The 230,190-nt window shown below is 44.7% G+C and overlaps 17 protein-coding genes across 19 annotated transcripts; 15 read left to right on the forward strand and 2 right to left on the reverse strand.

Annotated features, from left to right (window-relative positions):
• The first annotated feature begins 309 nt into the window (after positions 1 to 309).
• Positions 310 to 6,857, forward strand: prpf3 (PRP3 pre-mRNA processing factor 3 homolog (yeast)). Its single transcript, XM_068758580.1, has 16 exons — positions 310 to 454; positions 972 to 1,102; positions 1,345 to 1,512; positions 1,598 to 1,684; positions 1,798 to 2,078; positions 2,164 to 2,282; positions 2,353 to 2,540; positions 3,219 to 3,385; positions 3,555 to 3,637; positions 4,373 to 4,516; positions 4,606 to 4,705; positions 4,815 to 4,928; positions 5,032 to 5,150; positions 5,704 to 5,781; positions 5,884 to 5,939; positions 6,051 to 6,857. The coding sequence occupies exons 1-16, from the start codon at positions 310 to 312 to the stop codon at positions 6,198 to 6,200; spliced, it is 2,130 nt and encodes a 709-aa protein (XP_068614681.1). The 3' UTR covers positions 6,201 to 6,857.
• Positions 6,858 to 7,004: 147 nt separating this feature from the next.
• On the forward strand, positions 7,005 to 16,285 carry rprd2b (regulation of nuclear pre-mRNA domain containing 2b). The gene is made up of 10 exons (XM_068759085.1): positions 7,005 to 7,191; positions 10,760 to 10,889; positions 11,018 to 11,199; positions 11,308 to 11,360; positions 11,461 to 11,587; positions 12,528 to 12,703; positions 13,126 to 13,411; positions 13,544 to 13,783; positions 14,037 to 14,201; positions 14,286 to 16,285. The coding sequence occupies exons 1-10, from the start codon at positions 7,005 to 7,007 to the stop codon at positions 16,283 to 16,285; spliced, it is 3,546 nt and encodes a 1,181-aa protein (XP_068615186.1).
• Positions 16,286 to 16,349: 64 nt separating this feature from the next.
• On the forward strand, positions 16,350 to 27,551 carry tars2 (threonyl-tRNA synthetase 2, mitochondrial). Of its 2 annotated transcripts, none has more exons than XM_068755402.1 (18): positions 16,350 to 16,362; positions 21,140 to 21,315; positions 21,406 to 21,520; positions 21,695 to 21,816; positions 22,044 to 22,152; positions 22,399 to 22,463; positions 22,551 to 22,629; positions 23,186 to 23,335; positions 23,427 to 23,525; positions 24,069 to 24,238; positions 24,321 to 24,483; positions 24,837 to 24,974; positions 25,171 to 25,248; positions 25,727 to 25,827; positions 26,684 to 26,785; positions 26,881 to 26,953; positions 27,083 to 27,197; positions 27,314 to 27,551. In XM_068755402.1, exons 1-18 carry the CDS (start codon positions 16,357 to 16,359, stop codon positions 27,454 to 27,456), a joined length of 2,004 nt encoding a protein of 667 aa, XP_068611503.1. In that variant the 5' UTR covers positions 16,350 to 16,356; the 3' UTR covers positions 27,457 to 27,551. The 2 variants fall into 2 exon arrangements, with proteins under 2 accessions (XP_068611503.1, XP_068611496.1); XM_068755395.1 differs by lacking the exon at positions 16,350 to 16,362 and adding an exon at positions 20,455 to 20,548.
• Positions 27,552 to 37,521: 9,970 nt separating this feature from the next.
• On the forward strand, positions 37,522 to 65,487 carry adamtsl4 (ADAMTS-like 4). The gene is made up of 17 exons (XM_068759191.1): positions 37,522 to 37,544; positions 38,729 to 38,792; positions 40,916 to 41,493; positions 42,475 to 43,222; positions 53,910 to 54,012; positions 59,600 to 59,739; positions 60,051 to 60,255; positions 60,740 to 60,933; positions 61,734 to 61,887; positions 62,374 to 62,631; positions 63,112 to 63,241; positions 63,730 to 63,934; positions 64,087 to 64,260; positions 64,347 to 64,526; positions 64,855 to 65,034; positions 65,126 to 65,273; positions 65,357 to 65,487. Exons 1-17 carry the CDS (start codon positions 37,522 to 37,524, stop codon positions 65,485 to 65,487), a joined length of 3,615 nt encoding a protein of 1,204 aa, XP_068615292.1.
• A 4,849-nt stretch (positions 65,488 to 70,336) lies between these two features.
• On the forward strand, positions 70,337 to 89,240 carry LOC137912098 (CUGBP Elav-like family member 3). The gene is made up of 12 exons (XM_068756458.1): positions 70,337 to 70,481; positions 72,815 to 72,897; positions 85,470 to 85,518; positions 85,865 to 85,993; positions 86,134 to 86,213; positions 86,486 to 86,641; positions 87,068 to 87,212; positions 87,384 to 87,533; positions 87,649 to 87,711; positions 88,491 to 88,595; positions 88,767 to 88,910; positions 89,113 to 89,240. The coding sequence occupies exons 1-12, from the start codon at positions 70,337 to 70,339 to the stop codon at positions 89,238 to 89,240; spliced, it is 1,377 nt and encodes a 458-aa protein (XP_068612559.1).
• A 4,958-nt stretch (positions 89,241 to 94,198) lies between these two features.
• Positions 94,199 to 104,136, forward strand: cers2b (ceramide synthase 2b). The gene is made up of 11 exons (XM_068755849.1): positions 94,199 to 94,641; positions 99,044 to 99,217; positions 99,836 to 99,953; positions 100,026 to 100,144; positions 101,489 to 101,546; positions 101,752 to 101,802; positions 102,110 to 102,202; positions 102,643 to 102,771; positions 103,110 to 103,216; positions 103,301 to 103,454; positions 103,639 to 104,136. Exons 2-11 carry the CDS (start codon positions 99,045 to 99,047, stop codon positions 103,789 to 103,791), a joined length of 1,155 nt encoding a protein of 384 aa, XP_068611950.1. The 5' UTR covers positions 94,199 to 94,641; position 99,044; the 3' UTR covers positions 103,792 to 104,136.
• A 3,283-nt stretch (positions 104,137 to 107,419) lies between these two features.
• arnt (aryl hydrocarbon receptor nuclear translocator) lies at positions 107,420 to 116,959 on the forward strand. Its single transcript, XM_068754562.1, has 19 exons — positions 107,420 to 107,438; positions 108,032 to 108,125; positions 108,257 to 108,313; positions 108,415 to 108,465; positions 109,758 to 109,971; positions 110,667 to 110,880; positions 111,306 to 111,408; positions 111,524 to 111,589; positions 111,704 to 111,789; positions 111,889 to 111,965; positions 112,414 to 112,548; positions 112,654 to 112,728; positions 113,121 to 113,272; positions 114,098 to 114,188; positions 115,272 to 115,459; positions 116,044 to 116,242; positions 116,348 to 116,522; positions 116,592 to 116,734; positions 116,823 to 116,959. The coding sequence occupies exons 1-19, from the start codon at positions 107,420 to 107,422 to the stop codon at positions 116,904 to 116,906; spliced, it is 2,223 nt and encodes a 740-aa protein (XP_068610663.1). The 3' UTR covers positions 116,907 to 116,959.
• A 3,594-nt stretch (positions 116,960 to 120,553) lies between these two features.
• setdb1b (SET domain bifurcated histone lysine methyltransferase 1b) lies at positions 120,554 to 130,367 on the forward strand. The gene is made up of 25 exons (XM_068758323.1): positions 120,554 to 120,570; positions 121,571 to 121,774; positions 122,536 to 122,702; positions 122,799 to 122,842; positions 123,434 to 123,560; positions 123,653 to 123,823; positions 123,944 to 124,145; positions 124,409 to 124,482; positions 124,664 to 124,854; positions 124,964 to 125,093; positions 125,204 to 125,378; positions 125,857 to 125,970; positions 126,052 to 126,349; positions 126,452 to 126,713; positions 127,005 to 127,095; positions 127,203 to 127,319; positions 127,439 to 127,608; positions 127,719 to 127,943; positions 128,089 to 128,259; positions 128,420 to 128,550; positions 128,645 to 128,664; positions 128,766 to 128,884; positions 128,983 to 129,260; positions 129,366 to 129,454; positions 130,152 to 130,367. Exons 1-25 carry the CDS (start codon positions 120,554 to 120,556, stop codon positions 130,267 to 130,269), a joined length of 3,705 nt encoding a protein of 1,234 aa, XP_068614424.1. The 3' UTR covers positions 130,270 to 130,367.
• Positions 130,368 to 130,846: 479 nt separating this feature from the next.
• LOC137914516 (meiotic recombination protein REC8 homolog) lies at positions 130,847 to 135,946 on the forward strand. Its single transcript, XM_068758059.1, has 17 exons — positions 130,847 to 130,902; positions 131,963 to 132,031; positions 132,113 to 132,255; positions 132,331 to 132,406; positions 132,497 to 132,617; positions 132,698 to 132,770; positions 132,950 to 133,017; positions 133,124 to 133,202; positions 133,300 to 133,426; positions 133,507 to 133,672; positions 133,765 to 133,957; positions 134,272 to 134,441; positions 134,539 to 134,581; positions 134,780 to 134,864; positions 134,934 to 135,011; positions 135,469 to 135,578; positions 135,846 to 135,946. The coding sequence occupies exons 1-17, from the start codon at positions 130,847 to 130,849 to the stop codon at positions 135,944 to 135,946; spliced, it is 1,758 nt and encodes a 585-aa protein (XP_068614160.1).
• A 580-nt stretch (positions 135,947 to 136,526) lies between these two features.
• Positions 136,527 to 141,821, forward strand: LOC137910925 (dual specificity protein kinase CLK2-like). Of its 2 annotated transcripts, XM_068755349.1 has the most exons (12): positions 136,527 to 136,573; positions 136,813 to 136,895; positions 137,356 to 137,446; positions 137,530 to 137,596; positions 137,679 to 137,795; positions 137,873 to 138,039; positions 139,160 to 139,254; positions 140,124 to 140,253; positions 140,336 to 140,418; positions 140,509 to 140,588; positions 140,665 to 140,755; positions 140,848 to 141,821. In XM_068755349.1, the coding sequence occupies exons 2-12, from the start codon at positions 136,830 to 136,832 to the stop codon at positions 141,028 to 141,030; spliced, it is 1,170 nt and encodes a 389-aa protein (XP_068611450.1). In that variant the 5' UTR covers positions 136,527 to 136,573; positions 136,813 to 136,829; the 3' UTR covers positions 141,031 to 141,821. The 2 variants fall into 2 exon arrangements, with proteins under 2 accessions (XP_068611450.1, XP_068611458.1); XM_068755357.1 differs by lacking the exon at positions 136,527 to 136,573 and having other exon boundaries at positions 136,830 to 136,901.
• Positions 141,822 to 143,701: 1,880 nt separating this feature from the next.
• cyp11c1 (cytochrome P450, family 11, subfamily C, polypeptide 1) lies at positions 143,702 to 151,604 on the forward strand. Its single transcript, XM_068758069.1, has 12 exons — positions 143,702 to 143,937; positions 144,935 to 145,022; positions 145,512 to 145,706; positions 146,812 to 147,188; positions 147,343 to 147,498; positions 147,979 to 148,193; positions 149,050 to 149,253; positions 149,371 to 149,552; positions 149,633 to 149,799; positions 150,569 to 150,647; positions 150,733 to 150,945; positions 151,377 to 151,604. Exons 1-12 carry the CDS (start codon positions 143,702 to 143,704, stop codon positions 151,485 to 151,487), a joined length of 2,223 nt encoding a protein of 740 aa, XP_068614170.1. The 3' UTR covers positions 151,488 to 151,604.
• A 2,474-nt stretch (positions 151,605 to 154,078) lies between these two features.
• pklr (pyruvate kinase L/R) lies at positions 154,079 to 161,805 on the forward strand. Its single transcript, XM_068757148.1, has 11 exons — positions 154,079 to 154,247; positions 155,047 to 155,138; positions 155,258 to 155,389; positions 156,515 to 156,701; positions 157,241 to 157,514; positions 158,058 to 158,208; positions 159,300 to 159,452; positions 159,556 to 159,722; positions 160,578 to 160,644; positions 161,467 to 161,581; positions 161,699 to 161,805. The coding sequence occupies exons 1-11, from the start codon at positions 154,109 to 154,111 to the stop codon at positions 161,803 to 161,805; spliced, it is 1,584 nt and encodes a 527-aa protein (XP_068613249.1). The 5' UTR covers positions 154,079 to 154,108.
• A 2,267-nt stretch (positions 161,806 to 164,072) lies between these two features.
• Positions 164,073 to 175,207, forward strand: LOC137912108 (potassium/sodium hyperpolarization-activated cyclic nucleotide-gated channel 2). Its single transcript, XM_068756467.1, has 10 exons — positions 164,073 to 164,737; positions 169,540 to 169,746; positions 169,979 to 170,192; positions 170,420 to 170,581; positions 171,426 to 171,644; positions 171,835 to 171,981; positions 172,075 to 172,315; positions 172,484 to 172,648; positions 172,791 to 174,957; positions 175,054 to 175,207. The coding sequence occupies exons 1-10, from the start codon at positions 164,073 to 164,075 to the stop codon at positions 175,205 to 175,207; spliced, it is 4,341 nt and encodes a 1,446-aa protein (XP_068612568.1).
• A 17,422-nt stretch (positions 175,208 to 192,629) lies between these two features.
• zbtb7b (zinc finger and BTB domain containing 7B) lies at positions 192,630 to 194,514 on the forward strand. The gene is made up of 2 exons (XM_068760492.1): positions 192,630 to 193,705; positions 193,790 to 194,514. The coding sequence occupies exons 1-2, from the start codon at positions 192,636 to 192,638 to the stop codon at positions 194,385 to 194,387; spliced, it is 1,668 nt and encodes a 555-aa protein (XP_068616593.1). The 5' UTR covers positions 192,630 to 192,635; the 3' UTR covers positions 194,388 to 194,514.
• A 3,358-nt stretch (positions 194,515 to 197,872) lies between these two features.
• khdc4 (KH domain containing 4, pre-mRNA splicing factor) lies at positions 197,873 to 203,506 on the reverse strand. Its single transcript, XM_068759880.1, has 14 exons — positions 203,394 to 203,506; positions 202,797 to 202,974; positions 202,342 to 202,470; positions 202,176 to 202,255; positions 202,027 to 202,079; positions 201,764 to 201,942; positions 201,097 to 201,308; positions 200,915 to 200,975; positions 200,671 to 200,731; positions 200,327 to 200,568; positions 200,096 to 200,242; positions 199,655 to 199,764; positions 199,466 to 199,551; positions 197,873 to 198,654 (listed from the first exon to the last, which is right to left on the reverse strand). Exons 1-14 carry the CDS (start codon positions 203,420 to 203,422, stop codon positions 198,428 to 198,430), a joined length of 1,794 nt encoding a protein of 597 aa, XP_068615981.1. The 5' UTR covers positions 203,423 to 203,506; the 3' UTR covers positions 197,873 to 198,427.
• Positions 203,507 to 208,791: 5,285 nt separating this feature from the next.
• Positions 208,792 to 209,916, reverse strand: uts2r3 (urotensin-2 receptor 3). Its single transcript, XM_068760328.1, has one exon. It carries the CDS (start codon positions 209,914 to 209,916, stop codon positions 208,792 to 208,794), a length of 1,125 nt encoding a protein of 374 aa, XP_068616429.1.
• A 13,352-nt stretch (positions 209,917 to 223,268) lies between these two features.
• On the forward strand, positions 223,269 to 226,027 carry kcnj14 (potassium inwardly rectifying channel subfamily J member 14). Its single transcript, XM_068760401.1, has 3 exons — positions 223,269 to 224,321; positions 225,361 to 225,678; positions 225,797 to 226,027. The coding sequence occupies exons 1-3, from the start codon at positions 223,269 to 223,271 to the stop codon at positions 226,025 to 226,027; spliced, it is 1,602 nt and encodes a 533-aa protein (XP_068616502.1).
• Positions 226,028 to 230,190: the final 4,163 nt, after the last annotated feature.

The following is a 230,190-nucleotide window of genomic DNA, read 5'->3' on the forward strand; positions in this document are numbered from 1 at the left end:
GGTGTGCTAACGAGCTGTAGCAGCCGGGGAATTTCGCTAGATGTCAATTGATTTAAACCGACACGCGACCCTTTGTGTGCTTTGTTGTTATTTAAGAGTCTCACGTTGCAGATTCGAAAATAAGTTTCATCGTTTCGGATCTGTAATTCAGAAAGTACGATCCGACGTGTTATGGTGGCTTCGTATCACATTAGACCTGTTTGCTATTGTATGTATGTCTGTGTTGGAATATGCAGGCGACAGGTTCTCACTGGTGAGATTATGCTAACGGCTACGCTTTGTTAATTGCTTGACCTGCAGGATTGGATAATGTCTCTCCCTAAGCGGGAGGTGGAGGAGTTGAGGCCGTGGGTGGAGCGAACCGTGAAGAAAGAACTGGGCTTCTCGGAGCCCACGGTGGTCACTGCAGCTTTGCACTGCGTTGGAAAAGGGCTGGACAAAAGGAGGACCATTGGTAACTGAATTAACATACTTGGCATCTAAATAGATGACACTTTAAAAAAAAAAAGTTTGTATTTATGATATAACCATTTCTATTTAGCAATGCATCTGATCCTTAACTTATTACATTGATGATATAGGCTTGGAAAAAGAGACATTTTTTGTACAACCATTGGATGTTTGTTTGGAGAACAGAGGTGTGGCCTTCATATTATTTGGTTAAATCATCAATACAAAATTAACTATTTCAGTTGGATCATTACACATCGCTGCAAAGGTCCATGGCAGCCATAGCAGCTAGCTAGAAATGTTGTGTCAATTGTGTTTGGCATACAATTGATACAAGTTTTCTGAACTAGACCAGTAAAAAGTAAACCAACCAACATTATGTATTATATGCATCCTTGTAGTGATAAATGTTTTCAGTGTGAACAGAGATTTTCTTTATGTCCACTGGGGTGCACTTCATTTTGACGATAATCAAAGGAGCACTGGATATATGCAAATAATCTGACACTGTTCCACTTTAGACCAGCTGCGTCCCTTCCTCGACGACTCTGCCGGAGGTTTTGTGGAGCGTCTTTTTGAAGCACTGGAGGAAAGTCGCAGTTCCCGTGGCAACAAAGGAGCAGGAGAAAAGAATCGTAAGAGAGAACTTAAAGTAAGTAAACACTTGTACAGTCTTTACATTGCCATTTCAAACATAAATATTTAAACCTGTTTGTAGGCCGTTTGTTGACTATTACAATGTCCACATTTGCGTATAGTGTAAAACTAAGGAAATCAGATGCTGCCTGTAATACTTGTGTTGTGTGATTCTTGTTAAACCTGTTTATTCCTGCTTGTGAAAATCATGACCGGATATGTGTGATGTTGGCATTTCCATTCTTCTGTTGATGTTAGGATGTGTTTGGCGACGAATCTGAAAGTGGTGTCATAAGGGAAGCTCCAGACCCAACAGATGTGGTAACTACCAAGCGTAAGCGGGTCCACCGCTTTGAGGAAGTGGAGGAGCCGGAAGTCATCCCTGGACCGCCATCTGAGACTCCTGCGATGCTCACCAAAATGCAGGTATGAGACTATATTCTGCGTGTAATTGTTCGGGTGTGTTGTGGCAAACGTTCTGCATTGACTATCCCATATTCTTAATTATTAGATCAAACAGATGATGGAGGCAGCCACAAAACAGATAGAGGAGAGGAAGAAACAGCTGACCTTTACCTCTTCAGTGCCAGCAGGACCAGTAATAAAAATATGTTTCTTCCAAAAAATGTCTCAGTATCATAGAGAAAACATTTATTATTAGTTCCGGGCAATTAAAGTCAATATAACACCGTTCCTTTTCTCCCTGACTAGAGGTTGCCCCCTCCCACGCCACAGTCACATATGGAAATGCCCCAACTATCACGGCTTCTTGGCGCTTCTGCTGCTGCAGGTGGTGCGTCATCTATTGGTCCCTCCCAGGCTGCCAGCTTCATGAATGATGCTATCGAAAAGGCCCGCAAGGCTGCCGAACTACAGGCTCGCATCCAGTCCCAGCTCGCCCTGAAGCCTGGCATCCTCGGAGTGTTGGGGAACACTGGGCCGAACAACTTAGTGGCCCTTGCAAACCTACATGCTATGGGAATTGCCCCACCGTAAGTAGACTGCATTTAAAATTCCGAAACGCATTTGTTTGGTGAGGCAGAAGGTAAACGCACAGCTTGTGCGTCCCTTCCGTAGGAAAGTGGAGATCAAGGAGGTGAACAAGCCAACGCCTCTCATCCTGGATGACAAGGGGAGAACTGTGGATGCCAGTGGCAAAGAAGTTGAACTCACACACCGCATGCCCACGCTGAAAGGTATATGTGCAGCGCATGCACAAACGATCATTTAATTTCTTCATCTAACTATTTTCCTTTGTCTCTGTAGCAAACATTCGTGCGGTGAAGCGGGAGCAGTTCCGTCAGCAGCTGAAAGAGAAGCCTGGGGAGGAACTGGAGTCGACGTCATACTTTGATCAGCGTGTTTTTATCACTCCAGCTCAACGCACCCGCAGGGGCTTTAGGTTCCATGATCAGGGACGCTTTGAGAAGATTGCTCAGAGAATTAGAACTAAGGTTGGCATTCAGTTTTAAACTGTCACTCACCAGCAATTTCTTCCATTTGACAAACGGAGGCAATAGGGTGGCACGGTGGTGTAGCTGTTAGCGCTGTTGCCTCACAGCAAGAAGGTTCTGGCTTCAAATTCTATCTGTACGCAGTTTGTATCTTCTCCCCGTGTCCGCGTGGGTTTTTTCCGTTTTTTTTGCACTTTCTCTAATTAACATGGAAAATATTATCCTATAGTTTCAAATACAGCCCAGAAAACTGTCACTACCATTCCTAATCACTAGTCACTTGATGCAAACGTTGCCAAAACACTCCAGCAGAGTCCAGTTAAGTGAAGTAACTTTCACTATATTCACTCTGAACCAACAAAGTGATGCATCAACCAGCTACTCTATATATCCAGATGTTTCTACATGCTTTAAAGCTGTAAAAAAAAAAAAAAAAAAAAATGCACACATTCTCTATCCATAGTGTTTATTTTATGTCGGATATTTGATTGTACAACTAAAGGATAATGCAGGATAAGAGCTGTTTTACAGTTTCCTGATTTCTCTTGTTAAAGTGTCACTGGTACATTTTACTACCATTTTAGCTTCCAAGCCTACCAGTCATTGGAACAGAAATAACAGAACTTAACTTGCATACGTGTATTTTGTCTGTCCTGGGTTGGTCTTTTCTCCATAAAGGCCCAGTTGGAAAGGTTGCAGAATGAAATTGCCCAGGCGGCAAAGAAGACTGGAATCCAGACATCCACCAAGCTTGCACTAATTGCTCCAAGGAAAGACATCGGAGATGGAGATGTGCCCAACATTGAGTGGTGGGACTCTTTCATCCTGCCCTCCAACGTAGACCTGTAAGAAACGAAGGCTGATCCAGCAGTTTAAATGTAGCTCAAATGTTGAAACCAACCACGTCTCTAACATACCATAGTGTTTATGAACTCTTCTTGCTTTATTCATCCCATAATGGGGGTATTTTATAATGCTGTTTAACCAACATGTTTTCCTTTTTCACTTACGAAGATCAACTGACATGAATATTGACAAGGTGGATCTCTTTGGTGTGACCAGCTTGGTAGAACATCCGGCCCAGATTAGCCCTCCAGGTAACGTCTACGTAATGTTAAAGTAGCTCAAGGTTAGCATGGGGAACACTAAAAGAAACACAAACAATAGATTATCGTGACCATTCTATGTAGCGAGTTGTTCAAAGTTTGCACTGCAGGCAACTATATTCTTATTTTACTTGAACTTTGTTACTCTTTCATTCACATTATATATTTATCTGAGTATTGTTCCAGCTTAGAATAAAATGAAATGTTGCATTCAGATTTTTCATTTAGCGATCGTTCTTTCAAATAGTACAACATTTTAAATGGATACTTGCTTTATGAATACAGATGACCCTTGTTTACCGACGTGCTAATTTAGGGAAGACTGGGTTAAGGCAGGTGTTCCGAAATTTAAAAGTATGTCTTGAGTGGCAAGACATGCCTGCTACGACGAGCGGAATGCACTGACTGGCTGCGTTCATCTGAACAGTATAAATGGCCTTCGTGTATGCAAATATAAATATTTTTTCGTGAGATTCATTTTCATGTTCACTTTACCCACCGTCCTGGTCACGGGCGGTGGATAAATCCTAGCTTTTCTGTGGGTGAGAGGCGGGACATAAACAGGAAGCATTGCCAGCGCATTGTGGGGGTAAACATTTTTGGGAGGGATGATATTGGAGTCAGGCACTCGGAGAACGTCTCTACCCTGTCAACATTACACACCCTATCAGCGTTCTGAATGGGTTTCGTTTTATTTTTACTACCCCCCCCCCCCCCCCTTCTTAGTGGACACAGATAAGCCGGTGACGCTGGGTGTGTACCTGACAAAGAAGGAACAGAAGAAGCTGAGAAGGCAGACAAGAAGGGAAGGACAAAAGGAAGTTCAGGAGAAGGTTCGTCTGGGACTGATGCCTCCACCAGAACCCAAAGGTACACATACGCACATTTGTTTTTTTGTTTTTATAAAAACTACCACAAATAAGATCAAACGGAACATAAGTGAGTTTTGTTTTTGTCAGTACGCATCTCTAACCTGATGAGGGTACTGGGGACGGAGGCGGTTCAGGACCCCACGAAAGTGGAGGCTCATGTTAGAGCACAGATGGCCAAGAGACAGAAGTTAGTCATGCAATTATGTTTTGCATTTATATTTTCTTAATTTGGGTATTTTAATCAACAATCTTTCGTTTAAATGTTTTATTTTTATTTTTTTGTCCCCTCTTTCAAGGGCTCACGAGGAGGCAAATGCTGCTCGAAAGCTCACAGCGGGGCAGAGGAAAGAGAAAAAGGTCAAGAAGTTGAGAGAAGACCTCACTCACGGTGTTCACCTTGCTGTGTACAGGTGTGATTATATGACGAGAACGTGTGCCATCGTTCCAGTATTATAGCGGTGTGTGTTCCAACACAGAAGTGTCTTCCTTAAGAACCTTGCTTTCCCTGTTCAGGATCCGTAACCTGCAAAATCCTGCAAAGAAGTTTAAAGTGGAGGCCAATGCCAGCCAGCTGTACCTGACGGGGACGGTCGTTCTGCACAGAGATGTCAACCTTGTGGTTGTGGAGGGTGGTAAGAGACTACGCGGATTATTGATAAACCTGTTTGCCATGATTCGGTACCGGTACTCCTCATGACAGCTGGAATGAACACACTTTGAGTTGGGGGGGGGTAAGGGTGAGCTTTGTTGGCAGTAGCCATTAACCGATCTTCATTCCATGAAATATTAGATTTTGATAATTAACTACATTCATATGTTTATGTTGTTGAATTAATAGATGGATTGTTTTTACCAGTCATTTTCAACCATGACTTTTTGTTGCATTAAAAAGTCACAAATCTGCACCTTGTAGTCTGTATGTTTTGTAAAATAAAAGCTAAGGTACTTATCTGAGCGTCAAAGTGCAAAAAGACAGAAGTGTCAGTACTATAATACTAGAAAGGAACATTCTGTAAGTGTCTGGTCTCAAAAGAGAAAGGGATACTGATGCGACACGCATTAGAGGGTTCTATTGTTTGTGTGTTCTATAAGGTTTTTTAAGGGCAGCACCAGTTCATTGAGGAATTAATGTACTTGGCTAATAAAAGTCACAGTTAAAATCTTGATTTTTATTCCCTGTTTTAGGCCCTAAATCCCAGAAAAAGTTCAAGAGGCTGATGTTACACAGAATCAAATGGGTGGAACACAACAGTAAAAGAGATGGTAAGAGTTGCTTCACTTTGGAGGCTGATATCCTTGTTGTCATAATTGTGTACGGTACTTATTTTAGGCATGCTGATCTCTTCCATTAACTGTATTATTTAGATCCAGATGGTGATGATGACACAAAGAGGAACAACAAGTGTTGGCTGATTTGGGAGGTGGGTCTTCCTGCCTTCATTCTATTTCAAGCCCCTGTTTATTGAACATGCAGTTTTTCTTGTTTTGTTTGTGATATCATCCGAGTCACATGCTTTCTCTTGGTTCTCCAGGGCACAGCTAAAGAGCGTAATTATGGGGAAATCAAGTTCAAGCAGTGCCCCACAGAAAACATGGCCCGAGAACACTTCAAGAAACACGGAACAGAACATTACTGGGATCTTGCTCTTAGCATGAGTGTCCTGGAAACCTCAGATGACTGAAACCTGCTCGAGAGCGTGTCATTCCAGCCCACAGCACTCGCAGCCATTTGAAACTCACACTGGGCCGCCTTCACTTACGGATAGACTTGAACACAGAAGAGGACGAACAATAAACGTGTCTTTAAATGTCAGAGAGAGAGTGTGTTGTGCGTTAACATCAGGTGTTTAGGTCATCTCCTTGGTGGTAGGATATTCTGTCAGAGATTATGTTGTCTGTTATTGAATACAATGGCAGATTGCACTCTGATGTAAATCGCTTGTCCGTGGCTTTATGTGAGGCAGAGAAATGGGGATGAGTTTTTTTTTTAATCGCCGTGTACACACTGAGTAATCTCTTAATAATAAATTGCCCCATCAGTAAATGGCTGCACTTCTTTTCTGCACGTAAACTCCAATAAACTTTAAATGCCTCCTGGGTTGTTATCGCAGTGATAATACGTTTTAAATGTGTCGTCGACCCTGAATTTTTTAGCAGAATCCGATATTCCAAAAATCCTTTTCTTGGATTTCTATGCAGAAAGTCGTATTTACCTGCACTAACATTGCTGTCCTCGACCTCAAACAACTTATAATTACTTTTTTTTTTTTATTACTTGCTGATAGTATTAAATGCCCTCGACGATAAAAAAAACAAATAAAAGACGTGTTTTTTAATTATTTGACGTGTGCTGTGACTTGTATGTGTAAATAGTCAGTTAATGGAGGACAACACGGGGGCGTGTTTCTAGTCGCCCTCTTCAGGCTAGCAGCGTCTCCTCTGCCCGCATTAGACGCGAATGATCCACGGAGAGAGCAGCAGGAAAAATGGCGGCTGGTCCCGAGGCTGCAAGCGGCCACGGAACCCGCGGCGCACTCGAGGCGTCTCTGGACCGCCGGTTTCAGGGAGTATCCAATACTATGGAGTCGATACAAGGACTTTCTACGTGGTGCATTGAAAATAAGAAGCACCACAGCCTGATCGTTCGCTACTGGATGAAGTGGCTCAAGAAATGTGAGTAGCTGGCGACGGAGCGCGACATGCTAGCTAGCTAGCCTCACTTAAAGATGACTGTAGGTCGCGATCATCGATTTTAAGCTTTAGTAATAGATTTACTGAAGTACGGCGCATCACGAAACGGTTTTATTTTCTTATTCTTTTTTTTTTTTTTACGTATCTTAAAGGACGTTTTTTTTTTCTTTATTTGCTGTTTCCGCTACTTTTTACTCGCAGCCAGTACTACCAAAGCTAATGCTAATGGTTCGCAGCTCGTCACGGTCTTATGCTAGTGCTGTTTACGTTTGGGCCTGTTGGGGTCGTGGGCTCGGAAGATTAATCGATTATGCTTTAATTGCTGTTCATTTGAAATTCTATTTATCCGGATTAAGTCATTTGCACACAATCTCAAGTATTTATTTCGTAGTGATGATATTAAACCAATAGTTTAACGCTTGACCAGTCCGTGCAAACCAGTGTTGGTAGTTCTGTCACACATCTATTCAGTCATCAATATTATTCTGCTTTGTCGGTGTGTTTTGTATTGACGAGTGAACCAGTTGATAACCAAGTTGGCACTATTCTTGTATTATTTGTGCTTGTTGCTTTTATATATAAAGTGTACAGCACCTATTGTATGTAACATCTAATTACGTGATCATGACAAGCCGCTACAGTTAACAATTTGCCTGTAGGTTAGTAATATGGAGGTAACATTGCTAAAAAATGATTGTATATTTTTAGACATAAAGCTATTATTTAATTGATTCTTTGGCGGCTTTTAATTCAGAAGTAATTTTTATTGCTTTGGTCTTCATCCCTTTTAAGTCTTTCTTCCTATTCAAAAATCACATTTCTAACGCTGATATTCTGAATGCACTAAAGAGAGATTTGTTTTAACAGGTTCGTAGAAATGTTTATTTTCTCTGATATACATTAACATCTGGTATTGAACAAAAACATTAGTTGACGAGTCATTTTTTTATATTGGTTTATTAGTTTCCACATCTTGGAGTGACGGCTGGGTCTCTACATTTGAATCTCATTAGCTTGTCGTTGGCGTGTGAGCAAAATAAGAAGGCAGTAGACAATTCCACACGGTTTCTGCTGAATGAGGTTGGTGAAGGCTGGAATAAATGTGGATGTTGTTTTGGTAGGACACCAAATCGATTAGATTATTGAATGGAAAACTGTAAAAAAAATAAAAACATAAATAGTGCTTGTTGACATTGTTACGCCGGTCACAATACTGCTGGCTTTGGACTACTGTATATTAAAACAAAGATAATTGTGATGCAAAATATGATTGCCATTTTAAAACCATTTCATGCCACTGTCTAATGATAGCAGTAATGATATTCACTCAGTTCACGCCTTCAAAAAGCTATTTAATTTGAATATTAAGTTTATTCTGACAAAGAAATGTTATTTGCTCGTCACTGTGGCAGGTTTTTGAATCTTTACAGATTGTTGTGATAAGAGGTTCTCCGGTTTCCTCCCCCAGTCTAGAAACATGTAATATAGGTGAATTGGTGCCTCTAACTTGCCCATTGGTATGAATGAGGGTGAGGATAGTAGTTCTTTGTTGCCCTGTGATGGACTGGCCGCCTGTCGAGGTCTTGCCTCATGCCTACTGTCACCTTTAGAATTTAGAGAAGATTGTTTGCTCCTTTTTATGATGCTGAAGGAAACATTTCTCATAATCACACAATTTTGTCTTATTTATGTTACTAAGAATAGTTTTAGTTTTCTGACCACAAAGCAATGAGACAAGTATCTGTGGCTGCAAAATGAAAGAAGCATAAACCACATTGTGGTCTTGAAAAACGTCTTAAAAAAAATAGCTGCAGATGGAGGCGACAAGATCCCTCAGTCGGCCTGCAGAGCCTGCAGAGCCTGGAGGCCTCACCCCTGCCACTGCAGAGCGATGCTCACATGATCTAAATTTATTCATCTTGAGCTTGATGCATATCTAAATGTAACAACATTTAGGGTTAGGGTTAGCATCCCGGTGTCAATTTTTGAAGTTGACCTGATAAGTGAGCTACATACAAGCAGACAGGGCTTTCCTTGCATAATCGCTAGATAAATGTCTACTACAATCAGAAACGCATTGCATTTGTTTAAAAAGTACACAAGATTTAAAGTGCTGTGTGGCGTTTATGTCATCTGGGAAAAACCCTGCTGGGTTTTCACGTTCACGTGCTGACACTGAGCGGCTGTACTGCAGTGATAAGACGTGTCCAGCTTGCACAGCATTATTGTTTTTCTTGGCCCGTTTTACTGGTTGGAGCGTCCTAACTTTATTAATATAGACAATGTTGTGTATCCAAATCGAATTTAATTTGAAAACGCTTTTCCTTTTAATCCACATCAACTCACACAATTTACGAAGTAGACCAGAATTTCCCTGGTCATTTGTATGAATCACGTTTTACTACGTAGTAGTTTTCTTCTATCTTGTGTTGCTGATTGGGTCAGAATTTACCGGGCCTTTACAGTTGTTTTGTAAAGATCAAAGGCATGATTTGCTTGTAGAAATGAAGTAACACCCTAAATTTCCAACATTTTATTAGCTGTTTGGAACATGTTGTCCTTCAGAAAGCTGGAGAACATTAGTTAAAAAATAGCCAAAATGTGGCTATTATTGCATCAGGGAACTGTTTTTTTTTTTTTTAGCAAGCACTCGGAATGTCTGACGGTGTCCTTGGTGCTTCCATGATGATGACATTTCTCACATTTCCAAAAGAACTACGTGTGAAACATCGTCATGCCATAAAATGTATAAGCTGTGCAGGTGTTGCAGTTTTCCATATGCTATGTAATCAAATGGGGGGGGGGGGGGGGGGGGGGGGGTACAGTGGGTGTGATCTAAACAAAGCGAGTTGGAGGAGCAAGAGAATCGATTAGTGACTGTTCTTACTCAAACACGGATTAATTAAATCATTAAATTAATTAATTTACTGTTGATTTATATTTTTACTGAGCTGGAAATGTTAGTTGTTGTGATGGCATGATTTTTTCTACGTTACCTGAAGGAAACCATATCTTTCTATCACAATTCAACACAAGATAATTATACTTCATTTTCTAAAATATGTCTGTCTAAAATTATTTGCTAACATAACTTATAGATGTCTTTTTATTACTATTATTATAAATGATCATTATGAGTTAAAGTTGATAGTGGCTGGATTCTTTCCATCTGATTCACAATTGATTCCCCCAGAATTTAGCGAGCAGCTTGGACTATAGTTAGTTGTTTTTGTTTAAATTGTTTCATGTTGCAGTTTTTCATGGCATTATTTGTTATTGCTACAAAAGTTCAGGCCGTTTCCAACTTGCTCTGAGTATCCATTACGCTGCTGTTTGTCTCAACCAGCATTGGGCTGCCAACAATCTGCTCTGGCAGGAGAGGACAATTATTCTGTAAACATTTGAAAGAGGGTGAAATCCTCTCTCTAACAGTTGTTACGCCTAATGAAGACGCATTGCTGCACAACCCTGTACCAAATACTGCAAGCCTTTACTTTGTCTGAATGCAGCCTAAGCGTTTTTCTTTTCCTCTTGGTCTGCTTTTCCTCAGCTGACAACAATCACCGCTTGAATCTCTTCTACCTCGCCAATGATGTGATACAAAACTGTAAAAGAAAGAACGCAATTGTGTTTCGTTCGGCCTTCGCAGACGTCCTTCCTACTGCTGGTCAGCTCATCAAGTGAGTGCAGTTATTATTGACCTGTTGCCTGTTTGTTGCTGATAAATGCACAAGTAGGAAATGCTGCACCTCTCCTCCCCTTCTCTGATAGTAATGAAATGCGTCGCGTCGCTTTGTGTTTTTGTCAGAGATGGGAAGGTCCGCAGGTCAGTGGAAAGGATCTTTACCATCTGGGAGGAGAGGAGTGTGTATCCTGAGGAGGTCATTTCCCAGTTTAAGGCCGGCTTGAACAAAAAAGAAAAGGAGCGAGAGAAGCAAAAAGAAAAGGAGAAAGAAAAGGTGAAAGAAAAGGAGGTTCCACTCACAAAAGGTCAGTTTTTAGTATTTCATTAACTTCTGTGTTTATTTATTTGACCACATAATAATGCTTCACATTATTTCTGATTGCATGGTCTAAAGTTGTTCTTTTATTCTCCAGCCCCGACCAACACCAAAGCTGCTCTGAAGTCCAAGATCGTAGCCGAGTTCACCGTAAGTCATCGTTATCGTGATGTGTTGTGTTGCGTCCGTCTAAAACGAGCTTTAACTTGGGCACTTCTCTTAATTTGCGCTCTGCCGCTGTGTTTTCTAGCCCAACTCCCTCGTCGAACAGTTGTCAAAATATAAGAGGACAGTGGCACAAGAGGAGTTGAAGGAGAAGCAGCTGGCGGCGCCCGGGGTGGACGTCTGTAGCGCGGAGGCTCTGAAGAGACTCAAAGGTCAGACGTCACAACTTATTTCTTGTCCTGCGTGCTCGCATGTCTGCGGCCACAAACAACAAACACGCTTGACACTTGTATTGATATATTTTGCATGCTTTTCATGCTATGCCAAAGCAAGAGTTTAGACCCGATTAGAAGTTAATCGTGACTGATTCTGCTAATATTTCTCCTCCAAAAGTTGTTGACATCTCAGCTAATTGCAGTAAAACCTGCGGATTATCCCGAGTAAGCAGATGATACTTGCTGGTGCAAAGCCCAGACTTGTGATATGCAATATTTTTATATACGCTACTTTCAATGATTCAGGGATATTTGCCTTTTTCTGCTGCGTCCTCACAGCAGGAACATCTTACGAGAGAAAGTCAAGAGACTTTTATGTCATCGACCTCCTCTATGGTTTGCTTTACAAGTTAGCCTGATGCTAATAGGTCACCGAGCTAGGCTTTGTCATCGTTGGTGTCAGCGCTTTGCCTGTTTTTAAATAGCAACAATAAGGTGGCAAAGATTACACCGTGCTTGAAGGTTTCCCTTCTCAGTCTCCAAAAAGGATCCTAAAACAAGATTTGGTTATCTAATGGCTACAGCGGCACAGGTTAACATGTGTGCGTGTTCATCGGTTCCGGATCACATTCTGTTCACACTCACATTGTGGTGGCATTCATGGGCCAACGGCTTTCAAGTTGTACAGGTAATTTGAGTCGGGCGTCACCGGCTCTGTGCTGCAAGCAGCACTCAGAAGTGTGGCTTTCTTGAATAATGGCGTTGGCACAGTGCAACAGCTGTGCCAAACGTATCTCTTACAAAAAAGGATGCATAACTAACATCATTAAACACCTTCACGGTGCGCAAATTAGTGCGAGCACTGTGGTCTGACATGCTGAATCCGGAAACCTTGCATTAAACATCTTGCCTCTTTGTCTATTTTGTCCTATTCCAGACAAGACGGAAGGGAACAAGTTTGCGAAGGACTTTGAAGACAGCAGCCTGAAGCTGCAGGAGTTTATTAGCCTTTTGGACAAAGAGTTGAAAACGGGGCCTTCTCTACTCGAAGCTTTGGGAAATGCAGACATTTTCTACGAGATGCAGTACAAGGAGGTCAAGATTGTGGCCAATGTGAGTCCTGCACCAAATGACATCACCTTCCCTGCTTGCGCGGCGCTATTGTGAAATCTAAAGGTGGGGATTTCGCTCAGGCCGCTGTCACCTTTTAGGGAACTTCTTGGAGTTTGACATTCTCATGGACTCGAGGGTGATTGATAAGCAGTCAAAAGTCAACAAAGCGCACTTTAGCCATCACTCAAGTGCTCATAATTTACACAATTCCACACCAGCTGTGGAATTGATTTTCTGTCCAGAGGTCAAATGTCGGTCACTGTGACATCACAATGCTCTGCAGAAACTCTTCATCAATATACCTGACAAACAGAAAAGGGGCTTGTGAACATATTTCACATTCATTCTATTGTAGATACATAAAAGGAAGCATCCTATGTAGCTTCATAATATCAATCACTGAATTGTGTTGATTCTTTCAGGCATACAATGCCTTTGCCAATCGTGTGACCAGCCTGAAAAGGAAACTGGATTCTCTCAAGTCGACTCTACCTGGAGCTGAGGACTCTCCCGTTCCCTCACCTTCTGAAGATGCCCCGTCCCCCACTGGCTCCGACTCGCCCTTTCTGGCGTTGGGAGCTAGCAGAGCCCAGGTGGACCCGGAGCTGGATGGCAAGGCTATGGATGAGGGAGAAATGCCCAGCGACAACAGAGACACGGAGGACATGGATATGTCTGAAGAAGAGGTGGATGCTGCCCCGGCAGGAGGTTAGTGGTTGCTAGGTGACGGACTACGGTAATAAGGCACATTGATATTAGGCTGCCTGTTTTTATTATTGGGGATGTTGTGATTCAGGTTTCAAACGTGTATCGGTTCTTCCACTTATTTTTTACTAGCAGATGAGAAGAAAGACAAGGTGTCCACTGCCGCTGCCAAGACGCCAAAATCAGACGCAGCGCCAAAGCCTCCCACCACACCGACAAAAGCTTTCAAGACCGCCGCCGCGTCCGTGACGCCGACCGGCGCCGCCGCTGCTCAAAATGCTCCAACAACCCCTCTGGGCGTCAACCTAGAGAAGGTGGACTTGGGAAAGATCAGCTCAATTCTCAGTTCACTCACATCTGCGATGAAGAGCACAGGTGGGTTTGGAGATTGGAGGGATGAGTGACGTCACAGGCTCGGGGACAAGGCTTCAGATGATATCGGACTGAAATTAAAAGATATTTTAAGAACATGAATAGAACTGTTTCATAAAAAAGCAGCATCAATAAATAAATAAATGAGTGTTCTAATTCATGAATTCAAAGTAGAGGTATTGCCGTACTTGTTTGTGACGTTACGCTGCTAGATTCATTCTAATCCACCTGTTTTTGTCTCCTAAATGTTTCTTAGCAGCTAGCCCTGCGCGGCCATCTCCGGGAACACCCACGACGCCCTCGGCCCAGTCTGCGACCTCAAAGGTGGCTTCTTCGAGCCCTGCCCTAGCCAGCATCCTGTCACGTGTAGACATCACACCCGAGGGCATTCTGAATGCTCTGTCTAAAGCGAACACGCCAGGTAGAGATGTTTATACTTCACACTTTGCATACATTTAAAAATGGAAAACGCAACTAAATGAAGGCCTTTCCTGTCCTGGCGTAGGTTTGTCCTCTCTCCTGCAAAGTGTGACCAACACCTCTTCTGTTCCTCCATCCCGGTCCTCTCCAGAATCACCAGCAGTTAAAACTCTGCTCAGTCCCATCGCCCCAAAAACAAAACCCACTGTGGGTAACAGCCTCAAACGAGACACGCATGGAAGAACCAGAGACTGGGAGAGAGAGAGACAGCTGTCTCCTCCTCCGCCGCCTCCTCCTCGTCCCTCGGCTCCTTCTGTCTCTCCCCCCAGCCTAGAGTCAAAAATCAACAGTTTTTTGCAGGGCAATCCAGGTTTTAGTCTTGCCCTGGGTGATGTCAGTCCCGACGGGGTAGACGGGACCCCAGTGAGAGACGAAGCTGCTGGGACGCCCACCCAGGATGAGATCATGGACACGCCCGGGACTGTGTCCGATTGTCTAGGTAAATCTGTAAGTCGTAACCTCTCACCCACAGCCTACCGCAGTGAACCCTGGGATGCCGTGATCACTCCGTCAGGAAGCAGTAGCAATGGAGGCTTTCTGGGCTCTTCCCAATATAGAGCTGGGAAAAGGAGCGGCACAAAATTGAAAGACGACGTAATGAGCGTGAGGAAGCGTGCCTCTTCTTCCCCCATAAATGACTTTAAAGGTAAGAAAGCTGGACAGCACGGTCAATTAAGCATGATGGGATCCAGCAGAGGGGTCGGCGAGAGGAGACTCTCCGCAGGCGCTCGTAAGGCAAGCATCGGATCAGATGATGGAGGCCTGGGTGAGAAAGCAGAGGACAAGGTCAAAGGTCAAGCGTCCTCAGCGGCAGGTGAGAAGGATGGCCAGTACCACCGAATTCAGACACTAGTCTCGCCCTGCCCCGAGGGTGCGCCTATCCAAACTCTGGGCTACTCGAATCGCCCTCTTGCTGGGGAGCGCATCAAGACGGTAGAGGGCATCCGCGTGATTGGCCGAGGCTCTCGGCGAGAGGGAGGGGCTGGAGGCCGGCCCGGAGGAGTGATGTGGTATGAAGAAGAGGAATACATGGAAGCAGAGCCTCCCTCGCCCCGTCTTGCCCCCCCTCTGCCCCTTAACATTGGCCGGGGAGGCACCAAGGACATGCCCCCCATGCCTCCTCCCATCCCACATCTCATCCTCCAACATCTCCACCCACCCCTTCCCCTTCCCCATCCTCACTCCCACCCCCCTCCCCAGTCTCCGTTTCAAATGGCCTACCGCACGGACAACATGCAGGCTCCTCCTCCATCCCTCCTTCATCAGCATCCTCCTCCCCCTTCCCCCTTCTTTGGCATTCCGCCTATCCCTCGACCCCCTCCACCTCCCGTGTTGCAGCACCCTCCACCTTCCCGCTCCACTGTGCCCTCCGCTGTCATGGTGGGGGGGGTGTTGGTCCCTGTTGACCGCCCGCTGTCTCTCCCTCCCCCAGTCAGAACTGACGGTGCAGATCGAGGTGGGATGGGACCCAGAGGAAGTAAGGCGGGGCCCCCGCCCCTCATGTCATCGCTGCTAGGCGAGCCTCCGAAGCTACCCCGCCCAGGCACAGTCAAAGAGCCGTTTGTGCCGCGCCACGCAGCGTCTCTGCACCGCCCCGGTACCTCGGGTGTACCTCTACCCTTACTGGGGAGAGTGAAGGAGCCCCTGAGCCTACCTCTTCCATCCTCCTCTCTTTCTCCCACATCCTCCACCGCCTCTACTCCCCCTACGCCTTCAGCTGACACTGCCCCCCCCCGCCTCACGACGCAATCCGCGGCCCCTCCTCTCCTTAAACCCCCAACTAGTCCTCCCGCTCAGCCCCGCAACCAAACCTCAAAGCCCGTTCCGCTCCTCAACTTGCCTAGCCCCCGACCTCCAATCCTCCCACTCCCCATCCCACAGAGACCTCTGCTTCATGGGAGGAACCCGCCTCAGCACCTTAGCCGAGATCTGGGGGGGTTTCGCGGGGGCAAGCGTCCCGGCCCTCCATTCGCAGGCAGTCCTTTCCATTCACAGAAGAGGCCCTTCCAACCCCCGCGCTACTGAAGTTTTCATCCATGGCATGCTGAACAAGAGGTGCAAGGGCCCTGCGCTGAAGTGCAAAGTGTCTGTTAGCCATGCTGGTATGAGCCCAGATATCTTTACGCTGTCAATTAGCCTGAATGGAAGCGCTACCTTAGCTTGTGTGTAAATACATGATTAAAGAAGCGTGCTTTCAGCTAGGTAGCCAGCCCAATCGCCATACATTTTATCATACCGCTAAGAGGTTAGCAGTTAATGTTGTCTTAACAGCCTCAATGAATCACTGTTTTCTGACTCTCCCTGTTCAGGCGATCGTAGTTTAGTTAGGCCTGGTGCAAGGGGGACGTAACCATAGAAGAAGAACGATACACTGAAGTTAATACAGAGAACGTAGGAGGAACTAAAGACACGCAGGGCCTCGAGGGATTTACAGGAAACCTGAAGGAACAGTTTGACATTTTGGGAAAGTGGTATTTGCGCAATGGATAAGAAGAGTACCCTTATATATATATATATATATATATATGTCTGTTAACTATGAAGTATTCAGTTAGTTGGGTTCGTGCAGTATATAAACTCTAACCATTGGACAGAAAAGTAAGCCATCGTCTGCTGTAACTCACCAATCAATAGCTAATTACTTCAATCAATCCATACAAAACCGAAGTGTAGAAATGAGGCGCTGTAATGATTATGTGCCCTGCTTTTAATGCTGGGTTCAGTGACTTCGAGTCTCTGGTGGTTGCCTGGCAACCTCGAGCAGCACGACTCCTGGAACTCAGACAGGTTGATAGTTGGTCTCGGGTTAGCCGTCGACCTGTTTCCAGTCCTTGTGTTAAACTGAGGTGCTTTTTGTCTCGTGTGTCGTTTAACTTGCAGATATTTCATTAAAATGTTTTGCAAGTAGCCAATAATATCAGTTCCCAAAATGTCAAATAATTCAAATTAAAACTGTTAGATCGCAGTGACGGCGGGCGCGGTCTCCAAGGTGATCTCGTTATCCAGGAGTGTGTGAGTGTGTGCTGTGGGTTCTAATATGGCATCTCCTTTGATGTGATGAGATTAGTGCTTCTGAGGTTAACGCATCTACTTCCGGAGTACTTGCTGTAAATAATGTTCTCTCTCTCTCTCTCTCTCTCTCGCTCAACCTTTTTCTCACTTCCAGTCTCTCTCATTGTATATCTTTAAGCTTGTAAATATAAAAACTAAGGTGACCCAGCTTTTTTTTCTTTTTCTGTTGAGGGCAATGACCATAACTCTCTCACCCCACATTTACTGTGATTGGGGGGGGGGGGGCTTGGATACGCTTTAGCTCCAAAATAATTTCTGTAGTGTCTGTTGCAACTTTCTGTCTCCTTTATGAAGCCACAATGGAGAAGAGGAGGGTGAAGATTATTCTGTATTTTTTTCTTTCCCCCCCCAGTATGTCTACTTGTGCATGCTTCAAGTTAGACTGAATCATGGAGACGGCGGCAGTGGCGGGGTGGGGGGGGGTGGGGTAGCTTTTTCAGCTTTAGCCACTCTTACTAGGTGTCAACATGTAACTGTCTTAAATAAAATCCAGAATTTCAATTCAACTGGGGGGGAGGGGGGTATTTTATTTGGTCATTCTTTATCATGTGGATTGCGCTTTTGTAATTTATTTGCGCCATTCTGACTTCTTTTTCATAGATTGCTTTCAAATATTTACAGCTGCTATCATTTTCATTTTGCCGTTAACACGTACCACTTTTATTTTTGCACTGTGTTTAGATGCAAGATAGAATTGACACATTTCCATTTCCCTTGGCATCCTTCAAAGAGAATCAGGGGGCATATACATTTGAGGTTACTGGGATTCTTTTGAAATTTGTTTTATTTAGCTATTCTCATTATTTAGGTCAGTTTCCTCCCTTTTTGTTTATTTGCTAATTTCATGCTTTTGCCCTCGTGCTTATCTTGTTGCATGGCTTTGTCCCAGAATCAGTAAAGGAGTCCTCACAAGGCTAGCGATCTTTTCGTGCAGAAACGATTGCTGTAATTCCTCCCTCGGTACCACGCAATGTTTTTCACGTTGGAGGCTGCCGCTCAAAGCCTCCCGTGTTTGTCCGGTTACAGAGAGTGTTGTCTTCTGTGCTCATTTAATAGTTGCGTCGACCGCGCCAGTTTGTCCGTACACACTGCACATTCGAAACTGCTCCCACCTAAAGATGCTAAACCGCGTGTGTCGTCATACTGTTGGTGCGTCATCAGAGTTCTCGTGTTCTACAGAATGTTACCAAATCTCTCTGCCATCCTCTGTAAACTGTATGTCTTCTCATGTATCTGCTATATAGCAACCCGGTTTTTGACTAGAAACGGTTCAGTCTGTTGTTAAACGCCTCCCCCGCTCGCTAAGCACCTACTTCTGTTTGGTCTCTGTAAGTAACCTCTGTTTTCTTTTCACCTCTATTTTAACTGTTTGAGTTTGAAGTTGTTGATGGCCTGTATACATACATCTGATAAGTTAAACTGCTCTTACTGATGTTCTCATGAATTATGGTATATCACTGGTTTTAAGTGTCCAGTCCTTTCTGGTGTGATGAACATGCACACATTCTATTCCTGTCACAGTCAGTGGGGGGGGGGGGGGGGGGGTGTTAACGGGGGTGAATACAGCCTATTTTTCCCTTCCAGAATGATAACGACTACTACACGTTTTTAGTCGTGGCTGGACCGTTGATTCTAAAACAAGCCGGCGTTCTGTCTTGATGCAGCAAATTGGGGGTTTGCTGTTTCCTCATTCTTTGTCATTTTACAAAAGCCTCAACTCTTAAATTGCACTCATTCTTGATGAGACTGATTGCTCTCTCCTTCTCACTCTTGATTTCTGTGATAAATTCTCACACTGCACTACAATGCAATGTTATTGAAAAGCTATATATAAAAAAAAAAATCAATTTGAACACTAAAACTAGTCATCTTTAGCTGGACAGCGTTCACTCAATATATTGATTCTGCAACTGTTGACTGGGTTTCTGTGGACTAGCCATAACCTCATTGAAAAGACGACAATTGAGTTTTATTAGGAAGTATAATGTGAGGGAGATTTAATCAGCATTTACAATTTACAATTATAGCCGCTGTGCCATCGTAAAACACGCACATGATGAAAGAGCTGCCTCCTGGTCGGGAATGTGTCTGATCAAAAGCTCAATCGTGTAGTTTCCTGATGCACCGTTTCAACGTATGTGAGACGTTTGATTTGGGACAAAGTGAAGAACTATTTAGGGTGGTCCCATCATTTCACGCATAGTTTATTAGAAATTGGTTCAAACCGCAGTAAAGTGGTCTATATTTGTCCACTTGGTCGTTTTCCTTGACGAAAACTAATCCATGGTTGTGAAAATTAATGGGAGCATTCACAGTAAATCCAAAACTGTTAAATGTGCGTATGAAAATTAGCCCTATTCTTTCAGAGAATGCTGCAGCGCCCCCAAGCGGCGGTTTAATGGTACTGGTATCCAAAACGTCCAGTCCTTCATTGCATTGTAATTGGTGGCCAAATCTTGCGTAAAATGCTTAAAAACCAAAATTCATTCCATTCCCTGGTCAAAAACGATTTGTCTATTTACCGTCATTGTTGCATCAGTTCGCTTTGAAGTCATTGCTTGTCAAAATATTCAAAGATAGCTGAAGTTTAGTTTGTCAAGTTAAACTTTAGACTCTGCTTCAATTGTAATTGTGGGTTTTAAAATGTGTAAATTATTGTTTTTCATTGGGTTAAAACCTTGTTCAGACTCGCACATTCTTAAATATACCATCTCGAATTACACAACTTCCTGATTCACCCCCCGTGGTAAACACAGGGCTGCGCGCGCAGCTTCGTAATGAGTCCTGACGTCATGGTGATTCGGTGTCTGTGGAAGTCTCTGATGTCGCTGAACAGTTTAACAGCGTGTCCCCTGATTATATTACGGACCGGCCAAGTGTTTTTTTTGTTTGTTTGTTTTTCGGTTTGTCGCCAAACTCCTGTCGTGGAAAATTCACCGTATTTTGAAACATGTCTAAACGTCGTGCGACTCACGCTGACGTGCGGAGCGTCGGGTGCGCGCGCGCATGTCGCAGCGTCGTGACGTTCCCTCAGCTGTCCAAATGTGTGCTTCCGGTGTTAATGGCCGCTCGCTGGAGAAGGTTGACCATGCGTTTGAGATGAATGCGCGTGTTTAGCTCGTTATGCTCGCCGCGGCAGCTTCGCGGCTCTTTCGGCCGGCGTCCTGTCGATTTCTAGCCGCCGGGAAGCTACGCGCCCACCGGAGATGCAGCCAGGTGCGCTAGCCTGTTACTACGGTGTCGTGACCACAGCTAAGAGTTAGCCGCTAGCAGGGCTGATTGTGCGGCCCGTCAGTGAGTGAGCGTTAGTTGTAGCTAAAACTACATATTTACATACATTTCCGTGCTTCTAGTTTTAATGTGGCCGTTTTATGTTTTGGTGATCTGCAGGGTTTGACTTGTGATGAGTAACATTTGACAATCTTCTCTTTCTCTTGTAATTGCTTAAAAGTGATTTTGAGTGACTCAGGTTATGGCTGTCAGTTTTTAAAGTCCATTTTTACTGTGATCCGTGAAGCTTTGTATTAAGGTATTTCATATATTTATTTGCTCAATTCAGTAATTTAGATATGACTGTGTAGTGAGGTCTTATTTTACTGCAATACAGCCAAAAAAAAGTATGTAAAAAAAACAACAACAACAAATCTTTTAAGCATCACAGCACGACAATTATATCAGCAAAAACTCCACCAGTTGATTAGAAGCATCCCGTTCACTGAGGCATTGTAAAGCATTTTCTTTACAGTGCACATAAAGTTCAGTTGTGTGAGGTGCTGGTAAACTGACACCTTTCTTGATCATCTGCAGGTGGACTCATCTTTACACGAAAGACTCCAGATCTTCGAGTCCCTCAGGGAGAAGCAGTTCAATGATAAGAGCGCTGATGCTGCGGGGGCGAGCCTCACTATCCGACTGGCTAACGGCTCGACAGTAAAAGGAACCGCTGGCATCACTACGCCGCTCCGTGTTGCTCAGAGTTGCAGGTAAATGTGTAATGTGGACGGGAACGTGTCGTCGTTATTTTAGTTTTTTTTGCTTAAGTGCCGTCATGTGGTCGTTGCTCCTCCTTGTAGAGTGAAAGGCGCTCTGATCGGCGCAGTGAACGGAGACTTGTGGGACCTTGGAAGGCCGCTGGAGTCGGACTGTGAGCTGCGTCTTCTGGGTTTTGACACTGTTGAGGGAAGACAGGTATTGCTTTTTCCTTTCAAAGTCAACGCTAGCCTGACTGTCCATGCTTTTGTCTCAGCTGTCCTTTCGGATCACATGTCCGTAGTTGAAAAGCTGTTGAGATCCTCCCATCTCTGGTGGTTCTATCAGAAATGGGGCCCTACTGAGTCCAGCTCTGGCTTTCTCCTTTGTTAGGCAGCCTGGAGGACCGGCGCCTGTGTCCTGGGTGGAGTATTACAGACAGAATTTGGTGCTGAGGTTTGCAGAGAAGGAGTGTTAGAACATGGATTCTTCTGTGACCACCTGCTGGACAGTAGGTGAGATTCATTCATTCATTCAAAGATGTTCCATCACGGTCCAGGTGCTTTTATTTGTCGCAAAGCTTCCCTTTCTTGAGGGAGGTCAACCTCGACCCCATTTTGTTTTTCCTCAGATGCATTCTTTACATTTCTACCGGCCGTAAAAAAAAAAAGAAACACTCACACACACACAGTCGCAGAGTTCTGAAATCTGCCTTTAATGTCTCGCCTGAATCCCAACGCAGTGACCTGTCTCTGACTGACGTGGAGGAGAGGTGTAAGAAGGCTGCAGCCCTCAAGCGTCCTCTGTCCCGGCTGCAGCTGAACGGTGACGAGGTCCGGGAGCTCTTTAAGGTCAGCAGCGCCGTAGTGCCGGTGATCCACCGCAATTCACCTTCGCAACAGGTGAAATCTGTAAATCTGCAATAGCCTAGCCTCACAGGAGCCGTGCGAATGCTTCAATTCACCCGTGTCACTTTTTAATTATCCCACATTGAACGCAAAGCTCTTCTCTTAAAGACCCCTGCAAACACGAGGGTCTCTACCTGTCGTCCACGTTGAACTGCGATATTCGTGTTCTGTGTGCTTCACTTTTTCTAGAACAATAAGCTGAGACTGCAGTTTGTTGAGGAGCAGATGAACGGCCCCACCCTCACAGTATACAGGCATGTATTTGTACACAGACGCACGCTTGGCGTCGAGGTATAAACTCACCAGCGCAAACGGAGTGGGATCTTTTCTGTGTGAATCAGGTGTGGGGACAGCATAGCGGTCAGCAGTGGGCCCCTCCTGCCCCACACTGGCCTCCTCAAAGACTTCAAGATGCTCCAGGTGTGTGTGTGTGTGTTCTTTATCACTCAAGAATGTTTAAGACGATTTCATCTATTGGATTATGCCTCATGAAATCAAACATTCGCGCTACGTCATTCTGTTTTAAATATAATTTGATTTAAAAAATAAAAATAAAAATAAAAAGATGCTTCACGGTTTGCATAATATAATGAAAGATTAATGTCACTGAATCCCTAATTATGAATGTTTCATTTGGACCCTTTTGACGTCCGTCCTGCGGGTAGCATGCTGGGTAAACAGAATCCCCCTGGTCTTTATTGATCCAGGGAGAGGGAGGAGCGTTCATACTGGGCAGGATGGGATTCAGTGGCAGAGGGGTTGGGTGTGTCAGCAGCAGGATGTTGTGTTTGTCAGAGGGCGGTTTCCTGTTGTCGGCGCTTTACAAACGCACGGCCATCCATTGGACAGCCTGCCGCCCTTCCTCCTCTGGCTGGCCCTCATTATCCTTTTAGTCTTCGCCGTCTCTTTGTTCACTCCTTACTGTTTGCCGCTCTTCCATCCGACCTCTCCTCACTCCACGTCTCTAACATTCCAGCTGTCGCCTGTGGCCCTGGCCGATCAGAAAGAGGCCTCGGGTTTGACGCGTCTCATAGGTGTGGCCTTTCCACGAGAGAAGAAGGAGGAGTTGGAGAAGGAGAAGGAGCAGCAAGAGGCGAGGGCGAGGGATCACAGATGCATCGGAATCGTAAGAGATCCGATGAGCTGCAAACACGAAGGTCACTTGGCGGTATTAAGCGCGGTGGCCGTTGCTGCCATGCGTTCGTTGCTTTGCCCAGGACCAGGAGCTGTTCTTCTTTAATGACGCGAGTCCGGGCAGCTGCTTCTTCATGCCGAAAGGAGCCCACATCTACAACACCCTCACTGACTTCATGAAGGTAAACTACATGCGCAAACAGCCCGGAGTAGAGAGCTTTATTAGAGCACTTCATAGGAGGGTGTAATATTTAAGTAACAGACACGGGCGCATTTGCATTTTCAAGCTTTTTAGTTCCACTTTTAAACGGTCACCAGTACCAAGCAGAGGCATCCAGAAAAGAAGGGGGTTCACCGGCTGGGTCGCTATGACCCGCACTAGTGGGGTTTGATGGGCGTCACTGATGGGAAGGTTTGCCGGTACCGTCATTGTGCATAAATCAATGATAGAAAAACAAGTTGCGTTGAATGTCCAGTTCTGCTCTGCAGCAACTTGAACTGAAACTGAATGTTCAGCGTTGCTCACGCACCTCAGCTGCATGCGTAGAGGTCATGCGCGTGCACGGAGGTCATGCATGTGCAGTCCTGGCTCGGTACGCGTTTCTTATCGGCTGTCAGGATGTTGCTCTTGTTAGCTTACAGTTATTGCACCATTGGGACGATCCGGCCCCGTCCTGCTCTCATTGTGTCTCACACACAATTTCTTCCTTCCTGCCTTCTTGAAGAGTGAATACCGACGACGAGGCTTCACAGAGGTCGTGACCCCAACTCTGTACAGCACTGCATTATGGGAGCGCTCCGGCCACTGGGAGCACTACGGCGAGAACATGTTCACTGTGACATCAGAGGGCTCCCAGACCTATGCGCTCAAACCCATGAACTGTCCCGCACACTGGTGAACGCACACACACACACACACTTGTTAAACTAGAACACACATGAACACTTCTTAAATCTCTTTTTCCTCTCGTGTTCAGCCTCATGTTCGAGCAGCGCGTTCGTTCGTGGAAGGAGCTTCCCCTGCGATGGGCCGACTTCGGGGCGCTGCATCGCAACGAGCTCTCCGGAGCGCTGGGCGGTCTCACCCGCGTCCGTCGGTTCTGCCAGGATGACGCTCACATCTTCTGCATGCCCGAGCAGGTACACGCAGCACACATGCACAGGAATCCATTGGTTTTTAACACGCTTTAAGTGGTTTAGCATCTCCTGAAAGTCAAATTTAACGAGGCTTCCAGGCGTTCTAGTAAATACAGTCAAGGAAGAAGGCGTGGACGTTCGCGGGGTTAATTATTCTTGATTACAGCAGTTTAATCGACACACATTTCAGCTTGTGCGTTCGGGATCGTCACAATCTCTGCCTTTACATGTTAATATATAAACGCCTTTCATAATAGAGGAAAGGTCTCACCCCCCCCCCCCCCCCCTGTGTAATTAGACAGCATTCTGTCCCCCTTTTGACCTTGTTCTCGGCTCTTTCCGTTCTTCCTCTCCAGCTGGAAGACGAGATCGTGGCCTGTTTGGACTTTGTGAGAAGTGTGTACCAAGTGTTTGGGTTTTCGTTCCACGGCCTCCTGTCCACGCGTCCGACGCCGTTCCTGGGGGAGCCTGAGCAGTGGGATGGCGCCGAGCAGGTTAGCGACACACTCCGCTCACCGCAGTCAGAGGCAATGACGTGATGGCGTGAACCATTAATACCAGTGTCAGGATGTATGTTCTAGTGACGCACGCACGCACGCACACACACACAGAGGTAAAGTAAAGACGTTGGCTGAAGTATCCCTGACTTTACTTTCTCCATCTGCTTCCTGGACTCGGCTGTGCGAGCAGCAGCTGGAGAAGAGTCTGCAGCAGTTTGGTGAATCCTGGGAGTTGAACCCGGGAGACGGCGCCTTCTACGGCCCAAAGGTCAGGTGGGAGGGGGCAGTGAAGGAAGCTGCAACTTATTGATCATCATTTGTCCCAGCATCCACTAACAGAGACGTGATTGGTCCTCTGCTCACTTCCTACATTTTCAGTGATATCATTTCTGCTAAAAGCCCATTTAAAAAGAACAAAGCGAGAGTCACTCACTGTCCCGGATCCGATCGATACCACTCTGTTAAACGGCAAGAGGGAGTCGGCTTCAGGCAGATGCTTCATGATGCAGCACATGGGGGGGGGGGGGGGGGGGGGGGGGTCGTAGGCAAACAAACAAACGTTTACAGCCTTCTGGCTTGGGTGTGTTTCCACAGTTATCTGTATCAGCCTGACTGAGAGAGTCTTTGCTAGCGTTACCCAGAGACCCAGTTTGTCCCCAGCGGTCATGGGGGAGGGGGGGCAGATTTTGGTTTGATCAGCACCATGGAAGCGTGAGGCTAACACCCTCCCACGTGTTTCAACACAGATTGACATCCGGATTAAAGATTCCGTTGGCAGACAGCACCAGTGTGCCACAATCCAGTTGGATTTCCAGCTGCCAATCAGATTCGACCTTCAGTATGTGGGGTGAGTCAGGAATTTCAGCATCCACACGTGTTGTAATCGTAATTCTTCACGTTGCCACTTTGGTAGCATGTCCTTGATTAACCCGAGTTTCTGTGTCTTAGCTTCACTGGAACCAAATTTGTCCATGAAAGATTAGGCCTCTATTGAATTAGTGTGTCCGGGGAAAGGCTCCGTTTCTTTTCCTGCCTTTAACCTAATTTTGTCTCATGAGGCCACCCTGCTTTCCTCCAGGGATGCCCCTAATCAATCATTTTCCTGACATTTAAACAGAAGTTTAAACCTGGAATAATTCAGAGAAAACAAAACACAACAAAGTATGTCATAAATGAAGGCTACTTCAAACTTCTGCAACGAGAATCCGCCAAAGTCCCTTTAAAGTTGGATTTCTGCAATTTCCACCGATCCGAGATCCCTGCGTTATTTTAACAGACTAGTTATTCTGGTGCCGACCAGTCAGACCATCCTTTCACTGATTGATCGGCACTTCATCCATCAGGTCAACGGTTTTCACTCCAGTGTTAGATTATTTAAGCCTTACAGAATACTTCTATCTACAACAATACACGATTTTAGTTGTGTATTGTTAGTTGTCGAAATAGTTCTGTAAAAATAGTTCATAATGGACTTTTTCCACTTTCTGTAAAAGCTATTAACGAAGCAATTATGGCTAAAAAAAATAAGAATGGCTGTTTCAATGTTCAATGTTCTTTAGCACCGCGATGCAGAAATCCATATTTCCATAATACATTCGTGCTCATCGATTTGCACCGTGCTCCATTCATCTCGGAGACATTAAAGGCTCGCTGCTGACAAACTGCCACTCCGCTGCTTGATGCTCGTCTCCACCGTCTCTCAGTGGAGACGGACGTTTCCACAGGCCGGTGATGATCCACAGGGCGGTGCTGGGGTCCCTGGAGAGAATGATTGCTATACTGGCTGAAAGCTTCGGAGGGAAATGGTGAGCGTCCTCACCCTGATCCCGCAGAGTCCAGTGCGTTTTAATCGGCGCACCCTGACCCCCCCCCTCACCTCCATCTTTCTGCCTCACCCCAGGCCGCTGTGGCTGTCCCCGGCGCAAATCATGGTTCTACCTATAGGTGGCGACAACGAGACGTACGGCAGGAAGGTCAGTCCGTCTCGATTGCCTTGCAGTTCACCCAGTGTGCTTCGTCATTCTGTCATTATTAATCTGCTCAGTGATGCGAGAAGCTCAGCGCAGATACCATCTTGAAACGAGCGCCTCCCGTCTTTTAAGGTGGTCCGGCAGTTCCGTGAAGCGGGCTTCATGGCTGATTTCAATGACGATCGGCGAGCAACCTTAAATAAGAAGATTCGTTCTGCTCAGCTGGGCCGGTACAACTACACGTTTGGTAAAAAGATGACAACGTGATAGTTGCTGCTCGTTTTAATCAAAAGCTGTCTGCCTGAAACCGCTGTGGACGTTCCCTCATTGTGACACTTGATTGTTGTGTTTGTGTTTGTCCAGTGGTGGGGGATGCGGAGAGTGAGAGTGGAACCGTGAGCGTAAGGAGCAGAGGAGGTAAACAGCTGGGCAGGAGGCCGACGGAGGAGGTGCTGATGTCCCTCACACTGCTCCGGGACTCCAGGAGCAATCTGGACGAGTTTTGATGAATCGCTTCTGAAAATTATGTAAATGTTTTCTTACACGTTCAGCCTGTTACTGTATGAACTAAAATCTTTATTAAAAGTAAAAAATAAATAAAAAAAACCATTCTTTGTTCTTATTTTTGTCTGTCCTTAAAGGCATTGAATAATATTTAGTGCAGAGAAAGATTTAAGGCCTTTTTGACGTCAATGTCTGCTTTACTCAGCAACAGCGTAGTTTGTGACCTTTAGGCCATTAAATATATATTACCCCCCCCCCCCCCCCAGCTTATGTAAGTCTGTGTAATGATATCGGAATATGAAAACAATGCTAACCTTTAAAGAAAGGGATGCCTTGGAAGGCATTTTGACTAAATTAGGAGAGGGAGCAGCGATGTCGGGCCCGGCTGTTTCCGTGCGTGTTTAGTGGAAACGGTAAAGGCCACAGGGGTCGGAGACTTTTCCCTTTTAAATGAGAGAGAAACGACAATGGTCACAACACTGACCGCTCCTGTTTCCTGACAGGCTGGAACGGAGTAATCCTAAATGGAGGAGTTTACAGAAGACCTGAATTAAAGTGCCAATACACCCAAAATAAAATACATCTTATAGCTTATTAAGATATGCAGGTACTACTGTGTTGGAGATGTATTGACTGGTGGCGCAGTGGTTATCGCTGTCGCCTCACAGCAAGAAGGTTCCAGATTGAATTCCTATCTGCGTGGAGTTCGTATAGATCCAGTTCCTCTTGAGATGTGTGAGTGTGTGTGTGTGTGTGTGTGTGTGTGTGTGTGTGTGTGTGCCCCGTTAGTCTGAGATATTTAGTTTTAGACCAAATTAGGCAACATGTTGGTCTCAAGTTAATGAGCCAAATAGCAAAAGAGGAAATGGCGACAAGTACAACAAGCTTTTTGGAATCGTGCATTTCAGACTACGCCCTTCTTGTCTCGCTGATTTATTCCTCACATCACACCACATTAGTATTTGTATCAGTCCTGCGTTAAACTCTCTGGGCAAAACGAGGAGATAACAGTCAGACGGCACCGCTGACCGGCCCACATTACACAGGAGTTGCGTAGTGATGACACGCACCATTAGCTCCAGTAAACACTTTAATCTTTAACTTGATAGATAATATCAGGCTCCCTTCGAACGTCTCACTTTCCCACTGCTCTTCTCTATCGCACCACTGCCACACACGCACACACACGCACACACACACACAAACAGCAGCCCTTCATTCAGTCGCACAGAGTTTGTAGGAAATGGTTGTTTAGCCAAAGGGGTTTACAGGAAAAGAAAGCCGCTATGAGCCAGTAAACATTATATAGTGGGACAATAAATAGGATTAATACGGGGGGGGGGGGGGGCACAGATGGATATCTGCAGCACTGTGATCTCAGAAAAGCCATGGGAAAAGCATCAAGAACTGTCCCTCTGTTAAATCCGACAGGCCCTGGAATACAACTATTGATGATGATTAATCGGATGTCCCTCTGGAGCTTTGGTTCGTTCACACTGCCAGTGGTTGTCTCTGTTTGTCTGTTTGTCTAGAAGCCCCAAATACGGACAGTTTGTGAAACTATAAGAGCAAGCCTCAACATTTTAGCTTAGATTTGTCAAAGAGGTAAAATTTTCTGTCAAACGGCTAATCAATGAATCGATTATTCATTGATTACACCCCAGCCACACGGGCCTGAACCGAAGAGGCAGGTTTGTTAACGTTTTGAGTGCTTTTAAACGATACCTCTGCCAGCGCGGGGTTATGTATTCGCCGCCGTTGGTCTGTGTGTTTGTCTGTCTGTCTGTCAGCAAAACAACTCAAAACGTTGCAGACGGATCTTCAGGAAATGTTGGGAATCTTTCCAGAAACAGGTTATTAAATCTTGATGATGATTCAGAAGAGATCCTGGATTCTGGATCACTTTGAAATTTTCAGTAACATTGCAGTTGTGTTCCTCAATATCTCGGTTGATTATTGACCGATGTTTACTGAATTTGACGCAGTCGTGTAGGGAGGGGGGCCTCTATCTCACCGCCGAATTCCATCTGGATCGGATCCAGAATGACATTATGAAAAAATATAACATTTAAAATTGAAAACCCCATTTACGGATGAAAGAATCAGTTAAAAATACAAATCAACTCTGATACACTTTTACTTTTTATGGTTGGTGTATAAAGACACCAAGAACAATTTCTAACCTTTTGATGATGATCCAGATCACCATGTGGACGGTGTAAATCCAATTAGGGGGGGGAAATGAGCTGCTTGGCGGAGGTCTGTGCTCTCTGAGAGAGCAGTCGCGTTTCCACCTGATCATTAAGCGAATTTGAAGTGAACCGTTAAAAAGCTGTACAGAGCGATGACGTTTCCACGAACCTCTTCTGACCCGAAGCCGCAAAACACGCATTGAAATACGTCAATGGAAACACGTTTCCCATCAGTGAAGCATTCTTGGCAGCGCAGCATCAGTTGTTATAAGTGACAGGTTTTTACACGACTGTCATCCTGGAAGTCCAGTTTTCCTGTCGGGAGGCAGGGTGGCGGTGACCCGGGCGGGGGGGGGCAGCAGCCGAACGGACTGGCCAGAGGAAGATAAACGGGCTGTTCTGTATTGTTCCGCTGGTATCGCTGAGAAACTGTCAGCCTGAGTGATTGAAGGCTCAGCCTCCAGAAATAGGCCCTGTGAGGGCGGGTTGCCTCTCCCTTCCACTCTGTTATAAATAACCATACTCTGTGTGTGTTTTAGGGTGGGGGGGGGGGGCTAAAAGTTAGCTGAGCAGAGACGGGGAACGCCGACGACGACCTGGACGGCCTCAGAGAACAATAAGAGCAGATCTAAAGGGCTGAGAGCCAAACAGTGACAGTGACCCAGCCAGACCCTCGGGTGGTCTCTTTACAACACACACACACACGCGCACGCACACACACACACACACAGACACGCGCACGCACACACACACGCACACACACACACACGGCCTTCCTTCCACTGGTGTTTAGATGGGGGCTGATAAATGACAGACCACCTGAGGGGATATCACCGGGGCTGTTTGCATTGATCGACAGGTGGGCTGAGATAAATGCTGTTCACGCGAACACATGACCGATCCGATCGGCACGGGCACGATCAGAGGAGCAAAGTTCCAATCCGGCTGGTTTGAGTCCGAGTGGCTTCTTTTCAGTGCTGAACTGAACCGAATCGCAGACTTTAACTGTAAAACAGCAGAATCAGTGCTTTCTGCTCTTACCCCAAAACATCAGCCCACCCGCGCTGCCTGGCCCGACGGGCTCGGCTCTTACGCCGTCGTGCCCCCCCCCCCCTTTGTCTCTCTTTTCCTCTCCCCTTGCTGTTCTGTTTAGTGACTCTGCTCTCTCTACAGTTCAGAGGGCACGTTGCTCTCAGCTCATCTCCGTTTCTAATCCTCTTATGTTCAGCTCACACTTTTTGACTCGGACATGCGCCTGCCTGCAGTGGCCTTAGATGGCCGTAAAGGTCACGGATGTGCCTGCGTGCACAGATGCACAGTGTCTGCTACGCTCAGCTCTCTGCCGCTGACCTGCTTTTCTCCCATCAGAGCGAGATGCCTCCAGAGAAGCCCGGGAGGACAGAGGAAGGAGAAGGAACCGTATTCTGATCAAGAGCCTCGGGGTAAGGAGGCGTTTGGTTTATTGTTCGAGCCAGCCTGTTGAATTGCTCTCAGGAGGGAGGAGTTTTACGAGTTCAAGGGAAGGTCAGAGGTCATGTTTACACGCAAGCCAGTTTACTAATCCAGGAGATTAATCCAAACGTCGCTCTAAATTCACAAATATTTACAGTGACCATTCCCCTCACTGTAAAAAAAAAAAAGAAGAAGAATGTTTTACAAGGAGAAGTGAAGACAGGAAGGCCCCGGAGGCCAGCAGCAGTTTTGAATTTGCTCGCAGGACTTTTTTTTTTTTGCCAGCCCGTATGGAAGACGCCCGGGCTCTGAGATCCCCGACTGCTGCTTGCGTTTCTCAATTCCTGCTGGACACATTCAGAGCCGAGCCAGACCCAAGGATTCATGCAAGCAGTAATCTGACAGAGACCCCGAAAAGACGTCCAATCTGCAAGTTAACTGTCTGAAGGCGAGGAGCGCCAGCTGCAGGATTTCTTATGCAACATTTTGGATTTGAGAGAAGTGAGAATTATGGGATAGTTACTGGGGAGTTTCAGGCTTGGCCGTCTATCACTGCACAATAATTATTCAACAGATTATTTGCAAACCATGATTTATCAAAGTTTATATTTATTGTAAAAAGCTCATTCAAGTGTGTTTTTATGCCAAAGTACACCAATAAAAGGTCTTTTTAAACTGCTGTGTGTTTTATGTGTAATTAATTAATGCCACAGCACAACTCTTTTTTTTTTTTTTTTTTTTTTTACCAGATGGTGTTCATTCAGAAACTCAGCCTTGCATGATCGACCTGAATGAACGCCTTCTCCCTCTCCTAATCTCTCGTGCAACCTTGGCGGGGGTGGGGGGGAATGAAAGGAGAGGCTGACCTTGGACTCTGACCTCAGGTTGTTTTTCAGGAGTCCTGCTTTGGAGGACAGTGTAACTTAAACCTGGCTGAGCAAAGGAGAGACAGAGCGGTCAGTTCATATAAGGCTGAAGAAGTGGAGCGCAGCGCACGGCCGGATCCCTGATGGAGATCAGGGCTCGTTTGAAATGTTGCAGATATCTTTAAGCTTAAATATGGAAGGCAGAGAGCTTGTTTGTCGACGGTTAACGCTTGAAAACCAGCTCGATCAAATGTGTTTACGTCGACGTGTTTGCGTTTGGCTCTTAAGTGCGTCTGGCATCGCCTCTAAACACTAAAACTAAAGTATTCCTTTGCTGAAGATGTGCCACACTTGGATCGCAGAGACGGTGGGTATGGATAACCTATGAAGAAGATTGATCCCCTCGTGAAGCGGAAGCCGATCGGCCGCCGGATGCTTTGCCTGGTTGAGCGTGACGATGGGAAACTGGCCTGAAACATCTCGTTGGATGAATCCATCCAAACACAACAAACTGCGCCTTCCTGATTGGCCACGGTCAAAAACATCATCTAACTTTCAGCAACAAAGCAAATCAGTGTATTTCCCCAAAATATTGAACTATTATTCAATAGTTTAATATTTAGGGGGGGGGGGGGGGGCAAGAACCCAAACGGAGGCTCTGTACTCCCAGATTCACCTTATTGATTTGTTATTTGTTCATTTGATTACACGCAAATTTGTGTGGGAAAATGGACTCTTCGTGCTCGGGATTAACTGAACCGACGGGGGGGGGGGGGGCTCGGCCGGAGCGCTGCGTTATTATCCAGTCTTCCGTCCCTGCTGTGGGGACACTCGGGCCCCTTCACACATCAGCTTGATGGGGCTCATGATGGACGTCTCCTCGGGGTCGGCTGCCTTGGATCACCGTGGCCAGGAAGGAGCTGCTAATGTGCTTAATTGCTTGAAACTAATGAATTCCAAAGGTAGAATAGATTATTTTAGACGCGCAATAAATTATTGACCGGCCCTCGGTCATAATCCAGACAGAAACATCTGCAGAAACTCTTCGCCCCCTGACAATGAATCCGATGGGATTTTGTAGGGATCGGCTTTTTCTTTAGGGGTGAAGCGTCTCAGCAGCTATCAGATGGATTACCGTGAAACGGGTTCATGGATCACCACCGACAGCTTGACATTTCAAATCTCGGGTAACGTTGTGAGAACTGCCGGACGGAGTCGGTCGCCACGGGACTCCGTGTGGCGGTCGCGCACTTTGACCTTTTGGTGGTGCCCATGCCGTGCCCTCATCAAGGTTAAGCTATGTCAGATCCGTTATTTGATGCGTTTCATAGCGCCGTTTCCTGATTTGTCAGCCTCAGATTCTAGCGTACGAGCCTCACATGTAACTCAGTAGCCTAAAAATAATGGCACTGGTGGTTTGTCATCAACGTCATCATCATCATCGTCATCATCATCATCAGCATTGAAGCAAGGGCGGGGATATAACAGACAGTAGTCTCTAACAACCGACCACAAACCGACCCAAACACTGATTATAAACAGGCTTATAATCTCCATCCCATGTGCCTCCTGTGCCAAAGCATGGCTGAGCCGTGCCCAAGTCATGCCATACGTGCCTGATCACACGGACTTAAATCCTCTTGTTGTCGTGGTTACGGGTGCACCTAGTGGCCCGGCGGCATCCCCTGAATGGCCAACAATTGGTCTTTGTGTGAATAATTGGAACGAGATTATTGCAGCAGATTTGTCGGCCAATTAGGGGCACGACTGAGTCGACCTGTCTCTCTCTCTCTCTCTCTCGCTCCTTCTCATGTCGTTGTCTCGCCAGCGACGACTGTAAATCCTCATTACAGCGTTCCACTAATTGATCCCTTTATCCTCGTCTTTTACCCTCCATTTCTCTTCGGTTTTTAACGCTACCTCCCACACAGCCTTCCCGAGGATTTGAGGAAATGTGCAAAAATTACATTTGAGCATAAAAAGGGATTGCAGCAAAACAAAGCAGCTCTCTTGGTTCTCCGAGCCGCATCCAAACCAGAGTGAAACATTTTCCTTCCTGGCTCTCTAGTCTGCACTCTTCTCAGAATCCTCCACTTTGATCGGACCCTGGCGCAGCGTCGGTGGAATGGAGCAAATATTGACTCCATCTGAGCCAGCCAAATCATTCCTCCTTCCTGCGCTCGTTCTCTTTCACTCTCCTCCACACTTGCTCAGTTCCCGTCTAATCTGCCGTTAGCTTTTCCTCTCGCATTCCCTTTCATCCCCTTTCTGCCGGCGCCTTCCTTTCATTCTCTTTGAGTCGCTTGTCTGTCACTCTCCCTCTCGTCTCTGCTCAAGGCTTCCCAGGACGTCTGCGCTGTTGGGTTTGGGCTCGCCTCCTCTTCTCGTGTGAGTGAGATGCTTTCACAAAAGACCAGTCTGAGAGACTCTGTCTCATTTTGAACCTTCAATATGTGCTGAATATGAACATGATTCAAACACACGGTTTAAACACGCCGGTCTGATCTCATTCATAGATGCAACAAAACGTATTCAACCTTGTTAGATCCAAATTTAAACTGCAGTTTCCATGTTTGAACTCCAGTTCTGCTGGATACCCATCCAGGCGGTGCAGACTCCATTTCCTGGATCACAGTTTCTGAGTTGCTACTTTGACATTTTACCGGTGGAGATAAGAGTGTGAGATTCTGCAAAGATTCCTGCAAAAGTTTCTGCGATCTTCTGCAGAGAAGGACGTCATGTTATGGGTCACTGTACAGCTATAGGTTGAAAACGCTCTTCTCAGAGCTCACATTGTGCAGACGTGAGCACCGCGCAGACTGAGAGAAGGCTGGTTGGAAGGAACCGCAGAGAAAAAGACGACCTTTATCTAGCATAGAAACAAAACAGGAGACACACGTTCCATCCATACGAGGGAAAGTCAAGATATTACTGAAGCCATTATGATCCATCTTCAAGACATTTAACTATAAAACAAAATCTCAGCCTGCTGTTGGCGGAGGATCATAAGTTCGCCTCACGAATGTCTGTATTCTACTTTCATTCCTGAGTTGGCGAGATATTTACATGAAGATCATCAACATCAACACGCTTCAGCTGGACTTCTCTCTCTGTTATCAGAACTGGGCCAGTGGGACATGAGCAGGGATTACTGGGGCCTTTGGAGTGGGAATAGTTCCCGATAGCAATCAGACGGGTGGCAGCTCGCAGAGGTCGGACCGCTGAGCCCGGCTCTCTGCTGGCCTGAGGAATTCTGGAGGCCTCATTAACATTAACACTTAATGGGATGCAAGGCCCAGGGCTGGGGTGTGTATGTGTGGTTTTTTTTGTCTGGAAGCAGGGTGTGTGTACATGAAAGAGGGTTTTTTTTGTGTGATATATCTCTCCCACTGGGTTCTGTTCCTCTGATCTGCTCTGCCATTTCTCAGACACGCTAGCTGAGAGAAATAACCGACCGTCCGCTACACTCAGACCTCCCAGGACATGCACACAAACACGCCACATCTGTGTGCTGCGGCGACTGGATGATTTAGACGTGATTTGCTTTGCAGGCTTGTGTGGTTGGTGGTGCAAGGCGCCACGCCAGCATCGGAGTTGTTGCTTCTGGTGTTCCCACAGAATGGGAGATAGAGAAAGATGGATAGAGAGGAGGAGGAGGAGGAGGGGAGCAGAGGGCTACACGTGGTCACGGACCACTGGTGGCCATGGCAATGACCTCTGGCTAATTGCATTACTACCCCCCCCCCCCCCCCCCCTGAGATACTGCATATCTGTGCATGGGCATTAACTTCTGGAATCCACCCTCGGTATTGCCGCTACGCCTTACGTACATTTTTTTTATTTTCCAAAGGTCCAATGCTACGCTGGCTCTGTGATGCGGTTCAAGCGGGCTTTAAAGTGGCTAATCTCCATCACCATCACCGTGTCCATGTTTTAGGATGCCTGTCCAAGAAAAGCAACCGCGGTTAGGGACATCTCGGGGTCCCGGGCGTGTTGCTATGCGATGCATCATAACTCCCTGCGTCGCCGCCCACCCTTCCACTCATAGGCCTCGCTCAGACGTCCACCATCCTGGCTCCAGAGTGGGAGAGGTTAGCAAGGAGGTTCAAGAAGGATCAGAAACGCTCTTTAACAAGAGACGGACAAACCGGATTGTGTCGTTATGTTGATGAACGAGACTCCCAGAGGATCTTCAGTAAATAAATGCATCACTTGACCTCATCTGTCCATATTCATCATGTGCTCATCCCCCACTAAGGAGCTTGTGTTTTGTGGGATAGCTTTGCTTCTAATTTTGTGGATAAAAGTCTGCCGTGTCTGGACGCAGCGGCATCCTGATGAGATCAGACTGATCTGCATCGATGTGATGTTCCAGATCTGGTGATCCAGAATGTTCTATATATTCTATATTCTGAATTCTGAAGAAAACCGCCATTAGTGAAAACAACCACCAAACTTACAATCTGAATGATGCCAAGAAGATTCCATAGACTGTTATGAGGGTCAAACCATCACAGGGGGGGGGCTGTGTTTGGATGGCATTCTTCTGCTTTATAAAGTGGTCCTATCTGATCGGAGAGGTTGGTGGATTTCAACCGGATAAATATTGTGTAAACAAGTTGGAATGCGAAGGCTGCAACCGTGGAGGGTTAACAGGCACACACACACGCATACGCACACGCACACACGCACACACACACACACACACACACACACAGTCATCATGCTCAGAGTGTCTCTCGGGTGTATTTATCTGCCCTCTGATTTGATGAAGCACGTCTGGTTTCATGTGTGTACGTTGCACATGTTTGCGGCTGGACTAGCCAAAGCCAGATTTCATTCACACAAAATACAGAATAGTCGTTTTCCACTTTGTTATCGAACAATTCATGTTTGCATTGGCACAATGGCAGCGCCATCGGGCTTTGTACCTCCCCAACAAAGTGTTCCTGCTGCAGATGCTCAGGGCTGTTTCCACCACGAGCAGATCATTCCTATCCTGATCAGCGTGACCGGACACAATGGAGTGCTCTTATGTTGGATTGTGCAACTAGGAAAGCGGCTCTGAGAGTTATTATAGCTTAGTCAGGGGCCCATAGTGGTGTGTGCGTGTGTGTGTGTGTGTGAGAGAGAGAGAGAGAGAGAGAGAGAGAGGCAGTGGGAGTGCATGGATTAAGCGTGTGAAAAGGGAGTGAGAAAGTCGTACAGTCTGTTCACCCCCCCCCCCCCCACGGGCCCCTGACTGCCAGACGTCACACAGTTTATAATAAGGACCCCAAAAAAAGTTCTAAACGGAGAGAACGAGGGGGAAAACTGAGCCCTTCCCACTCTGCGAAAATCACGGGGAGTGACCGTGACAGGACCGGAGGAAGGGGGGGGTGGAGCGGGGGGGGGGGGGGGGGGGGGGGCGTGCAGAGATCTGAAGAAGCCTTCCAGGACTTCACGTTTCTTTCGGGACTGCACGGACACAGATCGGAGCTTTCTACCTGATCGCTGCTAGCCTGTAACGGATAATCGATTAAGTTATCAGAAGCGGAGAGAGAACCTTTGGAGGAGCATGCGGCTCAGTTTACTTCTCAGGTAAAACTTTACAACCTGCTGCTGGATCGCATCCCACTCTGAGCGGGCGCATCATGTGTGTGATCATGATGACTGTGGTCGAAACTTTTTTTTTTTTTTTTTTTTTTTTAATGTTTGGTGGCGACGTTGTGGCTTTTACGCACGACGCTTCTTCTTATTGCGCGCGGCGCGCTGCGCGCTGCGAAGGATCTGTGACAGGAATGTACCCGAAGGCAGTTATTTATGTTCAGTTCGAGTTCCTCCACAGGACGGATGTCTCTCTCTCTCTCTCTCTCTCTTTTCTCTCCAATGCGCCACAGTGGCGTCCAGGGAAACGTGGACCCCGGTAGGGGGGGTCGTTACTTCGGCCTCAGCAGCTCTGTTGTGCGGGACCTTTGTCTGCGCTTTGGAGTCTGCTGTGGGGAAGCTTCCACAGACCACGGCGGTGAACCACACTGCGGGGAAGAGGCACCAATTACTCCCACTCCATGTGGCCCGCCGCCCGCGGACGGACTGGTGGCTGCGGTGGTGTTTCTGCTTCTCCATGGCCAGTCCTGGAATGTCCAACCCGAGAAAAGTCGTTTAGTCTCATGTTCAGACCATTTTGTTGGCAGATCGCGTGGAGGATATTCCACTTGATTCCAAAGCACTTGTTCTGACAGCTTCATGCAGCTCGCTGTGTCCTGCTGTCGGCGTGGAGAGAGACGCACACACGTCTCTCTCCTGCTCAAATAAAGTGTGTTTATCTCACACAACCTCTCCTGAAGTGCTGTCAAATCAAATTTAAGGACTGGAACCCGAAATAAAATATACCTCACTGGGGGTGGGAAAGTCGATTTGGATGTGGCGACTGAATGAGCCTGAGTGTGTGTGTGTGAAAACCACATCCCTACGATATGTGTGGTCCTATATAGAGAAGCTTCCCCACGTTGGTGGAGATGTTTCAAGGTGAACTCTCCACCTGTAGTGGAAAGAACGTGCCATTATTTTAAGGTTAGGTCACTGGAACATCTGATAGGGCGTTCACTCAAAGTGTTAAAAGCTCCGAGAAGGTCTGTGAGTAATGGACAAGGAATAATGGCAGCCTGTGTGACTTTGCTCACCTTAAAGCGATGCAGCATTTAGGTCACGGAGCTGGTTCCTTCACAAAAGGCGCATTCATCCGACTGATATTTAAAGTCCCGTTCATCTGTTCTTTCTTTCAGGCTCTATGTGCTGTGGGCGCTTGTCGTGGTCGCGACCTCCGTGACCAAGGCCGCCAAGAGGAAGGTGAGTCGTCGGCTCATTGGCGTCACTGACAGCAGCATCGCTGTCGAGAAATGAAACTGGAGGACAAACGATTTATATTTTTCCTATAAAACTAACCTGACGTGACGCTATTTACTGTGAAAGACTCACGGGATGCTGCAACTGTTCCTCCCGTCCCAACGGGGGCACAGTCCAAACCACAACACCCTTTTTTTGGGGGGGGGGGGGGGGGGAGACAGCCACTTAATTTCACTATTTCAAACAGATAAAGGCTCATATCAGATTCAGGATCAGAATGCAGTTTTATATAGATGGTGATAAAACCCAAAAGGATGTGATAATGGAGGCTCCTCTGGAGAATCTGAATCGTCTGCTCCGTTCGGCGACAGCTCTCTGTTCATTTGTCCTGTCCTCAACTTTAACGTCTTGTTTCACCGATGCCAAAATAAGGTTTTCAGCTGCAGCAGGCAGCTGTTTGAAGATAAAAAGAAATGTCCTGAAAGCCAACGTCCTGCTCACTATTAGCTCAAACGTAATCGTCTGTTCCTGGTAGCATTCCCAACATTTCCTGAAAATCTCATCAAGATCCATCCAGAGCTTTTCGAGTTATCTTGCTATCGGACGGACGGACAAACGGCAGCAATCACACAACCCACGTAAGCTTTGGCGGAGGTAACGAGGGGGGGGGGTGGGGGGGCAGTTCTGGTTCGGACCTGGTGATACGGTGTCGCAGGAGTTTAACCAGTAGCTGCTGGGTCACTGCACCGAGCTCCTTAATGGTCCCAGTTATGTGGCAGCTGTGTGTTTGATGTCACTCATTACTACAGACCATACCTCCCCTCCACACACACACACACACACACACACACACACACACACAGTCATTAGGTTTGTCTGATTACCCCCCCCCCCCCCCCCATCTCTCTGTCTCTCTCATCCTTTTCTACTTCTTTATTTTCCCACCCTCCTGTCATTTTATCTTAGACAGATGCGGGAACTCTTTTAGTCTGCAGGTACAGCGCACGTGCATAGACACATGCTTTCTCTCTAAGAATCACTAGTTGGATATTGCCTGCCTGTGCAAATACATGTTTACACACTCAGCAAGAGTGAGCGGTGAAGCGGAGCACAGATGTGTGTTTTGGTTCCTTTTTAAATGGAAACTCTTATTCAGCTCTCATGTTTGCCGTTCTGACAGACAGCGAATGCTTCAGATACGGATTGAGTGGAAGAACATTTATCTACAATCCACAAAGGAAGGCATCGAAGCCTGACCTGGCACCCACATACGTGCACTCTCACATGCACAGCCAGGTCAGGGCCCCAACCTGTAATTTCTCCGGCACATTCAGAACAGACTCGCATGAATTTGTCCATCTGCTTCTAAGCTGCTGGCGGGGGGACTGTGCGAGTGAAAAGTTCAGGACTTATATTTTGGCCCCAGAGGAAGGAAATTCACGAGACTGCAGCTCGTCGATTGTGTGGAATATGTCCTTTTCTTGATTTTGCAATGTTTTTTTGCAAAGTGATGTTCTTCAAGATGTTGCAAAGCCATGCAGTTGTGTTTTGTTGTTTTTTGTTACAGCAGTATCAGGGTTAATGTCCGCTGTAGTTCAGTTGAATGCTATATTTGAGCAGCTTAAAAAAAAATCCTTGTATAAAATGTAAAAGAATAAATATTTTCCCAATAAATGACTTTTGAATTAAAGTTTTTTGCAAAAACAAAATGCAACAAAAATCCAGACATTCGACTCTTAGACATGAAGTGAAAAAGCTGTCTTGTTTATGAAGAGACTAACATTTAATTTTTCAATAAAAGTCCATAAAGTTGCAGGTATGGCCTCAGCGATTTCTGGATTTCATGAATACAGATCGATGACCTCATGATCCGATGAATGATGCCACGAAAAGCTCAGGCAGACTCCAAGTAATGACAACAAACTAGCCGAGAACTGGATTCATCAGTCGACAAATTGTTTTGTAGATTGACAGCATTCCGTGGTTAAACTAGGAACTTACTGAATGTTCGGAGTTTTCAAATCTAGCAAAGCTTTTAGATTTTGGGCCGTCGGTTGGACGACAAAGCTGCATCAGAAATCAGAAGCTGAATTTGTAATCGGAGCGATGCTCTGTGTGTTTGACAGGTGGCGGGCCGACGCTCCCGACAGGTGTTTGAGGTGGAGCCTGCGGAGGGGTCGTGGTCTGTCTGGGGGGAGTGGTCTGAATGCTCTCAGACCTGTGGCGTGGGCGTCTCACAAAGGACCCGGGCGTGTTTGCCGCCTCCACCTCCACACGCTCCTGCCCTCTCCCACTCTCCACCTAACTGGGGAGGATATTTCCCCAGTGGCATCGGGGGTCCTCTCATCTCACCTGTACGCTCCTACTACCCTCCCCGTTTCTCTGGGCAACACTCTTCTTACCACGCCCCTTCCATCCCCACCAATCCCAACCCAGGGTTGCCGCTATATCGCAACACCGGAGGAGGAGGAGGAGCTCCTGTACCGAGACAATCCAATCCCTCCTCATCTTTTTACCAGCCAGAATTCTCCCCGTCCAATCAAGACCATGCGCCTGTTTACCGGCCTCCCTACCACGTTCCTTCCCGCAGCTACAACCAACCAACGAGGATCATAAGGAGGCCAACCAATCCAGCAGTACTAAGGGCTGGTGGAGGCGGGAGCAGAAGGTCGGTCACCAATCGGGAGGGTTTGCCTGCTCGGAGGTGAGTGCTATTGGACAATTGGAACGCAAACTCTCTCCATTCACGCTAAAGGTCGCAGCAGCTCGTTATGTAGTTTAGAAAACAACTCTCATCAGTAGCTTTTCTGGAGTGTTCCATAATATCTCATGATGTCCCAAGGAAGAAGAGATTATGTCCAGACGTCCTTTTTTTCAGAGTCAGATGGATTAGAAGTGCTTGAGAAATGGGAATATCTGGAACAATCTGGATATCCGCTGTTCCTCAGGAGAAACGTTTGTGATGGTGAGATTTGATCTAGAGCTGCACAGCGGCTACAGACTGGATCTCGGGGTTCGGCTCGGTTCCGTCATCTGCTGTTGAATTATTTTGATCATCTATTGTGTGGGTCGTCTACCAGAGAGCACGCTCAGAAACCTCATCAGTCAGTTTATCATCATCAGATCTCAGAACTATTGATGATGCAAGTGAAGGCTGTGATCAGGGCTTTCAATGAATCATTTGATTTAGTTATAATAATAATCAAACGTTTCACATCAACAGAAACACGGATTCAAACCATTTCCAAGATGGTCTTCCAGGAAAATGACTTCAGCATGCAGGAATTGTTTGTAGCAACAGAGGATTGTTTAGAATGAATAAAAAAAAAAAAAAGACAAAGATTTGTAGCTTCATCACAGAAGAAATGCCGATTCTTCAGAGTGCCATTTGAGTCCGTGCTTACGCTTCGTCCACTTTGTCATTAGTTAAAGGGCTGACGGTGTTTATGCAGCAGCGAGAGTCAGTTATGATGTTTGGAGTATTGGAGTCAGGCCCATCGATGCCTCTGGTATCTGCGGCTTTACATTGGCATTGCATTCCTGTCTGCTGGCTGCATGATGGTTGTACTTAAATATGTTGACATGAGCTGCATTTGATTATTTTGTACATCTGTAAATCTTTCAGCCTGAAATATCTCATCGTTCTTTCGTTCATCTTCTTCTTCTCTTCTTGAAGGCCTTCCAGCATCCGTCCGGGTCAGTTTGGGTATGGCAGGGTTCCGTTCTCTCTGCCTCTGCATCGTCCAAACCGGCAGGCCCGCCACACCGCCAACGGAACCGAGGCCGCAACGCCGGCCGCCGGGCTAGCCCTCGCTGAAGACGAAGACGAAGACGAAGACGAAGACGAAGACACAGTGGCAGACAGGACAGAGGAAGAGGAGGTAGGCAGTCATGAAGAAGACGGGGAGGCTGGGAGGAGTGAAGAGGTGGAGGTTGAGAGAACTGATGCGCCTCCCGCTGAAGAGTTGACCCCCACCACCACCACCACCACCACCACCACCACCACCACCACCAGTGGACACCCCCACCCCCACGTTGACCGACACTCACAAACCAGTGCAGAGCACGGCAGAGCAAGGCTCCCGCCCCATCATCCCTTCTCACGCTCCTCATCGTCGTCCCTCCTACCGAACCGCCATCGGTTTGCCTGGCGCTCCGTCACCGCGCCGCCGCCTCCTGTCCCTCCTCTGTCCCGCCCAAACGCCCCTGCTGCGGCCTCACCTTTTTCCACTCCCGTCCACCACTACAGCATCAACAGAGAGCTGCACCCTCGTGTCAGCCCCCAGGTCCCGCCGGTCGGCAACGTTTACCCGCTACAGCACCCCCACGTCCCACAGTTGGGAGTGGAATCAGGCCGGGATGGAGGGAGAGCAGCTCCTGAGCTCCACAGATGCTCTGGGCAGGAGAAGGAGAACCGCAGGTGCTTCTCACAGGTAAGATTCTCATTCACTCAGGAATGTTTCCACTTACTTTACAGGTCTTTTAATAATTGCCAGTAATTCACTTTCACGCCAGCTGCTTCGTTCAGCCCACGTGTTCGCAGCCTGCGGCCATGCTTGATTTCTATGCGCGCCGTATGCTGAAGGGCATCAGGTGGCGGCAAACTGAGGCGCTGAAGGTCAGCGGAGTTCGTTTGATCGGTAGATCATTCCCCAGAGCCAAACACAAGCCAATTGTCCATGATCAGTCGGATGGAACGTTTCCGCTAGCGCCTCTGTCACGCCGAGCCGTTCTTGTATTCTGGGTCACAACCAGAAAACACTCCCCAGTTGTAAAACCATGCAAGTGGCGGCATTAAGTATATTAAGTATATGCATTAAGTCAGAAATGTGTGTGTGTGTGTGTGTGTGTGTGTGTGGCCGCCTCACCTCTCAGTGCAGCGCAGCGTGAGAGTTCTGGTTTGTCGGCGGGGACGGACTCGACCCAACACACACAACAGAAACCGTCAGTCCATTTCACTGAGATGGAAATGTCACACTTCATATCGAGAATAACTGTGATACAAAAATAATTACAACTACAGCTCGTTTTTAGTAGTCAGATTGTATTCATAATGTCCTTGTGGGTGTATTGTTAATAAGCTGTATAGTAATCAATCAATCAGAGAGAGGTCACAGATTTAAGTTTAACTTTCAGACACTCTAACCGACATAAACATTTAATTGCGATAATCTTTACGTCCGTGAACGTGATCAATGGCTTCCTGCATTAAAACCCTTTTACAAAAGATTCTCTTTGGTTGCTATCCATAATCAAAGTCGGGCTGTGCATTGATCCTCGATCGTCTTCTGGTTGGTGAGTAGATCCAGACGGTTGCTACCAGATTATGGTCCTTTTGACCCCGTCCTCTGGCTTCATGCTCTTTACTTGTCGCTTCGACACACACTAACATCAACATTATGCGATTTATAAAAAATTGGCCACTCTTGCTCGGGTTTCTTGAAGATCGATCATCCGTGCGTGTGCGAGCTGTGGCGTGTGATCGATGTAGGGACAGACAAATGAAATAAACGGGAGGAAACTGATCCATAGTCCATTTTGAGATTTGATCATGGGGACAAAAATACTCGGAGTGACGTGCGATTGGGTTATTGATGCCGGCCGGGAACTTTTAGCAGGTCTGAGTGGGGGTCTAAGAGGTTAGAGGATAAGACTCAAGTTAACACTCACACACACACACACACACACACACCACTTATGGATTGAACAGCAGTGGAAGTAGCCACTTTAATTTGGGGCCAGGTTGCCACTCGTGGCCCCTTGACTGTTCTCTCTTTAGATCATTTGGCAGCCCCTCTTGCCCTCTTTCATCCCCCTTTCTTTTTCTCTCTCTGTCTCCGCCCGGCTGGTGTGGTAGTCCCCAGTAAAAACAGATTTAGTCGCTGGCAGACGACTTTCTCTGTGTGTGCCAGCAGTGCTAATAGCGGTCCTGTGATGGCTGAGCCTGACTCATGGGGTTACATTTCTACCCAACATTAGCCTCGGCTTTAGTTCACTCCTCCACTTCGTTCACTCCTGCAGGCGTTCATCTGTTCATGTTTTCATGAAGCACGGGTGAATTTTTCCTGGCTTGCATAACACAGAATTATTCGTTTACTGTCTGCTGCCATCCAAACCATTCGACCTCTTAATGAAAAGCATTATTTGTATTTCATCGAGACCCATTTGCTGCTACGACCTTCTGCAGATGTGATCAATAAACAAACGGCAGCTTATCTCAGGGTTCCTGAGGAATCTTAGCCCATTCCTTGTGGACAAAAGCCTCCAGTTCTGTAGTCGTCCAGAACTTATGTGCTGCAGCTGCCTTCCTGAAATCCCACCAGAGATTTCTTTTGGGATTCCAGTCAGGCGACTGTAACGTCGACTTTAGAATGATCCAGGATCTAAAACTAATCCCTGGTGGACTTTGAGATCTGCTAAAGATTGTTGTCCTTATGGAATGTCCAGTTATGACCGAGCGTCCTCACAGACGGCGGGACAGACTTCTAGGATTTCCTGATTCTTGATGGGATCCATCTTCCCGTCTACACGCTCGAGAGGTTTCTAGTGCCTGAGGGATTAAAGCAGCCCCATCCCCATCTCTAACTCACCCTCATGCATCAACGTATGCAGGCTGCTGTTTCAGTTTATGATTCATTCTTCCTCCTCGAGACATTCTGCTGATCCATTGGCCTCAACAAGTTCCAGTTTTTGTATCGCCTTCCCCTACAGCAGCATCCTGACACGTCTGCGTCTCCTCCAGGTGGTTTTGAGTGTAATAAAGTCTCTTCTGTTGTTGACCTCGACTCGAGACGTCGTAGATCGGTGGAGGGACTACTTTGAAGACCTCCTCAATCCCACCGACATGCCTTCCAGTGAGGAAGCAGGGGGGTGGATGAGATCCGCCCGGAGTCCCTTAAGGCTCTGGATGTTGTAGGGCTGTCATGGTTGACACGACTCTGCAACATTGCATGGATATCGGGGGCAGTGCCTCTGGATTGGCAGACCGGGGTGGTGGTCCCTCTTTATAAGAAGGGGGACCGGAGGGTGTGTTCCAACTACAGAGGGATCACACTCCTCAGCCTCCCTGGTAAGGTCTATTCAGGGGTACTGGAGAGGAGGGTCCGCCGGATAGTCGAACCTCAGATTCAGGAGGAGCAATGTGGTTTTCGTCCTGGCCGTGGAACTGTGGACCAGCTCTACACCCTCGGCAGGGTCCTTGAGGGTGCATGGGAGTTTGCCCAACCAGTCCACATGTGTTTTGTGGATTTGGAGAAGGCATTCGACCGTGTCCCTCGGGGAGTCCTGTGGGGGGTGCTCCGGGAGTATGGGGTGTCGGACCCCCTCATACGGGGTGTCCGCTCCCTATATGACCGGTGCCAGAGCTTGGTCCGCATTGCTGGCAATAAGTCGGACCTATTTCCAGTGCGGGTTGGACTCCGCCAGGGCTGCCCTTTGTCACCGATTCTGTTCCTAACTTTTATGGACAGAATTTCTAGGTGCAGCCAGGGCGTTGAGGGGGTTCGGTTTGGTGACCTCAGGATTGGATCGCTGCTGTTTGCAGACGATGTGATCCTGTTGGCTTCATCAGGCCGTGCCCTCCAGCTCTCACTGGATCGGTTCGCAGCTGCATGTGAAGCGGCCGGGATGAGAATCAGCACCTCCAAATCCGAGGCCATGGTTCTCAGTCGGAAAAGGGTGGAGTGCACCCTCCAGGTCGGGGAGGCGATCCTGCCCCAAGTGGAGGAGTTCAAGTACCTCGGGGTCATGTTCACGAGTGAGGGAAGAATGGAGCGAGAGATCGACAGACGGATCGGTGCAGCGTCTGCAGTGATGCGGACTCTGCACAGATCCGTCATGGTGAAGAGAGAGCTGAGCCGAAAGGCGAAGCTCTCGATTTACCGGTCGATCTTCGTTCCTACCCTCACCTATGGTCACGAGCTTTGGGTAGTGACCGAAAGAACGAGATCCCGGGTACAAGCGGCTGAAATGAGCTTCCTCCGTAGGGTGGCTGGGCTCTCCCTTAGAGATAGGGTGAGAAGCTCGGTCATCCGGGAGGAGCTCGGAGTAGAGCCGCTGCTCCTCCGCGTTGAGAGGGGCCAGATGAGGTGGCTCGGACATCTATTCAGGATGCCTCCTGAACGCCTCCCTGGTGAGGTGTTCAGGGCACGTCCCACCGGGAGGAGACCACGGGGAAGACCCAGGACACGCTGGAGAGACTATGTCTCTCGGCTGGCCTGGGAACGCCTCGGGATCCCCCCGGAAGAGCTAGAAGAAGTGGCCGGGGAGAGGGAAGTCTGGGTTTCCCTGCTTAGGCTGCTGCCCCCGCGACCCGGCCCCGGATAAGCGGAAGAAAATGGATGGATGGATGTTGTTGTTTTATTTTATTTTATCTCTATTTAACCGGGTAAGTTAATTGAGACCTATTTCTAATTTTCAATCATGACCTGGACCTAAGTTGCATGCTTTTTTGTTGCTTTTTGCTGGTCATGGTAGTTCCAGAAGGTTGAATGGACTTTTATTTAGGGGGTTGGCGTTTCCTGTGGCTGCGGATCAGGCGTGGCGCAGGCGCTGGTGTTTGGCAGGGAGCTTTTATGTGAATTTAGGCCATAAAATATAAAACTTTGGGGCTCCACTGATAAAGTGTGTGCTTTCACGAGGAATGCTGTTCAGGGAGTTGAACTATTTTTGACCACATCGGTCATTGAAAGTAATATTTTGTGTTGAATGCAGAAAACAAACTTAAATCTGTAGTATTGAGTTATTGAAACGGTTCTTGTGTCATTAGGTCATTGGAAACGGCTGATCTACTATCTAATATGCAAGTAAGAATGATAAATGTTGCTTCCTTCTGCGTGTGTGTGTGTGTGTGTGTGTGTGTGTGTGGGTGGGTGCTTGTGATTGAGGGACTGAGCCAGACTGAGTGTGACACATCCTATTATGTATTATACATCCTATTAGGTATGTTTGTCATAACACGCCTCTCCTGATGCCAATCACAAGTTGTGTGTGTGTGTGTGTGTGTGTGTGTTTCTGTTGTGCTGAAGCAGGAACCAAAAAAGGGACAGAGGAAATGAAAGGGGCTAAAGGAGAAGTGTGTGTGAGAGAGAGAGAGCATAAAGGAAGTTACACAGTGAAGTGGTAGTGGAAAACAGTACTCTTTTTAGCACATCTGAACACAGTGGGGGGGGGGGGGGGGGGGGGGGCAAAGGGAGAGGATGAAGGGATGGAGGGATGTGGAGAGTCCTGGTTGCGGAGGAGAAGATTAAAGGGAGGGATGGCAGCAGCAACAAAAAGAGTGGGAAATATTCTGCAGTGAAAAGAGGAAGTTTGTGTCAGTGGAAGAGAAAGATTCCTGGAAAAAGCGTTAGTGTCAGAGAGAGTGTGAGCGAGAGAGGGAGAGAGAGAGTGAAACAAAAGGAGGCTTTTCTGTCGGAGGGAGAGGGGAGGAAAGGTGGAATGTGAGAAGAGGCTGCATGAAGAAAAAGCAAGAGACAAAACGGCTTAAAGCGGACGCTTCTCCCCCACCAGGCCTCCAGAGCGTCCACCAAAACGTCCACGGTTCTCTCGCCATAGCTCCTTTTTTATCCTTCTGCAGGTAAACGTTGAACAAAAATCACGACCAGTCGTCACACTACTTTTCAGGATAAGACTCCTGACTGGTGTCTTATCGCAGCAGCATGTGTGCCACGAAGTACAGGAAATGATCATCATTTGTAATGTTTTGCTGTTTGACTTTATTTATGTTGACTTTGACTTTATATATATTATAAACAGACAGATAATAAGACTCTGAAGCGGCTCCAACGTCTCTCTTCATCTGTCGTGTTAATCAGTGGGAGCTGATCGACTCCTGCTGGAGCCTCTGATGTGCTTGTGATCGCATCTCAAACATCTCGCTGCCATTGAACAGAAACATCCCCGATGAGGTGAAAATGAACATTACGCTCATCTGAATTGCTTTCAGTTGACGTGCAGAGAGCAATAGACTGTGTTGTCAGGGTGTACCCCATCGCTGGGATTCCAACACCCCTCTCCCCCCTGACCATGCACATGGGATAAGCAGTAACAGATAATGGGTGGATGGTTGGTTTCCTCGTAAATACGACAACACATTGTGCTGCATTTAGGAAACGCACTGCAAATGAACATGCTGGAAAAGCATGCGACAATGCGAGGCAGAACATTCCTGCAAAGGCTGACAAAGACTCCAGAAAGGTTTCCAGAGGACATGATTGCTGAACACGGCCTGAAGACGCTGGCTGCTGCGCTTCATGACTCACCAAGTCATTGAAGTAGCTCCGTGCATCATCCATTTTTTTGTCTAAAAGGCTGCTTTCGCTCTGCGGCATCTGACTTCAATTGTGTTTCCTCAGGCTGCAGCGAGTTCAGCTTGTTTTCACCATGCAAAAATCTTCTGTTTGTGTTCTCCTTTTGTGGCAGAGAAGGAGTAAATGCTCAGAGAATGCAACCACGGAATGGTTTTAATGCATGTATTTAAATCAACATTATTTTTTTGTCTATCCACTAATTGATTTAGGGTTTTAGCACTAATGCAATCCACCCAATGCATTGATGGGAGGCTGCTGCAGCGACAGTCACTGTAACATCATTATGATAATCAGCATGCAGCCACAATCCTCAGCTCTAATAACTGCATGCCGACTCTGGTATTTTTTGGGTGCTGTTTTCACGAGACAGCAAACATGCCTAGATGTGTTGATTTATTGGACTCACGCGCACGAGCAAACTGCATCAACTCATTCCGACAAGCTGTTTAACTCTGCTTTAACAAGGAGTTTACCGGCGTCTCTGCAAAACCCAGGTGTGTCGGCTTTTTAAAGTCTGTTTCTATCAGCTCCCGAGCGCTATATGAGTCCCCCTCAAATCCTTCTTTCCTTTCCATTTTCACTCCTTGCTGCCTTTTCTTACTCATTTTGTAAATTGTGATGTCGTCTGCCTGATCGGGATCTGCCAATCTGTAAAAGCACTTTATTTAAACTCGCATTTCTAGGCTAAGCTAAGGTAACTGGCTGCAAAGTTGGAATGGTTTTGAGCCTTCATTTGTTTCTGCATAATTCCAGTTTGAACACTCAGATTTGATTTTGCCATGGCTTGCTTATATTTAGCAAAGCTACAGATTTTAGAGCAAAATAAAAAGAGGGGCATGACTAAGCAGAAGCTCCTCTAAAAGTTGGCAGTCCGAGCACCAAACACGTGATTTCTGCAATTATTAAAATTAGCAGACAGTCACAATTCTGTAGGCAAGAATTTCACAATTGGAGAACACATTTCAGAATCTTCCAGCCATAATAATAAGCATTATGGTAAACAGGAACGATTCCTTTACAAAGTTCAGTGCAGACTTTGGCCGTTGGTCCTGCCCTTCTCTCTTGTTACAAAAATGCGTGATAAATCAGAAGTTAACACGCCGCAGTGTTCCCGGCGGTTGAAGGAATTGTGATGTGAATCTGTAGAGCTTCTATGGGAAGCAGAACGTGGAAAGAGTGTCGTCTTCATTGCCAAGCGTTCGTTTGATTTATCGATCCTGTGGCTACCGTGCTTTTTTCTTCTTCTTCTTTTCTTTCTTCTCTTTTCCGAGCATCTCTTCTTAGTTCTTTGAATTTAACCGCTCAGCTATTTTCAGACTGAAACTCAGATTTCGCCTGACACAGACTTGCAGAAATGAAACCTTTCGCAGCGATGCTCACGCACCTTCAGATGCTGCCTGTTATTGATGAATGTGTTTCCTCTAGAGTCAGGATAAATGGCTTGCCCCGAGGGGTCAAGGCCTGGAAGTGGGTGGTGTCCCGGGGGAAACGAGGACACATGTCCTCCTTCATGAGATTAGCTAATCGTTGAGGAAAAGATACACACATTTATGTGAACCCGTGATGGATTTGTGTGTGCGTGTATACACCACGGGGCCAGCGGTCAGCGGCTCTGTCTGTGTAATGCTGCAGTAGCGCCTGTGGAATGAGCGGCCAGCCTTAACCTGTTTGTGTTATTGTGGAGCGGCGTCCAGCTTTGCAGGCGCAGACTTGCGTGGAACTTGGAGGATGACGTGTCCATCGGGCTTTCCCTAAGGAAACACACACGCGATGAAAGGGTCCCCTTTCTCCATAATCCGGTCCCCCTTAAAGCTCATTAGGCTCGTCTGGGTCTGTGCGGTAGTTTGTCTTGCGTGAATGTTGTGTTTGATCAGGCTCTTGACGAGTGTGTGTTTATATGCGTGTGGAATTTCTGTGTGTTTGTGCACAGAACAAGGCATTCAGCCCTGCGGCAGTGTTTTCCCTTCGCCGTGACGTCTTCCTTTATTGAGCAGAAACCTCCTCTTTCCTCACCACTTGTAAAACAAACAAACACACACACAACTTTCACAGCTTCTGTTCAGAAACATTTTATTGTCCTTCTTTCTGCAGCTGCATCTCTGCTGCCAGCCACATTTCACTCATTCACCTTGTTGCTATGCGAATCAGTAGAGAAATCCTGTTTTTATCCTTCTTGGGTTTATTAATTTTGGCCATGATTCTTACTGGCAGATATGAGATCCAATTTGATTGTAAATCTGGAAAACACCCTATAAATTTAAACATTCTGGATCACCAGGTCTAGAATAGAACTCCAAAATCATTATTCACGTTGACTTTTGGTGTATAAAGATACCAAGAACAATTTAGACCCTTTTGATGGTGATCCAGATCACCATGTGGACGGTGTGAATCCAGTTACGGGGGGAATGAGCTGCTTGGCGGAGGTTTGCGCTCTCAGTGCTTTTCTAGTTTGACGTGCTTTTAAACTTTGTAACATTTTATTGTGTGGTAGGCGTCATCCACAGCATCAGAAACAAAGATTCCCACAACGGTACAGAATCCTTTAAAAAATGATGATGAGCTGGATCACTGCCAAAATATTATTTCCGTCCATTGTTCCGTTAGCAAACAAACAAACAAACAAACAGCAAAATCAGGTCACAGCTTTTTTCAAACAAGCAAACCAAAAACAAACTCTTAATATAATTGTATAACTGTGTTATGATTTTATATCCAGCCTTATCTATGAAACGTCTGAAATACAATCTTGTGTTTAAATTGCAAATTTTATTATTGCAATGTTTCTGCTGTGATTTCAGCCCGTTGTCATCATCGCACATCGGAGGCCTCTTCAGCCCTCATTTCCTGCATGTGTCTGAAAGAATAACAAATGGAAAAGGCCAGAAAGTTGGAACGGCTGCTTATCATCATGAACCAGATCCAGAAAATACTTTAGGTTTATAGAAGTATTCCATCGTTATGGAGGCCTAATGACAGCCCATTTAGAGTGATTTGAAAGTTGCTAAGTGATTCAAAGGCTTTTCTTTCCTTCACACTAACCCCCCCATCCCCCACTAACTTTGCATCTGTAAGAGCCATCATTCTCTTTTCTCTCCACACCTTGGTTCAATCAATAACTGCCACTCTACCGCCGCCCCCCCCAACCCTCCCTTCACTCCACCCCTCCGGTCTTTTCGGGGTTACGGGGACAACCCCTGACCTTACACTCGTAACAAATGGGGGGGACGCCATAGTATACCAGTTCTTACAACAACACAAATTCTCCTGCTGAACCATGAAACCCCAGTGAGCACGTCTTCCCTCCTTTGCGTTTACCTCCCCTCCCTCCTTCCTCCATTCAGTCCATTAGCCTCCCTCTGTTTTTACACACCCTAAACTGTTTTATGGATGAGAATCTATTCGCCCTGTAGCGGTTAAACAATTACCAATGCCTGAATGCACATACTCAACTTTTCTTTCCACTCTCTCTTCATTGTTTTGTGCTTTATTGGAAGCTTTTTTTTTTTTCCCGTGGGGTGTGTGCGAGCATCTCATATCTACACTCACACACCCAATTCCTGGTTTGAGTGTTTGTTTGAGCGATGCTTTCCTCTCAATGTTTATGGTCTCGCAGCCACACGTGAACAAATGCATGAAATCTTTCCAGTTTAAACTGGGGACCAAAATGTTTATGTCCAGCAAAAATATTTACAACCATTTACAACCACATTTCACACACGCGTCCAGGCAGATTTACACGGTTTCTTGACAACATCAGATGGCATATATGCGAACTGACCTTCAAGCCCGCACGTACGCTCACGTATCAGGCGGACGGATGTAGGTCGCACACTCTTTGGGCTTTAAAATGTCGCCCAAGAATAACAGAAATAACTCTGTGAAACTGTGGCGAAGCTTACCGCATAAAGTTTCATGAGCTGGTTTCACACTTCGCCCGATCAGAAACGACGTCTGATCCTTATGAGCGTCTTGTGACTTGAAGACCACACACACTTTGACTCAAGCGGTCTCGTCACCACGGCTTGTTTCGCGTTGGGAAGTGCTGATCTATTTGCGTGTGACTTCACCCTTGTTCTTGTCCGGCCCAGATGAGCGACACGGATCATTCCAGCTGTTTGTGACAGCTGTGAAAGTGAAGAGGGATTTGGAAGGGGAAGGGGGGGGGGGGGAACAAAGAGGAACAAATCAGACAAAGAATTGGCTGAAAGGCATGAAGACAGCGAAGCCGATGGAGATCTGAGTTGTGTGTGTGGGTGTGTGTGTGTGTGTGATTAGGGGACGACTGAGCCGAAGCCCAGTGGGTCGTAGTCGATTCTGTATAAATCAGCAGCGTCTGCCCAATGCTTCAGCTGTTTAAATTCATCCATGATAAGACTCTTTCCATTGTAATCTTGCATAAGAGCTCTGCTAACACAAGCACAAGCTGGCCATGTGTTCACACACACACACACACACACACACGAGAGTCGTTCGCATTCTGCGGTTATGGCACAGAAAGCGCCAGTGAGCAGCAGCTTCCATATTATTTCCATATGGTTTTAATACACCCGCTGACTGCCAGAAGCACCATGACGACTATATGTGTGTGTGTGTTTGTGTGTGTATGTTCAGGCAGGGTTTGCCCTTTCCTCCATGATCTCAATGACCCCCCCCCCCCCCCCCCCCCCGCCTGTGTTGCTGTTTTTCCTTGCCGTTTACTCACATCGAGTTGCTCCACCCTCTCTTCTTGAGGGACTGGGCGAGTGACAACTGTAACTGCTGCATTCTAAGCATTTGCTCCCTCTCTTTCTGTGTTTCGGCCCTGCAGGTGTGTGAAGGAGGTGCTTTGGAGTCCAGAGCAGAGCAATGTGCAGCCTTCAACGCCCAGGAGTTCATGGGTCGTCTCTACGACTGGGAGCCTTTCACTGAGGGTGAGGACCGAGCGAACAGTAGTCCAGGGTTCAGCCACACACTGCTCCAATGTGATAAAAAGAAGAGTTAAATGTTTAAAGGTGGGGTGAAGAAGAACCAATAAAATGTGTGCTTGTGGGGGTTAAATGCTCCATGTGCCCGCCCAACCACAATCCTTCTTTTCATCGGAGCAGGCCAGCAGTTCGTGTTTCGTTCGAGTTCGGCAAGAGTCGAGGGGAAAGGAGAATGACTGGAACTCAAACTGCGTTTATTCTCTGCACAAAATGCTCTCCCGCCTCTCTTTTTCCTCCCATTTGTCCAACGTCTCCCTACCTCTCCTGCCAAGTTTCTCCTCCCAGCTCTGACGAAGGAGACGGATTCCTACTGAGTGAGATAAAGAAACAGAGACGGGTTTGAGAGGTGATGGGATGCGAGTGTTTGGTCTCATACCCGCTGGAAACAAAGGAAGACGACATGGCTGGTGTGCGTGCGTGTGTGTGTGTGTCTGGTTACTCTTGTGTACGTGTACAATAGTTCAGCGCTGTGGGGGTATGTTTGTCTTTGTTTTCCTGGTGCTGGTGGGAAGAAGAGGACGAGAGAAAAATCACTCAACAGATATGTCAGGAATTCCATGTCGAAAATATCACAAACATGGGGATTTGGGGAGCAAGTGGAAAGAGGACAGAGCGGAGGAAACGCAGCTGTGAGATGACATCAACAGCATTTGTTATTTGAGGTACTGATATGCATCCCAGCAGCTGTGTGTTTGGAGTCTTGGGAGCTTATTGGCAGGTGTGGATATGTTGTGTGGATGATGTCTCCGTGGATGATGCGTGTGCCTTTTATATGCGCCACAGTATCAACTGACTAGTTTCTTAACACACCCTCTCTGACGGTTGTAGATCCAGCAAACCAGCCCGTAAAACAAAGCACAGACACCAAATCATCAGTGTCATAAGTCAAAAAAGACATTAAGAAAACAATGCAGGACAAAAATCACTTCCTGCAGGGCGGTTGTGTTTCCTTCAGTGCCTGTCTGTCTGTTTGTAAGATAGTAAAATGGTTTAATTGTAAACAGGATGATGTAAAACTGATGGAAGAGACTTTAAATGAGGCCTGATGGGAGGCGGGGGCTTTAGCTGCATGGGACAGATTCCATTGAATGTTGGTGCAGCCTCAGATAAAAGGACAGAACATTGTGACCATCAATATATTTAAGTTGTCTTTAATTTCTCGGAGAATTGCACAAGGGTCCTGATTTATTAATTTTTTTTAATCTGTCTGTTCAATTTGATGTTGATCCACGTAAAACTCAATCAAATATTCATTTCAATAGGGAGAACTCTGCCTCATAATTTAAGGCCAAATTTGAATTTGGATAAGGCTCGATTGAATTAAAGGGAAGTTGTTGCGTCATTCTCGATTTATATCAGGAACTATCTCACCTTACTTAAAGGTTTGATCATAGTGACAACCCCACAGAGAAAAGACCCAATTCTGCCCTACGGGGGCATTTTAGCATCAATCAGCTGATTGCTTTAACTTTACGGCCCTTTTTGTCTGTACCAGAAAGTCACATTTGTGACCGAGGAAATATTTAAACCTACGATCAAGTATTCTTACTAAAGTCACCCTTTTCAACATTTAGCGAAAAAGCACCCTCATTACTTTATACTGAGTTTAAGAGGCAGCTGCAAAGTAGCGTAGCCTTTGATAGTAGATTAATTTGCCTTGCAGTATTTATTCTAGCAGACAGTATTAATTGCCTGTATATATAAATGAGTGTAAATGGTGAATGCCTGCCTGCCTATGTTATCCCTTTCATAAACCAATGAAGTCTCCTGGGTGAACTCAGGTTACCTCTCAGCCCGGATGAGCTAACCTTCTCTCTGTGATCCTGCAGAGGATGAGTGTTTAGAAAGTAAATGAATCATCTAACTTATTTAGAAGCTTGGGGGTGCTTTGCTGTTAGATTCCCTGCCCTGCTCGATGGCTTCCATAAGGGAGGGCGCGCACCTTCAAACCTGTTCTGGTATGTTTTGCAGCTGTCAGAGCAGCCATGTTTTAAGGGCATATCTAGATCTTGCGTGCTTTGCATCTGCACCAGGATTCCTTGCCGGGGTGTCAGCAGGAGTCTAACTGTCTGCATAAACTCAGAGGGGCTTTCCTTTCATGCACCATCCCCGTCTCTGTATTTATCCTGAGCCGAGCTGCTCTTAAATCTGCTGCGCTTCCCAGGGAAACGGGGTTTTTCTAGTATTAGAGAGCCTGTACTTTGTCACGAGAAGCGCTGCGGGTTTTTGTTGGTGGCTGTGGTGCGACGGATGGGGCTACAGTACTTCAGTATTAAAGTCAGCTGGGTCAGACCCACTCGATCTGTGCTGGGGAGGATCCTTTTGCACTTTGCTACGTAAACCAGTGTCGGTCTGTTTACTCCAGTGCAGTCCCATTGGCTATAGCCCAAACCTTCATATCTCGCTTCCCATCGACAGACCGGTTGCAACGAGGAGTGTTTGACTTTGAATGGTGTATTAGTCACACGTGTCCAGCTGCACCCATTTGTTTGGGACCTCTGGTGTTCCCCTTATTATTTATGTTAAACCGTGCAGTCAGCAGTTGCCGCTAAACACGTGCTTTCTTTTCATTAGTGACATTCCTGTTACATATGCACTGCAAAGTGTCGCGGCCTACGGTTTGGAACTGGATGCTCAGGCAGTAAAGCTGCCATTATGGCTGTAAACCACAGAAATCACAGACCTGAGTCATTTCAATAGGAGTTTCCCTGCACACGCTCAGCTCCTGATAGCAGCGCCTCTCTATTTGTGTAAGCGCTGCACGTGCACGTGTTGTTTTACGTTAATGTCCCCTTCTTTCAGGCGTCATCCCCTGCCTGTGTGCACCCATCCTCCTCTCTTCCTGTCCCCCTTTCTCTCCCCCTGTTCATTTGTTTAGACGGATAGATAGTGGGGGAAGTATGTTTAGACAACATATATTCCACCGTCTGAACACTGAGCTCAGAGAGGGGGAGAGAGAGAGACAGTGGAGGAGAAAAAGAGAGGCCAGAGACTGACGTGATGAGGTGGAGAGAGAGAGAGATATGAAAGATAGCGGCTGAAAATAGAAATATTTAAGATGATTAGGAGTTGGAGAGGGCTTGAATGTGACTCAAGGACAGGTAGAGGAGGAGAAGCAACAGAACTCCCACTTTTAGCTCGCAGTTTCTTTTCTGTCTCTGTCTTCCATTCTAATCTCGAAACGATAAGACTTGGTGGAAATACAGATAACGATAACATTGTCCTCTCCTTTTGATTCTCCCTAAATATGTACTGAACAGCTGTCTGCTTGCGATTATCAAGCAGTTGCAAAAGAATGGAACTAAATAAGTGGAGCAGTGGCCAAGTGCGACTCGTGCTTACGGCAGTCCTGGTCATCGGCCCGCGCTTTCAAATGCATCGTTGTGCTGAAGCTATGTGGAACTAACAGGATTCCCTTCATGTGCTAGTCTCGTTTGTTAAATCAATAAAAGCAATTGATGAAAGCAATGCTGTTATAGCAGAGTTATAAATGTTTGGTGGCATCTCAACAGAAGCTTCTTCAGAAAGGAAGGTTTGGCCTTATTATATATATCTTATATATGATTTCAATGAGAGACAGTGAGACACCGTCCCTTCATTCAGCTCATCTTTCTGTTTAATAGATTGTCTCACTTATGTTGAGGACATACTGTAAAAAGCATGGATATTTGTTAGTACTGAAGGACATATTACCGTATACCTGGCCTGGATCAGTCATCTCAAGTGTATGAATTCCTGACCAGTTCTAGCCGCTTGAGTGGGATAAAATACACTCCTTAGTGCCCTTAACATATTTGGTCGGGCAAGATCAGACCAAAGACTCCCAACAGGATGAAATAATATTATTTACTGCTGCGGTCCGATTGCAAGTATTTATAAGGTGCAGCTCGTCTGGCTGTGAATCAAAAACATGCATGTTGTCTCCGTCCAAGACAGTGTTTCACTTCGGACTCGCAATGTGAATCTCCTCACTTGTGTTGATTTATTTTTGAAATCCACTGAAGGAAGGCCACAGTGCTCTAGTTGTCATGAAAACAATGCTTGGTTCACACTGACTGGGGAACATCTTCAGACCTCCTTGGAGCTTTCGTCTCCTCATTAGTCTTTTGAAACACTGAAAACTATCCTGAGGTTTGCTGTACTTGTGTGAAGCGCCGTAGTTCTTGTCCTTCAATGAAGTAGTATTTAAAATATGTGTGTGTTTGTGCACGTCCTTTGACTTTCCTGCATACCTTTAGGATTCTCTCTGAGACACCTGAGCTGAAACCACAGGTCTGGTATTTGACCTTTAGTCTTTGTGCTCGGGTATCTCCTGCGACCCTCTTGACTCTGACGATGGCAGGGGCTTTGGGTTACGTACTGGTGCTGAGTTATTGGAGTGGGGGGGGTGTCCCTCTCCAGTGTTGAAGATTAAGCTGGATTAATTTAAAATCAGAACCAAATTTTATTACAACGTAAAAGATATTGAACAAACTTTTGGCAAATTAAAATACTGTACATTTTATTCTAGTGCATGACTGCCATTACTTGGTAAGAAAAATGTAAACTGCAGCAGTCATAATTTTAGAAGCACATAATTTGGCCTTTTTAACCCCTGACCTCCCAGTGGGAGAAACCTGCAGCAACCTCAATCTCTCCCATCAAAGAGAGAGGCAAACGACCTTCTCACATGTCTTAATCATAAATCCTTTGTTGTCCCCTGCTGTGATCGATGTAAGGAGAGGGATATGGCATGGGCTCCGTCCCACCCGTCCCTTTGTCATGTTTAGATTTTGGAGCAGTTGCAATTAACTGGGTCAACTTAAATAGCATCTTTCTTACAGTCTTTATCCAAGAAGTAGCCTCATTGCATTTGATGCTGGCCTCTGCTCTTCTGCTCCTCTTCTAGCGCTAATCAACACCTGTATTGTCTTTCATTTTTAAACTGGAGGTTATCCTAACATAATTTCCATTACAGACGCTTAGAAAGAGGAATCCAGGTAACCTGGTTCTGTCCAAAATTAAAAAACTACTCCTACCAACACATCATCATCATCTAAAAGCCACTACCTATCCCATTGTGCACATTTGCTGCTTGAGCCCCACCCCGATCACCTTATGAAATCATCTGTATTCTCTTCTCATCTTTGCGCCCTAATTTAGTCTCCTCTTTTACCTTGAAACTCTGTTCTCTTTTTCTGATTCCTCCCTTATGTTTTCTTGCTTACAAAGTGCACGTCTCTCACTGCTCGTGTGCGCCTGATAGATTCTTCTAATAAATCAAGCTGTCCTCAAGCATTTGTTGATGCCTCTCTTTGGGATATGCATCTCTTGGGAAGGTGCAGCAGTGCGTGAACTCAGCCTGAGAGTCAGAGGTCATATGGCCTGGCTTTGGTTTCCTGGCCACATGGAAAGATGTTCATCGCCCAGCTGGGTCTTCTCTTCGCCAGGCGGACGAGCAACGCAGCAGTGAAACAGGAGATCTCACAACCGCGCACACTTCAGACAAACTTATACATTGTGCAATAATCCCTGTATCCTCTGCTTGTTGCAGTCGGTGCGGACAAGCAATGCGAGCTGACCTGCAGACCTGCCGGCTATCGGTTCTACGTTCGCCAGGCCGAACGCGTCCGAGACGGGACCCCCTGCTTTAACGTCAGCACAAATGACGTGTGTGTAGAAGGACAATGTCTGGTGAGTGCATCTGAAAGCGCATGTGTGTGAGTATTTAGCTTCAAGTAAGTGAGCCCCAGTCCCTCTGGCCTAGTCGGGGCTTGACAAAGTCCAGAACCTGGAAGAGTCAGAGTCTCCATGTATTTTTAGTACCATACTCTGGGATTCTTGGTAGGACAGGAATCTGGGCAGCAGATACGTTTCATAAATAATGATGACATAACCCTGTCACCTCTTTTACTCACGCATCTTTCTCTTTCCCCCCAGCCCACGTTTGTCTCGTCATTGTCTGACCCGTCGCTCATGTCTTTTTTGCCCCGTTCCTCTTCCAGACGGAGGGTTGTGACGGGATTCTGGGCTCTGGCTCGGTGGTTGACAAATGTCACGTGTGCGGCGGGCGGGACACCTCCTGCAGGAAGGTGACGGGAAGCTTCCAAAATGCCACCGTTCCCCTTGGTTACCACAAGATCCTGGACATTCCTCCCGGAGCCACTTTCATTAACATCTCAGAGAGAAGCGCCAGCCCCAATTACCTGGGTAATGACCAACTCACACAAACGAAACCATGTACAGGCACGAATACACCTTAAATAATACCGTTTGTAGCTCCAATAAATTGAGATGCTGACAAGGGAGTTGCAAATTGGAAATGAGATTTGGCCCAGATAGATCTGTGTGTTCTGGCTCAGACTGAGGCTGTAAATTTTGTGGCCTCTCAGACTCCAGATAAAGGCTGTATTGTTTAAGTCCAGAGGAAACCAATGAATGGTGTGTATGTGCACGTGTGTGTGTGTTTGCGTGTTTGTGTGCGTGTTTGCTCTGCCAGCACAGTTTGGTAACAAAACGGCATTCTAAAAGTCTGTCTGCTTGAGTGTGTTTGAGCTCATGGGGGATTCCTAAGAATTCACTCAGCAGACTAAGCAGGGTCAAACTGTGAAGAACCCCCCCCCCCCAAACTTGACTCGAGTCTTGCTTCGTCTCCTCCCGTCTGCCATTCTGACAACTCCACCAACTGCTGCAGCCATGAGGAGTGGCAGCGGGGCTTCGGTGGTGAACGGGCGATGGGCGGTCGACCCTCCGGGGGATTACCAAGCAGGAGGGACGACCTTCACCTACGCACGGCCGAGACCTCTGCAGGAGGGGGAGGAGGAGGAGGAGGAGAGAGGCGAGTCCCTCGGGGCCCCGGGGCCCACCACCACACAGCTACAGCTATATGTAAGCGCTGGATTAAAGGGAAACATTGATTGAAATGATTCCTGTAAGCAATGGTGAACACTGGTGTGGAAGCATTTCACACGCACACAAAGACACATCTGTATAAACAGAATACAGTAACACCTCGACATACGAGTGCTTTGAGTTACGAGCTCAGCCCAGGATATAATTATACTCGTATATCAAGGTACTACTGCATTATATCAGGTACACTGAGGGGACACTCCCCTGCTCTTCATGCAGATCCTACCGATAAGCAGTGTTATTCAGCATTATGGTGGGATAAGGACAGCTGAACAGAAGATAAGCGTGAGCCCCATTAGACTATCCATCGCTCTATAATAACAACCCTTATCTCAGGCTCAGATAAGCTTTGCGTCCAGTAGCTATAGTACAGGAGGGGGTTAAAATAGTCACCGTCGACCAGAGAGCTTGAGCTCTTAGGCTTATGTGTTAAATGTGATCTTTAAATAAGACCAAAAGGCACAAAAGGGTTGGTCCCAAGTCGGACAAAAATAAACTTCAGACCTTCGTTCTCAAAGCACCAGCAAAGTGTGACATGAACCCTGAGCCGCAGAGCAAATAGCATGGCTGTGCCGTGGTTTTAATTTACCTGCAGGCTGCTTTGAATTTGCTCCGATCTATCCGCTTGTTCTACTTTCGATGTGAACGTTGTGCAAACGTTCTGCTGAGAAATTCCTATATGTGGGAATCGTGGGAGTCATGAAACCAGGTGATGTCTGTTATTTTCCACTGTTCACCTCTAGTCCTGTCTGTTTTCACCCTGTTCTGCTCTCCAGATTATTTTCCACAAGGAGAACCCAGGCATTGACTACGAGTTTTACGTCCCCGCCGAGAAGAAAGAGGTGGAGAGGGAGAAACTTGTTGAGAGAGAGAGGGAGACACCCAGAGAGAGGCTGAGGGAGCGGGACCCAGGGAGGACTCCTCTCCACAGTACGACCACTTCAACGTTATGATTTTCCTTCTTCTACTTGTCATCCTTGTGCTCTTCGTCTTCCACACAACAGAGGCACTCGGTCCTCGGCGCTCATGCGCAGCTCAAAGTCTGAATCTTGTCAGCAGCAGAACAGAATCTTTAACCGAGATCCCAAGATTCATTCTTTCCAAATTACGTAGTGAAACACGTCTGCAACATGTCCTTGGCAAATGATGGGAGTGCTAATGGATGAGGATGGGTTTGGTTATTGCTAGTTATAGTACAAGTGTGTGTTTGTGTGTTTGTGTCGATGGGAGGCTATCATGTGGGCTGACATGAGACCCTGACCTCATTATGACATCAGTCTGACTCACCACCTTCCTCATGTTCTCAATATTTGTGCATCACCTTTTTTTTTCTTCCACTTTATAATGTCTCCTGCCCCCCTGTCGCTTAAAAAAAAAAGAAATTCACATCGGTCCATTCTGTCCATCTTCTTCTAGGTCCTTTCACCATGTCAGCAGAAGATCCTCTTCCTGCTCCTCCTCCTGTGTCGAGCCCTTCTTTCCCCTCTTCCTCTTCCCCTGTGTTTGCATCTCCCTCCTCAGACCGGTGGGCGTCTGGGAGGTCGCGTCTCCGAGGCGCTGCACCAAACCGGCACGTTCGGATCCCCCCCCGCACTGACCTGCCGCTGGACACTCTGCCACCGTTTGTGTGGAGCAGAGGGGACCTCACTGAATGCTCGGTTTCCTGTGGCAAAGGTTAGATTGTGATGAACCCTGGTGATTTTTGGACATGTGCAACTTAAAAATAATAAAAATCAAACGCGGGCAGCATTGTGGCGCAGTGGCAAGCACACCGAGAAGGTCACAGGTTCAAATCCAGCTTCCTTCCACCACCAAAAACATGCAATTTAGGCGAATCGGTTATGCTAAATTGTCCATAGGCGTGAGTGTGTGTGCATTAATGATTGTCTGTCTACGTGTGGCCCTGCAATGAACTGGCGGCTTGTCCAGGGTGTACCCCCCGCCTCTCGCTCGTAGATTGCTGAAATAGGCTCCAGTAGATCCTGCGACCCTGATTTCGGATTAAGCAGTTGAGAATGAATGAGAGATCAAATCAACTGCATAAAAAGAAAACGTGCTAACTGTCTTTGGTTAACGTGATGCTCCCCCCATCTGGCTGGTAGGTGCAAGTGCAACAGCATGAAGCTGATGATCGTTCTCATTCGCTCTCTGCAGGTTCTCAGTACAGAACTGTCGTGTGCATAGACCGCCATACATCTGAGGAAGTCCCGGAGAGGAAATGTGACTCCGCAGCCAAGCCTGTACCCGAGGAAGAGCCTTGTAACACACACTCCTGCCCACCATTGTGAGACAACATGTAGTCAGCTTAAAGATACACACAGTATATAAACATTATATGAGTTTATATTCAGTTCTGGGCAACATGCATGAATATTCTGTTCTAATAAGCTCTCTAGTAGATGAAAAAGAAATCCTGCAGAAGCCAAATGATTTGTTGTAATTAAAAGCACGCTGCAAAAAACGAATTTAATTTTTGTCTGTTCTCCAAGCTTGTAAATGTTATTTAGAATAAAAATTACCGGTACTAATCTGGCAGTGTATAATTAATCAAATTTGTTTTCAGTAATTTGTCAAAATCAAGTTTTACAACACCAAACCCCATTCATTCTTGTCTCCAGACCCAGAATCCTAAATAAAATATTTTTACTGTCAGCAAGTCGATATTATTTCACTGCTCTGTTAACTTTCTGGCAATAATTTTCAGATACAGACTTGATTAAATCGCTGCTGTGTGTCTGATCTGTTCTCTTGTTGCCCCGCTGGTCCTCTCAGCTGGGAGGCCAGCTCGTGGTCAGAGTGCAGCGTGTCTTGTGGCTCCGGGGTGCAACAGAGGCAACTTCAGTGCAGACAGAGCTTTGGGAACCGTTCCACCATGGTCCACCCACAGCGCTGCGCCAGCCTCACCCCACCAGAGTCCACACAGGCGTGTCAACTCCGCCTCTGCTCCCGCTGGGAGGTCAGCTCTGACTGGGGCTCGGTAGGTCACTGGGGAACGTGTAGGTTAATAGGTCTGCATTTATGCCAACATTTTTTAAGTTTTACTTTTGCACAACTAAATAAATAAGAGGTGGTCATAAACATTCATTTATCTATGTATTATTCTTGTTTTTCTCCCATCCTCTCTCATAGTGCTCAGTGGACTGTGGACTTGGGCGGAGGACAAGGAGTGTGCGCTGTGTCACCAATCAGGGCAGCATTATCAACGACCAGGAGTGCAACTCCAGGGCTCGCCCACAAGGAAGCGAGGAGTGCAACATGGGGCCATGTGTAACCAACTGGTATTTCACCAACTGGTCCGTCACTGTGAGTTTCACACAAACACAGAGGCAGAGAGATCTCATGGCGCCCAGCTGTAATTCTCGGACATTCTCTTCCGCTTTGTCCCTTAGTGTTCGTCGCAGTGTGGCCCCGGAGTGCAGAGAAGAGAGGTGGTGTGTCTGACTCGAGGAGGGGTCAGGGAGGGCGGAGGAGGAGGGGACTGTGTTGGAGAAAAACCAGCAGAGATGAAGGCCTGCAACGGCGGTCCGTGTGTGCCAACGGCCACGTGGTACAGCAGCCCATGGACACAGGTAGGATGCAGGGGATGAAAACGGATCGAGAAGTTCAGAAAAATTAATTAGAAGGATGGAAGTTGTCCATGTTTTACAGTAAATTGTGTAAAGGTTTCTCTTTTTCCCCTGGTTTCACATTTGACTTTAGTGCAATGTTCACTAACAACAAGTTCAATAAGATATTCCTGACTCTGCAGGAATCCAGACTTTATTTTTAATGAGCCTATCTTATATACTTGATGTAGGCACCTTGCATCTTATTTTATTCATGTGTATTTAAATCAAAGTGATATATTGAATAGTTCAATGGCATAAGGACTTTTGCCTTTTTTTTTTCTCCTTCCAGTGCAATGTCCAATGTGGGAATGGGACTCAGCGACGGGACATCATTTGTGTGCAGCGAACGGGAAATGATTTGACTGTCGTTCCAGTCGGTGAGTGTGGACATCTGGACAAACCAGCCGCAGTCCAAGAGTGTGAGATGGGAGACTGTCAGCCGCGGTGGTTCACAACAGAGTGGAGCGCGGTGAGTGGGAGGAGAGATGAGCAAGAATGACTTTGTCATGGCAAGTTATTCATGTTGTTTACCCTCTCTCTCTCTCTGTCTTTGTTCTCAGTGCTCACGCTCGTGTGGAAAAGGCTTACAAATGAGAGAGGTACGGTGTCTCACACCAGACAAAAAGCACAGCCATGGTTGTGACGCGGGCATCAAACCTGAACAGGAGCAAATCTGCAACACAATACCCTGCAGTCCACAAGTCTCAGGTTGGTGTGTGTGTGTGTGTGTGTGACCAGTTCGTTCGTGTGTATTCCCGCCTTTCCCCCACCAACCTTCAATCTGTTCACAGATGAAAACTGCCGGGACAAACGTCACAACTGTGTGATGGTGGTTCAGGCCAGGCTGTGTGTCTACTCCTACTACAAGACTGCCTGCTGTGCTTCGTGCACTCAGAACGCTCAGCGTGCTAAGAGGCACTGACCGGCACACAATCACGATCACAGGCAGCACAGGTGTGTGCAGGAAGTCAAGGATTAGGGCAAAGGAGGCGAACACAGAGTCGAAAACGATCCCCGGGGCGGCCTTCAGAAAACCTTTAGCTAGCTTCTCCTGATTCTTCAGGTAAATCTGTGTGAAAGAAGCCGGTCCCTTTTTCCATATCTCTATACGCTATTATAGTCTTTTAGACCATAGTATTCCACTGAGCTTGCATCGGTTTAGCTTTAACTGGTACACAATGTCTCACACAGGGCTTATGAATTCAACTCTTTTTTTTTTTTTTTTATAGCCGAGATTGTAATGGAACTTGCTCACTGAGGACACGGCTGTGTTTCAACAGTAAATTTAACCTCGTATACAGGCTCTTCAATCCGATATATTCAGACATGCGTATCACCCGTCACAAAAAGAAATATGCGCAACAAATGATTGGCGTACGTGCAAAATGACCTGCGTTTGCTTTAGTATTATGTGTGCTGAAGATCTACTGGAATAGATCCCCTGTGATTTCTGTATGCTGCAGATGCAGAGACCCCCACCCCACCCCCCCACCCCCAATTAAGCTAGAAGGATTTCATGAACATGATGTATTTTATTTCTATTTGCCAAAAAATGGTGACCTCTTGTTGTGTGGTTTAGCATTTGAGCAGACGAACCAAAGGTGTGAGGCGAGCATGGAAGTAAGTAAGCGACCAAATATATCAGAGAAGGAGGAGGTGAGATTCGTATGTGTTTAAAAAGCTGAACAATGCCTGCAGGTGATTTTAAAGAACGCTTACAGAATTCAACTCCGCAGCTGTGTGGGAAGATTTGCAGTTTTGCTTTTAGGGAACTCGAGATGCTGCTGCTCACTAAATGATAGAGAAGACTTATATATAAAAATTATATTGCTCTGTACTTTTCTTGTTGTCAACGGATCGTATGAAAAGCTCAAACGAAAATGTATCTGGCACTGTATTTGTTTTGTACCCAGTCATAATGCTATTGTTTAAATTTAGTCATGACTATGTTAGAGTGTTTTAAATATGTGTTTTCTAAACAACTGGTCACTCTAATTTCTAACAAAAACTACCCAAATCTTCTGCTAAAAAATATTTTCATATACAAATTAACACTCATGAGAGAATATTTATGACATCAGGATTTTGTTAGTGAAAATCTGGCTGCTTTTGTTTTTTGTGCAACTTCTTGACAATAAGACAAATATAGAAAACTACCATGAAAACAGCAGCAATGCAGCAATAAAATGACACACTTCTGCCTGACCAAACATTATTGATGTAATGATCTCACCTCATCTCATTGAATATTTTTATTTGCATCCATTGTCACCTTCAGATGGTGTATCTGTCCTATCAGAGTCGGTGAAGCCAGAATAAGAAAGCTAACTAGCCGCTTCCTTGTCGTCTTTAAAAAAAAAAAAACATTTTCTGATCAACTGCATTCATTGTGCTTTGAGCTGAAAGTGAATATTTTGCATTCTAAGCTAATAACGCCTGCATATGTGTGAAAGTACTCTTTATTCCTTTGTGTTTATGTTTCTCTTTGACACTTTCTTAACCGCGAAGAAGAAGCACACACACAACACCCTGCCTGCTCTGAGGTGAGGGGGTCTGTATATTTGTCAGATATGTTTTAATGTCTATATTTTTCCTTGAATATACTTTAGTGGGCGCTTATATTTTATAACAAATTAGAGTCATCAGAAGTGTTGTTATAGAATCCATTTATTTGTGTAACTATTCTATTTCACATCTTACCTGAGAATCAGTGACTTCATTGTGCTTTGCATGCATGGGCGTTTGTTTGTTTTGTGTGAATGGCTGAGTATTTTGTGACCACGGCTTTGAATGTGTCAATCTCGACTCTACTCCCTAATAGGAAAAATTACTTTTTATATAAAACAAAAAATGGATAGTAATTTATCAGATATATAAAGATCATGTAATTTATTTTCTGTTTTAAGAAGCTGTAGCAAATTTTCTTTGTTACCACCAGAGTTTATGAGATTGTTATTACTGATACACGGATGATTGTTTGTTTGTTTTTTGGTTCATACAAAAAGAAGGTGTGGAAAGTTATTATTGCTAAGATTCATTTGAAATAAAAGTGAAAAGGAGAAATGCCGTGTCGCATTTACTGTTCTGTAACAATAACAAAGACTGTTTTCCTCCAGACGGTGGCGCTGTTTAATCTCATACGTTGATTATCAGGTCTCATCTTCAGAAATCAGGCCTTAGTTAATAGTAACCTGAACAAATGGCACAATAGAGTAACGTCACAAGTCGAATTCACTGTTTCCTTCATGAGGCATTTGATATGGAATGTGGTGTTTCAAAGGAAGGTAATATTTCAAAGCCGGATTAGTCCAACTTCAAATGCAGACTCATGGGTAGTACAGAAGAAGAAGAAAAGGTAGAGAGAATCCATTATAATGTGAAATGGTGCTAAAAAAAAAAAAAATCCAAATAAGGGTTTCACATATACTGAGTCTCAAAATACTGGACTCCATCTGGTTTTTAATGGTGAAATGTTAATTTACTCCAGTATCCAAACCCTAACTAGAAGCTCTGTTAAGGTTCCAAATTAATTTTAAAGTCGTTTTTGGACCTGTTTGGCATCGACTTGTAGAGGCTGTCATTAGGCAATAATAAAATAACTTTAATGATGATGATGAATATATTTATCCTCAGCATCTCTTGCGCTTATAGTGAGTTTTAGCCGTTTCTCCTTCATCGTGCAGAGAGGCTTAACAGCTCCGGTGGGGGAATGCCCGATGCCTGCATGCACACCGTCCACGCCCACGCTGCGTGTGGGGATAAACACGAAAGGGGAAATATAGGCCTATACGGTGGATGAACATGGGAAAAGGGGCAGATGGTGACCTTTTGCAGTAAATTATCATGAATCCCACACACACTTCAAGAATGTCAAACAAAGATATAAATTGTCTTTGGATGTGTTCATGTCGGCCTGTTTTCTAAAGTAGGCCATCTCCAACCTCGAGCAGTCTCTTCTCTGTCACAGATTCTCCTCTGAGTGGGCGTGAGAGTGATTTCGGGCTCGAGCGTGAACAGCTGTAGTAGTCGTGACTGCGTGCGCGTCATCAGCGGCGCGCATCGGCTCCACGTCAAATGGCATTCGTTTCAGCACCAAGGCCAGCGGCTCGCGGCAAGAACAATAGGCGGCTGCGCGCGCGCGCGGCGTCGCTAAGGCAACGTCTGCCTTGTTTGCTCTGCGAGCTACAGACGAAGAGTATGAAAGTACTTCAGGTAGCCCCCCCCCAAAAAATAAAAAAATATATATACGCCATAACTAGTAAATATTACACCACATTTAAAGGGTGCAGCTTAAAACAAGGATTGCGTGTTTTTTATTTTATTTCGTTTATAGGGGTTTGTTACAGACGGTCCCTGGGTGTTACGTCACAGCGCTTTGTCGAATGAGGGGGGAGGGGGCGAGAGAGAGAGAGAGAGAGAGAGAGAGATGAGAGGCGCTACCGGCAGGACTTGAAAAGCCATCCAGCCGTTGGACCGGTGAGAGACGGTACGAGGTTAGTTCTGTCGGTGGGGACAATAACAGACCGAGCGAGTTATAACATCTGGATACGATCCAACTTCATTATTAAAAAAAAAAAAGGAATTAAATAGTGTTCTTTCGTGAAAGTGAAAACTACCGCAGCTCGCTGGCTCCACACCGGATCCGTTTAGAGTTCAGCTGGACCGGTGGCGCGCTGACCTGCTGAGGACTCTCCTCCGCCGCCTCCAGACTGGGAACACGTTTTGTTTTAGTTTTTTAGTAAAACCACAACCGAGTCGGTAGCATCACAGAGGAGGAGGAGGAGGAGGAGGAGGAGGAGGAGGAGGAGAGGGAGCGTACAGCAGGCACAAAGAGCAGAGAGCATCCAGAGAGGGAGGAAGGAGGAGAACAGAGCTGCTCCATCCCTCTTTGATTTCTCTCTCCCTACAAGCATTCTCTGGAAACGGTAAGAGACGTGTGTGTCGCTCACACACACACACGCATATATATACATATTTCCCTGTGTTGTTTTGTTTGATGTGCGCGCGTGCGTGCGCGCGTGTGTGAATGTGTACATTTAGGGGGGGGGGGGGGGGGCTTGGACAAAGAGCACGGAGCCCCGTGACATGCGTGTGCGTGCCCTAACCTAAACAAAGAAGCCGCTCTAGTGCAATGATTCACGTTTCTTTTCTTGTTTTTTTACGTCTAGGGATCCTGAACGCTGTTTATCCGCAAAAAGGTAACGCACGCTCATTGATCTGTTCGATCTGTACGCGTTTAATTGGAGGCATAGTCCATTTATTGCTTTTTGATTGGCTCATTAACATTTGTGTAATTGTCTTACCAGAAGCTCCTGGAGCTCCTTTGTCACCATGGGGTGGACGATAGCGACCTGAAACAGCACGTCTAGACTTATTTCAATATTTGGGTCACACAGTCTTCTCGCCTTGGATTATTATTCAAGTCATACAATTTGTGGAAAAATAAAATTGCTGCTAATATTTCTCATTCTTCCGTTCTATAATTTACGGCACGTTACTACAATAAATGTAATAAATGTCACCGCGTAAACACGAGACCTTGAGGAATTTCTACAGATATTGTTGTGATAATGTTTACAGTGCTTGTATAAGCAATTCGTAACTTATTATTATACAGTATACCACAGCTCCATTATGAATATCGTATTCATTCTCTCACGGTGACTTGAATACTCATCCAGGCTCCGTTGCTTCTCACCAGGGATATCTGCCCCAGATCTGTTTGCCCGTCTGCCCCTGCAGCACCCGGTCGTCCTCTCCACTCTGTCCTCATGAAGGAGGCTGATGCCATCAAGCTGTTCGTGGGGCAGATCCCCCGGAACCTGGAAGAGAAGGACCTCAAGCCAATCTTTGAGCAGTTTGGCAAAATCTACGAGCTCACTGTGATTAAGGACAAATACACCGGCATGCACAAAGGTAGGTCTCCCCACTGTAAAAACATTAAAGCACAAATAGAAAGGTTGCTATACCGCAGGCTCGTGACAATGATTCAGATAGATGCGTGGATTCTCCTGTGCTGAGTATCACATGTCACCATGGAAACTGTCACACCTACTCTTGTCTCCATCTCCTGTTAACACGGCAGTGTGAATTGTGAAGACGAGGAAATGAACTCAGTTACTGCACGGAGCCATGAATTAAAAATACATGGACCAAAATTTACACAGGAAAATACTCAATAAAGATGTGAAATTGTGTGTGTGTGTGTGTGTGTGAGAGAGAGAGATTTTTGGGGGGTGGGGAAAAGCATTCAAGTAGATTCCCGTTGTGAATTGTGCTCACCTAAATCATTTTTTGGGACGTTTAATATCTATTTTAAAGCTTGGCTCTTAAAAAAGGCTTTATTTTATCATTATTTATTTATTATTAAACCAGGGAGACCTAATAAAAAACGACAGGCTGCAAATCGTGGCACAATAATATTTAACACTTTAAACTTATTGATTCTAGCAAATCGGATAAAGGTTCACCTTGTAGGTGTAACATGAATGTTGTAAGGGAGTTTCAAATACATTTACTCTATTTGTAAAATAATACATTGTGTATTCGTCTGAGGTGATTTAAGTCTCTTTGCTCGCTGTCAGCAGTGTGTGTTCCAGTTATCTTTCGTGTGATATTCTTCAATGAGTTTATGCAGAGTCACGAAAAGGAATGTTGATTCCAAACACATCATTAGTAGAATTATGTACAACCTGGCAACCCTAGAAAATATGGAAGTACTCGGCTTCCAGCGTCCACCACCACTTCACTCGTGTTGTTTTTTGAAATGGCATATAAAAAAAAGCTATGAAACTTGAAACACCTGAATTCTTTTGTGCTTTTTCCATGTTGTGGATATAGATTTAAATCTGACGAGAATATTTTATTGCCCCCTGTCTCTCCTGTTTCTGAAGTTATATCCACATTCTGGTGAAAATAATTCTGAACCAGAATTAATTTGCAGAAAGATTTTTTGTTCCAGTGCCGTTTCTTTCTGTAAGGACTCATTTTCAACTAATTTATAATAATCAGTGAGGCCTTTTAAGATCTACTATTCAAATCGGTCATCGAACACATTTGGGTTGGACACACACATCGGTTCATCTGAAGAACACAACCCTCATCATTTTACCGTTCTGCAGCGTGTGAATAATCAGGATGCTTTAATAATAACGAGAGGCTGATAAAATAAACTGCAGCTCTCACTTTCTTATTCGCTCACATGCACAAACATACACATACACATACACAGACACACACACACACCCTCACTGACTGGGGGTCCTGTGTGTTATGAACCAGATTACACTGTATGCTCCAATCAGTGTAATGGGCCTGTAAGCCTGGGCGACACGGGGGAAGAATCCAACAATCCCCACAGCCACAGTAAGCCTCTCTTAAAAGCAATGAGATGGCCCATAAGATGTGTGTGTGTCCTCTTTGTGTGTGAGAGTGTGTTGTGTGCTCGTGCGTGTCCCGTCTTCCTGTGGTCTGTGTTTTGTTTCATCCTGAGACGTAACGTCGAGTCATTCGTCAGTGTGAACGTTTCTTCCCCCCCCCCCCCCCCCCCCCGACTGTCAGATCTCATCTTCTTCACTCTGATTCTACTACGTGAGTCTGTCTGAGATGTCACCGGGATGCTAACCTGCTGCTAATCTTGTTGTCTTAGTGCTGGTGACAGGTGTAGTAAACAGCTCTGGCCAGCAAGTTCTGCTACCTACCCCTCCCTCACACACACAGACACAGGTACAGCGCATAGGGAAGCAGAGGGAGTGCATTGGAGTGATCGTGAGGCATGCATAGTGGTCGGTATAGGGCAGGAACTCTGCTGTGCCCAGTCTGCAAGGCCCCGCGCACACATCTGTGGTGCTGTCATGTGTGCTGACTCGTGCCGTGCCGTTCTGAAATGTGCCGTGCCGTGGCGTGCCCTCCTCTGCTCTAGAATGTATTATCATGGTGTTTCCAAGCTGAGTTACAATGCATGGATTTTATGCTATATATATATATTAGATAAACTGCATATTTTAATTAGCTCTCAAATGAGCCGAGTAATAACCTAAAACAGGCGACCAGTTTCCTGAGAAGGCATCAGAAAAGGAGACGTTTAATTGATTTAAATGGCGTGTGACTGTGTGTGCTTTCATAGGGGCTGATAGAGAGACAAAAAAAAAAAAAAAAGATGGATCCTTGAGGTAATCACTGACCTGTCCTGCCTTCACCCTCTTCTATTCTCCTCTTCTTCCCTCTCTTTATCTCTCCCTCTCTGACAGGATGTGCATTTCTGACGTATTGTGCGAGAGAGTCGGCTCTGAAAGCCCAGAGCGCTCTCCATGAGCAGAAAACATTACCGGGGGTAAGTACGCATCACGCACAGCCACACGTCCCCAGACGCTACGCACGCTACACCTGTGCCACCAAATAGCTACATATGCTTCCATCTCTACACACATCCCGTCCTGCAATTAGTGTGCATCTGTGCTGTTGGAGGTCGGGCTCCCATCAGCGGCGCTGTGACATAACTCAGCAGCCAGCCGGCGTCTCGCCGCCGAGGACAAACACTCCGTCTCACCGGAGACACACACAGGCTGCCCCGAGAGCTTTATCATCTCCATTTCTCTGTTTTACTGTCTCTCCACCTCTCCGTCAATCCCTCCGTTGCCCTCTGGTGATAGCTCCCGTCTAGAGAGTGCATATAATTAATGTGGCGGTTTCTCTTTGTCTCGTCCCAGCGTCCCCTCAGCCTCTCCAGGGGGACTGTGTGCTTCGGCTGGGTGTGGGTAGAACACTGCTCGTCATAGAAGGGGTTCAGACCTGTGTCTGTCTAATAAAATAAAAACACAACAATTCCCACCAGGGGAGCTGATATGATTATTCTTTTGCATAGCAGGGAATAGTCTATCCACATCTCTTCAAAACCCGCTGGATAGAATTCATTGATATTCCACACATTCTTCATCGGGGCCCTAAAGACGTGCGTCTCATATATTTGGTTTCTTCGATTAGCATACACATTTCTTTGTGTCCAAATTTGTATCTTTGGATACAAATGTTCTCATTTCTAGTATAGAATATTTTGTATTTCACCCTAATTTTTCATGGTTAACTGTCGACACAGCAGTGATGTGAAAGTAGAAGAATGCTCTTTGCCTAAATTGAAGTTTGACTTGTAGAAATTACAGATATATAAGTGGATGTATCAACATGGGAAGAGGATGAGATCTCTTTCAGAAAGTAGTCAAAGTAGAGCCTGAAAAATGGGGTTTTATTGCACCTATGCTTTGCCGTGCCTCTGGGAAGGTCTCTGCATTTGAACATGTACAACTATGAATACAAACATGCAGCATGATCACAGCATTAATCTAATTAGAGTCAACTGAGAAGTCTGACCTTTCTGCAAAAATCATTTCTCTCCTCTCTGCTGTTTCGTCCTGTGGTTTTTCCTTTGGATCTTGTCTCCATCCATCTCGGTGATGACATCCATATCAGGCCCGACGCAGGAACAAATAGTTGCAGCAAATTTCCAGATAAATTGTGATGAATATTCTCAACACACGGAGGAAACATTTGCAGGGAGGATACTCATTAATGGCACAGACTTACTAAAGAGCCAGCACACAACAATCAGAAGCCCCCCCCCCCGAGGACCAGTGCTAAAATGAGGGCAGAGCAGTTGTGTGCCGGTTTTCCAATAAGAGAAATTCTCGTTTGGTGACTTGTGGATTTCCTGGCTTTGGAGAGTCTTGCTTTTCCCTTTGAGGTTTTTATTAGAGATTCTGTAGATTCAGTTTGAAAAAAGAGAAATTTAAATCTGATTCCTCCAAATAATGAAGGGCATCGTTTCGGTGGCTATGATTGGACTTGAGGCCACTCCTCTTTGTACTCGCTGTGCAGGATGAGCTATACATTTATTGTCCTCTACCTTTCTTTATCCTGTGTCTTCTTTGTCCCTCCCTCTCCTCCCTTTTGATTCCCTTCTTTGACAGAATGTAGAAATGACTTCTGTATCTCTTTCACTCATCCCCCCTCTTTTCAGTTTTTCTCTTTCTTTTAGAATTATGTTTTGATCTTTTTTTATTTCTCCAACCCTTCATGCTTTCCCTCAGTCCATTGTATCTATCCCCCCCCCCCCTCAAATCCTTTCTGTCCTCTGATTAACTCCTCCCTTCACGACTCTGAGTTTCTGTGCACTAGTAGAATATTACAGAATGTTCTTTCATTGCTCGCTCCTTTTCCTCTCTAAAATCTCTTCATGGTATCCCTCTCTCATCCCCCCCCCACCCCCCTTTCCCCTTCCTGCTGTCTTAAACTCATTTTTGTCCCTCACTGCACACTCCGGCTTCCTCCTCAGATTCTCATTTCACAGTCATTTATGGTAACCCTTCCTCTATGTCTTCCTCTCAGCATCAGTCTCTCTCTTTCGCTCAGCATCACCCTCCCCTCGCAGTTCATCTACCCCTTTGTCTCATTTCCCCCCCCTCTTGATTAGTTGACCCTTCTGACCGTTTCACACCCCCATCGCCTTCCTTTCCTCCCCCCTTTCCCCTTCTTCCCCGGCTTCACTTGTTAAGCTGCATGATTAGTTTCTTAAAAACTAATTTTCGTAGTCAGATCCCGGACACACTGTGGGGGGGGGTCGGCGCTGAGGTGCGGGCATCTGTATGTGTGCAGGGTAATCCTGAATGTCGGTATCGCCCCTTAATTGTGGGAGCTGGTGGAATGTCGGGCGCCTCATACGACTTTAATGGAAGCTTAGCGTCACACACTAATACAGATGTGTATCTACCACACCATAGCTAAGCAATTAAAAGGTTTGGTGACAATTTCAATGCTGCAGAGAGCTCTTGCTGCTTTTATCTGTCGCCCACTGATGGGATTTAACGGTGATTTAACACTTCCAAGCAGCCGGTGGAGGAATGAAAGGAAGGAGACAAACACAAAGAGCGATATAGAGAAACGACACCTCAAAATGCCCCCCCCATCAGGTTCAGCAGGGACAGTAGGCTGTCAGAAAATGAGAAAAAGGAAAGAGGGATTGAGAGAGCGAGGGAGAGAGATGAACAGATGGCCTTATCAGAGTGTCCTATGCCTTGTGTTTAATTTGGACGCAGAGAGGGAAAGAGAAGCACGGAGGGAGTGTGAGATGAAAAGAGGAAGGGGAGTCACATTATCGTCACGGTGACAGAGTTTCAGCAGTGGAGCCATTGGCAAGTCTTAATGTAACACACAGATGTTTTGGCGTTTTAGATGTGCTGCCAATATTCCCTCTGGGGTGCAGCCACACAAAGACGATTGTGTGTTTTAGCTGATCACTGTAATACACACTTAAAAATTAAAATACATTTCTCATTCTCTCATTTAAAATGAGAAAAATAAAGAAGGAGCGTCAGGAAATGAATTTTCATTCATTCAAAATTGTCCTTGTGCCCCCCCCCCCCCAAATTCATCCTTCTGCTTCCCAGGCCAGTCAGACTTTAACCTCATACGCCCCCTCCCTCTCGTATCTCTCCCTCGGCTACTGTTGCTCTCTCATCTTTTCCTTTTGTTCTATGCTGTTGATATCTCTCTCTCTCTCTCTATTTAATCTGCACTCGCTTCTCTCTGTATTTATCACTCCCTTCATCTTTGTTTGACTTCAAACACAACTGTTCGTACACACACACACACACACACATAAGCTTGCGCACGACCGCACACGCAAATACACTCGAGCACATCTGTTTGGTCACGCTGTCATCCGCAGATCTGTGTAGGTGAAATTAAAATGTGATAAGCAGCTTACCAGGTGTGTATTGTCATGCTTCTCTGCACTCCAGGCAGCATTCTGCTCCCTGTTCTTTGATTGGAGCCAAACAGAAGCCGAAACACACACACGCACACACACACGCACACACACACACACGCACACACTTAGCCATGTATGCAGTTTTTCCCCATAATGCCCTTGATTTCTAATTCATTGTTTTAAAGCCGTAAGGATACGTAGTTAACGCCAAGTGACAGCAGAAGATTGACATTGATAAATAGAATCCACATTTATAGTAGCGTATTGATTTAACGCATGTGGTACAACAACATTCTTCTTTATCGTACACTTTGGAATAGTGCCAGCTTATTGCTGGACCAAGCAAACATGATGGGAGCTGTTATGTATTTTATTGAGCGTGGCCCGGGGAGAGAAAGACTTGTAATTTATGCCCCTGGCTGCCAATGCTATATTTATTTGCATATACAGTGTAGCCGTAGACTCAGATGGACTCCATGACAAGGCGTAGCAGCCCAGCAGTGGTGCCAAGGCTACATCTGTACAATCTTAAATCAATCAATTGTTATGTTGTAGAAATAGACGTCTCGTAAAGTATGTTTGTATTGTGAATAGAAAGACTGTGAAGCATCCATGTTTTAGTGCTTGCAGTGATGTTGATCAGACTCACTCAGGAACTGGAATATGTGCCGATTGTGGCATTTTTGTGTGTGTGTGTGTTTCCATTTGGAATCTAAGATGCCTAGCAGGCAGCCTCCCTATGGGGCAAGGCTATGATGAGCAATTATCCACTAGGGCGACTTTGTAGGCTAATTTAGCATATTTATGTGGTCAGCAGCACTGTTTACTATTCCCCTTCACTGCTTACTGATGCACTTTCAATTGAGAACAGACCCCGACTCCCTTTCCCATTCTCTCTCTTTCATTTTCCCCTGGTCTCTTCCTTCTTTGCTATCCCGCTGCCTCTATCTCTCCCTGGCTGATGGGGTTTGTGATGTGTATCACCCCCACCCCCTCCCTCATGCCTATTCTCTATTTTTATCCTCACTATGTGTGGGATGGGAAGGGAGTGAGGGACAGGTGTAGAATCAAGTGTGTGTGTGTGTGTTTGAAGTGGAAAGACAGAGGAGGAGCCACAGTGAGTGATGTATAGGGTTAAAGGGGTGTTGCTTTTGTGTCTAGTTGTGTACAGCTAAAACCAAGTGGGATTTAGTCTGTGTGTGCATGTGCGTGTGTGTGTGTGTGCGTGTGCGTTTGTGCATGGAACATGGATAGTGTAAGAGTGGCTGCCTCATATTTCACCACAAAATTGAAGTAGAATCTAATCACGGTCTCGTAAAAGCCAGACCCTGAAGAGAGCCTGCCCCTTTAAGGTCTCTCTCTCTCTCTCTCTCTCACACACACACACACACACACACACACACACACGCACACACACACGCACACACACACGCACACAGAAATATTTGTATCCAATCCATGCCAGTTTTAAAATGATGTCTGTTTTTGACATGTGATTACTTGGTTATATGATTGCTCACCCTGAAATCTGTTTATTTTAAATACTGAGTTTGAAAATAGCCCAACGTGAACTGAAGTCTACATCACACCATCTGTTTTGCCATCCCAGCTGGCTGCATTAATCTGTAGGAGCTGGTTTCCATATCCATAGTGGTTTCAGTCATTATTGTTGCCTCTGATGTCGCATGCCTTGTTCCAACCCAGCCTGGCTTCAGCTGGCTTCCTGCAGTGGTAAAATCCTGAAACCTAAATAAACAAGGATTATTTATACAGTATTACACAGTTACTTCATTAAAGTTATTTTAAGTATGCAAGTAGGACGTCTGTCATCTATGTATCTGGGCAAGAACGTGCCAGAGAGCAAAGCATGCCAAAAATCACTTCAATTCAGGAGCCTTAGCGGAAGGCCAGATCTCAGCATTGGCGCTTGGGTAGGCCTTTGATCATGAAGCGGTTTCACTGATCTCCAGCACCAGAAGATACAACAAACATCTTCACTTTTTGCATTGATTACTACAACAATCACCTTTAGCGTTCCATTCCCAAAATACCATTACTGTTTTAAAGCTGCCAAAAATATTTGTCCATCAGAGTTGGGCCCTTAGTGAATATTAAATGCAATATCTGTAACTGTATCTGGATTTTCCTCATTGTATTTGCGATAACATTGGAACAGATGAGAAATACGTTAGGAGTTAGTCAAGAGTGACATTGTTTTGTTTCATGCTATGTATGTGAAACTGTGAATAAAACTTACATCCTCCAGACGCCTTATCTGAGCATGCAAATGCATGTGTCTGTGCTGAGATGGACATATAGACCAGGGCCCATAAGAGGGGGGCTGAATGAGTGTGTGACTTCGACTGAATGAAAAAATGGGGAGGAGGGTCATGAAAAGGTCTGGCATGAATAGGAGTGTATAGACGGGGAGGGGGTCGGGTGAGACCCGGGAGGAGCAGAGGAGGTTTGGTTCGAGGGGAGACGGAAACAAGACAAAAGTTTGCCATAATGAGCGTGGAGGAAGGGATGGGCGGGTGGTGCTGGAAGAAAGGCCATTTTCTGGGTGGTTGGGTGGGAGGGATTCAGGACGCACTTCTGTCAGTTTAAACACAGACATCTGTCAGAGGGGGCCACGGGTGTGTGTCTGCATGAATGTATATACGAACGATATGTGTGTGTGTGTGTGATTAGAAGGGAAGGGGATGACAGGACTTCAGTTGCACCTGTGACCTCTGCGCCGAGGTCTGCTCTTTAACCATACTTCAAGCTGCTGTCGGGATAATAACCTTTTCACTCTGATCACAGGGCGAAGCTTTTACCACCAAATGACACTATTGTAGAGCACCACACTTCACAATGCTTCCTCCAGCAGGAGATAGAATACTGTGTGTGTGCACGGAGAGTACGGGAAATAAATAGAAAGGACGCACAATGTTTGGGAGGGAACGGAAGACACGTTAATCTGTTTAGCTTATCTTGTAAATGTTATGAAAGCCTCCTGCCGTCATCTTCATCGACCGGTAATTTGTGATTATTTTAATATTCATGCATCCTGTTCTTTATATTTTCAAACAAGTTCAAAGGGGGAAAAATACATGTTGCGTTTCCAGATTAGATCATACATTTTAATATTTAATATTTACCGGTAATATCATAATATATATATTTTTTATTCTAACAAACAGCTTGTAAAGGGGTCGTTTTGCTTGCAGTTGTCCTTTTCGGTGCTAATCAGCACAGGAAGAAGAAGTGCGTGTCTAAAATAAAACCCAAAGAGAGTGACTCTGATCTTAAAAAAGCAAAAAATATATGGAAAGGAGGACAAATAATTGACTTGACACTAGATGGGAATCAAACCCAGGCACCTACAACAGCTGAAGCACTCCCAGTGACTCTTGAATGTGTCTGTCAAGTATGCGTATATGAATAGAAAAATCAATAACCCAATATAATCTACAAACTATTTTAAATGAATCCTGACAGACTATCAGGTGCATTTTATGACTAAAGGTTCATCGTTTAATAATTATGTCCCATTATCTAATTAATTTGTGCATGCGTGCGTTATCTACTGATTCTACTCAACGTATTTGTTTTAAATTACATTTTAAAACGCCTCTATTAATTCATTTTGCTCCTATGACATGCTTAGAAACAGTCCGTATTAGGCCAGAATTGGCTCTCAGGCCATTTACATGCTTGATTTGCCTGTACTCTATTGGATCCTGTGTTTATGCCTACAAGAGTCATCTCAGTGAACATGAGATTTTGTCAATCATTAATTTGTAAGGCTTTAAGAAGCCATTTTTTAATTCACCAGTTCATTTCCCAAAGGACTTACTCACCCAAAAATAGAAAGAAGGTCCAAGTGCATAGGTCTAACAGTTATCCGCTATAGTGCTGCAGGATTATGCTGGACTAAATCCAAAGGATCAAATTTCAGTGAGTGCTCCAGTGGTGAAAGTAGAATGCTCTCACTGGGTTTGACAAAAAACAGCATGATGTTACAGGGATCAACAGGGTGGTTGGTTCTGCTATATGCATGGTTTGATGCCATTACTATGGAGGATGATGAAGACAGAAAGCGGAAGTGAGTAGAAAGGACATGTTAGTAATCCACGCTCCAGTAGAGAGGCTGACGAAGGGTTAATGGCCAGATAACAGTATAAAGAGTGGAGAAAGAGGGCGAGCTTCTCAGGTGTGAAGAATGGAATGAGCAATAGATAGGAAGGATGGATGAGAGCAGGGGGATGGGCCGCTCACAAGCCTGTATTACGGTTGCAGGTCCCCGTATCCAGGCAACGAAGCTGAGTGAGATACCAGGTTGCTTGGTAACCTGGGGGATGCAAAGCCTAGCGTGATGAGAGACGTGAGCAATGTGGGGTGGAGCTGCTACACCCCCCCCCCCCCCCCCCCACTCACAACTCATCATCTTCATCCAGCTGTGAATGAGAAACAGCTTCTTCTGAGGAGCAGCCGTCCTGCAATATTTAGCCTGTTTGACTGAAATGTCAACACAAACAGACAGAAACACAGTAGATAAAACCACAACATGTTATTTAATGTGTTTAAATCACAATATTGCCTATTATTTTTCATGAATTATTTTGTAGCATATGTTTATATTTTGCAGGATTTTTAAATAACTGTATGCCTAACAATTATTTTCATTATTCAACAATTATTTTACCAGGTTGCATCTTTATACATTTATGAACTCATATATTTTAATTTGTTTAGAATGTTAGCAAAAGTCAAAAAATGCCACAATGTGAAAAATGTCTTTGTTTTTACCATCTGCCATCTGAAGATATTAATTTAACACTCGTATTAGAATAGGATGCCATGTCAAGGCTGGAGGTTGTCATAGGAGACGAGCCGACTTTGGAACATTCTCACAGTGAAAATGAAAACAAATGTCCCCACCGGTATAAAAATCATGTTACATTTTATTTCATATTTTATTTTCTATGTATCTCCAGCGATGTCAGAGAATGTAGTTGTAGTTGGAATGAAACACATTCTGATTACGGTATATCTTTACATTCATCTAATTTTATATGTTGTTTTTAAAATATGGGATGAACGATGCCGCTATTTACTTCAATTCTGGTTTATCTGAATCAACATCACAGTTCACCACATTCATGTTAATGTGTTTGCTGGCCTTCAAGGCATGTTACAGCAAAGAGAGAGAGAGAGAGAGAGAGAGAGAGAGAGAGAGGCTTGTGTCATCAGGCAGGGGGCGGGAGGATTATAGAGCTGAGAACCGAGAAAGGGGAAATGAGGATGCTGGATCATAGTGAAAGGATAAAAAAATATTTTTGTGGACATCTGAAACTGAATGAATGATGAAGAATCCAGTTCAGAAGGTGTGTGTGTGTGTGTGTGTGTGTGTGTGTGAGAGAGAGAGAGCGAGGTATGATAAGAGATTGTGTGTCTGTACACACACAGACACTCTAGTCTTTCATCACTTTTATTCCTGTTACTGTAAACATATCTTCCTCTCCGCATTTTGGTCACTAAAAAAGACTCAAAAGCCCAAATTGATAATATTGACTCACTATTGTGCTCTAAATAGTGCATGGGCACACTCATTTACATATACGGTACACATTTCCCCTACTTTCATGATGTCGCGCAATGGTTTTACTTTGTTCCGCTGATTTTGAATAGGCGGAGGGGGGGGGGGGGGGGGGTTAGAATACGATTTGATTGGATAATCCAAGGATTTAATATCCCCTAATCCCGGTACAATCCTTTCTGCATTACTGCAGGGAGTGAGATTAACTGTATGTGTGTCGGATGTGTATGTTTCCGTGGGCAGAAAAGGGTGAGTGCTCTGATAGTGGGGGGGGGAAAGCTCCACACAGCATGCAAATGGAGTTGTGTTTGCATGCGGGGTTTGCTCATGCATGTGTGGACGTGCCTCCAGTCAGTGCACAATGGTCACGCGAGCTCACGCTCGATCATACATCACAGATACCCCCCCCCTCGTGCGTTGCCCCGCTGCTGCTCACGTATACATGAATTCACATTTCTCAGAGATCCACAAACTCTTTCATTCAGAGCGGGCTTCTTAGTACGCAGAAGCGTGCTACGAGCAGTAAAGCCCGCTGCTCGCCCGTGCACACGTTTGCAGATGGTTTGTGTTGATTAAGTCGTAATTGGAACGTGAGTAATTAGAGAATAATTCCATGCGTTTTTCAATAAAGAGACAGAATGGCGTGCGCTATGAGCATGAGCGACGGGCAGGGACTCGTCCCCGTCTCCCTCTCTTCCATGGAACATGTGCTTCCTCTGCTGCCCACGTTTCTGTTTGTTTCGGGCTCATATATTTTTACTGGATGAGTCGTCCTAAAGATGCTCAGCCCTTAAATGAACCCTTAGAAAGATGCTGAGAGGGTAGAATGAAGCCAGCAAAGCGCTCTCCAGCTTGAAGTCTTTGTTTACCAAAAGAGCACGGCAGTTGCCCGTGGCAACCTACATCCTTGTTTACCTACCCAGTGTGCCGTCATATGATTTCCATGACAACGAGCTGGTTGCCATGGCGGTTTTCCGATACCATTGTGTTGTCTTTGTAGCAGCAGCGTGTGCCTCTCACCTGCTGCCTCCTGTTGGGCTTTTCACATTATTCTCATCTGTATTAAGATGTTTTATGAAATTTATATCATATGAATTTAAGTTTAAAATACTAAAATGGGTAAACATTGATTGATAAGATGTAGTTTGTAATCATCGGGTGCTTCTGTTCAGTCTGTTTTATAGGCAGATGAGCCTGAATAGGCCGAATGAGAGAAGAAATTGTGAGAGGAGATGGATGGATGGAAGGATGGAGAAAGGTTTAGTGGAAACAAATCTGCCTGCTGTCAGCCATAGTCCATAATCAATGAGCGAGATGGAACTGATTGATGTTGAGTTGGATGGAAGATGGATGGAAGCATGGAGCGACAGTATCAGCAACGTGGCCGGGATATGACGGATGGATTTATGTTTGTAACCACAGCAACAGTCAATAAAGGTGTTGCATTAAAAATGCACGTCACACGTTTCTCTTTAGACTTTGTGTGTCTGTGTGCAGTTCTTTTATTTGGACGTGTGTATTCGTCCGTGGGAGTTTGCGTCATGACTTTGCCTTAGATCAATAACTCTGTGGTGACAGCTGAGAGCTGATTAATCAAATGTATGGACCAGTCTCTCTCTGCGCTGCCCTCTCCTCAATTACCAGCTTCATTACGTTGCCTTAACGCCCCACTGGGACCTTTTTCCTTTCCTCCTTCCCTTCCCTCTCCACCCTCCTCCTCTTCCTCCGTGCCCTTACCATTTCTTATATTCCTTCCTTCTGAGTTTTTCTTCTTCGTCTGTGAATAATAATAATAATAAAAATGCAAAATACATCAAATTCTATCTCTTTTTGTTTTTTTTTTAAATTAGTAAATTGTAATTTTTTTGGGCAGCGAATTGTTGAACTTTACAACTGAACCTGACTGATAAGAGTGCTCATTAAAAACTCTTCATGTTCTATCCATCCTCTTTGGATCTGTCCATTTTTGATCTGTCTCTTCTTTGCACGTCTTTCCATCTTTTCATTTCCTTCCTTCTGCACCATTTCTCCTCCCCCACATCTTCCCTCTTGCATTAACACTCTGTCTCAGTGCTCAGTGCTATGACTAAGCACTGTGTGTAGTATGTATGCATGTCTCTCTCTCTGTGTGTGTGTGTGTGTGTGTGTAGTATCTATGCATGTGCCTTGCGCTCTCTCTCTCTCTCTGTGTGTGTGTGTAGTATATATGCATGTGCCTTGCGCTCTCTCGCTCTCTCTCTCTCTCTCTCTCTGTGTGTGTGTAGTATATATGCATGTGCCTTGCGCTCTCTCGCTCTCTCTCTCTCTGTGTGTGTGTGTAGTATCTATGCATGTGCCTTGCGCTCTCTCTCTCTCTCTCTCTGTGTGTGTGTAGTATATATGCATGTGCCTTGCTCTCTCTCTCTCTCTCTCTCTCTCTGTGCCTGATACAAACCTGTGTGTCTGTGGATAGTGCATGCATGGAAGGAAGAGTTGTTCCGAGCATGTGTGTGCATGCATTAGCTCACTGGGCAATGGATCTCCGAAGTCCTGAAATGTTTTAGAACGAGTCAGAGTCACGGCTGACTCACAGCCCTCGCCTCTCCCTTTTTTCATTCTTTATTCTTTCTAGAATCTAGATCATGGTCTCAGAGGCAGCAGGACCTTCATCCTCCCACTCTCTGTCTTTGTCCTCATGCAATGCTTCTTGTTCCGGGATTTCCATTCAATCCCCAGGTTCCTCTTGGCCTTCCACCTGCCCTTTCAGTCAGTTGAAATCAGTCGGAGTCCCCCAGGCCTCTCTCTCTCTATCTCTCTCTCCGTCTCTTATTCTCTGTCCCTTTATTTTTAGCTGACTGTGCCTGCTCCCTTCACAAGCCTTTCATCTCATCCGACTACAATATCCACACCCCCAGTTTCTCAATCTCAATCTACTCTTGTCGCTCATCTAATCTGTAGTTCTTCTGTAATCCAGATCAACTGGCCTGCATTCTTAATCTCGTCACTTCTCAATCCCCCTTCCATTCGGTGTGTGTGTGTGTGTGTGTGTGTGTGTTTGTTTTTGAGAGAGAGATAAATCAGAGAAAGAGTAGTAAGGCTGCATGTGTGTTTCTAAAGAGAGCAGCCTCATGTGGAATACGTCTTGACACACCTGTCGCCTGCTAACCTCGATCTCTCAGCGACCAGATAAACAAACACACGTAATTAAGGTTTCAATATTTTATTCAAATTCTTTGTTCATAAGTAACTTTTAATGTTTAGTAATATATAAATGGACTCATGTTGGTCCAAATAACTTCCAATTTGATTTATTTTTTATTGGTTATACCATACTCTTAGAAGTGTATTAATATCTTCCTCTTCTTTCTCATTTCAAAATTAGTCTGCTGGCTCATTTACAAAAATGTTGACGTCTTGGCATAATATATGCATACATATAACTAAAATATATCTATAACCAGGAAATAAATGTGGCTATTTCCTGTAAGAAGAGTCATACCCTCGTAAAGGGTAAGACAAAAGCGAGAGGCTTGTTTATGTGGACCATCTGTGTTGATATCCCGTCTTGTTTGTTCCCCAGATGAATCGGCCGATCCAGGTGAAACCTGCTGACAGCGAGGGCAGAGGAGGTGAGATACACGCACACACACATATCTATTCACATGTACACACAGCACACATACACACGACTCAGATGCAGATGTAAGCAGTCATTGTGTGTTTGCCGACTTGTTCACCTGCTTTTAGTAACTATGCTTCACATGGACGCCACACAGAGACGTTCAAATCTCATTTTCTACTCGCCTCCCTTACTCCTCCTCTCGATAGTCAATGCTGCTCCCTGTTGGACAACATCGGCACCTTCAATTGCTAGAAAGATTTATAGTAATGTGTTTATGGTCTTACTCTTAACAATTGAGATGTGACTCGTGTCGGTTTTGCTTCCCTTTCCTCTACCTGTCCTTGATCTCGCAGAGGACAGGAAGTTGTTTGTGGGAATGCTGGGAAAACAGCAGAGCGACGAGGATGTCAAGCGGCTGTTTGAGCCCTTTGGCAGCATAGATGAGTGTACTGTGTTGAGAGGACCCGATGGCACCAGCAAAGGTAAATAGATACAGTATATATATATATGTACCGGTATATACATATATATCCATAACAAAAATATGATCTTATTTCATTTAACAGTATTTCTTAATTTAATCAGATGGCCCAATCTGTTTTTGTTGTTGTTTTTTTTGTAGGGTGTGCTTTTGTAAAATTCCAAGGGCACGCTGAAGCTCAGGCTGCCATCAACAGTTTGCACGGGAGCCGCACAATGCCTGTAAGTGTCTCTAATTATTGATTCTATAAATGCCAAACAGACATTCAAGACAGCTATGCTCTTTATAATATTTGCATGGTCTGCTTACCTGCATGTCATTTGTCTGAGAGAGTTTTAACTATTTGTTGATGATAAATGTGACATGAGCTGCATTACATCATTGGATAGTCCTGAGCCCCAATTGACTTGGAAATAGATGAAGTCATGAATATAATAGCATGTTAAATCATTTGTCATTGCACTTGTGAGTCAACCCGTGTTTTTCCTGACAGGGAGCATCGTCCAGTCTGGTGGTGAAGTTTGCAGACACAGAGAAGGAGCGGGGGCTGCGGAGGATGCAGCAGGTGGCCTCTCAGCTCGGCATCTTCAGCCCGATGACCATTAACTTCCCCGCATACAATGCCTACACGCAGGCAGTCAACGCGCAGGCAAGTCGTGCACGGACGCAAAGACGTTCGCCGCACCGCGCACGCATGCACGCGATGGGTCTGTAAGGGGAGCGCTGTGCTTATGAACGGATGTAATAAGTTTGAAGAGGCTATCAGGGGTCTAATTGGAGGTAATGTTATTACACAGACAACATAACAGACGTCATCTGGCATTAGCTTTCCCGCAACACACAAGCATTAACCCACTGACTCAGGACATAATGGCCTTGTAATTAGATCTCTATTCATCTGTTCCTCCATCACTCCCTCTTTCTGTCCCTTCCTCTCCATTTTTTCTCCCTCTTTGTCCCTGTCTCTCTTTTCCTCTATCCATGACTGTCTGTCTTCTGTCTCCCAACTCCCTTCTTCCCATCTTTGCTTCTTTTTATTCACTACCTCTCTCTCTCTTTCCTTCACTGTCTACAGCTTGTTCAACAGCAGGCCCTGGTTGCCCAGTCAGCATACTTGTCTCCTGTGGCAACAGTTGCAGCCGTACAGATGCAGCAGATGGCAGCGCTCAATGCCAACGGAATCATTGCCACACCCATAACACCCATCACGCCTTCTTCAGGTAACACACAGGGCACATTTAGCACTTACCTGTTCTCTTAGTATTAGTATTAGTATTATAGTATTATTCATTCTATGAATTATGAACAAATTAAAAAAAACATTTTAAGAGGATGTAGTCAAGCAGCTGTACTGACTGAAACTCATTAAATAGGCTGCAATCTGTCTGTAGGAACAAACACTCCACCAACTATTGCCGCGACGCCTGTACCAACTCTCCCTCCCCCACTAGGAGTGAATGGTTACAGCAGTTTGCCAGCCCCCACCAATGGGCATCAAGCAACAGAAGCACTATACACCAACGGTGTTCACCCATATCAAAGTATTTGAATACAAATCTATACAAACATGTTAACTCTTGCAAAAGAGACATTCATCACATTTTTTATTTTTTATTTTTTTATTTCTCAATGCTTTTATATTTTCTGACTCTCCAGCTCAGAGTCCAGCAGCCCTGGACCCCCTACAACAGGCATATGCAGGCATGCAACACTACACAGGTTGGTATATAGACAGGCGGATTCATATTCTGACATGATTGTCCAAAAGCTCTCAATGAACTGTCGTTACAAATGCACATTTGTTTGTGCTACAATGTGTGTGTGTGTGTGTGTGTGTACAAGTGTGTGAATGAAACACATCAACACAAGAATCAGACGATGCTCGGTGAATGTCACCTTCTCCCTGCGAGCTTGGATGTTAAATAGATAGATATTTAAAATAACATTCATTGCAATTGCACATATGCTGCTTTTAAAGTCACTTCCAGCTCATTAAAAAAAAGTAAATGTACCATGTTAATTAGAAATGTCAATGTCCTCATTGTGCTATGAGAAGGGAATATTAATGTGGCATTTTGCAGGCAACTCATGCAGCAGGTTAAATCAGCATACTTAAAAAGGGGGGGGACAAGGCTATCTGCTTTTCATTTGACCGCCGTGGTTTCAAGGTTGCAAATGTTTCAAGGGCATTTGAGTAATTCTTTTAATGATCGATCTGTGCCACAAAACGCATATCACCGGCCAGTATTAATGCAATAACCCTAATAATTCCTGTTAAAGTTTATCATTCAGTATACGTTCATACCAAGTGAAGGTGGACGGTAATGTCAGACTGGTTGATTTTTAGTATACTTACTCCATTCAACTGTTACACTTTATTGTTTTCACCTTCAGTAGGAGACGTCCCTGTTAAAACAAAATGATTCTATTGGACCCTTTCATGTTGCCACCTGTTGTTCTTACCCAATCCGATTTTGTTGCTGTCCTTCTCCCAATAGCGGCGTATCCTGCTGCCTACGGATTGGTCGGGCAGCCGTTCCCCCAGCAGCCAACACTGGTTGCCCAGCAACACCAGCAGCCCCAGCAACAGCAGCAGAGAGAAGGTGATGTGACTTCCTGTCTGTCTGGTGCCACACCCCTCTCTCTAATGAGCTTATCTTAAGTTGTTTATCACAAGGTTTCCACAGTCTGAGATCATTTATCACGCTCTGTTTCGTGTGTGTGCGTGTGTGTGTGTGTGTGTGCGTGTGTGTGTGCGCGCACGTGTGTCTCAGGTCCAGAGGGCTGTAACATCTTCATCTACCACCTGCCTCAGGAGTTCAGTGACTCTGAGATGCTGCAGATGTTCCTGCCCTTTGGCAATGTCATTTCGGCTAAGGTGTTTGTTGACCGCGCCACCAACCAGAGCAAATGCTTCGGTGAGACACGCAGACAGCGCAGAAGGAGGGAGGGAAGTGGGAGACAAGATGTAATAGAGAAAGGGAAGGACAAGTGGAAAAAAAGAAGGGGTGACCTTGCAGGGCCTACGATGCGTCAGTTTGAATTTTGTATCTTAAGTTGAAACAAAGGAAGGTTGTGGTGCAGTTAAAATTTATATTTAAAAAAAATGATTTCTTGCAGGATTTGTAAGTTTTGACAACCCAGCCAGCGCTCAGGCTGCAATCCAAGCCATGAATGGCTTCCAGATCGGCATGAAAAGACTCAAAGTGCAGCTCAAAAGGCCCAAAGATGCCAACCGCCCGTACTGAGTGACAACTGAGAAGAAGAAAAAGAAATAAAGAGAGGTGAGGCGATGAGCAACACCGAAATGGCAATGAATAGTACAAAGCTAAAATGACAAAGAACATATTATTAAACATATATTGAAAATAACTAGATCAACTCAGGGAAAGTGAAAATATTAAATATTGTTTTATTCTTTAACTTCTTCCACAATCTTATTTCTTCCTGCTGTTTTGATCTTTTCATGAAACAACAACTTAACTCACCCAAGATCCTTCCGTCCAATCATAATTCACCAGGACCCCCATCGCTATGGCAATGGTTGCCTAGTGAATGATAAAGCCCTGATCCCCCCCCATCCTTTTCCTCTCACATTGTTGTAAGTTGATTGGTTGGCCTGTGTTTGGGTTGCTGTGGCGATTGATTGCCTGTATCAGTTGCCCTTGCTTTCACCTTGAGCAACCAGCCATGCGGTGACCTGCATGTCCTGTTGCCGTAGTGACCAGAGTGTGTTTGGTTTGGTGCATTGTGATTTCATTTCAACTGACCTGTGCACATACTGATCAATAACTATCAATAGTCAGGATTTCTCTCAAAATAAATTAATTTAATTGAATAATTGATACACTTTCACATCGATACACAATCATTGTAGTCATTTGATCAATTCGCTAGCAATGCTTGAACTTTTTGTAGCTTTGTTTTTGTAGTGTTGGATAGAGTGTTTGGGTAAGCAGTGGGCGCCTTCCTGTACATGCGTCATATGTTAACGCAGGAATGAATAATCCTGTTTGCAGGTTTATCCAGAGGTTTCCATTGTGAACTGGTGGAATTTAGTACAAATTTACAATTTACCACCAAATACGAAATTAACTTTGGTGGGGGAAAATACTAGCTATTATATTTGTATGCAACACATTATCACATAGGACATGCTGGACCAGAGACCAGTAAATGATTATGCTGTGTACACTGGTTTGACAAGTGGGCCATAACAGTTGCGAAAGAGAGTTTAATGACAAAATCTCTATTTTTGGGTGAGCATGAATTTCCTGCTGTACTCTGATTGGCTGGGTTTTGGATTCCTGTACTCTGATTTGTTACACCATTTGAAAGGACACGAAAGATTTTAGTTTCTATATTTCTCTTGACTCTCCATCTTCTGTCAGTGCTTCGTGTGATGTCGCGTCCACTGGTCCCCTAACCTCCTCCTTTCTGCCAATGTATTTATTTACTTCTCTTCATTCCAAACTCATCTCTCTATTTCTTTAGCTCGTGTTTTGAGGTAAAGGGTACGTGGTTGTTATGGTGGAAGAGCAAGTGCCTCGTGATTATTAGAGATCAACCTTCAACTATAGGAATTCTGGGGGAAATGTAACACAGACAGAATGTAGAATATAGAATTGAGCTTGGAGTAAATTCCATCCTCCACACACACTAAGCTCAAGGCTGCTGTCAGGCTAGTGTGTGACTCCACCGTCACATGGCAGCATTCTGCTTCTATTTCTAGAAAACCTTTACATAACAAATCCTGGTGGATAATCAGAACGTCGTTAATGTCCAATGGACCTATCTATTAACTCCCACTGTCTGAACCCTTAAAACCGCTGCCTCTACATCAGTCAGGCTAAAACAATCACCCAGAATTTCTATCCTGCAAATGCCAGAGAGTGATGCATGTCGGTTGTAGTGTTTGCTTGCCGTGATAGAAGGCACATAAACCCATAAAGTCACGCACATAGACACATATGCCCGGAAACAAAAGCATTTCAAGCTCATGCGTACGCATAAGTCAAGACGCACCTCCATTCACACAAGAAACATGAATATTGGATTTCCCCTGTGTTGAACTGCATGATCCAGACACTGTATGCGTATGTGTAAAAGCACCATGATATATCGCTGTTGAAAGACAGCCGGAATGATGCCGTCTTGTTTTAACTCTCCAATATTAAACTGAGACAAAGAAAAGCTTGAAGCATCGTGAGGCGCAGTTTGCTGCCAGATGTGTGATAACAGCTCAAGTCATGCCGACAACAGTTTGGTTTGATGGGAGGAGCATGTTCAATGAGATGTACAGAGCAAACAGAAAAATGTATCTGCGCCATAACTATGCCGTCTAATGTGTAATCCCTCTTTCTTTTTCCCATCCCCACTTGTTTATGTATCACTCCCTCTCTCCCTCCCCCAACTCTTACTCCCTTCGCAGGTGACCTCAAAGAGTCCAGCTGATGTGGAATCCCAGGGTTCATAGTGCTTTCAAACTGTCTGCTCCCTTTCAGAGTCCGGGAAGTGCAGCCACACACAGACACACAGGAACACACACACACTCTCAACACAAGTGGTACGAGGCTGATATACTATTGTACATAAAGTGCAGACACACACACACACACACACACCCACAGTTGTTGCATTCACACAAACACACACACATGGTACACATGAGTCAGTATCCTTATCCATACAGCCAAGAGCTTGGTCAGTCAGTACAGTGAAGATAACTCGGACCAAGTTTGTATGGATGGGAGCGATGAATATACTGCTGATATACTGTATCACCTAAATAGACTTCAACACATACATGACAAATATAGAGGGGCTGATGTTTCATAATAAAAAAAAAGAAAGAAAACACAAAAAAGACGACTACATGAGTAGGTTAGAGAGACTTTGGAGAAAATCCTAATGATGTGTAAATAATTTAGTTTACAAAGAGCAGCATTTAAAACACAAGAAAAAAAAGAAAAAATAATACTACTTTAGATAAACACAGGACACTGACATTATTATTGTTATTATTATTATTATTATTATTATTATTATTACCATTAGTAACATCATCACCCTCATAAAGGGATATTACATTCCAAATTGTAAAATGGGAAATCACTAACTTATTTTAAATTTCTACTTAGATTTTAGGTGAAGCGTAGGGGGGGGGTTGCACTTTTATTCGGGAGGTTTTAATATTTGAGCTATTTTTTATTTATTTACTAATTTATCAATTATTTTCTTTATTGGGAGATGGGTGGGTGGGGGGGGGGGGGGGGGATTTGAATGGGTTGCAATATTTTGAGTTTAGAATTTTCTAGAGAAAACCTTTTGAGGGTCTGTTTCTGTCAGACTCTTGCAATCGAATAATTAAAATGATGTATTAATTATTACAGCAATTATATTTATTTCTAATTTATTGAATCCTGTTTTTGATCCACTGTCTTTTTAATTTAAAATAAAAAAAGTATCATACTGAATGGCCTAACGTGTTTTTTTTTTTGTTACGTGTTTGTTTGTGAGTGACAAGAAGAGTGATTTAACTTAACGGTTACTTCTTCCACAAAAATTCGAGAAATGAGAGCGCACATCCGTGTTTTGACCAGAGGGGGGCGCAAGCACAGCGTATGTAGCTAAAGCGTCTTCACCTGCATGAAGCTGATGTTCCAAGGTTATCACCTCCTGTGTTCGTCGATGGGAGGAGGCCTCTTCTGGTTATTATCAGCAGAATTAAATGCTGGATTTGCTTTATCATTGATTTCCAGGAAACACTCTTCCTTTGGAATAATTCCGGTGTTAGAATGTTTCTTCCTTCGTGTCGTATATCTCGGTTCAATTTGTCAAATCAAATCAAAGGAAATTAATTTGGGTATCCAGCAGCGAAGTTGTGCAATTGTACAATGCAATCACGAGAAGTACACACCATTGCAAGGAAGTACAAATGTGCAATTCTTATTTTTATTATTGACTGTAAAATATATTTTCCAACCTTGTGCAGTAGTTCCAAACGTCATCACCACTATTAGTGTAATCAGTCTAAAGTCCAGGAATTGACACAATCATGTGATACACCAAGTGCTTGTGTGTGTGTGTGTGTGTATCTGTGTGCGTGTGTGTGTGTGTGTGGGGGGGGGGGGATTAGCCATAGTCATCATAGAGTCCAACTTTGAGAACTGACATTATGTACGATCTGTAACATGAGAACATAAAAAAAAAAAAAAAAAAAAAGATGCTTGTTATGTGATCTTCAAAATTGTTAAATTGCTTTACTTACCGGTACTCATATTTGGTATACTGTAATTCGTAATGAGGGTATAACACTACATACTTAAGTAACATACCAATACTTAGTATCCGCCAATGTGCAGCATCTTTTTTAAGCATAGGAACAAATCAAACCACAAAATGAAATAAGACCATATTTGATATTTTATTCCAAAGCTTGTTTCTTGGTGATTTGTTGGGAGTCAGTATATCTGGTAGCCACGGCTCATTAGCGACATCCTAGCCTCACCAAACTTTACACATATACACACATATATATGCTGTTGCCACTCACGTGGAGACTGGGGGCAACCAGACTGACGGTACCCACTGAACCTGTTATGCTTCTGCAAACTGGATCAAGTTCTTTGACAAGCTCGAGGTTGGCTGTGCTTCCTGTCAGCGTGTAACTGTAACCAGTCACTTCTGGTTCACACGGATATGAAGATAACACTTCTCTCCCTCTGAAGCTGAATGCAGGGCAACTACAGGACAAATGATCAGCTGCCTGCGAAAGAAAGCACATGGAAAAGCTTTTTTGTCTGTTGGGGTCAAAGGTTACCAAAATCATTTTGGTGGGCAAATGATCTTGTCAGTATGCGTTATAATTATATGAAGGGCAGTTATTTTTAAAGAACTGGAAAGAAATGTGTGAAAAATGTGACAGGGGAAAAAAAAAAAAAACATTTTGTGGAAAGTTTTTTTACTTTTATTTTTCACATTTTCACCAACAAAAACACAAAAACAACAAAAATATATGTTTGTGCTTAAGTTCAGCGTCAAAGAAGGTAACATTATCTCAGAACTGCGGATGCATGTGTGTGCGTGTCAGCCAAACGCTGTCTCGCGTGGCGTGCTCGTAGGTCATCTGCGTCATCTGCGTCCCTCCTCCCGCCTCCCCCCCCCTCTCTCCTCCCCCCCCTCCCCCTCTCCTCCCTCTGCCTGCTCCTGGTCCACTCCGCACTCGTGCCGGCTCGACCTCCGCCTTTGCCCGGCCAGACACCCAGACAGGCCCCGCCGACTGTCGGGACACGAGCTGGGGACGACGACGACGACGACGACGACGAGAGACCAAGCAATTAAGCTGAGCAGTTAATTGAAAGAAAAATCTGTCGTCGTTTTTACTTGTTCTCCCCATCGGGAGCCACGTTTTTGTTTTTATTAAGAAACTTTGTCCTCGAGAGGAAGATGGAAACGTCTGCGAGGACGGCGTGACAGCGACTGTGGCTGCGCCCCTCTGAGCTCAACCAGCGGGCTGGGCAGACTCAGCAGGACCGTTAGATTGTCGTCGAGCAGGCGAGGTGGAGCCAGGACGACTCCGAGGACAGAGACTTGAACTAAATCCAGTAAAAACTACATTTAGGCTCTTCTGCCGGGTTCAACGACAACGTAAGTGCGTCTTTCCTCTCATGTCACAAAGTAGACGCGTTATTCGATTATGTCCGCGTGAGTCGGGGGGGGGGGGGGGGGTCGCGTTGGGCGCACGCGCCGCGCATCCTCCTCGCTCTGACGTCATTACGTATTCCTGTCGGGAATGGTCATGAAATTAACAGATATTTTTTGTGTGTTTTTAAACAAAACGACAACAAAATATATATATATATAGCGATTTACAGCAGTAAGAATTTAAAAGTACCATATTAACCGTGAATCTTTGTTTTGTGACGTGAAGACAAAGAGCCCCCCTCCCCCCCCCCCCAATGGTGGGTGTTTCGAAAGTAAAGTTTTGCTAACTATCTTCAGATTACACACATTATCTCTTCTCAACCGCATATAAAACACACACCTGGTTAATGTACACACTAATTATACGTTGAGACCATTTAAATTTTTTTTTTTTTTTTCCTTTATTGCGGTGAGTTGTTTTTGTTTGGGGACCCTTTCCGGTCGGCACCGCTGTGATCTCGATTTAGCCTTTTTTCCGCTATTTGTTTTAAGTAGAGTAAAGTTTAAAGGTTCAGAGACTGAACTCTTTGATGGAGTAATCCCTGTAGCCAGAGTAAGGCCTGGGGAACAGTGATAAACAGCTATGCTAAACCGGGTCAGGACTAATTCCAAACCACAAGATACTAATTTATTTCACACATTCTCAGATCAGGTTAATGGTTATACAGTATCTTGTCCTTCTACAGCTTCACAAGCTCCCCAAGCGGCTGCCTTCACTATCTTTGCACAACAATACCACAGTGTTGCTCTCCATGAGCCAGACTGGGCAACAAAAGGTCTTATCCGGAGGAGAATCAGCACGACAAAGCTAAACTCACACCTCCTGAACAAGCCCACTGAAATCAGAGGACTAATTACATCACCGCGGCAATGATTCATCAGGGTCACATATCAAGGTCACGGCCTGTGTCGGTTCTCAGTCATTCAGGTCGAGGTAAATCACGAAGGTCCAAAAAAACGAAGAATCGACTGGACTTGTTCGAGTGTGATTCTGAGGAAGCCTCTTGGATGAGAGTTGAAACGTCTTCAACTTGAAGTCGAACAGGTCCAGTCGATTATTTCGTCTCTGCTCGTCCTCGTCGATGTCACACGTGCTCAAGTTGTCCTTTCTTGTGATGAAACTGATCACCACAACAAGGCTGCTCGCACCACGATGAATTTATATACAGTATTCACTCATTTGAGGCGTGCGACTCCTGTGCGTCATAATTCAGCGTTTTTCAGTCAATAGGACAGACATGGGCAAACTAAGGCCCGGGGGCCAAATACTTGTTTGGGCTTTTTAATCCGGCCTGCTGAACTTGCCCAAATTATTTAGATATATATAGAAGTCATCGCTGCAACAAGTGAACCTTTGCATGTTTTGCTTGAAAAACATGTATTAAGAGATTGATTATTGTAAAAGTTGCATAATACTTTTCTTCTGATCGATTAATATGACTATACTTTTAAGCTCTAACCATAAGGTTATCAGCTTTGTAATATTTTATTGGAACAGCAGGACTGCTACAATATTCAAACCCAATTACCAATGTGTTAGTCAGCAGCGCGAAGTACCGCTGCAGATTTATAACCTGTTTTATCGTGGCTCTTCTCAGTGACGGCGCGACTGGGAGCTCATTATCAGAGTAAACCAATGCATCAGATTTACAGCGTGATGTCATTCCGTATCTGTCAATACTGGGCCTGACATGATAAACAAGCCTTGCCTCTGTTAATAGATGATGATGTTCTCACACCCTAGTGAGGAATATAATAAATCGTAGTTGTTAATTTCTCATTTTATTCATCTGAAGGACAGACTTTTGTCTTTTTTGCATGCATGCATGCTTTAAATGAAACAACAAGCAGTTATTGCAACACTGTGGTGAAACCTCATTTGTGTTTGATGCAACTACATGAGCTCGGCCTGCTGACTTTGCCCCGTTTTGACTTTGCCCTCTCTTGTGTGTGTGTGTGTGTGAGCCGGTGTTCCCTCTCTAATCTGTTTTTTTTTTTAAACATTGCCGTTCACATGGCTATGAGTAAATGTGTAGCTCTACACACACACACACGTTATTAGTGACTTATGCTCTGCTAGTTGTCGATGAACGATGTATTAGATGACAGTAAATCCATAACATGTTATTTATTCATGGGGGGGGGGGGGGTGAGAATGAGAATGGAGCAGCTGGTGGTTGGTGTGTTTACATTCTCCAAACATCCCTGGACTCTGTACCAGGTTCCATTGTGGTATGTTTAGGTTTTCCTCTGTGGCTTGCACCTTTCATCATTATTCTATTTTTAGAAACTACACTATGTGTGTTGTGAAAGGCACAGCTGGAAAGATATCGGTAACATCTGGAGATTGACTCCACCCGTCTGCAGCTGGGTCTCTGTTTACAATCGCCACATCCTCGTGAGGAAGAGCGAGGAGCCGGTGAAGGCGCTCCTCTTGTCCCACCCCTGCCCTGAGGCATGCTCTGTTTTGATTGGACCGCTGAAATGGTCAGAGTCTGGCGATACGATCTATTAGACCAATGGAAATTGTCGTGAGGAAAGCTGTGTTGGGAGAAGTTTAAAAAAAATGCTGAATTATTTTAACAAGTTGTAACCTTAAAAATATCATTTAAATCCTAAATAGCCTCCGCTCAGCAGATTTGTCCATTTTAAGAGAGGCGCATGACATATTTCAAAACGTTCAGTCGAGGGACACTATGAATAGTGAAATATTGTGCTACTGAAGGGGAACAATTGGCAAAATGACTTGGAAAAAATGTGTCACCCATCTAATCCGCCGCTGCCTGTGTGCTGAGTTGGGAAGGGAGCCGGGGAAACCCGGGATTCAAGCAGTCCTGCTATTCCAACAGGAAACGGAGGCTGTGGCTGAAGGACACTGTTTGGAAAAACAACTGACGTACTCAGCCGTGACGAGTTTCATGGGTCCTGTCAGAGGCTGCAAACAATAATGCGTTTTACATTTAGCATTGAGCCATCCATCCCATTTTTGGCATTTAAATAGTTTGAGTTCAGAGCACATTTTGCCTTTAATAACTAAATCATTAGGTGATTGAAGGATTGCCTTCCCCTCAGAGGTTGTGTGTTCGCCAGCCCGTCTGTGTGTCTGTCAGGAACTCGCATAAACCTCTTTACAGATTTTAATGAAACTTGTGGAATTGTTGGCTGTGTAGGAGAATCAAGGATTGATCGGAATTTCTTTCCTACTTTTTTTAAACATTCAAGATGTGTTTTTATTCCTATTTTCAGACGCTGCTGGACAGATTACCATAAAACTAGGTGGAAGGGTGGGGGCTACACACCACGGAGGAACAAATTGTACTCAGAAAAAATAATTGTCCAAGATGCCTTTTAACGCAAACATTCCAAAGATGTTTTAGTTTTAGCTTATCAAATGTTTCCGTCGTTATTTTTTCTTCATTTATCAAATAGTTTCGATGATTATTGGTCAACCAAACATCTTCTTCTCTTCTGGTCTTCCAGTTATTCTACAACAAACACAAGTAATTTCTGGATCAATCAATGAGTTAAAGATTTAGTTCTAATTAGGTGCTGCCTTCATCTAAGGGAGGAAGTTCCCCGTTCTTTAACCACTGTTCTAATTTCAGCTGTGCAGTTTAACGTTGGTGAAGGGAGGATGAGTCCCTCTCACGGTTTGGACTCTTTGGGAGTCTTTCCTGATCGCTGCTGGGCAGTAACGGGGTGTGGACGGGCGTGGGAGTGAAGCGGCTGGGGGTGAGTTGGGAGGCGACTCGTTATGGATCAGCACGGGGATTCCAAGGGTGGAGGGAGTAGGGCGTCCTCCCCGCTCCGCACATATGGACGAATCATGACTCGCGTCTCTCAGACGCTGGTTCTTGTTTTACTCTTCTGCCACTCCCTGATCTGAGCAGCAGAACATTCATCTCTGTGCTCTGGATAAAGAAGAGCTGTCGCAGCTGCCGTCGGCTGTTTGGGAGCGTTTGAATCTCAGTTTGTTGGTCTGCGTTTTCCTCCCGAACTTGGGCCTCCCTCCACGCTGCTTGAGTTCTGTTTTAAGCATTAGGGAAAAAAAGCGCCGGCCATGAGGCTTCCACTGGGAAGGAACCCGTTGGTACCCTGGTCTAGTTCTCTTAATTACATGGTGACAGACATTCCTAATCTCGGATGCTTTCCCATATTCACAAGCACTGCTTTAAAAGCTGTGGACAAATTCCACCTGAATTCAGATTTCAGGTGGAAACTTGTCTCCAATTCTTTGTTTTTTTTTTAAAGAAGGTGTTCTACTTCTGGAAGATGAGCACCTTTGGTCTTTCGCTCCAGCTTAATCGAGAGTGCATGCTTACGCTTGGTGTGTTCTGTTTTGCAGGATGATGTCACAGCTGAGTGAGTGGTTCTGGCAGGAGAGGCTCTGGTTTCCCGAGGGTCTGGGCTGGGCCGACCTGGAAGATCGGGATGGACGGGTCTACGCCAAAGGCCGGGACTTGTGGGTGGCACTCCCCATCGCCCTTCTGTTCCTCATTATCCGACAGATCTTTGAAAGGTTGGTCCCTCTTTTCATGCTATTTCTGCTCCTTATAGATGTGCTTTAGTTGTTAATTAAAAGGTTTACACCCCTTTAATTTACAATTTTTTCCAAGAGCAATTCTCATCTTCTTCCCTGGACTCCTGTCTTCTTTTTATATTCTTTCTCCTTATTGATTATCTCATCCTGGGATCCCTAATTTCATTATTCTACTCCAGTTTAATCTCCTGCTTTTTTCCCCTCACTGTAATTAAAAATTCTCTGTGCCGTGTCCTACTTTGTAAAATCCCATTCTTTCTATTGACTCACATTGTGTTTCACACAAATGCAGTGTTCCTGTTTCCAGCAGCTAATTCTTTCCATATCTTCCAGAGTCCCACTGAATGTTATCACTGCTGCCAAGAAGCTATTTCCTTTATTTCTCCCTCCCACCCAGTCCTAGTACATTATAAAGTTTATTCCTAGCCTCTAATAATGACCTCTTTTTCTCTGTTTGCTTAATTTAGCTCACATTTTGGGTAATTCAGAGAGTTTCCATGGTTACAACCTGTACGACACCAATACTTCCCCAATGTTCCACTGTCTCTCCGACATGTTGTCACCTTTTAATCTCAACAACCTTTGTGTTGATTGCAGGACGGTCGCGACGCCGCTGGCTTCTCTGCTCGGGCTGAAGGAGGCAGCACGAGTCAAGGCCCCTCACAACCCCACGCTGGAGTCGTACTACTGTAAAATGAGCAAACACCCGGCACAGGTAGATGTTTGCACACACAATGGGTAAAGGGTGTTGTTGGGACCGATCCTAACATCTGACCTCTGTTCTCAGGACTCCATTGCAAATCTTTGCAAGCAGACGGGCGGTTCAGAAAGACAAGTGCAGCGATGGTTCAGGAGACGACGGAACCAGGACCGGCCGAGTTTGCTCAAAAAGTTTCGGGAGGCCAGGTAGAAACCCCAACGTGGGCGCACGCACGCACACACACACACACACACACAGCAATACATTCACTTCACATGCGAGCATGAATTGTGGAGGCGGCGAGACTGAATGCATGCTTACGTGATGAATGAGGCTGCTGAAGCCAGCTAGTGTCGGCTGGCCAGTCACCCTGCAGCAGCAGCAGCTAGCAGCGCCGCTAGCCGTTAGCTAGGACTGATACTGATACGAGCTTGGAGGTGCACTCGTTCGTTAGCCGTCTGTTGATGCACCATTCCACCTCGTTTGATGTGTTCAACATGCAATCTATTTGTCGCTTCCTTGGTCATTGTCAGTGTTTGCTAAGGCTGTTCTTGTGGCTTTAAAGGGTTGTTTCGCCCAAATTAAAGGATGACACCCAGCTCACGGAGAAGAGCTTTCATCTCAACCGATTTGCACAGAAAACTTGCAGCCTCGTCACATTGTCCCCTTTTTGTTTGAAAATGTATTGGTTTAAAAAAAAAAAAAAGTTTTTTGACATTTAAAAGAAAGCAGTCAAATTTAGCATTCTATTAATGGACTAGAGAAGAACACTAAAGGCTAAGAAACGAATAGTAATATCTGAGAGATGTTGGTGGATTCCAGAGAACATTGACAAGTTTATACCTAAAAAAAAAGGGCCACACACAGAATTATTCAAATGTAAATGTATTTAAAATGACCCACAGTATTGGTTTTTTTCTTATTCTCATTTTGATGAATTGACCCTTCACTGTGCAAGAACTCATGTGTGGAAAAAGTGAATCAGGGTGGCGTGTGATGCTTGTGAGGCAGACGTGCATGTGACTGCGTGCTTGTGTCTCCCTCATGGTGTCTTTTGCTGTGTGCGCTACGGCGTTCCTGTCCTGAATCAATCTATTGTTTGTGCGCACACAACAAGCTTTCTGTCTCTCTCCTTACTTCCACCCGCTGGGGAATCTGTCACACCCTCACCGCCTCTTCCTTCTCTGCATTCACATTTTTTTGCTTCTGTTTCTAAATCTGCTGCTGCTGCTGTGCTGTCTGTGTGAAATCCCATCTGCACACCTGGCTGTAGAAGCAATGACCCCTGCCTCTCTCGGTTACAGGATATTAACTGGGCTGTGTGTGTGTGTGTGTGTGTGTGTGCTCATGTTCAGGTTTGACGTTCTTAGCGTCGTTAACCCTTCCTGTTGTTCATTCGACCTGCCGCTGTGGTGTGTTCTATGACTGTGGGGTGAGAATGAATGAATGAATGAATTGTGCGTCTGCTGGTTGAACATGTGTAAACTGTGTTTTCTCCATTGACTTAGCAGAAAGTGTGTTTGTATGTGTGTGTGTGTGTTCTCTTGCAGTTGGAGATTTACCTTTTACCTTCTTGCTTTCATTGCTGGCCTGGCCGCCCTCATTGATGTGAGTACCGCCATGTTAACCTTGAGTCCTCCTCCTCTTCCTCCTCTCATCTCTTCGTGTCCACGTCCTAATGCTTCCATGTTAGTCGGGCTTTTCCGCCTCTCAGAGGGGCGGCAGCGTCGGCTCACCGCCCTGCTCAGTCGGTTGATATTTATTACACCTCTAGAGCTCGGCTGGTCCATTCACATTGCGTCTGTCTTTCCAGAAACCTTGGCTTTATGACCTGAAGGAGATGTGGGAAGGCTTCCCTGTGCTGGTACGTCTCTGGGGTAGCTTCGTACCCTGAATGCATCAGGGAAACTTGATGCCCGTAGAACGGTCTTTGACAGCAAAGCAGAATCCAAAGAGGACATTTTCTGTTTGGAAAGTCAAGTCAAATTTTGAAATTTGTCTTTCCTGCTGTATGTTTTTTTTTCATCTGGTTGCTGGCGATATTGGAAATCAGCCTTAACAATAAAAAACAAGCCATTTTAAAGATGTATAATATTTAATAGGCTAAACTGTAAATCTCACATTCTGTTGTGTTGCCTTTTTGAATTGATCATCTTTTTCCTGTCCTTCAGACTCTCCTGCCTTCCCAGTATTGGTACTACATGATTGAACTGGGTTTTTACAGTTCTCTCCTCTTCAGTGTGGCCTCAGATGTCAAACGCAAAGTGAGTAAATGTAAATTTTGTTTGGAATGCAATTCACCCCTAAATTCAACTGTGGTGACTTTGAAAATACGAGATAGACAAAAGTATCTGTAAATGGAAGAAAAATGACTTTTTTGACCCAATTTTCTCTGGTTATCAACCAATAATCACGATCAAAAGGAAGACGGGGTCTGTTTTCACTGCCCGATGAGTGCGACATCTGTCGTGGGCCGTGGGTGGTTACTAATTTGTTGTTACACGTGTTTCAATGTGAACGTCTCGGTGAACTTTGCTCTGCTCAGCACAGAGGGGGGGGGGGATCTTGCCAACAAAGCATATTGTGTTCCTCCAGTACAAAACTATACTCGCTTAGGCAGGATTTGCTGCTACACACACACAGACCATCTAAAAACGTTTATATGTCCCCACGGTGTGTCCATTTACCACGTTTGTCTCTTCAGGACTTCAAGGAGCAGATTGTCCACCACGTAGCAACGATCCTCCTCATTAGCTTCTCGTGGTGCGTTAACTACATCCGTGCTGGAACGCTCATCATGCTGGTGCACGACTCCTCTGATTACCTGCTTGAGGTAAATGTCTTTGTATCACTTCACATGCACGGCGCTTTGATGAAGACTCTGGCAGGGAAAAACAGTCGACAATAAAGTGAAGCAGGGTGATTATGCTAATATTAATGGGGTCAGTGTGAATTGTCTCGTTGTATTTTAAGATGTCATTTATTTCTGTCCTGAGTTTTGATGCTTCTTCCATACCGGGTTTTAAGTTTTCTCTTGGAAATCTCAGGAACCATTTAGTTCGAGTCTGATCCAACACTACCCCCTTGTGGAGGAATCATGCCCTGCTGATCTTTCGTGTCGTGAACTTTCCCGTTAAAGCGATGTTCTTGCTGTCTTTGTCCCTCTGACAGTCTGCAAAGATGTTCAACTATGCCGGGTGGCGAAACGCCTGTAACTACATCTTCATCTTATTTGCTGCACTCTTCATCATCACCCGCCTGGTCATCTTCCCTTTCCGGTACACACGTTTCGTTTTTTTCAGTAATCTACATCTAGGTGTTAAAGATTACCGCGTCCTTATCCTTCGCTTCCTCTTTTGCAGGATTATTTACTGTACGTGGGTTTACCCGGTGACCGTCTACGAGCCCTTCTTCGGCTACTACTTTTTCAATGGGCTTCTAATGATTCTGCAGTGTCTGCATATCTTCTGGGCCATCCTCATCATTCGCATAGCACTCCGCTTCCTCACCAACAATGTAAGCAAACCTATACGTTTATAGCGCAGTTCAGTTTTAACTATTTATTGAGTAAAATCGAGGATTGTCAGCACTAAAATCTTTAGCACCCCCGCCTTGTATGCAAGTGGCCAAAGTTCAACTCCCGCTTGAATCCTGTGTGTCTGAGTCTCTTTTTTTTTTTTTTTAATCCTCTATTTTACAGGAAAAAGTAGATGATGACAGGAGCGACAAAGATGAAACGGACGAATCCGAAGAAGAGGAAGAGGAGGATGATTGTAAAAAGGAAATGAAGAAAAATGGGCCGGTGCAGAACGGTCACGCTGTTCACAACAACAATCACAGCAAGAGAGAGTGAAAGCAAAAAAAAAAGCTTCAGGACAAAAGAATGTGAGAAGGACTCATATCCCTCAGTGGGGGAGACGAAGGGAGGGATGAAAATAAGGATGAAGAAGGAGTGTGTGTGTAAGGAAGGGGGGGGGGGCATTCCATAAAATCTGAGAACAGCAGGTATCTGGAGAAGGGTTGACGCTGTTACATTTGTACACATCACAGATACTCTCACACGTGTACTTTTAGAGGGCACAGATATCCAGCGCATGATACACACTACGTTAGATGGCACGGGTTGTTTTGCTTTGTCATCAAAAGAATGTGTACCCCAGTCGATGTGCGATGTCGGTCCCAAAATGTCCAATGAGTTAGGAGCAAAGGGTGAACACGGGAGGGGGGTGGGGGGTGGGGGGTGGGGGGTGATGCTGCTTCAGCGTTAGCGTTCCTTTTTCTGCGTGCCTTACAGCCAGCCGGTGGCGGCTAAAATGACATTTTAAAGCTTTCTGCTTTAATTGTGTGTTTAATTTTGTCGTACCTTTTCTGTTTCCTGCCAAAAGAGAGAAAGCGAGTCTTCTTGCTTCCACAACAGGCCGTTTATTAGGCCCGAGCGCCTAACTGCCGTAATTTCCCCCTACTTTTCTTTCTATGCAATTGCGTAAATACTTAGCTCTCGCAACTTCTTTGCACAAGTATTCAGTGTCTGTAGTGACTTGCAGTCGGCCTGAGTGGAGCTGCTCCAGTGCGACGTGTGCCATTAATAAACGGAGCTTTGTAAAGTTCAAGGAGTAAAAAACAAAACTGTTTTTTGCCAGATTTGTGAATGAACAAGAAAATAATTATTTCTTGTTTAACTTCTTTTTAACTGTTCATTTCTCAACCTGGCATATTTTATAATGATGTGCTATTCCTGTTCCTAAACGGAATGGTTGTTTGGACGGTCGCTAATCCCCAGAGTGCGTAAATCAAATGCTGCAATTGTGTTTTTTCCTCTCTGATTTGGCTGAAGCTGTTTGAGTCAGAGCTGCGAATCATCCCGATGACGCCGCTCCCTGAAAACCGATGACTCAGCAAAAACCAGTGAGTGGGACGCCGTGTTGAAACTCGACTTACTAAGTCGGATGGAATGGCTCAGATCAACCGGTTTCAGATTTGACCAAATTAGAACCAGCTTTCTTTGAGTTGCCTTGGTAACCTGGGTCATCTTTGTTAAAACGGGTTCAACTTTTAACGTTGATCCAAGTGAATGATTTTGTGTAGGAAGCAGGTTTACATGACTTGTTATTTGATGAGAAGGGGATATAATATATTATAATTACTTTTCCAGATGTTCATGGTTTGCATTTTGAGACATGATGAATCATTTAAATGAGTGCTTAAATTTTTATTATCATACTTTAAATTTTGTTTGTACGTCAAGTGCCTTATATGTAACGTACGGGAGGCGCTCGCTTCGGTTTGCAGGTCCTCTGTTTTTTGTCACCCTCTCCTCCCAATGCATCACTTACCTCTCTCCTGTCCTCTTTCTAAACTTCCTTCCTTCAAACCTTGACACATTCAACCACACCATTCTTTTTTTTACTAATCCAGACCAACAAGCGGCCTCTATTGGCTGTGATACAGATGAAACAGCTGTGTCCTAATTACAGTGTTATTATTTCTGGTTTTATTTTGTGTTTTTTGTTTAATAACTATTGTTATTAATAATAAAAGCCAAGATGATGAATCACAATGAAATCACATTTAAATGTGTTTTTTTTACTTTATTCATATGTTTTTCATACGTCATGTGGAGTAACGTATCCATGCAAAAATCAACTGGCTCAGAAGTGCTGTTTTCTGCTTTGTGACGTTGCATGTTTCATCTAAACCAGAATAGGGTTTCAGCACAAGAAGAATAATGGGTAAAACTTCCAAATAATCAAGAGCAACATATTTGCAGAATCGCTTTCTCTGAACCGTGAGTAAGTGATATTTTTTAGCTGAAAAGTATCTGGTAACTATAATCGTTGCACTAAGGAAATGGAGTTAAAAGTACAATTCTTTCCTATGTAGAGTATAAGCACAGTATAAAATTCCAATAAACTGAAATAATTGCTAAATTAAATTCATGCATTTCAGCAAAGCAAGACTAAGTACGGTACTTGAACAAATGTATTTGGATTACTGTACTTCCATCAGTGGAAATCCTCCTATCCTGTCTTCAATCTCGTAAAATTAAGTTAAAAGTACCGTAAGTAAGGACGTTTACTCAAGCACTAACATAATTAGTGCTCATATTTTTACCACAAATGTTAATATTTGACTTCAATTAAATTTATCTAACAGTTATGGTTATTTTACATTGTAAATACTAGGATGTGTGAGGATTCTGGTACTAGGAATGGAGGTCAGGAGGAGTAAAACAGAGTACGTGTGTGTAAATGAGAATATTCCAGGGGGAACGGTGAGGTTACAAGGAATAGACAAAGGATGTAGAGGACTTCAGGTACCTCGGGTCAACAGTGCAGAGTGATGGAGAATGTGGAAAGGAAGTGAAGAATTGTGTGCAGGCAGGCTGGACCGGGTGGAGGAAAGTACCGGTATCAGGTGTGCTCTGTGATAGAAGAAGATGTCCCAGTACATGTCATAACTTATTTACTTAATTTATATTTTTCTAGTTTCTACTTTAATAACAAACCTGCTCAGCCAATGAATTTTGAGACTAGTGCTACACAAACTACTACTAAAAATCTCCATAACTGAACAACCACAAGAGTGACATTGAGCTGTCGTATGAATGGATCATTATTTACTGTCATATTATACTGAGAGGGGCCAACTTCAACTTGGGAAGCTTCTGTTGCATTTTCACAAGTAAAATGTAGTTGGATAATTCAGTCTATAATATTAATGGGAATTAATTCCAGTTTGTTTTGTTACAGCCACTCCATCTGTGGGAATCCGATTTACGTTTTAATTTGGGGTCATTGGGATTACAATGATGACAACGCTCAACGCACTATGAGCGTTGTAGTTGTAAGAAAAATACATTAAATGTATTTTTTTTTATTCAAAGAAAGATGACATGTTGTAAATTTTAAGTGCATAAAGTACAAGATTTTTGCTGTGACACAAGACTTTGGTGCGTTTGATAAACTCCACGCTTCTGCCGCCAGCGGGGCGGAGCTAAACATGGATTTCCCAACGTAATACGTCATTTGTATCTCGACTCGTGAGCTGTCCAATAGAAAGACGAGAAAAGATTACATTGATAGTTCGCTGTCCAATAGAAAGACGAGAAAAGATTACATTGATAGTTCGCTGTCCAATAGAAAGACGAGAAAAGATTACATTGCTAGTTCGCTGCTGCTGCAGCCTGAAACGCCATCTTAAACAGAAAGGGGGGTTTAAACCGGGTGAAAACAGGAAAAGGCGGTGCTGCTGGGGGCTCAATGTTCGCTCGTTTCTTTTAAAATATTGTGTTCAGTCCGGAACGCTACTAGTCATGCATTTGCGTATTTCAAAAGGAAAATAAAACCCCATATGTGAGGGGAACCGAAAGGCACTTAGCCTTTAGCTAGCTAACAAGAGGGAGGGGCGGGGACTTCGAGGACCCTTTTTTTTTTTTTTTTTGCTTCAGCAGAAGTTGTTTGTTTATGTTATTCCACTCGGACATGTCCTCTTCAAACCAAGGTAAAGTACAATAAAAGTATCAGTGACAATTTAGCCACGATGTTCCATGCAACTGTCAATGTGTTGGAGTTTTTTCTCTTGCGTAGCCACACTGGAATCTTTCGTAAAGATAGCGTGACAGCATCAGCTATGTTAGCCTAGCAGCAGAGCTAACGCCACAGCAGGGCTAGCTGGTTATTGCATTAGTTGTAGCTTGCTGGCATGCTAGCCTGCTTAGCGAATAGCTAGCAGTTAGTGAAACCTTTTGGTGTGTTCATAGAGCCACACGGGGGGTAAGTAAGAAATCAAATCCCTGTTAGAGTTAGCCGAGTACCAAAGTGCAGCTGGCTCTCTGTGCTGATATGTCTCTGTGTTTTGTAAGGTTCGTGTTGCTGCCACGGCTGGTATTTTCATCATTAATATGACGTTATTGTTCGTCGTTATGTCATGTCTTTGTAATAAACTAAAAAAACGTATTTAGGAATATGTTCAGCAATCTTACAAAGCAATAATAGCAATCATGTCTTTAATCAACAATGTATAAGTCAATGCTTCTTCTTCTTTTTTTTTATTACCTGTCATCTGTTACGTTTCGCCTCTGTGTTTATTAATAGAGTTACCAGAGCCAAATCTGGGGATGGGGGCAAGTGGGACCCAGGCAAGCGGGGGGACTGTAGTAGCAAAAGGGAGCAACAAGAGAAGATCTGCGTAAGTGTGTGTTAGTGTTGTGTTATCTGCATTACGTGAATGATTTACCCTTTTTATTTGACAATTATTGACAAATGTCTTGTGGGAAATATCGGTGAGAAGTTACCCGTATGACTTTGTTATGCTCACAGGCCAGACTTTGACGACGACGACGACGACGATGATGATGAAGGCAACAAGTTGTTCAGGTATAATGCGTCTCCGATTTAGTTTATAAGAGGCGCTGATAAAAACGGGTGTTTGTGTGACCTGTATTGGTAATGACATATATAAATCAATGTTTTCTCAGGTGTGACGATGAACAAGGAGGCCTAAACAATGACAAGGAGCGCTTCGCCAGGTAGGAGAGTGGCGAGAAAGGAAGCTTTGTGTGCGTGTGTGGTTTAGGGCAGGGGTCCCCATCCACCTGGTCCGCGAGGCGTTTGTTACCCTGCGGATCATTTCTAGAGTATTAATTATTTGATTTTGACAGGTGTTATATTTTGAAAATCAACCTGATTTTCTCCAACGTTAACATTCGTCTGTGAATCTTGACACGTGAAGACGCTTTTCTTGGTCACGTGATCCGGTACTCAAAAACCGAGAACTCGCGAAAATGAGTAGAAACCAAACGTCTTTGGAGCGCTTCTTTGCAAAGGAGAAAAGGCCAACTGAAAATACCAGGAGTTGTACTTAAAACACGGGTTTATCAACAGGTGACTCGTGCATCAAGTCAGCTCTGCATAATATGTGGTAACAAGCCGGCAAACGAGGCAATGAATCCTTCAAAAGTGCTTTACGTGACTCTTTTTTTCATTTGATTAACCCCCGGTCCGTGGCAGGAGGAGGGACCTCTGGTTTAGGGGAGCAATAATATTGATGTAACTTTTGCTCCCATGTTTATCTTCTTCTTCTTTCCCTCTCATGTTTGTTTTGTTTTGCTTTTTTTTTTAACTCTTACACGTCTTTTTACTTCGGTAGTGATCTTTTGGGCTTGTGTTTTAGTGGGTTGATTTCATTTCCAGGTTTTTGGAAGAAGAGCCGAGTTTTGCAGATAAGTTTTGCTTGAACCACTTGAAATATCAAAATTGAATGCTCTGATCAAATTCTAGTCTTGCTGGTACCCCAGTAAATTGTCTTTTTGAAGTAAAAAAATAAATGTCATTGCTTTATGTACCTGAAGGAATGTTTTATGTCTTTGTTCAAAGTAGCTGGTAATATTTTTTGACCCATTTCTGTTATTTGTCACTAACTGCCATGTTTTATGTGACTTGGGAAACGTTTTATTTTGATAAATGTTCCTCTTGAGCAACTTTCCTTTCTGTCTCTTTCTCTTCTCCCCTTTCAGGACAGCTGAAGGGTCTTTCTCATTCTGCATTTACTATCTTTTGTCACAACAACGGGTCTGGAAAGATCAAACCCCTCTCTAGTATCACTACCATTTCTATAGATCATTGACGACACATTATTGTTTGTGTGTTTATTATTTGTCTCACTTCTCATTCCCACTTCTTGTTGATTGACATAGTTGCATTGAAGCCATTGACTCTAAATTCGACTCCATTTTTTTTGCCCACCTGCCCATCTGTTTCTCCCATCTCGATCCTCTCCGCCTTTGCCTTCCTTCCTCCCTCCCTCCCTCCCTCCCTCCAGAGAGAATCACAGTGAGATTGAGAGGCGAAGGCGGAACAAGATGACTGCCTACATCACAGAATTGTCCGATATGGTGCCCACCTGCAGTGCTCTAGCAAGAAAACCCGATAAATTAACCATCCTACGTATGGCTGTGTCTCATATGAAGTCTCTGAGGGGAAGTGGCAATACCAATGCAGATGGGTCATATAAACCTTCCTTTCTCACTGACCAGGTATGAACAAAAGAGGAGGAGTAATATAGACATTGAGGACGGTTCTTTTCTTTTTTTTTTAAGGCACTTCTGCTTGTATTAAAGTGTAATAGTCTCAATATAGTAGTTCATCTCAAACCCTTCTGAGTTCATTGAAAACGAGGTGAAAGACGAGTGCTAATATCAAGTCGATAACTTTTCTCAGGTGGCAGTTGAGGGGAATTTTCTGCCTTTGCGGTTGCTGATGCAAACTAAATTTGTCCCTCACACAGCTCGTAAATTACTGATGAATTCCGGCCAGAAAACACGGTGCAAGTGAAACACCTGTTGAGCAATGTGCATCTGTCCATCGGATTTAGTTTCAAGAGCATACCTCAGAAGCCGTTCAATGTCTTTCACGAAACACTCTACACACCGCCGAGTACTGCAGCTTCGCCTTTTGCTATTTTGGAACTTTAACGGTGAATTAATCCCGCTCATTCTGTGATCAGGATTAATTAATTATTCATTTTTCTCAGATGAGGATACACAGAGAAGCATTTAAAAATTACCTCATATTCTTTTCACACAATTTTATGTACACAGCTCCCAATCTCCCGTGGGGATATTTTTTAAACATTTCATTAATGCGGTTAAGAATAATTGCACCTAACAGGGTCAACTTGTATAACTCCTTTCTAACTGAGTTTCTTCAATGAATTCTTCTCTGTTGCAAGGAGCTGAAGCACCTCATACTGGAGGCCGCCGATGGGTTCCTGTTCGTGGTGTCATGTGAGACTGGCCGAATCGTTTATGTCTCTGATTCCCTAACGCCCGTCCTCAACCAGCCGCAGTCCGAGTGGCTCGGCTCCTCTCTTTACGATCAACTGCACCCAGACGACACAGACAAGCTCAGGGAGCAGCTCTCTACCGTGGAGAATAACAGTACAGGTGCAATACGATACATCATTTAATTATCCCCACGGGGAAATGTGTTGCTCCGCTCAGCTGCGGTGTCAGAGGAGAACGTACAGACAGAGTGAGCAGTGTTAAGAATCGGCATGCTGCTGCACGCTGTCATACACACTGAGCAGTGCACGTACGTACACGTCACGGCCATACTGCTATTGCATAGCGGCTTAACATACTGCACTGAACTTGTAGTTCAGATGGTTTATTGATAAGCTGAATGAACAAAGGCAGGATTTGAGTTTTGTACCAAAACAAACATGATTTGTATCGAGGTACGAAGCATAAGTAGATGCTAAACATGCAGACGGTATTATTATTTTTTATTAAATCATTATTTTTAAAAAGTGCTGGCATAGAATTACTTCATGATTTAGTCAATTCTGTTTGTTTTTTCCTTTTTAAAGGAAGGATGTTGGACTTGAAGACGGGAACCGTGAAGAAGGAAAGTCAGCAGTCCTCAGCCAGAATGAATATGGGAGCCCGTCGGTCATTCATCTGCAGAATGAGGTGTGACTTATTGCATGCTTAATTATATAATTCATATTTTATACTTGTTTGTGTTTGGAGTGTATATTATATGAATTAAATCTCAATGTGGTCAGTTGTCTGTGTGCACTTGCAGGTGTGGAACTTGTCCGGTAGAACCTATGTCCATGAACAGATTGAATTTCCTCAGGAACAGAAACAGGTGACAAAACAGATCGTCTGTTGCGTCTTAAAAAATAAAAAAATAAAAAATTAATCTTCGATTACCGCGCAGAGGATGCGTATACCCTGAGCTTTTTTTCTTTGCGGACCTCAGGAACGGTTTGGGTGCCGCCAAGGAAGGGGAACCCCAGTTTGTAGTGGTCCATTGTACAGGATACATAAAGTCCTGGCCCCCTGCAGGTAAGAATATATATTCTTTAATGCTTGGTGTAAGAGCCTATAAACAATCCCATCTTGAATAACTCTTATTATGAGTTATTGTTTGTGTTTGTATTATAGGAGTATCATTAACAGACAACGAAGCAGATACCACTCAGGGGAGTCGGTACTGTCTCGTTGCCATCGGGCGATTACAGGTATGATCATTGCCTTGTCTTCAGAGATATTTTTAGGTGTTTCCAAAAAGATAAAATAATATTTGGCCTTTTTTATCAGCAATGTTAAGATTAAAAAGCACCTCCACTGGTGGTGTTAGAGATGCGTATCCGTCTGAAAAAGGGGATTCAAATTGCTGACTTGCACGACACAAGCTATAATAAGTCTTATCTGAGTGAATTAAGTCCAATGTTTGCTTGTATGGAAATTATCTTTCTGCCTGTAAGCTGTTGATTTTAAAAGATAATTTGTATGATATTTGATTAAGCACAGTTTTTTGTGTCTTTGGGATTAGTTATCATATAAATAACCAGTTAAATTTGAATGTAGAAGATATACATAAATTACATTCCTAACCGTTTGTAGCTTTTTATAATGAACTTGTTTTATCCTGCTGTTTAAAATAGTTTTGTCTTTTCCGTCCCTAAGGTGACTTGTTGCCCAGGTGACACAGACATCAACAGTATCAGTGTTCCAGTTGAGTTCATCTCACGCCATAACTGCCAGGGCATGTTCACCTTCATAGATCACCGCTGCTTGGCTGCCGTCGGTTACCAGCCCCAGGTATCACTCGCAGCTGAAGGAAATGTTGGAGACCGGGACTGTTTACCAGACGGCCTTCATGTCCTCTGGGATAATCGTTCTCGCTTTGTCTGACGTGTGTCACAGGAATTACTGGGGAAGAATATTTTAGACCTCGCCCATCCTGAAGACCAGGGCTTACTGAGAGACAGTTTCCAACAGGTAGGACTAAAGCACACGCAACTATCAGTGCTGTGAGGGTTAGCGAAATGATCCATGTCATTTCATATTTCTATTGAAATGTATTTCTTATGAGCATCACCTCTGACAGAACGAGTTCTGAGAGGTGATCACTAATACTTGCTTGTTTATTTGCTTGAGATACTTTGAAAAAGTTGGTAATTGATGTCCATGGCATTTTATGAACGGTTGAAGGACGAGAAAAGTCTTCCATTTAAACGTCTTTCCAACATCATGAAAATGAATAACCCAAACAAAATGAGACGGATCAGCCTATCGGGTGGTGTCGTGTGTTGGTGAATGGAATAATGATAGTTTAGATCTAGATGAAAATGGAAAATCATATAGTCCACACTGTGTGAATTGTTTCCTAGGTGGTGAAGCTGAAAGGCCAGGTCCTCTCGGTGATGTTCCGATTTCGCACTAAATCAAGAGAGTGGATCTGGATGAGAACCAGCTCCTTCACCTTCCAGAACCCATTTTCAGAAGAGATTGAGTACATCATTTGCACCAACGTCAATGTAAAGTGAGTCTCTGCACTCACCCTAGGCTGATTTTACTGGCACCAGTCATTATGCAGTCTGATCAAATACAAACGCATTCCGCTGACGTCGTGAAAAGTGACTTGTGAACGATGTCCCACCCCCATCCCTACTTCCTCTGCCCCAACCTCCTATAACGAACCACCCACTGATCACTCTTTTCCTGCTTCCCACCGCTCTACTGTACCATCTGATCCTTGGGCAGTAGAAACTCAACACAGGACTCCCTCACTCCCATTTCCTCCCCGGGGGGTTCACTGCCCCCCTCCCTGGGCCAGAGCAGCCCAAACTGCCTTCCTGTAGTGCTCAGCCATGAGCAGGTGGCCACCAGGTGAGACCAGGCCTTGTCTGGCTGTCCCTCCCTGCATGGGAGAACGGGGGTTTCTGCTTCATGGGACATTATCTTTCTACAAACTACAGCACTAGTGGTATTCCCCCCCCCCCCCCCCCTCTTTCTCTCTGGGTAATTCCTGTCTTCATTCCCCTGTCGTATTAGAGCTGGTAAGAAGCATGTCTGACAGCTGTCTGCTTGTAGCTGATGGCGAATTTGGTTTAATGAGGATTAGCTCAGCGGTGTAGCATGTCAGTACTGTTGTATGTATTTGCACAACAGATGCTTCTCTCCTAGATGTTGCCGCTGTCTTTGTGCCTTGTCCTTCATTTTATCTTTCATGTTGCCATGGTGACCGGTGGTGGGTTGAATGCTGTTTCGTCTGCAGGTGTTTGGGATATTTCACTCAACAGTGGAGGCCATGAAAATGGAAATTGGACTATTTCATTAAAGCCGCCCCTTCTGTTTCCATTTTCAGGCAGCTGCAGCAGCAGCAGCAACAGGCCGAGTTAGAGGGGGGCGGAGCCAGAGACGGCCTTTACGAGGCAGGACCAATGGCCCTCTCACAGGTTCGGCCACGCGTCGGATTGGAGTGCAGCATTTATCGGGACTATTCGATGCAAACAGTGGCAGGATGTTGACTGTCTGCTCAGCAGGAAAACGTGGCCTGATGTAAAGTTCCGCTGTCACGAGTGTCAGCTGTAGCAGAGCAGCTATACCGTTAGCTAGCTGTTTTGAGCAGCACATGCGTCTAAATCTCCTCAGGAGGAAAACCGATAATGTGGGGTTTCTCCGGGTTCCCCGGTTTCCTTCCACCTCCAAAAGCATTCAATTTAGGTGAATTGATTACTCTGATTACACACACACACAGGTGTGTGTGTGTGTGTGTGTGTGTGTGTGAGCAGTCGTGCTGGTGACATGTCCGGGGTGTACCCCGCCTCTTGCCCGTGGTCAGCTGGGATAGACTGACAAAGCAGCTGTAGATGAGACGTCTCGTCTACCAGAATATATGGATATAATAATTGATGTCATCATCAAGCTGATGATTATTGGATGCATAAATATTACAAACACATGACATGAGGGAAAACTGTTAGGGTTTTCCTTAACCCTCCCCGGTTCTTCTTCTCCGTGTGGGTGTGTGGTCAATAAAGAGGATTTGGGTCATGATTAAGATATTTATATAACATGCAGATCAATACAAGTTGGTTCAGATATCAGCGCTGAGGTTCGATCCTGCTCCGTGTGTGAGTCTCAGGTCCGAACAAAGGGTCGCCCTCTGCGTCCGCGTCTTTCAATGTCCATGAGTCCGGGCCCCTCCAGGTGGGGGTCCCGCCCCAGCCAATCTAATCCCATGTTTATCTGTGTTGTGTGACATCACTGTTGTGATGCGTTCAATTGAAATCAGTCATTAAAATAACAAACTAAATGTAGTGCGTTCCTAGTGGTGTCGGCATGTAATTACTTTGTGGAATCCCATCTAAATACGGAAATTCTCTACAAAACCATTTGCCTAATTCACTGTTTAGACATTAAGGTAGTTATTTCTCCAGCTCTTGATCTAATAAGCACCGTGGCGTGTGTAAGGCCTCAAGTTCATCCGTTTCCTAAAATACAGTCGATCCATTTTGACATGTGGCTGCTTGATTCAGATGCCGGGGCAGCCGGTCGCAGCAGCGGGCCCGGACCACAGCAAGACCCTAGAGAAACCAGAGCTCTATCCTTCCCTGTTCCAAAACCCAGATCAGACCACGGTTCTACCTTTGGCCCCCACCCCCTCCACACAGATCTACGCTCCTGCTGGCAGCTTCCCCACTGCCTATTCCAACGATGTATACAGGTAGGGTGTCATCCATGTACGCCAGAAACTAGGAGCACGCCTGTTCTTCTGTTGTCTTTATAGATCTAACGTAATTTGGTTATATTGTTACCTTAGTTAGTACAACAGAGCCAACCACAATGACCAAGTACGTATGGATCTGACGATAATGGGATTGTTATCCTCTATGTATGAATTACGACAGGGATTAATCACTTTTGTTGAAATGAATTTATCCACTAGTTTGCATGACGAGAGGTTTTGCTCCTCAAAATAAATCTGACGAGTCTCGTGTTTTCTTTTTACTTCGGATGTTACTGTCTCGTGCAAAAACAGTTTTTTGCTCCACTGTGGGGGAATAAATGTGAATAAATGCTTCCCACATCCGCTTTAAAAAGGTGCAGATACTCAAATGGATCGTAGTCTCATTCAAAAGTACTGGTAGGAGGTTACGGTGCGTGTCAAGTTGACTTTTAATGTCATTACTCTATTTGCTGCTAACCTGAATCAAACGCGTTTGACACCGGGAGCACTTTTCATGTTCTAATTGTCTCCTAACGGATGACGGCAAACAAAGCGCTTTCTCTTGTCACCTTTGTCTGCAGGCAAGCCAATATGACTGCACAGCTAACGCCACATATGGCACAGCCGGGCCCCTCGGCGGGGCAGATGCTGGCTCAGATGTCTCGTCAGAATGGAGTCCCACACTCAGTTACTCCCTCCAACACGGTCGCCCCCCTCCACGGAGGACCGACAGGAGGAGTATGGCCCGGAGCTGGAGCTAGACCGCAATTTAATAACCAGGTAAGCCAAGTGCAGCAAGTTTAATTGCCTGATTGGGTTGCCATGAACCCTGACCCCGCCCACTCAGCAGTAAAAAAACTGTCACTCTTCCTCTTCGTCCAGCAGACGGCTCCACAGGCAGCGAAGACTATGTCGCCACCGTTTGGTCGCATAGGAGGGTTTGGAGGCGGCTCTTCCAACTCTTTTGACCAAGTGCCAACCGGCGCCTCTCCCATCACGACCGGTGGCGCCAACTACACGCCCATGAATGTGCACGCCAGCCTCAATCCCAACGGTTATGGTAAGTTTGAAGAATCTACATCTTAGTGTGATGCTAGTGCGTCCTTCAACTTTCTGCACTTTGCACCAGATGGCTCTCTGTCAGGGGCCCAGTTCCCCCCCCATCGAGCAGCGGAGGCACTGTGGCCCCAATGGCAAGGTCAGCATCACTCCCAGAATAGCACAGAGCAGCATCCTCAGCATGCTCACAGCAACCAGCAAGACATGTTTCCCGTGAGTGATCCAGTCCAGAACTATTTTCCACCGATCGCCGTATTGTCCTCTCCGTCGCTCACAATGAATGTCCTTGTCTCTGAATCAGGACGTGCTGTCCATGCTGGACCAACCTGCCAACTTCAGCAGCGACGACTTTGAAATTCCAATCTACCCTTCATTTGCCGAGTGACCTGGTTAACGCTGCTCAACTTGTCTTCCCCTTCGTGTCGACTCTTTGCGCCCGAACCCTCAATCTTTCTCATCATTAGCTCTTCTGCTCCGGAGAGAAGCACTCTTCCCTTGCTTTGCATGCCTTAAATTGCACTGCCAAAAGCCGGTTAAAGATTGGGGACATATAAGAGGTAGAAAGTGCAGGCTTTTCTACCGCCTTAACGATTATTTAATGATATTCCAGCCATATTTGGGAGCATTCCGTAGCTAGCATTGCCCAAAGCTAAAAACAAAACAAAACAAAAACACCCTCACTTGCACATGTATAAAGAGCAAGCGCACCGTAACGTCAGCCACACTTAAACGGACCGCACCGAAACGCAGCACAAGAGCTAACGACACACAAAGGCCTTTTTTATTCAGGAATCTCCTAGTTGTTCTCAGGCATTGATGAAAAGTGTATCTTGCAGTTTTACCCTTTTAGTATGTAGAATCTGTTGTTTTAAACTCTCAGGAAACTGCATGAATTAACAGCTTTGAGTTTCTCCGCTGTTGGACTCAGACGCACCACTATCAGTTTTTGCTGTAAGTCCACAGCGTGCCTGCGCTGCGTTCATGGACTGCTTCCACAATGTTGAATACACGTTTCCATGTACACTTTGAGACTTCAACGCAGTGTTACTATTGTTACACACTGTTTGTCTCGGTGCCTGTTGCAAATGTATGCAGCCTATTTTTCTTTTTCTACTTCTACATATATACAGCATGCGCGTGTGTGTGTACACAATGGATTCATACAGTACCATTATATATTTAAATACACGTGTGTGTGTGTGTGTGTGTGTGTGTGTGGTCTCTGTCTTGCTTTAATACATTGTTTCTGTCACCCTGCATTACCTTGTACCAAGTAGGGCCTTTTTGTACTCCGTTCATAAAGAAACGTAAATAAAAATGTCACAGCAATAATTAACAAGCAGGAATTGTGTACTCGTAAAGCCATTCATCGTTGTTTTCGTAAATGTTGTCCAGATTTGTTGTTATTTTGAAACGGAGGGACGTGGTGGTGATATTTCCCAGAATATTGCTATTTAGAATCTTGTGATGATTTCTTACGCTCTTAATATTGGTATTTCATTCATGGTTTGATGAGGGTATTTAGGATTAAAATTAAGCAGAGCCAAAAAATATAATAATCCATTAAACGTTTGTTTTTTTTCTTTCCTTTCTAGACTTGGACTGAATCTTTCCCACCCCGATCCAATGAATTAACTTTAATGTCATTCTTTGATTCAGCTTGTATTTTAGAAAAACGTGTGATGAAAGGCAACGGCTCTAAAATGTTTTTACTTTTTTCCCTAAATTTTTGACATGTCTCTGTTCTTCCTGTCTCTGTGTCGAACTCCCACATTCATGATAACAGATGCAACTGTATTTAAATCCATGCTGACAACTGTCCAGTTCTCCTCTTCTACGGGCTTTTATGTCGGTGTTTTGTTGTTGTTGATTGTTGAACTGCTTCACCTTTATCAAGGTCATTTTTCAATGATGTGAAATTCTATCACTTATAGAAACAAATATATAAAAAAAATATACTGTACATGAAATGTCAAACAAGAAAAAGAAATGCTTGTTTTTGTATTCAGTTCTATTGTTGATGATCACATTTGCTTTGAACTACACATACTTATTTTCAAGTATGGAAGGTCAAATTTGTGAAGTCCGCAAAGTTTAATTAAATAATTATCAAGTTGTATACTTTCAGTCTTGTTCATGTATGATAGCTGTTTGATTATCAGATCACGCATCCGATGCGCTTTAATTACACTCGTGCGTGTTTTGACGTCCGCAAATCAGTTTAAGAAACCAAAGACAGCTTTGGTCTGATTGGCCGGTATCTGTTTTCTGCCCTCATTCTGTGTCTGTGAAGGTGCCCAGAACTGTAGCTATGTCCTGGGATCAGTTTCGGCCTTCTCTTCCTCCGCGTTCTCTTTACGAGCCTGGGGGGTGCAAACAGGTGGAATTTATACCAGTACTATCTAATACGGGTTTTCAATTATACACCCTGCTTCGATTGCACTTGAGTGTGACGTCTTATGCTGTAAATCTTGATTTCTAACACTCCTTTTATGCAGACCCGCTCTTTGCTTTGCATTTAAGTAAATCTCTACACACAGGCAATCTACATTTTTTGTTCAGGATCAGATTCCAACCCCTCTTAAGTGGATTGCCATCATATCCCCTTTCTCTTAGTCAACGTTTCCTTACTGTACCACATCCGACGCCTTGAGACTATGAAGTAACCTTCATCTGGGCACTTTTTAGAGCTTTAAAACCTTAAGTATGGCCACATTGTCAGTGCTGTGTTAGTGTGTTGTCACATATCCACTGACATGGATCCAGTGACACCTGTTGGGCGTCCTCCTAAGGTAATGTTCTCCGAGGAGGACGGAGAAATCCTGCCGTGTTCTAATCTCAGGAACAGCCCGATCGTTACCAAACTCCTTTTTAACTATTCATGGAGTACGCAGGTGCCAAATGGGGCTCTGTTGGTCTCATCTCTTGGACGACGGCAGTAGGTGTCGACCCGTTGGGGGAAGAGGGGGCCAACACGCTGAGCCAATGGACTGCTGGCTTCAGACAACACAAAAGGGCGGTTGCTTTTAGAGACTACTGCCGCAAGATGGATTTTATTTCAACATTATCAGATCATTTGATGGAACTTATTCAGACAGACTAATTCGGTTGTTTCAGCCAGCATGGACCCTCCGACGGTTCTCGTAAACAGGCTCAACGTGGACGTGGACCTTGGCTTTGCTCTCTTTTGCTTCTTAATGCTCTGCCTCTTCTTGTTGGTGGCCATCATCCGCTGTGCTCAGATTGTGCTGGACCCTTACAGCGCCATCTCTGTTTCACCACAACAAGAGGAACAAGCTGAGGACTGACGGACCGACACGACAGATACAGGTCATCCTCCAAAAGTAGAAATCCTCTGTTCCAATTCCTCCAATGGGTGAACACAAAAATAAGATGCCACAAAATACTTTTTCTGGGCAGCCCACTGAGCTGAACCGTCATATTCAGAACTGAGGAAGCCCCCTTTGGAGGAAAGGCAAACAATCATCAAGCTTTTCCTGCAACTCCAGTTGACTTCATTCAACACAAAGATGACCTGGAAGGCTAAGGATCTCCACAAACAGCACAGATTGAGTTGTTTTTGATTGGTAATTTATAAACAGTAATAATGGTAAAAGTGGCACTGAAAGACACAGTTATACTGATTGGGGAGTCTTTTATAATCACGGATTTATCGTTTTTATTGTTGTATACAGTATATTCATGCCATAATTTGTTTCCATAGCCAGCATTAAATAGTTATTTGTTTAGAGCATTGAGATTACTCCGCATAGTCCCTTGATGAACTGTAAATACTAACATGATCATTTGGGCGCCTGTTTTTAACGCGCACGTCCCCCAGGTCACGTGTTCATCATATGTTGAACCTGGGTACCGCGAGTGGGCGGAGCTCGTACGCCGGCGTGGAAATAACACCGCCCAACGCGGGTGATCTGTAACTTAAAGCATGCAAACCTTGCTTCTTTGCTAGCCGGTTCCCATTGCTAGCCAACGTTGTTGTTGTTGTTGTTGTTGTTGTTATAAGCGACCGAAATGGAACGCAGCGAGGGGTGAGTCCTGTTTAATATTCATGTTTAGTGAAAGCCACAGTCTGATCTTCCTTTTAGAGGAAGGTTTCCTTAAACCAGCATATTACGCTTGAGTCTAGACAGTGCTAATGCTAGGCTAAGCAGTTAGCCTGTTTGCACTCGCGTCAAGCTCCGCTGACGTCTTTGATGTTCTGTTTGATCCAAATGTATTTTTGTACCTGTTAAAGCGTCACAGACGCGGCGGCTGGTGTGTGTTAGCATTCACTAACAGGATTTTTGGCTTTTCGTGCTAACCAACCATCACCAGTCGGCTAACAGTTTGTAGCCAGTGCTCTCAATTCCCTAAGATGCAGAATGTAATGTAGAAATAGACTGGTCAAATAAATAAATCGTTTCAATTCAATGATGCACAGATGTTGAAATGTGTTCAGTTGTGCAGTGTGTGTACTTTCGTTGACTTTTGTACGGTGGCCCTGAAGTGCAAAACACAACAACAAATCGTAGCGCACACAACAAAGAAGGAATCACACAAACAAGAAAAATATGTTTTGCACTTCAGGGCCACCGTACTTTTGTGATCAGCCTGCATTATATGCATTCTAATTTTAAAAACAAAATAGATACAAATGTGTGCCTGTGGCCTTTTATTCCCGAATAGTTATTGTCTGTAAGTTTTATGTACGGGTATTGCGTTGGAGTATAATTGCCACTAAGACTGTACCAATGTTTTACTTCATGATTGTCACTGCAATGTGCATTTAAGTAAGCTTAAGACAAATTAACAAGTACATTCAACACAAAAAGAAATCCTGGTTCTCATTTAAGTGAACAATCTGCAAGCAAGGTTTGTCTGATAGAGAATAATTTACTTAATAATAATACAATAAATATTCTAAATTAAATGTGCATATATATGCAACAACAAAGAGATGGATGTATCGATTAATGGTTAAGTGTTACTTATTTTGTCCTTATAATATGTGAATATTGAAGGTGACATTCTCGTTTTTTTAATCCCCAGAATGGAGGTGGATGTCTGGGACCCCAGTCTGGAGGAAGAGCTGGGCATTTCTCTGGATGAGCTGAGGAAATGGATTGACGAAGCCGTGGAGAAGAGCCCGATCGTGCAGGAGAAAAAGGCTCAGCTGACCGAACTTGAACAACTGGTGGAGCAGAAAGAAAAAGAGGAGGCGAGGACAGAGATGCTTCTCAGTGATGCTAATAAGTAGGTGGACATGCGCTGTGTCTGCTGGTTTTAGTCTCGGTGTTATTGCAGTATGTGGAGGAAAGATTTGAGGCGCCAAGAGACTTGAGCGAAAATGAAAGTTTGAAAATAAGCTTAGAAAGACTTTCATACACGTGTGCAATGCAGAAAGCCAGCAAATAACCTGAAGATTATTTTGGAGTGCATTGAGTGTGTTTTGATTTGCACATCGTGACGCTGTGGTTGTGTAGAAGACAGGAGTTCGATCAGCCGCTGCATAACAGAAAAACTGTGGCTTTGACCAATCAAAGGGACGGATCAACAAATCTTTAACTGCCACACATACATTTTCATCAACTTCAAGCATACGTGAGTTTTCTAAAGTATAACAGGAAGTGGTCTTGCTGTTGCAACAAAAAATTATGCAGCATTTTCCTGTTCAGATTGGATATATTTGCGTTTCTATTGTATTTTGTACCAAGTTGTTTTTTCAGCGGACCCTGCATTAAGTTAAATGTAATTCTGTAGAGTACAGCGTAATTACTTTCTACTGAACATATAAGAAGGACCGATGGGGGTAGAAGGTTTAATATGTGAGAGTGGGCTGCGTTGCAAGGAACAATCTATTCATTCATCGGATATTCGGTGTCCGTTCCTGAACATCGTCGCCCCCAAATATCTAAACTGTAAAACCTCACTGTGTGAAACTGGCTGGAATAACTTGTGATATTGATTAGTAGTGCAGTGCTCCCCTCAAAAGCTCGCCGTTTATTCTTCCTCAGGTCCATAATGGAGTGTAAGGAACTGGTGAAGGCGATGTATCACAGGAACGGCCTCGTTTACCGTGAGAGCAGCTCAGAGGATGAGGAGGCCGAAGGAGGCGTGCTGTCCTCTGAGGTCATCGAGATAGATGACGACGAAGACGACGACGTCATCGCCGTTGGCTGTTGTAAGCTGCCATTCTTATTTATAGGAACAGTTGCCGCTGTTTTATGAAACGGTTCATTAAATGCCTGCTTTTCTTGTGTTCTCCACAATATTTCAGTGGTTCCTGGACAGAAGCTTGCTGCTGTTGACAAAGATCCAGTGGTGAGATCAATTAAAAAGCTTAGTCATATTGTGCAAAGTGCGAAATGTTTTTATTTATTTTTGTCTTTTCTACTGTAAGACTTGGTAAATCATGAGCAAGATATTTTCGTTAAATGCTTCAGTAACAGCCAAATAGCCCCAAATGACCCGTGGCTGTGATCACACAGCAAGTACAGACAAAAGAGTGTAATAAAATGAAGCACAGCAGGAATAGAGTGGATTAGAATTAATTTCTTAGGTGTTACAGATGAAAAAAGACGTTTGTTTAATATGGGACTTATAGGACGTATCCTGATCAAACATAACTCCCAGACTCCTCATGGATTTCCCAAAGATAAAAGTCGCCAGCTCTTCAGCCTAAAAGAAATACATGTTTATAATATTTGTAACGTGAACTCTCATGTTTGGAGCGTGGTACCAAAGGAGGGCTTCCAGTCTTGATGTCTGCTTAATGCTATTGTTCTGTTAAATTGTGAGACAGACTTGCTTACAGGGTAAACAGTATGTACAGCAGAAGAAGAAGAAGAAGAAGAAGAAGATGATGATGATGATGATGATGATGACGTGTGTCCTGTTTGGGTGTTTTGCCAGGCAAAGGAGGCCTTTGCAGCGCTACAGAAAACCTCCCAGAAGGTGGAGAAGTTGGTGCATCTGGTCAGTAAGCATCCATCAGGTGCTTCTCTGATTCGAATGCCAGCACAGTCTGTATCCCGGTCAGGTTAGCGTGCTTCACCTCGGCGGACATTCAGCCTGAATCATAGCCGAAACATATTTATTTGATACTCAAGGCTTGCGGCTTTTTTAATCCAGGTATTCCGGGTTCTATGCCAGCAGTGTTTGTATCACACATTCCATCTCAATCCGTGAGCCAGCTGAACCAAAACATGACAGAAGATGAGCTCCGAGTCGGGATGAGCATTCTGGGAAAGAAACGCACCAAAACTTGGCACAGAGGCAACCTCGTCGCCATTTGCCCTGTTGGTGAGTCACTGGAACATTTTAAATGATGTCAAACCTTCTTTTATTTTTAGTTTTTTTATTATGTCTATTCCATCCTGCCTTCTACATTTCATGTCAAATACAAACTGTGTTGATTTTCAGGAAATGGTGTGTCCAAGTACAAAGTAAAGTTTGACAAAGGAAAGAGTCTGCTGTCTGGAAATCACGTGGCCTTCGACTATAACCCGACGCTGGAGACGTTGTACGTCGGCGCCCGAGTCGTCGCCAAGTACAAGGACCGCAGCCTGGTGTGGCTCTACGCTGGCGTTGTGGCCGAGATGCCCAACAACAAGAACCACATGAGGTCTTCATTGCAATGATTGGTTGAATTTAGAGCTCTGCCATTTATGTCTGAAGCTGATTTAATTGTAATATATTTGCTTATTTCATTTTGTTTTAAACGCATGTAGAGAAAAACACCTTTGGTTCCTTACACATGATCACAAATTTGACTTTTACACTCGATAAAGTTCTGAATGTCTCAGAATACTTTAGTTTTTGTGTAATACATATTTGACACCAATACTTGTGAGTTGTAGTTTGAATCTTTGGATGAATTTGTTTCAGGTATTTGATCTTCTTTGATGATGGCTACGCCTCTTACGTTGCGCTACCCGAGCTCCACCCAGTTTGCAGGCCGTGTAAGTGCCCTTTCCTCTTCATCATCCTCCTCCCTTGTACTCTGTAAACGCCAGTAAGTTGTACTGCACAGCTGTGAAGTTAATGGGCTGAATGCTGTGTTTCAGTGGTTTTGGTTGTTTTGGACTCTGTGTGTTAAATTTGAATAAATGAAAGAGTTGTGATTAATTCTTGTTCACACAGTAAGACACACCTGGGAGGACATAGAAGACGCGTCGTGTCGAGACTTCATTGAGGAGTACATCACTGCCTATCCCAGCAGGCCCATGGTGCTCCTAAAGGTGGGCCAGATCATCAAGACGGAATGGGAGGGAACCTGGTGGAAGAGCAAAGTGGAGGAAGTGGATGGAAGCTTGGTCAAGATCCTCTTTTTGGTATGTCGCCATTAAAAATGAATAAATAAAAGGAACATAAGGGATCCTGTACATTGTCCAGTTTATCAATAGTTAGAGGAGGCTGAAACTCTTTGCGTGTGTGTCTCAGGATGACGAGAGGAGTGAGTGGATCTATAGAGGCTCCACCAGGCTGGAGCCAATGTTCAACCTGAAGATGACGACGGCGAGCACTCAAGAGAAGAAGCTGGCTGGCCAGCAGAGGACCCGACCCAACATGGGTAGGACACACATGGACGGAAGAAATGTGTTCAATATTTGGGCCTAATTTAGATCCTGGTATCTATTTCAATTTGTTTTTTTTCTTCTCATTGACCATTTCTGTCTCCAGGGGCGCTGAGGACTAAAGGACCGGTCGTTCAGTACACCAGTGATGGACACTTCGGATCTTCTCCCATTAAAGTGCAACAGACCTCAACTAGCCAGCCTTTCCAGACCTTGCAACAGCCCGCGCAGCTGCAGCAGGCGCCTCAGCCCCAACAAACCCCTCAGCCTCTCCGTGTCGAGTAAGTGACGTGAATCTGTGTCTGTTCAAGGGTGCATGGAACGATTGACCTTTTTTCAATGGAAGAATCTCAAACGTGCATCAAACTTTCCCGTCTTCACTATCAAGGCACATTTCTGACCATCCTATCACAGTTTCTCTGCTGACTATCCTCCTCGGTAAACAGGATTAAATGTGGACAAACACTGCTTGTCAACCCCCCCAGCACCTACTCAAACCTAAATTATTAATGCATTTAGTTACTGGGGGGGGGGGGGGGGGGGAATAGCAACTTGGTGTGTTGTAGGTAGTCGGCTCTTTACTCTCATGCTTGAGACACAGATCAATATTTCCACCTCATGAAATGTGAAACAATCAGCTGATGCAAAAGCCCACTGGTTGTTCACTGTGGACGGATATTATTCACGTTTTAATAATGACTAGTGGAACCTTAAATTTAAGAAAGTGAAGACAAATGGTATTGACTGATTGTCTTTCAGCAATAAACATCAGATGGCGAAGAAGAGTACCTCCCCGTTTGTCCCTGGGGTGGGCGGCACCCACTCCTCCAGGGTCATGCAGTCTCTTTCCAGCGGTCCCAATAGCCCCTCCGGGTGCGTAAACAGGAGTGGTTGTGTTTTTGTAAGACATTTTAGACATTTCATGTTTTTATATGTCACTTTTTCTCTCACCAGTGGGAGAATATTGACTCCCCCGAATTCACCAAATTTCACGCAGTTTATTCAGAAATCACCTCAATCTCTGGGCGCCGTTCCTCCTCCCCTCACGCATGCGACGGCCACCGTCCCCCACCAGCCTGCGTACAGTGCCCCCACCGACCGCATCTTCTACCTGGCACACACCTGTCAGCCCGCCTGTCTGAACCGCGTACGACCGGCTAATCCAGACGCGCACCGAGGAAAGAACCCACTCCTCACACCTTTACTGTACGAGTTCAGGCGCATGACGGGACGGCGCAAAGTCAACCGTAAGGTACGTTTAAAAGAGGATGAAATGAAATGAGGAGGTGTCTGAATTTAGCTGGAGCAGTCCAAGTGAAATGTGCCGCTTCGTCTTCTCGTCTCCGCCCCTCAGGTGACCTTCCACGTGATTTACAAGGCTCCGTGCGGCCTCTGCCTGCGTAACATGGGAGAAATCCAGCACTACCTCTTCCAGACGCACTGCGACTTTATATTCTTAGAAATGTTCTGCCTGGACCCGTACGTGCTGGTGGACCAGCCCTTCCAGCCACAGAGACCTTTCTATTACATTCCAGACATCACTGGAGGAAAGGAGGACATTCCACTTTCCTGCGTCAACGAGATCGACTCCACTCCACCTCCGAAAGTAGCTTACAGTAAGAGGGATGATCACAATGTGATTTGGACTTTTGTGTAATTCATACGGCACATTAGATTAGATTAGATTAGATTGAGAGACCTGAGTCAGTTCACTGGTGACACACGTCTGCCGTGTTTATAGCTGTTCATTCGGCTTTTAGTTTTTAGAGTTATTTTTATACGCATTCATTTTTCTCTTCAACAGTTATTTGCACCGATTAAAATGTTTTATGTGCTTTAAACTGTCCTTGCATTCTTTTCTTTTTTAAATTCTTCTTGGAGTAAATTATAATCCTCCTCTGTTCTAGGTAAAGAGCGTATCCCTGAAGACGCCGTGTATATCAACACCGGTTCTGACTTCCTGGTTGGGTGTGAATGCACCGATGGCTGTCGAGACAAGTTAGTGAAGTTTCTCACCCATCACGTGCTAGTTTTTTTTGTTTTGTTATGTATGTTTTCATACTCCGTTAATATTCCAAATGTGCGTCTTTACTTCCTTCAAACAGGTCCAAATGCTCTTGCCATCAGCTGACCCTTCAGGCTACAGGTTGCACACCGGGGGCGCAGATTAACACGAATGCGGGATTTTTACATAAAAGATTGGAGGAGTGTCTCCCGACTGGGTCAGAGGTTACACGCACGCCGAAGCACCTCCCGCTTGTGGCGTGCCCGACAGAAAAGCGGACACGCTCTCATTACAGTTGAGGGCAGGGGGCTCATTATCCACCTTTCTCTTTCTCAGGATCTACGAATGTAACAAGCAGTGCAAATGCTGTCCTCAGATGTGCACCAACCGGCTGGTGCAGCACGGCCTTCAGGTGCGTCTCCAGCTCTTCAAGACCCAGAACAAAGGCTGGGGCATCCGCTGCCTGGACGGCGTAGCTAAGGGCTCTTTTGTCTGCATCTATGCTGGTGAGGAATGAGAACGGATTTCTCAGTAAGATCACGCATGTTGCATGGGGGATCGGACAGCAGGCGCAGTGAATTTACAGTCGCCTTTTCCTTTTGTCCCACTTTTCCAGGTAAAATCTTGACGGATGACTTCGCTGACAGAGAAGGTCTCGAGATGGGAGACGAGTATTTCGCTAATCTCGACCATATAGAGAGCGTCGAGAACTTCAAGGAAGGCTATGAGAGCGAGGCTCACTGTTCAGACAGCGACGGGAGCGGCGTGGACGTGTCGAAGATAAAGATCCAACCGTCTGCTTTAATATCATCCAATCCGTTGGGGAGGCAGTCCAAGAAAGGTGAGTTCAGACCTCCCAAAGAGGAGGGAGCAACGTGGTCCTTTACTGGAGGACGGTGTTGCCGCTCTCGCCTCCAATAGAACTTTTATTGTCCACCTTTTCCAAATGTTTCTTCTTTTTTTTTTTTTTTTTTGTCATTCCATAGCTCGAAGTCCAAGCTCATCGGACGACAGCAATGAAGATGAAGACAAGGATTCAAAGAGTGAAGAGGACAGCGACAGTTCAGATGACACGTTTGTGAAGGAAAACTTATACAGCTCCAGCTCCGTGTGGAGGAGTTACACCACGCGGGGCCAGGTGAAGAGCAACAAGGAAGGTTAGCGATTCCTCAGATTTATTTATTCTCGTTTATTCAAGCAACGGTTTGAAAAGAATGGATCACGAGAATCTAGAAGCTGTTTGTTTGATATTTCTCGTGTAGATTAAAGGTTGTGTCTCTGAATCCGGTTGTATTACCGCTCTCCTTCCTGCTTCAGGGAGTCAAGACAGTAAAGACGGCCTGAATGCATCGGTCAAAGTAACGGATGACGAGAAACCGCCGTGCATGCCAGAGGAGACGGGTAAAAGCAAAGTGGCTTCCTGGCTCACCAGCCAGGGCCTGAAGAAAGTGAGTACGACGCGGATGAACCAGACGAGTGGCCGTTTGAGCTGAGCTGTGTGTGAGATGTCAATGACCGTTCTCTTTCTGTTGCCCATCGCAGGAGACTGGGGACACCAAGAGGTGTGTTGAACTTGACAAAACGTGTGTTTTTTGCTTTTGCGATCGTGAACTCATCTCACGCAATTCTGCAAATCAGCGATCAATGGGATTGTCTGTTGCAGTCAAGTGAAGCCGGAGGCGGGGAAGAAGCAGGATGTGATGACGCTCTCCGACAGCGACGACGTTCAGACCATCAGCTCTGGATCCGACGACAACAAGGAGAGAGATAAAATCGCCTCGGGTAATGAACGGAGAGTTTTTTTACGTCACGCAGAAAGAAAGCTGCCGTTTCCAGCCGTCGTCGGTTCATTGTTTTATTTTATTTCCTTTTGTGATCAGCCGTGACCAAGAAGCAGGTTGCGGTGAAATCGACTCGAGGCATCGCCCTCAAGGGCAGCCATGGGATGATGGTAAAATCAGGAGGGCACGGCGGCGGAGGAGGAGGAGGGCATGGAGGAGGAGGAGGAGGAGGGCACGGAGGAAAGCGAGGCCAGCAGGGGCAGACTGGAGGAGGTGGAGAAGGCAATCACAAAAACAGCCGACTGTTCTTCGACGGCGAGGAGTCCTGCTACATCATTGACGCCAAGCTGGAAGGAAACCTCGGTCGGTACCTGAATGTAAGTGCGGCCTGCCGGATACCATGGTAACGCGTGCTTCTTCTGAATTAACCACCAGCGGCATATTTCAAAGACGCCGTCATCCCCGTGTCTTCCTTTTTACAGCACAGCTGCAGTCCTAACCTCTTTGTCCAGAACGTGTTTGTGGACACGCATGATTTGCGGTTCCCCTGGGTGGCGTTCTTCGCCAGCAAGTAAGTTTTGTTCATCCCAGATGCTCTGTGGTTCTCGCAGCAGGGTCATTCCTGGCTATTGGTGACTTTTCAGTGTGAAAAAAATAATGCTTTGTTTTGTGTTTTTAACATTGTATCAGTTGAATGACATATTGAACCTTCAGGTACTTGTATTGGTAGAGCTCAAGCACTTAAATAAAAATTAGTATTCAGAAATGAACTGTGAAAGTTTATGCCTGATTGGGTGTAATTGTTTTAACTAAATTAGCCATTGCTCTATGAAAGAGCAAACTTATCTATCTGTCTCTCCAGACATAAACAGAACTTTGGTCTTTAGATCAAGCATGTTTTGGAATGTTTTTAAATGTGGTTTACTTTCTTCATAATTTAGACTAACAGGGTGGACATCATAAAATGGCATGTATGTGCCTAAAAAGGTCATTTAAAATTACATTTTAAAAATGTATAACATGCATTATTTTGTGTTAATGTTATAACGAAGACCTTAATCTATAATAAAAGCATTTCATTATAAACATGTGATTTAATTTAAGTAAGATATTAAGAGTTATTTCCTGGGGATATAGCCAGGAATGACCCGGCACCCTCTGGAGAACCGGCGGCTTCGTGACATGATTTGTGCCCGAGTCACCAAACGGTTTGACCTTTTTACACGTTATCGTCCCGCTCTGGTTTACCTGCTCGTGCGCTCACACAGGCGGATCCGGGCCGGGACGGAACTGACCTGGGACTATAACTACGAGGTGGGCAGCGTGGAGGGGAAGGTGCTGCTCTGCTGCTGCGGGTCCACGGAGTGCCGAGGAAGACTGCTGTGAGGAACGCTGAGGATCCCCTTCAGCATCGTAATCTAAAGCGTACTTTAGTTTAGTTTTATTGAGTGTGCGTTATTGCTCCCGGTTTGTCTTGCTGTCTTGCACGCTCCTTCTCATCTGAATAAAATGCTGTTTTTATTAATGAATCAAAGCTCTGGCCCCCGTTTTCTGTTTGAACGGTTGAATTCTAAAGTTGTTCTGATGAAGGCGGGTATAAATGGTTAAAAAGAGAATCACTGCCAAATGAACAAAGAGGTTCAAAATTAGAATCTACACATTCCAGGGTGGTTGGTTCAAGTCCAGCATGCCCGCAGTGCCCCTGGGCAAGGCACTGAACCCCTCAAGCTGCTTCTATTGCGCTGCTCCGTGGCTGCCCATCCCTCCATTGTGTGTGTGTGTGTGTGTGTGTGTGTGTGTGTGTTTAATGCACTGCAAGTAACCGGACACGTGTTGCGGTTGTTACCGAGGCCGACCAATCGGTTTGTCTGAAACTATCAACACGCAGCGTCACCGACCATCACGGCAGAACGTTCCCTCTCCTCAGCAGATCATTTCTGGTTCTCCGGGAAGATTTGACGAAATGTTTTACTATCCTCCAGTTTTAAAACGTCATTCTGGATGTTTTTCTACGATCTGGTGAGTAAAAAAAACGTCTTTTAATTTATTTAAGGGACTTTTTATTGCGTTATTGTCATAACGATGGATGAAGGTTTTTTTTTTTTTATAGATTTACAATAAAATAATTAGGAAAAATGAATTTTTTTTTAAGTCAGTAACTTAAAACCGCAGCTGCTGCGCTGCTCAATATTCATTGAAAACCCTAAATCTATACTTTTTTTTAGCATGGAAAGTGTGTCTGGTTGTGTACATCAAGTTTTACGGGAAAAAATGTCAAAAATAATCATGTCGGAGTCTCAAATATACATAGATGATACACTCTGCTTTAAATCAGGAGGCCGGACAAAAAAATAGATAAATAAAGCCCGCTTCTCAAAATTAGATTCCTTCTTCTTCATCATGTGAACTGCGCAGATGATCGGAACGTGTCCAGTAAATGTAAACGCAAAGGCGCACCTGGAGGCTGCAGGTGCGTCCGAGTAAAAACACTCTTCTGACAACAAGCAGGACGCAGACAAAACATGTCCAATGTTTAAAGACAAAGGAGGACAACATGGGGTCAAAGACGAGACCGACATTAGAGGCTTCTGACTGTGGAGGGGGGGGGGGGGGGGGGGCTCCGAGATGGGTCTAACCTATTTTTTATTTTATTATCTTTATAATTAACTTTCAAATGAATACACTACCGTGTTGACAGGTTTAAATTATGATTGTAATAATTACAAATTATAAAACTATTATCAGGTTGTGACATTTAAAATACATTTCTGAGTGTTTCCGCCTACAAGATTATGTTCATTTCAGGATTAGGCTGTGATTTTGCTCAGTTTAAGTTTAAATAAAACAATCGCTTTTACCACTGAACTGAACTCTTCTGATGAAGTAGCACACACTAAAATTCACGTTAACAATAATTTAAATGCAGTGCAGTAAGATAAGGGTGAACAATAAGGGACGTGTTCAGTGACGATCTGATGGAGGTCCGGCTGCACCAGAGGTTCGTCTCAACCAGTAGTTCTTCCTGGTTTTGCACATGACCTTTGATCCCTGAACAAATCGTGCTGCATTCCCGCCGTAGGCTGGTGGCTACGAAAGGCATCAGAGTTCGCCGCCAGGACTTCCTGAAAGTCAGCATCGAAAACACCTGGTAAGAAGTTCTGTAAGTCGGCATCACACAGCCATAAAGGCCCAACGGCGTCCGGGTATCACAGAACTTATACCCTCGCAGCGATGACATCATGACCTACGTGCTGGAGCAGGTCCCGCCTCCTCAGCCCGGTCTTCCCCGACCTCGCTTCTCCCTCTACCTGTCCTCCCAGCTCCAGTATGGCGTCGTCATCGTCTTCCACCGACAGTGTGCTATTCTGCTCGGTGAGGTGTTCTTGTTACAGCAAAGCATGCTGATAAAACAGAAAATGCACCGACGTTGACCTTGCGGCTTTTCAGAGGAGCTTCAAGCTGTCCTGGTCCAACTGATGAAGCAAAGGACGTCCCAGAGAATAGACATGGATGACCACAGCAGGTGAGGACAGCCGCTCGGCAGGGGACGCCTTTGTCTGCAGCCACAGAAGAACTCCTGATCGTTGCTGCTTCGTCTCCTGGTTTCTCTCAGGCAAGCTCTGGTTTTCCCCGACGCCCTTTCCCTCCTGGAGGAGACGGAGGGAGCTCCGGACCCTTTATTCGGAGTGATGTCCCTGGACGATCCAATGCCCAGTCCCAGCTCGCTGATGCAGGTGCCCAAATAGAAACGGCAACACTCAACAGACACCTGTCAGTGTCGGTTTAGACAACTTGTGTCTGTCCTGCGTCTCAGAGGGGTGACGACTTGGGGGACGCGTCTCCTGAGCCGGTGGAGTGGACCAGTCCTGCTGCTGCGCCCCGAAGCGGTAGGTAAACGGGCAAAGGATGGAGAAGCAGAACGGTCGACGTGACATTTGAAATGACTAAAGAGTGAAAACCAAGCACCGTGATTGTTTGAGAAACTTCCGCATCCTCCTTGCCAAATGGAGGGATGTGGGGTTCTCCAGCAGATTTCACTGCTTTGCCGTTTCCCCCCCCCCCTCAGACACGACGGCATCGCCGGAGGAGATCACCATGAGGGAGGCGGAGCCCCTCACCATCCCTGCAGCCGAGGTTCACCCCCAAACACACACACACGCACACGCACAGGTTTGTCGTACCGTGTTTCCCCCGCTCGCTCTCACTTCCGTGCGTCGCCCTCCGTTCCTTCCTCTGTCAGTTTGAGGGTGAGGAGCTCGCCACTCAGCTTCCAGAGACTCTTGACTTGCTCTTGGCCCAAACGGACAACTTTCCAGAAGGTGAAGCATCTTGTTTTCTCTCGCAAAGGAACGGGTGGAGTGAGGGTGGGGGTGAGGTGAAAAGGAATTGAGTTTGTTACTCTTGTCCCGTCAGGAGACTTGGACGTGCAGAGGGATGAAGGGATACCCGGCGAGGGCGAGGGCGAGTGGGAGGTGGAGAGAGGAGGACCAGAGGGGGAGCTTGAGAGAGAGCGAATGAAGGAGCTGACAGGATCCACTATTGAGTAAGCTCCCGCGCGGTCCGTGTGACATCGTGAAGCCACTCCGATTTCCTGCAGCTCTCCTGACCGGGCTTCTGCCTCAGATTACAGCCCACCACGCTCTCCAGCGAGGACGCCATGCTGCTGCCGCAGGACGAGCCGGGCCTGTCCCCGAGGGACCAGCTGACCCCCGTCTCCGTGCCCCTCCCCGCCCTACCGCCGGCCGCGGCCAAACACAGAGGAGCCGCTCCAGAGCTGGAGGTGCCAGAGGTCGCCGTTTATAAACGTGTTACGCGTGAAGAATGAATTCTGAATGTTTTATTGAGCAGTTCTACAGAGAGCCAGATCCTTCCCGTTTGCAGGGTGCGCCTGATCCACGGGTGAAGAGGAGGAAGAGGCAGTTGATCTTCTTCGACCCGGTGACGCAGATCCCCCAGGAGGTGCTGCAGCAGCAGATTGACAACCCTAAGATTGAGACGAGGGATCCGATCTTCCCGCTGCCCCCCTCTCACCGGAGGATCCCCGCCGCCGAGCTCCTCAACACGCCCTGCACCCGTCAGTAGAGACACATTCACCCGAATCCTCCTTCAGGCGAGGACTCTGTAGAATCCTCATCTCAGAGCTTCCCATTGTGATTCGTTAATAGGTCGTATAACAGGTGATAAGTTAGGGTTAGCTTGGCCTGCTAGGATGCTAACATTTATTCTGTTAAACTGGAACAACAATCCAACTGCACTTTTGTGAATAATCCAGATCTCCCAAAACCTTTTTGCTGTGTCACCTTTACCTTTGTCTGCAGCTTCTTCTAAGCTGTCCCTCAAATAAGCTTTTCAAAAAGCACGCCTCTCGTCTCACTCTTCCCCCCGCAGCACTGCCCGAGGAGGTGGGGGATCTATGGAGACGGGCTGCGACCGTGACTTCTGCCTCAGGCTCGGATCTCCGGCTGGGGGAAAGAGGACCGGAGTCCACCGACTCCGAGAAGGAAAGGGTCGAGGTGGCCGAAAGAGAAGAGGAGCGGCGTGAGCTCCTCCCAGAAGAGGTGAGGAACGTCTTTTAGTTTGTTGATGCCGAGCAGGAGAGACGTCTTGTGGGAGGCCTTTTCATGCAGGGACAAATGTGTCCGTCTGTGAATGCAGGTTCCCAGAGATTTGGCCGGACTGGAGATGTTTCAAATTTCAGGTAAACAAAAATCAAAAAGCTGCACCGCAATAACTGTGGATTTAAACATCTCGTTTGGGGGCGTCTACCCCCCCCCCCCCCCCGATATGAGGTCGAAGGTCAAGGTTAGCCATGCGTCTCCTCTGGTTAAGGTTTCAGACGAGCGTTCGGGGAGTGGACGCAAACTGACGCCCCCCGTTGTGTGTGTTGTTTGTGCAGACCGAAGCTCGCTGCCCCCGGAGGGCTCCAGCCAAAGGGAGCCATCCCGGGAAATCTCCCTCATGTTCACACCCGAGACCGACAGGTCGGCATCAAACAGCGATCTGTGAAGTCTGCGAGTGCGTTAATTCTGACGTGTGTGTCTTATCAGCAGGTCCCCTGTCTCGAGGTCTGTATCTTCACTGCGGGACATCCCAGAGGTCTTGGAGAGAGCTGCTGCAGTGTCTCCTGGGTAACGATATCGAACGCATCATCATCATTATTCACTTTTATTCCACCTGACAGACAAGAAACCAGAATATCACACCTCCACTGGCGATTACATTTGGAGCCACAAGGCTCTGTGATTGGGTGGTGGGGGTTTTCACGACCCCCGCCTGACCCCAGAGCAACCCGAGCTCTGCTGCCAATCTTTAGGAAAATGAACACTTTAACATTCATCAGCACGATACAAACAACCTGAGATGACTGAAACCATCTTGATTTAATATTTTTGGCTCATGTCCTTAAAGGACAGGGCAGGATTTATGATCTGTACTGCAGCCCGCCACCAGGGGGCTGCCGAGACCCAGTTTATTTCATCCAGTTCTCTTATTTGACTGGTGGAAACAGAAAAGGCTCTTTCCCCCTGTCTCTGTGTTGCGTTGGGAGATAAGAACACTATTGATTGTGACTTGTGTGTCGTGCAGGTTGCGGCTGGAGTTGCCTGAGCAAAAAGGTGAATCTGTGCTTTTCGACTCTCTCCTGCCGCCGGACGTCGACCGCAGAACTGTGAGCAGCATTTTCTATAAGCTCTTGGGTGAGTTTTATGCCGTCACATTACTCAAGTTGAAATGATGTTGATGTAGGAGGATCAACACTGGAAGCTCTCGGATCAATATGAGGTCTGAGTTATGAGTTTACTGGAGGCTCATACATGAAACACTTATTTAAACTATAGATAATTCACCATGTTTAGCTCAAGTAAACAGCTAATGTGCTCCAATGTTTATTTTTTTAATTTCTTGAGCCTTTTGTGTTCGGCTGATTTTGGTCACCAGAACTGAATATTGTGTCTCATCTGCAGAGAATCTGTCCTCCAGGAAGTTGCGTGCGGAACAGGAGGAGCCTTACGGGGCCATTTTTATTTTTGCTGGACCCGAGTACGAGGAGCTTCTGGCTCTGTGATGCACAAAGCACCGTTCAGGGATGGTCGGGGTGCTTCTGACCACGTTCGCCAACAGCAGGATGATGGAAATGTTCCTATTTATACTTCTTGTTCTTGTCTTTTTGACCTGTTTGACTTTTAAACATATCTTACCATTTATTCAGTAAATATCCAAACCCCAAAGTTTTATACATTTTCTGAGATTTCAATTAATCAACTTTCTGATATTGTTGTACTCTATTTGTTAATTTTTAAAGGCATTATGTCGCAATAAAATGTTCCAGCGGTGTGTCCTTTTGAACTACAAAATAAAAGCCTCATAAAAGCTGTGTCAGTTATTTGTGTACAGAAAGCATGCCCTTTATATTGGAAGGTATCTGCAGGGCAGGTGTGACAACACGCATCACAGGACTGAAGGAGGTGCAGGAAGGAGGGGAAGTAAGGAGAGTGAAACTGGATCTCCTTTCCATTGCTCCTCTTGGCCACATCTTGATTCTCCTCTTCAGATTTTCTCAGGGGGGGTCAGGACCACAGTTTATTATTAGCGTTTGTCTCAGCTCACTCGTCGCGCCGTCCTCTTCCTGCTTCTCATTTCGGTCTGTCACTTTGACTTTTTGTCTTCTGCTTCCTGGTTGTCTTTTCTTCAGGTATTTTTGTCTTCCGTCCGTCTTTGTGGCTGGACCGGCCAGTCGCTTCTGGTTTCCGCTGGCGACGCTGCAGGCTATGTCTTCGTAGTTACAACGCCGCTCTCTGCTTTCTTCTGTGCCATTGCTTTAATATTCTATTGTCCCGTCCTGTCCTGTCCTCTTGTCTCTTTGACTCTTCTGGTCTGATTTTTCTTCTACCTTGTCACTGTCCCTCCGTCCTCTTCTCTTTTCCACTCCAGCTCTGCACTTCTTTCTGATGGGAAAGACAGAGCTGCTGTCTCTGTACAAGGGTTTCCTGGACTGCATCTGCCTCTGCCTCCCTGTGAGTGTCCCGTCCTGCATCACATTTAATGTCAAACACGGACTCGTCTGTTCTGTGTGGCTGTTTCGTCTTCGATCACACACACCGACTGTCTTTATGTGTCACTTGCTTGTCTTGTTCCAGGACGTGTCTCTTAGGTGGACGTCTCCTCAGCCCTCGCTGGGCTTCTCATATTAATAACAGTCTCAGAATGCGGATGGAAATAGAGTCGCAGCGCTACCAGAAGAGACCTGAAGTCATTTGACATTTGTTAGTCTCCTTTAAGGACGGACTCAGGGCGTCACAATTGACCTTAATCTTTCGAGGCTTGTTTGCTTTTTTTTTTTGTGTGTGTCATTTAATTTGTATCTGCATCAAAGTGCAAATACATCACATTCAGGGGTTAAATCAGGGTGGTTACCTTTGACCTTTGGGAACCAGAGGATGTAGATGTCATGAACTTCCTTGTCCTTGCTTCCAGCGGAGCAGCGATGACCCTCCAGGCAACAACAAGAGGGATGCGGAGAACGGCCACTTGATCTACAAAAACGGGGACGTCCTCGAAGATCGATGTGGGTACCGGTTTATCCGACAACCAAAATGTTATCCTATGAAGACGCATTGCCTAAAATGTTGTCCTTCACTTTCTTTCCAGATGAGATAGTGGATACTTTAGGCGAGGGAACGTTTGGGAAGGTGGTGCAATGTTCGGACCACTACAGGTAAAACGGCTTCTTCTCTCGATGATGGATGCACTAACGCGTAACGCATTTTACTCCCCTTAATCCCGATGCTTTGCCACAGGGCAGAAAGTCAAATCGCTCTGAAGATCATTAAAAATTTGGACAAATACCGGGAAGCAGCCAGACTGGAAATCGACGTGCTCGAGAAGATTCGGGAGAGCGATCCACACAGCAAACGGTGAGCAGTTCACCATGACCACCACGCCGCTGTTTTCCCATCTTATGCCTTTAAAGCTCCGTCACTTGTCCTACCAGGCACTGTGTGCAGATGCTGGGCTGGTTTAACTACTGCGGACACGTCTGCATCTCCTTCGAGCTTCTGTCTCTCAGCACGTTTGACTTCCTGAAAGCAAACTGCTTCCTGCCGTATCCCGTGAGCCAGATCCGACACATGGCCCACCAGATCTGCCACGCTGTCAGCTGTGAGTCCACCACGCATCTCATTAACTTTGTCCTCTACAAATATTCCTAATTTAGATTCTCATTTCACGTTAAAGGCCAAGTCAATATAATATAAATCTGTGACGTGATTATTCCCATTATGGATTTCTCTAGCAATTGGTTTGAGGGGAAAAAAAATCTAAATACCGGTATGTTGATTTTAGTATTCGTTTTGTTTTTTTAACGTATGTTGTTATTTATTATGATTTATTAAATAATGGTTTGAAATAGTATCGTTGTAGTTTTTTTAAAAAATTCAGGCAAATTTTGGCAACAGGAAAAAAAAAAGCAGCAAATTTTAAGTCCAACCAAAGTTTTAAAATGCCTGTTTTCAAAGTAATAGAACTATACAATGAAATGTGGAGAACATTTGCAGAGGAAGGCATAAAGGATCTGAGCGTGGAATGTGTACAACATGCAGAGGCGGGGCAACATGGCGACTTTACGTTAGTGAAACATGTCGTCTCCATCAGAGGGGAGTCGGTGTCGCTGATGAGGCCGTCTGCAGCCGATGAGCCAAAGGACCATCGCCTTTAACCAGTGGGAGGCGCTAAAAAAGGAGTTCTAATATGTCCTGCATGCATAAGGACCCTGAAGGCATACGGGGCCCTGGAGGGTTGGCAGGCTGCAGCTAATCACCTTCCTAGCAGAGCAGATGATATTCTGCAGTGACCTTAGCTACGACAGCGTGCTGCACGGTGATGGAAGAGGTGAGGATGGAGCGACGCTCATTTCCCACTGGAGGTCGTGGATGGTGACGGAGCGCCACAGTGTTCGCTGGGGAGTGATGGGAGGTGGGGGGGGGGGCGAATAATAATAATAATGAGTTATTTATTTTCAATCAGTTTAAAATAAAATCTTGAGTCGGCTGTTTTATGGATGCCTGTTACAACATTTAACAAAGTCTGCGCACATTTTACATAAAGTGACATCATCTGTTTCTCACATTAAATTGTTATCTTCGTATCTATTGATGTTTATTTTCAAATCTGAACATTTAGCCAGACAGGGCAAAAGCTGTCTGCTGCTAAATCTTGATCTGCTACACCGCCTCCTTCCCTCCCCACCCCCCCCCCCCCCCCCTCCCTGTCTCCTCTGCAGTTCTCCATGATAACAACCTGACTCACACCGACTTGAAGCCTGAGAATATCCTTTTTGTCAACTCGGACTACTCCCTCATGTATAATGCCGAGAAGGTTAGAAACCACTGCAGGTGTGTTGGCCAGGCCCCGAAAGACTATCAGGATGTTAAATAGGCCGGCATTAACGTCGGCAGGGAACCAGCTCATTTGAATGCAAATTCTTTCTGGGCAGAACCAGCGATCCACCTGCAAGTTCCCCTCGGGCACCTAGATTTACCCAGGGAGGCAGTCGGCTCTGTGTGGTTTCTCAAATATATATTTTTTCTTTCAATTGTGTTTATAATATAGCTTTTTTTTTTTACAATCTGGATATTTTTTTATTATAGTCTTAACTGTCACTGCTACCAGTAATATTCACTGTTCACTCTCACGTATTTGATTAGCTATGAAAACACTGATCTATGGCTTTAAAAAAAATGTTCTAAAATGGCTTTTACAGGAAGTGACATTCATTTATTCAGGTTTATTTGGATTGGCTAAATTATGATGTGCACCACATTCTGCTTTGCGGACTCGCTAATGAAACCTACTTAGAGTTAGACAGAGTTTCCATTTGAGGCAATAAAAAGCTTAGCTTAGTTCAAAAACTAGTAGGGGGGGAATCCAAGGAGGCCAAACCCAACGTGCAACGCTTCAGAAGTTCACTTCAAACAGGATCTTTACAACAGTGAAGCATTTTTTAATCTCATGTCAATAATATGTACTCGAGTTATTTTTTGCTGATAATAACCAAGGTGTCGGTTCTCAGGGTCGTTTTTTAGTTCCGGCTACTTTCTAGTTTTATCACCAACACTTTGCTTTTTCTCCAAGCAGCTAAAGGCTTGCTTACAACCCGTTACGCTTCTCATGTCCGTGTTCTTGTTCCTCAACAAATACATCTGTTGAAATATCACCGAGGCCGCTCCCTGTGTGTTTCCTGTTAGAAATGCACCGAGAGGCGAGTCAACGACACCACAGTGCGGCTGGTCGACTTTGGCAGCGCCACCTTTGACCACGAACACCACTCTGCTGTCATCTCCACGCGTCACTACCGAGCTCCAGAGGTCGTACTGGGTGAGCGATGTGGACGTAGTCCGGGACGTAGAGGACGTGTCGGTCCTGCTGAAGCCTGCGTCTTTCTTCTCCGTTCTCCCAGAGCTGGGCTGGAGTCACTCGTGTGACGCGTGGAGCGTCGGCTGCATCCTGTTTGAGTACTACGAAGGCTTCACACTGTACCAGGTCACGCGTGTTCACACAGCAGCGGCCATTAAAGCGACTTGAGATCTGCTTAAATGAGGTTTTCACTCGTGAATCTCCATTTGCGTCTAGACTCATGATAACAAGGAGCATCTCGCGATGATGGAGAGAATTCAGGGAGCAATTCCTCCGAGGATGATCCAAAGAAGCAGGTAAGCAGATCCACACACACACACACACAACATGTTTTCTCTGACTTTATTTTTTGTTTTTTACTTTTATCAACAGAAAACAGAAGTATTTCCACCGTGGGCGTCTCGACTGGAACGAGTGCTCCAAGGCCGGCCGCTATGTGAAAGCCAAATGCAGACCGTTAAGGGTGAGCGGAGGCAGGCGCCAACGTCACTTTGTGAACCGAGAACACCAATGTCCTCACGCGGCGTGTCTTTCTTTTAATCCGTGTGTTTTCAGAAGTATTTATTATCACAGGGGACGGAGCATCACCAGTTTTTTAATCTCTTGGAGAGGATGCTGGAGTATGAGCCCTCAAAACGCATCCCTCTCTCATCTGCCCTGGGCGACCCCTTCTTCCTGCCCCTCAGCCATCGTGGAAGGGCTCGGGAATGGAGGAACAGCTGGGACGCGAGCAGATGACCCTGAATATCTACCGGTACTTGACCCCACGAGGACCACACCGGTTTTACTGCCAAACTGTTTTCACTTTACTTTACATTTCAAGGAGAAGCGACTCATTAAAAGGAGGGTTTGGAATGTAATTAATTTGTGTAAATGTCTGACATAAACTGCCCAACAGGAAACGCTAGCTCTTGTGATCAAGATCCCATTGTGATGTCATCATTTATCGGTGATAATCGTGCCGAGAGTCCTGCTAGAACGTTTATAGTATTTGGTGTAAGTGAAAATAACACATTCACAGTATCAGATATATTGTTTCCTCACTTCTACTCCATTTATCTTCATCGGATATGAAGCAGACGTGATATTTTTATGATGTTGTTTGTTGTTGCATCACAATCAAATGCTGATAGAATAGATTATTGGCATCAAACGGAAATGAGTGGAACGATCAGCAAAACGCAGCAGCTTGGATTAAACGATTAGCTGCTGAGATAAACATGCATGGATGGGAGGAAACGATCCAAAATATGCACAAGCTCAGTGACATGGAGGCAATAGTCTCAATAATACGGCGATTTATAGTCTATTCTAATCTTGTGCTTTCTTTTTGGGGGTTAACAGCTCAAAACACTGCAGATGTTTTACTAAACCAATGGAGCGGCTTCATCAGTTTGATGAGCATTGATGATTTAATTCCTATCTTGCCTTTTCACGCGTTTGATCTAAGCTGCAGTGGATTGATCTCTCTCAGCCACCGTATCACAGTCCCTTTGTAACTTTTTTGTTTCTGTAATAAATCCTGTAATGAATGACTTTTTAGTCCTTCTGTTCCTGCAGCCTCTCAGCTCATCAGCCAGTCTGGCCATGTCCACCACTCTCTCTGTCACACACACACACACACACACACACACACACACACACACGCTGACGTCCCCTGGCATCTTGATTGAGTTTCACTCAGCATAGGAAACAGTCACAAGGCTGAAGGAGTGCGTGTTCTTGCCAGTTTTCGCCTTCAGCCTTGGCAGACTTGTCGCCAGCATGTGTTCGACTGGATGAAACCGTATTTCTGAACTGGCTCTGTGTGTGGGAAGCTGTGTTCGCTTGTATGGTCAATGACGAAGGTATTTATAAGTATACATTCGTTAAATCATTCAAAAATTAAAAGTCATTCATGCCGTGAATCGAGATTAGATGTACCTTCATGCGTTTGATGCTGATCTGCATCAGAAACCTTTAGGCCGCTCTCTTTGGTAGCTTTGCATGAAAGATCTGGTTCACATGCACTGGTTATCAAAGATCAGATTTAGTGTGATTATTATTTACAGTATTTAATCTTGGTTATATTTTTTATTTTATTTAACCAGGTAAGTCAATTGAGAATTAATTCTCATTTTTCTAAGTTGCATGTTTTTTGGTGGGAGGAAGCCGGAGAACCCTGAGAGAACCCACGCAGACAGAAAAGCCGCAATTTGGATTTGAACCTGCAACCTTCTTGCTGTGAGGCAACAGTGCTAACCACAGTGCCACCGTTCTGCTAAATAATTTAAAATATTAATATATATTTTGTGTGATAATGCGACCCCCCTCTGTTTCTCCCTTTCCCCCGAGTCTGACCTGCACCTGCTGAGGATAACCTCTGGCCTTCAGGTAGGAATGGCGGCTCGGTCGAGGAGACTGACCCCAGATCTGTGTGAACATAAGCTCCAGGGGGGCGGGGCTTCTCCCGGTGATCTCGTTAAAGGATTTAAGTTCCTCACCTGTCTGAAACTGAAGCGGTCTGAGCAGCAGAAAGAATCACTTTCAGACTTCTAATAGAGATTTGGTCCAAGGACACATTTTCCTCTCTGGATTCTGGCATCTCTTGGCAGAAGCTTCATCCCATTGTCTTCTTGATTCATTTCCTCTCTCTCACCTGAGCTCCATTCTAAAAACAGAAGATGGTACACCTTGAGAGAAATATGGGCCATTCAGCAATAGATGAAAAGCAAATATTACAGTATTTGAAGAGCACCAACGCTGACGTCAGCTGAAGTACCTCATTGTTCACCACAGACACGCGTCATCGGGTGGATTCCCAGCCACAGCTAACGAGATTCCCCTCATTAAGTCCTTTAAAGTGTAATCTGCACCGGAGAGCTGTGGGGGTCAGAGACGGAAGCGAGTGGAGCTGAAGCACAAAACAGAATACAGTCATTTTATTGTTGGGTGTCAAGGAGCAGCATCTTGTGGAGTCTTCCGTTGTTCTGATGATGTTTTCTCTGATTCTTTCTAAAGTTTTGGTGGATTGTTGGACGCCGTTACTGCTGTGAACCTTTGGGCAACTGTAGCTGCTTGCTCAGGTGAGGAAATGGTCTGTATGGCAATAATAAACCAAGTTAGAATTCTGCATGGTTAAATATGAGCTTTAAAAAAATCTTAGATTCTGTTTTCCGTGTAGACGCTTATCTGTGTGTAATCCTTGTAAGCAGGTGTGTGTGTGTGTGTGTGTGTGTGTGTGTGTCTGAGCCGTGTCTGAATGCCGTCCTTGTCCTTGCCATGTCTCAACCTGAGTTATTACCAGACATGACACTGTGTGATTTTCCCCTGTCAGAACATGAGCAAAGGATGAAAAAACAGTCAACACGTACCCCTCATCCGTAAAAAAAAAAAAAAGAAGCACCGTGACCATCCCCTCCCAGCCATCATGGAGTCTGTGGCGAGAGTGAGGAATTCACTGAAGACGCCCATCAGGAAGCTGACCAGCTGCGTTTTGGGGGTGAGGGAGAGGACGTTGTGTGCCAAACCCAAGAGGAGGAGTGGCAGAGTTGCGGGAGGAAGAGGGGGACGCAGCAGGTCGGGGAGGACCCCTCCTCGCCGGACCACATACCCCAAGGACCCGTCAGTCATCCGCTCGTACCAGGCGGACCTGGAGAAGGAGAGGCAAGTGGACGCGTACTGTTGAAACACAACATTTGAGATCATTTTGACTTCAGACAACGTCAAATAAATGAAGGGTTAAAGGTTGGCATCTGTTCTCGTGGCAGCAGAGAGAGGTTCTGGATGGAGGTTCTGCTGGGACGAGCCCATCATAGAAGATGGTTCTGGGAATGTGGGAAAAATATTACTGCTGCATTTCCAAAATCTCTCTTTAACCCAAACATCCAGATTCAACCCACTTTGTGGGATCCTCCGTTTTTTCCATGACACGCATATTTATTGTAAAATCCCGACATGTAAACGAAAACGTTTTCTCTATTCAAATCCAAAGAATTTAACAGTAGAATATTTCCATCTGGGTAGCACGGTGGCACAGCGGGCAGCGCTGCTGCCTTACAGCAAGAAGGTTCCAGGTTCGAATCCAAAGTTGGGCTTTTCTGTGAGGAGTTTGTGGGTTCTACCCGTGTCTGCGTGGGTTCTCTCCGGGTTCTACGGCTTCCTCCCAACACCAAAAGCAATTTGGGTGAATTGGTTACAATAGATTGTCCATAGGTGTGAGTGTGTGTGTGTCTGTCTATGTGTGGACCTGTGATGAACTGGTGCCTTGTCCAGGATGTACCCCGCCTCTCACCTGTAGACTGCTGGGATAGACTCCAGTAGATCCCGTGACCCAATTTTCGGATTAAGCGGTTAAGAAAATGAATGAATGAATATTTCAGTCAAACCTTTTGTGGACAGACACACAATATTGTTTAAGTACCAGTGGGCTACAGCATGACAAAATTAATTATAGTATTCTCAATGATTCACAGCATGTGCGCTTTTTGGATAATCATGCAAACAGCTTGATTTCATAATTCCCAAGTAATTTTCATTTCTTTTTTTACATGAGCGAGAGTTTTAATGCGGTACTGTTTACCTCGCAAGCTGTTCTGCAGCTGAGGGGAATCAATATTCATACCACTCACCTGTCCTGTTCCTTCATCTGCTGCGATTACAGGAAACTACGGGAAGCAACGAACGCTCAGAAGAACGCACAGAGAGCCGCTATGAGAGCTCACTTCAGGAGAAAATATCAGCTGTCTGAGGTCTGCGAAACGTCTTCACAATGTCCATACATGTCACGTGATGACGACTTTATTCATTTAACTGCATAACGTTTCATGGAACGTCTCATAAAATCATTTTCTACTTAAATACTAAGTGATTTATCTACATTAACTTGTTCATGTTAAACACCCTGCAGGATCAAACACCACGCAGTAGTTGAAGATAATGCATATAAAATGGTGTAACATTAGGTCCTATGTGTTTTCCTATATAACATACTTTTTTATCATGTGTATTTTGAGCCTGCAGATGCAGGCTCAAAATACACATGATATGCATGATGCAGCCTGCAGATATTTGCTCTTTATTTTGTCAAACCTTTGAAAACAAAATAACAGGCCTGCTCTGCTCCAATAGAATCCTACAGGTCTGTTTTTGTTGGTGGCGTATGAGCCCGTTCTGGGGTCACCAGACAAACACAGACATGATCTATCCCTTAACGTCTCATGTTCTTCCTTCATGATTAGAGCCCCAAAGACATAAACCACCTGAGTTCTGTAGGAGGGAACGTGTCACTGCCTCATGAGCTGTCCAAGATCATTCATCCTGAAGACAAGTCCAAGGACGGCAGCTTCAACCTGCTGAGATCCTTCCAAGGCCTCGGCTTCGGCACGTCGGCGCTCACAGGGAGGAAGCACGGCAAGACGTCCACTCCTACACCAGCAACGGGGGTCTCCTGCACAGTCATGTGATCCATATGTGATCACAGGGATGCTGAGCACGACGGCGGGGGCTCTGTGATCAGTGGTGTTGAAAGAAAAACATGTCCTTCACCATGTGTCAGATCCACAAACAGTCTCAGGACAAACGTCCCTGTTCTTTCACATACATGATCGTAGTGCTGAATTTGTAATCTGAAGAGTAACGTGTATCTAAAGCTGTCAGACACATGGAGTTGAGTAGAATAGAATAGAATAGCACTTTATTGTCATTACACACGGTGATGCAATGAAATTAAGCAGCTACAATATTTGTCTTTCAGATATTAGAGGTTTTATTTTGCACAAAAGTCCTCAAATGTGTACTTAAGGGCAGTACTTGAGGCAGTTTATACTTCTCTACTGCCTATTACACACAATTTACACATAATTTCTTTTCGTAATCTATTTTTGTAGTTTTGTGACAAGCTGTAGCAGCCGGAAATATTAATAGGTGCTATATAGTTAAGTAAATATAAATTTTAATTGGCCAGAGATTTCAATTAAACATAAAAATCACATTGAGATACCAAACATTAATGAGTGACAGTTAAATGTGTATTGAGACAACAGTAATAACAGCTGTAATGACAAACTTAATGAGACGTTCACCCCAATTAACTTTCCGTCATGTTTTATTGTAATTATGATTTAATGATATAAACTAGAAATTGTGAAGTTTCTGTAAATATAGAAGGTAAATATATATATATATAGATCCAACAGGGTGATCTATACACAAGTAAGGATCCTCAGGGCGACACATTTCAACACACATTCATTGTATAGAATACACATACAGAACAACTCATTTTGTAACCTCGCTGTTTCTTTATAGAACATGTTTAAAGTCACTGCTTTTGTTGGGCTGGTGTGTCGAATGTATCTCACTGTTTAAGGTGTATAGTTTGTACAAATTCATGTATTAAATGCGTCTTTGAGCAGCAGTACTCCAATCAGTTTTTGGACACTGTTGTGATTTTCTTGACCTCTGAGCTTCCCATCTATAAATCCTCATCTGCTGTCAGAGCGACAGAGCACATCCAAGGGCATGAGGTTGCAGATGTAGGCGGGAAATAGTAATCACAGAGATGAGGGGCGTCACATCGCTGGAAGAGACCGCTGGATCATGAGGAGCGTGCACATCCAGGTGAATGCGTGTACCAGAGCACAGGGCGCCTGTGGGCCCAGATATCAGCTTTGTGGTGTCCCACCGCGACGGGCTCTTTGTTTGACCACAGCAGGTGGAACTTTAGAGGGGGGGAAAAGTGAGGCTGCTGGAGTGAGGAAGACGGGTGTGGATGGAGGCGTGCGGAGCTTTGAGGAGATCCCTCACACGGGGAGGAACGGCTGGGTCAACTTGGTAAAGTTCTGGAGAGAAGATCGTTTCCGACACCTCCACAAGCACATGGAAAGGACTTTCAACACTCTTGGTCCTATTTACAGGTAGCAGAGATGATTCTTTCATGAGAAATGGTGCTAAAATATGTTATTTAAATGCTGACCATCAAGGATTTCTGATATCTGTGGCGTTAGCGAATGTAAGTTCACACTATGGCCTTTGTGTGTGTGTGTGTGTGTGTGTGTGTGTGGCATGAAGGGAACACGTGGGTACCCACAGCAGCGTGAACATCATGATGCCGTCTGACATCGCTGAGCTGTTTCGCTCAGAGGGCCTACACCCCCGGCGGATGACCCTGCAGCCCTGGGCGACCCACAGAGAGACACGGCAACACAGCAAGGGAGTCTTCCTCAAGTCAGTTCCACACACACACACACACACACACACACACACACACACAGACAAACACACACCTGTGTGCTTGTTTTGTTTGGGCTGTGTCAAAGCCCAGGATCAGATATTCCTAATCAGATTTTTAGATTCACAGAAGTCAAAAGACATAAGTAAACTACCGTGTTTTGTAGGAAATATCTTTTTTGTTTTTTTTTATATTATACAAACGAACTTAGACTCTAAAACGCTGCAACTGCCTTATCAGAGTTGTTTGGTGCTGTTTTGTGTCATTTTGTGCCTGTTGTGTTTGCCCAGAGGCCATGCATCCCATAATACATTCATGATCTGAGCTGATATGGAAACAGACTTCAGCGTGACGTCTCTGTTTAACAGAACAAGCAGCACATCTGTTCCCCATCCAGCATCTTTGCGTCACAATGACTCAGCGGAACACAAAAACCGGCCGACTCATTCATCTGCCTCGGAATCCTCCCTTCACAGGAACGGTGAGGAATGGCGAGCCGACCGCCTGCTCCTCAACAAGGAGGTGATGGCGACCGCGGCCGTGAGGCGCTTTCTCCCGCTGCTCGATGAGGTGGCGAGGGATTTCTGTCAAATGCTGCGAGTGAAAATGGCGAGGGAGGGACGAGGGAAGGAGAGGAAACACAGCCTCACCATAGATCCGAGTCCTGACCTCTTCCGCTTCGCACTGGAAGGTCTGTGCTCATTTATTAGACATGCATGAGCTCCTGCTTTATTCCCCCTCAGGATATAGAAACGTGCCTCTCGGTCGACCCAGTGAAAGAGGAGAGACAGGTGTTGGAGTCTGATGAGGTCGTCCCACCCCTTCATTCTGCTTGCATTCATCCGTGATCGACCTTGAAGTCCTCTGGGGGGGGGGGGGGGGTATGAATATAAATATTCACGCCTCCTCCCTCTTTTGACGGGCTTCCATTCACTCAAACAATCAAACCGTGGGAACCTCACCTTTGATCTCATTTGAACCCGAGGCATGTTGCCGTTTACACATTATAGACGTGTGAGGTCAAGGAGACCTTTAAAAAATAGAAGCGCCAGCAAAGACGATCGAAGGCTGCAGCTTTCTCCCTCCAGATCACCTCCAGTCATGCGCCAGTCTGCAGCATGAAAGCATTCACACTTGTGGGTGACTCAGTGTGTTGTACACTTGTATGAATGTGTGTGTGTGTGTGTGTCAGAGAGAGAGAGAGAGAGAGAGAGACGATGACTTTGAGCCATCCTGGTTTTCTATTAATGGAGCCCACAGCACATCAAGTCAGGTGCTAAGCTGGGGTAGGAATAGACTTGCAAGAAACTCTATTCCAGTCAGTGAAGTTTAGTTAAAATAACTCCGGCAGGTCCCGTCAGTGATGGACGGTTCTTTACAGGAACATTAAATTGATGTGTCATAGAAGTACATTTACTTTCATGGTAATTAACAAAAAAAGTCGACTTTTGGCTAATCTTTTTTCCTGTTATAGTCTATACAGTATTTGTTTGCTCACCTTGAATCCCCCCCCCAACTGTACACCCTCCGCCCCCCTCCCCCTGCAGCCAGTTGCCATGTGATCTACGGCGAACGCATTGGTCTCTTCTCCTCCTCTCCCTCCCTGGAGTCCCAGAAGTTCATCTGGGCCGTGGAGCGAATGCTCGCAACAACCCCTCCTCTCCTCTACCTGCCCACTCGCCTGCTGCTCCGCGTTGGTGCTCCCCTGTGGATCCAGCATGCCAGTGCATGGGACTACATCTTCAGCCATGGTAGGAAGAGCTGCAAGCTTCCATTAGGCTCCCCGGCGCAGGGAGCGAATTAGTGCTCTTAGATGGATGCTGCACAGCTCCCATCTTACCGATCAGCTTGTCGTGGTCTTCTTTCAGCGGAGGAGAGGATCCAGAGGGGGTACCACCGACTGGCATCTGGAAAAGGACGAGGGTCCGAGGCTGAACCTGATGGAGGCCAGTACACCGGAGTCCTGGGGCAACTAATGGAGAAAGGGCAGCTATCTCTGGATCTCATCAAAGCCAACATCACTGAGCTTATGGCAGGGGGCGTCGACACGGTGTGTGTGTGTGTGTGCTCATTGTTCTCCTTAGCACGCAGGTGTGTGCCTCACCTGTACTGATGTCATTCTTCGTGCAGACAGCGGTACCCCTACAGTTTGCTCTCTTTGAGCTTGGCCGTAACCCAGAGGTGCAAGAGAAGGTGAGGAAGCAGGCCAGAGCATCGTGGGCTCAGGCAGGTGGTGACCCTCAGAAAGCCCTGCAGGGGGCGCCACTGCTAAAAGGCACAGTCAAAGAAACTCTCAGGTACACACAAGACACAAAACACCCACCTGCGGGCGGCCTGACTCAGCTGCTTTGTGCCTGTCCGTGTACACACTGATTGGATGAATCTGTTTTAGGCTAGCTACCACACTGTGACTTATCACCTGCACAAAAGATGCATTTTGGTGGAACATCATGCGCTATCCCTGCCTGCATATATTTTTTATTGCGTTTACTGAGCTGTGCATTGTCCTCATCAGTGCACGGACTTTCCTACAGTGTCCCGATGGGCTCAGTATATTTTCCGTGCCACTTTTGGGGAATTCTAATCATTTGCTTCATCTTGAAAATTACAGTTTGACAAAGGATGAAAGCTGGTTGTTAGATAACGTCTGCCAAAAGAAGTTTCTAAAACATTATGGGGTGGAATCACAAACCACTGAGTGCAACAGAGATGTTTCCATGACAACTGATCCATCAGCTTGTAGGCGCCTTGCTTCTGGCGTCCACAAGCTGCAAGCTACACGCCATGCAACTTTCCATTAATCAGGAACAGCATCCCCGGAGGCGCTGTGTGGTCGGGGAGCAGACACAACACATTTCTCCTTCGGATCGATAGGATATTTCAAAGAAAAATAAAGCTATGAGCCTGGAAACACTTGTTGACGCGGTTTCATCAACAGACTTGCCCCTCAAACACTTGAAATTAAAATTTGATTTTCAGTAATCAGGAGTTTGTGTTGAGAATCAGACAGATTCAGACAGTCAAAACTTGACTGTGAGATTTTGGTCTTGTCCTTGGTTGTGTCAGGCTGTATCCCGTGGGAACCACCGTTCAGAGGTATCCAATCAGAGATATTGTTCTGCAGAATTACCACATACCTGCTGGGGTGAGTCTGTCAATAAGTCAGCACACAAACACATTCACACACAGTCAGCCCTACCTCTGTGTTTGATGGACGCCCCCCCCCCCAGACGATGGTCCAGGCCTGTCTTTACCCCCTTGGAAGGAGTGCCGAGGTGTTTGAGGACCCGAAGCACTTTGACCCAGGTCGGTGGTGCAGCAGCAGAGAGGACGGTCCAAGAGGAGATGGAGCAGGGTTTCGCTCCCTGGCGTTTGGCTTCGGGGCGAGGCAGTGCGTGGGGAGGAGGATCGCCGAGAATGAGATGCAGCTCTTGCTCATGCATGTGAGTGATAGAGAGCAGCAGCAGAATGTAGGTGGAGGTCTCGGAAAGCAAATAGTCGCAATGGCTGGCAAGTTACGAGGAGAAAAAAACAGACAGGAAACAGTAAGAGTTTAAAATGATCACCTGCATTTATCCGAAAATGAATGGGAACCACTAGTTTTAAATATAAGAATTACATGTATTGAGTAATTTATGTCCCCAGCTGTTAAATAAATGTATCATTGGATGGAAATATAAAGTATTTAAATACACCTAATGCTGCTCAGATGTATTTCGCTCCAAAGTGGTGCCCGGTCTGGAGTGAAACACAACAGTTGAGCAGACTCCGACTGAACACAACATCTATAACATTTGCTCTCTTCCTTCTCTTCCTCTCTTTTGTCCCCCCCCCCCCTCCCTCCTCGCATCCTTTTTCTCTCTTCCCTGTCTAGATCCTGCTGAGCTTTCATCTCACTGTGTCATCCTCAGAGGACATCAGAACCACATGCACCCTGATCCTCCAGCCCGAGACTCCACCGAGGATCACTTTCAGCCAGCTCTGACGCAGACAGAGAGGAGTCTGCCTTCTGACACGCCTCAGCAACAACCTCCCAACCATAGCCTCCAGATTCCTAATACTACTCATTTAGGCTTATGCAGCATCCTCATACACTTTATATTCAAACTAAGAATGAATGCTAATAAACAAAGCATCATTTCCTCACCCTGTTGTGTTTTATTGGGGGGGTTAAAACAACATTAAAACGTCTCACAGACAGATGGCGCTAGAGCGCGCACCCATTCTATCCTTTCCTTTGGTGAGTCTGTTCTGTCGCTCTTCACGGCTCAGTCAAGGCGGGCCACATGAATCCAACAGGTTGGTGTTCCCTTTCCCGAAACTGCTTTTCCTCCTGTGCTTGTTTGCTTTCCAAAGACTATATGCAGTCAGAAACATCTCGGTTTTTTTTGTCAGACTGCTTTCAATCTTTCTTCCTGATTATTTCTGTCAAATATTGATTACACCTTTCCTTTTTTCAGCTGTTTCTTGTTTTCCTGAGAGCCATAGAAGTTCCTTCTGTTTTACTGAAACATGCCATTGATTCACAATTTAAAAAATATATATAATTCGTTTATTGATTGTCGTTTTCTCCCGTCATGCTTTTATTCATTCTCTCATTCTAAGGTTTCCTAATTTTCATGGCACTTTGGTCTCCATGCGTAAAATCGACCTTTATTCCAGGCGCGTAATTAAATGCATGTGTCATTGTAACATGATGGTGTCAGCGTGTTACCTGGATCAGAGGACTGTAAGGTAAAAATGGTCATCGTCACCTCAGGTGCAAAGGTCTGTTTGTCCTTTGGCTAACGATTTACACCTTGTCGCTGGGTTCATCATGCGTGGACGCGCAGTGGCACAGTTCCACGCAAACCTCGGCGCTCTGTGAAGACGCGTTAATGCTCTGTTTCCACCATAAAGTCAAAGTCTTCCACTTATTAGACATTATTTGTCCGGGGTTCTTAAGAACAGGTTAAGGTTAAGAAAATAACTTATAATAATAGGTTCGACATGATTAGCATCAACTTGAAAAGCAGTGGGAGACAGTTTAAAAGTTGTTTTTTTTAAGCAGTGAAGGTAAAAAACAAAGAAAAAACACCTAAAGTTAAATCCATAAATTAACTCTTTTATTGAGCTGGAAAGATTAAATCGTTTTACGAGCCGTTAGTTTGTTGTATCTGATTAATAATTTTGTAATTTCTGACTCAGCAGCTTCTTAATTTATTGCTCAGTGCGGTGCTCTGTTGCGTCTCTTTTCAAATGCTTTTGATCTTAGTACTGAGTCATAGACGAGCTCATTTGTATTGATCAGTTGCACACAGGCATGCTGTTTAGACTGCGTTACAATAATCTGCAAACAAGCAGCGTAATCCTGGGCTTCATCCGTCAGCCTGCTTCACCTTTTTAATCAGTCGTAAAAGCCGCGCATTGACTGATATTTTGCAACAGCTTCTGACCCACCGTCTATTTATAGTTGGCCTTCCTGTAACAGGTACCTGCGTGTGTGTGTGTGTGTGTGTGTGTGTGTGTGTGTGTGCGTGTGTGTGTGGACCTGGGGAAGTGTCAGAGGAGGCTTTCAATGGGACATGTAATGATGTGTGTGCAGCAGAATTGGGTCACAGGGAGATGGAGAGAGAGAAAAAGACAGAGAAATTACTGACAGCAGCCAAAGCCACAGGATAGATGAACGTTTGTTCACATTGTCCTGCAAAATCTCCGACAACAACAACAAACATGACACTCATTTAAAGGTGACAAGGTTTTTTTTGCAGACCCTCTTTGTTGATCTAAATCGTCCTCGTCGGATTCCTCCTCGTTTCAGCGAATCCAGGCTTCTTCCTCGCCCCTCACCTTCATACTCACCTTTTCACCCCTGTTGTGCCGTTAGCAGCGACCTTGTCTGTCAGGCTCTCCTCGCCTCCTTCTCGCTCCTCCCCCTGTGGTGGCAGAAATTGCAGACTTGACTGGCTGCCGTCCGTTAAAATAGATGCCATTGTTCTGGCTCACAGCCTTCAGACAGGTGTACCGCCATGCTTTGCTTTATGTGAACAACACAGCAGAGAGGGAGGAAAGCTATTTCCCCTCATGGGACTAATAAAGGAATGTCTCATCTCATTTGCTAAACTGCATGTTAAATAATACTTTTCTTCCTGTCTGTTGTCTTAAATACAACCAGAAGAATTTATATAAAAAATGTATTTTGACCCTTCTTATTCAAATGTCACTGTACAGACCTCAGTACTCTTCATCAGCCTTTCTTCTTCCTCAAATGTCATCTTGTTGCTAATCTCGGAGTACCTGCAGAGCTGCAGTGAGTGTGAGCATATCAGCCTTTAATGTGACATCTGAAAGTCAGCATGTCATCCATTATAACCTCTCTACACTGAAATAAAAGTCAGGTCAGCTTATGCACACTCTTTGTTTCCTCTGCTCTGTGGTGTTTCTTTATCTGTGGCCATTATCTTTAATAAAAACTGTTCTAACTGTCGTTCTGGCTGATTTGCTCACCATTTACAGGAATAGCACACTTTGCAGGTGGAGTTGACTGGAAGTGTTTATGACCTGCTTCACCCTGCTGACAACATTCTCACTGTCACTACAGCTCGCATCAGGCGCTACTCGGAGTCGATGGCACTGCCGGACTCTTTCATCCAACGCCAGCAGCTGGATGCCAGCATGGCTGATACCTTCTTGGAGCATCTGTGTCTGCTCGACATCAACCAGGAGCCAATCACGGCACGCAACACTAGCATAATCTGCACGATCGGTGAGTGTGACAGCCCGCCACGGACCGCCAGTCTCAGTTCTCAAGTAGGTTTTCTGGCAAGTGCATGTCATCAGCGGCAGTCGGCTCTCGAGCGCTGGGAGTTGGCAGAGTTTACTTCTTGGCTGTGAAACGGTGTCTCTCTGCTCTCCTTCTGTCCAGCAAATAAGGGAAATAATTAGAAGGTTATATAGTATTCCTTCTTAGTTCTTCCAGAGTTCTCTCACTTGCAAAATACGGCCTTTGATTGTTCATGAAGGCAAATGTTTCTCGCTGCTCACTGAAGGGTTTGTCTTCAAAGTGCTGTGTAAATAGACCAACACAGTTCAGGAGAGGGCAGCCAATTATGGGCTCGTTCACAAGGAAGTGAAAGGGCAATTATTTTCATGGCCAATTAAATTTAAGCAAAATTTGACATAAATGGACCTCGTACTTTAATTCGACTGACTCTAGGATTACGCCTTTTAAGTGTTATTTTCTAACTGTGAACGAGAGGAAACTTTCCGTCATTCCAGGGTCGTAGTGAGGCGAAGGTGTTCCTTGTTCTTTTCATTTTTGTTCTTTGTAATGTAATGTAATGTAGTGTGTGTGTGTGTGTGTGTGTAAAATGGCTGTTGTTCCTCAATAAAGATAAAAAAAGGGTCAATATGTGGAAGTTATGAATAAGGTCCATCATGATTTTCTGAAAGCACCTATTATCCATCCAAAACTCTGTATTTTACAAACAAATAAAAGCAGTACATTGATATGCCAGAATTACTGACTGAATAGCGATTGATCTTCATCTGTCTGTTCCTTTTAGGTCCTGCATCCAGATCCGTCTCCAAGCTTCAAGAGATGGTCAAGACAGGAATGAATATTGCCCGTCTAAATTTTTCCCATGGCTCACATGAAGTATGCAAAGTGCCCCCCCCTCAGTGTGCAGTTTCTCACAGTTACATTACTTGCATGCTTTTTGGTATTTCCTTATGCCATGTTTCACTTCTTTCTTTCTCCTCCCGTGTGTCTGTCAGTACCATGGTGAAACCATCAAAAACATCCGGGAGGCAGTCGAGACAATAAACTCTGACCCCTTGTATTATCGACCGGTTGCCATCGCCTTGGATACAAAGGGTCCAGAGATCCGCACCGGATTAGTGAAAGGGGTAAACATGCTATCCTTCATCTTCGTCATTGTTACCCAGTAACATGCAGTCAGCGTGAAGCTGTGTCGACTGCGTTTTCTTTATTATTTTTCCTGTCCAAACTTCAGTGGTGATGTTGTTGCATGCTGTTTATGATAATAATGCATAATTAAAATAGCACATTTTTTTTATCATAGTCATTTTTGTATCACATTCTTAACGGATAACTCTAAATTATCTGTGTTTTTCCAGATATATAAAATGCATTTATTGGAATGACATGATGATACACACACTATGGGAACAGTTTCTTTATTTTATATATTATACCTCAAACAAACGTCCAATGATTGTTTGACCCTTGCAACATAAGTCACTCACCATGAAAACATACCTCTAGAATTTGGATTCATTTTGGTTGTATTATTAGTTTTTCAGTTATGCAATAATTCAGTGAGGGAGGCTTACTTTAGGATGTAGTAAGTTTACACCTATTTGAATCAGCACAGCTTCAGCTACAATTTGATTACAGCAACAAATTAAAATTTTCATTCTGGATCACCAGATCCAGGATAGCACTTGAATCCTGATCCCACTTTGATGTGTGTTCGATCCAATGGGAATATCATTGTGTCAATTTGTCCAAACATTGTCAGCATTATTCATTGCAACGAAGTTAGAAGCAAATCCGTTTAATTGCCATAATCCTTTAAAATTATCCTGGATCCAGGTGATGAATCAAATCTACTGGATTATTACTCAGGACGAGCTCCTAAAAAAATAATCAAAAGCTGTTCAGAACTTTGAGTTATTCTGCTAACCGGCAGAGAGTCAGGTCAAAGCCCTGCATGCACAGGTGCACTTTGAAAATGTCGCTTTACCTTTCCCACAGGTTTCACCTTTAGACTCAAATTCCTTAAAGCCTTTCAGGGCATTTTAGAAGACAAAGTTATTGAGATAAAAGTTCTATTTAATGCATAACTTAACTTAACTTATTAGTTGTTATTTGATTCATCATGCGTCATTAGCTTTTAGCTATTGCTCCTTACTTTCAGAAATGTGCTGATGATAGAGAGCTGACGATGGGGTTTATTTAAAGGCAGCCTTCCTATCTTTACCAGTCTGTATGCGTGTGCTTTTGTACAGAAAGTGGAGGAGGAGGTGGAGCTGACGAAGGGCAGCCATGTGCGTGTGGTGACGGCAGAGATTGACAAAGACAAGACAGACGGGAAGATAATCTTTGTGGACTACCCTGGTCTGCCCAAAGTCCTCAGGAAGGGAGGCAATATCTACATAGACGACGGCCTGATTGCCCTCAAAGTAACAGAAATAGGTAATATGCATGAGGATGTTGAATATTTTATTAATTTTACAGTAGAATTACAGAAACCAAATATATATATATGTATATTTGCATATATGAATATTAGAATTCTCCCAGGTGGTATATTTTGTTGCTGTCATCTACATTCGGCCACATCTCATGGTGATCAGCTCTCTCTCATTCTTAATGAGATTTCTTTCAGATGTTGTATATTCATGAAGAGATGGTTCCCCTGGAGCCGTCAGGCCTCCCTTCCATTATAGTGCTAATGTAATGTGGATCATATCTGAGGCTCTGCATTCCTCTATGGGTCACACAATATGCAGTCTAGGATTGAAATTATAACCTGAGAAACACAAATAGAATAAAACTCAGGGGCGTTTTCATGAGGTGTTTGATATTTCCAGCATTATCTCCCCTCTAATTTGAGGTATTTCCTCTTTCAAAGATCGGCGGATGATTTAAGGCTCTTAACGTCCATTTAGGGTTTTTACTCTCAGGATAATTTCATTGACCTCCTGTTTTCCTGAACTGCTCATCCTCCACAGGGTCCGACTATGTGGATACGGTGGTTATGGCCGGGGGGTTGCTCTGCAGCCGCAAAGGCGTTAATCTTCCCGGCTGCAACCTGATTGGCATGCAGGCAGTCAGCGAGCGGGACGAGGTTGACCTGAGGTTCGGGGTGGCGCAGGGTGTAGACATGGTGTTCGCCAGCTTCATCCGTTCTGCCCAGGATGTCAAGGATGTGCGGCGAGTTCTGGGACCACACGGGCGACACATCAAAGTGATAAGCAAAGTGGAAAGCCGGCAAGGGGTTCAGAAGTGAGTCAAGGAATATTATATAAATAAGGCCGCTAAGGCACTCCCAGCTCACGTGGAGGTTTAGTGTCACCGATAGATGGATGGATGGTTGCCTGGTCTGTATTTGACACTCACTGCCTGCTGACAAGGGCTCTAATCTGAAAGGAATTCTTAACAATGGATCAGAAAAATAATTGTTTACAATTTCAAATCTCTGTATAAATATTTGACATGAAGAGCCCTGATTCTCAGCTGTTGCCGTTTTCATATTCCTCATCACACATTGCTGCCGCTCCTTGCTTTTTCTCTGACGCACACATTTGGATCTCATTCAGTTAATCTCGGATTTAGATCACAATGCAGCTCTATCCTCAGACGGTTTTCAGTATTCATAAGGAGCGAGCAAAATCCAATTTTTTGCAGCTGCATTTGAAGGTATCCTGGGGAAGCATCGTCATCTGTATTCATCCGTCCGTTTGTCCCTTTTACCAAATCCCTCTTTTGTTTAATCCAAAACATTGAAGTCTTCATCTTCCTCATACACCACCCTCATTTCTCTGTCAGTTTTGAGGAGATCCTGGCCGAGAGCGACGGCGTGATGGTTGCCAGGGGCGACCTGGGTATCGAGATCCCTGCTGAGAAAGTCTTCATTGCTCAGAAGATGATGATTGGACGCTGCAACTCAGCCGGCAAGCCCGTCATCTGTGCCACTCAGGTCAGGGATGAGCATATGCACAAACACACACAGAAGGATGCAGATGACAAACACACAACTACAGTGTTAACCGATCAATGGTCACATGTCCAACGTTGTAACCGGACAGGCACAGATTGTATAATACACATAATGTATTCACACACTCACATATTCACTCGTCCAATAAATTGGTCCACAAACATACACACATATCCTCTTTTTTGCAACACTCTCCCTTTGCACGCACACACACACACACACAAATCCATGCGCACTCATGCAGCCCTGTTGAGTCACGGGGCTGTATCTTGTTTACGCTGCAGCTCCTGACTCAGAGTGAAGGCATTATAGCAGGTTTGCTACGTGAGACTCATGCCCACAGACAGCACCCACACGTACACGCTATTCAGCATTAGCAGCAGCTTATTAGCTTCGACAGAAGTGCTCCCTCTGAGGCAACTCGCCAAGCTGTCTCATTTTCCAACTGTCTGCCGTGCTCATTGACTCATAATAAGAGTCTCTCTATAGCGTGCCAGTAACGATCTTGCGGTCGTGCTCGCCTGTCCATCAGCTCCTCTCCTCGTTTGGTCTCTAAAGCTGGAGTGCCTTAAATCATTTTCTCATTTAAGGGATTAATTACATACATAGACCGATGGAATAATCTAATACAGCATTGTCGATCCTAGTTTCAACACAGGCCATGTGGTTTGCAGATATATAAAAGTACAGCTAAATACATATTGTGAAGAGAATACAGGCTGCAATGGATAACAGGTGTGACTATATGTTGGGTATCAGAGTATCCTCTACTGAATTAATTTCCCTATCACTCATTGAATTAACAACTTTCTTCTCTCGGACACTTCACCAGACTGCTGTACATGCGTGTATAAGCCGAGTTTATGGATGCCATTCTTTTCTGATTGCATTTCAGTGTGAAAAATCATATTCTTTGCTATTCTTTTATTGGTGCATAAAATGCGATGCTGAGGCAGATTCGTGAACTAATCCCTTTACAGAGGTTTGTGTAGATATAAAGCATCTATTGGTTTAAAACAAATGTGAAGCTAAAGTATATATATTGTGTGTGTGTGTGTGTGTGCATCAAGATGCTGGAGAGCATGGTGGCCCACCCACGGCCAACCAGAGCAGAGGGCAGTGACGTCGCCAACGCTGTGCTGGATGGAGCCGACTGTGTAATGTTATCAGGGGAGACGGCCAAGGGACTGTTTCCTGTGGAGGCAGTCGCAATGATGCACTCGGTGTGTGTTTCTGTGTGTGCACGATTTCCACCCGGTTGCACCCGAGTTAGTGCCCTCTGATAACCCCGCCCCCTCCGTCTGAACACGCTTGCTCCTCGCTCAGATCTGTAGGGAGGCAGAGGCTGCGATTTTCCACCAGCAGCTGTTTGAGGAGTTGCGTCGCCTGACTCCCCTCTCCAACGACCCCACGGAGGTTACAGCCATCGGAGCTGTGGAGTCCTCCTTTAAATGCTGTGCTGGAGCCATCATAGTCCTCAGTAACAGTTGCAGGTGTGTAAATCAGAGCCATCAACATATCACAGCTTTTATCCTCTTCCTGAAGATACATTGAGGCTCTTAAAGGCTGAAGCAGCAGATGTTTTGCTCTATCAGACAGAGCAAGGCTTTAATATTACAACGCTGTTTGCTGCTTCCACGCCCACAGGGAAGAGTTTTATGTTGACTCTCATGTTTATTTTGTTCCTCTTATGTTTTTGTGTGTTTTCACCGAGGGCTGGGGAAATAAAATTGACTGTACTCTTCTAACAGACATAGAGATATACCTCTTAGGTATATGCATATATTTTAAATCACACATATGGTGACCCAATTTAAAAGGTTCAGAATGAATCATTCGTCCATGCTGCGAGCCGCTATCGCTCATATAAAAAATGCTCTGCAAACAATTTGACCTTCATTTTTGACCTTCAAGATTTTATGCAACACTATCAACACAGCGAAAGTCTAACTCTATACTAACTAATACAGACTGAGATATGCAAATACTACTAATACAAGTCACCAGAAGTCATAATAAATCATCCGTCCCTCACCGACTGATGCCAGTAGCATGGACGGAGCGTGCCTGTTAGACATTGTTGATTGATTCTTTCTTTAGTTGCGTTATTTAGACGACCTCTATCATCCTGCAGAATATCCTTTTGGAGAATGTTATTCTTAACATTAATAAACGCGTAGAAGCCAAGCCAAGGAGCATTGACGGCATCTTAGAGTGCAGACAACACTTGAAATGATATATAATTTATCATTTCTCTGTACCTCAAAATTATATTTATCCGTATTGCAAACATTGATGATTGCATTCACCTCCATGTCACTGACTTTATTTCCTGCTCTTCTTTCCAGGGCAGCACATCTGCTGTCCAGGTATCGTCCTCGCTGTCCTATTATTGCCGTCACCAGAAGCCCTCAGGTACAGTCTGCCTCCTTTCCTGGGCTACAACGTAGTAACTGATGACTCACACGTTTCACTGCCTGTAATGTAAATAATGAAGATGTAAAAGATATCAGACCGGGCTCACTGATTGTATATGATCAGGAATACATGTCTGCTTTATGGAGTTATTTTTAATACATAACACAGTTTCACAAACAGTTTTTAAGTCGATAAAACTCCCCCACAGTTTTACAGTTAATCCACGTAATGCCATATGCTCCGTAGGGAGGTTAAAGATCAGGATCACATCTGGACCTGGTGAGGATACATCCAGCATGGGGGATGGTTGGGGGGGGGGGGGGCTTGACTCAGTGACTGACACCCATAACTACTCAGATCACAGGAAGGTTTTTTCAAAATATAAATTTTGAAACCTCATTATAACTAATACAGTAACAGTAGTGTATATTTAAAAACTTTTAACAAAACTTTAACAAAAAAATTGCAAGCGCAAAGTGGACACAATGCGAATGACTCACTCTGTGATGCTAACTGGATGAGCGAGGACCAACAAGGGGAGATGCTGGAATGCAATACTGTATGTGTTGTAATACGTGTTTGAATTAAAAATAAATTACTATCTGTTTTATTTTTCTGAGGCTAAAAAAACAAATAAAAATCACAAAAATAATTACAAAAATAACCACAGAATCCCGCAATATAGCGTACAATCCGCGATATAGTGAGGGCCGACTGTAAACATAAACTGAGGTCACCGCCACAAGCAGTTTATATATTCCAGATATTAAAGAGACACTGAAATGAAAGACGAACTGAACCCTCACATCTGTCCCTCAGGTGGCCCGTCAGTCTCAGCTCTTAAGGGGAGTGTTTCCTGTCCTCTTCCATCCTCTGCCTGCTCCTGTCTGGGCTGACGATGTGGACAACAGGGTTAACTTCGGCATGGACATAGGTCAGTTTGTGTGTGTGTGTGTGTGTGTGTGTTTGTACACCTCCACCGTCCTGAGTATTTATGTGCCGTGAATCTGTCCCGCTCACACCCTGTCCTGGGTTTCATCCCTCTGCTCAGGGAAAGCAAGAGGCTTTTTCAAGTCCGGTGACATGGTGATTGTGGTGACAGGCTGGATCCCAGGGTCCGGACACACCAACATTATGAGGGCAGTCAGTGCCCCATAACAGCCCGACCGTACACAGACCTGCCCTCATAGGCGGATCCTGTAACGTGTATATGGTATGCATGGCGTATTCTTAAACGGAATAAGTTCCAGTGTTGCTATGAATAAAAAACACAATGACTCCCATAAAAAACATGCAATTAAAGCCTCTGTCAAGCCTCCTCCTGTCATTCTGTTATTTATGGGAATAACACTGAATTTAATGTGAATATTATCTCTGTCCACCTTTACTGAAGCATATCATCACCGGTAGTCTTTATAGCTGGAGATAAGACTTTTATTCCTGTTCATAGTCCTGGGTTTATCTGTCTCGGTGCAATAATTTGGTGGATTCTGAGACGTTGGATATTGAACTAAATCTTTTGTCCACAGAGATGACCCAGATGTCCAGAGCTAACCTAATAGACAATGCATTTGTACAAAATACCAATACCACACTGATATACAAGCATAAATATGCAGATTCGTTGCACTAATGTCCCTGCTCGAGTTGAGTTGTTGAATCAGTATGTGATTGAATGAATGACATTTTATACAGTTAAACTCATGGCTTCCACTAAATTCTGAATTAAGAAAGTTTAATGTATAAAATGAAAGATGTCGTATAATTATTATCATGTGTCTTTGATAATGGAGTGTAGCATAATGGGGTTATATACCGGAGGCACGTGCTTACTGCCCATTCATTTGAATGTAAGCCTGCTCAGCTCCAAACACACCGAAGAGTGCATGTATTGTGTTTTTAATTAGGTTTTACTGGAATCCACGATTTAATTCGTATTTCTTTTTTTATTTATTTTAGTCTGTTTATGTTTAAACTTCACATCGCCTCTAAATGTAAATAAGATTTAACCATCACTTGCTCCATCGTGCGCTTTCTCTTTATTTTACGGTGAGAGAGGATGACGCGCAACCTTAACCCGCGAGGGACGCGTGCGTCTTGCGCCTGCAGGACGGACGGCCTTGGGGGGGATGATGGCTAAGGGATGCCATGGCAACAAGACGATTAGAGTCAGTTCTTTACGTGCGCATTTAGTTATTTATTTATTCGATGTTTCGTTTGGACGCGCGGCGCGGCGCGGCGCGGCGTGCCACTGTGGACGTGCCGCCCCGACCTCTGAGCGCTGAGGCAGACTGAGAAGTGAATTTCCTCTTCAGACTGGAATCAGCCCGTGAAGGAGAAGCGCGCCGCTAAACGCGCAACAAGTTGCTCTTGCTCTTGGTGAGGTTTATGAGCGCGCCTTGGAGCAGACATTTCCATATAGATCCTGTTCCGATGCCAGAACGTGGACGAGGACTCCGCCTTATCCCTGCTGGACGCAGAAAGTCTGCAGAAGTGGGAATCGATGCAGCGACTGCTGACGAGGGAGCTGATTGACTTACACTCCATTCCGCCATCCGCTTTCCGACATGCGTCGTGAAGGCGCGCCTCCTCCCTCCGGCTGGCTGAGCGCTTCAGACCGTCCACATTCGTGACGAGTGTTTTTTTCCGCTTGGAGACTGAGAATGACAATCACGGGCTTGTTTCGTGCGTCCCTGTTGCTCTGGTTTTCCGTATGCGCGCGTTTTTGGTGCGTGTCAGAATGAATCGGTGCGCCTCGGGAGTGTGAGCGCATATAGTGCGCGTCTTTTAACAAAACCCATCCCTCCTGACAGAGGATCAAGTGTCCTTGTCATTCACCCGCGGATGGATGCCCCCCCCCCCCCCCCCCACTTCACCGATCCAACCATCTCTTACATAACGACAACGGTATAGATCACGTATAGGTTGATCGACCCCGAACAGGACACCGCGACCAATGAGGAACAAGCTGCGTTGTCTTCAAAACACCGGGAATCCGGTGCCAATATGACCGGTGTCGGCGCGATGAGGGCGGCCGCGGAGAGGAGAGGGGGGGCCTCGGGGGGAGAGCAACGTCTCAAGGACAAGGAAGAGGGAAAGACAAAGAAGCATCTTTGAGGACGAACGAGACTCTTTGGAGAAAGGAGGGACAAGTGCAGCTGCTGGCGTCAGCCTGAGGGGGTGAGGGATGCGATGTCTGGATGGGGCTTTTTCCAAGGGCACTGAGCTGAGCATGGCCTCGTCTGCGGGGAGAGGGCGGAGAGGTGAGCCGCCGGCCGCAGGGGAATGACTGGAGATACGCAGAGCAGGTCTCAGATTCAGCATTCACATTGACACTCACAAGCTTTTATGTAATCTAGACTAAGATATCTAGTTCTGCTGAAGAGGTGGCAGTTACAGGTTAAATTCAACCTCTTGGAGTTGGGATGGATGGGGTGGCTGGTGGTGTGGCTACCCCCAGTAGCGTCGGGGGGTCTGGAGGTGACAGTCTTCCCAGACTTAACGGAGGGGACAGCAAGCGGCGCAGTAAGGGCAGCCTGCCCTCTCCGGGCTACAGGCTGTCCCAGGCTTCACTGGAGGGCGAGAGGGGCTCCTACGGGGCAGACGGCAATTCTCTCGGCGGACGGGGCCGTCGCACTTCCATCATGAGCTCCACCACCAGAGACGGCCTTCCCTTTCGCCCAGCAGGCACCCCGACCACGCCGGTGCCCCTGCCACCTCCGCCACGCTCGGTGGGCTTTGCCTCATCCCGCGCGGCCCTGGCATCCACCTCCTCCGCTGGGACTGGAGTGATGGTGGTGGCCACGGGACTAGAGACCACTACCACCACGGCATGCAACAGCACTGCAGCAGGGAGCCCTGAAATGGTGGGTCACACCGGACTGGCTGGGTTTGGCATGGGGCTGGATGGGGAGGACTACAGCACCTCCAACCAGAGCACCTTCATCCAGAGACAATTTGGGGCCATGCTTCAGCCTGGGGTCAACAAGTTCAGCCTGCGCATGTTTGGATCTCACAAAGCTGTGGCGCTGGAGCAGGAAAGATTGAAATCAGCCGGGGCATGGATCATACACCCCTACAGCGACTTCAGGTACGGACAGACACACTCACAAAGACACAGCGCCGATGGACACTCTGATGTTGGCTTGCAAAGCAAACGCCACTTGTAGAAAAGAAAAGGCTCGTAATGTTCCTTTGTTTGGAAAAATGGTTCAAAGCAAGTTTGAATTAGTTTCACTTAAACAATCTCACTTACAGTAAATGAAATGAGGCATACTTAAGGAGGGAGAGGAGAGGGGAAAGACAAACAGATACAGCCACTTCAGCTGTTATCAGGAAGACGTGTAGGAGGTTAAATATATCTTGTAAGGGACACAAAAGATGTGTGCAGGAAGTGATGATAGGGTGAGATGCAATGATGCAACGGGACTCGGAAACATGATGCAAGAAAGCCTAAAATACAGAAGGATCAAAGGCGTTCGGGAGACACCAGGCTGCAATGACAGGTTTCTGAAATGTGAGACAATCCGTACCAGGCTGCTGTTTTCAGAGGAAATAGTTCCATGGATAGAGGGTGAGGTGAGGAGATGTTAATTAGGAGGGGGGGGGGGGGGGTCCACCATGAGGTTGTTTCCAAGAGCAGAAAGAGATGCCTTCCATGGCAATTAGATGAGGCGTTAAATATGTTTTCCTGTGTGAACAGCATATGGACTTGGCGCGGCGCCCCCTGCTGGTGACTCCAGGGAACGATCTGACTTCTCGAGCAATTAGAAATCAGCAGGCTGAGGGAGGAAACTGTTATTGAAGCTGTTCCTTCAGCGAAAGTCTCAAACCTCGTTGGAGATTCTTATTGTGCACGTTCTTTGGAGCTGCTTCTTTAATGGAAATGAGAACAGGAGCAAAGCTTTGTCAATGTCTGGCAGAATACATCAAAAATACACACAGCTGAAATGAATGCGTACACACATACCGGTACTTGTCCAGCATCTATGGACAGGCTGGTTTTTGTAAGAGACTTTGAATGATGACACGCTTTAAAATATGCAGGTAGACAGCAGAGGGAGGGACAGCATTTGTCTCCAGACAGACTGAAGCAACAATGGATGACTTGATCCCCAAGGCTGCTGGCCCACTTCTGTCTCATCAGCCACTAACACAAAACACACACACACACACACACACACTCATATATATGTGTGTGTGTGTGTGTGTGTGTGCCCACTGAGTCATTATGGATTGTCTGTCAATTTGGTGATCACTCACAAATGCAACTTACCAGTCTACTCAGAAGACATCCAGGGGAAGATGTCAGTGAGGGCGGGAGGGAAGGATATATGAAGGGTTGATTGGCTGGTCCACTGACGCTCAGTCCCTCCTGTGCTCTACTGATAGCCTCATCGTGATAACAATCCTAATGATCCCGTCAGAGCATTACATTTAAAGTTTTATCAATTACATTATTGCACCCTTAAATTATGCAAGCTGAGTATGCATTATGCATAATTCAGTCATCTAACTTTTCAGTTAAGCAACCGGAGCGACATCCGAAGGAGAACTTTGTGAGGCTGGAGCAGGAAAGGACAAGGATAGAAAGATTTTCTGTCTTTATGCGTTTTTGTCACTGCGTTGACCTTGAGCATAAATCTACTATGTATGTTTGTGTATGTCCAGTAACATATGCATGCATGTGCACTCTCACGGCCTCCCCCTCATTATTAAAATATGCTGCTGTCCCTTATGAGAATTTATAATGAGAAGCAGAAGAGGTGAAGATCATACCCTGAAAATGGACAAGGGGGGTGAAATTCTAGTGCAGGTGGTTTCGCTGTCAGCACCCGTGATCATATAAAGCCGGATCTTTGCTTATTTGTCTGTACGTCTGGCAGGATGACGGGTGGGAACTTGTTCAGAACTGACATCTGGCCGGCCATGAGCAGGGAACCAATCAGATGCTGCTCAGGAGCCACTTGGCCTCAATTACAGTAGAATTAGTGCTTGGTTTGACAACAGCTGAGCAGGTAGATGCAGGTCAGTTCTCCGCTAGCACCTGTTCCTGTTCAAAAATGGCTCCTGGTGAGACTGGAGAGCAGCTTTGATTGCATTTGCAATTCCTATTTGTGTGTTTTATATAGATTCTCTCTCTTCCCCTCTCTCTCGCTCTCGCTCTCTCTTTGCATGTTTGTGTGTGTGCACGTGTTTCCTTGGAAGACAGGAAACCAGGGTTTGACAGGTGTTCACCCCAACATAACAAACCCTCCCATCATTTTTAGATTGCGTCTGACATCTCCTCTCGTCGGGGCCATTTGTTTGAGCTCAAGCCGACTGTCTCATCCCAGTGACGAGAGCAAAATGTCGTGCATGGAGGCTGAGGAATGTGCAGCGACATGTTCAATGCCACGTATCAGAAAGCTACGTTATCGCTGCATGTTGTTGGGGTTATATTAACCCCCATTAGACTCTGCTCAAGTCTTAAGTCTTTTGAGACGAGTGCACTCAATGTGTGTGTGTGTGTGTGTGTGTGTGCGCACGCGTGCACGCAGGTAGAGAGCGTGACCACCTACATTATTGTAATTCCCTAAAGATAATGTACTGCAGTGCATCTGATCCCTCAGTGCTGTAAAAGTACACTCAGTACACTAAAAATTAATATAAAAACCATAATAATAAAAATGACACCTGTTAGTTATATCTCTAGAAATAACATTCTAATGTTATGAACTATTGATCAGTGCATGAATGCATATGTATATATATCACTAAACCATAGCTAAATAGAGTGTAGGGCTGCCTGTCATTATTTTTATCTTGATGATTACTTTATTGAATTGCTGGATTATCCATTTGATCTGTAAAATGTCAAAATATCAAAGGCAAAATTGCTATATTATTATTATTATATTTTAGAAAGAATATTTACCAGATCAAGACAGTTCACACTCTCCTTCACAGCACCAGTGGGGTTTTGTATTGGGTAGCACTGTTGGCCACAGTGTAGATGTGATTTACAGAATAGTTCCCGACTATCAGAGTTAACAAAGCACGTCCTCAAGGTCAGGAATAAATCTCCTGCCTCATCACTGGGTTTGTGTGGCTGTAAATAATCCCCAAGTGAGGCGTCTGTCATAATAAGTAATACATTTAGGGAGAACTACTATGTATGTGTAGATGGAGCAGAGTGATGACTCATGGTCTTCATCAGTCTAGCAGTGGCATCGCACCATGAGGTTGTGCTACTAAATTAGAGCTCAATAGCAATCGACCACGGAGTTGGGGGGGTGTACCGGTACTCTCTCACACAGCGAGAGAAGGTGTGTGTGTGTGTGTGTGTGTGTGTGTGTGTGAGAGAGAGAGAGAGAGAGTATGGAGAGAAGAGAGAATGAAGCAAGTCATTGATATGTGCTAAAGTGATGGATAAAGAGATTAGGAGGAAGAAGACATAAAGATGACTTTAATCACTCTCAGCATCCAAATGATTCATTTTATTTTTACAACTACATCATTCAATAAGACCCTCCAGCATGAAATAGAGATTGATGAGGCTGTCTGTGGCTGTTTCTCAATTCAATCCTGCTCTCAATTATCTGCTCAAGAAATAGAGATTGCACTTTATGTTGCATGTAGAACTGATATGACTTATAGCAAACACAAACACGCACCCCTCCTGGATCTAATCCTCACTATACAGTATAGGATCATTCAGCATATGTGAGGGAATCAATCATAAATGGATTAACTCTGGAAACAAGGGTGCTGGAAACAGGAAAAGAATCTTACCTGGCAAATGTTTGGACACCCAAATCTTTCCTATATCCTTATTTCATTATTGAGCCCTGGTGAATATTACTCAGATGGTAAAAACAGCAGTACTGTATAAAATGTGCAACATTCTCTCAAATTGGGCCTGACAGAAAAGCCTTATTAAAAAAAAAAGAAGTTAGAAATTTATTTTGAAACTTCTAAAAGGAAACTTCTAAATTCAGGCTATCACTGATTTATTGGGATGAATGTAGATGCTATATTATTGATATTATCAGAATTTTGATTTACTTTGCCATTGTCAGTGAAAGGATTCACAAACTAGGATTGTTTTCTCGGTGCAAAGTGTTCCTGAGACATACAGAATTAATGCCGTGCATCTTTTGACTTGTGTCATGTTTCAAGCGTCCCTAATTCACGTGGCAAACTTGATGTTTTCTGTATTTACTGAATAACGGTTATGTTTTCCAATAGTGGAAAATGCATAGCATGTGTGATGTAGGACTTCACACAAATTCATTTGTATAAATAGACATGAAATCATGTCTAAGGTTTGTTTTCCAATATCTTTCTGGAGCTGTTTACCACCCGCCCACCTACCAGATGACAGCATGCTAGCATGGACACGACCAGGACCAAAGCAGCAAAAGAGGAATCATCTTAATTCATACACTATGGGAACTTAAGCATTTCTAAAAGGGCCGAGAGCAAATATTTATATTCCAGAACATATGAGAGTACAAATACTCTCCGACGAGACATTTTCACATCCCAACAGATTCCGATAAAACATGTGCCAAAATATCTGCCGTCAGGGTTTGAAAATTATTAAAGAAAATGAAAATAAGAACACAGTGACTTGAATGTTTCTTCCGTGGCACATGCCCAATGCGTCTGCCAATTTTCGTTGTAATCTGTCAAGTAATTGATACATAATTGACAGAAATGCTCAAAAAGTTCTGTTTTCCAATGTTAAAGAAGGTGAAAATACAAATTCCTGCATCCTGCCTTCATTTGGGTCCAGCTGTAGTAGCACACATCCAAACAAACACACAACAGAGACGCTGCTGAAAACATGACCCCCCCATGCTGGAGGTAATAAAACATAGGTAGACAATGCTGTCTTTCTCTGTTTAGGTTCTACTGGGACCTGTTGATGCTCATGTTGATGATGGGGAACTTAATCATCCTGCCGGTGGGCATCACTTTCTTCAGAGATGAGAACACACCCTCATGGATCATCTTCAACGTGGTCTCAGACACACTCTTCATGGTCGACTTGGTTCTCAACTTCAGGACTGGGATCATCAAGGAAGACAACACTGAGATATTGTTGGATCCCAGGTGAGGACAAGCAGTGTGAACGCATCTATTAGGTCAGAGGCAGCCATTAAATACGTACAGTGCATGTTCTGTCCAGGAGTTGTGTACACATGTGAGATGTTGATGTGCATCCAATATTACAAATGCAGTATTTCTTTAAATTCGCGTATTATTCTTCGTCTTAGATGCAAACAAAATTTTTTTACAAGTCATAGATGGAAAGTTAAATCCCAAATGTTTTACTCTAACTCAGGGCGATCCGCCAGAACTATCTGAAAAGCTGGTTCCTAGTGGACTTTGTGTCATCCATTCCGGTGGACTACATCTTCCTCATGGTGGACAGTCTGGACTCGGAGGTTTACAGGACAGCCAGGGCATTGCGCATAGTCCGCTTCACAAAAATCCTGAGCCTGCTTCGACTGCTTCGCCTGTCCAGGCTCATCCGTTACATCCACCAGTGGGAGGAGGTGAGGAACAGAGGCAGAAGGGAAATAGATATTTGGGAGAAAATGGTAGTTCAAAATGAATTAAATATGTCAGGTATGACACATAACAAGCAATGTGTTTGTTTTAAGATAGAATCAAAACCAAAGTTTTTTTTCTTCAGTAATTTGGGGAAGAAATCTATCAAATCTCCAGCCATATTTTGTGTTTCTTACTTGCATCCACAGTTTTATCTTTTCCTCTGGTCCAGATTTTCCATATGACCTATGACCTTGCCAGTGCCATGGTGAGGATAGTTAACCTGATCGGTATGATGCTGCTGTTGTGCCACTGGGACGGCTGTCTCCAGTTCCTGGTCCCCATGCTGCAGGACTTCCCTGTTGACTGCTGGGTTTCCAAGAACTTGATGGTGGTGAGTCTGTAATGAGCGGTTTTCCTGCACGTTATGTTTAATATGCTTGAGTGAATTATTTTATTGTACAGAGAATAAAACTGTTTTGTGTTGACTGAAACACACAAAGCGCTATCGCGGCATGTTTGAACAGAGCTCACAACAGCTTGATTTTCGTTATCTGTGTGTGTCCAGATGCTTTGCTCCTTATCTCTGTTAACTGGCTCATGCAGCGACACGTCCAGCTGAAATAAGATTGACTCTCATCATCACAAAAAGAAATAGATTTTCCAATTAAAAACAGAGATCGGGTGGAGGTGGAGGTGGAGGTGTAGCTCACTCGAAGGCCTGGGGCCCTGCTCGGAATATAATCATGGGCATGCAGGAATACGGACGTGGATGCAGATGACTGCATGTGCATACACAACTGTATGAATAGCTGAATCAAGCCTCGGCTGTTGCTTGGGTGACTGTTGCTAAGGAGATGGATGCTGGGATTGTCCCCAGAGAAAGTCCCCCCATCCATTGGACTATTACCGTCTTGGAATAATTGGTCTCACACACACGTCCTAAAACAAGAGGGCACTCACACAAACAGAGGCAGGTCTTTTTATTTATAGGCTTTAGGACATTTATTTTTAAGTGCCCGATGACAAGCCTTTTATTGTCCGTGTGTTTGAGCAGATTCTACAGTCACTCTGTTTTGAACCAGAGTGTGTGATGTTATTGATCTCAGCTGTGTTCAATCTAAAGGGACAAGAGCTGACTAAAGTCAGGACAGTTCAATATTGTCAAATTAACTTTTCTTTTACTCCTTCCTTTCTCCACCCTCCACCACCCTCTCCGTCTGTGCCCCCACTCACAGAATGACACGTGGGGCGTGCAGTACTCCTATGCTCTGTTCAAAGCGATGAGCCACATGTTGTGTATCGGGTACGGGGCCCAGGCTCCAGAAGGGATGACTGATGTGTGGCTCACCATGCTCAGTATGATTGTAGGTGCCACCTGCTACGCCATGTTCATCGGCCACGCCACCGCACTCATCCAGTCACTGGACTCCTCACGACGACAGTACCAGGAAAAGGTAAAATATCCCAATTCTGTCTTTGGCTGCGGCTAACTGTCATTTTCATTATGAATGAAGCAGCAGTGCAGTGAGTGTAGCATAAAATATTAATTGACTGCTTTCTTCTTTTAAGTGTGTGTGTGCTGTGTCATTGTTTATAGCTTGCTGACCTGATCATATGTGTGTGTGTGTTTCCATGTCATTACAGTATAAGCAGGTGGAGCAGTACATGTCCTTCCATAAACTTCCTGCGGATGTCAGACAAAAGATCCATGAGTACTATGAGCACCGCTTCCAGGGGAAAATGTTTGATGAGGAGAACATTCTGGGAGAACTCAGCGAGCCTCTTAAAGAGGTAAGACAATATTCATGCACCCACAGTCACGTCCTGAAAAGGTTCTGTCTTCCAGTCCCCCTACCTTGATCTCTCGACTTCTGCTTTGTCTAGGAGATTGTCAGCTTCAACTGCCGCAGCCTGGTGGCGAACATGCCGCTCTTTGCCAATGCTGATCCCAACTTTGTGACTGCCGTTCTGACCAAGCTCCGCTTTGAAGTGTTTCAGCCCTCAGATTTTATCATCCGCGAAGGTACGGTGGGACGGAAGATGTACTTCATCCAGCATGGACGCGTCAGTGTGCTGACGCGTGGCAACAAGGAAACCAAGCTGAGTGATGGCTCTTACTTTGGAGGTGAGAACTACAATAATTATGAAGATATATATTTGAGGAAGGTTTTTAATCCTGGATGGTGATGCTGGTTCATGCTTGTACACATACTTGTGGGGTTATTTATCGGTCACCCTCCCTAATTCTTATTCTCTTGCTTGAATCCTTCTGTTGTTTTTCTTCCATATGCAGAAATCTGTTTGCTGACTCGTGGACGGAGGACAGCCAGCGTCCGTGCAGATACATACTGCCGTCTGTATTCTCTCAGCGTCGACAACTTTAATGAAGTACTGGAGGAACACCCGATGATGCGGCGTGCATTTGAAACAGTCGCTGTCGACCGACTGGATCGAATTGGTAGCTATTCAACTGTTTTCTTGCAAACTTGCGTGCAGCTTTTATTTCGACAGTGACCTTGCCCTTTATTTCCAGTCATCATTTCCAATCCAAACCTAAGTCCTTCACAGATAAACATTGACGCGTTATTTCTACTCTACAGGCAGGAAGAACTCCATGCTCCTGCGGAAGTCATCCCAGGGTGGTTCTCTAGGGGGCAGTATGGGTCGTGGTGGCGGCCGGGGTGGAGGAGGCCTTACAGCAGGCAGTCTGGGTTCCTGTGACAGCATGCTGGTGCAGCAGATTGTAAAGCACGACAGCATGCCAGCCATGCAAGAGGCCATAGCGGCTGCGGCTGCTGCTGGAAGGGGCAGCGTGATGAGCGCAAGTGGCACGGTGTCTCCTCGCCCACGCCCCGTCATCTGGGCACCGCTCGTCCAGGCCCCCCTGCAGACCGCAGCTGCAACAAGCAACGTAGCCATCGCCCTCCTACACCAGCAGCAGCAGCAGCAGCAGCAGCTCCAACAGTTGCAGCAGCAGCACGCCCTTGGAGGGGCTTTCTTCCTGCCTTCTCCACTAGTCTCTCCCTCTCCCTCCTCCACGTTTCCTCTGTCTCCTCCTCGCGGTACTGTTTTGCAACCCCTCCGCCCCTCTGTGAGCTCTCTGATTGGGATGATGACAATGGGAGGATTAGGTGGTCTGCCTCCCAGAGGAGGATTTCCAACCTCACCCTCGACCATGGGCCCTCCTGGTGGGGTGGCATCACCTCCTATCGCTAAGACTCCACCCACACAAGCCTCCTCTGTCCCGACTCCTGTCCAACAGGGGAGAACTCCTCATTACAGCCTCCGCCTCCAGCCTGATCACCCTTCGGTGATTGCTGGATCACTTGTTACCCCAACAGCTGGAGGGGCGCCAATTCCACCCCTCCATAAAGTACCTCTCAACAACCCCCCTGCTGCATCTGGCGCCCCAACAGATGGAAACCCTTCAGCTGCGGGTCACCAGGGTGCAAAAGAAGCTCTATTACGTCACGGAGGAAGCACTTCACAGGGTCTGCCAGCGCTGGGCAGGTTGACCCAGGAGGCCAGGCTACTGTCAGCCTCACAGCCCACTCTGCCTCACCGCTCATGGGCTGGAGTCCAGCCTCACCCGCCTCTCCACCGCAAGGCCTCCGGTGGTAATTTGCTGGCGGCTCCTTTCCTGGCAGGGCAGCTAGCCAGGGGAGGAAGTGCTGGCATGCTGGTCTCTCACGCTCCGGTACAGCCTGTAACAAACACAATGTTTAATGCACAAGCACAGGCCACGATCCCTATTCAGCCCACAGCCACGTACACACCACCTGCCCTTCACACCGCCTCCATGCCCACACCCGCAGCTGCACTCGTGCCTTCTGCAGGTTCCTTTCCATCAAAGCAGACAGCGAGCTCCTCTGCCATCCATCCACCTGCACCTGCCCCCTCATCTCCTACGCCGACACTCGCCCAGCCATCTCGTCCTAAACACATACCAATGACCCTAACCTGCGCCTCCTCTCCTCCACCGAGCTCGACTCCTCCTTTGGGAGGGACACACCCACTATCGGTCCCAACAGCTCCTCGTCCCAAACCAATTCCCACAGCCTCCCCCCACTCTTCATCGCCCTCTCCCTCTCCCTCCTCTACACCGCCTCCATCTTCTGTCTCTACCCCTGTTGCACTACCGCAAACGTATGGGCCCAGGTCATCCCTTACGTCCTCTTCTCCCCCTTCCTCCTCAGTCACCTCTTCCCCACCACATCCCCAGAGCCCTCGGGCAAAGGCATCCTGTCCTTGTCCAACCACAATTCCTTCTCCAATACTGACTCCCACTCAGACTTCCCGCACCCGTATGTCTACTCCTTCCCAAACGCCCACATTCCTACCCTCTGCTCCCACCCACACCCTTACCTCTTCACCTCCCCCCTCTCCTAATCCTGGTACATTTGATTGCTCCCAAAGTAAATCCCAAAGTCCGACTGCTTGCTCCCAGCCTTCTGCTTCCAGCTCAGCTCGAGGCCCCGCCTCCAGCCAGATCTCAAAACAGGCCTCACCTCTAAACACAACTCATTCAGCACCTCCCTCCCCAGCGCCAGCTAGCACGAGTTCCATGACTAAAGTAATCTTCTCAGTCCATCCCATAAAGCAAGCCCCTCCTGTTGTCACGCCAAGCTCTGTCTCTGGCTCTGGTCTTTCTAAACCAGCCCTAGCAACAAGCCCACCCACAGCAACATTATGCCCAAAGCCAAACTACACCAACTCCTCCTCTCTTCTTACCACCTCCTCCTCAATTACCAGCACTCCTACTATCCAATCTTCCTCCGCTCAACCCCAAGAACAAATTCCAACTAACACAACTGCCCCTACCCGTTCCTCAAAACTCAATGCACCATCTTCTCCTTCCCAGACCTTTCAAACATCCACCACAGCATCCACCCAGTCAGCACATCCAGCTGGGCCTGCCAACAGCACCTCCCCTAAAGGTGGGAGAAAGGAACCTCAGCAGGTGCATGCCAGAAAAGACTCAGAGGGGTTAAGGCAGAAACTCCCCACCAACATGTAAGAAAGGCGAGAGACAACGTCGCATTGGATATTTGACGTCAGTTGGCGGTGGCTGCTGCTGATAACTGGGATAAAAGATTTGTGTAAGAGGTCAGAGGTCAGCAGACAGAACCTCACGAGGACAGGTACAATGTGTCTGCATTCATTCTAGGATGTGATTGTCTTAGAACATCAGGTGTTCATGTGACTCTCACCCAAGCCATTGATCTAAAAGGGAAAGGCTTCATGGCGCTGTCTAACGGTTTGCTCCAGGCAATGGCGGAGCCTCAACAACATGTATACATAGGTGTTTTTAGTGATTGTTGGAACAAGATGAGGAGCTGAAGTGGAAACAGTACAAAGGGACGAAGCAATAGATGAGGGTCAGATAAAGAGCCGTACGCGTGGAAAGTCTCCATTTGGAATGGAAACAGCAATACAAGTGGAGCGTTCCGACTCTCACATCAGGACAACACTAGTAAATGTGAGATGATGATGGTCTTTCGCCTGGTGTCCAGCTCCGTCTCCCTATTGCCTCTCATTTTGCACCAAAGTGTCATATTTTCTCATCAGAATAAAAAAAAAACAAGAATCATAAAAGTATAGAGTTTAAAATCACTGTAAAGTCGATACTCATATGAATTTGAATAATTAGGAGCAGTCCACTGGTAGCTTTGTTGTCCCAGATGTGTGGTGTTTAGTTTTTAATCAAATACAACATTTTTAAACTTACATTGTATTTTTTTTGTGTACAACGCCTCCTGTGCTGGCTTACTTTACTTTGTTCCATCCCGTTTCTGTGAATACGTGCCTCTCTGTGGGTTTGTTGTACGCTTCTTTCCTACTCCGTCGTTTGGTCTTTCATCTCTTTTGTCGGTCTCATCGCCTTTCATCTAATTTCACAGCTCTGGCCGCCGTGAAAACGGTTTCTTTGACGCTCGCAGACTCTCTCCCTTTCTGTCGGTTTAGCCGACACGTTTCTCTTCGCTGCCCTCGGGCCTCATGTTCAGCTTGCTCTTCCTTCTGTTGCTCTACGACCCTGTTTCAGCGCCACTCGCAGTGATGGTTGATGTTTTCTGTGGGTAGCAACAAGGCATTTCTGTCTTAACCCCTGATACCATGTTGCCTATATATTACAGGACCAAATGTTTTATTTTTTATTTATCACAGCTTTAGATTTTGAACAGAATAAAATGGTGTTAGAATGATAATCTTTGAGCGTGATTTTGAAGTTGGTGATGCTCATTTTTAATGAGGATGATGCTGATGATTTTCTCAACAACAGTGATGTTTGGTAATCACGATGATGTTGGTGTATATATATCTGGACATAAGAATAAAGTGAATATTTAGATATCAGCTAGTTGAGTGTGTTGAGGCATGGGATGATTCACATGCTTGCATTTTTGCTTCTGTTTATTTATGTGGATATTTAAATGATCGTTACATTAACTGCAGGATATATAACGTAACGTGAATGTAGAAGTTCTAATTCAGACTTGAACGGTGATTATTTAAATGTTTTTGCCATTTACAGAGCAGAACTGTAATTGAGATATTTAAATGTGGTTGCCTTTGGTTTCAGCAATTGTGTAACGAACATTTAGTTGCATCTTTATTCTTCTACTTTTTTGGTGGAAGGAAATATTATGGGCCCTACGTATTCCAGGCTGGCATCCATAACTACGCACTCCAAAGACACCATAATGGCCACTAAACAAGCTCTTGCTGTAAAGGAAATTAAGGGGGTTGGCTCCCAGTAATTACCACCGAAAAAATATATGTTCTCAATTTAAGGCATCTCCAGTGGTATCAATAAAACGTCAACGAGATTACTTCTTCTGGAAAATTTAGTTCAATTGAAAGATTTTAATTAGATTCAACCTCCTGGTGCCATGACGGCTGCTGCTCCCAGATTTCCAACCTTAATCCCGTACCTCTCAGCAGAGAGGGCTCTCATCCAAGATTAAACGCGGGAATTTGGAAACACTTTTTGTTCTGCTGCTCTTTAATAAAACCAGATAAATGTGTGCTTTCACAAGGGCAAATTACAGTCTCTTCTCGACCCTTGCCTTTTATTTCCCGTTCCCTTCACACGTTTATTTAATCGCTTCTCTCTTATTAAGTGGAGAGAATTACATTTCACAACATCAGATGAAAAAGTATTCACATATTAGATATTAGATATATAATACACATATTAGTCAGGGCTGCGGGTCTTATCCTGACCACTAGATGGCGCGTCAGTTTTAATAATCTTTATTTATTCATAAGAGAACGGAACTGTTTAGATTACGTCAAACGTCAGTGTGTAGGGGCTACATACCAGCCGTGTAAAGGAGGGGGGGGGGGGGGTATCATTCTTAATGCCACACCCTAACCCCCATGTTACTTTACTGACTTCTTGTCATTGATAGCAAAGGAAGTTAATAAATATATTTTATATAAGGCATAAAGTAAAACTGGCAAATTACTCTTTTGTATTTAGCAAACCTGCAATCAGAAAAACAGTAGCATCACAAAATACTCCTTCTTTGGAACAGGGCATTTATTAGAAAATTATCTAAATGGTAAATGGTAGAGATACGTAATGAATTAAAATTCTGACAGGTTGGGGCTGCAGTGCATAGTCTGCATACATCCTTATTTACATCGGTGAATGTACTTTGGAGATTAACAATAAAAAAGGAGGCACTGATCTACAGAGATATAAATAATGATCAGTGATCAATGAACAGTTCAGTTATCCTTCACAATTCTCGATGGATGAGACTGCATGGAAGGGACACCAAAAGGCTGGTCCAGGCCTGAATGCATGCCCACTAGTGAGGAGGTCCAGTGGTTCTGTTATGCTGTGGGAGGATTTTACATACTGTCTATGTTATTTTGGAAAAGGAAATTATCTAGTAGTTATCTATTATCCAAAGGCTAAAAAGCTTTTTCTTTTTTTTATTATTATTATAAAAGCATTATATTTTGTGGTCACCACGAACCCCTATGGGAGTCTTGGCCTTTACTTTGGGAACATGTGCTCTCACTGGAAATCAGTAACATTTATGGAGCATATGTGCACATGTAGTTTTACTTGTTTCGCTGGTAGCACAACCGCAGAACAAGCACAGATTTTATGTTAGGGGGTGGTGGTGATGGGTGGGCTGGATGAGCTCACCACAAAATTATATATAGACTTCCTGCACCCTCACTTCTAAACCCACCAACACACTCTACTGGAGCTTCAGTAGACGAGGATGAGATTCAAAGTTTTAAAAAAGCGCGGTGATTCCCATCCCCACAACCACTTCAAACAGAACACACGCAAGTGTTGAGTTTATATTTGCAGTGAAACAAGGCTTCTGTTCTGTGCTTGTGTTACAATACTCAACTATATAGTCTTCATGTGCTCTCAAAAACAAAATGGGGCGAGGATCAGAGTGGCTTCTGTCCATCATGTTTCATTTGAGCATATACCTCACAAACAAAACATTTATACAAACAAAAACACTGAAGTGGTGCCTTTATCTATTTACATTTTTTCTATAGTTATTTTCTTTTTCCATGTGATTCATAATCATGGTGTTTAATTACTGGGCCAGGTCTCAAAAAGACTTTGGTTCAATATTTTTTCAACAAAACTAATTTTAATAGCTTTATATTAGTAGTTTTTTGTGTTCACACAACAAAGGGCTAACCTTCTGCCTTTGCTGCCGAGGACATTTTATTGTTCGATTTCTTGAATAAAAATAAATATATATATATATATAATATATTTTTTTATTCAGGCCCATACTGAGTGGGATTTGTTTAGGGCTGCACCTCAAATTAATGTTTTATAAATATAATATAATATATAACTGCAGCGGAGTGTTTAGAAAACATTTGCCGATTTATTCACTTAATGCTTCAATTAAAAAAAAGTTTTTATGCGATTAATAATATTAGCAATTAACAGGAGCAATTTGGCGCGCGCTTCTCTGTGTTCTATTACTATTCTTTTTATTCTTGACTCAGTCATCTTTTGACTTTAATTCATTTGATAACATCCCCCCCCCCCCCCCCCCCCATTGTTCTCCTGCTGCTGCCATCTTGCATGTGACGCATCGTCTGTACATTTTATTAAACACAACGCGCGCCTTTTAATAATCGATCACACACACACACCTGTACGGTGTTCTGTGACGTCACACCTCCCACCTGTGGTCACCTCAGGCTTCAGAGGGAATATCGCTGAGTCATGAAGAGGTGTGGGGGGGGGGGCGCTGAGTCTATTTCGACGGAAACTGCATTTATTAATGAGGTAAAGAGAGATCCTCCAACCCACCTCAGCAATGCGCGAAGATGCCCGGAGACAGGAGGAGGAGGAGCGGGGTCTTCAACCCGGCCCACCTCTCTCCTCCCTCCGCCACCAGACACCGCTGCTGGCCTATCGCACCAGAGCCGGACCCCCCCCCCCCCCCCGTCTGCCCTGCCCACCCCGGCGGTCTCTTCTCCAGACCTGCCAGAGCCAATCCGCGGCTGGGTGTAAGTAGGGCAAGCCGCTTCCTGGTTCTCAGAAGGAAGGCGCAGGGAGTCGGAGTGGGCCAAGCGGAGGCAGCAGGCAGGGGGGTGGGGGGGGGTCAGAGCAGCCCAGAGACCCGCTCGGTCTGCGGGACAGGACGGGACGCACGGAAAACCGAACCGCCAGCAGGGACGGCGACTCCCGGTGGAGACGAGACCCGAAGACGCCGGGGTGGGACGAGATAATCCAGGAAGCGTGGAGGCCGGCAGGTGGGAGGCGGAGCAGCCGCACAGGTACGCGCCTCACCTGAGACCCGCCATCCGGCTGGGAACTTTTTAAACGCATACAAATTGCATGTGGACACGTCTCGATGGTTCTGATCGGGGTCACGGGAGGACAGTCCGCGTCACGGCTATTCGGTAACGACCCCCCCCGGTTCATAATACAGCAGCGCCCCTGTAGATGCGCCAGGTTAAAATCAAAACGCAGGCTGCGGGAGTTCGATACCTTTTTTTTTTTTTTTTTAGCAGGTGCAGCAGCCACCTCGAAATGCGCGTGTGCGTGCGTTTGAGAGCGTGAGAGCGCGCGCGTGCGCGGCGGGGTCGGCGGGTACGTTTCTGGAGACTCTGCTTCTAATTATAGCTGAGAACACCGGCTGACATCCAAAACCTAACCTGTTCACACGCACACACCTGCCTGTGTGCTGTCCGCGGGCGCGCGCGCAGTGGATCGTGCGTCTCCTTCAGTTTATCATCATCATCATCATCATCACCATCGCCACGGCGCATGCACCCAGTGTTTTATGTTAATCCCGCCACTATCCCGTGCGTAATGTTACGTTCAGGCTCCTGCGCGGCTCCTGCGTGGGGCGCGTTTGTCGCGCCAGTGGGCTTTCTGTTGTTGCGCTGACTCGCCCCTCTGACAGACTGGCCCAACAGGCTCAACTGGCTTGGGCTCGGTTTCCCAGACGTGGGCACAGCCTGCCTGTTTGCTGAGACCTTTAGTCTTTCGTCCTAATGTCTCGTCCTGCTGCCTCACATGTTGCAGGTTTTTTATAATTTTTTTTGCTTCCTACTTTTCTCCTCAAGCAGGGAGTAGAAACTGTGACTCTAGACTTCTGTCTGTCTGCGACTGACGGGATGGAAACTTAGGAGAGAAAGCCGTTTTGTTCTCTTTTTGTCACTGTTGTTTTTGCTCCATCACGTGGGTGGGCTTTTCTAATGTTTCTTACATATGGAGGAGCCATCAGAGGGTTTTTTTTTTTTTTTTATAAATTCTGAATGCCAGCCTTGTTTCGCCCTGAATTTGTCTACAATATAATGAGACGTCTGCGCTTCATCCCTCGTTCCTGCTGTCCTGGCATGACCTGCATTCCGTTCTGCTCTCCGTTGAAAGTGGAACGGAATCACAGGCGATATCTCCGTTTCCCTCCAAACGCGCTTCGTGTCACGGATGGCATTTCTTCAATATTTCCCAGAGTGCCTCAGTAATGATTAGCGTGTGTGCAAACATGCCACCATCACATCACATCAGCCAATCGGATGCTTCTCAGACGCGTGTCAGGGGAGCCTGACAGGATTTAGAACTTCCTACTTTGACTTACTTTGGTTTCTGCATTTCTTTTGAGAGAAGCCCCTCTCCTCTCTGAATTATGCGATTGCCTTTGAGTGTGTGTTTAGCCACAGTTAGCTGTATCAGTTTTAAACACATAAAATAATTGGTTTTATAGCCTCTTTGTCTTTTATTGATACAGTATTAGCTCAACATGCGCCCGTCTGTGTTTAAATACTGGATGATTGCTTGACTCATGGCTCCACCTATGCAATGAATACTGCTCATATTAGATCATGATAATTTTTCACACCTCCCTTTTTCATTCAGGTGCATGACCTCTGCTGACCTGTGAGCAAAGAAGCAAAAAGAAAAGAGGAGGGGGCACCGGTGAGAGGCAGAAAAACAAGCCGGCACCCATCGCCTCCTCAGTTTATGGACTGGAGGTAGGAATCATGTAATGTTTTTGTTTTTTTGATTTAACTGAGTTCCAAAATCTGTCCATCCACAAAAAGATCTGAGACAAAGGAACAAAATGTTTCCCTAAAAGTTCCAATATCCAGCAAAGTGTTTTATCACCACGTCCAAATGAAATATGTTAATATCTGCTCAGACCGATGGGGGCAGGAAGGCTATTGTCAAGGACGTGATTAATTACCCTCAGAGTCAGAGGAGGATATGCGATCATCCGTGCTGGTCAAGTCACAATGCTCCACCGCTCCGGGCAACTGGGTCTTCACATTTGTTGGTTTTCTTATCAGACAGTGTTGCACAATTTCAGATTTAAAAAAAAAAAAAAACTGTAAAACTGAAATAATGCTTCAGACGGCATTTCAGACTCGTCAACGTCATCGCTGTGTGCAGGGGGGACGATTCTCAGCGTGTCTTTGGTGGCTTTTCAGATGATTCCACAAATACTTGTCTGCAGGCATGAATATAAATCGGAAATGTATGTAAATCTGGAATGTCCTGCACAGATAACAGATAACCCGGCATCTCCAGACCAATCCACGAATCTGAAGTGGTCTAGAATATCTCCATTAAAGTGCGATTATCAAGTAAACGGACTAAAGTGAGCAGAGAGCAGCTTTGATGGCGTCGGATCAAACGATGTTCTGCCGCTGAACAAGAGGAGATGATTGCAAAGTGAACCTTTTGTTATTCATCAACAGTGAGAGGATGATCTCATTAGAGAAATCACAAGCTGAAGCATCTGGTCAAGCAGTTAAATATTTTATAGGCGACTTGCGTAGGTTAACCTCTCTAAAGTCTGTTGGCCGCAGACGCATTTATAAATGCTGCTAGCTTTTAAAGATCGCTTGGAAAGGATGGCAAAATGAACTCGAGCATTGGAAATGGGACTGCGGGGTGTGTATTGTTTTGTGTGTGTGTGTGTGTGTGTGTGTGTGTGTGTGTGTGTGCGTGCGTGCGTGCGTGCGTCACCTCGATGGAGCTCTACTCCGTCTGAGAAACGTTGCTGTTACACCAGTAACATTTTAGCAGAGCACACAGCTTCTGGCTAATGTTCAGCCAGCCAGCAAAAAAAAAAACAGCCAATAAAAATGAAGAAATAAATATGTGCTTGTAAATCTATAGTGGATATTATGAACTAAAAAATATGATAAAACTATTCTACATGAATATTGTTCAGACTGTTAATAGCATTTTAATTATAATACTAGATCGGGTCACGAAAATGTAATTCTAAAATCTTAATCCCTTCTGATTTATAGATTGTCAGAAGCAGCACAACAATTTCCACGAAACTATGTTTTTAAAGTGCTTTTTACTGTGTGTGTGTGTGTGTGTGTGTGTGTGTGTGTGTGTGTGTGTGTGTGAACAAGTTGCAGTCACCAATCACGTGACCCTGGTTTTGCCGGAGTAGAGCTGGTGACAACCATGTGGGTGTGGGTACGGGGAGGGGGAAGTGAACTCCAGAGGTCTGATGGGTGAGGAACAGGCGCATGCAAATAGACACCCATATGTACAGTTCCAGGAAATGCTTTAATTAGGACACGTGAGCCTATATAAATTCCCCCGTTTCAGACATGGGTCTTTCAGTTTCATGCAAACTGACTGAGTGGGAGGGGGGGAGGTGAAACAAGGTTTCTCCTTTTTGGCCCGAATATTTCTCAGGTCGTCAATCAACTGTGACAAAATAAAATGTCTTCTTCCAAGGAGACTTTACGCCTTTGCAGTCAGATTGATGTCACCCAAAGCAAGAAATGGGCCTCGGCTTGACAAAAGTCACTTCTTTGGTTTTGTTTTCTGAAGTCGCGTCAGAATTCCCTTTTTAATTTGGACACACATGCACCATGACTGTGAGGCTTTGACCTCTGTTTTCACCATAACAGACAGTTGCTCATCCACAGTGAGGCAACGATGGCACAGCAGTGACTACTGTCCGTAATCCAGTCCTCTGCTACCACCGTTGTCTTGCCCCCCCCCCCCACTCGATCTGTGTCGATAGAGGAAGTTCTGTATCTGCCATTTCCTCTTTTCAGTCATGAGTTTCTGTAGCATTTGACGGCTCTCCCTCGCTCTCGACCACCAGTCTCGCAGCCCACGCCACCGAGCATTAACCAGCGATCAGATGTGTGTGTGACTCTTCGTCTTCTTCTTCTTTAGAATCGGGAGGGGGGGGAAAAAAGCTACGGGCCGAAGGAGTGGCGATGATTCAGCGCTTCTAGTAACAGTGCAGTCGTCTCTGCATGCAATGGGCGCGTGGTTATCATAAATACGTACGGTGAGACAACACTTCAGGGAAAGTGAGCGCAAACAGCCCCAAACGAGCAGCCGACGGGAGTCATAGTTGCTGAAGCTGACCGCGTTCATGTGATGGTTCACATGGGAACCCGAAGCCTTGCACACGCCCAAGCGTGGAAAAGTTTAAAAACAAGGTTCGTGTTTGATATTTCAAAAACACCTGTTGCAGAAACGACATAAAACGCATCATCACTGTTATTCCTGTTGTTCTCCTTCTGTCCACCCTCCGCAGCAGCGCCTGCGTTAGCTGCGTCTTTCGCTCATGCTTGCCAACCGTCTCATTATTTTTCTCATGCTGCTGCAGAAGTGAATATTTCTTTTTTTCTTTGTTTTTAATCTCAGAGACGTTTGAATTTGTCTTATCTCTCATCTGCTCGAGTGGTCGACTGTCTCACAGGAAGAGGAAACTGATCAGGATCAGTTAGCTTTGCAAATGTGTGTGTGTGTGTGTGTGTGTGTGTCCAGTGCTTTTGCAATGTCTTTCCTGTCAGAGGACAGGTCACTTGTGTGGGAGAACAGCCGTTGTTGAGACCCTCCCAGCGATGTGGCAACGATAACGCTGGTTAACTAAATGTCAAGTGAAATGATTCTGTTTTGTGCCGTTATTATTTTTCTTTGCTCGACATCATTTGCAGTCGTATCGACTCCACACAGTTATTTCCTTTATTCCCTCGATGCATGATTACACTCACCTCTATGTTCTATGGGGTGTTGCTGATGTGTTGTCTAACCATTGATGGACATATTTATAAAAAAAGAGGTTATCTTATTCAGGTGAGTATTTCTTTACTTTATTTTTATAATGACTTGGCACATCTATTTCTGCATAGAAAACACACACATTGAAAACTGATGTGACTATATTTGAAAATACAAAGAATCAATCATTGTTTCTTGGCATGGATTTTGAGGAACCCTGATTTTGATCTTCATGGAACGTCTGACGTTCAGTTTGCAAATAATATCTACAGTAATGTAAATTTTAATTACCGGTAGAATATGATTCTAAGAAATTATTGAATCAGGAAATGAAAATGATGTTTTATTGTGTTATCGTATATAACGTGGAGAGTGCCCCCCCCACACACACCTGCTGAGTGAATGTTTTTGCCCTTTATTCCTCTTCCATTCTAATCTAATAGCAGTGTGGGACTCACCCACACACCCTGGTGCTCCCGTGTTCAGGCAGGCAGTGTGCTTCGGGTGGGTTGGACGTGTCGGTCAGATAAAGAGCGGAGAGATGAAGGGTGAAAGACGTGTGAAACCTCGTCGTCAGCATGTCTCCTCTCTCACATCTGTGTGTGTTTGTGTGTGTGTTTGTGTGTGTGTGTTTTCCATTTTAGGCTGAAGCTCCCTTCTGGTGATGCTAATGATAGTCGTGGCTGCCACCACATCTCTCCCTCTCACACACACCTGCAGGGGCTCCTCTTCTACTTCCTGTGTCGTGTGCACATGTTTACCTCCTGCTCGATCGTCCCAGTCGTTGTGCCGCTGCTCCTCTCCCTTCTCTTCCTTCTGCCCCCCCCCCCCCCTACCTCTCCCCTTGTAATCTAACGCTGTCTTCTCTTGTTTCACATCTCCTCACTAACGCAGATTGTTTGAGGCCGGGACTAGATTTTCCTGTCTGTACCTTCTCTCTCATGTGCCTTATCAGTCACTATCTCAACACCCACTACCCATCCACCCCCTTACCCTCCTTTTTTCTGGTGTGATTTCTAAGAACGTGTGTGTTTTTAGAAAACGTACCTCCCTCGGAGGTTCTTTGTTGTCTCTTTCTCAAATCTCATACGGTTTTCCTCTTTCCAACCTCAGATTGATTTCTTTTCCTGTTCCTGCCGCTCTCTCTTCCTTCCTCAGTAAAAATGCTGCTTAACAAAAGCATTTAAAAGCGGGAATTATTTTGACACGATATTACATCGACAGATTTCATTTGTCATTCAGAATTTATCAGCATTATATTGGTAAAGAATTACAAAATAAAATCTCTAAGGGATACATGGAGCTGAGTTAGCACTATGAGAAAACATATTTTGGTAAAGAAAATGCTGGTATTTGAAGTGTACACAGACAAGGTTATAAAACAAAATAATAAATATATTACATTGGGTAGGGAATGTCTTTAGTTTTAAGGTTAATAATCTCTTGTCATTTGCATTGAACTATTCAAGCTGAGTAAAAGAATGACTTAATTTCTTAATTTTTCTTGCGGGTAAATATTAACTGGAAAAAATTCAAGCACGCGTCACCAAAATATGAATCACTCTTTAAAACATATTAAATACTGGGATTGTTTTACATAACCACGACAAAGAGTTTAATGTCTGTCACCAGACTTAGGTTAGAGGTCAGTGGCTGTTACGGGACGAGGTGTGTGTGTGTGTGTGTTCACACAAACGTCTTGTCCCTTGATAAGCTGATAATCCTCCAGCAGACTCGTGCTGGTGTCCAGGTGTCCCATGCAAACTGGCTGCTTCTGCAGCACAGTGGAGTGTGTGTGTGTGTGTGTGTGTGTGTGTGTGTGGTAGGGTGAGGGGACGACGGCCTCTGTTCTGCCAGCCAAATGAATAATGTAAAGAGTTCTAAGACCACAATGTGTGCATGTGTCCACGCAGACACCCCGTGATGTCCCGTTTACGGTGAGGACAGCAGCGGGCTCAGTTGCAGTATGCCATTTTTCATTAGCTGACATTTTTCAATGTCAGCTAATTGGACACCCCCCCCCCCCCCCATAATTGTCCAGTTATGCCGGAGTCACACTAATTATCATGATGATGTCTCAAGTTTGTCTTTAACAAATTCAAATGCGGACTCAAATTCTCCCTTCTTGCATCTGTTTTTATGTCTCCTAATGGGATGCAAATGGTCGGAGGAGACGGGGAACTGGGACGCAGGTCGGGAGGCGCATGTGTTTTTATCTCCCGGCAGAGATGAGCTACATCATTAGAGGAGGCGCTAGTTTGTGCGTTGCCAGTATCGGTGTTGTTCCGGGTTCCTTTGTTGCAGAAATGTGAATGTTTTGCACTCAGCATGATCGTGCTGGTGTGAGTGCAGCTTTGGTTTAGCACACGCGTGCACTCTCGTGAGTCTTCCTCAGAGAAGGTGCCCCACAACAACACTCTACTTACTGCCCTAAATAAGTGAGTTGTAAAGAGGGTGAACCCCCCCCCCCCCCCTAAGTCTTGCTTCACCCTTCCAGTCTTGTCAGACAGAGAAGAAAGGTGGTGAGAGGAAGACGAGTGTGTGAAGGAAAGAACGGTACGGTCTTACTTTCCATCTGTTTGGCTTCTTTGCTGTTTTTCTGGCACAATGGAAGTTTAGCAGCGTGATTTCTTATTTGGTTATAAATAACCTCGAGTTATTCTGGGGTTTATCTCAATGGAAATGGGGATGATAATGATTGTGTGTGAGAGTGTCAGTGTTGGTGTAGAATTGCGCTGTGATCTATATGTTATAACTTATTTGTGGTGCTAAGATTTTCTAAATTCACCCACATACATGTATTTTATAATGTTTTTGTTTTTTGAACTTCACTTGTTTACCTTTCTTAATTAGAAAGAACTCTCCCCTTCATTAGTTCAGTATTAAAAAAATACTGTGGACACAAAAAATTCAGCCAATGATACATGCTCACCTTAACCACATACACACACAGTCACACAAACACGTACAGGCACTTTGGAAAACATCTGACATCAGAATTTCTAAAAGCAATTCTCCCTTTCCCTCTCAGCCACAGTTTTCTGTGAATAGTATAAAGTCATATTTTCCCTCTTAGTGCTGGAGTCTGATATAATTGAGTTGGACTGGAAAAACGTACAGCCTTTAATGGAAAGTAAGACCCATAAAAATAATACCGACAGTTCTAGTTAGTCATCAGTCATCGCACACGTTTTCACGATATAGGCGATGCATGCTGCTTTTGCACGGGGAGAATAGATCTCTGTGTGCAGGATTAGCCAATCCGGCTGCTGTCATTTTCCTGGCCTTAAAACAAGCTTGGCTTTTTTCTTGTGTCCAGGAGTTACGCCGAGTTGTGTGGTAAGACGGTAACGTCGGCTTTAAGTTTCCATTTCCTCCTCACTATAAATGAATCGACAATGGATTGAACACTTTTCATTTGACTTTTGCTTAGTATTATGCTCCGATCAGACAACTATCATTTTAGCTTTAGGTGAGGCTAAATGATTAAAAAATAGCTCCTTTTGGAGTGACGAACTAATCTCCTTTATTGAAGGAAGTAAAGAGCAGCGCACTTGATGAATGTAAGGATCGAGGAAACATCGACCGGCAGAGGAGCTAAATTCCTCCGTCGTCAAAAAGAGTGGGAGGTGAGAACAAAAAGAAGAAACCGTCGACATTTGTCGTAAGGGAAACATCTGACGATCTGTAGTATTTATAAAAATAAAAAAAATATCATCTCTTTGAAGATAAAACCGTTTCATATAACACTGATGTTGAAATTAAATGACACTCCTAAAGGCAAACAGAGACCACAGCCATGAGACTTAAGCTACTGAAGCCTTATTAACATGAATACAATTAGAATGTAATTATATCTTATGATGGAGGCGCTTGTGAGCCAACATTCTTATTTTTGTTTGCATGTGTGTTTGTGCCATCCGCCCGTGGGCTGTCGGTTGCATTCGTTAGAATGTGAGGCAACATTCAGCAGCTTATGCAGACGTGACGCGCAGCAGAAAGCAGAAACAAGGTGACGAGGAAGGAGAGGAGGTTCTGAATGATGCTCGGCTCCTGTCGGCGGTCGCACACGTCGAAAGGGCCGGCGTTCAGTGAAACAAATATTGACGGGAGTCGTGGCTTCCTCTTTGTCATTTTCCAAGCAGACATGCTCTCAGGAATGTGTGTTCAATAACAAGTTTGAACCACCAACCACCCATGATGCGCTTTCTTCTTTTTTTTTTTACTCTGCCCTACGCCGGAAACTGAACAGGCTCCTCCTGAAACCCCTTTGTGTCGCACTTTTACTGCACTGCTTTCCAGATTTCTGGTTTTTGGCGCTTCGGTTACTTTTTCTTTTCCATTTCAGAGCGTGAAAATGACTGATTTCCTACAGAAGTGTTTGCATGATTATTTAAGTTTCATGGTGATCAGTCAATATGACATTTGGGTTTATCATTCCAATTATACAAATGAGATGAACTTGACAAATGTCGAATAATTTTTTTATAGTGTAGAGATTAAAAAATATATATATATAAACCTGCAGCTGAATATTCTTCTTCTTTTGGCTTGTCCCGTGTGGGGTCGCCACAGTAAACCAGCCTTCTCCACTTCACCCTGTCCTTTGCATCGTCCTCCCCAACACCAGCCACTCTCACGTCCTCCCTCACTACGTCCATGTATCTTCTCCTGGGTCGACCTCTAGCCCTGTTCCCTGGTAGCTCCGTCCTCAGCATCCTTCTACTGATATAGTCCCTGTCTCTCCTCTGGACATGTCCAAACCATCAAAGTCTGGTCTCTGACCTTATCTCCAAAATGTCTACCCTTCACTCAAGATTGATAGATTAAATTTTCAATAAATCATAAATCCATTAAATAAATAAAAAAGCCCTAAAGCGCTGCATCTTAACGTCTTGTTTTATCCAATCTAATATCCAAAATCAAAGGATAGTCAATTTGTATTGACTATCTACAAACCTCCACCAATGCTGAGCATTTCCCTCCAAATAGTCCCTTCAGCACAAAGGTTATGTCATTTACAGGCAACATCTTTATTTGGAATATTTCACAATGGAAACATCTTGTTCCAGAACATTAGAATTTCCTATTCTGCTGGTTGAATTCTTCCTCAAATGTAGTCACCTTTTCCCATCCCCTAATCTAATAAACATTTTACACAAATGTGCCTAAAACATTTGGCGTTAAATTGCTCGCTTTGGTGTCCTTGCTATGTTATAGAAAATAAAAGCGACTAAAGATGTAATGGTTCTTTCTTTGGGACAATGCCCACTCTTCCAAATCTGTCAAATAGTTCAGCGTAATTGACAACAAGGAAATGGGGGGGGGGGGGGGGGGGGGCACATTCCATAAGTCGCCCATTTATCTGCTCTTCCTTGCTTCATGCCCAAGTCTCCCACCGAGTTTCATTAAAATGGAAGGGGGCCCGATCATTTGACCTCCTCCAGGTGGCAGTAAAACTGGATCAAATGGCCGGTTCATTACGGCGATAGTCGACTAGTGTGTTGTATATTTAAGGGACACAAGTTGGAGACATAGTTTGTACTAACATATTTTCTGTTTTGAAATCTGGTCTCATTAGTGATCATGGTTTATTTTATGAACCGTAATGTCGCATGTAGCATTTAGCGCGCACGGCGCCAGGGGGAGAGCTCTTTGCAGCAGTTTGTCTTTGTGGTGCGAGGCAATATGGTTTAACTCATATCGCACCTAAGTGAATGGTTGATTAAGTGTCGTATGAGTCATAAGGCCAATATGATTTCTTACATGATTGTCCAATTTTGACATCAAGTTGACTAAACTATTTTTGAAGTGTTCTGGATGAATGCTTTCTTCCTGCCAAACCAGTTCAATTAAAAGTATGGTCTGAAGCCTTGTTTGTTCTTCATCATCCAGTATCCTGCCGTAACCTTAGAGACACTCTAAGTTACCTTTAGGCCTCTTTCTAAAAGAGAGACTGAAGAGGAGATGTTGTTTATCAGAAAGTGTTCGGAAAATGGGCCGTTAGGTTTTGGAGAGAAGGGGCGCGTAGGCAACTTGGTGGGGGGGGGGGGAGGGAGGGAGGGGTATGTCTGATTCTAGCGTTGTCACTTGCACCCTCTTTTGATGCAACAGGAAGGAGAGCGAGTGACAGAATGTGCGAACGAGGCAGACATCCCCATGGATGAGCGCTTTAACCCTGACTTCTGGCAGCGAGACGAGACCTTTTGAGGTACACATCTAAGCGTAGAAGAAACTTGTTTTACAAAGTGGTTGATTTCACCAAGAGACGGAAAACTGGGGCGAAGAAGAGCAAAATGGATGCCCTGAGACGTGCACTGCCTCGCCTCCGGCTGACGGTGCCCATGCCTATGAAGACGGGGAAGGTAAGGATGGAGTTTGAGCTGTCCTGAGACGAGACGAGGGCTCATTTGTGAGTTTTGATCTTGTTTGGGGTTATTGGAAGGATTAAAATAAAGTACTGGAAAGTACCTGAAGGTTTTTTTAATTGGCTGTTAAATTGTTTTTTTTAATGGGTGGAGCACATTTGTACATGTTTTATAGGCTTCTGTCAAGATTGTCACTTGGTGGGTTAGAGATAACAATAGCAGGTGGGGGGAGTCACAGACTGGCACGCAAAGTGCACGTACATGGTGTGTGTGTGTGTGCGGGTACATTTGTATTGCTCCTGCACCTGTGTGTTTAATAGGGTGTGTTTTGGAGCAGGTTATTCAGGTGGATGTAGCATCGTTGTGCAGAGCCCTCTGGGCACAGTGTGAACTCTCTCATTGGATGGCCAGGGGGCTGCCAGTTGCTATGGGAGGGAGATAAAAGGCCAGGGAGGGGGGGTCTGGGTAGTGAGTTGTTTGTGGAAAATCTGGTCTGCTCAGGTGCGTCTGAGATACTGTTGAGCAGGTACAGTGTGGACGGGGAGCCCGGGCAGGGAGGCGTTGGGTCTGATTACCGAAGGGCCTCGTCATGTCGAACAAAGACAGATGAAGAAAGTCGATGTCCTCGCGTGACTTCCAGTACGACCGGTTACCGTGGGGTTGATTAACCTGTTGGTAAAAATCGTTATTGGGTTCATACAAAACGACGAAGGCGGGACCGAAATAAATGAAATGTTAGTTACTCTACTTTATCGTACATGAAGTTGGTGAACACTTTCATGCCGGTCCTCATCGAGGCTGTAATTCCATTCTTGCTGGGCTGTTTTTGTTTGTTTGTCCTTCCTCATTCATTCACTGCTACCCCCCCTCCCCCACAGCTCGTCACCGGCGTAGACTATGGCTTCCTCTCCCCCGCTTGCGTTTCCTTTCTCCATTAGTTCTTCTCTTTCTTGCCCAGGTATTTTTAATGCTATTCACGCAGGCATTAACCGACTGCACCGAGGTTACAGCTCCTGCTGCGGTCGCTGCCTAATCCGCCGTTCTCGATCAATCATTTTGCTTTATATCTCCTTTTGTTATGATGCTTATTTCTTCTTCTCCTTGCCGTTATAATTAAACTCTCCTGCGGGCTCGGCTGTCTTCACGTGATGCCTCAGTCTCCGTCTCACCAATCAAAATCACTGCCTCCTGATTTACTAATCTGGATAGAGTACAGGGGGGCAGGGGCGGGAGGATAAGGGGGAGAGTTGTTGCTAAGCTTGGTTTAAATTGTCCGTCAAGTAAAAGGAAGGCTTTGTCAGTCACGCTATGGAAAGTGTACTTTCAGATACTTTTTAATTTATTCATGGCTCTCCGAAAGAAGAGAAAGAAGTACTCTAAGTATTTAAACGTGCCAAAGAGGTAAAGAAAAGGAATCGGATTTACCTCAACCTGGATGACTAAGAACCAACACAGTCCAATCGGACTTCATTTATGTCAAGGCAGACTGGACCAGGCAAAAAGTTGTCATTTGGTGAAACTTTGGTCTTTCCACTTTGCCTGATCGCTGACGCTCTTTCACACAGGTGGCGATGTCTCCAGGAGAGGACGGTCTGATTGGGATCCCCTTCCCGGAGCACAGCAGTGAGATCTTGTCCCACCTGAATGACCAGAGGAGGGCAGGGCTCCTGTGTGACCTCACCCTGATGTCCCGCGGGGAACGCTACCCGACTCACCGCTCCGTCATGGCTGCCGTCAGCCTCTACTTCCGCCAGCTGTTCGGGGCAGAGGAGGGGAACGGTGAAGTCGGCAGGGGTTTCAGCGTTTGCCAACTTGACTGCGTGGCGCCCGACGCCTTGGACGCCCTGCTGGAGTTCGCCTACACTGCCACCCTGACCATACCCAGTTCTCGAATGAGGGATGTGCTGCGAGGAGCTCAGCTTCTGGGCATCCAGTGCGTGGAAGATGCATGCAGGGACATCCTGGGGGAGACGGCAGAATCACAAGGGGAGAAGACGGAGGAGAAGAGGATCCAAAGCGTGGCGATTGAAAAAATCACACGGCATGAGGTTGGGATAATGAAAGGATCGAGAAGAAAAACGGACAAAAAGAAGTTGAAAAAAATTGGGTCATATCCAAATGGCGCTACCGCCTGGAAGCCCCCACCTGCGTCTCTCGTCTCGCGGGCTTCACCAACGTCTGACAGCTTCCGCTCACTCCCATCTACTCGGCCACCCAGCCCAGAAGAAGAGGAGTTCTGCCACGTGTCTGGGCAGAATGGAGGTCCCAGGGCGATCAGAGACCCAGGAAGAGGGGCAACACTAAATGGGGGTCTCCTCGACTGGCTCCACCAGCGCCCCCATGTAGCCCAGCCACCTCCTGCCCCACCCTTGAATGACAAGCTGTCAGAGGACGATGACATGGAGGGTTTTGTCGACGATGGTGTTCTGTTGGGGGACGCCTCGATACCTACCTCGGTAGCAGATCCAGGAGAGGTGGCGTCAGCAGTGGGAGGTGGGAGGAAGAGGAAGTCTCAGACCCCCCAGCAGTGCCCCGTTTGTCAGAAAATCATCCACGGAGCAGGAAAACTGCCACGACACATGAGGACGCACACGGGAGAGAAGCCTTTCCAGTGCTCTGCATGCGGAGTTCGTTTCACCCGGTACAGGAAACCCTTACATCTAATCAGCACAAAACGGAATCACTAGAATCTTTTAATCATGTTGTCATCTTTCTCTTGTTTTAGGAATGACAAATTGAAGATCCACATGAGGAAGCACACGGGCGAGCGCCCCTACTCCTGCCCGGACTGCCCTGCTCGGTTTCTCCACTCGTACGACCTCAAAAACCACTTGTCCCTCCACAGCGGGGCGAGGCCCTTCGAGTGTCCGCTCTGCCACAAGGCATTTGCCCGGGAGGACCACCTCCACCGTCACCGCAAGGGACACAGCTGCCTGGAGATGCGCACGCGGCGGCCTAGGCGTGGGCCTGAGCATGGGGAAGATGTGAGAGGGGATGGGAGCGGGAGGGAGCAGTCCAACCCTCTGGAGGCTCTGTCTTTACAGGCCCACTCCCCGGTGTTCCTGCCTCCCACAGCGCTGGATGGTGGCCTTCCTCTGATGTTCCCAGCTGACATTGAGAGGGAGCGATCCCTCGCTCTTCAGGCTTTGGCCGGCCAACTCGGGCCTCGCAGGCTGGCTAACTACCCTGAGCTCTTTATACGGAGTCTGGAGCTCCGAGGAGGCAGGGAGGCGCAGGGAGGAGATCCCGGAGGAACCCATTCCCCAGCTTCACAGCGTGACCAATGGCAAGAGGAAGAGGAGGAAGTGGAAAAAGCAGAATAGTCTTATATGTCTGTGTGGTAAAGCATCCACATTAAAAAAAATACAAATCTCACTCAGGTGGCTGGACTGATGACCTGCTGCTCCCATAGGGAGCGCTTGAAAAAGGAACGACTAAACGGAGAAAAAAAAAAGTAAAACGGGTTCTCTGAGATGTTTTAAATGTCTGTTTTCTGGCTCTTGGAATATGATTTCACTTCTATCATTCTTCATTTGATGTTTTTATTTTTTTTCAGCGGTTTGAATAGATTTTTCTAGCTGGAGATGTTTGTGTTGAGTGTGTGGTTACCAGAATGCTTTTCACTATGCAAACTCATGTCTAGGGCTGTGGCATAAAGGGATGAGCTGAGGATGTACGGTATATCTCAGTTATAAATATAAATGCATTGGTTCAGGAACACTGGCCTCTAGTGGCCATCAGTGGAAACGCAGTCTAAAGAATCCAAGCTATTCTACACGTTGTAAGCAAAAATGCTCTTTGTGTGTTTTCTTGTTTGTGTTAGCTTTGCTTTGATTTGGTGCTTGAACCAAAGACTTTTATTTGAACTGTAAGTCCTAGATTAACAGAGGAAGAGGGAAGTGGAATGTAGCCAATGTTGGATTTGAAGAAAGGATTCTTCCCAACTGTTTTGATAGCCATGAGAAAGAACCTGCTTTCACGTTTGAGTGTTTCTGTGTTAAATGTCTGACCAGAACAGACAAAGTCTGGGTCAATAAGTTGATGCTGATTATGTTGAAAATGATTGTTCTTTTCTCAAATGCTGTGGATTCCAGTCTTCCAATGCACTCATTTTGGGTATCTTGATTGGAAAACATAGACATGGGGTAAGTTGAGGGGATGAATGAAGTGGCTTGCCCTTTTTTTCTGTACTTATTTATTTTTATTTATTCTGCAGATATTCTTTTGGAAGACCAAATCCAAGGTGGGGGCACTTAATTTTTTTTGCTCTTTGTCTATATATACCTGAACGCCTTTTTTTTGGGGGGGGGGGGGGGGGGGGCGTGTCTTCTCTTGGCGATTCTTCCTCAAATGCATTCTTTGCACATTTAACCCCGTCAGGTACGGCAATAATACAGACACATTCCATCCTCTGGGGGCCGAGAACAGGGAGAGGTAAAGACCTTTGTAACTTGAACACAAAAAGGACTTGGCTGTTCGACATTTCCAGCATCTCTGTTGTTAATTCAACATAGTACTGTATCACATTATAGATCGTCCACTGCTGTGTCTAAGGGGGCCATTCTCATTGATCGAATCTACCTTCAACCAAAAACCTTTACAGCTTCTCGCTTTCCCTCGACCAGTGCATTGAGTCTAATGCAATCATTATTGGCTTCGCGTGACGAGAGTTTTCATTTTATTTCCAATTCTCTTGAAAACCATGTGGTCAGAATCTGCTGCAATCATGCTGATCTGACATTGTGTGCACTATCCACTTCTAGTTGTGTAGTAGATTTTTTATTTATTTGCACTATGATATTTGAGAGCTTCAAGCCTTTTTGTCTGTCTAACCCAGTGTGATTTAAGATTGTAATTGAAAATTACTATTTCTTTAAAAAAAAATCCACGTACGAAAATTCTCTTCCTCCTGCAAAATGTACAGAATTGTAGTCAATATAATATATATTGGGATGAAGTTGCCTTAGAGTTTTTTCTTTCCTTTTTTTCTCATGCTGCAACTACTCAGGAAACCTTGAGCAATGCACTAAGTAAATATATGAAATGGGAAGAAATCTTTAGGTGCTGTCGGGCTGTTTGGCCAGTAGTTTCTAAACAGGATATTTAAAGTTTATTATTTGATGATGTTAAACAAATAAACGAAACCGTTTAAGGGAAAAAACTGGAGAGATAATCACGATGAAAGCAAACTACTGGCCTTCCTGGAACCAGTCCTACCGGAATGACAGTATGACAGTTGACCCTGTTCATGAAGGGTGTTCCCAGAGCTTTGTGAATGAATGAGCTGTGAATTGTGTTTGTGTAAGAGAGGGTTTTTTTCTGTGTTTTATGACTTTGGTGAAGGGACACGGGGTCCAGTCTAAGTTAAGACCCCACTATCAGGGATATGTTTTTGTCTTTCAGTTTTTAGCGAAACCTTTTCAGTTGTAAAGAAAAAATAAAAGATCTCTTAGCTTGCTGTGTTTGTGTTATTGATTTATTTCACAAAAACATCGCAGAGGCCAATGTTCATATTGATGTTGGAAAAAACTATGTATAGTGGGGGTTTTTTTTTTTACATGTGTATGTATATATATATATATATATATTTGGCAAGAGTGAAATTATATATATATAAAAAAAAAAAAATACTGACAGAATATTTTCCAACTAGAGACGTGAGCATGGCGGCGTTCTAGCTATTTTAAACCGCTTATCCAGTGTGGGTCGCAGGTCCAGCAGGAGCGGAGCGTCTCCGCGCTCTGACGCAGCGTCTCGTTCTCCCTCCGGAGCTCATGTCAGCTGCTTTTACGCGCGACCTTTGGGTCGCTACCCGAAGCTCGTGGACCACAGGTGAGGTACAGGAACGGAGCGCATCGCCTCAGCTTCCTGGTCACCATGACGGGGAAGAGCGCGCAGACGCAGGGACGTCCACGCACGCATACTTTGCGCACGTTTTCCCCGCATTACGTAAGAAAGGGAGCGATTTCTTCCAGACGTGTTTCCGGAGGTGATTACAGACCTAACCGAACTATGAAGGATTGACTTGATGGTTTTATTTAGCTGTTTTGGGGTTAAGGACTCAAAATTAACATGATAGTGTAGAAACATGGGAAGAGCCTTTCATTATATGTCCCCTTTAAGAGCTGTGATCATTGCGCCCCCTGCAGAGAAGTCGAAGAATTACAGTTTATTATTCAGGATTTTTAATATTCAAGAACATGGAACACCTCAGTGAAATGTGGATACCAAAAACTGCCCACCCACTGTGGGTGGAATTAGTTTGTAAAGTTTCGCAAAATAAAAACGAATAAAAAATGCTTCGTTTTTTATGGATTTATTTGGTTGAAAGTTTTAAGGGGTTACGAGTTTAGCATTGTGTTCACCTTCTGTTCTTCCTAATTAATTGTGACTGGACACCAAGATTTAAAGTTCAAATAAACCATTTAACAAGCACTGCCCTCCTACCTTTTATTCACAGGGACTGACCTGCCAGTTTTAGATCAATGAGCCACAGTCTCAGCAGAAACAAACTTAGAAGCAGTTTACATGATCTGAAGCTGCACAGTTTTCCATTCCAGCAGTCAGTCACCTCAAAGATTCACTGCTTTGTCATTTTTAAGCCATATTAAATAGCAAGTTTTTTTGAACTGCATATTCTAAAACTTTAAACCACTTCTGTTCACAGTCCATTTCTTGTCACGTGTTAAAGAGTTTTTACAGATCAGTGATTCATTTTTATACAAGTTCTCCAAAAGTTGGTCACTTATACAGAAAATGTTAAGCAAATTGGGAAATGTGACCATTTGCTGACTGCAGCAAAGCAAACTGCAATAGGAAAAAAATACACATTTCAATAATTCACAGACTCAATCATGGCAATAAATTAAATTTATTTAATAAAATGGTAAACTACATACTAGATGAATAGGATCTGTACAAAAAAGGATAGAACAAAAAAAAAAAGGGCCAATTACTTGAACAGGGGGGAAAAAATAAGGTGAAAGTACGAAAATCTATATTAGGGATAAAATGATGCACAACATCATTGCCTTGCATTCTTGTGTTTACAAAGATATTCAAACACTTTGCAGTGTTTTAATTGAATTTCAAATGAAAGTGGTGGCAGACTCGGAACACAAATAACCCCATGGTATAGTTCCTTATCAATTCTGCAAGTCCTCATCTTCAAAGCGCGATGAAAAGATGTGATTTATGTATGTGAATTCAGAAAGTTAACACATCAGCATCAAGCACTAAAATAATGCTGCAACCAATATATAGCTGTTAAGAGTCGTCCCCGTGATGGAAAAAGACAGGCTCAGCTTGGGTGAACAGCCTGCTCGATTCAGCACGACGCGCCGAGGAACATTTCGTATTTGTCTTAAGGTGCCATCCAGAAAGGCATAGACTGAGGTTGCATTTTAGAGCGAGGCGGTGCTTGTTGAGGGCAGCGATAGCCCTGTATCCAGCCTGAGGAGGTGGAGGCAGGGTGAACTGACCCTGCGTTACCTGGCGCCAAGGCTTTGGAAGAAGAGTGGTCATCATCTTCATCGGAGGAGTCACCAGTGTACGCCACCAAACCAGTTCTCAATCTCTTCACTGTAGGCTCTGAGAGACGAACAGGAGAGGCGAACAAAAAAAAAGAGACAAGGTGGCACATATTGGGGAGGAAGGAGGAGAAATGTGGGAGAGAAAAACAAAGCAGAAAAAGCAGCAGCAACATGTTTCGAATAAGACACGTTAAAGTTCATTATTACACACACATGTTGGGAGAAACCAATAGTTAATAGATAGTTAAATCATAATGGCATCAGAGTAGAGGAGGGGGGGCAGCCATTGGTTGGTGGGGAGTGACAGTTAGGGCAGTCGAGTGGAAGGACCGACCGTGCCCCACCCCAATCAGAATCCAGCATCACCCCAGAGACACATGGAAGAGAAGAAAAACACAGAGAAAAAGAGAAAACACAAAAACACGAGAGGTTCTCGTTAGTGCGGAAAACTACAAAAAAAAAAAAAGACAGACAGACAACCCAGACTGATGACGTCATCATAATGTGACAGTAAGGGGGACTCCACTTATCAGACTTCTTTATGAAAGAACTGAAAATTTCACAAAAGATGTTCGGTCATATCCACGTCTCACTATCAGGAGATTTCTAGCCGCCGCAGCAGAATCTTGTATGAATCACAAGAATTACGGGGCAGTTTGAGGCTGAGAGAAAGCGTGTTAGCTTACGACAATGTGCCTTTGTGTGTCCGCTCCATGCAACCATCTTAAGTCAGACCAGATTGACACAGTCTAATGGACCACAGGTGTGAACGGATGCAAGCGGAGCTTCTAAAGGCACAGTTCAATGTCTGAAACTGGGGACGTGGACCTGGGCACGGACTTTAGCCTGCCAAATATGAATGCCCTTACCCAGATGGTACTGCGGTGCCCTCCTCTCCTCCATCTTCGGTCTCACTCCATTCACAGGCAACGGCGGCGGAGGCATTAGCTGCCTACTGCGGAAAACAAAAACTCCAGGTATGGATGCCTACTGACCTTTGCACTCTGCATTGTATAAACAGAAATAAATGCACAAACAAGAGTGACACCGCTACGTACCTGTTCCTCTCACTTGGTGGGCCAGAGGAACTCGGTGGTGGGGGTCCTGTAGTCTCTGGGCTGCCCATTGAGAAGCCTGCACCTAAATTAGTCATATGAATGGGTCCATGCTATGAGCAGAAAAACATACAGGCCCGATTAGCAGACACCCTCAACTAAACCCTGTCCTGACACTGCATGGCTAACGGCTACACTAGCAGCAGAGTGAAAGCGCCTCCGTCACTGTGAATAGCTTACCACAACTATTTAGTATTACTACCTTTGTCTGAAAGTCCTTATTACCACTAGAAAGACAAGGGTAAACTGTAAGTCAATCAATGCACACAGAACATCTGATGAAACGGGGAAGAAATGTCTGCATAAACATTTGAGACATTGAAGTGGCTGATGAAATTAAACGACTGCGCATGCACGTGCAAACACACACATGTATGCACACACCTGATATCCCAGCAGTCCACTGTTCCTCTCGTCCGGGACTTCCTCTGTGAAGCGTCTTTTCTGTGGTGGTGGGTGGACTGGGGCGGCAGAAGGTAGCGTCTTCAGCGGCGCTGCAGCTGGTAAAGGAAAAAGTACAGGAGGAACATTCTGCAAAGAAGGAAAAGTAACTATTACTGTTTTGTCTTGGACAAAGTCCAAATTAGCCCATTGGTGACTAAAAACTAGGAGCACCTGTGGCATGGTGCATGAAGCAGGTACAAGAGTTGGAGCTGGAAGTGGAGCATGGACAGGGGGCAGGGTGTACTGAGGAGGAACGCCTGCAGGTGCAGCGGGAGCAATAGGAGGTGGGACCGTGTAAGGTGGAGGGAGGGGTTGTGGCTGATGTGGTGGCGCCGGCATGGAATAGCCTGACTGAAATCCAGAAGGGGGGTAGTAAGGGGGTATCCCATTCACCACTGGAGGAGGTGCGAACCCTGGATGAGGGAAGGAAACAAAACAACTTCACAAATATATACATATTACGGTTACAAGAACTGATGGGGGGGGGGGGGGGGGGGCGTTCAGCTATACCGCACCTTGTTGTGTTGGCATCATTGTGCTCATTTGACTAAGAAAGCGAGAGTACTCTGCATGGACCTAGAGTCAGACACAGAGCACAGAAGGCTTGTTAGCGTTAGCTTCACAGAGCTAAAATAGGGACATTGACGATAGTCAAAAATGCAAAAACAGAAATGGAGTAAATATTATGTAACTTTCCAACTTTATCTGTGACCTCTGTATTGTATTTTCTGCAGATGACATTAACAGCAAACTACTCACCGTCTGAAGCAGGTTCTCACACAAGGTTTTTGCTGCTGCCAGCCCTTCTGGTTTAGGATGACTAGGGAGAGAGAAGACTACAATCAGTTCTTGTGCCCCCCCCCCCCCCCATAATAAAATGCTAGTTCCGCAAGCAAGAATCCTCTCTGACTGTCATTCTGAGTCCATAGGACAACAAGTACCTGATGTAGATATACATGGGTTCAAAGGCCTCTCGCCCAGAGGCAGGTTCCAAACAGCCGGATCCCTTTCCTCTCAGGAAGACTTTGGCCCCGGTCTCAGCTTGGATGTGTTGCAAATATGAACAGCCAGGGCCCTCGACCCGCTCTTTGACCCCAAACCCAGGGATCGTGTGCTCGAGGCCCACAAAGAGTTTATCTTGAACATAATGCATCTAAGAAAGGAAGAAAAAAAAACAAAATAGCTGCAGTATTTACAGTAAAACAAAGAACAATTCATCATTATCGTTTTAACTTAGGGGTGTCCACAGAGGTTATCACATTAATATCTGACTGAACTTATTCCTGATAAGCTTTATCAATACAGTAAGTTCCTAAAACTCCCTTCTACAGAAAGTTAAATAATATGACTTCAAGACTTGCTTGTTCCATCAGCAGTAATGAAAGATTACACTTAAAACATTCATAGGATGTTTAGAAATCTTTTCAGGACAGCGTCAACATTTAGTTGATCAATCAATCCAAAGAAAACGAGTTTACAACTATCAATTAGTCATTTACATATTCAAGCAAGAACCTACTAAAATATTAATTAAACACCGACATGAAAATGAAGATGATAATTCACAGCATCACCTTATCTGCATTAGCTGAAAGGGAAACGCCTTACCCCGGACTGAATGTGTGGCTTGTGGTGGGTCATGGGGGGCAGTGAGGGAGGAGGTGGGTGGTGTTGCTGGTAAATCGTGACTGAAGTACCACTCGAGGAAAAGGATGAAGGCAACGACGAGGCAGTTGCAGCCTTCACCACGCCGTGAGTGATGATCTCCTTGATTCTGTTTACTGCCTCTGGAGAACAAGCGAAAGATTCCAGCAGGCTGTTCATACAAAGACAAGCGTTCATGACGGAGATTATAAACGTGTAGCACTAACTGTCAACGAGCTCCCGAGTCTGTCCTTGGACATGCAGATACAGCGGTCGCTCCCTGGGTTGAAGAAGCAGGACTGTGTTAACATTCAAACTTTTAACAGCAATAATTTGCCCAAAAGACAAGACAAGACAAGACAAGACAAGAAGTCACCCCGGTAGCGTTTTGCCCTTCTCCTCTGCTGTCATGTAGCGGCCTCTGGTTGAAACCGCAGCGCCGCTCACTTTACTGATCTGCAAACAAACCGAGAGAGTGCATATAAATAAGAACGCCCACCACTACTGATTAGAAAGAAAATGTCGTCCATATTGATACCGACCTCGTCCTGCATTTGTCCACGTGTCAGGAGGTTCCGACAGATGATCGGGACGTCATTGATCTCGACCTCAGCTACAACCAAGTCATCCTTGGCCTTCGTTGGCAGTGAAGGCTTCCCAATGCCGAGAGTCTGACAGAAGAGGATCAGAGATTAAAGCGGGCTTCATTCCAGTTTATCTGGGGCAAGAATCTTTATCAGTGTTCAAAACAGATTTATAGAACACATGTCAAGACAGCAACATTGAGGGGAATTTTTTTTTTATCGGGTTGAATTTCTGCTCTTCTATGAATGAAAAATCGGGTAATTTATACACAAAACAGATTGTTTGGTGTGACAATATGAGACTTGAAAATATTTAATCTGGGCAGATTTGTGCTCAGCAGAGTAAGAACATCTTTATTGTCGGCACTGTTTCAGTTTTTATAGAAGCTCATAAATTTTGTGCTTCTTCTTACCCTGTCAGGTGGTCCCGGGGTGCCTATCTGTGAGGGTTTGAGCTTCCCCTTAGCCACTAGCATGGCATTAATCTTGGCAGCTACAGCGGCTGCAGCATCCAAAGCCCCGGTGGGCGCAGCTTCAGCCTCCCCCATCCCACCAGAGCCAGGGCCCGGCTGGTCCCATTTGCTGCGGCGGCTTGGAAAACAAGAAAATATGACAAACAAATAAATGTAAACCAAACCAACTTGCACTGTAATTTTGTTGGTATAACAATAATCATTATTTACAACGTATGCCGTCGAATAACGCCAGGCACCGCTCGCAAATTGTTATTTTATTAAGGTGACAGTCGAGATTCTAAGATTCTCATTCATCCTCCCGTTCATATATTAAGCTATTCGTGGTCATTTATGCACTAATCTCTTGAAATATCGTATAAACAAACACTGCAATTAAATAATAACTAGCATAAACAAGACAGTAGCATCAGCCTGATATCACTCCGCCATTATATAAACTAGCTAATGTTAGCTAGCCAGTCGGCTAACTGTAAACATCTGGTTTGCGATCAATTACCTTGACAAAATAAAAACAACCCACGCTGACTCACTCACCCGCTGTTGTGGGTTCCACAAAATGACATCAATTTCCTATCGCAACACAAAGAATAGCTCGAAAAATCGTCCCTGGCTGCTGCACGGGCTAGTAAATAGGCTGAGTTAGCCGTTAACCGGATAGCCACTGTGACGTGTCTCACCATTTCCGCATCCGGTTAATTAATGAGTGGCCAAAATTCTCGCCGCTAGAGGGCGCGAGATACTGCCTCATATTAGGCAGTATGCGCCAGCAGGGACAAGGAAAGAGTTCAGGAGTGTCTCACCTGTCCTGCCTTTCAATACTCGCTGCTACCCGATGCATCAGATGTTCCGCTTCGAGCTGCAGCAAATCTTCATTGCGTAAACAATGCATGGCATATAAGGTAAGTCACTATTCCACCTTCCTAAAGTGATATCCATAAAACTGTCAAACACGTGTGTGTGTGTGTGTGTGTGTGTAATTTTAAATGTCTGGTAATGATTTTGCTCTGCCTTGTTGGGTTTTATTGCCGTTTGAACGTTTAGAAAAATAAAAGCATTTCTCTTGTAGATTCTAAAAAATTAAATAATTCCCGTTTTCCAGTTGAACGTGGTTGAAGGTTATAAGCTTGCCCTATTATTTCTGATGACAGGTAAGGCCAGGCTAAAGGAGCTGTTTAATACTTGGCGCTTTGTTGTTGGTGGAGGATTAGACAAACATCAAGTATCACATAGAAAGAGGCCGCAGCATTATCCCTATTAGATCCCAGCCTGTTCTGATGTATTGGGTCACTTCAAGTCACTTTGGAAGAAACGGGTGTTTAGTTACTGGCCACCCCGGAGCTCGGAGACCTGGCCAAGAGGTGCAGGTTACTGTGGAAGGCAAGAACGCTGTGTGGGGGTAACATTGATTGAACAACTGGGAGCCCTAGTTGAAACTGTTTTGTTCAGAGTTTTTTCCATGTATATTATGTGTAGGTCAGAGGGCGTTGCTTATTTTAAAAGGCCCAATTGAAAGGAGTGGATTTTTACGAGTTCTTGTAAGTAATTACACTGGATTTTTTTGCCGAAATAATTGTTAAGATTTCTGTTTTTTTTCTGAATAGAAATCTCTGACATTTAGAATTTGCACACAGTTCACAGTTATGTCATTGAGTAGACAAATGACTTTGACTTGGAATTGTTAAATGCAATCAGACTGTAGTTAGTAGATTTTCATTGTTGTGTCTGAATTCCTCAAAATGTTATATACCGGTACAAGAAAATTCTAGTTCATGTGTATCTAGTCCATGTGTTTGGTTACTTCACATTTTTTAAATTAACTAATATGCATGGCTAGGGTAATGCTTTATTCTTTGTTGTCGATGTGGAAACGGCATGAACTGGATTCTACCAGAGAGGGGGAAGAAATAGATTGGTTTGGTTTCAAGCCATAGTTTTTAAATTTTAGCTTCAGGTTTTGCTCCAAATCTGATTGAGTTATATAAACACCACACTGTTCATTCATCAAACCTCACCACAGGAAGTAGTAGTGATGTTTCCTGTTGAACAAATCATATCATAACTTTACTTAATATGCAAGACATTTCTGAATGAACTGATTCAAAGATGCCATTCCCCTGTCTGAAATGTCACAGCTGGAAGTCCACTGAGAAGCCACTACACCTTTAAAATAGTCTAACAGTGTTCAAATACATAACTAAAAGTCATTTTCATCATCTGAAATTGAATGACTATTTTTTATTAGATGTTGGAAAAAAGTAATGCCCGTTAAAACTGTCTTAAGTAATCAAATGTCCATTTTAGTCTGTCCAAGAGCAGAAAATTCAAAATTCTGGTCATGTGAGCTCAAAATCAGAAAATTAACATTTGAAGGGCTTGAAAAAAGATGGAAGCAATGAAACATTAACAGAAGATTTCCTAATAAATTTTCTATAGATTGGATATCAAAAAATAATATATATATATTTTTAGCTCTAATAGACTATGCCGTCTTTTCCAGATATGGAACAATTCTCATAGAAATGTCTGATGTATTTCTGCTGCCATGCTCTCCCCACAAGAACAAACCATGGGGTCCACATGAGTAAAGTCCCAGCAGGTCAGAGGTCAAGGTAGCTTTGACGCCTGGGTTGACAGGGATGAGTGTTTACAGACAGTGTGCTGCATGGAGGGACAAAAGAGAAATGGTGAAATGCAAGGAGGAAGAAATAGCAAGAGGAGCAGACGTGCCATATTTACTGTCTTCCCTATAGTGGGAACCGTAATATATATGTCAGTTGGTGTAACCTCCGGCCTTCAAGGCACGTAAGCCTGGGGTTCCCCTGATCCCGGCGGCTGACACGGAGTTGTGAAGGCTGAAGATGTGATGAGGAGGAGAGCGCCTCATGGTACGGTTGCCATGTGTCAAACAAAGAAACACTGTGAAGACCTGGGTTTCAGTGACTGCATATCGGGATATTGTGAAACTTGTATTCCTGTGTTTGATTTATGCTGCTGCTGGAAGTTGATTAAAAAAATTGCAAATGTGTTTTGAGCATTTTTAAATTTCATAATGTGCCGTGAAACGTCTAAATATTAATATCATAGGAAGGCCATGAAGTGGAATGAGAGCGTATGCCAGACAAAGAGGAGAGGGGGCAAAAAAGAAGTGATGGAAAGAAGGAAAACAGATGGGAAGATTGAATTTTTGAGGCGGGCAGGAGAAAGAGGAGTGTGGAGGGAGTCTGGAGAGAATGCCGGCTGCTTATACACCTCACAGCATGAATTTGGCGCGGGCCGTGGCCTCGTCTCGTCTGCACAGCGGGGTGCTTTCCTGAGTGGGCTGCCCAGGGGAGGGGCACCTGCAGCAACCTCAAACACTGGTCAAGAGGAGAGCGTGGAGGGCGGAGCGACGGGCGCTGTGTTGGAAACACACATGGTGATTCCAGGAAATGGACATGTGCTGGATCTATGAAATCTTCAGGTGAAACAGAGTGACGCTCCCAAAAGAACACATTTGTCCTTGTGTTTTCCCATGTGGACGAGAACCGAGGTGGTGGACACTGCCTGCAATGTAAGATTGAAATCAAAAGCTTCTGTTGTGCAGGACGACAAAAGTTATGATTGGATCGAGTTGGGCAGTGCTGGCAACTACCAAAACAAATAATATAAAGTTTATAGATCAGCACGCCTGCCAAGTGAGACAATATTTTCCATCCATTTGGTTGGGTTGACCCAGCGCCACGTATTTGAAGTTTATCAAACACTCAGTCATCCTCGCAGACCTCAGGGAGGATTTAATCATCTGATATGTTGAGTTTTAGAATATGCAGACATGCAAAACCTGTCCACTATGTAGACCCTGAAATTTGAACACGTTTTCCGTGCTTTACTATCTTCACTGCTGCTAAGTGTCATTTTTGGAAGGCTTTCCTCTTTACACAAGCTTTACCCTCCGTCTTCTGTCATTTAGGTATGAACCCAGGGGTCCAAAAACCACCAAGTCTCTTCCGTGCGCTTGTGATCTTAAACATACTGTATAAGGAACTCGCTCTTTGTCTGCAAGAAATTTTCATTTCAAATGGACAAACGCACTGACAGGGGGCTGTTGCCTGCGAGAGGTGGATGGATATTGCATTAGCGTCACAACAGAAGAGCCTCCTGTGGTGTGACTGCACAGGGCTGTGGGTAATAGCTGCAATGGGAACGTTATGCTTAGACGTAGCTGGGTCAGGTAAATGGAAACACATGGAAGACAGTGTAGAGTAGACTGAAGAAGGGCCCCGCAGTCTCAGGAATAAAGGTATCGCCTTGCAGAGAAACTGATGCAAATGCTTTTAGGTATGTGTCACTTCCACCTTTTCACATTACCAAGGCATTGAATCCTCACGAAGCATTATGATTGTTCCTACAGCAGTTGATCTTTTTCTCAATGAATCTTCCTGCATCCATGCACTTTATGTGCAAATAAATAGATTCAAGTTTCAGGTTTGCAGTCCTCAAATTATCCAGATGTCATTTTACTCAAATAAGCACGTACCAATGGATAATGTTATGCAAAGTTATTGAATGTCAAGTCAACACAGTTAGCCACACTTAATGGACCTTAGTGCCCTTTCTGTGTGATTTGGGTGGATAAAAAAACACCTTTATCCTGATATGTCACTTGAGACAGGATCATTGCCAGTTCCTTTGCTGCTCACCACATGTTTCGTGCAGGATTGGAATATTCTGCCGAATCTCTTTAGATTAGGTTAGGTTTTGAACAAGAGAGTTTTAATGACCCTTTTAGCTGAAATTATAATTCATATTTTATAGAGTTAAATAAATTAATCTCATGTTTTGTTATTTATTTGGATAAAGTGGGGGGGTGGAATATCTGGTAAAAATATTATCATGACCTACTCAATAGCAAAAAATAAATACAAAATCTCAATTTTAAATTCTCTTGAAGTGCAGATGTGCTTGTCAAGTTAAATTAGGTTTTGAAACAGAAGGATGGACACATTAAATACCCCAATCCCTGTAATTTTCCTAAAGGTTTGGGGAATTTTTCAAGATCAATAATGACTGTAAATAATCAGATCACTCATTCCTAGTATAAAACTGTATAAAAAAAAAAAAATCAATGTACACGTTATCATAAAGAATTAATTTTAATCGAAAGAAAAACCAACCCTGAACTAGAAAAGTGCTCAGAGCGCAGACCTCTACCAAGCAGCTATTTCCTCTCCTCCTCATCATCATCATCAAAAGGTACTAAATTGTTTTTGATGGCTTTATACACCAACCATGAAGAGTAAAAGTGAATTGGAGTATATTTTTAACTGATTTTTAAATCCATAAATCGAGTTTTCAATGTTAAAATTTAATATTTTTTCCTGACCTCATTCCGTATCAGATCCAGTGGTGGTAAGATTGAGGGGCCCACCCTGCATGACTGCGTCAGCTGAGTCCAGCTCTTCCAGGGGGGTCCCAAGGCGTTCTCAGGCCAGCCGAGAGACATAGTCTCTCCAGCGTGTCCTGGGTCTTCCCGGTGGTCTCCACCCCAGGGAGGCGTCCAGGAGGCATCCTAAATAGATGCCCAAGCCACCTCATCTGGCTCCTCTCAATAATCAATTTATGAAATACAGAAAACAAACTCTTTATTCAATGCTATATATTATACATTATTATAAACACAAGATAAGACTATGCATAGCTTTGTATCATTAAAAATAATAAGTACCTTTTAATACACAACATGCAGGTCATGATTATGAGAAAGTACATTTTAATATGTATATATCAGATTTCAATTGGAATCAACTAAAACATGCTGACCAATGCCAAAATAATTCAATTTATGTAACAGATATGACCAAAGAAGGTCCTTATTACATTAAGCATCCATACACATCATTTGTTTTTACAGGCACCCACAGCTTTGTCTTTACAGCTGCCGACACAAACTCCATTACAGCGGACTGCTCTTGCGGCAAAGCTGATTTGCCGACGTCATCGTTTGCCGGTTGCTTCTTTTTTTCCCAGTTAATAGTGTGTAAAAGAAAGGATTTACACAGGCGTTTCCGTAGGTCAGTCCTGTGAGGATACGATTCACCGTTACCTGCGTCCCTACCGGTACTGTCCGGAGCATGTCAGGCTGGTAGAGAGGGAGCAGCTGCCAGATCCAGAAAGGGAGGAAGCAGGCCCAGAAAGTCAGGACAATACCCAGGATGAGGAGCAAGACTTTGGGTTTCGGAGCACGGGGAGGACAAGCACTGCTGCTCCCACTTGCCCACGCTGGTCTCGTCTGGGACACCCAGTAAAGTCGCCCTAGTGTAGCGTAAAGTGCTCCAATAGCCAGTCCGGGACCAAGAATGCTGGTGCAGAAAAGCACACTCAAATAGGCTTTGGAGCTCTGCTCATCCCACGCCGGGACACACAGCTGGCCTTCCTGGTTCTCCCCATCCTCCAGGTGCAATGTGATCATCATTGGCAGACTAAGGGCCACAGCCAGACCCCACGCCAGGCCGACACGGAGCAGGCCAGAGGAGTTGGAGGAGGAGGTGTGCAGGGGATGGGCCACGGCCCTGTAGCGATCCAGACTCATGGCGGTGAGAGTGAAAATGGAAGCATGCATGGTGAGGAGGTCGAGGCTCAAAAGGAGGCGGCAGCCCAGCTCGCCAAAGGCCCAACCAGATGCCAGGCTGTCATACACAATGAAGGGAGCGGTGAAAAGGTAAAGCAGATCAGCAAGAGCTAGGCTTAGCACCTGGAGGTGCAGAGAGGAGGAAGGAGAGGAGATAGGGGAGGAGGAATGGGAGGAGGAGTTGGCAAGGCAGGATGGTAGACGGACTCTCATTAGGCAGCAAGCGAGTCCTGTTCCGTGGCGTCTCCTTTTTCTCCTTCGTCTTAAGAGGAGACCCAGAGTGTACAAGTTTCCTGTGATTCCCAGCAAAGAAAGGAGGGAAAGGAGGCAACAGAAGAGAGCTGTGGATGCCACGCTGGGAGATGGAGAGATGGGAGGAGAGGAGGAGGGCATAGAGATATTCGGGAAGGTGTATGGGGAGGGTGGAGGTGAAGCTCCTCGGACATCCATAAAGGTTAATTCTAAAAGAAGGAGTTAAAATGAATGCATCACATGAATGTTAGGCTGTCTGTTTCAGATGCAAGCACAAGACGCCGGGGAAGGGGGGGGGGGGGCACGGGATGAGAAGAGTACAGAAATGTATTTTGTTACATTCTCTGGTTTCTGGAGGTTTAATGTTTTTTGACACACATGTTAAGGACAATAAATCTTAAAACTGATTTGACCTCTGTACTGATTTATGTACGCGTGCATTTAAAATAAACAAAGTAAATTAAGTCATATAAACAAGTAGTAGAAATGAAATGAAAATGTTAATGCGGCCAGGGCGGTTTGGGTTTCAGCAGAAACCTCTGGGTGGCATTTACACTCTGCACGTTTATAGTTTCACGCGGAGCCAGATGACGCTCTCATGGCTTGAGTCAAATAATTGGATTTTCAGAGTAAGTGGGCTTCCCACTGTAAATCAACTGCAACCTCCAAATGCCAGTTCATTCTTGAGGCCAGCAGTCAGGCGCAATAATTAGGCTAAGTGGGGGAATGTATAAAGATTTTATTTTTATACATGAGTAGCATGGGAGGAAGCCGTATCCTGCAACCAACGACTAGTTTATGTTGTTGGGTTTTTTTGCATTTGTGATTAGGCCCAATCCAGTAGCGTGATGAAGCAGACAGAGGAACAACTGAGGCTGTTATTAAATGGTATTCAATATTATTTTAAATGATAAATTGAAGTTTATTTATGGCAGCAATCTACTCCTCTGGGAGGCTTGGTAGTGCTTTGCTTTTTGTGATATTAGTTTGATCCAGATTCATCCTGGACATCTGATTTTCTGGAGAACTCTAATCTCCAGTGACATCAAAGCAGATTTGGGGGGGGGGGGGGGGGGGGGCTGAAAGCAAAAGCCTGCAAGGCACATGGTGTCCCAGGCTGCACGGAGGTTAACAGCTACTGTTGAACTATGGAGGAGCAGTTAAAGCCCTGCCAAGCCGCGTGCCTCCGTTACCGGCTCCCTGCTGTGTTATATCCATGACAGGATCTTTCCTACCAGGAAATCTCTTTTCAATAGAAATGCTAAATTGACTGTATTTCTAGCATTCTACTCAACCGCATTATTTTCTGCAGATGTACATATGTGCTCTATTTTTATATTATTTTATTAATTCATTTAGCATATTAACTTTACTTTGGAAAGACCGCATAAGGAAAGAACAATTAAAACAAAAGACATCCAATCCATTTAAAACATTAAAAAGTTTTGCTTTGACACAAACTTTATTGGTTTATATAATTAAATAGTTTTTAACGTGTGATTAACGTAGTCAGGATATATAAAGGCCTTAATAGGCCTATAATTACATCAGTATTCACTTAGATCTTAAGTCTATAATTAATCAGACAATAATTTAGCAGATTAATTCTTCTTAAACTTACCTTTAACCAGTTTAATCCACAACACCTTAAAATAATATTCCATGGATTTGTTTGGTGGAAAATCTCAGTTCCCATTTTGGAACATTGATCTGGATTTACAAGGCATGAAATTTGTATTATTAATCTTCAACAGGAGGGGATGGAGTTTAGCGATCTGATCTCTCCTGCCTGTCCTGCAGCGCTCGTCTCCTCTGCTCCGTCTTTGAAGAGTCTTACTCTAGAGGGGTGTGGGGGGGTGGAAAAGGGGGTGGGATATGGTACTGATCTGGGGGGGGGGGGGCTTTTCCAACAGAGAATTTAACATTAGCATATTGTGTTGGGCTGAACTGGGGTCTGACATTGACTCATAATCGTGTTTCTCTCGTCAGAAATGTTCCGCAGTAATGACACGACCGATAACCGAAGGGTCCATTTTTTGCCATATGAAATGATTCAACAAGATCTGATCCAGAATGAGGTTAAGAAGAAATCTTACATTTTAACATGAAACCCCCATTTGTGAGGGTTGCTACGGCGACTCTTTCTGCAGGTTGATTTCTGCCCCTGCACAGCTGCGGCGGCATCGTTGAACTGAACGAGACGCACCTGTTGCACATCTCACCTGATCAGCTCCTGCCTCTCTGGGCAGTTCTCTGCCAGAGCATCCTCTCAGTATTTACAGGCTCTCCCGTTCTATGTGTCATCCCGTATTCCCTAGTTCTATCTTTAATGCCTGAGGAAACAGATTTCCAGTTGAAACCGGGGTAAATATTCATAAGAAAAAACGATTTTGTTTTTGGACCCTTTCAATAAAATATCTCTCTTGTTACCTCCACAAAGGAGGATCTGTTGTATCTTCAAAAGCTACGAATGTAGATCAAGAAGAATCAGCCATTACTGAAAGTGTGCTTTTTGCAAATAACTTCTAAACTAATAATGCTATCAATGTGAATCCAATTGCTAAAGCTTTGTTTTCATGGTTAAGAAATCTAAAAATAAATGCAGGTCCATTATGTTTTTGGCGTAAATCACAATACAGGGAGACCGAGGTGCTCGGCGGAGGTCTGCGTTCTCCGAGTGCTTTTCTAGTTTTATAATCATTCCAGTTGACTTGCTTCCTATTACGGTTGAGGGAGCATTCTGGGTAACGCTGCCCACAGCTGTACCGAGTAGCTGTTTAAGAATTTAGTATAGGGACAAAGCAAATAGCGCTGCGTCTTAAATTCTTACATTTAATAGCCACGTTTGCTGTAAGTTTGATTATGGATTGATGACTGTCCGGTTTGAATACCTTTGAGCCAGGCATAAATCTCATAGGGAACACGCTGAGCAGCCTTTCCATGCAAGTCAAGACTCTGACCATAAATGGTATCATAACAACGCATCTTGGCAAACAATATGGTGCCGTATAAGTCACAGATAGAGCCACTACATTTAGTTTTGAAAGGTAACAATTTATGGTGATAGATTTATTAATTCAGTAATAAAAATAATAATGTTCTTAGAAGCATAATTTAATATTTAGTTTAATAATGTAGTGTATAAACTATGAAATACATAATTCAATGAAAATCTTTGTGGTTTTCCTATTTTTGTGGCCAATCTCTCTATTCAGTCTCCGTTCGACTAGTGAAAACTTTATTCTACATTACTCACAGCACAAAAACAAAAATGGTCAACATTCACACTTCCTAACAGGAATAAATGATCAAATAAGAGCGTTACCATGACCACGTACTGCTGCTCGTCAGTGTATACACAGGCACTGTGAAGGTTAACACATGTAGGGTCCCATCAGGAGAGGAATTTGTGGTTCCTTCTTTCCTCTTGGAATTTTGGATTTTACTTTTGTACAGTGTTTTTCTTCTATTCTTAATAACCACAGTGCAGTATACATAAATATATTGGATCCTTCAACTAAAAGGTTATCGGGTCCATTCTTAATAATAGGAATGACTCAGTCAAACCACAGAGCTTCTTCTACGTGGATCTTTGTGTGAATATTTTTCATTTTCTGTTTGATATCAGACAAATAGGAATTGAAAGTAAAACTGTTGAACCTTCAATTGAGATTAAATTTGACTGTGCAGCAGGATAAAGATTCTCTGCGGGGAAGAGAGGCAGACATAGTGAGCAAATCTATCACTTGCAGTCTTTTTTTTATGCAATGTAATAACTAATCCACTTTAACACTGACCCTGTGTTGACACCTAATCGGCTCACGTTCAAACACAAGGAGCCTCACACCCCCACGAGGGATTTATATGATGAGTCGGTGTATAAATTATAGGAGAAATAAATTACCCAGATGACTGCCTACATCAACATTTGTCCATGTCAGGAAAAAAAAAGTTTAACTGGTAGATGTAATAAGTGTCTGGACTTTCGGCTGTGACAGCATCACAGAATAAACGTGCCTTTCAGCAGTTATCAAAAGCAACTTGCAGTTGCCTGTTATCCGCTCGGTTGTTTTTGGCCTGGCCTCTTTGTGTAACCCACAGGTGTGGTTTACTCGCTTCAAGAGGCTGAACAACTTGGAAATGATTTAGTTGGGACTAGCCAGTAAAATGTGTAGGCTGTACACGCCTCACGCTGGCGGCGGGGAGTCAGCAATGGCCGCTTCTTACGTGTGCCGGCTACATAAGATAGACAGAGACAGGCAGTAAAGAGGACAGAAGGATGGGTGGAAGGGGGGGGCATACCTATCCCCACGGGGTGTGAGGAATTTGAACAAATACCTGGCACAGGCATGCCAAAATAGGGAGGGGGGGGGGGGGGGGGTGGTCGTCATGGAGGCATGAGAAGCACAGGCTCCCTCACACATGGAGGAGGACAGGTAGCAACTTAATAGATGGAAATAGAGAAGAAGGTCTGAATGATAAGGTTGTGGAATGCTAATGCTAAGGGTGCAACATAACCTTCAGGTGTGAATGTTACATTAAAGTGGAACAAAAAAGGAGCAGGAAAGTTTATCAACTGCAACAGCAGACATGGAAACAGATATTGCCCAACTTTAACATGCAAACATGGAAAACGGGTGTTGGGGGAAAGGACAGTGAAAGTTTGAGTCCTGTGCCGTTTATTTGACTTTGTCATGGCTCATCAATCCCAGTCTGTGCAGACACATTATATAATTTCTAATTACATTTAGTTGAGCAATGGGCTTTGTTCTAAAGCACTGAACCTGCAAGTCCATCCTTTATTAATTAGTCTGCATCTTGAGTTTGAATAAATACAGCCGGAAGGTGAAAGCATATCAATATTCATGTGCTCATCTGTTATCTGTTATCTGTTAATATGAATTAAGACTGGATCAATAATTCTGCCTCACAACAGGTTGGGCTGAATTTTATAATGATTAAAAAGTTACACTGCAGTCTATTAACATTAAAATATTTTTTCATATTCATTCTTAAAACAAAATCTGTGTGCAATTATGTGCTTCTTAGTTTGAATTCAGGTTTCTGAAATTATTTTTTATTTTCTCGCAACTAATGATCTGATATCTGAGACGAGATTGCGATGTCTTTAAATGCAGCCTTTCAGTCCAGTTATCCCTAAATAGCATTTTAGAACAAAATAGTTTATTAGATTTTATAATATAAAGGAATTACTTGTATTTTATTTTACTTGCTAACATATATAGTTATTTGATTGGACAATATTATTGTTTTTGCTTTGTGCTAATGGGAGTTCATAAGAGGTTTGAGCATGTAAAAACTAACCGGAGCTTGAGATCACGCTCCAGCTCCCTTGATAAAACAGTCTTTATTATGCTGTGTCTTTTCGCCAGCCCCGGCCGAAGGAGCTGCAACACATCTTATCGGTGGGCAGTCACACCCGCCACGCCAACGCCATCAGCTCCCTATCCTTTTCCTGGCAGTCCTTGCTTTCATCATTCATTTCATTAATTAGCTGACCCATCTTAGCAAATTGACAAATTGCCTTGCCTGTTGACTGTCCTCCGTCTCATTGTCTTGATTAAATGGGCGGACGCTTTTCTTGTGTTTGACAAACGGTTGCAGACTGATTCACAGCTCGTGACGAGTTACTGCCTCCCCACCCCGATCTCGCCTGTTACAGTTACACATCAAATTCTCCTGTTTTCTCTACAACACCAGGCAAAATGTTTTTCACCCTGTCCCATCACTCAAGTCCTAGTTGTTCACATGCTGCTTTTTCACAAGGGTATATTGAACTCCATTTAAATACCTCAATTTTGAATGCAAGTTAAATAAAATGTGATTAATCAAATTATTAGTTTAACAGTTTTTTACGCATCATGTAATTTTTATGGGTTTGTTTAAAGCAATAGTGACAAATACTCCCAGTGGAATCTCAAATGTAACCTTTTCTTTTAGTATAATACTAAGATTAAGATGTATTTAGAATGTATTTAGTCCTACGCTCCCCAAAGGCAGCCCATTCTGTGCCCCTCTGGGGCTTCACCCTAACTTTTAGGTAGCATTTTACTGTGAAATGTATGTTTTTATTTTACTTTTGTACAAAAATCATAACATTTTGGTTACAGACAAAGAATGAATTAGGCTAATTGAAAAATATATATATTTGTGAAGCTATAGATATAACTGATACTTCCTTGAAGATAACAATGGATCTCGTTTTCGTGGGCCTTTATCCTTACACTGATTCAGCAATATTCAAGACCTCAGACTCTAGAGTCTAGAGGATGTGCATCTACTCCTCATCCCCCTTATCTGAAATGCTGGGGGTCTTTTTTTCCCATGTTGGCCATTAAAGTCTGCAAAGAGCAAACACCACACATTGAACCAATATGTGCCACCCCTGAATTCACAGAGCATTACACTTTGACCTCGGGTGACCTTGACTAAATCTGGAGCATGGTGCGTGACATTGAGCTTTTGTTTGCTGCTCCATCTGCAGACATCAGCCTTTTTTACGAGTCAACATGGAAAGCTATCATAACAGCAAGCATTTGGCCAGCCGGCAAAAAGAAATCGACACTTGCTTATCAAACAGGACAGTTGACTGATGCGTTTCCCTGTGATTTACCTGTAAAGAATGTTAGAAATAACTACAAAATAAATACACTATACAAATTCTTCAATTTCAGTGTCTGGACGGCTGCTGATTTCAATTCTTGGTATGTAATTAAGCCCAGAAACTGGGTGTTTATCCTCTGGTTCAATATGCAGCCATCTTGGCTAATTAGCTAATCACCTTGGTTTTAAACTTTCTCGTCCTAGATTGTTTCAATCTGCCCACTGGTGGTCAACAGTAGGTGCTGCAGCTCCACGCACTCATCCAGTAATAATAATGGACGCGTTTGCAGCGCATCGGTGAAAAACACACGCACTCTGCCAGCCTTGCCGCAGATATACGATGTGATGCTTCCAAATCACTGTTGTACATTAAATGATTAATAGTAAATACCACTCTGTCAAACTATTAATGCTGAATAGTGGAAATGTTGACTCACTGTTGAGCAGTTCAAAATGAGCGCTGCTGGTGATTTTGCGCTTCATTTCTCGCCAAATAAGTCAAACAGAAAGTTTCATCCCAGATGTACATATTTCTCTTTGTGTATTTTAGGCCGCAAATGGCTGCAAAGATGAGTGCTGGGGCCTGGGGAAGCTAATTTGAAAGAATATCTATGTAAGCCGCCATTTATTTTTTACACTGAAAGAAGCAAAACTTGCAGCCCCAGAAACAGCATTTTGTTAACTGCGGCCACTTCTTAGTTCAAGTTACTTCTTCCTCACATTGACAATGCACATGAGATACAAAACAGGAACTGAGGAGAGAGATGATGATGTAGAACATGTAAACAATTAAATAGCAATAAAGCAAATACCTTGTCAATGCAATTTATTTAATTATAAGATTGAGAAGAGCATGAGGGTACATGGTACATGGTTCAATTTAACAAACAAAGAAAACCTCAGTAAACATGTTTAAAAAAAAAAAAGACTGACCTTTTTATGTTTATGTTTGATTTAAATGACTCCCTGCGGATGGATAAACAAAAGTGTTGGACAAAAAAAAAAGGAACCAGGATAATATTTGCAGTGTTTCTTCCTCTTCCTCCTCCTCTTCTTCAATCTGGGGTTTATTTCAACAGAATGAATGAAGTAATGACGTCATATGTTACTTCTATTGCGCTTGGACAGATTATTAGACACACAAACACACAGACACACACACGGAGTAGCTCTAATCTGTCTATATCCACTCTCTCTCTCTCTCTCTCTCTCTCTCCTTCGCTTGTTCCTTTGTCTCTTGATCTTTCTGTCTGACCTACAATAAATTAATTTAAATTCAATTCAAATTACCTTAGTTGGCATAACTTCAAAAGATGTTGGGCTACAATTTCTCTCTCAGACAAAAACCAAAAAGAACCGAGAAAGATCTCTTTTGGACTATAATCAGCCACATGCAGCAGATGTTTAAAAAAATACGAGTTTGATAAAGGTTATTGAAATACTTTTCTGAAAAAATAAGTTCATTCATCTAAAAGATTAATCAATATGGTTCGATAATCTATGTGTAATAATCATCTAAAACAGTAATATATAACATTGATTAATCAGAGCACGCGGCACGTCAAGGTCACTGGCCAGGCGCGTGTGCGTCGCACGACGTGAGCGCGTTCGCTGGATCCAGCACAGAGCGGCTCTCGCCCGGTTTCCAGCGGAGTGTTTTAAGATTCATCAGACGTCGAACTCGGCAGAAAAAGGACGTCACAGTAAAAACTACGTCATAAATGAACGTGAGGGGAAATATTAACGGCGGGTAAGTGTTCATTAAACATAATTATACAAGAAGTTGCTACTTTTTTGAATCAAAGAGTAATTGTTACCTTAATGCTTTTTTTTGAAATACTTCCATTATCATATTTAAAAACAATTGCTCCAGGCTTCAAATAAGACTTCTGTGGTGATTGTGAGCATCTGGTGGGTTCATAGCATTGTCGTAAGGAATGATGCTTTTACCACAAAGCTGTTTTAACTCCCAATGAAGCCATTTCGCTTTGGGTCTGTATTTAGAAATGTAAAATATCACATTATTTAAGGGCTAAATGAAAAAGGATTAAAAGATGTTAATCCTTTTTTGTTTTTATGAGTTGCAAACTGACAAGCTGTATTTTTAAATATGTATTGAGTTATGTTGCCCATGCAGTGCTTCTACACAGTTAGAAATATAAAATACAAATTTTGTATTTTTTGTATTAATACTGCTAACGAACCGACAAAAACAGAACTGACAGACACATTGTGAAAATGTAATATATTTTTCTTGATGCAGTCAAGTTGTGAAATATAATGCTGAGAGTTTCAGGGATGATCATGGGGTCCAGAATTCCATTCAGTGTTTTAGGGTTTTAATGGACTGGGCAAAATGCATGACTGACATTTAGAACGTTTCATCTCCCCTTGATAATCTTGCTCATATCGTTATGAATTTGGTGAATTGTGCAGTGTGTGCCTCACATGTTTAGCCAGTGTCATCTGAGATAGGTTTTATATAGTTTTACAGAATAATTATTGAAATAAAATTGATATGAATGTGTTTCCAAATTCCAGAGGTATGTTTTCCTCATGGGGAAACTGAATTGTGTTGATAGAGGTTTGCCCTCTCTGAGTTCTATAGTCACAGTTAAATTCCAGTGCTTTTCCTTCCAAGAATGGTTTAAAGCTGCTGATGACATCATGATGTGCTGTAGACTTGTGAAGTGGTGGGTGTATGTTGTAAAAAAATAAATAATAATAAGCACAATATTTTCTCAATGTTTAAACTATAGCTATTTAGTCTTGATTGCATACTTTTTGATGTTCTGAGTACTTCCTTAATTCCATTTTATCTCTCCAGATTATGTTTTGGACTTTCGGTCATCATTACACAATGACCGCGATCGCTAAAAGAGGGATGTTCAGTTAGATGGAATAAGGCTACATGCCAACATGATGCCTCCCTGTGCTTATATCAGATTCATGAGTTTGTAATGGTTTCTGGATTTGTAATTCATATATTTTCTTATGACTATAATTATTAAGACTCTGATTTAAGTTACAGTAGTTCATGATAAATGGATAAAAACATGCGTCAGGAAAATGGTAGTGGGACCGCAGCGTGATAATATTTTTTGACATACTCCTACTCTAATATTCAGATGGATTATGCAACATCCATTACTGTTTTGTGCTGTGGTGTTTCTGCAGCTTTTCAATGATGCCACCAGATCACAACTCCACTAGAACTGTATTGATCAGATAGGGTAAAAGCAAAATGACACAGCAGTGGTGAGATCTGCATTTTGGTGATACTTTCAGGCACCTCTATTGGAGCGCCTGCAGGGTCCTTTTTGTGTGCATTTTTTTTTTATTATCTGCCTCCCAAATTGAACGTAAATATATAAAATAGATCCAAAGCAGAGCGCTGCGACACTGCAAGAGAGAGGCTCAATCTATGCCCTGGTTTCTAACCATCACTAATCAATACTATTGATGTCTCCATATGTGGAGCGTCACTTTTGTGTTTTGTATTGCGTGGACAGTCATTAAACCATCATGAATCCATCCAACCCTAAAACAAACAAAAATATTGTGTGTGTGTGTGTCGTCGGTGCTTTTTTGAATCTAATCTGACCCCACAGCTTCAGATAATCTGGATAGAGGGAGGACAGTGTGAGGAGAAATAAATACGGTACATTGGGAAAGAACTGCAATTGAAAAAGAAACTAACAAAGAGATGCAGTCTATAAAGGCAGGATGCAGATTGGTGTAGCCTTCTAGGAGAATTTAGAATTTGCTGTTGCTGCGGTTGAATTGGTAAATGTAATATTTTAGAATATTTTCACATTTAGCCCCACATCACGTTATAACCTTCATCGATATCTAATCCCGACCATGTTTAGCAGCTACCTAGCATGCACTCCCTACATGAATGTTCTTATATAAGATGGCATTTGAGACATTTGACACCTCACCACGATAAGGCAACACAAACACACATGCAACTTCACATCGCCTACACACAAACAATCACACACACACATGCACACACATTTCCCTCATCGCCTCCTCAAGCTGCTGTCGTCAGTCGTCCCGCGACACTTCAACCCAATCCCAAAGATAGCAAACCTGAGAGCTCCTTCATATGCCGGCGTTGGCAGGGGCCACGGTAGAGGTCAGAAGGTCAGCACTGCCTTTGCACACGTTTGCTCGTGAGCCAAACACTGAGAAACACAAGCCGCCATCGTATTATAGAAATTAAGATAGAAGCATGTGCTCCAATATTAACTCTTTCTGGTCTAGCTGTTCTATCTGTCCAAATAAACCTTCATAAAATGTTTCACTATTTAGCAGAGTATAAACAAAATGAAAGCCTAAACAGTGTTATATTCACGTTCGTGTTTTCACCAGCAACCTATGACACTATTTATACTTGCTTGATTCATCTCATGTACTCATTACGACTCTAGTTTTCATTCTGACCATGTCTGACGTATTGCTGGTTGCAATTTGTGTCTTTCTGTTTCTGCTCCTAGGTTCCATTGTTCCCCGGGTACTCCTGGGCTTTACCCTTGGGTGTGAGTGTACTTCTTCAAGTTAAGCAACCCTGTTTGATTAGCAGCCCAAGGACTGCGCGAACGACGCTGTAAAGACACACTGCAGACGGTAGGTTTCTGCTCCCCCCCCCCCCCCGTTTGAAGATTTACCACATACAGCACACTTGTGATTTTAATTCATCGGCATTCTAAATAGCAGTTTTAAGTGGGAGGTGTCTTTATGAGACAAAATACCTACCGATGCATTTGCTTCAGCACAGCTTTGTCATTTCTAAAAGATTAACATTTTGATTCTTTTCTCGCATGTTTGCTTTGTTCAAGGCCCACGGTGCGTCAAACAAGATGCTCCAGCTGCCACAAACCATCATCTCAGCAAAGTGACCGTAAAACAATTAGACTCTTTTGTTGTCTCCTCCTGAGATACTTTGATCAAACTCAGCAGTTTCACTGAGAGTGTGTCTCGAAGGGAAGTCGGCGTCCAAGCAAAAATGAACCCTTATGTCACCTCACACTTCAGGAGGGATCTTTTTCCTCATTTTCATTTGTTGGAGACATTTATCTACCCTACCCTATCTATGCATTTCCAGTGGTGAAACTAGCTCTTGTCTATGGTTTTTCTGTTTTATTTGTTCTCAGCAAAGTGCAGAGTTACAGTTGAGGGTTAGGTTCCCTCCACTTTTCCCAAAATGACTGTGGATATTCTGTAAACAAGTCAGGATAATAGAGTTCCCTGGAAATGGTACGGCAAGGTAAATACATGACAAGCATTTCCTTTCATTAAAAAATTCTCTCTTGCAATATTTACCAAATTTGTAAGAATTATTTATGTATATTAAGTAACTTTGCATGCTCATACATACTTTTTAACTACCGGTAGTGTATATATATTCTAAAATCTCCTTTGCCGGTTGTTATTTTTGCATTGTAGCTGCATATAATCTTCTATTTACTTTTTTTGATCTGGTTCAAAACAAATGCTCAGACTTACACAAACTATCTCATCTCCATCTGTGGCATACACCTGATTTATCATCTTCCGTCTCAGACCTCCAAACAATGCAGAAAGCAGGTGACCTGTATGCTTACCTTCCCCCCCCCCCCCCCCCCCGTATAAGTCTTCCACTTAAAGCTTAAAACACAACTGATGTCGAGTGTACTCTCTCAATTGTTTTCTTCCTTTGTCATCTTTTGTCAGGCACAGGAGGTTTCTCTTCATTATTCTTGAGCTATAATGAGGTATGTTTGCTTTATTTAAGATGGTAATTGTTGCAGATGTTTGTCTAGTTCTGGTCAGTAATATTCACACAAGTTGGGTTCAACAGATATGCAGACTGTTTAAAAGGCAATGTGACATTTTTAAGGCAGTAACATGAACTGACTCATAAAACATGGTACTTTCAGTTTGGACCATCTTATTGGAGACATTACTACTAGTGAAGACAAGTACAAAGCGCAAGACCAGTTTAGGTTTGCTGAAACAGATATATGAACTTTATTAAAATGTCCATATTATTTTCAGTGCTTTATCCAGGATGTATTAAAAGTGAATTATAATTAATGAATAATGACAGTGGGCATACAATTACTGAATGTTTTGTATTCTTTGTTTTTTCATGCCCATACCAAGGGGTTGTGGTACTGCGAAACACTTTGATCGTGAGAATTTGCATGTTTATTGATGTATTTTTTGACTGCACATTTAATTTTAATTTTATTTTTTTCATATCAATCCATTAGAAGCCAATTAGAATTTTCTTGCATGTATCATATCTCAGTGTTATGGAGGATACCTTGTCATGAGCAGTATATCCCTCAAATGTTTCCTATTCCTTTGCATTATTAATTTACGCTTTTTAGCAATAGAATTTTGTTTGAGGCTCCCTCTTGATTGTTTTGAACAGAACCCAACCAATCCTGCATGCTTTTGTACCGTTTGCTGAGACATCCAGCCCTGCAGTACCCCTCCTAGTCATAGGAATTGTTGCCCACAGGAATAGACTCCTTGGCCTGTTCTTCCTTTCAGCTCACCTCACTTTCTTTACTTAGATGATTGTAATTATTTGAGGACATTGGTCCTTAATGGGTGCAGCAGCAGGACTTTGTGGACTACTGTTACCACTTCTTTGCTGAGGGGATCTGTCGCTGAAAGCTTGGACTATGCTAAGAAGCATTTTCAGAAAGGGAAAGTCAACAAGTGACTGAACAATGGCCGAGGAAGGAATCGTCATCTGGTGGACCACTTCAGGCACATTGTCTCTAGAGACCTAGAGATTAATAGAGACCAACTGTGTTGTTGGCTCCACACACTTTACTGACTGGAACAGGGTGCTCAGATCAATTCAAGGCATCTTTGGGAATATTAAATACCGGTATTTGTGAGAGGAGACTTTTTAGAACATAATGGGAGCGGCACGTGTGAAACGCCGCTTCAGTGCTGTGGTGGATGGGCCAGTGGAGGAAGAGGAGGTCATGAGGCTGGCACAGAGTGCTGCAGATACGGCTAGGGCAGGGGGGAGTCCAGCTGGGTCAGGGACCCCAACCAACTCCTCCCCAATCCATGCCCTAAACGGCAAAACTCATCATCTCCAGAGCAATACCAACAATGCACGGAGGCAGAGTGCCATTGCAGAGTTAGTTGGAGGAGATGCAGGAGAAGGCGAGGTGAGAGCAGGAGGAGTGTGCTCAGGGCTAAGGGGTGTAAAAAGCAGTGTAGGAGGAAGAGGTAGAGGCCGGTCATCCTTGGACCAGGATTCATTCTCTTCCCCCTCCATTGCCAGTCGCAGACGCACTCGACGCTCAAGCCGCCGTCCTCGGCAACGCTTTGTGGGCAAGGACGGACGCTGCAACGTCACCTTCGTCAACATGAGCGAGAGGGGCCAGCGCTACCTCAGCGACCTCTTTACCACCTGCGTGGACATCCGCTGGCGTTGGATGCTTGTCATCTTCACCCTCTCCTTCCTTCTCTCCTGGTTGCTCTTTGGATTTGCCTTCTGGCTAATTGCCTCCGCGCATGGGGACCTCTCCATTGACCTGACCTCCAGCTCCAGCTCCCCTCTGGCATCAGAAGAGGCTCGATCTGGAGGAGAGTCTGATAGAGAGGGAGTGGCTGAGGAGCCGTGCTTTCTCCAAGTGAATAGCTTCATGGCCGCCTTTCTATTTTCTTTGGAGACACAGACATCCATCGGTTACGGATTTAGAAGCGTGACCGAAGAATGTCCCCTGGCGGTGGTGGCGGTCATTTTGCAGTGCATTATGGGCTGCATTATCGATGCCTTCATCATCGGGGCAGTCATGGCAAAGATTGCCAAGCCCAAGAAGCGCAACGAGACGTTGGTGTTCTCTGATACAGCTGTGATTGCACTGAGGGACGGGAAACTCTGCATGATGTGGCGGGTCGGGAACCTACGCAAAAGCCACCTGGTAGAGGCACACGTTCGAGCACAACTATTGAAGGTAGGTGATGAGAGATGTAAAATTCTCACCCCAAAAAAATGAAGTATTCTTAAAGTTTCCCCTTCTATTTTTTTTTTATTTTTTAGATAAGGGTAAAATAAGTAAATTGAAAATGAGAGGGAGAAAACAGGAGGAGGAAAAGAAGAACAGTGTACCAAAAAAAATAGAAGGTTTGCTGTCAGACATCGTGTTGGAGAAAAAAGGTTGCAGTAGGGAGAATGGGAGACAACATCTGTCCTGGAGACGGTTTTTAATGAGAGCTTGTTTTATTTTCCCCTCAGGGGCCAGGAAGATTTACCAAGGATTAACTTGCCCACAATTCTTAAACTGAAAACTGTCATTGCACAGTATGTGGATTAGAGAAATGTGCTGTACAGTATATGCTTATACTTACCTTACTTTCTGGTTTTATTTTTGGTACTTTGAACATCTTTATTTCATGGTCATCAACACTGAGCATGTACCGGTATGTATTTGTGTGTCCACTGGATCAGAAACTGAAACACTGCACAGACTATTTCATTTCCCTTAATAGTATGACCATAGCAAAGTTCAGACAGGGCAGAGGGGATTAAGTTTACCAGGATCATAGAAACACAATTCTAAATACTGGTTGAGGATATTGTTCCATGGTCAGGGTTGGGTAAGTGATAGGCTTATCCATGGGTGGTATGACTCAGGATTTTCAAAGTCATAAAACTACTAACATACATACAAAAACTAAGCTTTTTTTCCAGGGTAATAATTTAAATGCATTTCTTTTTTTAGATAACCTTTGGTAATTATGGATGGTGTCTTTGAAATAACATATGAATTCCCTCTTATCTACACCATGGTGTTGCTTTTTCTTTGTTTTTTTGCCAAAATGAGAGATTATTTTTCTATTACTTGAGCACATATACTACCTGGTTTCTTTTCTTGTCTCCATTTAATATTTCTCCACACTACTAGATGAATTCGGCAACATCATAACAACTGAAAGTGGAAGGTTTTATGCACCAAATAGTAACTTTATGCTCCTTCTTTTTCCCAACTTCAGCCAAGGGTCACAGAAGAAGGCGAGTTCCTTCCACTGGATAATGCCGACATCAATGTGGGTTTTGACACTGGCACCGACCGCATCTTCTTGGTCTCACCAGTGACTATAGTCCACGAGATCAATGACGAGTCACCCTTCTTTGAGATTGACCGAAGGACTCTGGAGAATGACTCTGAATTGGAGGTGGTGGTCATTCTTGAGGGCATGGTGGAGGCGACAGCCATGACAACACAGTGCCGTAGTTCATATCTGGCTTCTGAAATACTCTGGGGACACAGATTCGAACCAGTGCTCTTTGAGAGGAAAGAATGCTACCAGGTCAGGAAAATGGGACATGGATCAGATCTAAGGCAAAATGCAAATGGTCAGCAATATAATGTGAGCAAAAAACAACAATTTATACTGTAAAGTTATTGTTTTCTGCCTTTTTTTCTAGGTGGACTACTCTTTCTTTCATCGGACATATGAAATCCCAAACACACCGTCCTGCAGTGCTAAAGAGCTGTCTGAGATGAAGTACGTTCAAAGTTCACGCTCATCATTCTGCTATGAGAATGAAGTGGCTCTGCAACTCATGTCTCCTAATGCTGAGATCAACCAAGACCCTGAGTCTGCCTCCCCACCGACCCGAACACGATCCCTGGTAGACCATATCCATTACAACTGAACCTGCAAGATAACAACAGGCCTTTAGTGCACCAAGTACTGCTAAGAAGAGATTGTCAGTCAGGTGGGAATAGGCAGGCCGAGAGAGACAGATTATCGTAAATTAGGTCATGGATGATGACGGAATAGTCACTACTGTTAGAAGACGCATAGGAAGCACAGAATAGGAGCAAGGCAAGAGATGCATTATAATTTTAAAATGTTTGCAAGCTCTTACATCCAGAAACGATAGCAGACAAAGACCGGGAGGATGTGGGAGTCAGACAAACTGTGGAGGATTTGAGGTTAATCTAAAGGAGAGATGGTTACTACACTGACCTATTTGTGCAACTGGCCCTGGCAATCTTTCAAAATTGTCTAAGGACTCACTCACATCTGGCCCATCAGTACCACAACGCACAAGCTTTAATGCCTGCCGAACATACAACAGCGCCCTGTTGTGGCTCTACTCTGCAACTGCACCTCTCATGTGAGGCTGCTGTCTGAAATGGATAACTGCTGATTAATGTATTGAGGTAGGACTCAGGAATGTCTTCCACTATTGTGCTGATTTATCATTTTTAATGCTATATTTTCTTATGGTAAGTATTGATAGTGTAGGCTTGATCAAATTTTGAGTGGGTGACTAAGAATCTTTTTGAAATTTTAGAGAGTGAGAGTGACCTCGGCGCGCATCACGCACACTTATATATATATATATGCTATATAATAAAATATTATGAAGTGTAATATGTTGTGTTGAGGTGAATGGCAAGTGGCAGGTCATGCACAATAACATTATACAAGTGTCTTGGAACGTGGAAGACCCTTGACAGTTCAGACTGAATCCAAAGCAAAAGGGGGTTGTTCTCATTAGTTAGATGCTGATCGAGGCCCATGATCACCTCCAGCATCAATAGGATGTAACTGATTAAATATAAACTGAGTGGGAGGGGTCATCTGAAGACAAAGGCCTGTTTTTGCTACTTCTTTGATTAACATCTAAGCAAGTTGAGTATTTGAAGAAACGTCTCATTCATAGAAAATGTTTGTGATGCCCTTCTCTACTTCAAACTTATTACTCAGTGTCTGTCACTCGTGATAGGAATGTAGTGAGTGGTGCCTTCATAACAAACAGTGATCCTGCCACTGCTACCCTTCACCTGCAGCAATTGATTTATTTACTTGTTTTTAACCACATGTATTTGCATTCTGGTGCATATGCAGTGTTTATCCATTAGCATTAATGGTTGCAGTATATTGTTTGAAATAGACGAAAAATGTTTGTGAATCTGCTCAGTAGCTGAGTGGTGTTGATATGAACTTGCACTGGTATATGAAATACGCTTGCCTGTATTGTGACATAAGAGTTTTACTTTTACTCTTTACTTTACTTTTAATTACAAAGCACCTGAAAGTTCTGTTTGATATCCTGTAATTATTTAAAGTAGATTATAACAACTGAGTAAATAATTGAAGTTTGGCAAACAGTCTGAGAACTTGCTCTTTGTTTTTTTTTTGCACACAAATAATACTTGAGAAACTAATATCACTAACAGCACAATAATTCTGCTGGATCAGCTCAATTTAATATCAGTCAATCCAGTTGTTGGAATATTTTAACGGTAATCTCAGGTGGTCAAAGTGTTGTTGATATTATTATCTGTTCAATTTACGCTGTTTTGCACCTTCCCTCCCTTCTCCTTGGTGGCCGTGAATGACATGATCCACCATACACTGCATGGTGGATCATGTCATTCACCCTGCCTCATGCTTCCATGAAATGTAACTTAAACGTTCAGCACCATCACTTCAACAACCAAAATCACTTTTAAACACCCAGGAATTAAGTAGGAGGGTAGATTATTTGGTCAATCTGAATTCACTGTAAATATAATACATTCTCAAATCATGGGCATTTGTATTGTACATAGTGTAAAATACACTGTATGCTGTGATATTACATGACCATACATACATTTTTAACGTAATAGTTAGATGATACTCGGTTGTAACGAGCTTTAATTTTCAAAAAGGAAAGGGACGCCAACATTGAATTGTGACGGAGGGCCGCCTCTGAGACAGAGGACTACAGAATTACACTGCAGAGTTGTACAGCTAATAAAACAATTTAAAAGCAAATAATGGGTGCTTCCTTATTTGTTTTCCCAGTAGCTCTTCGTATTGTTAAAGTACTTGTGTAGTTTATCTAGTGTAATATTCAATGCGTTCAGGTTAATTAAGTATCTTGTCGTGACTTAAATAGTTCAACTTTTTCAATTAAAGGGGTAAAGAGAAATATTTCATCGTACGTTTCTTTTACTGTGTTGTTAGGTTAAATTAATCAAGATGTGTTTTGCAAATTGATACGATTAAGACATTATTTCCTCAAGGAATATGGTTTGTGCGATAAAATAATAGTTATTTTCCTATCTTCGCATCTTAGTTATAATTTTTGGTGTTTGTTGTGTTTGTTGTACGAGTGATATAATAAAAATGAGGCGTTAAAAGTATTACAATTGTGCAAGTTACAAATCCTAAAAAATCATTTATTTTAACTGATATGTTTCAAACTATACCGATTAATTTTTACCTGCAGCTCTGCTATTTTTTGCTGTGTCGTCTTTAAATTTCCATGGTTTTTCCTACTGCCTGTAATGAGATAATTCTTTTGGCTCTGACATCTGTAATTTTTTTTACTTTGTTTTATATATTCATCGTTAAATTTATCGCTTCGGTCGGATTTTCTGGGATGATCTGCATTAGGCGCCTAGAGTCAGATTATTCAAAGCAAAACATCGTTTGCGTGTGGATGAAGAAACCAACTAATCCGATCCCAGGTCAGTGTCTGCGGACACTTCGTCGGCACAGAGAGGAAAACAAAGGACGAGCAAATCTCCCTACTTTAGCGCGAGAATGCCGCACAAGCACCTGCTGCATCGCGCCGATTGGCTGTTTGGACACGCCAATCACTGTTTTGGCCATTTTCATTGGCTGATGATGAAAGTTTGTGCGCTAACATTAATGTAATTCGTCGACGCACTAAATGTATGCCAGTACTGCGGTGGCCTGTTCCCATTGTATCTATAAGGCGGGTCTAACACTTTGTTGTAGAATTTGATTGGAGAGATTTCCCTCTGAGGCGTGACTGAAAACAGTTTTCCCGTTTCTGATTGGTCTGTCAACAGGAAGTCCTTCTCCGGAAGTGAAGCTGTCGCCGCGCCCTCAGCGCTCCCGGACTACTCTTTTTCTCAGCGAGAAATGTGAGTGTGCGGCTGGAGTGGAGCGGTGCAATGATTAAAGCCGCATACGCGGGAGGCTACACACCTATCAGGCGAGAAAATAGCCAAAGAAACAGCCTCACCCCGTTCCGTGTCGCTCCACCAGCCTGAGACACGACTCAAAGCGGAAACTGAAGGTGAGTGAGAGATTAAACTGTCGTTACCCTAATCCAAGTGGCAAATAGTAATATCCCGATTGTATCATATTTCAGTGAAGGTTCGCTGCTCTCCTTAGGTTGGTCTACACGCGTCTGAAATTCAAATGTAAGCGGCGGTCGTGCTGGTTTTATCCTCTATAGAGAGACTTGCATCGAGATGAATTTAGGTCTGATTGAGGAGAACTGTCTTGATCGTTTTTGGGTATTATTATCACAAGGTATAGGCCTTTCTGTTATCTTTGTGTAATAACAGTGATACCACACAGCTATGGCTCGGTCCTGTGGCCCCCCCCCCACATGCGGTTCAGAGGGGGCCCGTGTGATTGTTTGAAGGTGTGGCTGCTTCAGTCATTCGTTTTTGTGCTCTGAAAGGTGCACAGCTCATTAACAGGGGTCATGCCGCAGCTGTGCGTTTCTACAACCGCATTCTAGCCAGGGTCTTGATGACGTCACAGCATCTCTCTGTCGCACAAATACATGTAAACCATAGAATAGGGCGTACCCCCCCCCCACCAGTGATGGACCTCAGTAGAACCTCAGAATGTCTGTGTTGCTGCTGCTGCTGCTCAGTGTTGAGCTTGTTGCTATGCGATTCCAGCTGCTACAGGACAAAGGTCAGTCCAGGCTTGTCCTGTGTCCATGCATGAGTGTGACTGCTGCTCGAGAGGACTCGTACGCACTGATGGGACCCAGCAGTCTTCTGCAATACAGGCATAGTCTCGGCATGCAAAGTACTTCCCCGTCAG

The sequence above is a fragment of the Brachionichthys hirsutus genome, chromosome 3 (assembly GCF_040956055.1).
Source record: "Brachionichthys hirsutus isolate HB-005 chromosome 3, CSIRO-AGI_Bhir_v1, whole genome shotgun sequence".
Classification (NCBI taxonomy): Eukaryota; Metazoa; Chordata; class Actinopteri; order Lophiiformes; family Brachionichthyidae; genus Brachionichthys; species Brachionichthys hirsutus.

Coding starts and splice junctions, on each gene's coding strand:
- LOC137910925 (XM_068755357.1), top strand. CDS start 136,830: ATGGGAAAGACAGAGCTGCTGTCTCTGTACAAGGGTTTCCTGGACTGC. Junction 140,419..140,508: donor AAGGCTTCACACTGTACCAG/GTCACGCGTGTT, acceptor ATTTGCGTCTAG/ACTCATGATAACAAGGAGCA. Junction 140,756..140,847: donor CCAAATGCAGACCGTTAAGG/GTGAGCGGAGGC, acceptor GTGTGTTTTCAG/AAGTATTTATTATCACAGGG.
- LOC137912108 (XM_068756467.1), top strand. CDS start 164,073: ATGGATGGGGTGGCTGGTGGTGTGGCTACCCCCAGTAGCGTCGGGGGG. Junction 169,747..169,978: donor GAGATATTGTTGGATCCCAG/GTGAGGACAAGC, acceptor ACTCTAACTCAG/GGCGATCCGCCAGAACTATC. Junction 171,645..171,834: donor GACGACAGTACCAGGAAAAG/GTAAAATATCCC, acceptor ATGTCATTACAG/TATAAGCAGGTGGAGCAGTA.
- cers2b (XM_068755849.1), top strand. CDS start 99,045: ATGATGTCACAGCTGAGTGAGTGGTTCTGGCAGGAGAGGCTCTGGTTT. Junction 100,145..101,488: donor AAAAAGTTTCGGGAGGCCAG/GTAGAAACCCCA, acceptor GTTCTCTTGCAG/TTGGAGATTTACCTTTTACC. Junction 102,203..102,642: donor CCTCAGATGTCAAACGCAAA/GTGAGTAAATGT, acceptor TTGTCTCTTCAG/GACTTCAAGGAGCAGATTGT.
- LOC137914516 (XM_068758059.1), top strand. CDS start 130,847: ATGTTTTACTATCCTCCAGTTTTAAAACGTCATTCTGGATGTTTTTCT. Junction 130,903..131,962: donor GGATGTTTTTCTACGATCTG/GTGAGTAAAAAA, acceptor TTCCCGCCGTAG/GCTGGTGGCTACGAAAGGCA. Junction 132,256..132,330: donor ACAGTGTGCTATTCTGCTCG/GTGAGGTGTTCT, acceptor GCGGCTTTTCAG/AGGAGCTTCAAGCTGTCCTG.
- LOC137912098 (XM_068756458.1), top strand. CDS start 70,337: ATGAAGGAGGCTGATGCCATCAAGCTGTTCGTGGGGCAGATCCCCCGG. Junction 85,519..85,864: donor TGACAGCGAGGGCAGAGGAG/GTGAGATACACG, acceptor TTGATCTCGCAG/AGGACAGGAAGTTGTTTGTG. Junction 86,214..86,485: donor ACGGGAGCCGCACAATGCCT/GTAAGTGTCTCT, acceptor TTTTCCTGACAG/GGAGCATCGTCCAGTCTGGT.
- kcnj14 (XM_068760401.1), top strand. CDS start 223,269: ATGGGAGCGGCACGTGTGAAACGCCGCTTCAGTGCTGTGGTGGATGGG. Junction 224,322..225,360: donor TTCGAGCACAACTATTGAAG/GTAGGTGATGAG, acceptor TCCCAACTTCAG/CCAAGGGTCACAGAAGAAGG. Junction 225,679..225,796: donor AGAGGAAAGAATGCTACCAG/GTCAGGAAAATG, acceptor CTTTTTTTCTAG/GTGGACTACTCTTTCTTTCA.
- uts2r3 (XM_068760328.1), bottom strand. CDS start 209,916: ATGGATGTCCGAGGAGCTTCACCTCCACCCTCCCCATACACCTTCCCG.
- prpf3 (XM_068758580.1), top strand. CDS start 310: ATGTCTCTCCCTAAGCGGGAGGTGGAGGAGTTGAGGCCGTGGGTGGAG. Junction 4,929..5,031: donor GTTCACCTTGCTGTGTACAG/GTGTGATTATAT, acceptor TTCCCTGTTCAG/GATCCGTAACCTGCAAAATC. Junction 5,782..5,883: donor ACACAACAGTAAAAGAGATG/GTAAGAGTTGCT, acceptor TGTATTATTTAG/ATCCAGATGGTGATGATGAC.
- cyp11c1 (XM_068758069.1), top strand. CDS start 143,702: ATGGAGTCTGTGGCGAGAGTGAGGAATTCACTGAAGACGCCCATCAGG. Junction 149,800..150,568: donor ACAGTCAAAGAAACTCTCAG/GTACACACAAGA, acceptor TGGTTGTGTCAG/GCTGTATCCCGTGGGAACCA. Junction 150,946..151,376: donor TGCAGCTCTTGCTCATGCAT/GTGAGTGATAGA, acceptor TTCCCTGTCTAG/ATCCTGCTGAGCTTTCATCT.
- tars2 (XM_068755395.1), top strand. CDS start 20,456: ATGCTCGCCGCGGCAGCTTCGCGGCTCTTTCGGCCGGCGTCCTGTCGA. Junction 24,484..24,836: donor TCTTCTGCATGCCCGAGCAG/GTACACGCAGCA, acceptor CTTCCTCTCCAG/CTGGAAGACGAGATCGTGGC. Junction 26,786..26,880: donor GAAAGCTTCGGAGGGAAATG/GTGAGCGTCCTC, acceptor GCCTCACCCCAG/GCCGCTGTGGCTGTCCCCGG.
- adamtsl4 (XM_068759191.1), top strand. CDS start 37,522: ATGCGGCTCAGTTTACTTCTCAG. Junction 60,256..60,739: donor CGCCAGCCCCAATTACCTGG/GTAATGACCAAC, acceptor CAACTGCTGCAG/CCATGAGGAGTGGCAGCGGG. Junction 60,934..61,733: donor CCACACAGCTACAGCTATAT/GTAAGCGCTGGA, acceptor TCTGCTCTCCAG/ATTATTTTCCACAAGGAGAA.
- arnt (XM_068754562.1), top strand. Junction 111,966..112,413: donor TTGCCATCGGGCGATTACAG/GTATGATCATTG, acceptor TCCGTCCCTAAG/GTGACTTGTTGCCCAGGTGA. Junction 116,523..116,591: donor CCTCAATCCCAACGGTTATG/GTAAGTTTGAAG, acceptor ACTTTGCACCAG/ATGGCTCTCTGTCAGGGGCC.
- zbtb7b (XM_068760492.1), top strand. CDS start 192,636: ATGTCTCCAGGAGAGGACGGTCTGATTGGGATCCCCTTCCCGGAGCAC. Junction 193,706..193,789: donor TGCGGAGTTCGTTTCACCCG/GTACAGGAAACC, acceptor CTCTTGTTTTAG/GAATGACAAATTGAAGATCC.
- pklr (XM_068757148.1), top strand. CDS start 154,109: ATGGCACTGCCGGACTCTTTCATCCAACGCCAGCAGCTGGATGCCAGC. Junction 155,139..155,257: donor TTTCCCATGGCTCACATGAA/GTATGCAAAGTG, acceptor TGTGTCTGTCAG/TACCATGGTGAAACCATCAA. Junction 159,723..160,577: donor GTCCTCAGTAACAGTTGCAG/GTGTGTAAATCA, acceptor TCTTCTTTCCAG/GGCAGCACATCTGCTGTCCA.
- khdc4 (XM_068759880.1), bottom strand. CDS start 203,422: ATGTCATTTTGTGGAACCCACAACAGCGG. Junction 201,943..202,026: donor GACTCGGGAGCTCGTTGACA/GTTAGTGCTACA, acceptor CTTGTTCTCCAG/AGGCAGTAAACAGAATCAAG. Junction 200,976..201,096: donor CCCATGTATATCTACATCAG/GTACTTGTTGTC, acceptor CTCTCTCCCTAG/TCATCCTAAACCAGAAGGGC.
- rprd2b (XM_068759085.1), top strand. CDS start 7,005: ATGGCGGCTGGTCCCGAGGCTGCAAGCGGCCACGGAACCCGCGGCGCA. Junction 7,192..10,759: donor GATGAAGTGGCTCAAGAAAT/GTGAGTAGCTGG, acceptor GCTTTTCCTCAG/CTGACAACAATCACCGCTTG. Junction 13,412..13,543: donor GGATGCTGCCCCGGCAGGAG/GTTAGTGGTTGC, acceptor TTTTACTAGCAG/ATGAGAAGAAAGACAAGGTG.
- setdb1b (XM_068758323.1), top strand. Junction 124,146..124,408: donor AACAACAAGAACCACATGAG/GTCTTCATTGCA, acceptor AATTTGTTTCAG/GTATTTGATCTTCTTTGATG. Junction 126,714..127,004: donor ACCTCCGAAAGTAGCTTACA/GTAAGAGGGATG, acceptor CCTCTGTTCTAG/GTAAAGAGCGTATCCCTGAA.